General features: G+C 40.7%; 2 protein-coding genes and 2 pseudogenes across 4 annotated transcripts in view; 3 read left to right on the top strand and 1 right to left on the bottom strand.

Annotated features, from left to right (window-relative positions):
- Positions 1 to 101,440, bottom strand: part of Ift88 (intraflagellar transport 88) — a 125,860-nt gene extending 24,420 nt beyond the window's left edge. The window contains exons 1-23 of one of the 3 annotated variants that reach the window (XM_070003169.1): positions 101,332 to 101,440; positions 95,036 to 95,131; positions 91,305 to 91,367; positions 76,653 to 76,709; positions 75,221 to 75,274; positions 74,579 to 74,642; positions 73,486 to 73,555; positions 69,805 to 69,895; positions 68,116 to 68,220; positions 67,051 to 67,153; positions 65,887 to 66,001; positions 62,674 to 62,905; positions 55,279 to 55,349; positions 38,268 to 38,354; positions 36,361 to 36,460; positions 33,134 to 33,220; positions 32,056 to 32,242; positions 28,292 to 28,400; positions 24,928 to 25,078; positions 24,421 to 24,536; positions 14,865 to 14,917; positions 12,585 to 12,650; positions 9,508 to 9,614 (exon numbers count right to left, since the gene is read on the bottom strand). In XM_070003169.1, the coding sequence (XP_069859270.1) occupies positions 9,508 to 9,614; positions 12,585 to 12,650; positions 14,865 to 14,917; positions 24,421 to 24,536; positions 24,928 to 25,078; positions 28,292 to 28,400; positions 32,056 to 32,242; positions 33,134 to 33,220; positions 36,361 to 36,460; positions 38,268 to 38,354; positions 55,279 to 55,349; positions 62,674 to 62,905; positions 65,887 to 66,001; positions 67,051 to 67,153; positions 68,116 to 68,220; positions 69,805 to 69,895; positions 73,486 to 73,555; positions 74,579 to 74,642; positions 75,221 to 75,274; positions 76,653 to 76,709; positions 91,305 to 91,367; positions 95,036 to 95,125 (2,178 nt within the window). In that variant the 5' untranslated portion in view covers positions 95,126 to 95,131; positions 101,332 to 101,440. The remainder of the gene's footprint in view (positions 1 to 9,507; positions 9,615 to 12,584; positions 12,651 to 14,864; positions 14,918 to 24,420; positions 24,537 to 24,927; positions 25,079 to 28,291; positions 28,401 to 32,055; positions 32,243 to 33,133; positions 33,221 to 36,360; positions 36,461 to 38,267; positions 38,355 to 55,278; positions 55,350 to 62,673; positions 62,906 to 65,886; positions 66,002 to 67,050; positions 67,154 to 68,115; positions 68,221 to 69,804; positions 69,896 to 73,485; positions 73,556 to 74,578; positions 74,643 to 75,220; positions 75,275 to 76,652; positions 76,710 to 91,304; positions 91,368 to 95,035; positions 95,132 to 101,331) is intronic. The other 2 variants (XM_070003168.1, XM_070003166.1) reach the window with 2 other exon arrangements.
- Positions 17,000 to 17,311, top strand: LOC138813579 (cytochrome c, somatic pseudogene; annotated as a pseudogene).
- On the top strand, positions 41,059 to 47,374 carry LOC138813596 (double-strand-break repair protein rad21 homolog pseudogene; annotated as a pseudogene).
- Positions 101,441 to 122,496: 21,056 nt separating the features above from the next.
- On the top strand, positions 122,497 to 272,671 carry Cryl1 (crystallin lambda 1). The gene is made up of 8 exons (XM_070003165.1): positions 122,497 to 122,613; positions 136,613 to 136,720; positions 158,342 to 158,468; positions 228,609 to 228,770; positions 237,919 to 238,113; positions 261,962 to 262,067; positions 271,303 to 271,409; positions 272,077 to 272,671. Exons 1-8 carry the CDS (start codon positions 122,573 to 122,575, stop codon positions 272,188 to 272,190), a joined length of 960 nt encoding a protein of 319 aa, XP_069859266.1. The 5' UTR covers positions 122,497 to 122,572; the 3' UTR covers positions 272,191 to 272,671.
- Positions 272,672 to 288,358: the final 15,687 nt, after the last annotated feature.

Below are 288,358 nucleotides of genomic sequence, written 5' to 3'. Positions count from 1 at the left end.
TGCTGCTTGCCTCAGCAGAAAGTCCCAAGTCTCACAGCCCACCTCTCCAGGCATCTCCAGCAACTATATCGGGCATCTAAGCTGCCAGTGTATATCCTCAGAGCTCAAACATCTCTGCAGGGCCTTGCTGGACACTCTACCTCATCTCTACTTCTTTGTTTTGTTTTGCTTTGGCAGTAATGAGGTTTGAACTTAAGGTCTTGTGCTTGGTTGGGTGGCACCACTTAAGCCATGCCTGTTCCTATGCTAGTTATTTTGGAGTCTCACCAAATTTGCTGCCAGGACTGACCTTGAACACCAATCCTCGAGATCTCTACCTCTTGAGTAGCTAGTATTACAGGCTGGAGCCACTGGTGCTTGCCACCTCAACCACTGCCTGTGAAAACTCATACTCAGATTCTATAGAGAGATGTGCAGACTACTTGACCTGTGATTGTTCCATGTTCTCAGGTACCCTGAGAAACTTCCATCTCCATCAACAAGCACTCTCTCAAGTGGTATCTTATAATCCCTCTTTGAGGTAAGAGTGCAAAACAATGCCTTTCTTCACCAAGACTAGTCTTCAATCTCAGAGTAGGTGCTGTCTGAAAATTCTCTCAACTGGGATAATGATTTGTGGATGCTAGAAAGGGCAGTCTGTCATCACGGTCATCTGTTCCACCTTATAATGAAAATTTCAGCTTCCACACCACCTCTGGAGAGCCTGGAATGGACTTGGAATTCCTTACTGCTTTCCTGTGGTATTTCTCTGTGGTATTGCATGGATTCTGGTTCTTTCTTTTTCTATTCAGAATCTAGTTTGTTCTGTTATCAGAATCTTCCTCACAGTAAAGATGGTAGACACTTTTAGTCTACTATTTTGCCCCCAGCCCAGGATACTGTTATTCTATAAGAACTAGGTTTCTCCAAGTTCAAATCCAGAGAATCAACGAGCCTGGCCTTAATTTTGCATCCTCAGACCTCTGCCCACACTTGTTACTCTCCATATCAAGCTTCAAGAGTCCTACCACACCCATTAGAAATGTAGCTTTCCTAGGAACTGCTTCTTAAGCAGAACCCCTTACCTCTCACTCTCCTTACTGAAGCCTGCCTTTCATGCCACACAGCCTCAGAGACAGAAACAAGTGTGTCCTAATGCTCTTACCTTCTCACCATACCCGAGGTACCTTGAATGTTGAAGCCAACTCTCACAGTCATTGGAACCTCTATGATTCACAGGAAACTTTGAGAGATACTTTCAAGTGAATGAACTAAGGAACCAATGGAAGTCAATGTGTCAAAGCCCTTGAAAGGCTGTGATAGGTAATTTTCCTTCAGAAAATGTAATCAATACATAAATCACCATGTTTGGTACTAAGGATATGTATTCTATTCCACTTTTTGTGTAATCTAATCAATACAACCATGTATAAAATGTTTTGTACTTTGTATACATATGTGAAATTCAAAATATTTGAATTTTTCAGTCCAATTTTAAAGCTATGACTTTATAGGACTCTTAAAACTGAATCCCATCTCTGTTAGAAAATACAATCAAATGGTTTCTGTTTGATTAAATACTTACTTTGAATTTGGGGGTTATAACTAGAAATATAGCATAAGTACTAATAACATTCAGTATTAATTCTGAATGACATATGATAGCTTGTCAATCTAGCCAAAGGAAAGATTTCATGAAACTTTTTCCTGGCTTCTTTCTGAGAGAAGGAATGGCAAATACTAGAAGTAAAAATTCCTCTATTTCAATATTTAAAAACTTATAAATTTTAGTTTTAAAATGTTAATTATTAATGCACTGCAATTTATGGATGAACAGTGAAAATTTTCTAAATTTTGTATATTGTTTATCCATTTTCATTTTTCCCATAGTTTCCTTATGTCTTCTAGCCCTCTTTGGTATTTTTGCTACTTTTCTTTTTTCATCTTCTCTTTGCATCTTCCTCTTTTCTGTGTATACAATATATCTTTGACAGACTTTATTGCAGTTAATAGTTTACATTTCAGTGAAGTAACAGAGCAAAATACCTAAAAACATCACTGTTCAAAAACTCATAGATTCCAGGGGCTCCTGTTGTTAAGGATGGCAGGTGAGCCTTCCCATGTCCAACAACTTCATTTTCTGACCCTAATGAATGCAGAATGTGTATTTTCTTCCTACTCAGGAAAATTTGAACTGTCCAAGTACAGGGGCAGACCAGTCTTCCTTTCCATAAAAGTTCCAGGGAAAAGACTAGTTTTTCTGAAAAATCAATCTATTAAAAAATGTCTAGCTCTTGACAATTTACAACAGGAGTTATGGGCTTAGGGAGAAGCAGTATCCTGACCCAAATAAACCCAAACTGCCTTACCATTCTTTCTTAAGTCTATACCATCTACACACAGTATTTTCCCTTTTAAGCATTTTTAAAACTATATCTCAATTTACTTTATGTTTACTTTCATTCTTAACTCAGATTCTAAATCCTGAGCTGATATTTGATCATATGCAAAGTAACCCTGAACAGTACAAAGTCTGAATGTTGTTCAAATTTCAGTGAATATAAAAATCACTTAAAACTTGTTTAAAACACACAGGTGCTGTACACACAAATTCCTGGTCCCCATGGACAAAGATTTAAGTTCCAGAGTAGAGCATGGACTGGGACCCATGCTTTTGCATTACTATGTCCTCTGAGGTTCACTGGCCACAAACAATACTTTTGAGTGGCACAATTCCAAGACATTTATCCCTAACCTAGCTGTGACAGGCTGATGGGAAAGAACATTTTATGTAATTCCTGGTATGAATTACTAACTATTCTAGATGTAAATTAAGGACTGGCTGGGTGTCAGTGACTCATGCCTGTGATCCTCTTGAGGCTGAAATCTGAGGATAATGGTTCAAAGCCAGCCTGGGTAGGAAAGTCTGTGAGACTCTTATCTCCAATTAATCACAGAAAAAGTCTGAAGTGGTGCTGTGGCTCAAGTGGTAGAGTGTCAGCCTTGGGCAAAAAAGGAGCCCAAGCCCAACAACAGCAGCAGCAGCAGCGGAGGGGTAGGGTGTGGAGGAAGAGGAGGAGGAGGAGGAGGAAGAAGAGGAGGAGGGGGAAGAGGGGGAAGAGGAGGAGGAGGAGGAGGAGGAGAAGGAGGTGGAGAAGAAGGAGGAGGAAAGAAAAAAATTAAGGACTTAAGTAAAATCCCGACACGCCATCCATTTTGTCTCCTATTCATAAAGTGATAAGGCAACAAGGGTAGGAGCCAGATGTTGAACATTTTTATTTTAGATCAAATATGCCTCTAAATAGCTGTGTGACCTGGAGCAAATTATGGAACCTCCATGTGTCTCCATTATCTCATGTATAAAAAATAGAAATGCATAAGTGGCACTGTGGCTCAAGTGGTAGAGCACTAGCCTTGAGCACAAAGAGGCTCAGAGACAGTACCCAGGCTCTGAGTTCAAGCCCCCGGACCCACAAAAACAAAAAAACCAAACATCTTGTTCTTTTGTTAGGTGCTAGTGGCTCACACCTATAATCCTAGCCAGGAGGCTAGGAGTCTGAGATCTGAGGATTGTGGTTTCAAACCACAATGTGGTTTCTTGCCAGCTTTGGCAAGAAAGTCTATGAGACATTGGTCTCCAATAAACAGAAAAAAAAAAATGGAAGTGGCACTGTGGCTCAAGTGGTTGAGTGCTAGCCTTGAACACAAAGAGGCTCAGGGACAGTGCCCAGGCCTTGAGTTCAAGCCCCAGGATGGGCAAAAAAAGAAGAAGAACGAAGAACGAAGAAAAGGAAGAGGAAGAGGAAGAGGAAGAGGAGGAAGAGAAGGAGGAGGAGGAGGAGGAGGAGCAGGAGCAGGAGCAGGAGCAGGAGCAGGAGCAGGAGGAAGAAAGAATGATTCCATATTCAGCATCACACGATTAGTGAGATGATCAACTCAGTTAATCTATGGAGAGTACTTAGACCAGTGTTTGCACTTATCCTGCATCAACTTAAATAAGCAGATGTTGCTGTTGTTTCTGTTGTCTACAGTGCTGAGGATAAAACCAAGAGCCTCCTGCATGCTAGGCAGGTACTGCAATACTGAGCTATATATACTTCAGTGTTCATTGTAATCAACCATTTTAGCAATAAAGTGAAAAGGCATAGAGAAGAGTGCTAATATTACTCAAGAACAAGTGAACAAGTATATTCATTTTCTGTTTCTTTCTTTGCTTTTTTCTTGCATTCATTTGTTCATTCATTCTTTCATTCATTCAACTGTTCTTTTTGTATACTGTCAGTGGGGCTTAAACTCAGGACCTCAAGTTCTTGCTTGGCTTTCTTGCTCAAGGTTGATGCTCTACCATTTGAACCATTATCTCCACTTCCATTTTTTGCTGGTTAATTGGAAGTAAGAGTCTCATGGATTTTTCTACCCCAGTTGGCTTCAAATAGATCTTCAGATATCAGCATCCTGGGTAGCTAGGAATATAGATATAAGCCACCAGTATCCAGGTATCTTTCCTTTCTTGGTGACAAATTTTTTCCATTAGCAGAAGGACAGAGGAAAGAAAGCATGAAAATGGAGTCAATTCTTTGTTCTTTAGCAGTTCCAGCTAAAGAATAGATGTGGCTATGGTATCTCTAACCAATTACATAGCCATTTCATCTTAAAGGCCACTATATGGAATGGTTTACCTACAATTAGAGACAAAGAACTTTAGCAGGAAACACATGAAAATCAGACTGAAAACAGAAAGTTAAAAAATACTGATGGATGTTGGTGGGTCATACTTATAATCCTAGCTAGTCAGGAAACAATAGACTGGGAGATAAAGCTGGTCAAAAAGCTTACAAGACACTAATTCATAAAACAATTGAACATGGTGTTTTACGCCTGTCAATACTATGTAGGAATCATAAATAGGGGGATAATAATCCAGGTTGGCATAGACAATAAGTGAGACCTTATTTCAAAAATAACCAGATCAAAAAAGGCTAAAGCCATTGCTTAATTGGTAGAGTACTCCCTAGTACTCTAGGCCCTGAGTTCAAATCCCAGAATTACCCCCAAAAAGTTCCTAATATTTGAAAGAAAATTATGTGACTAACAAGATGAAAATATGTGACTACATCAAGATACAACTATAGAAGAAAATATTAATGGGTATTAAGAATGTTTGTGAAGAAATTTTAATTCTATAGAGAAATTGCTAAGTTTTTACATCTAGATTGATTCTACGCAAGAAATGCAGAGAAAAGATAATAAGCTTTAAGTTCAAATTTAGAGACCATAGTTCAGAAGTTTATTGTATTGTTTCATTATGAATTGTGTTTTATGCTCAACACAAGTCATGAACCACTATGACCTGTCCCATAGGCTCACAGTCTACAAACCCCAAATTGAAATGGGACAGACAACAATCAGCTGAAAAGTTGGTTCTCAGAGAGATGTGAATTCTTATTCCTTTGACCACTCTTATTCTTCCTAGGATCTTCCTTTTCCATTGACGTTCCTCTACTCTAGTGTTTACCAGAAAAACTTATGTGGGAAAACATCAAGAAAACATTTCTTCCATATATGATGTAATGAGAAATATGGAGAACAATTTGAAAAACATGGAGAAAAAAAGTACTGAGCTTGGAGTCTGGAGAAAGCCAAGAGATCTCAATGTAACTGGAGAGATCACCTAAATGTTTACTTTACTACTTTATGGATGTGGCTGGTGACTAAATTTAAAGAAAGAGGGGCTGGGAAGGTGGCTCAGTGGTAGAGTGATTGCTTTGCATGCATGAGTTCCTGGGTTCAATTCCCAAAAACCACATAAGCAGAAAAAGCTGGAAGTGATGCTCTGGCTCAAGTGGTAGAGCATCAGCCTTGAGCTGAAGAGCTGAGGGACAGCGCCAAGGCCCAGAGTTCAGGCATGACTGGCAAAAAATAAAATAAAATAAAATAAATAAAAAAATAAGGAAAGACTGAGATTTTATTAGAAAGACCAAATCTTGAGCTCCTCAAATATTAAGGAAAACAAGAGAAGATACCTAAGGGATGCTGGGTTTTATCCAGATTACAATGAGGCCAAGGATAAAATATTACACACAGAGAAGTGTTAAGAAGTTGGGAAAGGCTGAGCACGAGTGGCTCATGCTTACTTATAATCCTAACTGCTCAGGAGGTGAGATCTGAGGACAGTGGTTCGAAGACAGCCCAGGCAGGAAAGTACCTGTAAGATTCTCCAATTAACCACTCAAAAACCACAAGTGGCACTGCGGCTTAAGTGTTAGAGAACTAGCCTTGAACACTAAGAGGCTCAGGGACAGCGCCTAGGCCCTGAGTTCAAGTCCCCCAACCACCACCACCCCCAACAAAAAGAATTTGGGGAAGGTAAGTAGAACAACATTGGACAGTTTAAGTAAGTCAGTGGTAACTTAAGTTGAATTTACCAAACTAGTCTTAATAAGCCCATAGGGAATTATTTTTCATGAGTACAACAAAAAATGATATAGCTAAAGTTTTGAGGGAGAGAAGGTTCCTGACATAGCGTTGTTCCTATAAATTTAGTTATTATTGCTTTTGTGTGTGTGTGTGAGGCTGTGAATGGAACACAGGCCTTGCATATGCCAGGAAAGTATCTACCACTGAGCTCTATCCTCAGCCCTTTTCTGTGAGTTTCAAATATTCTTCTGACATGCACCTGACACTATCACCTCTACTCTTCCAATAAAAATGAGGCTTGCTAAGCTAACTTAATTTCTTTTTAATATATTTTCAGAAAACAACAACACTTTTCACCATAAAATTTTCCAAAGTACAAATTAATGTCAAAGGTTTCAGGTAAATGAGGAACAAAAGCTGACTAATAAATATATAAACATTTTGATGGAAGAGGAATTCACAGGTGGAGTAGTAACTAGAAAAGATATGTTGTAGTTTCAGTGACATTAGTCTGTTCATAATATAGCCAGATTCATTAGTCTAGCCTGACACTGTGGCTCACACCTGTAATCATATCTACTAAGGAAGCTGAGATCTGAGGATCACAGTTTGAAGCCAGCATGGACAGGAAAGTTTATGAAACTTTTATCTCCAATTAACCACCAAAAGCTGGAAGTAGAGTTGTAGCTCACAGTGGTTGAGCAGTAGTCTTGAGCACAAAAATTCAGGTACAGTGCTCAGTCCCTGAGTTCAAGTCCCAGGACCAGCAACCACACACACACACACACACACACACACACACACACACACACACACACACACACACACACACACACACACACACACACACACACACACACACACACACACACACACACACACACACACACACACACACACACACACACACGATTCCTCAGTCCTCTATTAGCCCCCCCCACACACACACGATTCCTCAGTCCTCTATTAGCCCCCCCCCCCACGATTCCTCAGTCCTCTATTAGCCCAAAAAAGTCAGTTGGATGAAGAAGAGATGAACAAATACAGGCTGGGAAGGTGACTCACTGGTAACTCTACCTCTTGCCTTGCATGCATGAGGCCCTGGGTTTGATTCCTCAGCACCACATAAGCAGAAAAAGCCAGAAGTGGTACTATAGCTCAAGTGGTAGGGTGCTAGCCTTGAGCTGAAGGGCTGAGGGACAGCACCCAGGCCCAGAGTTCAGGTCCCACAAGAGACAAAAATAAAAAAAGGAGAAGAAAAGAAAGAGAAAAAGGGAAGGTATCGGCAGCAAATGGAAAGGTGAATAACAGAAATTTAAAGATTAAACTGAGAGAATATAGCTAGAGCTAGTAGCTCAGGTCTGTAATACTAGGCACTCAAAAGGGTGAAATCTGAGGATTTTGGTTCAAATCTAGCCTAGGCACAAATCTGAGAGATACTCATCTCCAATTAACCAACAAAAACCTGGAAGTGGGAGCGTGGCTCAAGTGACAGGGGACCAGCCTTGAGTGAAAATGCCAAGGGACAAGTGCTCAGGCCCTTAGTTCAAGCCCCAGTACTGGCACAAAACAATAAATAAATAGTACATAAATTAATTACAAAAAATGATCAAATATCAATAAGGATTCAAATACAACTTAGATACAACTATAAAGATGACAATGGTAAACTATAAAATAATGTAAAAAGTAACTTTCTATTTAGAGAGGATATCTTCAAAGTTACCTCTCGTATTCATGTCCCAGCAATTCCCTGGCATCAATGTTTCCTAAAGCTTACACTCAAGATTAAAATCCCTTATGAACTGGCTACAAAGTAATTCCAGGGGACTGAGAGATCATGTACAGCTGGAAAGGGGTCAACACTAGAAGTCTACTCATCAGTGATGTTAAGGCACACACTTTAGGATCAATACTTGTAATTTACATAAGTAACTTAAACTCCTGATGCTCAAACTTGTGAACTAAAGAGAATCAGATTTTCACATGTATTCATGTTTCTATATTAAGAAACTTCATATGATAATGGAATGAGTCCAAATATATATATACTTCTTTTTTATTCTTACTAATGAAACATATTCAATCATGATTATGATGACAATTATAATCACTTGTAATTCCATTTGTACCAGTTAGTTATATGGTGTATCATATTAAGTTGGCCATTATAATTCTCTACTCTAGCTCAGCATTTTATTTTATTTTATTTTTTGTTATTAAAGAAGCAACTTTATTGAGAAGGTTCCTACACTGACCTAGCTTAGCATTTTAATACCAACTTGATATTTTAAAAGACTTTTAGGGTAAAACAGCTTGCTCATAATCCTTTTACAACTAGATACTTGTAAGAGAATGATCAGTGCCAGGTGCTGGTAGCTCACACTTGTAATCCTAACTACTCAAGGGCTGAGATATGAGGATTGTGATTTGAAGGCTGCCCAGGCAGAAGAATCCCCATGTGACTCTTATTATTAACCACTCAAAAACTGGAAGTGACATTGTGGCTCAAAGTGGTAGAATGCTAGCCTTGAGCTAAAGAGCTCAAGGACAGCAACCCAGGTCCTGAGTTCAAGCTCCATAACTGACAAACAACAACAACAACAAAAAACACAAGAGAATGATCAGATCCATCTTAAAGACAAAAGAACCAACCATAATCTGAAAGCAAATGGAATTCAGATTTTCTCTGTATTTAAGATAATTTTTAAGAAGTCATTTGTCTCTATTTTCATAAGAAAGCAAATTAGTTCAGTCCTTCTCTTTGCATTTTTCCCTACCCCACTTTTCTCTCTCACAGGTAGAGATTGAACTCATGGTCTTGTACATGCTGGGCAAGTACTCTTTCATATTATGAAAAAATTGTATTTGTCTGTTCATGGCTATATACCAAATATTGTACAGAAACTACTGAATTTCCTCCCACTAGAAAGCTGCTCCCGTCAGAATTTTCTCCTAATACTAGAATTTTAGTTATCCTTCTTATTATGCCTAAACAGAATAAAATGTACTCTCCTTTCTAATACAAGTTCCTAACATCACGTATCTGAGCTACAGTAGGCTGACATTTTGAAAATTAACAGGCAATAGTTTTCGGCCCATACGAAATACCTGTTCCTTTATTTCTTTCATTTTTTCCAACTTCTTAAGTTTTGTGGCATATTCTTGAACCTCTTTTAATCCAATATCTGTGCAGAGACGAACCAAGAAACGCAGACCTAAATTATGAAAAATATATTTAGGAAAGAATGCTTCCAGTGGTGAAAGTCCAACAAATCACTGACCTTGGCATTTAGAATAGAGATAGGGATGATACTCACAAAAACTGTTTATCTTTCTTCTAAAAATTATTCACAATCCTGGGAGGTTTAATAGACTCTCTCCACAAAATACTTCAGGATATGCCATATTTATTCATTTTGCTGAACATGATTTTTCCCAATATCTGTGTGCCTCTCTAGTTCCCTGGGATAAATTACTCAACAGTGGAGTCCCTGGATCCCAACTTTATGATTATTTTGAAGTTCCTGATATATTTTCTAACTCTGTCATCCACAGATTCTGGATTAGCATCCACTCCCAGGGAAGTTTAGGAAAAAATATTGTTCTTTATTTTCCATTAGAATCAATACTTATCATAATGAAGCCCCTCTGTATAAGTAAGTTATGATTATTTAAAAAAAAAAAGCTTTAACCAGGCGCCAATGGCTCACACCTGTAATCCTAGCTACTTAGGAAGCTGAGATCTGAGAATCATGGTTCAAAGCCAGCCCAGGCAGGAAAGTCCGTGAGACTCTTATCTCTGATAAACCACCAGAAAATCAGAAGTGACACTATGGCCCAAGTGGTAGAGTGCTTGCCTTGAGCTGAAGAACTCAGGGACAGCACCAGGCCCAGAGTTCAAGCTGCACAACCGACCAAAAAAAAAAAAAAAAAAAAAAGCTTTAAAAAATAGAAAGCTGCTTACCCACTAGGGAAGCTTGGTGTTTTTACAATATTTTAATATTTTTATCAAAGCTTAAATGGTATTTCTGTGTTCCTACTGTAGCTAGGACTACACACATGTGATAATGCCCAACTTAAATAATATTTCTTGATACCCTCATAAATGAGATGAAATACAGCATACTTCCCTCACTACAACTACCACTTAACTTATGCATCCTAATTATATTACCTAGATGTTAAGTTAAATTCTATTCTCACTGAGCAGCCATAAAAGCTCTGAAGTTTTTGTTAGCTTCCTAGAGAGATTCCATATTTTCATGTTAACTTTGTGTTCCTTCAAGAAAGGAGACAAGTATATTTTGTTGGTTCTACCTTATCTAGAAATATCTTTCTATTCTATTTATGTGCAGGTGTAAAAATTACTTCATCTAGCTAGGCGCCAGTGGCTCACACCTGTAATCTTAGCCACTCAGAAGGCTGAGATCTGAGGATCTCAGTTCAAAGCCAGTCCAGGCAGGAAAGTCCATGAGACTCTTATCTCCAATAAATCATTCAGAAAACTGGAAGTGGCACTGTGGCTCAAGTGGTAGAGCACTAGCCTTGAGCTGAAGAGCTGAGGGACAGTGCCCAGGCCCAGAGTTCAAGCCCCATGACCAACAACAACAAAAAAAGTTGTTTCACCTTCACTGGTATTTAGTGCTTGCTGTTTAGTGTTGCTGATAAATGACTTGTCTTTCTAGTATTTTGTCCCATTGTAGAATATTTTTTTTATCTTTTATTCTTTTCTTTGCCATTGTTCTGTTGACTCGTTGGCAGTATTTATTATTCTTAGGTTGACTCTTGTGCTGTTTATCAAACTCTAATTTTTCCAACTATGAATTTGATCTCCTGTTCTTTACTATCCTTAAATAAAATTTTAATTGTTACACATTTTTAGCTCTCCTAAATCCTTTTTATATATTAGTATCAGTCCTTTTCCTTTCCTACTCTAGTGATGCTCTGTAACACCTTACATCATGTTACTCCTTTTCTTCAAAGTCCTCTAGCAGCTTACCATCTCCCTAAAAATAGGCCAGGAAGCACTGATCTAAGATACATACAACCAGCACTCCTCAATGAGTTAGCCCCTACCATTAAGCAGTCCACAGTATGATATGAATTTTGCTATTGTATATTTTCTTTTAACCTGTATTTGTTGTTTCTTTTTTTTTTGGGGGGGGGCCCATTTGTGGGGCCTGAACTCTGGGCCTGGGCACTGTCCCTCAGCATTTCAGCTCAAGGCTAGCACTCTACCACTTGAGCCACAGCACCACTTCCGGCTTTTTTCTTTTTGCTTATGTGGTGCTGAGGAATCGAACCCAGGGCCTCAGGCATGCAAGGCAAGCACTCTACCACTGAACCACCTTTCCAGCCCCTGTATTTGTTGTTTCTTTAAGCTATACAAACCTGCTGTATAACAAGAAAGGAAATTAATTTCTCTACAAAGTTAGCTTGACATCTGATCAGTTAAAATCAAGATAACAGATTTTGTTTTGTGTTGGATGGTGGAATTGGAGTTTGAACTTAAGCCCTGAAATTTGCCAGGCAGGTGCTCTACCACTTGAACTATACCACCAGTCTTTTATCTCTGTAGTTAGTTTTCGGATAGGTTCTCACTTTTTGTCCACCAGGCTAGTCTTGGACTAGTTAGCCAGGGATCATAAGCATGAGCCAATACTGCTGACTTATTTGTTGAGATGGATCTTGCTAACTTTTTCCCTGGGCTTGTCTCAAACTGCAGTTCTCCTGATCTCTGTCTCCTGAGTGGCTAGAATTGTGTGAGCCACTACCTTTGGCCCAATGTCTTGAAATTAAAGTAACATTTAAAAAGTCATCTGTTATCAGCATGGGATGTTTTCATAATCCTTTTTTTAAACCTCATAAAGCTATATACTAAGTTGCACAGTTAAAATATTTTCCTATAAAACACTAGTAACTTTGAAAAAATTAGTAAGATAAACATTTTCAAAAATTTCATAAACTCTTAAGTCTAGACTGGCTTACTAGTGAAGACAATCAGCATTATATTTAACATTATTAACAAAATTCTGTAAAATGCACTTATATAACCAAATTGTCTAGTACTACAAAACATTTTAACATATGTATCACAGATAGCGGCTGAATTTATATATAGGAGGATGATAGCAGCATAATTATATATTAAAACACACAATGGGATATCCTATGCTTTCACTTACATTCAACATTTTCTGGAAATTTTCTGTGAATATCTTTGTAAGTATCTAATGCTTTCTGGTAGTTACCTAATAAAGACAAAAGAAAGACAAACTAGCAACTTATACAAACTAATAGAATTTAGCAAAATATTAATTTTAATTAAAAATATTGGCATACTTTAATGATTTAGCAGAATGTTTTCATGCCTGCTAAAAGCAAATATATTATCCTTCTTCAGGGGGTTGGGATGTACAAAGGAAATAAAGTTGAGAAAGTGTTAAAGCAGAACTAAGTGGTCAATAGTTGAAACTTAGCTTTACTGGACCTTTTTTTTTTTTTTTTTTTTTGGTCACTCGTGGGGCTTAGACTCTGGGCCTGGGCACTGCCCTTGAACACTTCAGTTTAAGGCAAGCACTCTACCACTTGAGCCAGAGTGCCTACTTCCAGTTTTCTGGTGGTTAAATGGAGATGAGTCTCATAAACTTTTTTACCGGGGCTGGCTATGAATCATGATCCTCAGATTTCAGCCTTCTGAGTAGCTAGGATTACAGGCATGAGTCACTGGCACCCAGCAAGGTACTGACTTTTTGTGACAACTTAATGCTTTCAGCTTGTTGGACTTAAGCACTGGCCTGACAGTCTACTACTTGAGCCACACCTCTAGGTCTGCTTTTTGCAGGTTATTTTGGAGACAGAGTTACACAGAGTCTTCTGCTCAGGTCGGCTTCTAACCATTACATTCTGGATCTCAGCCTCCCAAGAGCTGGATTACAGGCATGATAGCCATCATTGCTTGGCTACTTTTAATTCTTAAAAATCAATATTTTAGTAGCTAAAATTGATTCATTCAGGGCTAGCAGTGTAGCTTAGTGGTAGAGTTGGTGTTTGATCCCTCAAAACGCCATTCATTCACTTTCCTAAAAAGTACTATTTCAGATGAACAGGTAATTTTAAAAATAATTTGTCAAGCCAGGCATTGGTGGCTTATGCCTGTAATCCTAGCTACTCAGGAGGTTGAGATCTGAGGATCATGGTTCAAAGCCAGCCCAGGCAGGAAAGTCCATGAGACTCTTTTCTCCAGTTAACCACTAGAAAACTAGAAGTGGCATTGTGGCTCAAGTGGTAGAGTGCTATTCTTGAGCTGAAGAGCAGAGGGACAGCGCCCAGGCCCAGAGTTCAAGCCTCACAACCAACAAAAAAATAAACAAAAAATAATAATTTGTCATAAATCAATAATAATTTCAATGCCATCCATTTAGTAGGAAATGGTAAAATATTTCTTTAAACACTAAAAGGTATCCTGAAAGCAATTTTTTGTTTTGTTCTGTAGTGTTATGGATCAAACCCAGGACCTTAAGCATGCTAAGGGAAGTACTCCACCACTAAATTACATCCCCAACCAGTCATTTGCTTTCTAATTTGCTTATTATAGCTGCAAAGAATAGAAAAAAGAGGGTTTGGATCAAAGATCTTTGCTAAAACATCAGTAGACAAATTACAAATCTCTATGTACAAAAGGAATGCTATTCTAATGCTTTAAACAACACTGTAATATTCATGTGGAAAGAGGAACCTAGCACACAGTAAATGTTCAATTAAATGCTAGCTGCGGCTTCTAAACCTGCACTTTACCATCTCAACCACGTTGCCTTCAAACTAATCAGAATGTGAGTGTTCATGTACATACTTTACATTAATTCTTCAATTAATGGAACCCATGCAGTTGAAAACACACATAAATAAAATGTAGACAGTACAACCAAGTTAATGTATCTAATAGGAGTTAGTGATTACATGATTTGAGGATCCCACTGGTATGTACAAAGTACCACTCTATCTAGTGATCCGTGATTTAATAATTCACAGGCCTAGTGTCCCAGGCTCAACTCCCATGTTCCTTCCTCCCAGACTTATTTCAACATGTCCCACTTCCTTGATCACATATGTACATGACTGTTCTTGCTGTATCTGTCCTTTGTTCCCTTTTTCAGTCAAGTAATCCTTTTTAGGAGAGGAATACAAGATTAACATCTAAGTTGTATGGGCTAACTCAGGGAAGAAGGGTGTATTACTCAATGGCATAGCACTTTCTCATGGGTTCAATCTCTACTATCCTTCACCCAAAAAAAGAAAAGAAAATCTGTATGTTTTATTGTATGTAATAATTATTATGTTTTTCAAATAATCCTTCATTTTGTGTAGTGTTTTAGCAAATACCCAACTGTAATATACTTATATACAAAATAACCTAAAAGAAGAAAAAAAGACATGTAAGAAATTAATAAAATCAAAACATTTACCACTTCTTCTGAAACAACTAGCAATCATCAGCTGCCATTTCACTTGTGTGGGCCTATGGAAAAAGTAAGTTAATTTAAATTAGACATATAACAAAAAAAACTGAGATATTCAGTTTTAAAAAGCTTTATATCTATATTACCTTTGAATTAATTTGTGACCTTTTATCAGATCATATTTTGTTATTTTAAATAGCAGGCACATAATTTCCTTCATTATGATCCTTCAACCTCTAAGTCCTCCAAGGTTCATCTAATTATGTCTTTTATTTAAGTATTAGGTACTGAGGTTTGAACTCAGGGCTGGCATGCTATCTCCAGCCATGTTTTTTGCTAGTAATTTTAGAGAGGGAGTTCAGCAAACTTTTCTTCCCTAAGGTGGTTTCAAACCATGATCCTCAGTATCTCAGCTTCAAAGTATAAGTGAGCCACTGATGCTCAGTTTATTTAGATATACTTATGAAAAACACTTGAAATGTTTGGTTTAAAAAAATACTACAAGAGATGTGAGTAAGGTGGTGCTGAAACTACAGGGAATTGCTCTGGCTCTCTCTAACGAAATAGAGTTGGGGGTCCCAACACGCAGTTCCCCCAAGGGGTCAACAACAACAAATAAACAAAGAGAATCACATGGACTGAAAAAATACTCATAATTTGCACACACGAAGACAGAAAATTATTAAGAACTCTTCCCCATCCTTCCCAGCCAGCTCAGCTAAGCCACAAAAAGTGGCCCACAGTTGCCTGAGACTTCAGGATCACCAGTGCACTGCAGAACCCAGATGCAGAAAACTCTCACAGCACCAGACCTGGACAGCTGCTGACAGGGACAGAGATCAGAGGCAAGGTCTGCAACACCCAGACCAGAAGAGTTCCCACTACCCCACTGCTCAGCCCACAAGCAATGACACAGAGCGCGATGGCAAGCTGCAGCACACATATACAAAGATGTGCCACAACACCATGTATCTGCTCACAACCAGTTCCAGGATCAGTGAATACCCTGCTGCCCCCCCCTGCCCCGCCCCACCTCACCCATGGGAGATCAACGCTGGCAGTGACCAACAGAGCTTGAACCAGACCCCTCTTTCCCATCCAAGAAGTAACACCACATATGAAGAGGACAAACAGGCCAGAGCCCTTTCTCATTCCCACTGCCCCGCCACACACACAAACCTGCTGGCTTCCAGTGGGAAGCCACAGGGACTCATACTTGTCAGGCACTAGGACCCTGCATTTCCCACAGCACTGTTTATCTGGAGAGTGAGTGGGCCAGCTGGAGAACCCAGTCTGCTCACCAGCAGGGACTGCCCCTTTATCCCAGAGTAAGTCCAACTCCCAGCCTTCCATAACAGACAGGTCCAAAAACATAGCAGCTGGTGGAGGGCTCTACTATCAGGAACCACAAAACATGTGTGTGCTGGCCACTGGGGGAGATTCCCCACTGGGAACCACCAAGGGACTACAGGCATCATCCCTGGGCGGAAGCACAAGCTGCATAGACACCGGTCACTGCCAGGAAGCAAAGGACCCTCAAGTGTTTGTGTATCAGCCAATGGGAACCATTGGCATACCAGCCACGGACACAGCTATCCTGTTGGTAGTATACTCCTTGCACCCATGGCACCAGCCCCTGTTGGGAGCCACTGGGCCCTGACTGGAACTGTGAATCGTATGGATGTTCTAGCAGCTGGCAGAGCATTCCCCCACTGGGAGCCGCCAAGTGAGGTGGACGCACACCGATACTATGAGGGAACCATGAGTTGCCCAGGCGGCAGCCCCTGCTGGGAAACGTAGGCCCCTGAAGCACATGGCAGTGACTAACTGCACACCCCTACTAACAGCCATGGCGCTGGCCTCGGTCTGGAACCACAAACTGTGTCAGTGAGCCCGCAGCAGACTGAGCACACGCACATACACACAAGAAGCAGCAGACCAAGCACCAGCCATTTGTGCAGAGAGAACCAAACTGGGGCCAAGGCACAAAAAAATCCTGTGCACTCATTGGAAGCCCAACCCTTCTAAAGTCAATACCAATGCCAGAGGCCCAATTCTAACCTTCCTAGTCCTCGCTACAGACTGAACTGAGGTCCTTTCAGCTAGCCCGGGATGGGTAGCAAGTAAAGTGTGAATTGAAAATGGGTGATGTTGAGAAAAGCAAAAAGATTTCTGTTCAGAGGTGTGGCCAGTGCCACACCGTTGAAAAGGGAGCCAAGCACAAGACTGGGCCTAATCTCCATGGTCTGGGTCAGAAGACAGGTCAAGCAGCTGGATTCAATTACACAGATGCCAACAAGAACAAAGTCATCATCTGCGGAGCGGATACACTGATGGAGTATTTGGAGACTCCCAAAAAGTACATCCCTGGAACAAAAATGATCTTTGCTGGCATTAAAAAGAAGGGAAAACGGGCAGATTTGATAGCTTATCTCAAAAAAGCTACAAATTAGTAATAGTCACAGCCTTATTTATAGCAAAACAAATGATTTTTAATGTGTACCATAATTCAAATGATCTCTAATATCAAATTTTAGATCATGAATGGCTAACAGAATACTTTTGGACAGTCCTGATTTAAGTAAAACTGGCTTGTGGCTAAGTGAATATATCTTTAAAAAAAAAAAAAAAAACCACTGTCACCTTTTTTGCCCTTTCTGTCATATGATTGGACTTACTAATGTTCAATTTTTTTTTTTTTTCATCAGTCATGGGGCTTGAACTCTGGGGCCTGGGCGCTGTCCCTCAGCTCTTCAGCTCAAGGCAAGCACTCTACCACTTGAGCCACAGTGCCACTTCCAATTTTCTGGTGGTTAATTGGGGATAAGAGTCTCACAGAGTTTCTTGCCTGGGGCTGGCTTTGAACCGAGATTCTCAGATCTCAGCCTCCTGAGTAGCTAGGATTAAAGGCGTGAGCCATTAGCACCCGGCCTACTCATATTCAATTTTTGAGCAAGATAGGGAATAATACAATCTCCAAATCTGTTGAAAATTGGTTTTATACTCAGATTTATATAACTAATTATGGGAACATCTTTAAATACTGAGGAAATCTCTTCACTGTCTCAGAATCAAGAAAAATTAATCTGTTTAAGGCAATGGATAAAGTGAGGAACAATGTCTATAGTTTTGGTCTTGACTATGACAATTTAATTAGAATTCCCTGTCTCTGAAATCTGCCTTTTACTTATTGAAAGGCATTTTAGTGTGGCTTATATATAAATGTCAAATAAAGAATGCTTTTAGGGGCTGGGAAGGTGGCTCAGTGATAGAGCGCTTGCCTTGCATGCCTGAGGCCCTGGGTTCGATTCCTCAGCACCACATAAGCAAAAAGAAAAAAGCCGGAAGTGGTGCTGTGGCTCAACTGGTAGAGCACTAGCCTTGAGCTGAAGAGCTGAGGGACAGCGCCCAGGCCCAGAGTTCAGGCCCCATGACCGGACCCCCCAAAAAAGAATGTTTTTAATAAGTTTTTTATTGTGAGACTACTGTACAAAGGAGGGGTCACAGTTACATGAGCAAGGTAATGAGTACATTTCTTATCCAGAATTGTTGCCTCCTCCTTTGTTTTTCCCCTACCATCCCTTCCCTCCCATCTCCACAACTACACTCCCCCTCACCCATGGTTTCCCTTATTTGCAGTAATGAGTATATGTCTGAGACAAGCAGAAAAGGTCAGATAAGATGATGTTAAGCGAAATGAACCCCAAGATAAGGACACAAGTGTTTTTTTTTTCTTGCTTGCTATTGCTTCTAACATATTTATAAGGTACTACGTGAATTTTTTGTTGCTTTGATGTCCCTCCCCCATGGTATAACCCCTGTTTTCATTTGATGATGTTGGCATAAGTTGGGGAGGGGAAGGGAAGAATATTTAACTCTTGTCCAAAAAAGAAAAGAGACACAGACAAAAGTAGACAAGTTATACACCTTATTAAAAGATGAAATTAATACTACAAGAACTTATATAGAAAGCATAAATAGTTCAATTTCTACAATGTCAGCCACAGTGGAAGTCATAGGTAACAGAAAAAGTGAGATGGAAAATACAATACCAGGAGTTAGTTAAAACAGAGGAGATGGAACAGAAAGTCATAGGTATGAAAAAAAACATTTAGAAATTACCAAAGGGTAATCCAAGAATTGTCAGAAAAAGCCAAAAAATCAAATCTAGGTATAATTGGGACCAATAAGGGGGAAGAATTTCATAATACAGGCATTAAACACCTATTCAATAAGATAATCACTGAAAACTTCCCCAATCTTAAGAGACAAAAATCTCCCCAACAAAACAAAAGCATATAGAACACCTAGCAGACAGGATCCTACATGAAACACTTCTAGACACATCACAGTAAAAACATTAGACTGGAATAACAAGGATCTAATTATAAATGCTGCAAAATCAAAGAAGGAATTAGACTACAATTGAAAGAAAATCAAAATCACTGTGGACCTCTCTACACAAACCCTCAATGCAAGGAAAATATGGAAAATTACCATTTAAAACCTATAGAACAACAACTGCTAACCCAAAATCATATACCAAGCGAAGGTATCATTTACATTTGACGATGAAACTAAACCATTTCGTGACAATCAAAAATTAAATAAATTCATGAACACTAACCAGCAATACAAAGTACTAAAAGGAGGAATTCAATCTGAAGAAAACAATCAAAATCAAGGAAACATATCAGACAAAAATCACTAGAAGATCAATTTAGTAAGCACAAGAATAGAAAAGATGAAAAACACAGGGAAACAAGAAAATGGCAGGAAACATGACAAATCTCTCTACAACAACCCTAAACATTGACAAACTCAATTCCCCAATCCAAAGAAAGAACTTCAGATTGGATCAAAAAACAAGATCCATCTATTTCTTGTCTCTAAGAGACCTATCTCACAGCCAAAGATGAAAACAAACACCCAATGTAGGAATGGAAAAAGATCTTCCATGCAAATGCACCCTGCAAGAAGGCAGGACAATTTTCATTTTGTGTTTGAATAAGATCTCAACAACAACATAAAAAAGAGTAAAGAAAAAATGCATAGTTTATCTCATCTCCTCTTATCAGGAGATCAAATTCTGTTTAAAATAAATAACCATAACCAGGAATTCTAAAGTCTACTATTAAAAATGCCAACAAAGTTGAGAACTGAAGAAATGACAGCCTCTCAATGTGCCCCTCTCATATCTTAAACATCTTCTACTTACTCAAAAACCTCAAAAAAACTAAAGTTTTGGTCTATTGTGAGTTAATTTTTATTCATGATATAAAGAAAAGGTTCAGCTTTTTTTAAAAAAGACTGTCCCTATTCTACTGAATGGTTTTGATGCCTTTGTTGAAATTAACTTACATATATGGCTCATACATTTGAGTTCTAGATCTTACATCTGTCTGGCCTCTAAAGTACCACTGTTTTCATCACAGTAGCATGGAAGCTAATTCTGGAACCACAAAGTGTGAATCCTGCAACTGTGTTCCTTTTTCAAATTATTTTCAATATTTAGGGTCCCTTGAGATTCTATGATTATTAAAATAGATATTCTATTTCTGCAAAAAGTACTATTGAGTGAGTGCTGGGGGGGTTGGTTCAAGTTGTGAGGTACTTACTTAGCATGCAAAAAGCCCTGTGTTTATCTCTTGAATTGAAGAAGAAAAATATATGTTTGGGTTTTGATAGAGATTATATTGAACCTAAAATCACTTTGAGTAGTACTATTACCTTACCAATATCAAGTCTTCCAATCTATGTACATGGACTTTTGATTTATGTCTTTTAAAATTTCAAGAATTTTCAGTGTATATGTCTTTAATGGTTAAATCCTAATTTTTTATTCTTTTTGATGCTATTATAAATAAAATCCCTTTCTCATCTTCTCTGTTCCTCTTCTGGATTATTTATTGTAAGTAACTTACAATAAACTTATGTGATAATTTTATGTAATTCAATAGTACTAAATACATTCATCAGATTCACTCTCTCATATATTCCTTGAGTATAGCTACATATTTATAGTCAGAAATAACTTCATTTTAATCTTTCCAATATAAAATATCATTTTTACTTTTCAATTATATATTGAGTTTATTGGATAGTAACTCATTGTTAACTCCAGATAAGACATTACCTGGAAATGTCTTACTTTCACTTTCCCAGAGGACAGTTTTGCTAGACAAAAAAATGTACTAATGACTGGGTACTGGTGGCTCATGCCTGTAATCCTAGCTACTCAGGAGACTGAGAGCTGAGTATTATGGTTCAAAGCCAGCCCAGGCAGAAAACTCTGTGAGACTCTTATCTCCAATAAACCACTAGAAAACCAGAAGTGGCGCTGTGGCTTAAGCAGTAGAGCACTCGCCTTGAGCTGAAAAGCTGAGGGACAGCACCCAAGCCCAGAGTTCAAGCCCCACAACTAACAAAACAAAAAAGTACTAATTTTATCATTTTCTCTCTTTTTTTTTTTTTTTCAGTTTTGGTACTTTATAAACAGGCATCTAACTGTCTTCTGACCTTCAAGGTTTCTGTTGTGAAATCTGCAGACAATTATATTGAACATTCCTTTTTTATGTGATTAGTCACTTTCATCTTGTTGTTTTCAAGATCTTGTCAATAGTTTGACAATAATGTGCTCACTATGGGTATTTGAGGTTTTTTTCCTACTTAAGAATTTGCATGGGCTGGGAAGGTGGCTCAGTGGTAGAGCACTTGCCTTCCATGCTTGAGGCCCTGGGTTCGATTCCTCAGCACCACATAAGCAAAAAGAAAAAAGCCAGAAGTGGCTCTGTGGCTCAGGTGGTAGAGCGCTAGCCTTGAGCTGAAGAGCTGAGGGACAGCGCCCAGGCCCAGAGTTCAGGCCCACTACTGGACCCCCCCCCAAAAAAAAAAAAAAAAAGAATTTGCAAAACTACCTGGACATGGATCTGCAAGTCTAAGTCCTCAAATATGAAAAGTGATGGCCATTATTCATTCAAATAGTCCTTTTTCTCTCTGCCCCATCTGAAACTCCCAACATACACTGGTCTGCCTGCTGGTATTTCATGACATTAAAAAATATTTTCTAAAATATAAAAGATACTACAAGATGAGCAGTTCCTATAGTAAAGAAACAACACGTTAAGAAATTCAAGTTAACTTTATGCAGAATACTCTATAACATGCAAAGAACTATATGACACAAGAATTAATATTCCCACCCCTAAAGAACTTACATTTTTATTTATTATGTAACTATTGTTGAGGTAAATTTAATATATGTAACATATAAGTACAATTATTATGTGTGACTAAAAATAACAGTATATTTTTAAAGGATTGTCATGTAAGAGAAAAAATTAAGGAGTATATTACATAAAATAAACGTTCAGCCAGGCAACAGTGGCTCTAGTTTGTAATCCCACACAGGAGGCTCAGATCTAAGGATCATGGTTCAAAGCCAACCCAGTCAGGAAAGCCCATGAGATTCTTATCTCCAATTAACTGACAAAAAATATAGCCAGAAGTGGAGCTGTGGTTCAAGTGTCAGAGTACTGGCCTTGAGCAAAACAGCTCAGGAACAGTGCACAGGCCTTGAGTTCAAGCCCCAGGACTGGCAAGAAAATAAAATAAAATAAATACTCAGAAAGAAGATGGCTGATGTGATTAATATATGCTGAATGTCTGTCACTAGGGAAAAAGGTAAAAACAGATGCAAATGCAAGTAAGTTTATAGAAAAGTAGGGGGTTGTGGGGGATAGAGCAAGAGAAAATGAGGAAGGGAATAACACTGTTCAAAAAAAAATATATTAATTACCTTACTTATGCAACTGTAACCCTACTGTACATCACCTTTACAATAAAAACAACTAGGCAGATTTTCTAGAATGTAGGAGAGTTTTCCAGAAAAGGCTTCTATTTTCAGGGAAACTGAAACATAACACGGCAAAAGGAATTCTGGGGGTGGATGGACAACAGAGCAAGAGAGATAATGAAACAGAATTTGAGTTATCAAGAAGGAAACAAATATGCTCAACTAAGCAGTCTAGTAAAGACAGACTCAGAATGAAATCCAAAATGAGACAAGACTGCTAGAGGGCAGTCAAGAGACTGGTGGTTTCACAGGCATGCTAGAAAATGAGAGTATGGAAAGCAGAGTTATAGCCAGATATTGTAACATTTTACTGGCACAAATGAAATATGGGTAAGTATCAGGTAATATCCAGGAATCTGAATTAGGAGTGAGATAAAGATCAATGGTGGGGCAATGGGGTAGAAAAAGAGCATCACTACTTCTGAGGCTAAAACACTAGTAGGATGGACAGAAAAAACTAAACCTAGATAAAGGAATGATTAATATATCTATATATGACATCCACTGGACTAAGCTAAGGAGAAATATTTTCATGTAACCTAAGCTAAGGTTAGGATATTATTAAGTATAGTGTGTGTATCTTTAAACTTAAAGATAACATAAACTAAAACTATCTACTTAACCTTGGTAATAGTCCTCAAAACATTCATCTGAGACAAATGCATAAAAATTGATAAAGCTGGGTACCAGTGGCTCATGCCTATAATCCTAGCTACTCAGGAGGCTGAAATCTGAGGATCACAGTTCAAAGCCAGCCCAGGCAGGAAGTCCATGAGACTCTTATCTCCAATAAGCCACCAGAAAACCAGATGTGGCACTGTGGCTCAAGTGGTAGAGCACAAGCCTTGAAGAACTGGGGGACAGAGCGCAAGCTGAGTTCAAGCTCCACGGCCGACAAAAAGAAAAAATTAATTGAGTAATACAAATTCTTCACAGACCACTTAAACCACTGACGTCTTCCTTTATGGTTGAAATAATTCTAAGTCACAATTTCATCTTAAAATTCAATGTGGTCAATTATAAAGCAGAACAGGGTTATTTCTGAGTAATTTTGCCTGAATGTAAATATTCTGATATAAACTTAAAGACACTTAAAAGTTTCATTGTTAATATTAATGTATATCAATTGTAAACTGAAACCAACATGACCTTTTTTTCTATTAGGATTCTTTCAGAAACGAAACTGCCCATAGTCAGGTTCTGATTTATAAGGAAACTATACTGGTTCACAGATATATGTCTAAGAAAAATACATGATGTACACTATAGGAGGTATTTTTTAATTCCATGCAAATGGGAATATATTATATATATTATATGTTATTATATATTATTATCAAAATAAATATACCAAGCAAAATGGGATAAAATATAAGAAAATAAAAATCACAAATGTTCATTAATCATTTTTGAATTTTCATCAGACACTGGGTTTTTTTTGTCTATCAGTACAGGGACTTGAACTCAGGGCTTTGAACTCTCACTCAGCTTTCTTGCTCACAGCTGACAGTCTACCATTTGCACTACACTTTCAGCCAAGTATTTTGTTGGTTAATTAGAGGAGTCTATAGGACTTCTCTGCCTGTTCTGGCAGTCAGAAACCTAATGGTTAGGAAGAAAGATATGAGACACTGGTAGGTAGTTCAGATATTAATTTTCTGGAGATCAAAAACATTAGCTAAACATAAAATTATAATAGCAACTTACTGTATAAGAGAAGCTCTTTCAAAGTACTGAATGGCTTTTTCACAAAACTGAGTGTCAATATAATATGCCCCAAGCCACTCAATGACTTCAATGTTAGAAGGGAAATACCTGTACGACTGGAAAAATATAGAATATGACAAAGTCAATATGGCAGCATATAATAAGCATCTTCAATACTTTCCCTATTGAATAATTTTATTTATCTACTATAAAATTTCTTAATAGAAATGAATCTTAGAAATCTTAGTCTTTGAATTTTCAATTATTTAAAGATTTTTACTTATATATGACCCAAGTTGTATTTAATATTTAGATCCTACAAGGATGTAAATCATGCTTTAAAAGAAAAACACTTTAATTTCATTTAAATAAAAAAATTTATTTTAAGAATGTGATATGTTACTTTTGATCACTATTTATTTAAAATGGGTGTTTTTTTGAGTTTTTAAAATTCATAAAATGCTAAAAAGAGAAAATAAGAATAATAAGGAAAGCTGACACACTTACCTCATAGTAATATTGGAACGCTTGTGACTTGTCTCCCTCACTATCATACAATTCTCCCAGCTTGGCTAGAACTTTAGAATCTGTTGGAACAACGCTGATCAGCTGCATCAACCATTCAATAGCTTGACTCGGATCTTTCATTAATTCATGTCTTGAGCAGCGTCAGTTAAGGATAATACAAATTTCAACATTCACTAACCAATAAGCAAATCTAAAACTGTTACAGCAAAACATTTCTTACTCTACGTTGATGAGTTATTTGCAATCATTCTCTTTAGATGAGTTATTTGCAATCATTCTCTTTAGATTTCTAAGTAACCATTTTGCCTGCTCTCTATATATTCCTTTTCCTTTGTTATTCTCCACTAGAATTAAATCTCAAGTTTCTTGTAGAATTATTCTAACATTTATCCAAAATTTCTTCTTCAAAGCCGGGCACCGGTGGCTCATGCCTGTAATCCTAGCTACTCAGGAGGCTGAGATCTGAGGATCACGGTTCAAAGCCAGCCGGGGCAGGAAACTCCGTGAGACTTTTTATCTCCAATAAACCACTAGAAAATGGGAAGTGGCGCTGTGGCTCAAGAGGTAGAACGCTCACCTTGAGCTGAAGAGTGCAGGGACAGCACCCAAGCCCAGAGTTCAAGCCCCACAACCAATAAAAAAAAAATTTCTTCTTCAAAAATTCCTAAATGTTTGTTTAATTTGTTTCCCTTGATATGCTCAGCCCACTAAGGGAATTGTTTTTGTGTTTTTACTATGAGTTTTTCCTGATTAGATCAGAAAATAACACTATAGGTAGTTCTTTTTTGAAGCTAGCAAGTTTTCTGTATATATTCAAATAATTTGTTCATATCAATTTGTTATAAATTTATTACTTATTTTGTTTGCTTCAGTTTCAATGAAATGAAAATATTCTAGTATTTTTAAACATACTGTATATGTAATAAATATATTATAAAATGATCTAAAATATAAAATATATCTTAAAAATTCCCAGTATTTTAAAACATGAGTCTCTTGTATTTTTCTTTCTTTTCCTTGTTTGTTTGTATCTGTGTGCATCTTGAAATAAGGTATATCAGTTACTCAGGCTGACCTCAAACTCTAGATCCTCCTGTCTATTCCCTCTGAATAGCTGAGATTTCAGAAATGTGCTACCACACCAGCTTGGTCTCTAGTTTTTAGCAATGACAAATGTGTTACCACAAGACAAAACTAAAGATATGTATACAAACAACCTCAAACATCAGTAATAGCTTTATCATAAAGCAGTGTCAGATTATGATACTTGCAGGTTTATAGAAGTCAAATAGATGAAACAGTATAAAAAGACTAAAAGAAATACCTATTATACTATCTGCTACAAACAAAATATTTTTTTAACTTTTTAATCTGCAGTGTTGAGAAGTGAACCAAAGGCTTTGTACATTCTAAGAAAGCTACATTAATTTACATCTATCTACCAAACCCCTTTGAAAAACTAAAAGTTATAAATCACAATTAAAAAAAAAATCTATTCTATCAAAAGTATAAAGCACCAGTGGCCAAGGCCGGTAATCTTTTTTTTTTTGGGGGGGGGGGGTCCAGTCGTGGGGCCTGAACTCTGGGCCTAGGAACTGTCCCTCAGCTCTTCAGCTCAAGGCTAACGCTCTACCACTTGAGTCACAGCGCCACTTCCAGCTTTTTTCTTTTTGCTTATGTGGTGCTGAGGAATCGAACCCAGGGCTTCATGCATGCAAGGCAAGCGCTCTACCACTGAGCTACCTTCCCAGCCCCAAGGTCTGTAATCTTAACTACTCGTGAGGCTGAGATCTAAGGATAATAGTTCAAAGCCAGCCCAGGAAGGAAAGTTTGTGAACCTCTTATCTCCAATTAACTACTAGGAAAACAGAAGAGCTGTGGTTCAAGTGGTAGAGTGATAGCCTTGAACAAAACAGATCAGGTATAGCACCCAGTCCAAGTTTAAGCCCTATGGCTGGCCAGTGTGTGTGCACCCATACAGACCCCTAGCAAAAGTATAGCAGGTAATACTTAAAACTATAATGGTGCCGGGCGCTGGTGGCTCACGCCTGTAATCCTAGCTACTCAGGAGGCTGAGATCTGAGGATCGCAGTTCAAAGCCAGCCCGGGCAGGAGAGACCGTGAGACTCCTATCTCCAATAAACCACCAGAAAACCGGAAGTGGCGCTGTAGCTCAAGTGGTAGAGCGCTCGCCTTGAGCTGAAGAGCTGAGGGACAGCGCTCAGGCCCAGAGTTCAAGCCCCACGACCGACAAAAAAAAAAAAAAAAAAAAAAAAAACTATAATGGTGTACCTCGCAATATACTTTTTTTAAACACATTTACATAAAATTTATATCAAAATAGTAGCAATTTTGAAGCCCATGATTTTCCCAATGTGGCCAGATATTATTAAAATGAAAGAAATTGAAATGCTTTTCCAATAGTGTAAAAAGCTTTAAAAAAATAGCAAATTTCTTCTTTTCAAATTGTAAAGGGAAAATAAACAATTACAGAAATCTAAGAGTTACAAAAGAAACTGACATGAAATATTTTATAGATTCACATGTCCTAGGTCTAAAACATAATACTGGCTCATATAATACACATGCAAAAAATGGCTATGGGATGAATGGAGCAACTGATTTCCCATAAAGCAGTGCATAATTTGGGAGGGTAAATGTCTTTGGAGATTTGTATTTACCATATCTACACATTAGCAAAAACAAATATATTATGTAAACTCAATACTACTCATCAGTAATGAACAATATTTTAATATTTTCATCAGTTTAATCAGCTCTACCAATACCCTACAAGAATCAAAATTAATATGTTCTCAATTACATAACCTATTTTCTTTATCTTTTTTTTGTTGTTGTTGCTGGTCATGGGGCTTGAACTCTGAGCCTAGGTGCTGTCCCTCAGCTCTTCAGCTCAAGGCTAGCGCTCTACCACTTGAGCCACAGTGCCACTTCCGGTTTTCTGGTGGTTTACTGGAGATAAAAGTTCCACGGACTTTCCTGCCCTGACTGGCTTTGAACCATGATCCTCAGATCTCAGCTTCCTGAGTAGCTAGGATTATAGGTGTGAGCCACTGGCACCCAGTTTATATAACTTAATTTCAATTAATAGTATGTGTATACTCAAAATGTTGTAGTCAATTACTGCTATTTTTTAAAAAAATTCTAAGTAAGTTCTAATTCATCTCACAATGCAAATGATCTTTGAAAAACAGAATTATTTGAATAATATTTTCATCATATGTTAATCTGCTAAATAGATTTTTCCCATCACTTATATAATGTCTAAGTTCATTTAGTTAATCTCTATTATAATCTATTATTAAATTTTGAAATTGGATACACATTTGCTATTTGGTAAAGAACTTGGGCATCATTTCTCAAGATTGCTTGAAGTTTCAGGAAACAATCCAAAGCCTCATCTAGCCGGTTTAGCTTCTTATAGGTAAGGCCTTAAGAAAAAAAAAAAAGAAAAGAAAACTTATAAGCACTATTACTGATACAAGTTTAAGCAACAGTAAAAACGTTCAAATGTATGTAAATATTAATCCAGGAGAGAAAATAAAGATGAACTGACTATTTTTCTTTTTCTTTTTTTTTTTTTTTTTTTTTTAAATTGTATTTTATTTTATTTGAGAACATACTGTACAAAGGGGCTACAATTACATGGGCAGGATAATGGATACATTTCTTACCAAGCATTGCAGCCTCCTCCTTTGTTTACCCTTCACTTCCCTTCCCCGCCTCCCCCCTCCCCCCACCCAATTTTACCCCCCTCCCCCCACCCAATTATACCCCCCTCCCCCCCCCCACACCGGCATTGTAATGCTGGTTTTGACATGACATTTTGTACTTCTCATTGTTGCAACAGGTCCACCTGAATCCTTAAACGACTTGTTTGTCCCCATCTACTCCACATGTTATACTGACATCAAATATAGTGAAAACGGGGGTTACACTGTGGGGGAGGGACATACAAAGCAACAAAGAAATAATCTTATTAATGCATTAGAAATACATGCATGAAAGAAACGAAAACATTAAAATACATATTTAAGGGTTCATTTTCCTAGCATCACATTATCTGACCTTTTCCGCTTGACTCATACCTATACTAGATATTGCAAATAAGGGAAACCATGGGACCTATGCTTCTTTGGGCCTGGCTTACTTCACTTAATATAATTTTTTCCAAGTTTTTCCATTTCCTAACAAATGGGGCAATGTCATTCTTTCTGATGGAGGCATAGAATTCCATTGTGTATATATACCACATTTTCTTGATCCATTCATCTACTGAGGGGCATCTGGGTTGGTTCCATATCTTAGCTATGGTAAATAATGCTGCAATAAACATAGTTGTGCTGGTAGCTTTAGTGTGGTCTTGTTTGTAAACATTTGGGTAAATGCCCAAAAGTGGGATTGCTGGATCATAGGGGAGATCTATGTGAAGTCTTTTGAGGAACCTCCATACTGCTTTCCAAAGTGGTTGAACAAGTTTACATTCCCACCAACAATGAAGTAGGGTTCCTTTCTGTCCACATCCCCTCCAGCATCTGTTGTTATTGGAGTTCTTGATTTTTGCTGTTCTAACTGGAGTGAGGTGATATCTCAATGTTGTTTTGATTTGCATTTCTTTTATGGCTAGGGATGTTGAACATTTCTTCATGTGTCTATTGGCCATCCTTCTTTCTTCTTCAGAGAAGCTTCTCTTTAAGTCTTTCGCCCACTTATTTATTGGGCAGTTGTTTCTTTGAGGATTTGTTGTTGGGTGGTTTAATTTTTTGAGTTCCGAACTGACTATTTTTCAAAGAACCATGAGGGAATGAAGATTCTCTATTAGACACCAAATATGCAACAAAGTTTCAGTGGCTTTAAAAGTGGGGGCAGGAATAAAAGATTAATAAAAGTATAGTAAGTACTTCAGAAATTGACTTAGCTATAGAATTTAGTTGGTGGGCATTTAAAATTGCTGGGGAAACTTGGAGATGGTGATACATGACTATAATCAGAAATAGAATTGCAGTTGCAATCTGGCCTAGCCAAAAAAGTACCAGAACCTATCTGAAAACAAAGTAGAACATGAGTTTTAGTGCTAAGCTAGTAATAAAGAATGCTTGCCTAGTTAAATCCCCAGTACTGCAAAGAAAAATAATTAAATAAAATCAGTGGAGATGGAAAGATGAGGCATAAATAGTGCCAGGACAACTGATTAAATATAAAGAATAAAAATAGAGATTCTTATTTCATAAAAAATAAATTGAGAACTTACTTAAAGGAGTATGAAAATGTAAGTTGCCCAAGCACCTGCAGCTGCCTGTCATCCAACTACTTGGGAGGGTGAGGAGGGGAAAAAGGAGGTTCAAGGACACAGAGGCAGAAAAGTTTCAGAGACTCCATCTCCACAAAAAGGAGGCTAAATACAGTGACACATGTCTGTGGTCTCAGTAACAATAGCCAGCCTAAATGGAAAGCCTTAAATATGTGGATAGCAGCTCAAGAAAAGAGGTTAAGACACTATCCTAAAAAATGACTGTCACAAAATAGGGCTAGGGGCTAGAAATATGGCTTAGTGGTAGAGCGCTTGCCTAGCATGCACGAAGCCCTGGATTTGATTCCTCAGTACCACATACACAGAAAAAGCCAGAAGTAGTGCTGTGTCATAAGTGGTAGAGTGCTAGTCTTCAGCTAAAGCTCAGGGACAATGCCCAGGCCCTGAGTTCATGCCCAGGAAAGACAAAAAAAAAAAAAAAAAAAAAGGAAGGGGAACATTAGAAAAGGGGAGGGGGCTAGAAAAGATATCATTACCAGAACTAAAAATCCACAGAATGGGGAAAATATATGACAGCTATTCAATAGGTAAAGAATTAATATCCAGAACGTGCAAAGAGCTAAAAAACTGAACATCAAAAGAATAACTATTCAATTAATGATTAGATAAGCAAATTGGACAGTTCTCAGAAGAAACACAAATGAGGGAAGGGTAGATTAAGAGGGATGGGAGAACATGTTGAAAGGGAAGACACTGATCAAAATATACTGCATTCATAAACCTCTTTGTTGAATGGCAACTCCTTTGTACAAGTACTTAAAGATAATAAAAATATTCAAAATAAAACATGAAAAGATAATAAAAGAACAAAGATGCAAAAAAAAAAAAAAAAAGAAGAAGAAAACTTGAAAAAGATATTGCACAGACACTTGTTTGTTGGCAACACTGTAAACTCATACCCAGGGAGCAAAGACATAATTTCAGAAAACCTCTGAAAAGTAGAGAAGGGAATGAGAGAGGCTGAGACCAGGCAGGATGGATCAAGGTTGAAGCCAGCTCAGGCAGAAAACTTAAAAAGACTCTATCTTCAATTAATCACCCAAATGCCAGGTTGGAGGTGTGGCTCAAGTGGTAGAGTACCAGCCAAGAGCAGGAAAGCTGAATAAGAGCAAGGCCATGAGTTCAAGCCCTGGCACCAGCATAAAACAAAAACAACAGTGCATCTGAGATACATACAATAAAATATGAGAATGTGATAAATTGGGAAGTTAGTATTTGAAATTATTTATAGTTAAAAAGGAAGAAAATGCGTTTTTACCATTTATTAGCTTGGCAAAAGTTAAAAAGAATATCAGTAAGCAGGAATTTGGAGAATCAGTCTTATAGACTGGTAGAAATAAAATTTAAAGTACTGGAATATGACTCAATTATACCAGTGGCTTAGCATGGAGGAGGTCCTGGGTTCAAGTCCAAGTATTGAAAAATAGAAAATGTAGGAGGCTGCAATGCTTGGTAAGAAATGTATGCATTATCCTGCCCATGTAATTGTAGCCCCTCTGTACAGTATGTTCTCAAATAAAATAAAATAAAATTAAAAAAAATAGAAAATGTAAATAAAACTAGAAACTGGAAAAGCCTTTTTGGACAGCAATATTGACTCAAATTTTATATATGCATAACTTTTGGATCATTAATTGCATTTTGAATTATCTAGAATCTGAGAGGTGGTAGATTTCAATGTTTTTAAGAAAGAAGTAATCTCTTCTTGAGTTTGTACAAACAAAACAAAACAAAACAAAATAATGCAGAAAGCATGTTTACCTTATTTCACTTACCAAGGTTGTAAAGTGCTTCAGTACAAGAAGAATCATTTCTTAGAGCCTCTTTATAGAATTCAGCAGCCTTCTCATGATCACCATTTGCAGAAACTGTATTCCCTTTATTAGTCAGAGCTGATGGGTTATATCTGTCAGAGTTCACAGCTAAATCTGCATAGCTGCTGGCTTGGGAAAATTCATTTTGCTAGATAAAGTATAACAATGATAACTAATTGACTTTTATCAAATACTTCAGCATATATTCCCAAGATTGCAGCTATAATAAATAGACATTGTGAGATTATCATGATACACAGAAGCAAATGGTTCAAATACCTTGATTTGGATAGGATATCTCTACATTTTGACTGTCAAGCTCAACCAGCTAAGTTCTTGTGACTGACTTCTCCAGTCTCATAGTTTGAATAACACTATTTTTTTAAGTGGAAGGGTTCATGCTCTATTCCCAAATTCCTTGTCCTCATTTGCTGTGTGCTCTCCTTCCCCCTGCAGCATCAAAGTAGCTGGGAAGGCCTGGCTGTCCTTGCTGACATCACATGCTGCTGTGTCACCCACTGAGCCTCTTTGCTACACATACATTCTCTCTCTCTCTCTCTCTCTCTCTCTCTCTCTCTCTCTCTCTCTCTCTCTCTCTCTCTCTCTCTCTCTCTCTCTCTCTCTGTACTGCATAAGTTGGCCTCTGCACTTCCAACAATCCACTGTTTTCTCTCTTTCATGGGCCACACTTGATCAGTGCCTTGCAATCCATTTACTTGAGCTGCAGGAACCTTCCTGTTCCTATGTGGTGTGATCACTGGGCCAGACCTAGGGCATTTCTTACAATCCCTTTTCTTGAACAGCTCTTGTCTAGATTTGTACCGGTAGGTACTTGAATGGTATGGCTTTTTATTTCAATCATGGCTGCAAGCTTAACCCTTGGCCCAGAACACGTCCTCACCAGAACCTCTCTTTAACTCCTTACACTTCTATTCTTTACCAGCCTTCTTTATGGGCCTTGCCTCAGGCAGAAATTTAGCAATATAAAAATAGCTGTAAAACATAGATGCAAAAAACAGTTGTAAAAAACAAAACTTACCAGAAAATACAGGCCTGAGAGGTTAGTTGCAGCTGCACTTTTCACTCTACTGTCTTTTTTTTCCAACATTTTTAAGGTATCTACAGACTAGAAATGTAATATTTGCAGTTATTACCACTTTAATATGGCATCACTCAGCTCACTGTTGGAGAAATGATGAGTGTAGAGGCTTAGACCAGGGATGACAAGAGGGGTGGGTTAATATAGTCAAGAAAAATTAAGCCAGGTATGGTGGTACTTGCCTGTAATCCTAACTATAAGAGAGGCTAAATGGAGACAGGAGGGTTGCAAGTTCAAAGCCAGCCTGGGCTAAGTTAACAATACTCTGTTTTCAAAATATAAAGCAGGGCTGGAAATTGGCTAAGTGATAGAGTGCTTGCCTCGCATGCATGATGCCCTGGGTTCAATTCCTCAGCACCACATAAGCAGAAAAAAAGCCGGAAGTAGCACTGTGGCTCAAGTGGTAGGGCATTAGCCTTGAGCTGGAGAGCTGAGGGACAGCACCTAGGCCCAGAGTTCAGGCCCCATGACTGACAAAAACAAAAAACAAAAAAACATAAAGCAAAGCTGGGTGCCAGTGGCACACACCTATAAGCCTAGCTACACTAGAGGCTGAGATCTAAGGAGTGTGATTAGAAGCCAGCCCACTCGGAAAGTCTGTGAAACTCAATGGGTAAAGCACTAGCTTTGAGCAAAAGAAGTCCAGGGACAGCACTCAAGTCCTAAATTCAAGCCCAGACTGGCACTCACGTGCACACACACACACATGCACACTCACACACACACACACACATACTAAATTTAAAAGTTTAAAAAAAAAACAACTACAGGGCTGGGGAAATAATGCAAGTGGTACACAGTGTTTGTCTGGCATGTGTGATGCCCTGGGTTCAATCCTCAAGACTAGAAAAAAAAAATCAAAACAGTATATAGATTGGCTAAAGGTCAGCAGTGAATACTGAGCCTGTCAATCATGTGAATCGGTTCAATGTTCATCCTCCATAATGGGAGGTAAGACCTGGAAAGGTCCTACCAAAAGGACATAATCAAATCTGTTCTTTATACAATAATCTAGGAATTCTGCTTCTGGCTATTACACACTAGACTAGAAAAAACCATTCTGACATAGAGAACAATTCTAAACATTATGTAAATCTTCTTACCAAATAATTATGAGATAGGTCAACCTAATTCTATTTAGCCTAATGTTCTTTTCCAACTCAGATTATATTAATGCACCTACCTCATCATACCTATAAGAGCACAAAAGAAGAAAATTAAATCAGTTATGTTGAACATATATTAGAAAGAACATTTAAAATATCAATAACTTAGCTAAGTGGTGGTGGCTTAAACCTTTTACCATATTTATACAGTAAACTGAAATCTGAGGATCAGGTTCAAAGCCAGCCCATGTGGAAAAGTCTGTGAGACTCTTATCTCTAATTAACCAGCAAAAAGCTGAAAGCCTTGAGTGAAAAAGCTCAGGAACAGGCTCCGAGTTCAGGCCTCCATATAGATGGACACACACACACACACACACACACACACACACACACACACACACACACAAACACTCTCTCTCTCTCTCTCTCTCTCTCTCTCTCTCTCTCTCTCTCTCTCTCTCTCTCTCAGTAAATAACACTGCAAGCTGACCATGCAAAAGTCTTTTGGATGAGAATAGCAAGGGGAGCAACAGCAAATGAAAATCTAGGATAAATATAGCCAGTAACAAAAGAATAAGAGTTAAAAAGAGTTAATTCTTTGATTTGATAGGCATACTATTAAAACATTAGCTATGGCAATGCATTGTACCTTTCTAAAGAGGCTATAAGATGTCAAGCAACTAGTCTTCTTCCTATACTTCACACTATTATTTTGGTCTCATGATCACTTCTGCAAGATAACATGAAGACCAATGTCTCATTTTACTAACTTCTACTGTGAAAGCAGTACAAAGAATCAGAAAGTTGTAGGTGACATTTTTAGTGACAATGGATAGGATGATCAAAAAAGCAAAAAGATATACAGATTCTTTAAAAAATTTTCAGTGTGTTGTGCTCAAAGTGCTCCACGTATTACAGCAAATTAGTAACACTATGAAAATATGTCATTCTACTCTTGGTCCCTATTTCTGTCTGTCTCTCTCTTTTTTTTTTCTCCAGTACTGAGGAGTGAACTCAGAATACCGTACTTGCCAGGCAAGTATTCTACCACTTGAGCTATGCCCACAGTCCTTCTATTTTCTAGTTTTGCTTTTCAGATACTATCTCATGGTGTTGTCAAGGGAGAACTTTGACTATATCCTTTGGTCTGTCTTCTGAGTAGCTGGAATTAGAGACGTAAAAAACCTTGTCAACCCTATTCTTTGAGAAAAGGCATCATTAGCTCCCCCACCCCCCCACCCCTGCTCCCCCTAGATGGTTTTGAATTGTAATCCTTTTATCTCTCCCTCCAAAGTAGCTGGGATTACTGGTTCAGGCTCTCTCACCCAGCTTCCCTCTGTTCACGTATTCTCTAAATAGAATATGTTCTCTTACTCTGTGCAAGTGGCTAGTTCTTTATATGATCTCTCAGACAAAAAGAAGATCCTTAAGTAGGAAGAAAATAGAAAGTGTAGGCATGGACAGGATGCTGGCTCTGAGTCAGATGAGTGTTCAACCTGCAAGCACTAACCATTGGTTTCATGAAGTAAAAACCTTAGTTTCCACTGTTCACTCTCTTTTAAAACTGTCTCTTTTTCTTAAGGCACTTTATGACTTCTAGTCTTGTGTTAGCCTTGTCCATTGGAGAGGCTGCTGAAGGGAAAACACACACTCCACCTCCACCCAAAGCAGCAAGGCAGCAGTGATACCAATGAGATTCGAGATTCTGATCCCATATCTAGCTATGGAAGGAATCTTTCATTCTCAGAGCAGCACCAATAAGTAAATCAAACACTGAAAACAGCCAACAGGAGAAAGGCAGGAAGAAGGCAAGAAGAGGAAGCACATCAGGCTGGCCGTCCTTGCACGACTGTGGAAATATCAACACTTTAGTGTGTCATCTGAAAACTGCCAGAAGGAACTTAAACCCTGGACTAGAATATAGTTTTGATAACATTTTTCTTAGTAGGAATAGAGTTTGAACTCAGGGCCTCAAACTGTCTATAAAGGAGTTTCTCTGGTTTATGTCTTGAACCAAAATTATCATATAAAATGCTGTTGAAAATTGATTTTCAAACTTACTTGGTTAAAATCCCTTTGCCTTAAGTATGTAATTGCTTTGTTTATTTCCAGATCATTGGCTAGCTCTACATATTGAGAAGCTTTCACTACTTCCACACACCTATAAAAAAGGAAAAGAAAAAAAATTATCAGATTTTATTTTAACACATTTATCCTGCTGATTCCCTAAAAGTGACTTTTGAAAGGTCCTCACCTCCCCCACTCGCCGCCTCCCACACACACCTCCAGTGCTGGAAAACAAACTTAGGGTTTTCACATACTAGTCAAGAATTCTATCAATGAGCTAGGTCTTAATCCTCAGTCCTATATTTTTTTCTCTTAATGCTCTTACAGTAAGAAACATTCTACATAATTTGTCTTACTTTGAAAAAACTTTAATATATCTGTTCTCAGAAAGTACAGGATATTACTGTAAGCATTATGCCCACCTTTGGTCCTGAGCACTACCCAGACCTCAGCTCCTCCCTGCCCTGGAGTTCCCACCATACAGCTAACCCCTTCCTTTCTCCTCCCAGACCCACCTGAGCTCCCATCTACCTCACTTCCTATCCCCAAACCCTGCTGCGACCTAGATAGTGGAGGATGCCATGTGCTCCCTGGGGAGCAGGGGGAGGAAGAGAGGCTCCTCTAATAAACCTTGTAATAATCTTTCTCCTCTTTCTTCTGTGCCTGCCTCCACATGGTTCCATAGGATGAATGTGATAGATCCTTACATTTACTGCTTAATATAAAACAGCATGGTGTTAATTTCATTATGAGTATTACTGAATTTCATACTCAATTCTCAGAGGATTGTTTCTATTTTATAGGTGGAAAAAATGGCCTAGGTAAAGTCACTTTTGTTCTGATCATTTTTTGAAAAATCACAGGGCTCCACCTGGTCTTGCTGTACCCAAGACATTTCCAAAAACTATACTCTCTGCAGGCCTAGATCAGCCTGCCTCTTTCTTTGGTTTTATGGAATGCTGAGACTAGGACTTATACACTAGGACCAGGTTGTTTCAAAACATATAGCCAATTAGTTTTAGGCAACTATGCCAAAACCATTCAATAGAGAAAGTATTGTTTTTAACGAAGAGTGCTGGGTAAATGGGCAAACACACATACACACACACATATACACACATGCACATACATACACACACATACATATACATACACTATACCACCTGTCCAGACCTTATGTTTACTTTTAACAAGTAACCAGGCAATTTCAATGAACATATAGGTTTTTTTTGTTTTGGGGTGTTTTTTTTTTGGGTCCGGTCGTGTGGCCTGAACTCTGGGCCTGGGCTCTGTCCCTCAGCTCTTCAGCTCAAGGCTATCGCTCTACCACTTGAGCCACAGCGCCACTTCCAGCTTTTTTCTTTTTGCTTATGTGGTGCTAAGGAATCAAACCTAGGGCCTCAGGCATGCAAGGCAAGCGCTCTACCACTGAGCCACCTTCCCAGCCCCTGAACATATAGCTTAAAAATCACTAAAATTAACTATCTGGCCTTAGGCAGTCAGCATATTTTTTCTAACTCAACTTTCTCAGTTATACTGTACTCTTAAAACTTTAACTCAACCAGGAAGGTTTAGTGATACTGATAAAATAATAAAAAAAAGTGAGAAACACTAAGCAAGAAGAAAACATGGGTTGGGACACACACAAAGGAAGCAGTCATAACAAATGTCAACCTGCCTGTCCCAGCACATATGTTACAAAATGACAAAAACAGTAATAACAATTATCTTCCAGAACATTTACAATAGTTTCTATTAACCATACCATATAATACTGTCTGCCTAACAAATACAAACCAATACTAACCATTTGCTTTCCTAATGACAATAGTAATTTTAAATCAGTCAAAACATAAATTACAAAAACTCTATTAACAAATATATTTCCATTTATTTCTTACCAGTCATAACCTACAGCAAAAGATGTTTCAATTACAGGTGCAATGAGTTTTGCAGCTGTCATGATATATTTTTCTGCCATGGCTTTCCTATTAATAAACAAACAAAAGTTGCATTCAGAAATTGATATAAAAGAGTTTTAAGATTCATTTCTTAAAATGTGTAAGCACTGTCAGTCAAAGCTAACACACCACAGAAAATATACTTAACTCATGCTAAAAACCAAAACTAGAAACATAACTAGCAACATGACTGCCTCCTGAGTCACTAGTCCTCTGTGGCACAAAAGATAGAGCTCTAGCCTTGTGCACAAAAGCTCAGAAAGAGTGCCCAGGCCCAGAGTTCAAGCCCCAGGACTGACAAAAAAAAAGCCAAGAAAACGAAGTAGTATGTAATGTATATCTACATACATATATTCATACATTGTATACACACAAATACACACATTTATATATAATGCATTATATATAACACAATAACATTTTATATATAGTGTAGATATATATATATATATATGCCACACATATGCCACATACTGTGGATATATATGATAAAATATGCCGCACATACACATATAGACCCTGTCTAATTACCTATCTATATAGACAGAGATGACTATAACTGTGGGACTGTTTGAGTAGATGCAGAGTAATGAGTGACAGTAAGAAAATGATGGGGGTAAATATTATTAAAATACATGATGCCCATACAGGACAGCATAAGAAAATTCGCTGAAAACTGTTGAATCATGGGTTGACGGTGATGTGGGAAAATAAGAGTAATCTAACTAAAGCATAACATATGCATGTGTCAAGTACTACAGAAAAAAATGAATGACAGGATCTGATGGGTGTGGGTACTAGTGAGAGGAGGAGAGTGAATAAGGGTGAATATGGTCCAAATTACTTTATATGCATGTATGAAAATAGAACAATAAAGCCTGTTGAAATTGTTTCAAGAAAGGCTTAAGGGGTAAGAAAGAAAAAGAAAGGGAGTGAATCTGATCAGAAAATATTGTATACATGTATGGGAATATCACAGTGAAACCCCCTTGCATAAAAATGTAAAAAAAATTAAATAAAAGAAGTATGCAGTCAAGTAGTAAGACCGAATTACCATACTCATAGCAGTTTTTGAAGTGGACTAAAGTGTACAAAACATTTTTAACTTGTTCTGCAGACTTAATATGCTGTACTGATAAGAAATAGTTCAAGTCATTAGATACCAGTTTTGTAACTTTCTTGCTATTAAACATTTTTGAGACAACTGTATATTCACATGCATTTGTACCATTCACGCAGTTTTGCCAACCTACAATCCGTTATTATAGTCAGGATGTTTCCATTTCTTACACTACCTTCCCATCACCCCTATACTAATCCTTCTAAACTTCCTGACACCACCAGTCTAATCTCCACTTCTATAATATAATCATTTTAAGAATATTATGTAAATGGGGGTTAAATAATCTATAGTAGCTGGGAATATTTGAATTCATAAGACAATTCCATTCAGATCCACCCTAACAGTTATATGCATCAATAGTTCATCCTTTTCTGTGTGTGTGTGTGTGTGTGTGTGTGTGTGTGTGTGTGTGTGTGTGTGTGTGTGTGTGTGTGTGTGTGTGTGTGTGTGTGTGTGTGTGTGTGTGTGTGTGTGTGTGTGTGTGTGTGTGTGTGTGTGTGTGTGTTTGTTTTGGCCAATCCTGGGGCTTGAACTTAGGGCGCGGCACTGTCCCTGAGCTTTCTTTTGTTCAAGGCTAGCACTCTACCACTTAAGCCACAGCACCAACTTCAAGCTTTTTCTGTTTATGAACCCAGGGCTTCATGCATGCTAGACAAGCACTAAGCCACATTCCCAGCCAGTTCATCCTTTTTTGTTACTGAGTAATATTCCACATTAAATGATGCAGGGGGAAAAAAAGCATGAGCAAAATTCAACACATATCCAGAATTTTTAAAAAATCCAGAAATGGAGAGAAATTTTTTTGACTTAAAATGGGATAGTTCCATCTAACCTGCTAATATGGTGGAATAAACTGGTAATTTTTTGAGTAATGAACCAACTTGCATCATCTGAATAAACCCTACACAGTCATGGTGTCTAATCTTAAAAGTGTGTTCCTGATTTAAGAAAACATGATGAGACTGGTTGGTACAATTAATATAAAGAATAAATAACAGGTAAGTAAACAAGTTATGTTGTGGGGGTATGTACCAACATGAGAGAGGAAGGTGAACAAGGTCAACATATTTTATACGTATATGAAAACAGAACATTGAAATATGATCAACCTATACAAAGAATCAGGGAATGAGCCATACAGTGATGGCTCATTTTATATTTTCACTATCAGCACATTTTCTCCACATTCTCAACAAAGTTTATCTTTTGTAATATAGTTCTCTCTACTGGTGGGTGTAAAATGGTATGTCACTGTAGTTCAGAGTTGTATTTCCCTAACTACTGACGTGAGCATCTCTTCAAGTGCTAATTGTGCTTTTATATGGATGTCTATTTAGATCCTTTACACATTCTAATTGAGTTACTGTCCCTTTTGGAGCAGGAGGAGAGGGCTGGAGGATGGTGGTACTGGGGTTTGAACTCAGCACCTCACACTTAATTAGCTAGCTAGACTACAAAGGCTTAGCCTCCTGCCCTGCTTTTTACTGGTAATTGTAGAGATAGAGGCTAGCAGACTTTACACTTGGGGTTGAGGAACCTAAGCAACTCCATTTCACTTAAGATGCCCATCTCAGTTCTGCAACTTAACCCTTGACCCACTTCAGCCCAATGCCTGGAATTACGAAATCTGAAATTCCAGAAGACCTAGGGTCTAGTGACCATTATCTAAACCAGACACCCTGCAGTTTAGCAAGTATCCTCATGAGACTCCCCTGTGGTGCAAGCCAACCAGTTTAAAGTACATCAGCCCCCTTGATCTAACCAACAACTTGTTTCTGGTCCTTTCCAGAAACAAGTATGCAAAGCCCCTGCCTTCCCTAAAAAAGTGTATAAAAAGTGCTGCAACCCTGGCTCAAGGTCTCTCAGCGTTATGGGGGGGGGGGGGCAAGCTCGAGCTTGCAAGAAAGATTCCTTTGCTTTTACATTGGTGACCGTCTCTGGTGGTCTTTTGGGTAAGGATTTCCGAATTTGGCTTTACAGGGTAGCCTTGAACTGCCAACTTCTGAATCTGAGCCTGAATAACTAGGACTATAAGCTAGTGGCTTGTTTACTGCCTCTTTGTTATCTGCAAAGTCTAGAAATAATCCCCTTCTTTAGTCATTTATATATTTGCAAATATTTTTCCCACTCACTGGGTTATAATTTCACTCTTGATAGAAACCTTAAAAGAACAGAACTTTCTAACTTTGATGATATATACACTTTTTACCTCCTGTTTTCTTTCATCCCTTGTGTTTTTGGTATTCTTTCAAAGAAACCACTGTCTAACCCAAGGACTGTAATATTTATTTCTCTAAGATTTAAGATTTACTGTTTTAGTTCCTACATTTAGGTCTATTGCCCATTCTGAAATAACTTTTCTGTGAGAGAAGCTCCACTTTATTCTTTTACACTATTTGTTGAAAAAGATTAGCCTTTCCCCCACTAAACTGTCTCAGAACTTTCACTGACAATGGTTTATTTCTGAACTCAATTCTCTTCCACTGATTTGCATGTCCCATCTTTTTGCTAAAGCCATACTGTTTTAGTTGGTATAGCTTTATATGAATTCTCCAATTTTACTTGTCTTTTAAAATATTATTTGGGGGGCTGGGAAGGTAGCTCAGTGGTAGAACGCTTGCCTTGCATGCATGAGGCCCTGGGTTCAATTCCTCAACACTACATAAGCAGAAAAAGCCAGAAGTAGCACTGTGGCTCAAGTGGTAGAGCTTTAGCCTTAAGCTGAAGAGCTGAGGGACAGAGCCCAGGCCCAGAGTTCAGGCCCCAGGACTGACAAAAATAAAATAAAATAAAATAAATAAAAATAGGGGCTGGGAAGGTGGCTCAGTGGTAGAGCACTCACTTGCCTTGCATGCCTGAGGCCCTGGGTTTGATTCCTCAGCACCACATAAGCAAAAAGAAAAAAGCCGGAAGTGGCGCTGTGGCTCAAGTGGTAGAGCGCTAGCCTTGAGCTGAAGAGCTGAGGGACAGCGCCCAGGCCCAGAGTTCAGGCCCTACAACCGGACCCAAAATAAATAAATAAATAAATAAATAAATAAATAAATAAATAAATAAATAAAATTTTTTGGGCTCCTTCTATTTCCACATGAATTTGAGGATCAGCGTGCCCCTATTGAAAAACAGTGCTGTGATGGCAGAGTATTTGATCTTAAAGACATTTACGTATATTCATAAACATTCAATGTCATTTAGTTTCTTATATTGATTTAAATGATGCTTTATAATGTAAGTTTTGCATTTTTACTAAATTTATTCTTAATAATTCTTATGCTATATTAAATGTCACTATTAATTTTTTGGATCAACAGTGTTAAAAGGAATTTCTATACTATGTTATTGATTTTTATATGTTGACACTTTCCCTCTGCAACTTTGTTAAATCTTGTTGAATCAATAGCTTTAGTGGGCTCCTTAAGATTTCCTCTATACAAGATCATGCCACTTGCAAACTTATACCTTCCTGTACAACATGGAACTTTCTTCCAAATCAGCAATGCCAGAGCCTCTGGTACATGTTCATCAGTAGATATTGTTATCTTGGTGTTGATCTCACAGGGAAAGTATTTAGACAGTATACTGTTAGTGATGAAAATTTCACTGATATTTTACTGGACTGAAGGGCTTCCTATTTACTTGTAACGTTGGAATTTTTGCCTTTTCATCACATAAGCATTTGTCCCGTTTTTTTCTATTTTCTGTTGAGATGACCTCTAGTTTTTGTCCTTCACTCACCTAATATTCTGAATTATTATGTTTGTTTTCAAATCTAAAACCATTATCACATTCCTGGAAAAAAATCTCACTTGATATTTTAATATTCTGGTTTCCTAATATTTCCTTGAAGATTTTTGCCTAAGACACTCTGTAATTCTTTATCTTTTGGGCAATGTGGTAGTCTGGCCATAAAACTCACCCACTAAACTCTTTGTTTAAATTATTGTATTTTTTATTTTTTTATTGTATTTTTTCTAAAACTTCCATTTTATTTTTATGCCATATATACATATATATATGCTGAGATTACTTCTTTTGTGCAGTTTTTCTACTTTTTCATATTCAAACATGATTATGATTGCTTATGATGATGATGATGATGATGATGATGATGATGATGACTGCTTTAAAAATATACCAGACTTTTAAAAAAATGTACTCAGTAATTATAATATCTTTGTTGGAATGTATAGATTATCCTTTTATTCATTCGGTTTGAGATCTTCCTTTTTTACTTTAAATGAAAAATTATAGATGACTAAAACGTCCAACTATTAGCCTCAGATGTATAAATCTAAACTCAGAAACACAAGAAATATAAAAAACAAGTCAACATTACACCTCCAAATAGTCAATAACACCACAGTAACAGACTCTAAGCATAATAATAAGGAAAACAACTCAAAAGCATATAAAAATGATCAACAAATGAAAGAAAAAGCTAAATAGGGACTGGGAAGTTGGCTCAGTGGTAGAGTGCTTGCCTTGCATGCATGAGGCCCTGGGTTCGATTCCTCAGCACCACATAAGCAGAAAAAAGCCAGAAGTAGTGCTGTGGCTCAAGTGGTAGGGTCCTAGCCTTGAGCTGAAGAGCTGAGGGACAGCGCCCAGGCCCAGAGTTCAGCCCCCACAACTGGCAAAAAAAAAAAAAAGCTAAATAAAGTAATAGAGGATACAAATAACCAGCTGACATAACTCTAAGGGAATACAAATAAGCTGCTGAATAAAGTAAGGAAAACAATGCAGGATATAAAAAGAAGTCAATAAAGACAGAAACCCTACAAGAGAAAAGCCAAATGCACCAAATATAAAAAACTTAAGTGGAAATGTCTATCCAGTAGAGTTGATCAGACTACAGTAGATGTGATAGAATGAGATGAAGAATTTTTTTAAAAAAACTTAAGAAGGAAGTGGCACTGTGGCTCAAGTGGTAGAGCACTTGCCTTGAGCTGAAGAGCTGAGGGACAGCGCCCAGGCCCAGAGTTCAAGCCCCACGGCCGACCAAAAAAAAAAAAAAAACCTTAAGAAATACAAATGGAACATGCAAGACAAGACCTCTAGTATACTATTAAAAAGAACTACCTATGAATCATGAAATTTTGAAAAAGAGGGAAGTTGGCTCAGTGGTAGATTGCTTGCCTCATATGCATGAGGCCCTGGGTTCGATTCCTCAGCACCACATATGCAGAAAAAAACTGGAATTGGCACTGTGGCTCAAGTGGCAGGGTGCTAGCCTTGAGCTGAACAGCTGAGGGGCAGTGCCCAGGCCCAGAGTTCTGGCCCCACGATGGACAAAAAAAAAAAAAAAGAGAGAGAGAGAGGTGCAAAACAAAGGGTTAGAAAATACTTTCAATAAAATAATAGGATAAATTTTCACAAGATTTGAGAATAAAAACAAGCCATTCAGATACAGGTGGCTTTTAGTATACCAAATAGACCAGACCGGAAAAGAACCATTTCGGGTCGGGGGAGGATGGGAAGGAATGGGAAGGGGAAACAAAGGAGAAGGCTACAATGCTTGACAAGAAATGTACTCATTATCTTGCCCAGGTAACTGTAACCCCTCTGTACAGTATTTTCACAATAAAAAAAAAATCAAAAAAAAAGAGAAAAGAACCACTTCAATATAAATCACAATTAAAACATGCAACTGTGCAAAACAAGGAATGAATATCAAAAGCTACCAAAGAGAAATATCAAGTCACTTATGATAGAAACCCATCAGAATAACAGCAGATATATCAATAGGAATTTTTTTAAAGGATAAAGTGAAATGATATATTTTAAAAATTTAAACAACCAGGAACCTAGATTACTCTACTAAGCAAAGCTATCAATCATAAGTGAAAGGCAAATAAAAATTTTCCATAATAAACCAATACTAAAACAAGACCACTTGAACTGGCTCCACAGAAAATAGATAAAGGAATAGTACTCACAGAAAAGCAAGATAAACATAACCACTGTAGACTAGTGACTCACACCTGTAATACTAAATACTCATAAGGCTGAGATGTGAGGATTGTGGTTCAAAACCAGCCCAAGTTCAACCAACCCACAGCTGGGAACCGCACCTTCACAGGTTGGGGGCAGGAACAGTTTCCAGGCCTTCAGAGATTTCCTTTTGTTTCACAGAAAACCAGAACCATTTCTACTCACATTTTGTTCTCAGTAAGAGGGCCTCTGATCAAAATTTGACTGGCAGCCTACTGGATAAGAAGCCAACTAAAGTCCATATGTTCAAGTATAGTTTAGAGAGCAGTGTGGAAAGTATCATCTTACCAAAGGTCAAGATGGCACTGCAAATATCAGCATATCTCTTACTGCAAGTAGTTTAACTATCACAGAAAAGCCAAATATCTTCTTGCAGACTGTAAGATAAAGATGGCTTTTCGGCCAGGTGTTGTTGACCTGACTGAGGAAAATCAAGAAGCAGCTTACAGTACCATTACTTTATTAAAGAATTTCATGACTTTGATCAGCCACTGCCAGACTTAGATGGCATCAATGTAGCCAAGCAGTTCAGCCTAAACCAAAGTAGAGTAGAAGAGATAACCATGAGAAAGCTGGGAACATCAATATCCAACAACAAAATGATTTTGGTGACTTTGGAATAGATGATCATGAAATAAGAAGACAGTGCTTTTGAGGAGTTCTAGTACTTCTAACCTCCTCTTAGAGCCTGAACAGAGTACCAGTAATCTGAATCTAGAATATGACAACCAATATAAGGAGCATAAAGAAATGATGCTGGAATATTGAATGACAAACTGATTAGCAGTAACAATGGTGGCATCTTTGACATGTGGCATCTCAGAGGCAGGAGTAATGCTACCAGAGTAGCCTGCTCATGGTTATGTGGGCCTAATAATCCTCATTCAGTAGATCCTGTAGAACCAAAGCCAACTACAATTGATCAAACAACACTTGTTGCAAATGAGGAAGAAGCATTTGCTTAGTAGCCCATTGATAACACTTTGAAAGAAATAAAAGCCAAGAGAAAAAGGAAGCTAATTGTTGACAGCATCCAAGAGTTAGATAGCAAGATCACTGGAGCCAAGCTTAGTGGTTATTCTGATATTGTTACAACCTTGGATCTGGTACTACCCACCAAGAAATTGATGATGTGGAAAGAGACAGGAGGAATGGAAAAACTTTTCTCTACCTGCTCAGCCTTCATGGAATGGCAGACTACTGAAACTTTTTACACGCTTTCTTATACCACTTGTTCCAGAAGACATGAAAAAAGAAGGAAAGGTGGAGAGGCAGATAATTTAGATGAGTTCCTCAAAGAATTTAAAAATCCAGAGGTTCCTGAGAAGACTATCAGCATCAACAGTGTGATGTTATCAATGAGCCCATATTGGAGGAGCCAAGCCACCTCCAAGAGTCAATTGTGGAGGCAGGCAGAAAAACTTGGATGAGTAAATCAGCCATGCCCCCAACCCACACTGCAGGAAGCTAGCAAAAGGCTAAACAAATTGACCCAGAGCCAGTGATGCTGCCTCAGCAAGTAAAATAGATGGAAATACCACCTGTAGAACTTCCCCCAGAAGAACCTCCTAATATCTCTCAACTAATTCCAGAGTTAGAACTTCTGCCAGAAAAAGAGAAGGTGAAAGAGAAAGAAAAAAAAAGAAAATGAAGAGGAGGAAGGTGAAGATGCTTCAAGGGGTGATCAGGATCAAGATGAAAGGAGATGGAACAAAAAGAGATGCTCCATGGCCTTTGGTAAGCCCTTGCCAAAACTTGAGCTGAATCTATCAGTTTGTTTGAATTATGTCAAGACACAAGCCAAAAGCAGACCACAGCAAACTTCTACAACTTTTTGATTCTTAAAAAGCACCAAGCTTTGGAGCAATACAGTGATATCATTATAACACCTGGACCAAGGTTCTATATTATTTGGAAGCTAGTGTTCATACACTAGTGAATACAAATTGTGTGTAGGGCACAAAAAATTCTTTAAGAGAATTGTTAGATTCTGTCTGTATAAAACTCTGCATTTTCTTTTTTTCATTTTTTCCAGTATTTTAAATTTTTCCATTTGATCACTAAAGGAAACTGCTTACAGGGACTAAGAGTCACAAAGTTATTTTAACTACTTTCAGAATAGATGTGTGCAATGCTGGTGCACTAAATAATACTAAAGAACAGTCAAAAGTCATTACTTTTTATCTTAATTCTCAATTACTATGTTGAAAAGGAAAATCTGCCTAAAAAAATACCTGGAAGTTGAATTTGAAACTATGGTATCTGTCCTTCGGACAGGAAGACAGGAAGAAACAATCTCTTCCCATCAGTAAAAGCAATAATCTGATGAATGCAGGTCTTGGGCATAGTACCTAAAACAATAAAAAGATTGTTATCTTGAGATTTTTTTCAATGTGTAGTTCCCTAAGAAGCCTAAGTATGTAAATTTGTGTTGTGCCTTACTGACCTCCTCTGGCTATCAAAAAATAGGTCTCACCTCTATTGTCAATTGTTCTATTTAACTTTTTCTGGTAAATTTTTCTGTCCTAAACTCTGTCGTTTTAGTACTGCTCCAAAATATGCAGAAATAGACTTGGTAATGTGGAAGGACTGTTAAAGTATTTCTGACTTTCCAGAGGCTATAACCAGATTTAAAGATGTTTTGAGTACTCAGATCATCAAAATAGAAAATCTTCTACTTCCCAAAAGGGGATACTACTTAAAAATTAAATAGATTTTGACTTAACCTTGAAGCAAACAATGTTGTAAAAACTAATGGCTTACAACAGACAAGGGCCTCACATCTAAAATATACTTAGAACTCAAAACATTAAACCCCTGAAAACAAATGTTCAAAGAAATCACCCCATTAATAAATGGGCTAAAGACCTAAAGAGAGACTTCTCTGAAGGGGAAATAAGAATAGCCAACAGACACATGAAGAAATGCTCAACTTCTGTAGCCATAAAAGAAATGCAAATCAAAACAACATTGAGATTCCACCTCATCCCAGTCAGAAAGGCTATAATCAAGAAATCTAGTAACAACATTTGCTGGAGGGGAGGTGGCCAAAAGGGAAACCTACTACACTGTTGGTGGGAGTATAAATGTAAACTTGTTCAACCACTCTGGAAAGCATTATGGAGGTTCCTCAAAAGACTCCACATAGAGCTCCCCTATGACCCAGCAATCCCGTTTCTGGGCATCTACCCAAATGATCACAAACAAAGCCATACTAAAGCTACCAGGACAACTATGTTTATTGCAGCATTATTCGCCATAACTAATAAGATATGGAACCAATCCAGGTGCCCCTCACACACAATGGAATTCTATACCTCCATCAGAAAGAATGGCACCACCCCATTTGTTAGGAAATGGAAAGACTTGGAAAAAATTACATTAAGTGAAGTAAGCCAGACCCACAGAAACATAGGTCCCATTGTTTCCCTATTTGCAATAACTACTATACATCTAGGATAATCTTAGTAGACAAGCAGAAAAGGTCAAAAGCTATGTACAGATGACCATATAAGATGATGCTAAGCGAAATGAACCCCAAGATATGGACACAAGAGTTTTTTTCTTTGTTGCTGTTGTTTTTATGTACTATGTGATTTTGTTTTTGTTTTTGTATGTTCTTCCCCCTATGGTATAACCCCTGTTGTCACTGTATTTGATTCATGTGCCCTGCATCTTGTATATACTTTTTCTAATTTGGGAAGGGGAAGGTAAATAACAAAATGCTGAAATAAGGGTACAGGTTGACCCATTGTAACAATGAGATGTACAAGACACTATGTTGAAAAACTTTACAACTTTGGCAGGGCTGGGGGGAAGGATGGGGGAGGGAGGAGTTGGGGAGGTGGGGAGGGAAGGGATAGTAAGGGAAAAACAAAGGAGGGGGTAACAGTACTCATTACCTTACTCTGTACAGTATCTTTACAATAAAAAATATTTTTAAAAAACTAATGGTTTCTCTGTGGATAATAAGCTTCAGGAAACAGTTTAGTTCCCATTTGCTTGGAATTGATAAGCTTCAGAAAGAACCTAGTTTTAGGAAACAGCTTGGTTTTGATAGATGAACATAATGCACTTAGATTTGAACATATTATTTCCTGCTTGCTTGCTTGCTTGCTGTAGATTAGGAACAAAGGGAATTTCCAAACCCTAGGTGAGGGGTATATTAACCTGACTTGGTTGGAAGGCAGGCTTATCACAACTTGGGTACTCAACACCCGAGTATGGTTACTGGCTGGTTAATAAAGACTTTCCATTGGGTATATATTTTGTCTGAGTGGTGGCTCATGGGAATTCCCATTATCAGTACCACAAATTACATGAGTCGTATAGTTAGCAAAACGTGACTTAAATTCTTAGGGCAAAATTATGCTGAAAGTTCTAGCTTAAGTATTGGAACTTTTGTGAGAAGAAAAATCACTTTTAAAATTCAGACTTGATGGATTGACCCTCACACTATTACCCCAGGCATGCATGGATATGCTTGACACAGGCAAGACAATCTGACCTGAGTATGGCTATAAACATTTCATTGTGGGCCTATCCTGTAAGGCTGAGAGACTGAGCCATGAAAGGGATTAAGAGGATAGAAGACAGAACTGGACCCTGTGAAGGACACACTTATCTGGGCAAGACAGAGGTAGAATTATTTGAACATTAAAAAGCTTGAGACCTTGGATAAGGAAATACCCTACTCTCTGCCTGCATCTGCAGTCACATACCCCCACTCATACTAAATTCAAGTAACTCCTGTCTCCTCGCTCAGACTCTGTAAAACCCCTGGCTCAAAATCCCCACTTTAACTCAGCCTGTAAGCCCACAGAAAGGCTGCATTCCTCACTGTTGCTCAATTAGCAGTGCTAGCCTGTTGAGAACAGAGTCCAGCTTTTTCTTTTTCCTTTCTTTTCCATTTTCCCAACAAGACTGCCATGTATACCCAGTAACCTAAAATTGTGCAAAATATTTTGAATATGTGACCTCATAATCACTGTTCTAATAATTCAGTTTAAGAAAGGTAATTATTTGGGGCTGGGAAGGTGTCTCAGTAGTAGAGTGCTTGCCTTGCATGCATGAGGCCCTGGGTTCAGCACCACATAAGCAGAAAAAGCCAGAAGTAGTGCTGTGGCTCAAATGGTAGAGTGCTAGCCTTGAGCTGAAGAGCTGAGGGACAGCGCCCAGGCCCAGAGTTCAGGCCCCACAACCGGCAAAAAAAAAAAAAAAAAAAGAAAAAGAAAAAAAAGAAAGGTAATTATTTAAGATTGCTATTGAAATTTTATTTTCGATATGATGTGCCTATAAACAATGGGTTTCCCCCTTGTAAAAAGACACTGTAGATAATTGAATGTTTGATTATAGAAAGTTCATTAGTTTCTTGTTAAACATTTTGCTGGTCTGATTTTTGTTGCTTATTGGGTTTAATATTTTACTTGAAAATAGCTATGCTACATTATGAACAACAACAACAACAACAACAAAAAAAAAAAACCAGCCCAAGTAGGAAAGTCCAATTAACTAGCAAAAGACCAAAAGTAGGGCTATGACTTAATTGATAAAGCACTAGCCTTCAGCAAAAGAGCCCAGGTCCCAAATTTAAGCCCCAGGACATGAACCAAAAATAAAAATAAACATGACCATGAAAATAGGGGAGAAAAATAAATCTCATTAGATGAGTAATACTAAATGAAGTCAGAAAAAATGAAGCACAGCAAAATCAAAAACCATGGCAGATACTAAGATACTTTTTTATTATACATGAGTATTGTTCCTGAGCTTTATTTGTGCAAAGTTAGCACTCTAGCACTTGAGCAACAACTCCACTTCCAGCTTTTTTGTTGATTAACAGAAGATAAGTCTCATGGTTGGGCACTGGTGGCTCACACCTGTAATCCTAGCTATTCAGGAAACTGAGATCTAAGGATCGTGATTCAAAGCAGCCTGGCCACCAAAGTCCATGAGACTCTTATCTCCAATAAACCACAGAAAACTGGAAGTGTCGCTGTGGCTCAAGCGCTAGCCTTGAGATGAAGAGCTGAGGGACAGCATCCAGGCCCAGAATTCAAGCCCCAGGACCAAAAAAAAACAAAAACAAATAGTTTCATGGACCTTCCTGTCCCAACAAGCTTTTCAATAATCCTCAGATCTCAGACTCCTGAGTAGCTACAATTACAGGCTTGTGCTACTGGCACCGAGCTACCATGTATATTTTAATAGTAACACTAAATATTAATGGTCTCAATTTTTTGTTTGTTGGTTGGGGGCTTGAACTCTGGGCCTAGGCACTGTCCCTCAGCTCTTCAGCTTAAGGCGAGAGCTCTACCACATAAGCCACAGTGCCACTTCTGGTTTTCTGGTGGTTAACTGGAGATAAAAGTCTCGCAGACTTTCCTGCCCGGGCTGGCTTTGAACCATGATCCTCAGATCTCAGCCTACTAAGTAACTTAGATTACAGGCATGAGCCACTGACACCTGGCAATGGTCTGAATTTTCCAATCAAAACACAGAATAAATTAAAAAGCAAGACCTAAACATCTGTTGCCCACAAAAATGTGTCTTACTGACAACAAACACCAGGTGTGTGACAGGGTATAAAAAGAGCTTCTATGAAAATAGACTCTAAAAAAAGGCAAGACTATCCATACTCATACCTGATAAAGTAGACTTCAAAACCAAAATTAGAGACAGAAAAAAGGTCATTTCATATTAACTAAGGGAACAATCCAGTAAGAGGGAACTATAGTTGTTAATTAATATATATGGGCCAAATGCCAATGAACCCAATTTCATTAAAATAACACTTGTGGATTTAAAAGCATAGATCAGATAGAACCTCAAGACAATGACAGTGGGAAACTTCAATACCTTACTTTCAATAATAGATAGAACGTCCAGATCTAAAAAAGAAATCAACAACAACAAAAAAAACCCTCAGAATTAAACATCATCATTAAATAAAATGGACTTAACATATATCTACAAAGTACTTCATCCAGCAGCTATATAATGACACATTGTACAGCTCAAACAGCTATGGAACTCTCCAAAAATAAAGCTTTCCCTTTTTTAAATTTTTTGTTCAGTTATGGACTTGGACTCAGGGATTGGGTGTTGTCCTTGAGCTTTTCTGCTAAAGACTAGCACTTTACCACCTTGATCTATAGCTCCTCTTGCGGCTTTCTGGTAGTTAATTGGAGATAAGTCTCACTGACTTCAAACCATGACACTAGGATCTCAGCAAGGGTAGGACTAGCTGGGATTATAAGCATAAGCCACCAGCATCCAACTCTCAAAATAGACCCTATTTTAGGAACAAATTAAATCTTAGCAAACATACGAACATTGAAATGATTCTCTGTATTCTATCTGACCAACACTAGAACTCAACTTCAAAAAGAAAAAACCCACAGAATTTATTCAAAACCAAGAAGATAGAATAACAATTTAAGGAATGACCAATGGGTCATTGAAGAAATAGGAGAGATATGAAAATATTTGTAAAATCTAATGAAAATGAAAATGAAAAACAGAACTTTTGGGATACAGCAAAGGCAGTGTTAAGAAGAAAGTTTATACCTATGAGTACTTACATAAAAAACTCAGAGATTTCAAATAAGTAGCATAATAATGCATTCTAAGCTCCTACAAAAACAAGATAAACCCAAAATTAGCAGATGGAAAGATGGGAAGAAATTATTGAGGAAAAGTTTCAAAAAGAATCTATAGAAAAAAATGGACAAGGGTTGGGAAGGTGGCTCAGTGATAGAGCGCTTGCCTTGCATGCATGAGGCCCTGAGTTCAATTCCTCAGTACCACATAAGCAAAAAGAAAAAAGCCGGAAGTGGCACTGTGGCTCAAGTGGTAGAGTACTAGCCCTGAGCTGAAGAGCTGAGGGACAGCACCCAGGCCCAGAGTTCAGGCCCCACAACCAGACCCTCCCCCCACAAAAAAAAGACAAAACACAAAGATGACCTCTTGAAAAGATAAATAAGATTCATAAACCTTAACCAATTTATCTGAGAGAAAAGAACCAAATTAATAAAATTTGAGATACAGATGGAGGTATCACAACAAACACTAATGAAATCAAGAGTATCATGAGGAACTACTTTGAAAATTTATATTAAAATAAGCTAGAAAAATCTAAAAGAAAGTAGATTTCTAGATCCATATAACCTACTAAAATTAAACCATTTAAATAGATCACAAGCAAAAGATTGAAACAGTTAATAATCCTCCAATAAAGAAAAGCCCAGGACCCAAAAGATTCACTGCCAAATTCTACCTTTAAAGACAAAAACTACAGCAATACTTCTCAAACCTTTTATGAAAGAGAAAGGGAAGAATCACCACCAAACTTATTTTATGAAACCAATATTACACTCATTCTAAAATCAAACAAAGACGAAATATTTTCTTATCGTAGAATTATCAACCAAATTCTATAATAATAAACATAGGTATAAATTTCCAATAAAATCCAGAGCCAAAGAAACATGGGCTGCATGGTTTCCCTTATTTATATTAATTAGAATTTTTTTATAAATCTAAAAGTAAACAAACTGATTACTGATTAATACACACATACATATGCATACATACTAGGACATGATACATTATACAGGACTCTAGTCATTCATATATTAAGGCCAAACAAGGATATTTATAGAAGTGGTGGACAAAGGTTTGATGGCTATGTCCAGATGATCATATAAACTAATATTCTATGAAATGAACTCCAAGAAAAGGAAACAAGAGACATTTTCAGTTACTATTGTTTCTGTTTTTCTTTTCTTTCCTTTTGTCTTGTTTGTTAGTCTTTATTTGGGAGAGTATAGAAGGGCACATAATAGGTGGAACAGGATAAACAAATGCAGCAATGGTGCTCACTGGATACCATGTGGAAAATGAACTGGATGTGTTGTGGGTAGGATGGGAGGGGAAAACCGAGAGAGAGAAACAGAAGGGGAAACATGGTAAAAAAAACAAGTTGTACTCATTACTCATTATCTGATTCATGTAACTGCAACTCTTCTGTATATTAACACTATATTAACAATAGTGAAAAAATTCAGCAATAAATTAAAAAGATCAAGTTGGTTTCATTCCAGGGATCCAAGGATAGATCAATGTATGTAAATCAATTATTGGACACTCACTAATGTCCATAGAGTGGGATAATTTGGAGATCCTATCCATTTTGAATCAGAAGTAGAAACAAGCCAGGCATCAGTGGCTCATGCCTGTAATCCTACCTACTGAGGCTGAGATCTGAGGATCACTGTTCAAAGCCAGCCCCGGCAGGAAAGTCCATAAGACTCTTATCTCCAATTCACCACCAGAAAATGGGAAGTGGAACTGTGGCTCAAGTGGTAGAGCACAAGCCTTGAGCTGAAGAGCTTAAGGACAGCACCTAGACCCAGAGTTTAAGACCCATGACCAACGGGAAAAAAAATAGAAACAGATTTTAAAGAACACAAAAAATATAATTTTTTTCTCTTATACTTGATCTTTAATTAGGGTTCAAAACAAATAATGTGTAAGAAAACAATAAAATAAAAAGAGTTCTAGTGTTGTATCAAATGTCTGCAAAAGAATTAGAGAAAAATAGTAAGAATAAGAATAATTAAAAGTATGAGGACAGGTTATTTTGAAGGGGAAAGGGAATCCAGAAAAATACAGAAATGGTGAAATTACAGTATTATTCAAAGAATTTACTGAATATAACAAGCTCTGTAAGAAACCATGAGAACACATTCAATCATTTCACAAAAACTTATACTTAATAATATAAGTTTTTGTGAAATGATTGAATGTGTTCTCATTATTAAGTATCCAAAATGTTACCTCTCACGTTCCATTTGCCTGAGATGATCATTTTTTATAGCTTCAATCAGTAAGTTAGTATGGGGATCATCCTGGGAAAATAAAATTGGGTAACAGTCAAGTAAACACCAAAAACTATGACATTCTAATCTCAAAAAAACAAATAATGAGCTTACAAAATGTAAATTTATCTTTGTGAATTTGTTGATTTGTTTGTTATGTAGTGCTGGGAATGAAACTAAGACCTTTTGCAAACTATGGAAGCACTCTCCCACTGAGTTATACTACAGTCTTGGTAAATCTTTATCCTAATGTAAAGCAGACCTTCATTTTCTCTCGTCTCATTCCTTATCACAATGAATTAGCACATATTCTGAGGAGTAAATAAAAGGGTCAGGCAAGAAAAAGGATTATTAAATGCATAGAACCTGTGGTTGTTAGTGTAATAACTTATGAGTGAGAAAATCCACTGAAGAATTTTTTTCATTTTTTTATTGTGAAAATAATGTACAGAGGGGTTACAATTAGCAAGGTAATGAGTACATTTCTTTTTTTTATTTTTATTTTTTGTGAACATACTGTACAGAGGGGTTACGATTACATGGGCAAGATAATGAGTACATTTCTTATCCTCCTTTGTTTACCCTTCTCATCCCTTCCCAGCCTCCCTCTTCCCCCACTGAGGAATTGTTAAAAGTGACAAAGGAGTTTTATTCGTTGGTCTGCAACCCTGTCCTAGAACTAGGAGCAACTGCAACCTCCAAGGCGGTAAGCTTTTTTCCTTTTTCCTCCTTCCTACAAGCCTCGCCTCTCCGCTTCTCCACAGGTCTCTCCACCACTCCGCAGGCCTCTCTACCTCTCCACAGGCCTCTCTGATCTTCATGGGCTGCTCCACTCTCTGCTGGCCTCTCTGACTTTCTGCAGGTCTCTCTAATCTTTTCAGGCCTCTCCACCTCTCTGTGGGCCTTTTCAATCTCCACAGGCCTCTTGGCTCTTCACTGGCCTATGTGCTGGCCTCTTCACAGGCCTAAAGGCTTTTCACTGGCCTCTGGGCTAGACTCACTACTCTCCGCAGGCCTCTCCAATCTCCAAAGGTTTCTTCGATCTCCTCAGGCCTACTGGATCTTCACAGACGTTTCCACAGGCCTCTCAGCCCTGGGCAGGCCTTTCCAGAGGCTTCTTGGCTCTGAGTAGGTCTCTTGGCTCTGCACAGGCCTCTCTGCAGGTCAGGGCATTCGTGGGACTCTCCACCCAGGTCTCCCCTCAGGCTTGAGGAGAGCCTGGGCACTGCTCTGCTCTGGGAAGCACTTCTCTTGCCTCCCTCTCTCCCTATCTCTTCCCCCAGAATTCCCTCTTCTCTATATCCAGTGGCCCACCCCCCCAAGCTGCCCTTTGATGCCCCACCCCTCAGAAGCTTATGGCAAGTGTGACATGGAGGGGGGAGGACTTCCTGACCTTCAGGTTCTCACATTCCCCACTGGCTTCATGCACAGTCAAATCAATGATTTTTAATACTTCTTTTGGACCAAATCCTAAACTCCCTTTGGGGGAGGAGGCAGGTCCAGCAGATAATAACAGGCCATCCTTGAACATTTTCTAAATAGAATCTGCAGATTGGAAGAGATAGGCTGGATCTTGGCTGGGTTATGTTAGTATCTCCCAGTGGCTTTGATGGATTGTCACACCTCCTGCTGAATTTTCTGCAAAATTTTACATAGATGAAGGATACATTCCATAGGCTTGGCAGGCTAAGACCCTATTGGTTTTCAAGACAGTTTTAAGCAGAAGCCCAGGGCAATTTACCAGAGTGATGAATAACCAGATATAGACAGACACATTAGTCTTGAGCCTGTAACCATTTTTCCCAAATGCAGTCTTCACAAGCACACAAGTTACCACTGTTTTCTATGCCTCTTCTCTTAATCTCATCCTGCCTCAGAACATCCATCTTCTGTAACCTCTTCAAGCTGACTCAGGAGCACTAACCCCATTAAGCCAGGAAGCTATAACCCTACCCTATTTTACCAAGAGGTTTCTAGAATTAGATGTCATTAAAAACAATGTGTTACTCCAAACTGGAAATTATATACAACATTTCACTACACAGATTCTGAATACCTTCAGTTGGAGGAAGGCTGAGTGGGGGACACTTAAAATTAAACTGACCTGATTCTTTCATCCATTTTTAGACAAGAGCACTTTACGACTTTTTACATTGCCAGAACCAGCCAAATGTCTGAACCAGGCCCACATCCCTCTCTTTAGCCAGACTGCTAGAGGACCAAACCAGGCCTGCAACTGCATGTATCCAACTGTCAACTTCCACACGACACAGGGAGACAGACATAGCTGTGCTATGACTGGGCCCAGGAGGAGGCTGGAACTTTTATTCCCCCAGAGATGTCCAAATATGCAACAAAAACACGATCCATACTTAAAACTGGTGCCAGCTCCAAAAACAAGACAAGACAAAAACCAAAGGCTGAGTTGTGGCCTAGTAAGACCCCCCAGCTCATCCCTACTAGGACTGCGAGTCTGCTGAGCGGGCCTGCCACCCCCACTCAGCAAGCTGAACTCTACTGTATTGTATAAGAACACTATCAGATTAACAAGTAGACTGTCCAGAAACAGCCCTCCACCCCAACCATGGCCAGACCAGATGCCAGGTGGAATCAACCAAAGTCAGACTTGCCAGTGTAAGTGGTCTCTCTCAACCGCCCTACAGAACAGAACCTCACATTACCCTTGGAGGTAATGGATAGGTTACCAAGTGTGTCCACTCTGTTATACCCACCGTTCCATATGGATTGATCCCCAGAATACAGAAACCATGCAGAAAGAAGTCAAAGCAGAGACTTACTTCAAGAAAATTTCTAAGGGACTCTAAAAAAATTTTATGGCATGTTCAAAGTCCACAAGCCAGCTGTCAGAGTAACAGAAAAATGACAGGTCCAGAAACATCTCGGGGGGCACTTTCCCTCTTGGGATTTCCATCCCCTGGCAGTCAGCCCACCGAAGCCATCTACCAGTGGCTCCGAGGAAACAAAATATCAACAGACAAAGACAGATAAGACAGACAAGTGGCCACAGACACTTAACCCATGTGTCACACATGACTTTTTGAAGAAGCCCCAGATGGCTTCTTTAAAGGAGCTCCAGATGACTTTTCAAAGCAGTCCCAGATAACTTCTCAAAGAAGTCCCAGTTGGCTGCTCAAGGAAGCCCTAGGAGGCATGGGCAACATCTTCTCCCAGCCTCAGACTATGGAAGTAACACAGCATCCAGGGTTGCGCTGAGTTCCCCAGATGCCAGCCTACCTAGGCCCAGATGGAGTCTCAAGGAAGCCCCAGTTGACTTCTAAAAGAAGTCTCAGATGACCTCTCTGAGGAGATCCTACATGACATCTTGAGGAAGTCCCAGATGACTTCCTGAGTGTAAGTTCTGCCCCAGACCTTGCAGGCCCTATGCAGACACCTCCCTACCTCTTGGTTATATTTCCCCCCAGTATTTGCATTACCTAGGTAACCTGGTACTCCTGAAAGCAGTCACTTCCCCCTCCAAGGTCACATCCCAGGCTGCCCTGGGTCATGCCTCCCATTGGACCAGGGGAGGACAAGGCCCTAAGGTCACATCTGGGTCCAGTGTGGCCACACCTTGCCCCCCTGGCCACACCTCTTCCCATCCCTGGCCTAGATAAGTCATGGCCCAGGGGCGAGTCGCGTCTTTCAGCCATGCCTCTCCACCATGCACAGCAGGTACAGCAGTTCAGTAAATAAACTTCCTGCCTGAATATCGGAATTCTCTTCATTGGCTACCTAATGAAATCTACCTATTTAATACACTTTACACGGAGGAGGTCCTATATGGCTTCTCAAAGAAGCCCCAGGAGGTGTGGGCAACATCTTGTCCTAGCCTCAGACTCAGGAAGTAATGGTAGATCCAGCCTTCCATTGAGTTTCCCCACATGCAGGCCTACCCAGACTCACCCCAGGAGGGTTTCCAAATGACTCTTGTCCATGTTGGTCCCTAGGATTCAGACACTCAAGGGAAGCTCTCACCTACGAGTGGGCTTCCCAGGGGCCAAAGATAAAACCGTCCATATACGTATTATCTCGCTAGGGCCTCCATATGTAATAACCTGAGAGCAAGAAAACCCACTGAGACATGATTAAAGGTGACAAAGGAAAAATTTTATTTTATTGGAAAGATGTTGAAGAAGGGTACAGTTACATGAGTAAGGTAATGAGTACATTTCTTGTTGAACATTGTTACCTCCTCCTTTTTCTCCCTTCCATCCCCTACCTCCCTCTCCCCTGCCTCATGAAGTTGTAAAGTTTGCTTCCAACCGTCTTGTGAGTATCACTGTTGCAATGGGTCATCCTGTGTCCTTATTTCAGCATTTTGTTATTCCCTTCCCCTCTTCAAAGTAGATAAGTTTATATACAAAATGCAGGGTACCAAAATACAGTGACAATAGGGGATATACTATAGGGGAAAGAAATACAAAAGAAACAAAAAAACCCCACATAGTACATTTAAAAAATGACAAAGAACCTTGTGTCTGTATCTTGGGGTTCATTTCACTTAGCATCATCTTATAAGGCCATATGTACATAGCTTTTGAGTTTTCTGCTCATCTGATAAGATTGTCATTATACATATAGTAGTTATTGCAAATAAGGGAAATCATGGGACCTATGTTTCTTTGGTCTGGCTTACTTCACTTAGTATGATTTTTTCCAAGTCTTTCCATTTCCTAACAAATGGGGCAGGGTCATTCTTTCTGATAGAAGCATACAATTCCAATATTATTATACCACATTTTCTTGATCCATACATCTTCTGAGGGGCACCTGGATTAGTTCCATATCTTAGCTATGGTGAATAATGCTGTGATAAACATAGTTGTGCTGGTAACTTTAGTATGCCCTTGTTTGTGATTATTTGGTTAGATGCCCAGAAGTGGGATTGTTGGTCATAGGGAATCTATATATGTAATCTTCTGAGGAATCTCCATTCTGCTTTCTAGAATGGCTGAACAAGTTTACACTCCTACCAAAAGTGCAGTAAGGTTCCTTGATTATAGTTCTTCATTATAGCCCTTCTTACTGGATGAGGTGGAATCTCAATGTTGTTTTGATTTGCTTTTCTTTTATGAAGAGAGGTGGAGCATTTCTTCATGCGTCTATTGGCCATTCTTATCTCCTCTTCAGAGAAGTTGCTCTTTAAATCTTTAGCCAACTTATTAATGGGATGGTTGTTTCTTTGAACATTTGTTTTGGGGGTATTTAATGTTTTATGTTCTAAGAATATTTTAGATATGAGATCCTTGTCTATTGTATGGCTAGTGAAGATCTTCTCCCAATACATGAGCTTTCTATTGATCTTGGTAGCTATGTCCTTTGCAGTGTAAAAGCTCTGTGGTTTAATGCAATCCTATTTGTCCAGCCTTTCCTTGTTTGTTCTGTTTCTAGGTCTCTATTAAGAAAATTTCAGCCTGTGCCAAGGAGCCCTAGAGTTTCTCCTATTCCCTCCTGTAACGTTTTCAAGGTATCTGCTTTGATTTCAAGGTCTTTGATCCATTTGGAGTTGATTCTGGTGCAGGGTGATATATAAGGATCTAACTTTAGTTTCCCACAGGGGTTTAACCAATTTTGCCAGCACCATTTACTCAAGAGGCTGTCTTCCATTCTTTTTTTTTTTTTGCTCCCTTATCAAAGATTAGATGGCTAGGTCTGTGGGTTAATTTCTGGGTCTTCAGTTCTATTCCAGTCCTCAGGGCTGTTCTTGTGCCAGCACCAAGTTGTTTTGATTACTATGGTTTTGTAGTCCAGTTTGAAGTTTGGTATTCCTATTCCTTCAGCACTGTTCTTTCTACTAAGGATTATTTTTGCTATTCGGGGTTTTTTTTATTATTCCATATGAATTTTTGGATTGCTTCTTCTATTTCATTGAAGAATGAAGTTGGGATATTAATGGGTATTGCATTGAATCTGTAGATAGCCTTTGGCAATACTGCTATTTTCACAATGTTAATCCTCCCAATCCAGGAGCACGGGAGGTATTTCCACTTCCTTAGTTCTGCTTTAATTTCCTTTTTTCAGGTAGACAAAGAAGTTTTATTAGTTGGCCTGAAACCCTGTCCTAGATTACCTCAGAACTAGGAGCAACTGCAACCTACAAGAGAGCAAGCTTTTTTCCTTTTTCCTCCTTCCTACAAGTCTTGTCTCTCTACTCTCCAATGGCCTGTCTGCCTCAGCACCTCTCCGCAGGCCTCTCTGCTCTCTGCAAGCCCCTCTATCTTCCTGCAGGCCTCTCCAACTCTCAACAGGCCTCACCGATCTATGCAGGCCTCTCCACTCTTCCACAGGCCTCTCCACCACTCTGTGGGCCTCTCTGACGCTCTGTAGGCCTCTCCACTCTTTCACAGGCCTCTCTACCTCTCTGTGGGCCTCTCCAATCTCCACAGGCCTCTTGGCACTTCACTGGCCTCTGTGCAGACTTCTCTACCACCACTCCTCCTCTCCACAGACCTTTGGCTCTTCAATGACCTCTGCACAGGCCTCTCCACCACCTTGCCTCCTCTCCACAGGCCTCTTGGCTCTTCACTGGCCTCTGCATAGGCCTCTCCACCTCTCCTCAGCCTCTCCAATCTCCGCAGGCCACTTTGATCTCCACAGACCTCTCCGCTCTTCATAGCCCTTTCCACAGGCCTCTCTGCTCTGCACAGGCTTCTTGGTGCTGCACAAGCCTTTCCACAGGCCTCTCAGCTGTGCACGAGCCTCTCCTCCAACACGGGTCTCCCCTCCAGCCGGCCTTGGCTCTCCTCAAGCCTGAGGAGAGCCCAGGTACTGCTTTGCTCCAGGAAGCGCCTCTCTTGTTACATGTCTTTGCCCTGTCTCCCTCCCTATCTCATCCCCACAGAATCCCCCTCCTCTATATCTGGTAGCTCGCCCCCCAAGCCACCCTTTGATGCCCCACCTACATGGCAGTGACCTAAGCATGGGGCAGGACTTCCTACCCCTCAGGTTCTCACAGTTAGTACAAATTCCAAATTCAAGTATAAATAGTCCATGACCATCATCAACTTAGTATAGTCTAGATCCCTGCTCCATGTTCAAGATTTCTCTTGGGAAAAAAAAAAAAGAACCTTAAAATTAAACAGAAACATAAAAAGATATCTCAATGAAAGACATGTAAATCTTATTGTTTTTTGGCTATGACTAAAATTAAAAATTGTGCCATCCATCTTAAACTATCTCATCCTATTTCAACAGTCTCTTCCTCAAAAGTAATTAACAAAATATTATTAATAGGTTTATTAGAAACTCAAATGGTTTGTTCCAACTTTCTTATTTCTAAAAAGGAGAAAACACAGATCAGTAAGAGATGGCTACATTGCTCTTTCATACTCACACTTGGTGAAATGTATTTCTCATCTTCATCGATTTCTAATGGTACAGCAATCAATTTCTGGAATGCCTTCTTCATTTTTTCTCGATCTCCGATGGCAAAATAACTGAGGATTAAGTTGTAGCCTGCCTTCAGATTTGGCGCCATGCTCATTATGTGTTCGAATGAATTAATGGCATCTGAATACTGACCCGTTTTAATAAATGTAACGCCAATGTTCTGCATTATTTTTATCCTAAATAAAATTAAGCATACATGAGACTTAAAAGACTGAATTCTCCAGTGTAGTATTCAATATCTACCAGAGTATATTTTAAATTTCTCATTTTTAAAAATGTTATTGTCTTTATCCCCATATGAATATATAATACATATCTTCACCGATATAAAAAAATTCATTTGTTTTGAGTATGACACACAGTAATTACCATTATATATTTACACAGTTGTAGAAGTATATAACCACATAATTAAGCCATTTCTATTTCCCAAAAAAGAAAATCTTGGGGCTGGGAAGGTGGCTCAGTGGTAGAGCACTTGCCTTGCATGCATGAGGCCCTGGGTTTGATTCCTCAGCACCACATAAGCAAAAAGAAAAAAGCCAAAAGTGGTGCTATGGCTCGAGTGGTAGAGTGCTAGCCTTGAGCTGAAGAGCTGAGGGACAGCACCCAGGCCCAGAGTTCAAGCCCCATGACCAGACCCCCCCCCCCAAAAAAAAAAGTCCATTAAGTCATTTCTCATTTTACCAGCCCTAGGCAATCACCAATTTACTTTGTCTCTGTTAATTTTAGACACTGTATATAAATGGAATCATACAACATGTGATACTGTGTCACACTTCATTTAATTGGCCTAATCATCCATTCTGTAGAAAGTATCAGAACTTATTGCTGCCAAACTCATTCTGTAATATGCAGAGAGTAGTGGTTAATCTTCCTTGTCTACTTTCAGCTTCTTGACCTGAGCAGATGCCAGTTTTCTGGCTCTCCAGCATGCAGTCATTGTTAAACTATCCAGCCTCCAATCATATGAACCAGTAGCTATTCTGCTTTTGCTTCTCTAAAGAATCCTAATTAATACAGACTTATACTAAATCTTACTTTAACAATTATCTACTTAGTGGACATTTCAGTTATTTCCACTTTTTACTATTATAAGTAATGCTGTTATAACAATTCATTTACAAGCCTTTGTGACATGTTACGTTTTCATTGCTCTTGTGTACCTATCTAGGAATGGAATTCCTGTATGTCTAAACTTTTAAGGAACTGCCTGTCATCCAAAGTAACTGTGCTGTTTTACATATCCAATACACAAGGTTTCCAATTTCTCAACATCTTCATGAGTAATACTAGTAGTGTGTGTCTTCTTGAGTTGAGAACAATTCCAGTGGATGGGACCCCAACCTGTTTCCAGCTGCTTCTCTTACATGCCCCCATTTCAACTACCTTTTCAAAATTAACTGACTAGGCATGAATGCTTATTTCCCTGACTCATCTCATATGTACTTTATCTAGAGTTTGAGCTTTCTCTCACTGAAATAACCTATTTCAAATGTACCTTCCTCATAAAATCTTACTCTTAATCATTATTCCCTCAGATGAATTACTGTAGCACTATCTCAATGACTAATTAAGTATTTAACACATACTATCAATATACTGCATTTCTCCAAATTAGCTCATATTTGGGTCTTACTTAGGTCAAAAGTATGTTAAGGATATCGTGTTCCATAAGCTAAATGATACTTGCTGACATTATTAAGATACTATCTAAAAACTCATAAAAGGTGACAAATACATTAATTGTCATAGTTCAATTGTACCCTGTGCTTACAGGAAAATGTAACCAGTAAATACACTGTTTCTCTTCTTGAATACTGGAGAAAACATCCTGACTTCCTCCTCTTCTTCTAAGGTTCAGAAGTAATCCCTTCATTAGAAAGATTGACAAGGGAACTTAGATCCTAGCCTTATATTCTAGCCTGATTGATTATAAATGACTGCTGCTATGATTTTTTTCTTAGCATAAATTGTATAATATACTACTAAGCCTGCATAGTAAATTCTACATTGATCAAGGAGTTTAAATTAGTTTCACTTGATCACATACTATGCCTTTGTTTTTCCTTCCTTTTTTTTTTTTTTTTTTCTTGGTACTAGTACTTAAGTATCAGGGCTTAAACTCAGGGACTCATACACTTGGCTCAGCTTTTTGCCAGTTAATTGGAGGTAAGAGTCTCTCAGACTTGTCTACCCAGACTGTCTCTCAAATTTTTCTATAAAACCTTGACCCTCAGATCTCAGCCTCCTGAGTAACTAAGATTACAGGCATGAGTACCAGACACACAGCTTAACTTTAAAATTAACATTATACAAATGCAAATTCTATGCCTCCATCAGAAAGAATGACATTGCCCCATTTGTTAGCAAATGGAAAGACTTGGAAAAATTATATTAAGTGAAGTAAGCCATGCCCAAAGAAACATAGGTCCCATGGTTTCCCTAATTTGCAATAACTGTAACTATAACTATACATCTAGGACAAGCAGGTCAAAAGCTATGTATATATGAACATATAAGATGATGCTAAGTGAAATGAACCCCAAGATAGGGACACAAGTGGTTTTATCTTTCTTGATGTTGTTTTTAATGTATTTATAATGTACTATGGGATTTTTCTTTTGTTTCTTTTGTATGTTCTTCCCCCATGGTATAATCCCTGATTTTTACTGTATTTGATTCTGGTGCCCTGCATCTTGTACATACATTTTTCTAATTTGGGGAGAGGAAGGGAAATAACAAAATGCTGAAATAAGGATACAGGTTGACCCACCGTAACAATGAGATGTACAAGACACTATGTTGAAAACAAACTTTACAACTTGGGAGCAGGAGGGAGCAGTCAGGGAGGTGGGGAGGGAAGGGATGGTAGGGGAAAACAAAGGAGGCAACAATGCTCGACAGGAAATGTATTCATTACTTGTGTAGCTGTAACCCCTCTGTACAGTATCTTTACAATAAAAAATATATACAAAAATACAAAAAACAAAAACAAATGCATCCAACTAGTCATAAGGGAAGAGAGAATAATATTACATATGTAACATACACAGACAATTCAAACTGTTCAACCCTGACAACAGATCATAAGAGTTACCATGCTTCTGAAAAACAAATTTGAATTTTACAGTTATCATAGTGTATGTAGACTTACCTCATTTCTTTATGGACACTTGGGATTTGATCTAAAGCCATTCGGTAGAATTTGATAGCTTTGGAGTAATTTCTTTGCTTTAAATAAATATTTCCCATATTCACCTTCAATATTCCTAATTTGAAAAATAATAGATGTGTAACATTTTCATTTTTGTACTTTTTTGATATTTTAGATGACCTAAAATTCACATGGACTGAAGTTTTCTCAAGTTATAAAACTTCATACATGGTCTAAAATTCAAACTCTGTAACAATGTGTTCAGCACTAATCTGTGAGAAAATGGAAAATGGAACTGAAAGATAGGTTGAGTCCTGAAAATATGGCTGGAAACAACTAATTTACACTGTAACAAAATATTCTGCTAAAAAAAAAAAATCCACAATTCAGTGACATTTTGCAATTAGACTCAATTATACTGCTTACATTTTAATAGGATACTAAGGAAAATGATGTTCTGATAATTTTAATATTGTAGTAAAATAACAATATAAATGCCATCTACAAACTCAAGTCTCAAGGATATATTCACATAAATTTTATGTGAATGAATGTTCCATAAGGTTGCCATGGCTCATTCTGCTTATATCAGAATATATTTTTTGTTTACTAGCAAAGAGCACACTTCATCCCAACTATTCTTCATTTGTATTTGTGTGGATTTGCATTTAAATAATTGCTGTTTTTGTGGTAGTTGGTTGGCACTCAGACTTTCACACTTGTTAGGCATGTACTATACTGCCTGTGCCAGGCTCACAGATTTTTATAATGCTGGTTATGTTTAAGGATAGAGTCTTTTTGCTTGGATCAAATTAGAACATAATCCTTGTATTTATACTCTATTATTTACACTTTTTTACCATATCAAGGATGTAAGACACCACACCCAGATTTTTCTGTCAACATGGGAGCATGTGACGTTTTTATCTGGTTAGCCTCAAACTAAAATCTTCCCAAACTGTCTCCAAGTTTCTAGGATAAAAGATGTGAGCCACTGGACCCCAGCTTACAAATAGTATATTTAAGCAGGAAACTTATCATAAATGTAGATTTTTTAAGAGCATCTATTATTTCATTTCAAGAAGACATATAAAGTAAGGAGATATAAAGTAACACACAGAACAGTGACATGCTTTTTTGGAAAAATGGGTCATATATACTTACCTGCATTGCTGAACATCTTATTTTTCACTATAACTTGATATGTGTTTAATGCTTCAGTATACATTTCATTAGCTGAATACTGACTGGCCAAGTTGAAAAGAACCTAAGGAAGAAAAGACATATAATGACCATTAGAGGTCCCTTTCACTTATAATTGTTCCAGAGATTAAAATTCTATTGCAAAATCAGTTGTTTGTATTAAGACTCTGAGCTAAATGTGAAAGTAAGGTATGTAAAAGTAAGTATTAAGAGACCCCTTTTTATTTGCTTAGCCTTTGAGGACTTGGCTCACTGAAGATACTACAATATAAATATAAAGAAAGTATATCTTCAACTCTGAAGAAATTCTGCTAAAACTTAAAAGCAGTATTTTTTCTCACTGCCTTTATACATTATCTTATTTCCTTTTGACTTGACAGTCAACATCAGAACCTTCAGAGCATGATCGTAAGCAACCTTCAGGAAATAGTGAGAGGATAGGGATTCATAAGTACTAAAGATATTTTAAAAACTAATTTAAAAATCTTTACATTAAAAAAAGATTCATAAACTAAACATTGTTATTCATCTTATTTTGTGTACCTATGAAACAATCAGATTTTTAAAAGAAAACAAAAAGACAACAAACAAAAAGAGTTCAGGGAAAAATTAAGGACAGGGATAGGATGATCAATAGGTACCAAGTTAGAGTAAGACAGTTTTAAGAAGTCCTGTTATGATACTCTGCACAGCAGGATAATTGTAGATAATGATATATCATTCAGTATTTTAAAAATCTAAAAGAAAGGAGTGTGAATTTTTTAACTATACAGAAACAATTGTTTGAGAGACAAATATCCTGAACCTGACTTAAATATTATACTATTGATCAAAATATACATATATATAGATGAATACTTGTACACATATGTTACACGAAGCCCATAAATCTGTGTATTCTTTATATTTGTTATAACTCAGAGAAAAAATAAACCTTAAAATTTTTTGAGGATAAAAATATGACTTTTGACATCAAGCTTATTAGTCAAAACATAAATTAAACTTAGCACATATTTCAATACTTACTGAGTAAGTTAAATCCAGATTGATATTCTCTGGAGTTGTAACTTGTTCTCGTTGTCTCACTAAGACTCTTTCCATTCTTCCTGCATCTTTCGCTTTTTCTAAGGCCTGAAATCAGATTTATACTTTGTAAAATAATTCTGCACATCCAATGATTTCTATGCATTTGGGAACTACCTACGTGAAAACTGGCTGACCTCATTTCCCACCTTGGACTACCCGGATGTCCTCTGTACTCTCTGTACATAAACTTCCTTTAGCAAGAGACAAATCTTGGTTTATAATGGAGCTCACTCACCATCAGAATTTACTGTGGGGTTTTTCAGGGAAAGTGTCAGAAACTAACTTTAGGCTATGTCTGCTCCAAGATTCTCTTTGCACATACATCTTTCCATCTCCTGGTGCCTAATACCTTCTCTTTCCTCCTAAGTGCTGAATCTTGGAATATTTTAATTCAGTCTTAGGAAATAGAAATTTACATAGATTTTATTCAGCTTTTGGGATACTCAAAATACAAAGTAAAGGACAACTATTGCTCAATGCTGCAAGAGATGCTGAGGTGGGCTCCCAGCCTTCTCAGAAGTCCAAGAGTCTTTCATTGATTTATGCAGACAAATGTAACCATAGACATTGCCTTTTTAAAACTAGAGTTTAAAATTTCAACAGTTCAGCCAGTTACTGATGATTCATGCCTGGAACTCTATTTATTAAGAAAGCTGATAAATCCCAGCTCAAAGACTGCCAAGGCAGAAATACCAATTAACCAACAAAAATCCAGAAGTAGAGGTGTGGCTTAAGTGGTAGAGCACCAGCCTTGAGTTAAAAAAGTCAAATGAGAACAGGACACCCTGCATACAAGCACAAGCACAAGCACAAGCACACACACACATGCACACACACACACACAGACACACACACACACACACACACACAAAACAACAGAGTTCTATGATCAATAAAAAGTGGGGGTTTGTTTGTTTGTTTTTTAACTAATCATTTCTTTCTTACACTTTATGTGTGGCAAATAGTATGGCTTGAACTCAGGGACTGGACAATGTCCCACAACTTCACAACTCAAAGCTACCTCTTGAGACACAGCTCCAGTTTAGGATTTGGGTGGTTAATTGGAGATAAGAATGTCTCAGACTTTCCTGCCCAGGCTGGCTTCAAATCATGATCCTAAGATCTCAGCTAGCTGAGTAGAAAGGACTACAAAAGGGAGCCACAGGCACCCAGACACTAATAGTTTTTATACTCTAAAAAGATAGGTTCAGCTGGGCGCCGGTGGCTCACGCCTATAATCCTAGCTACTCAGGAGGCTGAGATCTGAGGATTGCGGTTCAAAGCCAGCCCAGGCAGGAGAGACCGTGAGACTTCTATCTCCAATAAACCACTAGAAAACCGGAAGTGGTGCTGTAGCTCAAGTGGTAGAGCGCTCGCCTTGAGCTGAAGAGCTGAGGGACAAGCGCCCAGGCCCAGAGTTCAAGCCCCACAACTGCCAAAAAACAAAACAAAACAAAAACAGATAGGTTCACATATTACAAAATCAGTCCATTGTGTTGGTATCTGAGCTGTGAAGTTAAGATTGTAGTTAATGACTCTCAATTTCATCTTTGCAAAACAAAAATATCTGTATGTGTGTATCCTTAAAAGCAGAAACACACATCTATATTGGCTAGTTTATGAACTTACCAATTTTAAGTCTCCACAACTATTCGCAATACAGCTTTCTTCTACCAACTCATTTACTTTTTTCTCTAATTGTCTAATCTTTTCTTCTGGACTGTTAAAGAAAAAAAGCAGGTATAGTTTGCATCATTTTGCCACAAATAATCTATAGTAATATTTACTTTCAATATGCTCCTAAATTTAAAAAATAGGTCACAAATGAGATAGATGTTTTTAGAACTGTCCTATGATCCAGCTATAACACTCGCGAATTTATCCAAAAGACATGAATGACATACATCCATGTTCATTGTTGCAATATTCACCAAAGCCAAGTTATGGAAACAACCCACATAACCTTCAGTGAATTAATATATCTAGAGTAACATTAATTAATCCAGAGAGAGGAAGGGTGAAGAAATGTAGTCAAAATATTCAAAGTACTTATATAAAAATGGAACCAGGTAACTTGAGGAGATGAGTAGGTTTGAGAGAATGATGCAAAGGTTGGAACTGATTAACATGCACTATATTCATAAAATGACATATTGAACTGAAGCACCTTTGTACTACCTATAATGAAAAAATAATTTTAAAAACATGTTTCAGCCAGGTGCCAGTGGCTCAGGCCTATAAACCTAGTTACTTAAGAGGTAGAGATCTGAAGATTGTGGTTTGAAGGTAGCCTGAACAGGAAAGTCAGTGAGACCTAATTAGTCACCCAATAAAAGCCAGAAGTTGGGCTGTGCCTCAAGTGGTAGAGCATTAGCCTTGAGCCAAAAGGCTCAGAGACAGCACCTAGGCCCTGAGTTCAAACACAAGCCTGGCACCAAAAAAAAAGTTTCCATGGCATGGAAGAGCAAATTTATTACTGTACTTAATAACATTAGAGAATTAGTCATAATAATACTAAAAAGAGCTAACACTTATGTAGCACAAGCATAATAAATCACACTGAGACAAGTGCTTTTCACTCATAAATTCATTTAGTCCTCATAATATAAGTACTATCATTTCTACTGAAAAGGAAACTGCAAGTTTACAGAGTTAGGTATTTTGCCCCAAATCACAAAAGTAGTAAGTTATAGATCCAGGATTTAGACCCAACAAAGTATTCAAGGACCCTGGATAGCACCCCAAAAAGAAGGTTTTTCTTCTCTCCTCATTCTCTTGGCATCATAATGATGGAGAAAAGCCAAGAGAATCAAAGCGCCAAATCAGGAATGCTATTATTGAGCAGTTCAAATAAATATCCACTAGGACTGTCTTCCTCCAGATCTCCTGCAATGTATCATAATAAATCTAAATTGTGTGTTTTTCAGTGAGATCAAAGAAGGATATTTTTAGGAGAGGATCACAAGGACTTAGTAGCTATGTGCATATGATCATATAAAATAATGCTTATTGAAATGAACTCTTAAGAAAAACAGAAGCAAGAGGTTTTCTAGTGTATCGTTTGTCGTTCTCCTTTCCCCCCCCCCGCTTGTTTTTTTTTTTGTTTTTGTTGATGCTTTTGATTTCTATACTCTTTGTCTTATATGTAAAATTATCTGATTTGGGGAGGGGTCAGCAGTGATACTCACTAAACACTATGTTGGAAATGAACTACATACACAGCTTGAGGAGTGTTGGGAGGGAAAAAAATTGGGAGAAAAGGGAGGAGGTGACACTATTCAAAAAGAAATATATTCATTACCTGACTTATGTAACTATATAACTGTAACCCTCTACACATCACCTTTACAATAAAAAAGCAAAAAGTGTGTTTTTAAATTTATCTTCTGAGCTGAGGGACAGCACCCAAGCCCAGGGTTCAGGCCCCACAACCGGACCCCCAAAAAAAAATTATCTTCTGTTGTTAGCTGTTGAAAAGATCTTAAATGACATATTTAAATAAGAGAATGGGGGAAAAGGAGACGGGGAAGGGGGGATAGGCAGGGAAGGGGCAGATGGGAAGGGATGGTAAGGGGAAACAAAGGAGGAGGCAACCATGCTTGATAAGAAATGTACTCATTACCTTGTTCATGTAATTGCAACCCCTCTGTATGGTATTTTCACAATAAAAAATAAAAATAAATAAAATAAATAAAAATATATACTTTTATTAATAAATATGCTATCATGAACAAACAAATTTTCTGCAGAGGTTCCTCATTAGCCAAAAAGGCAATGTAAGTCATTTATACAATAGCCACAAGTACTGAGCTTAAGAATTACAATTTAGCCAGCCACTCACTGGTGGTTCATGCCTATAATCCTAGCTACTCTGGAGGCTGAGATACAAGGATAACAGTTCAAAGACAGCCCAGGCAGATAAATCTGAGAGGCTTTTATCTTCAATTAACCATCAGAAAGTTAAAAGTGAAGCTGTGACTCAAGTGGTAGAATAACACTTGAGCGAAAAGGCTGAAGGAAAAAAACTGACAAAAGAATAGCATCTAGCCCCTGAGTTCAAGCTCCAGTACCAGCACAAAAACTGTATTACAATTTAAAATACACCCAGAAGCAAACCAATGTAGTGCTTAATAGCATCTGCTCTGAAATTAGATCAGTGGGATTTGATCTCAGTCTTGCCTTATTAGCCTTAGTCAATCAAGGTTACTGAATTCCCACTCTCACAACAAACTGGTGACAATAATAGCTCCTCCTCTATTTTTAAAGCCCTTGAAACTGCCTGCACACAGCAACTGCTCGGTAAATATTAGCTGCTATTACCATTTGTAAAGTACAAATGGATACCATAAGTTTGGTGCTGCAGGCTAGACAACAGCCCAAAATTAAGCTAATTCTGTGGAAAATTAAATTGTTCAGTCTGAAGATGCAGTTCAGTAATGAAGTGTCTGATCAGCAAGTGCAAGGCCTTGGGTTTGACCCAGCACCTAAAACATACAAAAATGAAATTAGTCAATAATAATGACAAACTAGCTTGTATTCTCTTAGTTTTAGTCTTTGAAATGTCCTTTACAATAATCATCTTGTAATCATCACATTTATAAACCCATTTGGCCTCAGATTTAATTACTACTGGCACCTATAAAAACCAGACCACCACTGGCCGCCAGTGGCTCACACTTGTCTAGGTACTCAGAAGGCTGACATCAAAGTTCAGAGCCAGCCAGACAGGAAAGTCCATGAGACTCTTCTGTCCACTAACCACCAAAAAAGCCAGAAGTAAAGCTGTGGCTTAAGTGGTAGAGCATCAGCGTTAAGCAGAAACAATGTCCAGGCCCTGAGTTCAAACCCCAGTACTCACCCCACCACATACACACAGAACAACAACAAAATCACACTTTATCACATAAAATTACACAGAACACATACAATTGATAGGTTTGAGTCTTTTGCTAATTCTAAGAACTAGAGATGGCCTTTTAAAAAATCATTATTATTAAGGAGTTGTAAAGGGGTTATGATTCTATAAATCAAGTAATGAGTATAATTCTTCTCAGACAATGTCACCCCTTCCTTTGCTTTCCTCCATTTCCCCCTCTCATCTCCACAAGTTGCATGGTTCATTTTTTACACAGTGTATTGAATATTATGCCCACATTTGTTCACTCTTCCTCCCTCCAGTCCTGTGTTCCCTTTGCCCTGCTAAAAAGGTAACAACAACAAAAAAAAATGTTTCTAACACACATTTTAAGTTATGTATTTGAGGGAAAAACATGTAGCCACAACACGCCAACAGCACAAGCACCTGCATACCTATCTTCATTCTTGGCTTCCAAGGGAGGAGCTGGTCCCCGTGACTGACCCAGGGGATCAAATGCAGAGCCTGGGACAAAAATCCAAGACTTCAGTTACTTTGCAACCCAAAAAAACTGAAGAAAATATGAAATCTTACACAAGTTACTTCATTTACCTACTTATTAAATGGCTTAATATCTAATAAAAGAATACAACATGTGTCTACATAAATATTTCATGTTAGGAAATTGGGTAAGATTTGTTTTTGCTAGTCCTAGGGCTTGAATTCAGGGCCTAGGCACTGACCCTGAGCTCCTTTTGTTCAAGGCTAGCACTCTACCACTTGAGCACAGCACCACTTCCAGCTTTTTTTGTTTATGTGGTACTGAGGAATCAAACTCAGGGCTTCATGCATGCTAAGCAAGCACTCTGCCATTAAGCCATATTCCCAGCCCAGAAACTGGTAAAATGATTAATACATAGGAAACTATATAAAGACTTACGGATTAACATGTAAAAATAAAAATACTCTATTGGCATTTGCATCTGTATACCTAATATGAGCTCTGGGCTATCAATTGGTTATAACCTGGTACTAGCTTTTTAACTTTCATCAGTAATATAATATTAATTTTGTCATTTTTTATTACTTAGGTGATTAAATAAGATTTTTCACCTTTCAATTTTTAAATCAGGCTTTAGCTTACATAAAATAAAATGAACATATTATAAGTGCATAGTTCAATACATTTTGACAAATTATACATTGAAACAACTACAACCCCAACTGAACTATACAAAAATTTTCTCACTCATTTCATCTCCTTTATTTTGGGGTAAAAGTACAACATGGGATGAAACCCAAGGCTTTGCACTTAGACATGAGAGACTAGTGTCCCACTCTTGAGCTATATCACAAGCATCTTCCCTCTTTTATTAATGGTACCTAAAATAATACAGTATCCTATCATCAGTGACATATTAGATTTTCTTTAAAATGTATATTTGTATACCATTTTAATATATTTACATACCAGTAAAAAGTATGTGTGCATGAGAGAAAGAGAGAGAGAGAGACCCCTTAAAAATTAGTAGAGACAGCAAAACAAACCTCTCAGTGCTGCTTTGGTAAAACCAGCTGCTCTCACTGCTGTCATAGGTCGAGTAACTCCATCCTTCAAGGAAGAGGAATCATTGAACAACTGCTCTTAAATAAGATCTACCTCTATTTTATTCACAATTCTACGCATAACACACAGCTTTAAACAGCCCCAGGTTTTAATAGTGATTTTTAATTACTATATGCTTATTACTTACTTCCGTGTCATTGTAGATCAATGCTATCTCTATTTCTGTTTCCCTCTAAAGTTTTAATTCCTTAATCCAAATAGGCTTTTCTCAATTTGAAAAAGAAAATTAGATACTTCCATGCCCATGAAAGAAGCACAAAAATGCTGTGACGTGGCATAAGAGAAGCAGGTTCTAGGTGTTTTGAGCAATCCAACTCCCAATGGTATGTACACGCCCCAACAGGGCTTCACTAGAAACCCAGGTCATAAATCTACTTCCTACTGAAGTAGAAGTACAATCCAAACTTAGTTCACAGTCTCAAGTTTGAGGGTCACTATGGAAACAACATCCTCTTTAGAATTTTAAATATATAACAAAGGGAAAAAATTTTGGTAACAAATCCTTGATAACATTTTCAGATTTCAAGAAAGGCATAAAACTAACCACCACAGAATAGACATACCTGAATAGCCCCTGTCATTGGTCTTCCCAAGGATGATGCCAGGGATGTCTTGGACTTATAATAAAGAGAAAAGTAAGTTTTAAAGATTCTTACAGCATCTACCTTTAATTTCAAAACCAAGTTTAAGAAGTTTTCTTCATAAGTCTTTTCTTCCATCTATCAGCCAGTAAGCTTAAAGTAATTTTCTTATTTGCCACCTCAGGTCATAACCAGGTGTAAGCAAGCTGCTATTCAACATCTCTGTAAATAAAGTTTTACTGGAACACTGCAAAGCCCTATCCATCTACACACTATTTATGGCTGTTTTTCATTACAAATATAGAGTTGGATGGGTAACTGTAATACAGACCACATTATCTGCAAAGCCTAAATTATCTGGCCCTTCACAGGAGAATTTATTGTGAACAGTATCAAGAATTAAAGGCTGATGAGTAAAAGTATGTTTCCTATGACACACTGTTAGTTATGTGACATAGAAGGCTACTTTCCCACACTATGAAGGAACACTATGAAGGAAAGTATCCTGGGTCTTTTTTCTCCAGCCACTTCTCTGACCCCTGAATTCCTGATTCTTAATCCTTATAAGGACTAAGAGATACTTTCTACCTCATTCTTTTCTTTTGCAACCATTCCTCTTTTAATGTAAGCTAAAATATCCAAATTGTATGTAATTTGGGCAAAACTAAAAGGTTTATCTTTTTCCCAGAGGTCTCTTAAGACTCAAATGCATACAACTGAAATACTTGTCTTAACATTTTCTTTTCATTTATTGTGAAATTATTATAGTTATAAACATCATACACTAACAGAACATCTTATTTCACATAAAACAGATGAATAAACACAAAAGAGACTTGGTTATTTTATGAAGAAAATGAACAGAAGTCTATTCACAAACATAAATGGAAGAAGGTAACATAATAACTGACTAAAAAGCTCAAATCATGGCTGGGAATGTGGCTTAGTGGTAGAGTGCTTGCCCAAGCATGCATGAAGCCCTGGGTTTGATTCCTCAGTACCACAGACACAGAAAAAGCCAAAAGAGGTGCTGTGGCTCAAGTGGGAGAGTGCTAGCCTTCAGCAAAAGAAACTCAGGGACAGTGCCCATGCCCTGAATTTAAGCCCCAGGTCTGGCAAACACACACACACACACACACACACACACACACACACACACACACACACACACACACACACACACACACACACACACACACACACACACACACACACACACACACACACACACACACACACACACAGCTCAAATCAGTTAATCATATTATGTATTTTTTTAATGTCTGTCACTCTCTGAAATGGAAAATCAATCTGAATCTTGAACTGAAAGCCAGCTGAGATTGTTTAGAACTGCCTCAAGTGAAATTATATATAAGAAAAAGCATCTTAATATTTTCAGCTTACAAAAACCTACCCCATATCCAGTAGCTATAGGTCTAGTAACTGCCGTGCTTGGTATTTTAGCAGTTACCTTCGGGAGGAAAAAGAACATAGTTAACAGAATTCACATTAAGCTATATTAATAGAAACTGGGAAAGAAATGGAAAAATATAGATATCAATAAAATAGTTACATAAAAATTAGTATGATTTCTTCTAAATTATCTTCACTGTTAAGAAGCTCAGTTATATGAAATATTGAGAAGATTCTATTTGAATTTCATTTTCAAGGAGAAAACGGATTTTGGAATGGTCTGAGGTACTGACAAGAAAGATCTGCCTTTACGCCCACATCGATCACTCTAAACACCTGCTGCATTCTCAGTACCACCAGGCACTGGCCTGAAGAACAGATACACGAAGTAGAGGCAGAGAACTGGTTTTGAATCTCAGTTCTCTCTCAACTGTGCTTATTTTTAATATCTTTCAACCTAAATTTGCTCCTCTTTCAAATAAAGATACAAAGTATACCAATCACACAGTTGTAGCTAGATCATATGGGACCATGCAAGAATAAGTGTTCTAAACACATTAGCTGCTTGGCCTATTTGTTTGAAATGTTTGATGAAATGCCACTCATAGAGGGATGCTATTTATGATTCAAAAGGCAGGAAACAAAGTAATTTCTTAAAACTCAGTTTGATGCCAAGTACTAGTGGATTACACCTCTAATCCTAGCTTTTTATAAGGCTAAAATCTAGAAGTCTTTAGTTCATGGCTAGTCCAAGAAGAAAAGGTTTGCTATACTCTTGTCTCTAAAATGGCAAGCAAAAAGCAGGACTGGGACATGGTTTCAAATGGTATAGCACCAGCCTAGCAAACATAGGTCTTGAGTTAAACCTACTGATTTTCTTCCCCCTCCCCACCCTAAAGAAAAGATGCATTTAAATGCACTAGAAAAGAGCCAATACAGTACAAAACCACCAGATCTCAAAATAAGGACAAGGGAAGGCTAGGGAGGCAAGTCTGAATTTGGGCTGCTTTTATCCTACAGGCATCTATTTCTTTTACAAGCATGGCTGAGAATTTGAACATAGCTTCTGACAGACTTAGCCTGCAGAAAAACTCTGGAGATAAGGGCCTGCCAAGGAAGAAACCCTAAGACTCCTTTATGCTTGGCTTGCCATCTCAAAAGACTACAGCTACAGGGCTGGGAAGGTGACTTAGTGGTAGAGTGCTTGCCTAGCATGTATGAAGCCTTGAGTCCAATTCCTCAGTACCACATAAACAGAAAAGGCAGGAAGTGATGCTATGGCTCAAGTGGCAGAGTGTAAGCCTTGAGCAAAAGAAGCTCAGGGACAGTGCCCAGGCCCTGAGTTCAGGTCCCAATACAAGCCAAAAAAAAAAAAAAAAAAGACTGACAATTTCAGTGGAGAATTGGAGAGGAGGAGGAGGAAGAGAAGAAAGAGAAGGAAGGAAGGTGGAGAAAGGTGGAGGATGGAGGAAGAAGGAGGAAAGAAGAGAAGAAATAATAATAAGCCAAACATGGTGCTATATGTCTGTAATCCCAGCATTTGGGAACGTGGTCAAGAGGGTCATGAGTTCAAGACCAGTTTGAGCTACAAAGGAAGATTCCATTGCCAATAAAGAACAAACATAAATAAAACAGACAGAAACAAATATATAAATAATGATTCTATTTTTGTTTTATTAATTTTTAAATATTTTATTATATTTAAGTAGCTGTACAAAGGAGGTATCATTTAACAAAGCAGCTTAAAAATACAATAAATCTTGATCAATGTCACCCCCTTCAACATTCCCACCCCCTAGAGTGCTAAAAGTCTGATACTTCCCAGCAAATAGCAAACCTATGTTTATACTAGACTTTTATTAAGTTAAAAAAATGTGTTGAAGCCAGGTACCAGCGGCTCATACCTGTAATCCTAGCTACTCAGGAGGCTGAGATCTGAGGATCTCAGTTCAAAGCCAGCCCAGGCAGGAAAGTCCGTGAGACTCTTATCTCCAATAAACCACTAGAAAACCGGAAGTGGCTCTGTGCCTCAAGCGGTAGAGGGCTCGCCTTGAGCTGAAGAGTGCAGGGTCAGCGCCCGAGCTCAGAGTTCAAGCCCATGACCCACCAAAAAAAAAAAATGTGTTGAAATTTTATAGAATACCAAAAGAACAGTTATGGAATAAAAATTTCTAAGATAACAAAAAATGAAAATGGAATAACAAAACATAAAAGGCAAATAAAAATAAAAGGCAAAAAAGGAGAGAAGATGAAACTGAAAAGAGGCATGGGGGAAAAAAAAGGACAAAACAGTAAACTTTAAGCCAATATTTTCAATGACAATATTGCCCAAAGCTATCTATAAATTCAATGCAATACACATCAAAACCAACATTCTTCAATGATATAGAAGAAGCAATCCAAACATTCATATAGGATAATATAAGACCCCGAATAGCAAAAACAATCCTTAGCAGGAAGAACAGTGCTGGAGGAATATCAATGCCAAATTTCAAACTCTATTACAAAGCTGTAGTAATTAAAACAACAACAAAGAAACGAAAAGAGCTTGGTACTGGTGCAGGAATAGGCCTGAGGACCAATGGAATAGAAGACTCAGAAATGAGCCTACAGACCAATAGCTACCTAAGCTTGATAAGGGAGCCAAAAACACAGGATGGAAGAAAGACAGGTGCAGAAATCTGAAGTTAGATCCTTATATATCATCCTGCACCAGAAATCAATTCCAAATGGATCCAAGTTCTCAATATGACTAGATACAAAAAAAAAAAAAAAAAAAAAAAAAGACTAGATACCCTGAAAATATCACAGGGAAGGACAGGCAAAACATGAAGGCTTTGTGGTCAAAACTTCCTAAGATCTGAATCACAACAAATCAAAGAAAGTCTGGATAAATGGGAATGCATCAAACTGAACAGTTTCTGCATGCAAAGTACATAGCTAGCAAGACAAATAGAAAGATCCACAGAATGAGAGAAGATCTTTACTAGCTATGCATCAGACAAAGGCCTGATGGCTAAAATATACTTGGTGCACAAAAAATTAACCCCCCAAAAGAATAAATCCTCAAAGAAACAACAAATCCATTAATAAGTGGGCTAAAGACTTAAACAAGAGACTTCTCTGAAGAATAAGAATGGCCAATAGACACAATGAGAAATGTTCAATATCTCTGGCCCTAAAAGAAACACAAATCAAAACAACATTGAGGAGGGGCCGAGATGGTGACAGAACAGTAGGGAAACACTGCAGCTCTCTCCAACCAAATAGAAATAGAGAGTTCGGGTTTCAGTGCTCCGTATCTCCAAAGACCAACAACAACAACAAAGGCTATTACTCCGAGACAGGAAATGGAAAAAAGGGAAAAGGGAAAAGCCTCAGAACCTACACAAAGACCGTAAAGCGGGAAGTCCCTTCCCCACCCCTTGTGGCTGACAGGGCTCCCCGCCGGAGCTCCGTGCACTCAAGCGCCTGGCTCAGGACCCACCAGGGACCACAGAACCACAAGCATCCCAAGGCTCCCAAGAGCTGGTGCCGACCCAGAGAATAGAAACAGAAAACTGGGAATGCACAACCTGCACGAGGACCTACCCCAACCCCCAACCCCACCCCCGCGGCACCTCCCCAACCGGTGTAAGCAGCCCAGCTCAGCCTGGAGCAGCAGCCGGCCATGCAGACTCCCAACCCAGCGCCTCATTCCCCTACCCAGCTCGGGGAGACAGTGACTGCAGTGGTGGCAGCGAACGACCCCAGACTTGCAGGGTGGTGTGGCGCCTCTATATACAGGACTGTTTAAACAACACAGCCCAGCCTGGGACAACAGCGGCAACCAAGATGGTGGCAGCAGTAGCAAAGGATCCCAGACTCAAAGTGCTACCCAGCACTAGCCAGCGGAATCATCGAGCCCGGAGCAGGTGGGCGGCAGCAGTGAAGAACCCCAGACCCACAGCACCAAATGGGACAGCACAAACAGTGGTAAAGGCTGGGAAACACAGACCCAGCCTGCACCACTACCTAGCACAGTCCACAATCATCTCAACAAACGTGGAACACGGTGTTGACCAACAACCCACAGCACACAACAACAGCCATGTGCCACAGATGACTAGACAGCTCCCAACCAGTACTAGGAAAAGCCCCACAGGGACACACACTCCCCACTTAACCCCCCTGCCATGGGAGGCCAGCACTGGTAATAACCCACCAGAAATTAACCTTGCCCCCACCGACACCTGGGCTACAAGTACTAAGGAGGCTGAGAGCTGTACAAGTGCCCCAGCAACCATTGGGTACACCCAGCCCACCAGTCTTGACTAACAGCACCCCTGGGAGGGAACACAAGCAGTCAAGATGTGGGGTCCTTGACTAAAGGCAGGAACTGCCTAGGTTATCCAGTAGACAGTTGAAGAAACCCTACCTGGGTCCTAGGCAGGAATCCTAGCTATCTTAACTGCCTGCCCCTGACTGGTCAGGATCTGAGGGCACACCCCAGCAGAGGGCGGAGTGGGTCTAGCCCTACCGTGGGCCAGACCAACAGCTGGAAAGCAGCCCTTCCCACAACAGAACCTTGGACCAAGTAAAGTACTCTCAACCTACCCAGGGCCAAGAGCAAGCTACATCAATTGATCCAGAACTAAACAAAAGTAGCCACCTAGTGACCAAAACAATCAGAGCCTGGAATTGGGTCTCCAATAATCCCTGAATCCACATACGAAAATCACAGTGAAAAATTACAAAATTCATCAACAGCCAAGATAGTAAACCAGACTCAAAGACCAGCAACCACACAGGGAAGAACGCCAGGGGAAGTGAAAAAGAAATGGAAGTCAAACTCTACATCCAAGAGATGATAGAGGCAATGCTCAAGAATTAAAATGAGAAACAAATCAGAAATTGAAAGAACAAAGGCGTGAGCTATCAAAAGAGATCCAGGCTCTCCAACAATAAATACACGCAAAAATAGATACAGAACACACCATGGAGCCAGGTGCCGGTGGCTCACGCCTATAATCCTAACTACTCAGGAGGCTGAGATCTGAGGATCACGGTTCAAAGCCAGCCTGGGCAGGAAAGTCTGTGAGACTCTTATCTCCAATAAACCACTAGAAAACAGGAAGTGGGGTTATGGCTCAAGGGGTAGAGCGCTCGCCTTGAGCTGAAGAGCACAGGAACAGAGTTCAAGCCCCACGACCAACAAAAAAAACAAAAAACAAAAAAAAAAAACACCATGGTAAAAGATGAGATTAATACTCTAAGGAATGATGTAGAAATTACAAATGGCTCAATTTCCTCTATGAAAAATTCAATTTCCTATATGCAAACCACAATGGAAGCCACAGTTAATAGTGAATGAAATGGAAAATAGAGTATCAGATATTGAAGACAAAATGCAGGCACTGGGAAAAAAAGTAAGAGATATGGAAAAAAAAACTCAAAATATGCCAAAGGGAGGCCCAAGAACAAGCAGAACGTGCCAAGAAATTTAACTGGGGTGGGCAAAGGGGAAGAATACCAGAATAAAGGAATGCAACACTTATTCAATAAGATCATCACTGAAAACTTCCCCAGTCTTAAAAAAGAAAATCTTACCTACATAATAGAGGCCTACAGAACACCTAACAAGCAAGATCCCAGGAGGAACACTGCTAGGCACATAATAGTAAAAAATGCTAGATTTTAGCAATAAAGAAGCAATCTTGCACACAAAAGAAGGAGCTATACTACAATGGGGAAAAAAAATTAGAATCACTGCAGATCTCTCCACACAGACACTGAATGCAACAAAGCCTGGGAAAGAACCATCCGAGCCCAGAAAACCAGTAACTGCCAGCCCAGACTGGTATATCCAGCGAAGCTAGCATTCACATTCAATGACAAACTAAAATTTTAATCGTAAAGAAAAACTACATGAATTCATAAACAATAAGCCAGCATTAAAAAGAATACTAAGAAAGGGATTATAATCCGAAGAAAGCAATCGAGAACAGGGATCCATACCAGATAGATATCGTTAGGAGACCAACTTAGTAAACACAGGAGGGAAGGAAAGAAGAAAAACTTAGGAAAGTAAGAAAATGACAGGAAACACAATATACCTCTCTGTAATAACCATAAATATTAACCAACTCAATTCACCAATCAAAACAAAAAGAACTACAGATTGGATCAGAAAACAACATCTATCAACTTGCTGTCTGCAAGAGACCCACATAACATCCGAAGATAAAAGCAAACTCCAAGTGAAAGGATGGAGGAAGATCTACCATGCAAATGCCCCAGCAAGAAGGCAGGAGTTGCCATTCTGATACCAGATAAAATAAACTTTACATTAAAATCATTATGAAAAGACAAAGAAGGTAACTACATAATACAGGGGACAATCCATGAAGAGTTTATCACCATTGTCAATCTATACGCAACATCAGTGCACCCAAATATGTTAGGCAAATACTCTCTGATTTACAGGAAAAGCTGGATCCGAATAAAATAATACTAGGAGACTTTAATACTCTCTCCAAAGGACAGGACTACCAACCAAAGAATTGGCAAAGAAGTCTCTGAAATTAAATGATGTCATCTCTCAAGCAGAAAACTGACATATACTGAGTTTTCCACCCAACAACAACCCAATACACATTTTTCTCAGCAGCCCATGGAACTTTTTCTAAAATAGATCATATATTAGTTCATACAACACATTTAAGCAAATACGAGAGGATTGACATAATCCCCTGTATTCTATCTGACCATAGTGGAATCAAACTAGTTCTCAGTTGAACAAGGCATACAGTAGAAAAAAACTCAAACACATGGAAATTAAACAGCACATTGCCGAGCAACACAAGTGTCACAGAAGAAATTAAAAAGTGCCTACAAAAAAAAAAAAAAGTTCCTACAATTCAATGAAAATGACGACACATCACAAAGAAATCTATGGGACACAGCAAAAGCAGTCCTGAGGGGCAAATTTATTGTTCTCAGTGTGCACATCAAGAAAACAGAGACAGACCAAGTAAAAAATCTCATGATGCAACTAAAACTGCTAGAGAAACAAGAAAAAGTTGAACCTAAAGTTGCTAGATGGGGCAAGATGACCAAAACAAGAGCTAAAATTAACAAGATAGAGATTAAGAAAACTATCAATAAAATTAATTTTTAAAAAGCTGGTTTTTCTAGGGCTGGTAAGGTGGCTCAGTGGTAGAGCGCTTGCTTGCATGCATGAGGCCCTGGGTTCGATTCCCCAGCACCACATAAGCAAAAAAAAAAAAAAAAAAAAAAGCCAGAAGTAGTGCTGTGGCTCAAATGGTAGAGTGCTAGCCTTGAGCTGAAGAGCTGAGGGACAGCACCCAGGCCCAGAGTTCAGGCCCCACGACCAGACCCAAAAAAAAAAAAAAAAGCTGGTTTTTGAAAAATCAATAAAATTGATGGATCACTAGCAAGATTAACTAAAAAAAGAAGAGAGACCCCAAATCAATACGACTAGAAATGCCACACATCCAAGACATCCAAACAATGATAAAGAAATATTTCTAGACTTTATACTCACTAAGGAAGGAAAACCTAGTGAAAATGGATGAATACCTAGAGAAATACAAATTGCCCAAACTGAACCAAAGAGAAATAAAACAATTAAATATGCCAATAACCTACAATGAGATAGAGGAAGCAATCAGAAGCCAACAAGGAAAAGCCCAGGACCAGATCCATTCACAACAGAATTCTATAAGACCTTTAAAGAGGAACTAATACCCATACTCCTCAAGCTCTTCAGAGAAAGAGAAGCAGAGGAGTAATCCCAAACTCATTCTATGGAGCCAGTATCACACTCATCCCCAAACCAGGCAAAGACCCAATAAAAAAAGAGAATTACAGACCAATCTCTTTGATGAACACAGAAGCAAAGCAAAGCTCCTCACTAAAATTCTAGCCAACAGAATCCAGAAACGTATCAAAAAAATCATACATTATGACCAAGTAGGCTTCATCCCAGAGATGCAGGGATGGTTTAACATACGTAAATAAATACATGTAATCCATCACATCAACCAATCCAAGGTCAAGAACCACATGAATATCTCTCCATTGATGGAGAAGAGGCTTTTGATAAAGTACAACACTCATTCATGTTAAAAGCTCTGGAAAAAATAGGAATAGAAGGAACATTCCTTAAAACAATAAAAGCCTTATATGACAGACCAACAGCCAATGTTATACTTAATGGGGAAAAACTACAACCATTCCCCTAAAAACAGGAACAAGGCAAAATGTCCATTCTCTCCACTTCTCTTAAATATAGTTCTGGAATCCTTAGCCAGAGCAATAAGGCAAGAAAAAGACATTAAAGGGATCCGCGTAGGGGAGGAAGAAGTTAAACTATCTCTTTTTGCAGATGACATGATTTTATATCAAAATGATCCCAAAGGCTCCATCTCCAAACTCTTACAGCTTATAAACTACTTCGGCACAGTAGCAGGATACAAAATTAACCCACAAAAATCAGTCACCTTTCTGTATACCAACAATGTACAAGCAGAAAGGGAAATCAAGGAAACAACTCCATTCCCAATAATCTCAAAAAATAAAGTATCTAGGAATTAACCTAACCAAAGAGGTAAAGGGTCTATTTCATGAAAACTATAAAAGCCTAAAAAAAGGAATCATAGAGGATACCAAGAAATGGAAAGATCTCCTATGTTCCTGGATAGGCAGAATTAATATAGAGAAAATGGCCATACTACCAAAATTGATACGCACATTCAAGACAATTCCCATTAAAATCCCAATGACATACTTTACTGAAATAGAGGAAACAGTCCAAAACTTCATATGGAACAACAAAAGACCTAGAATAGCTAAAGCAATTCTAGGCAAAAGAAACAATGCAGGAGGGATCACAATACTGATTTCAAGCTCTACCAAAGAGCCATAATAACAAAGACAGCTTGATACTGGCACAAAAAGAGTCTGGAAGACCAATGGAACAGACTAGAGGACCCAGAAATAAAACCACATACGTACAGTCAGTTTATATTTGACAAAGGAACAAAGACTTAGATTGGAAGAATCATAACCTCTTCAACTACTGGTGCTGGGAAAACTGGGTGGCCACATGCAGAAAACTAAAAGTGGACCCTAGCCTGTCACCATGCACTAACATCAACTCAAAATGGATTAAAGACCTTAACATCAAATCTGATACTCTGAAACTACTGCAGGACAGAGACACACTTGAACTTATAGGCACAGGCAAGAACTTCCTGAACAGAGTCCTAGGGTCACAACAAATTGGAGAGAGACTCGATAAATGGGACTACCTTAAAATAAGAAGTTTCTGCATAGATAAAGGAATACCAACCAAACTAGAAAGAAAGCCAACTAATTGGGAAAAAAATATTTACCAGCAATATATCAGACAAAGGTCTAATATCCATTATACACAGGGAACTCAAGAAGCTAATCCTTCAGAAATCTAACAAACCAATCATGAAATTAGCAAGGGAACTAAAGAGAGACTTCTCAGAAGAGATAAAAATGGCAAAGAAAATGAGGAAATGTTCATCATTCCTGGCTGTACCTTACCCCAGTCAGAATGGCCCACATCCTAAATTCAACCAAATATAACCTCCCCTATGATCCAGACATACCACTCCTAGGCATCTACTCTGAACAACAGGAACTAGTATACAAAGACACATGCACCTCCATGGTCATTGCACCATTGTTTACAATAGCCAAGATGTGGAAACAACCCAGATGCCCCACTACTGATGAGTGGATCCAAAAATTGTGGTATATACAACGGAATATTATGCAGACATTAGAAAGGACAAAATAATGGCATTTGCAGGGAAATGGATGGAACTAGAGTGGATTATTTTGAGCAAAGTAAGCCAAGAACAAAGAGAAAAACGGCACATGGTCTCCCTGATATGTGGATACTAAAGCCAAAATGCAAGAATATACGACAGTAAACAGGACTCAAGAAACAAAGGACAACCACCCACTTGGTCCTATCATTGCTAAATGACTCCATGTTCTTGACCATATATTGGGTAGATATATGCACGCAATGGAAAGAAGCCAGAAGGAGGAATAGAATAAGTGGGAAACGGAGCAACATACAAAAAAGGGGCCCATCAGCTGCACTGGACATAGAAGAAAAAAACTAAGCAACCCAAAGACAGCGAAGGGAAGGGAGGAATGAGAGGGAAAGAAAGAGGGAACAGCCTACACTAAGCAAAAGGAAAGAAATGTAATCATCACCTGATATGGAAGAAATAATTTGTATTGTCAAAGCTCAAAGAATTCACAAACTTTATAGACCATGATAAGGACAATTTGCCTTGTGAAGGTTAAAATGTGTTTGTGACTTTAAGTATCACTATTCCACAAAACTGTGAAATATGTAAAATTTATATAATCACCTAATCTCAATTTTTTAAAAAAAGTGAGAGAAGGGATGGGTTAGGAGGGATGGATGACAGTGTTGTCAAACACCTCGTAATCATATATTGTTTTGTAGAATGGGAACTTCTTTGTACAACTACTTAAAGATATAATAATTAAAAAATGTTTTTTAAAAAAAACACAACATTGAAATTCTACCTTATCCCAGTTAGAATGGCTATTATCAAGGAAACTAATAATAACAGATGCTGGCAGGGATGTGGCCAAAAGAGAATGCTGATAGGAATACAAAAACTTGTTCAACAACTCTAGAAAGCAGTATGGAGGTTAAACATATAACTTCCCTATGACCTAGCAATCCCACTCCTGGGCTTTTACCAAATGACCACAAACTAGCCCGCATGAAAGTCACCAGCACAACCATGTTCACTGAAGCATTGTTTGCCACAGCTAAGATATGGAATGAAACCAGATGCCCCTCAGTAAATGAATGGATCAAGAAAATATAGTATAAATACACAATGGAATTCCATGCTTCCATCAGAAAAAATTATATTGCCACATTCATAAGAAAATGGAGGGGCTGGGAAGGTAGCTCAGTGGTAGAGCACTTGCCTTGCATGCCTGAGGCCCTGGGTTCGATTCCACAGCACCACATAAGCAAAAAGAAAAAAGCTGGAAGTGGCGCTGTGGCTCAAGTGGTAGAGCGCTAGCCTTGAGCTGAAGAGCACAGGGACAGCACCCAGGCCCAGACCCCACGACCGGACACACACAAAAAAAAAAGAAAATGGAAACACTTGGAAAATACATTAAGCAAAGCAAGCCAGACCCAAAGAAACACAGGCTACATGGTTTTGGTCATTTGTAATAACTAGAATGTGCCTATAAATCTACAAGTAAATCCAATGGATAGTAAAAGACAAATAATTACACTTGGACATGATTGATTAAACAGCATTCTAAACATTCACACAGTGAGAACAAAGAAGGATATTCGTAGGAGAGGATCATGATGACTCAATATCTATGTGCATATGACCACATAAAATGCTTATCAAAGTGACCTCCAAGAAATGGAAACGGGGTTTTTTTTTATTGTATGGTTTGCAGGGTTTGTTTCTTTTTTTTCCTTTGGTTTATTCCTTTTTTTTTTTTTTTTTTTTTTTTTTGTCAGTAGTGGGGCTTGAACTCTGAGCCTGGGTGCTGTCCCTGAACTCTTCAGCTCAAGGCAAGCACTCTACCACCTGAATGTTCAACAGGAAATGTACTCACTACCTTACTCATGTAACTGTAACCCCTCTGTACAGTATCTTTATAATTAAAAAAATTTTTAAAAGAGGAAAAATAAATGAAAAAGAAAATCCCAAATATCCCAACACCCCCCCCAAAAAAAGAGGATAATCTTAGGAGAAAAGCACTGGATTGTAATACCCAATCACCTCCTCATATGTATATAAAATAATATACATACTGAAATGAACTCCAAAGATAAGGAAACAAAGGGCCTTTTCTTAATTTGTCTTATCATTTTTTAGATGACTCTGTATTCTCTACCGCCTATATAATGTATACATATGCACATCTGAGGGAAGGTAGGGGGTAGGCACAGAATCAATGGAAAATCGGTGAAAAAGTGCAGCAGTGGAGCCTACTGGTTGCATTGGACATTGATGAATGTAAACCAAGCAACTCATGGATGGAAATGAGAGGGAGGGAATGGGATAGAATGACGGAACAGATGATACCAAAGGATGGAAATGTACAGATGATGCCAAAGGAAGGAAATGTACTTATTGCCTGACATATGTAAAAGTAAGTAGCTCTCCCCTCCTCCCAAATCACCTCTAAAACAACAACAAAATAATGAAAACTAAAAAAAAAAATCCATTGTATCATAAATTGCTTTGTTAAATGACAAAAAATTCATTATATAACCCAAAATTAAGGTAAATAAGAGGACTGGGTTAGGAAGGAAGGAAGAATGTTGAAAGGGGTGACACTGATCAAGATGTAGTTTCATAAATTGCTTTGGTGAATGTACAACTACTTAAAGATAATACAAATAGTTTAAAAAGAACGTATAAGTCGGGCACCAGTGGCTCACACCTGTAATCCTAGCTACTCAGGAGGCTGAGATCTGAGGATCTCGGTTCAAAGCCAGCCAGGGCAGGAAAGTCCATGAGACTCTTATCTCCAATAAACCATTCAGAAAATCAGAAGTTGCTCAGTGGCTCAAGTGGTAGAGCGTGCTAGCCTTGAGCTGAAGAGTTGAGGGACAGCGTTCAGGCCCAGAGTTCAAGCCCTATGACCGACCTCCCCCACCCAAAAATGCACAAAAATGTGGTACATACACATGATAGAATTCTACTCATCCATTAGAAAGAGTAAGATTATGTCATCTGCAGGTAAATGGATGGACCTAGAACAAATCATGTCAAGTGAGGTAAGCCAAACTCAGACAGACAAACAGAGTGTGTTCTCTCTCATATGTGGAAGTTATATCTAAAATACAGGTCTCCAGTCATTCACACACAGTGAGACTAAAGGATATTCAAGAGAGAAACTCTAAGATGTAACTCCACTAAACACTTTTATGGAAACCAATTCCAGGAAATGGAAACATGGGGGCGGGGGGTTGGTGGTGGTAGTGATGGCATAGGTGTCATTTGTTTTGCTTATAGGGTTTTTTAATTGTTGTGTTGTTGCTTTTTGTCTTTTGAGGTACAAAAGGGAGTACAGAATGAAGGGAAGAAGTGTGAACAAATGCAATCATGGTACTCAGTAGACACTATGTAAAAAATGAACTATGCAACTTGTGGGCAGGAACAGGAGGGGGAAACAGGGAGAAAGCAAAGGAAGGGGTGATATTGTCCAAAAAAGAATGTACTCATTACCAGACTTATGAAATGATAACCCTCTGTATAATAATAACAATAAAATATTTTTTAAATAGAAGTTGAGTGCAGATGCTTACAACTAAAACACCAGCTACTGAAGAGAAGCGTTGTAGCTGAGAGCAGATGAACAAAAGATTAAGACTTAACAGTTTACTTACAAAATTTGCCTGCTTTGCTTATTCTATTACAAGTAATAGAAACGAATATATCAAGGTATAACTCAAGTGACAGAACACCAGCCTGGAGCAAAAAAAGCAAACAATAATACAAGGCCCTGAGTTCAAGCTCCAGTACTGGCTCCCCATATACAAAAACTAATTTAGCATGTTAATGAAAATAATTTTTAAAAATTCATTTTTGACACATTGAAACATTGCTAAAAAGCTATGATCTAAAGATAGAGCTCACTGGTACAGTACTTGCCTAATATGCATGAGGCCTTGGATTCAATACCAAGCACACAAAAAGAGAGAAAAAAAAGAGGAGGGAAGAGGGGAGGAAGGATATGGCAAGCTCAACCTGTAATCCTAATTACTTGGTAGATAGAGATTAGGGAGTCATGATTCAAGCACAGTGGTTGGGATGGTAGTGCAGGCCATTTCAGTGATATAGGGAAGCACAAATAAGAAGACTGCAGTCTAGACTGGCCCAGACATAAAGTGAGATTCTATCTTGAAATCAACCAATACACAAAGAGCTTGGTAGTGTGACTCAAGTGGTAGATGTCTGCCCAGCAAGTATAAGGCCCTGAGTTCAATTCCCAGTAAACAAACTAAAGATGACATACATAATTGAAAAGTTATTCTGTGTTCCTCATTTGGAAGACTTAAGATATTTCCTTCATACTACCTGAAATGATCTACAGATTCAACACAATCTCTCTTCAATAAAACTCCCAACATCTTTTTGTTGAAGTAGAAAATTAAGACCTAAACTACAAAACTCCAAGAAGAAACCATAGAAAGAAAGCTTCATGGCATTAGTTTTGGTGGTGACCTACATGATGCCAAAATCATAAGCAAACAAAAGAAAACTGACAAATGAAATTGTATCAAATCAAAAGACCTTTTGTGTGCTAAAGAATACAAAGAAAACAACAATAACACTTTATGAGTCCACTTAAGGGAGGCAAAGAAGGCATCCAGGTTCATGGGAAGAGAAAGCTGAATGGTGATTGCTGAGCTTAGAGAAATGGAGGAAAACAAAGGATAGTTAATGAGCATGGAGTTTTAGATTAATCAAAATGACAAAGGATCTATACTTTCTTTACTCAACTGAACACTCAAAAATTACTACGATGGCAAATTTTTATGATGTGATTTTCATCATAACTTTAAAATATTACTTACAGGAGGTCTTCTGCCATGACTAGTTCTCACTGCTTGCTGAAAACCTGTATCATTTTCCAATTCCTAAAATGCAAAGGCAAATTGAACATTCAAAATTAAGCATAATTGGATTTTAAAAAATTGTTTAAATTCTTCTATTTGGTACTTAAGATCCTCTGTAATTCAGCTAAAGCCAAACAGGTACAGCTCAAGGACTTCAAATCTCCCTCCAAATTATCAAGGCTCCTTCCTCCTCCAGGAAGAAGAGGATATATTTTATTGGTCAATTTCAAGGCTACTATACTGAACTGCATTGAAGGATATGGCCTTTCCTCTCTTTCTCTCTTCCTACTAACCAGAGCAGTAAAAGACTTCAAATCTCTTTCACTCATCTCTCTCTTCCTCTGTTCCCTTTCTATCTTTTTCCCTTCTTTTTCCTGTACCCTGGGATCAGGCTACCATCCCTACCTCAGAAAGCTGTAGTTTAAAAAAATAAATACAGGGCTGGGGATATATGGTTTAAGTGGTAGAGCACATGCTTGGACATTTCAAGGCCCTGAATGCAAACCTTAGTACTTAAAAAAAAGACAAATAAATAAATAAATATAAACAATACATATTAAACAAAATCACTATTAACTTTTTAAAAAATCTGCAAGTAGGAGGGATTTACAATGCACTTGAAAACATTTATTACACACAAGCATTCTTTTTTATCTACAGCCTTTCATATCAACTAAAAACATTAAATAAGTTTACAATTCTTAGACATGAAACCCAAGAACTTTTGTATTAAATATAAAGTCAACTGCAACTTGTAAATAATTAATTATACTACTACTTTTGGGCAGATCTTTGTGTAAAAGTATGTCTTCTGAGATTCATAAACCTAGTAAAATTTGACTAATCACTAAGTGTTAATTAAACAACAAACTAAAGAATACCAACAGTTACAAACAGAAAACATTACTTTTGTAACTTTTTCTTTGTGCCTTAATTAACAAGTTGTATATTTTATGAACCTCTTAAGCAACAGAGTCAAGCGATTAAGTAATGTATTTAACTTGCTATTATTATAGTTAATTAGAGCCAAAGAAAACCAGGCATAAACCAAACATTTTTGTTTTGCTGTATAATTTGTTTGGGGGTCTAATATCCTAAGTATTCACTTGAAATGATATCATGAAAGCACAACTTAACAACCTAAAGAGGTAGGAAATTCCTCTGTTTTAAGAAGATTCAAGCTGGGACTGGGAATGTGGCGTAGTGATAGAGTGCTTGCCTAGCATGCCTGAAGCCCTGGGTTCTATTCCTCAGTACATACACAGAAAAGGCCGGAAGTGGTGCTGTGGCTCAAAGTGGTAGAGCACTAGCTCTGAGCAAAAGAAGCTCAGGGACAGTGCCCAGGCCCTAAGTTTAAGGCCCAGGACTAGCCAAAAAAAAAAAAAAAGAAGATTCAACCCTGTCATCCATTCATTCTAACCTGAGACACTGTTCTAAAAATGTTTCATCAAAACACAGAAAATATTCATTATTCAATAAACAAATTGTTTATTGCCATATTATTTATAATACTAGAGAACTGGAAAGAAAATACATGTAATCAACCTGAATTATATTTTCAGTGTTTGTAATCACAAAATTCCTATTTATCTAAATATTTAGAAAGACATGATTTGCTTATGATGTAGTTGAACGTAAAAGAGTAAAGAGAAAAGCAGTAAATAGAACTGTAGCTCAAGCCTTGAGCACAAAAGTTCAGGTACAGTTCCCAGGGCTTGAACACACACACACACACACACACACACACACACACACACACACACACACACACACACACACACACACACACACACACACACACACACACACACACACACACACACACACACACACACACACACACACACACACACACACACACACACACACACACACACACACACACACACAGAAAAGTAAATGCTACTTCAATCTCAACCATGGTAAATGAAAGCTATATTTTTATGTATAAAGGAAAGAAAAAATAACAGTTATATAACAGTAGCAGTTAAAACTGTTGTTAAATAAAAGCAGCAGTTATCTTGGAAAGATGGTATCATTAGTAACTTAGTTTTCAACAATGAGAAAGAATTACCTTAGTAACCGGGGAGAAAGCAATATTTTAATGGTCTTATTAATTTACACCAACTTTGGAAAATGTTCTCATATAATTCAAGTATTATAAAGGAGAGTATATAGTATTAACACTTGCAGCCCATGACTATAATCTTAACTAAGATCTGTGGATCTCAGGCTAAGCCAGGCAGAAAGTCTGTGAGATTCTTATTTCTAATTAACCACCAAAAAGCCAGAAATGGAGATGTGGCTCAAATGGTAAAGTACCAGCCTTGAGCAAAAAAGCAAAGCAAGGGAGGGAGGACCTGAGTTCAAGCCCCAGTACCAGCACAAAATAGATGATAGATTTTAGACAGACAGATAAGACAGTGTATAATCATATGTGCAGATATGCACTTATATACAGGAAAAAACATCAAAGATAAAAGAATTAGCTCATTATCAGGTTATATATTAGTAGTTAATTTTTGGGGGTGATAGTTTCTATGACTTTAGCTTTTCTTCAAATTTATCTCTGTTAATTTTTCTATAAAATCCTTGCATAGCAATTAAAAAAATAATTACATGCCATTTCAAATTACAAAAAATAATTTCAGATAACTTCAGCTAATCCATCTAACTTAGACATTCAAATAACTATGTTAAAGAATAAAAGTGCAGGGCACCGGTGTTTCACGCCTATAATCCCAGCTATTCAGGAGGCTGATATCTGAGGATCATGGTTCAAAGCCAGCAGGCAAAAAAGTCCGTGAGACTCTTATCTCCAATAAACCACTAGAAAACTGGAAGTGGTGTTGTGGCTCAAGTAGTAGAGTGCTCGCCTTGAGCTGAAGAGCTGAGGGACAGCACCCAGGCCCAGAGTTCAAGCCCTACAACCGACAAAAAAATAAAATAAAATAAAATAAAAGTACATAATTCTTTTTTTTTTTTTTTTTGGTCCGTCATGGGGGCTGAACTCTGAGCCTGGGCACTGTCCCTCAGCTCTTCAGCTCAAGGCTAGTGCCCTACCACTTGAGGCACAGTGCCACTTCCAGCTTTTTTTCTGCTTATGTGGTACTGAGGAACTGAACCCAGGGCCTCATGCATTCAAGGTAAGCACTCTACCAATGAGCCAACTTCCCAGCACCAAAAGTATATAATTCTTAATTCATATATAAATAACCATTTATCTTCCCTGCTGCTGTTTTTGTTACTATTGCTGGGAATTAGTCTTGTCACTAATAGCACTTTCTAAGTTTTTTTAATCAGCTTATTCAATTATTCTAAAGGACAGAAAAACAGACAATACTTAAATCAAGTCTTTTTTTGGGGGGGAGGCGGGGGGAGCAGTACTGGGGTTTGCACCAAAGGCCCTGATGCTATCCCTTACCTTTTTCCACTCAAGGCTGGCACTCTACCACTTGAGCCACAGCTCCACTTCTGGCTTTTTGCTAGTTAATTAGAGACAAGAAACACAGACTTTTTCTGCCCAACCTGGCTTTAAACTGTTATCTTCAGATCTCAGCCTCCTGAGTAATTAGAATTACAAGTGTGAGCCTCTGGTGCCTGGCTCAGATCCTGTCTTTGTGAACCAGTTGGGCCTCCGAGCTAAAAATCAACATTAAAAACAAAAAAAATAGATTCATTTTTTTTACCTCAGTATCATAGGTTGGGTTGTAGTCATTATAACCAGAATACAGATCATCTTCATCTGTTTCTGGTGCCAGGTGCACATTTTGCATCATTTGTACCTATGAAAAAACAACAATGTGACATGTTATTGGTATAAAAAAGACATTTTTTTTTTGGGGGGGGGTCCGGTCGTGGGGCCTGAACTCTGGGCCTGGGCACTGTCCCTCAACTCTTCAGCTAAAGGCTAGCGCTCTACCACTTGAGCCACAGCGCCACTTCCAGCTTTTTTCTTTTTGCTTATGTGGTGCTCAGGAATCGAACCCAGGGCATCATGCACGCAAGCCAAGCGCTCTACCACTGAGCCACCTTCTCAGCCAAAAAAAAAAAAAAGGCATTCTTTTTCTTCTTCTTTTTTTTTTTAATGTTGGGAATTGAAGACAAGGGCCTCATATACACTAAGCAAACCCACTAAGCTATGCTCAGTCTCAACAATTAATACTTATTTCAAATAACATATAACTTACAATCTTTCTGATAAACCAAATCAAAACAACACAGAGATTCCATCTTGCTCCAGTAAAACTGGCCATCTTAATTATTGCTCAAACATATGAACAACAAATGTAAGCAGGAATGGTAAGGAAGAAAACACCATTACACTGGTAGAAACTGACTTCCAATGTGGTTGCAATTATTTATATTCTCACCAAAAAGTGTAATGGTGATTTTTTTTACTTATCTATTTAGAAAGAATATTATATCATTTGCACAAAAATAGATGGAAATATAAAAAAAATGTGTTAAGTAAGTCAGACTCAGAGTATATGCTTTATCTCTTATGGAAGTAAGATATAAAATACAAACATACATGATAATGTATGCAGGATTATATGCATATATACCCAAACAATTTGACTAAAGGATAGCTAGAGGAAGAGTCCCAGTGGTGTTAACTCCAATTTGTTAACTAACAAACTGTTTAGCAAAATTACACCAGGAAGCTGAAACACGTTCTGTCAGGGAGAAAATGAAAAGGGAAGATGCATCAATGCAAGTAGGAAGGGTGAGCAAATAGCTATTGTATTCAATGCACATTATGTAAAATTTGAACTATTTAGCTTCTGAGTAGAGATGAGGAAGAATAATGATAAGGGTGACACTGATCAAGATACTCTGTACTCATAACCTGACTTGGAATTCAAACCTTTGAACAACTATTTAATTAATTTTTTAAAAAAGAAAGAAGTGTGAACAAATACAAAACTATAATTAATATGCATTCCAAAGTATTTAAGGGACATTTAATGTTTGTAATTTACTCTGAAATACAATAAGAGAAAACAGATGATAAAGGGGAGTAAATGCATGAATATATGATTAAGTACAGAAAGTATTAGTGGTAAAATATATGCAAGTATAAGGTTCACTGTAAAAGTGCTATAAACTTGCTACACATAAAATACTAAGAAAAAAGTGCAATGTAGAATAAAATAGAAGTCAAAGCAAAGTAAAATAGAAGCCTAAGAGAAATGTGATTACCACATTCTTGTACTGTAAACAATTCCTTGAGAATACAATTCCTTGAGAATCTGGAGTTCCACAAGTGTCTCTCAAACCTAGTCAATATTTTTGGAAATTATGAGGGTAGAAGAGTAATTTGCTAAGAAATATAATACTTCACTGCGTGCCGAGGGCTCATGCCTGTAATCCCATGCCTGTAATCCCAACTACTTAGGAGGCTGAGATCTGAGGATCATAGTTCAAAGCCAGCCCAGACAGGAAAGTCCATGAGACTCTCATCTCCAACAAACCACTCAGAAAACCAGAAGTGGCACTGTGGCTCAAGTGGTAGAGCACTCATCTTGGGCTGAAGAGCTGAGGGACAGCACCCAGGCCCAGAGTTAAAGCCCCACGACTGACAAAAAAAAAAAAAAAGCAAGACATGGGACTGGAAAGGTAGCTCAGTGGTAGAGTGCTTGCCTTGCATGCATGAGGCCCTGGGCTCGATTCCTCAGCACCACATATGCAGAAAAAAAGCTGGAAGTGGTGCTGTGGTTCAAATGGTAGAGCATTAGTCTTGAGCTCAAGAGCTGAGGGACAGTGCTCAGGCCCAGAGTTCAGACCCCATGACTAACCAAAAAAAAAAAAGCAAGATGTAAAAGTATGGCTCAATTGGTAGAGCTTTGAGCAAAAAAACTCAGGGATAGCCAGGCGCTGGTGGCTCACGCCTTTAATCCTAGCTATTCAGGAAGCTAAGATGTGAGGATTGCAGTTCAAAGCCAGCCAGGGCAGGAAAGTCTGAGACTCTTATCTCCAATAAACCACCAGAAAACTGGAAGTGGCACTGTCGCTCAAGTGGTAGAGCAGTAGCCTTGAGCTGAAGAGCTGAAGGGCAACACCCAGGCCCAGAGTTCAAGCCCCATGACAGACAAAAAAAAAAAAAAAAAAAAAGCTCAGAGATACTGCTCAGGTTCCAAGTTCAAGTTCAAGGCCCAGAACCAGAAAGGAGGGCAGGGAGGGAAGAAGGGGAAACAGAAGCAAAAAAAGCAAAAGAAAAGAAATATGGCATGGGTCTACTTTCTACAGCTTGTATCATTCTAAGTGTGCTCAAGAATTTACTAAATTCCTAAGAAAATTCCATTTTATCTATTTTTCAGCATAGTTCCAAATATATGTGGCTTCTTGGAACCTTAAAACTACTTGCATAGACACTTTGAAATAGAAGGATTATTAATTTTTGAGATATGCTCTATTATTCCCCTTTTCATTCTACCATTGAGTGGTATGTTCACAAGGGGTGCAACCATCACCACTAATTCCAGAGCATTTTCTTCATCCTGACACCCTGGAGCAGTCACTCTTCATTCAAACTTTCCTCAGAAACCACTGGAATTCTTTCAACCTCTATAGATTTGCCAGTTCTACATATTTCGTGTACATGAATCCATTCAGTATGTGGTCTCTCCAATCTGGTCTCTTTAACTTAGTACATTTTCACAGATCATCTATAATGTACTGTGTAGTACTACATTATTATTCATGGCTGGAGTATATGTATTTGCATTTCTCTTATCTATTCTTTTCTCTTCCTTTCTTTTCTTTTGTACTTGTCTAAGGGATTAATTCAGGGCTTAAGCTCTGTCCCTGAACAATTCTGTTTTTTAATTGCTCAAGGCTAGTGCTTCACCATTTGAGCCACAGCTCCACTTCTGGCATTTTTGGTAGTTAACAGGAGGATAAGAGTTTCATGGTAGCAAAAAAAAAAAAAAAGAGTTTCATGGACTTACCTGCCCAGGCTGGCTTCAAACTGCGATCCTCAAACCTCAGCCTCCTGGGTAGCTAGGATTACATTTCTTAATGGCTCTTATGAACTACATTGCTTTCATGATTATAACCAAATTTTTGCATGAGTGAATTGCATGAGTGAGATAGAATTTTCAATTCTATCCCATATATACCTAGGACTGTAACCACCGGGTCAAATGTAACTGTGTTAATTTGTGCAGGAGCTTCCAGACAATGTACACAATGTACAAAGTGGCTGCAACATTTCACACACCACCAGTAGTGCATGAAGCTTTCAACTCATGTCCTAACCAACATTAGTTACTGTCCCTCTTTGAGTTTACTGTCCCTCTTTGAGTACAGCCCTCACTGTGGTTGCATTTATACTTCCCTGCCAAATAGTGATAGTGAGCATGTTCTCATGTGTTTCTAAGATACTGCTTTTCAAGAATTTCTCTTTAGCCGGGCGCTGGTGGCTCACACCTGTAATCCTAGCTACTCAGGAGGCTGAGATCTGAGGATTGAGGTTCAAAGCTTCAAAGCCAGCCCGGGCAGGAGAGACCGTGAGACTCCTATCTCCAATAAACCACCAGAAAACCGGAAGTAGCGCTGTAGCTCAAGTGGTAGAGTGCTCGCCTTGAGCTGAAGAGCTGAGGGACAGCACCCAGGCCCAGAGTTCAAGTCCCACGACTGACCAAAAAAAAAAAAAAAAGAATTTCTCTTTAGATTTTTGCTCATTTCTTAAAATCATGCTATTTGTCTCACATGGGTTATAAGAATACATATTGTTCTGGATACATAAAAACCTTCCTAATAGTTTCTCCCATTTTGTGTAGTATCTTCACTTTTTTGACAGTATTCTTCAAAGCACTAAAGCCTTTACTTGTTGCATAATATAACTACTTTTTCTTTGGTTGCTTGTGTCTTTAGTATTATACCTAATTGCCTAAACCAACATGAAGATTATTCACACATAGTTTTTTTTTTCTAAATGTTTTAGCTCTTACAAAAGTTATTGATCAATCTATTTTGAGTTAATTTGTAATTAGTCCTCAAAGATAAAACTTCACTAAAATGAGAGTATATGCCAATCAGATAGATGTGATTACTTCAAGCCAGGTGCAGTGGTATACATGTGTAATCCTATAATTCAGGAGCTAAGGCAAGAAGATCAAGGGTTTGACACCAGTCTGGGCTGCAGAGAGAGACCTGTCTCAAAAAAAGGAAAAAAGAAAAGAAATTCAACCAACCAAACCATGGATGGATGAATAGATATAAGCATGGTCATTCTAAAAATCTTTTCATAAGGTATTTAGTTGTTAACATATATAAAACACTCTAGAGGTAGTAGGCATTTGTCTGGCATACATAAGGCTGTGGGTTCACTTCTCAACGACACACACAATTACATAAAGACATAAAAATACAGATACAGATCTACAGATACAGATATAGATTGCTTTTACACATCGGTTTACCTTCAATCATTTTAGTTACTTGTAGTTAACAGGAATTCAAGACTATTAACTGGAAAAGTCCAGAAACAAACAATTTCTAGGTGTTTGGTTTTGTTTTTTGTGGGTCATGGAGCTTGAACTCAGGGCCTAGGTGCTGTCCCTGAGCTCTTTGGCTCAGTTAGTGCCCAACCACTTTGAGCCACAGACCCACTTCCAGTTTTTGAGTGGTTTATTGGAGATAAGAATCTGGGGGGGGGGGGGGCTGGGAAGGTGGCTCAGTGGTAGAACTTGCCTTGCATGCATGAGACCCTGGGTTCGATTCCTAAGCACCACATAAGCAAAAAGAAAAAAGCCGCAAGTGGTGCTGTGGCTCAAGTGGTAGAGCGCTAGCCTTGAGCTGAAGAGCTGAGGGACAGCACCCAGGCCCAGAGTTCGGCACCATGACCAGACCCCTCCTCCCCCCCCCAAAAAAAGAATCTCTTGGGGACTTGTCTGCCAGGGCTGGCTTTGAAAGTATGATCCTCAGATCTCAGTCTCCTGAACAGCTAGGATTATAGGGGTGAGCCACCAGTGGCCAGCTTCTAGGTGTTTAAGAATGAGACTTTATTCTGTTCTAAGTCAAGTTTGTACCACTAAGATGAATGCGTATTAACAAACACAGTAACAGACATCTGATTGTTAAGAGGCATTATCTTGCACACAGTTTTCCTGTGCATCTCAGTGCACAGCATTTACAAACAGAACCTGCTGCTCAGCAGGAGAGATCTGAAGAGGTTAAACCAGAGTAAAGCTAATTATCAGACTGAAAGCATTAGGTGAGAGAGGTGAGAGAAGAGGAAGATAGAGAAGGGGGAGGGAGGAGTGAGAAAAGGAGAGGTTAGGGGTGGAGACAGTTCTACAGGTAAACAAAACTGCAGGAAAAAAGGCAACTCTGCCAGATGTTTCAGTTATGTTCTCATATTAGGCACAGTTCTAGCCAGGCGCTAGTGGCTCACTCCAGTAATCCTAGCTACTAAGGAGGTTGACATCTAAGGATCACAGTTCAAAGTCCTGATGGCAGGAAAGTTTGTGAGCCTCTTATCTCCAATTAAACGCCTAAAAACCGAAGTAGAACTGTGGCTCAGAGTGGCAGAGCACCAGCCTTGAGTGAAAACGCTTGTGGGCAGGGTCCATTCCCTCAGTTCCAGCCCCAGGATCACACATACACACACACACACACACACACACAGCAGCTCATATACATCACAAGCTTTTCATACAGTTGCCAATAAAACCATTTCTATGTGAAAAGCTTTTTTTTTGTTTTTTACACTTTTTAATGGATGATCTACTTCCAACATGCCTGATGTAGTTTAAAAAAAAAAATAAAAAGCCGGCGCAGTGGCTCAAGCATGTCTCCAGGGCAGAAAGGAAAGGAGGACAGGAAATGCAGGGCGCAGCCCCTCCGCACCCCTCTCCAAGGCGCAGGGCCCAGGGGGACCCAGGGAGGGGCTCTGCGCGCGGGACTGGGGACCAGGGCCGGCGGGAAGGCATGACCGCCAAGGGCCCCGAGGAACTCAACTTGGCCCCGGTCGTACCTCGTGGGGAGCAGGGTGGCCGCCAGCAGAGCCCCGGGAAGACGCAAAGATACCGAGAGAGCCGGTCCTTCGGCCTGAGAGCAGCGTCCTGCCGTTGCCAGGTGCGGAATCCAAGGAAGCCGCTCCCACAAGCCTCCGCGCGGGGTGGGCGTGCCCGGAAGTGACGGGAGCCACGAAGGGCGGGGGTGGGAAAGGGCGCCGGGCCGACACGCGCGGGCCTAGCGTGAGACCCGCCAGGAGCACGCTGTTGAGGAGCTGAGGCTAGGGAGAGTTAGCCAGGTCCAGGTAATCTCCCGGAAGTCGTCTGAGACCGAGGTGGTTGCTGTGAAGTAGCTCCTGGAGCCGCAGCGCTCATCTCCCGAACTTTGAACATCGGTGGCTTTTGTGTAGTCACGGAAAATAACTTTAGCGGTCACTAGAGAATTATTCACAGATGATATTGTCGGTGTGGATGGTGACTCCACGACCTCATTTGCGTTACTTGTTCCCGCCGGACACTCAGTACTCCGGACACTCAGTACTCCTTCGTTGTAACACCTTTGTTGGGTTTTTGCCTGGTTCCTCTTCCAATAAGTACCTTCAAAGGCAGGGACAGAAACATTGTACCCCAAGCATCTAGAACCTGGTCATAATGATGCTTAATAAATTCAAAACTAATAGATGGAATCCATAAGTATTTAGTGGATGAATTAATCCTAAAAGTACCAAGTGAATTAAATTCATAACTATCATTAATACAATCATACTATTCAATGGACATGTATAAAAATGTAACCAGGTAACTTGAGGGGATGGGTGTTGGGAAAGATGAGGGATGTTAGAGTATGTCAGACTTTGCTAGGAAACCATGCAGACATTTAGGTACAAAGAACAAAAGAGATTTCTTACCAGTAAAGGGATAGGGAAGACCCCTTCTCACAAGAGCGAAGTAAGAAGTGCCTCTATTGTCGAAGTGACCTATATATAACCTACAAGGTTTAGAAAGGGTTAGGATGAGCTAGGAGGCGGAGACCCTGGTGTGGACTTGAGAAGGAGGGCTCCATCATGGCAGACTAGGATTTATGGCTGCTGCCCAAATAGTAGATAAGGGGCTCTACAGGTGCCCAGACCTGAAGGTCACTGTAAGGGGCTCTTGCTGCCTTATATGGTAGTAGCCACCCCCAGAGGAATGCCATCTCAAGGTAAAGGAGTTTAGAGGCTGTTTATTTACTGTCTTTACTAAATGGGCTACTACTGTTGTCTAGGAAAGAGGCATGCTAAGCTATGGAAAGGGGAAGGAGCAAGTGCTAAGACATGGGAAGGAAGCTCATTGGGCTAACGGGGAAAAGATAGGAGAGGTGACATTAATCAAGATGAACTACACTCATTAACTGGTTGTAATCACTTTGTACAAATACTTAAAGATAACAAAAGAGGAGGTATCTGCTCCCCTTAAGCTTCCTCTCATTTGAGATTCTTCTTAAATGGAAATGTACTCAAATGTGTATATATGTGTGTGACGTTATCATCCTCATATATCTCCCATGAATAAGGACTAACTATTGTATTCTTTAAAATCCCCTACTCCAAATATAGTCATATCCTGAGGTATGAAGGACCAAGCTTTAACGTGGTCGGGGAAGGACATAACCTAGTCTATAACACCTGTTTTAGTTTATTCCTATATATCCACATAATATGTTGACCTGTTACTTTCAAGACACATACAGTTTTAGAATTACTACTTATCCATTAAAGTTTACCCAAGTAGACCACAGGGTCTATATCATGATGCTACATCAAGATCTGGGCTGGGTTGCTAGCTCATTGAGAGGTGGTAGAAGCCTTAGTAGGCCTCTGGGAGGTTTTAGGTCATTGAAAGTGTCCTTGAAGTAGCCGGAGGACCTCACCCCCTTTCATATCCTCTGATCCCTTTCATACCGCAACTATGGGGTGAACAGCATGTTCTGCCACAGACTCCTTGCCCCTTACACAGACAAGCCCATGGACTGAAACCCAAAGCTAAATGAAAATAAAACTCCCCTTCACTTTTATTTATTATTTTGTGCATGTGTATGTGATAGGTGCAGGGGAAAGTACTGGGGCTTGAATGTAGGGCCTTACACTCTTACTTAGCTTTTTCACTCAAGGCTGGTACTCTACCACTTGAGCCACAGCTCAACTTCTAGCTTTTGGGTGGTTAATTAGGGATAAAAGTTTCACAGACTTTCCTGCCCAGACTGTCTTTGAACCAGGATCCTCAAATCTCAACCTCCTGACTAACTAGGATTATAGGCTTGAGCCACCAGTGCCCAGCTAAACCTCTCCTCTTTATAAGTTGATTCTATCAGATATTTGGTTCAGTAGTGGAAACTGGATTCCCAACATCTGTCACAGCAAAAACTGTGTTTACCTAAAAAGGAGCTTATCAAGCCTTAGCAACCTATTCTGTTTACCAAATATCATTAAATGTAGTAGTTGCCTGTTAAAGATTTTAAATTGTCATAATAACTTCTTTTTTGGGGGGGGCGGGGGGAGCAGTGTCTGTCCTAAGGCTTACATTCAGGACTCCAGGATATTATCCCTGAGATTTTTTGCTCAAAGCTAACACTCTATTACTTGAGATACAACTCCTTGGAGATAAGAGTCTCAGGGACTTCCATGACTAGGCTGGTTTTGAACTACAATTCTCAGATCTAAGCCTCTTGAGTAGTTATGATTATAGATGTGAACACTGGTGCCTACCTTATACTTTCTAACCTGAAAATTAAAAGTAAATCAGCCTGAAAATACAGAATGAAATTTTATTTTTCTATTTCAAATAACTGAGGTCAGTGGTTCTTTTTTCTTTTGGGAGGGGGGTTAATGATGACCAGAAAACTTACAATCTTTTTAAAAAAACTAGTACTGTAATCATCTCTCAGTGTGACAATATAATCACTTGACAGGAATTGCCTGCTGCCTATATAATGGGAGGAAATTGAGTCTAGGAGAAGGGTTTACTATATAGGGAGGGGAAGGCCACACACTGATCCTTTTATGCCCCATACCATGTAAAGTTGTTGCAGGCTGGTTCTCATGGTGCTTGAAGACCTATTTGGTGCCAGGCATCAGTGACTCACACCTAGCTACTCAGGAGGCTGAGATCTGAGGATTGCGGTTCAAAGCCAGCCCAGACAGGAAAATCCGTGAGACTCTTATCTCCAATAAACCACCAGAAAACTGGAAGTGGCGCTGTGGCTCAAATTGGTAGAGTGCTAGCTTTGAGGTGAAGAGCTGAGGGACAGCGCCCAGGCCCAGAATTCAAGCCCCATGACTGACAAAAAAAAAAAAAAAAAAAAAAGACCTATCTGAAAGAACAATCTGTACAGCATATGTGTTATATAACATTCCACCTCTGGGACTTTCTTTTTTCTGCTTTCACAAATGCCTGTTTATAAAAAGTCTCATTCGCCAAGCACAGGTGGCTCATGCTGTAATCCTAGCTACTCAGGAGGCTGAGATCTGAGGATTACAGTTCATGAGCCATCCTGGGCAAGAAAGTCCACAAGACTCTTATCTCCAATAAACCACCAGAAAACCAGAAGTGGTGCTATGGCTCAAATGGTAGAGTATTCACCTTGAGCTGAAGAGCTCAGGGACAGCGCCCAGGTCAAGCCCTACGACTGACAAAAAAAAAAAATCTTATCCCCCCCCACCAAAAAAAATCTTATTCCCTCACATAACATGTCTATTTTTCCCTGCTTGCCTCAGTCGGTAATTAAATTGCTTTTATAATCACAGATGTGAATTTTGCTTTTCAACTTCAAAGTGGGATCAGCAAAAGCTGGAATGCGGTGAAAGAAACTGATAGGTTTTTCCAACACACAGTAAGCTTCCGAGTTCAGCATCTCAAATCACCAAGAAGCAAGAACACTCAAATCATTCAGATGCAAATGGTATTGTTCAAAGATATTTGATTACCAGAAGGTATGTATTGGACTGAGGGCACAGCTGTATGGTAGAGAGCTTGCGTAGAATACACAGGTGCTGGGCTCATCCCCAACACTTCTAAACAAACAAAGGCAAAAAAAAAAAATACCCAGAGGAATTAAGTGCCTATGTATTTCAGCACTAGCAATCTTTTTAGTTATAGTCGAGGCCTAATATAACACATTCATTCATTCATCTATCCAACTTGTCCATCCATCAGACCTAATAATCAATCCATTCATCCATCCATTTGTCCCATTTAACCAGTCATCCATCCATCCATTCATTTGTTGGAGAATTTTCACAAATGGATGAAAGAACAAAGGCTACCTTGGCTGATGGGAGAAAGTAAGTACAAGCTTTGTTACTTAACATGGTAGCCACTGGCCACAGACGGTTGTGTAGAGATATATTTAAATTCATTCAAATGAAACAGGCACTGGTGGCTTACACTTGTAATCCTAGATATTCAGAGTTTGAGATCTGAGCATCATAGTTCAAAGTCAGTCCTAGCAGAAATGCTTGTGAGACTCTTATCTCCAGTTAACCACTAAAAAGCCAGAAGTAGAATTATGGCTCAAGTGACAGAGCACTAGCCTTGAGCAAAGAAGCTTAGGGACAACACCCAGACCCTGAGTTCAAGCCATAGGACTAGCAGGGGAAAAAATAGTTCAAATGAAATCACATTAAAATTTCTCTTCTGCACTCACACTAGCCATATTCCAAGAGCCCAACAGCCACATTAGGGTGCTAGAAAATGTAATAGAGAACATGTCTGCCATCACAAAAGTTTGGATGAGAGAGTGCTACACAGATGGAGAGAATATAAAAATAATTCAGTTGCATCATTGCAATCAATTTTGAAAAAAAGTCTTTGTAAGTATCAAATGATTGTCTGAAAAACCATTACTGTGTTTGTTGTATTTTTTAAAGATGCATGAGGTAGTTTCTTCTAAGTATGTCAGATCGACATGTTGTAGATTGTTGTACAGAGAATGTTGAAAACAAATGAATGCTATACTTACATATCAAACTTCTGCTGAATAGTGGAAGCCTGTTAGTCTCATCATGTGTTCTAGTGAAATGACTACTCTGAGATAAGGGAAAGTGGGAATGTTAGGGGAAATAGTAGATTTTTTTAGTTTTGTGTTGCTAACAGAGTATCTGAGACTGGACAATTTATTTGAAAAAAGGAAGTTTATTTGGCTCATGATTCTGGAGGTTGCATCCAGTGAGGGTTTGGTACATATCCTTTTTCTTTTCTTTCTTTTTCTTTCTTTCTTTTTTTTTTTTTGTCAGTCCTAGGGCTTAAATTCAGGGCCTGGGCTCTGTCCCTGAGCCTCTCTGTGCTGAAGGTTAGCACTCTACCACTTGAGCCACAGCACCACTTCTGGCTTCTACTGTTTATGTGGTGCTGAGGAATCAAATACAGGGCCTCATGCTTGCTAGGTAAGCACTCTACCACAAAGCCACATTCCCAGCCCCAGATCCTACACAGGAGGTGGAAGAGCCAACTCATTCTTTTATCAGAAATCCACTCCTGAGATAATTCATCCATACTTTTGGTGCTGGCATTTGCTCATTCTGTGAAGGAATGACTGTATTTCTGACCTAATCTCCTCTTAAAGATCCAACTTTATAGACATAGTTGCAATCAAGATTGTCTCCAAAGCTTAACTTTGGAGGGCTCATTTAAACCATGTTTATTTTGCCTTTTTAATTTATTTCATTTACTTAAAAAAATTGTTCTCACTGGGTATCAGTGGCTCATGCCTGTAACCCTAGCTATGCAGGAAGCTGAGCTATGAGAATCACAGTCTGAAGCCAGCTTAAGCAGACAAATCCTTGAAACTCCAATTAACTGGGAAAAGATGACTCAAGTGATAGAGTGCCACTGGTTCTCAACTTCCACAATCTCTTTGCTCATTCTCCTACCATTCTTAGCATCTTTATCCAAAACAAAGATAAAGTACATGAGATCTTTCTTCCAAATGAATTCAGAAATCATTTGGCAAGAGGTAAGTCATTGTAAATGGTTATAAAAATAAATAAATCCTAATTTTCTGTCAACAGAAACATGATTATGTTCAAGCCTATCAATTTCCCTCGATAATATTATAATCCTCACAGTCTTTGTCAAATATGGTCCAGTTGTGAACTATGTGAGCACATATCTGAGAAGGTATCATTCACATTGTAGGTTGCTAGATCAGTGCTTATCACAATAAAAGTAATTTTCCAGAAGTGGGCACCTGTGGCTCACAACTGTAAACCTAACTATTCAAGAGGCTGGGATATGTGGATTGTGGCTCAAAGCCAGCTCAAGCAGGAAAGTCTGTGAGATTCTTATCTTCAATTAACTGCTAAACAAATTCTAGAAGTGGAGGTATGTGGCTCAAGTGGTAGAGAGCACCAGCTTTGAATGAGAAAGTCAAGGGAGAGCATGAGGCCCTGAGTTCATGCCCCAGTACTGGCACACACACACACACACACACACACACACACACACACACACACACACACACACACACACACACACACACACACACACACACACACACACACACACACACACACACACACACACACACACACACACACACACACACACTTAGATAAATAAATAACTTCCCAGAAGATGGCAGCAAAGTATCTGTTTTTAAAAAACTAAAACAATTTTCTGCATACGGGGAATACAGTGTCTTGGAAGAAGTGCTTCTTACTGGCACACACAGATCTTCATGTGGGCTATCATGAGCTCTACAGTCTGTATAAAATCAAACCCTGGTCATTAATGGAAGTGAGCTAATGCAGCTTAACAAAAAGAAAAGGAAAATGAATTATACATATACTGATATTGATATATATATTGAAATCCTGGTTTCCAAAACAATGTCTTGTTAATGTAATAATAATATCAACAATATAGTAGTATGGTTCAGTTTATTCCAGCTGTTACCATAGATTGGCTAGCTTCAGGAGGGCACTGATCTCAGGAGGATGAGATCTGAGGACCAAGGTTCAAAGCCATCCCAGGCAGAAAGTCTGTGAGACTCTTATATCCAATAAACCACTAGAAAAACGGAAGTGGCTCTGTGCCTCAAGCCGTACTCGCCTTGAGCTGAAGAGCACAGGGACAACACCCAAACCCAGAGTTCAAGCCCCACAACTGACAAAAAATAAAATTAAATTAAATAAATTAAAACTTAAAAATGAATTTGATGTCTCACACACAGTTCTGGATGCTGGAAGTCTAGAATCAAGGCAGGCAGATGGCTGGTGAGAGCTACTTCTCTTTTCTTTTTTGGTCTTCTGCTAGACTGGAGCTTGAACTCAACTCAGGGCCTCTTGCTCTTGCTTAACTTCTCTGCTACAAGCTCATGCTCTATCACTTAGGCTATACCTCCACATCCATTTTGTTTTTGTGTTTTTTTTTAAACTGGTTAATTTGAGATAAGAGATTTCTTTGCTTGGGTTGGCTTCAAATTCACAGGCATGAACCGCAGGCATACAGCTTGAGGACTGTTTCTGAAACAGTTGTCTTCTTTTTATTTATTTGGTTATCTTTTGTGCTGGTTATAAGAGCTTGAACTTAGGACCTAGGCACTGTTAGCTATTTTGTTCAAGGTTGACATATTATCATTTGAGCAACAGCTCCATTAGTGGCTTTTTTGATGGTTAGATGAAAATAAGTCTCACAGACTTTTCCAAACTACCTTCAAACCAAGACCCTCAGATTTTAGCCTCCCAAATAGCCGGGGTTGCAGGCGTGAGCCAAAGGGATCCCAGCTAATAACTGCCTTCAGCTATCTTTTTATTATGGTCTCCTCATGTGAGAGAAAAGAAGGATGAATGATCTTACTTCGGCCTTTATTTATTTATTTACTTACATTTGTTATAACCAGGGAGATTTCATTGTTACACTTATAAACAGGATTTAATATGTTTTAATCCATTCTCTCCCTCCCTGACCCCATAATCTATACTCCTTTTTCCTTTTTACTCTTCCTTTCTTCCATTCCTTTCCATTAAGATTTGAATGTGTTTCCTGTACTTGGGCCTTTGGTTTTTTTTGTTTTTGTTTTTGTTTTTTGCAGGGCCTGGGATTTGAACTCAGGGCCTGGGCACTGTACCTGAACATTTTTGCTCAAGGCTAGCACTTTACTACTTGAACCACAGCTCTACTTCTGGATTTTGCTTATTAATTGGAGGTAAATTTTAATTTATCCAATTAATCAACAATTAATCTCAACTCAAACTGGGATCTTCAGAGTTCAACCTCTTCAGTAGCTAGGATTATAGGGATGAGCCCCTAATGCCCAGCTACTTTATATTATTTTATTTATTTATTTATTTTGGTCGGCCGTGGGGCTTGAACTCTGGGTCTGGGAGCTGTCCCTCAGCTCTTCAGCTCAAGGCGAGCGCTCTACCACTTGAGCTACAGCACCACTTCTGGTTTTCTGGTGGTTTATTGGAGATAGGAGTCTCATGGTCTCTCCTGCCCGGGCTGGCTTTGAACCATGATGCTCAGATCTCAGCCTCCTGAGTAGCTAGGATAACAGGCGTGAGCCACCAGCGCCGGGCTCCTTTTTTATTTTTGTCAGTCCTGGGGCTTGAACTCGGGGCCTGGGTGATGTCCCTGATTTCTTTTTGCTCAAAGTTAGTACTCTACCACTTTGAGCCATAGCACCACTTCCAGTTTTCTGGTGGTTAATTGGAACGAAGAGTCTCATGGGCTTTCCTGCCTGGGCTGGCTTCGAACCTCAATCCTTAGATCTCAGCCTCCTGAGTAGCTAGGATTACAGGTATGGGCCAACAACACCTGGCTACTTGGACCTTTTTAAGAGGATAATAGTCTCATTCTTGAGGACTCTGTAACTTCAGGCGCTTTTCTCCTTTTTTGTTTCCCCTTACTCCTTCTTGTCTTCCTCTTCTTCCTCTTCCTTCTTGTCTTTGAAATGCTAGTGATTGAGCCAGTCACACTTTCAAGCAAGCACTCTATCACTGAGCCACATTTTCAGTCCCAGAAACTCTACTTTGTAATGTTGAAGGATAGGATTTCAAGACATGAATTTGAGGGAACATAAAGGCCTGTGGAGTCAGGTGCTGCTGGCTGCTCATAACTATAATCTTAGCTACTCAGGATGCTGAGATCAGAGGTCTGTGTTTTGAAGCCAGACTGGGCAGGAAAGTCCACAAGACTATTAACTACAAATAACTAGCAAAAATAATAATAATAATAAGAAGAAGAATGGACCTATGGCTTAAATGGTAGCACAACAGCCTCGATCAAAAAGCTAGCGGACAGCATCCAGGCTCTGAAGTCAAGCTCTGGCATGGGGTGGGGGCAGGGGGGCAGGAAAAGCCATTGCATGTAGTATATATATAAGGTTTAGTTGGCCCTTGCTATGTGTGGATGGTTGCTTCCAGGACCCCTGCTGATAAGGAAATTTGTACTCAAGTTACTTAAATAGCCCTGCTGCTGTGTACATTGTCACAGATATTGACATCATCTCTAGGTGACTTATGCCATCTAGTACAATGTCAATGCTACAATGTAATTGTTGAAGGAACAATAACCAGAGTTCATACATGTTCTTTACAGATGCAGTGTCTTATTGTTGTTTTTGTTACATTGGGAATAGAATCCAAGAGCCCATGCATGATAGGCAAATGCTACAGATGGAACTAATTATTTTCCTCTTTTTACTAGGGGCTTGTTCATGTAATTCTAGCTATGCAGAAGACTGAGATCTGAGGATTAAGGTTTGAGGCCAGCTGGGGCAAGAAAATCTGTGAGACTCTGAAAAACCTAAGCAATTCCATTTTACTTAAGACCCCATCCCAGTTCTGTGACTTAACTCGTGACCCACTTTAGCTCCAATGCTAAGAATTTATGACAGAAAGCCATGCACAATTCTTGGAGCCATAGATGGCATTTGCTTAAGACAGGTGTTAGCCCCCAACTGGTGTTGCCCCCCAGCGACCTAGGACTAAGAGTTTCCGGTTCCGATAATTTTCTGACCAACTGGTTCTTCAGAGCCCAGGGCGAGACATGCCATGCATTCTGTTGGTCCAGGTGTGACTCTTAATCATTTGTGGTCAGGCTATGGACCAAGGACATTTTTCTGTAAAGGTCAACCAATCATATTTGCCCAACTTAGCTTGCTTTAAATGTTAACCAATCATGTAATTTCTTATGTAAAAGTTCCTTAAAGTTGTTTGTTCAATACTATAAAAACTGTTCTGATTTTATGCTCAGGGCCTCTTAGTGTCACCATTTGCTGAGTGCACGGAGGACCAAGCTCGAGCTTGCAATAAACGACTCTTTGCTGTTTACATTGATCGTGGTCTCTGGTGGTCTATGAGGGGGCATCCGAAAACGGGTTACTTCAGATGGGGGCTCCTCCGGGATGTCCCCCCAGAAGCCCACCCAGACGCCTGATCAGTGAGTTGTGTAGCCGGCCGGTAAGGAGGGGTGCAGCTGCTTCATGTTGTGTGTTTTGTGTCTGACTTGCAAGTAGGGTTTTGTGACTGGCAAGAAACCTTGGCAGACGTGCTATAAGGTAGTCAGCAGGCTGGTGGGAGACATTCCCCGGACCCTTGGGGGAAGCCCTCCCTAGTGGGGACGCCATACCTCTGCAGTCTTTCGGCAGACTTCACCTTTGGACAGGGACGTCTGCGATTTGGGTACTGCCTCCTGGGTGGGGACACCAGGCCTCCACCATCTTTCGGACGGGGACATCCACCCTCCGCCACTGCGGGTTAAGGGTGGATCCACCTCCCGAGTGGGGACTCCGGGCCTCTGCCCGTCCTCTGCCGCTGCGGGTTAAAGGTGGATTCCAGTGCAAATCTCAACACGCATGCTGTCTGTCTTGTCTGTGTTTGTCGTTCTAATTCAACACCTCTTTTTCCTTGTTCATTTTACTTTCATTTTCAGATCAGAGAGCATTTTAAAATGTTAGTTTTTTAAATACCAGATTTTCTAATTTGCAAGTTAAAGAATTCTTAAAAAGCCATCTAAAACAATGTGGAAGTTCTTTAACATTTTTGGTAATGTCCAAACCTCATAACCTTTTACATTTTAAATTTAAACTTACCCAATTGTTACAGCATGCTGACAACTCTTACCTGAAACTTCTTAAGAGCCAGGGTTACATCTGACAAACTTGTAAAAATCCTCTGTGCTTTGCTCTGGGCTTGCTGGAAACTGTTAAAAAACCTGTAAGAGCAACCTGGAATAGCAATTATTTGGTAATCCTAATTTTTCCTTTGTGCACTTTGAGTTAAATGTTAAGAACAATTTTAAACTTTATATCCAAAAATCCATAAGGCCTAGCCCAGGCCCAGATGCTCTCTTTCCCAGGTCTTTGTCTGGTACCAGCAGGTCTACTGAATAAACCTACCCCTTACCTGAATACCACATGTGTGGTGTGATTCTTACTCAGCTACCTCTTTTTAAAAACCTAACACTATCATTGAACAAAAAAAGCTAAGAGACAGCACATACATCCAGAGTTCAAGCCCCAGCACTGATACAAAAAAAAAAATTTTTTTTTTGGTTTTATCCCAATCCCAAATGTGGTCAGAAAGATTGGGGGCCCTCCTACATTTTTTCTACAGTCAGGGAACTATTTCCTAGACATGTGTTTTGGTTATGCACTGGGAGGTGTGTTTTACAAAGCTTTCTTTTCTTTTCTTTTCTTTTCTTTTTTTTGGTCCTGGTCTTGAACTCTGAGCCTGAACACTGTCCCTGAACTCTTCAGCTCAAGGCTAGTGAGTGCTTTATCACTTGAGCCACAGACCCACTTCTGGTTTTCTGCTGGTTAATTGGAGATAAAAATCTTCTGATGTTTCTACCAGGGCTAGCTTTGAACTATGATCCTCAGATCTCAGCCTCCTGAGTAGTTAGGATTATAGGCGTGAGCCACAGGCACCAGGCACAAAATTTTCTAATTATATGCAGCAACTAATTTCTACAATTGACTTCTCTACTTTCTTAAATCTTATTTTACTTTTCTAATTTTTCCTTTTCTAGATTGAACCCAGGATCTTGAGCTTGGTAGACAAGCACTTTAACCACTTGAGTTATGGCCCCAGTTTCCCCCCCCCTTTTTTTCCACGTGTGTGTGCACGCATGCACATGCACAACAGATACCTTGTACTCTCACTTAGCTTTATCACTCAAGGCTGGCACTTAACTACTTGAGCCATACCTCCACTTCCAGCTTTTTGCTGGTTAAGAGATAAGAATCTCCCAGATATACTTTATCTGGCTGGCTTCAAACTGGTGTCCTCAGAGCTTAGCCTTCTGAGCTGCTAGGATTACAAGGGTGAGTCATTGGTTCTTGACTTCAATTTTGTTTTTGAGATAGTTTCACACTAATGATGCCAGGACTGGCTTTGTATTTTCCATCCTTTTTCCTCTGCATCTGAATAGCTGAGATTACAGATTACTACCACATCTGGATTAAACAAAATTTTTGTTGCTATGAAACACATATATTTACAGAGCTTAAAATGCTTTTTACAACATGTCCTGCATATAACATTTATCTAGTTTTTTTCTAATCATTTTAATAATGATACAATGCACTAAAATGGTGTGAGATTCTGATATTTTAGACCTTTTTTTGTCTCTAAAATTCCTAGGGTTACCATTTCTAAAAGAAGCTGGTGGCTCATACCTGGATCCTAGCTCCACAAAGACTGAGATCTGAAGATCATGATTCAAAGCCAGGACAAGCAGAAACGTCCTGATACTCTTATCTCCAAGTAACTAGCAAAAAGCCAGAAGTGGAGAGGTGGCTCATGTGGTAGAGTATGCATTAGCCTTAAGCAGAAAAAGCTGTTAGAACACTTGTTCTTGAGTTCAAGCCTTAGTACCAACACAATTAATTAAGTGATTTCATTATTCTAGTTTGAGTGAGTAATCTCACTGTGTTGTCCAGTCTTATCTCAGACTCCTGAGTTCAAGTGATCCTCCCATCTCTCCCCCAATGTAGCTGGGACTATGAGTGTATATCACTGCACCTGGGTTGTTCTTATTTTGAATTTTATTTCATCATAATTTATTTGGAATATAACTTTGTTCATTTTTGGCATCTTATCTGCTTTTCTATATTCTGCTTGGTTTGCTCTGAATTCTATATGTTGTGCTGAATGTATTTGATCAGTTTAACTCTCAGAGATGCAGTGCGAATCAGTGTCCTGATCTTCCCAGCACCACACTTAAGCTGGAGGACAAAATTTAATAGAACATCAGGTTCCTTCCTGTGCACTTGAAAATAAGCAGAAAAAAGCTTTCAGAAATACCACTTAGAGAAAACCTATTATGTGCTTAGTAAGGAAAAATAAAGTGTGGACCTTAACCTTAAGAAGTTTACTATCAACTCAAAGTGAACAAAATAGTCTTACACAGTAAAAAACAAAAACTTGAGTGAATAAATGACTAAATGATTTTAAGGACTCACCCTGCAGTGTTGACAACCACTTGACATGAGAAGCTCAGAAGAAAGATGTTTCTTCCTTCAGAGGGGTATGGAGTGGGCTATTAAAAAAGAGGAAATTTCAAGTAAATTGTGAAGTAAATTGTGAAGACAACATAGAATGAATAGCAGTAGAACAGTAGAAATATTTGAAAACCCGAACTCTCACCTTTTCTTTTCCCTGTTATTTTTTGGGGGAGGGCAAGGATGATACTGGAACTTGAATTTGGGGACTTAGTGCTGTTACTTAGCTTTTTCATTCAATTCTGGCAATGTACCATTTGAGCCACACTTCCACATCTGGCTTTTTGCTGCTTAATTGGCTACAAGAATCTCACAGATTTCTGCCTGGGCTGGCTTCAGACTGAGATCCTAAAATTTCAACCTCTTGATTAATTAATATGATGGGTGTGAGCTGCCAGTGCCTAGCTCTCTCATCTTTCAAAGAAGTTTTGCCAATCATTGATTCCATTAAGTATCTCCTTTATCTCCATGATTCTTGATCACCTTACCACATTTTATTTCCTGTATGACACTTAGCATGGCCTTCATTGTTCACTTTCCTTATATATTATGCTATTATTTGTCTCTTTCATGAAATTAGAGGTCTTACTCTATATTTTAATTGCCAGTTGTCACATATGGTTGATAGCTACCATGTTGGAGATTATATTAGTCGTATTTCTGTCACCATGACAAAATACCTATATAATCAATTTAAGGAGAGGAAAGGATTAGTTCATAGTTTCAGAGTTTTTAGTTTATATTGCTTGGCTCTGTTACTTTGCCCTGTAGTAACCACACACCATGGTAGGAGCACATGGTAAAGGAGGGCTGTTCACTACAGTCAGGAAGCAAGTGCGGTGGTGGTAAGGTTCCAATATCTCCTTCAAGGACACACCAATATTCATTATCCAATAACTTAACTTCTGTCCTTTAGGCCACACCTCCTAAATATTCCACCACCTCCCAAAGATGTTACAGGCTGGGTACCAAGCCTCAGTATATATACATTTGAGAGTACTTAAAATCCAAACTAGCTGGGCATTGGTGGCCCAAGTCTATAATTCTAGCTACTCAGGAGCCTAAGATCGGAGGATCATGATTCAACGCCAGCCCAGGCAGAAAACTTTCTGAGACTCTTATCTCCAATTAACCAGCAAAAACTGGAAGTAGAAGTGTGGCTCAAGTGAGAGAGTGCCAGTCTTGAGTGAAACAGCTCCCAGGCCCTGAGTTCAAGCCCCAGTACTAGAGTACTCATACACAAAGAATTAATTAAAACTTGAAAAAAAATCGAACCTATGGGACAGAGGAGGTAGTTCAGTGGCACAAGACTTGCTTAGCATGCATGAGGCCATAGGTTTAATTTTCCAGAATGGCAAAATTAAAACATAAATATGAAAAAAATTGAAAAACCTAAGCAACTCCATTTTACTTAAGACCCTATCTCAGTTCTGCGACTTAACTCATGACCCACTTTAGCCCCAATGTCAGGAATTTATGACAGAAAGCCATGCACAATTTTTTTTTTTTTGTCAGTCCTGGGGCTTGAACTCTGGGCCTGGGCGCTGTCCCTCAGCTCTTTAGCTCAAGGCTAGCGCTCTACCACTTGAGCCACAGCGCCACTTCCGGTTTTCTAGTGATTTATTAGAGATAGGAGTCTCACGGTCTCTCCTGCCCAGGCTGGCTTTGAACCGCGATCCTCAGATCTCAGCCTCCTGAGTAGCTAGGATTACAGGCGTGAGCCACCAGCGCCCAGCTCCATGCACAATTCTTGAAGCCATAGATGGTGTTTGTTTAAGGCAGGTGTTAGCCCCCGAGTGACTTTGCCCCTGAGTGACCATGAGCTAAGAGTTTCAGTTAAAACCATATAAATGTTCAGACCAACCAGTTCTTCAGAGCCCAGGGCGAAACATGCTATGCATACTGTTAGTCCAGGTGTGACTCATAACCGTTTGTGGTCAAGCTATGGACCAAGAACATTTTTCTGTAAAGGTCAACCAATCATATTTGCCCAGCTTAGCTTGCTTTAAATGTTAACCAATCATGTAATTTCTTATGTAAAAGTTCCTTAAAATTGTTTGTTCAATACTATAAAAACTGTGCTGATTTTTATGCTCAGGGCCTCTTAGCATCACGGTTGCCGAGTGCGCGGAGGACCAAGCTCGAGCTTGCAATAAACGATTCTGCTATTTGCATTGATCGTGGTCTCTGGTGGTCTGTGAGGGGGCATCTGAAAATGGGGTACTTCAAAAGCAATCCAAGCTATATTAGACAGTGAATAATACTGGACTTTTCTACCTCTACAGAAAGTTCTCTTTTTGTACACAGCCCTGATTTAGAACAGTGAATATGTTTTAAATAAGTGAATACTGTTGAATTTGTCTTTTGTTGTTGTTGTTGTTCTAGCACTGGGACTTGAACTCAGGGCCTCACTCTCTCACTTGGCTTTTTGCTCAAGATTGGTGCTGTACCACTTGAGCCATACCTACACTTTGGGCTTCTTGCTGGTTGATTGGAGCTAAGAGTATCATGGACTTTTCTGACCAGGCTGGTTTTGAACCTCAGTCCTTAGATCTCAGCTCAAGTAGTAGAGCACCAGCCTTGAGAAGAATGGGAGGGTGGGGGTGAGAGATAAGCAAGGGCTGAGTTCAAGCCCCAGTACTGGCACAAGAAAGAAAGAAAAATCTGCAAGTTGAAAGAAACATAGCCAAAATCAAAGTGTTTAATGGTCCTCAGAAGCCCTGAGGATTCAGAGCAGTGCTTGATTATGGTGAGCAAAAGCTCACCATATCCTCTTCTCAAGTGCTCTGCCTTATGCTTTGTCAGGTTGGCACCAAACCTTGGACCCAAACTTAAGGGCAAAAGTCCCAGCTCCAAGTATTACAACACTTTAGGCTCAGTCACACATCCCAATATGCCAATTGAGAGGTATGAAGGACAGAGAAAGGAGATTTACTTAACATGGTTGCATTGGGAAGAACAAACAAAGAATTCATTAGTGAATTCCAAGTCCTTCTTAAGGATACTGACATGAGCTTCCAGATCATACAGGGAAGGTGTCAGAAGCATATATAACTAGCCTTGATCACAATATTGATTGTGTAGGGGGGAAGGGTCTCCTACTGTTAAGGGGACCCAAAACTAACTCCATTTTTAATATACCAGGAGTTTCCCCTGTCCCTGAGAATCAAAATACTGGTTTCTCACAAGCTCCCAGGGCCAGGAAATATACTGTTTGTTGAGACCCCAAGAAATGTGGAAAGCCCTGCCAATTGTTGTGATAAGGTTGTGAGATCTGCAGCCCTGTTTGGTTATCAATAGCCCAGATAGGATCTGCAGCCCAGTTTGGTTAACTATAGTAAAACAGCCCAGCCACCTTTGCCCTTCCAGGAAGGAGCAGCTTTATCCCTGCCTCCACCTGAGTAAGAATATTTCCCTGCTTTGTGTGGAGACCCCCAAATTCACATGCCAATTCAAACCAGAATGATAGGTTAGTTCAAACAGATACTATGAGATGGACTGTAACTCCATTGGCCACTGATATAAATATGCAATCTTTATGTGACATAAATATGCAATCTTTATGTGTATGTGGTACAATACTGTTGGCCACCTGTGTGTGACCAGGCTTGACCACATGGATTTTGCCTTTAAAAACCCTACTAGCTTGTGGGCCGTTCGGGGTCGCAGTTTCAGCTGTCTGTCCCTGGCCAGTCAGCTATCCACTTCCTCAATAAAGGCATCTTTTTACGTGAGGCTGTCTCTTGAATGGTGGACTCTTTCCTCCATAACAATTAGTCTTTGTCTCTGGATCAATCAGGTAGGGTCTAGTCACAATAACAAAGTCCCTGCTGCCTGGCAGGGATTCTACTCCTTTTTTTTTTCCCCTCCTGAAATAGGGGCTGGAAGTCAGGGCCTGGGATGTCCCTTAGCTTTAATCCTCAAAGCTGGCCCTCTACCACTTGAGTCACAGTTTCACTTCTGCCTTTTGGTTAAATGGAGCCTAATGAGTACTAAAACGTTCCTACCCTAGCTGGCTCAAACTGAGAATTCCTCCTGAGTAGCTAGGATTACATGTGTAAGCCATCCAGCCAGGCTAATTTAGACAATTTGATGGGTGATAGATGCTGAGCTTTAGGTAGGTTGCTTTTCACCTCTCTGAGATTAAATAAATGAGTTTTCAGATATTTATGAGTAATTTGTGAAGTTGCAGTAGGAAGACCCCTATTCAGGCCTGCAAGCCTGCCTAGTCATCCAGAGTGACAGAGCCCACCACAACAAAGTTGTTTAACAAAAAGCAACTTTATTGAGAGAGTTCCTATACTGACAGGCCAGGACAACAGCACAGGATTGGGAGCTGACACTGTGACCCTGAGCCGCCCACATACTTTGGTTTTTAAAGGCAAAATTCATGAGGTTGAAACTGGTCACACGCAGGTGATCAATGGGATCGTAAGACACACAAAGGATTGTACAGTCTTACCAGACCACACACAGGTGGCCAATGAGGTTACAGTTTGTCTGTAATGGCTGTTTAAACCAGCCTATCACTTTGGCTTAAATGGCAGCAGGCAAGGCAGGGTTTACCGCAAGCACGTGACATCACTAGTTTGAGCCAGATTACAACTTATCTGTTTTATTGATCAGTCTTTAATGGAACAATCAAGGGTGTGTTAGGTTGTTAAGGGAAGGGGGACCAGATGCATTTTTTTCATTCCGGGGATCTGGGTTTGTTGGAGCCAAGATGTGGTCCTGTGATTAAGGTTGTTTTTCTACTTTGAACCTTGTTTAAAGGTTCTTAGTCAGCACCCTTAAAGATCAGTCAAAAATGGGGTCTTTGCCTAAAACAAAGGCAAAGCCTGGAATGGAGCTGTACCAGCTCAAGTCTCTTCTCTGGATCTACTTCAAAATTGTTCTTTAAAACTTAATCCCTGTGTTCTTAACTCCAAGAAAACAAATGAAAACTCCAAGATCTAGACACAAGAAGTTTTTCTCTGTTGTTGTTCTTGAAGTACCCAGAGTCCGGAGACCCCCCAAAAGACCACCAGAGACCACGATCAATGCAAACAGCAAAGAGTCGTTTGTTGCTAGCTCGAGCGTGGTCCTCCGCGCACTCCGCAAACGGTGACACTAAGAGGCCCCGAGCGTAAAATCAGCACAGTTTTTATAGTATTGGAAAACAACTTTAAGGAATTTCTACATTAGAAATTACATGATTGGTTAACTTTTAAAGCAAGCTAAGCTGGGCAAATATGATTGGTTGACCTTTACAGAAAAATGTCCTTGGTCCATAGCTTGACCACAAATGGTTATGAGTCACACCTGGACCAACAGAATGCATGGCATGTCTCGCCCTGGGCTCTGAAGAACCAGTTGGTCAGAAAATTATCGGAACCGGAAACTCTTAGTCCTAGGTTGCTGGGGGGCAACACCAGTTGGGGGCTAACACCTGTCTTAAGCAAATGCCATTTATGGCTCCAAGAATTGTGCATGGCTTTCTGTCATAAATTCCTGCATTGTGGCTAAAGGGGGCCACGAGTTAAGTCGCAGAACTGAGATGGGGTCTTAAGTAAAATGGAATTGCTTAGGTTCTTCATTCTCAATATTCTACATGATTTTTTTGTTTATTTGTTTTTTCCCCTATGGTTTAGCCTCTGTTGTCACTGTATTCAATTTTGCTACTCTGGCGGTTGTATATATGTCTATCTGAACTAGGGAAGGGAAGGGGAGCAACAAAATGGTGAGACAAAGTGTAAAGCAGCAAATGATCTCCTCCCCCCACCCCTCTCACTTAAGCTCCTCCCTCGATGGCAGAGCTTCTCAGGCAGGTGAGGCACCGCCCAACTCCAGCCTCAGGGGAAACACTTCCAGCCTCGGAGATATAAAAGGGTCCTCCTGGGAGCCAGACAGCACCATTTTCTTCCTGAGAACTTGGCCTTGTCAGCTTTGCTGGCAATAAACCTCTCTCCTATACATCACTTTGTCCATGTGATCTTCTAGGTTATTTCCTTTTTACAAAGGACAAAGTGAGAACTTATGCAACAGCAATACTCACAAGACAATATGTTGGAAATGATCTGTACAATTAGGGGAGTGGGGGAGGAAAAGAGGGAGAAAAATGAAGGAAGGGGCAACAAGTTAGGCAAGAAATGTAATCATTACCTTACTTATATTTAACTATAACCCCTCTGCACATCACCTTGACAATAAAATTAAAATTGAATAATAAAGACAGGAAAGAAAAGTTTAAAAAAACCAAATTCATCATCTGAAAACCTGTTTCAGGCTTGGGCTCTACTCAATCTTCTCGACTGGGCACTTCCTTTTCCTCTTGTGCTACATGGGCACGAACTTTTGTCTGCAGTGCTCTTGTCTCTCCTGTTTTGTTTGTTGTTGTTTGTTTTTCTGTTAGCCCAATGAATTCCCTTCCCATAGCTTAGCATGCTCCTTCCCCTCTCCACAGCTTAGCATGCTCCCTCCTAGGCAACACTAGGCCCTTGTAGTAAAGGCAGTAAATAATCTGCCTCCCACTCCCCCTTAGCCTTAAGATGGCATTCCTCTGGGGCAGCTACCACCATATAAGGCAACAAGAGCCCCTTAGAGTGACTTTCAGGTCTGGGCAGCTGCAGGGCCCCTACCACTTGGGCAGCAGCCATAAAGCCTAGCCCATCATGATGAAGCCCCTGCCCTCATGTCCACACCAGGATCTCTGCCTCCTAGCCTCTTCTAGCCCCTCCTAGCAGTCCTAGGCTATATAGGTCACCTCAGACAATAGCAACACTTCTTCTCACTCAACTCTTGTGAGAAGGGGTCTTGCTGGTCCCTTTACTGGCAATAAACCTTTTCTTTGTTCTTTGAACCTAATTGTCTGGGTGGTTTTCTGACAAAGTCTAATATACTCTAACATTCTTGTTTGTTTTGTTCCCTCCCTCCCTCCCTCCCTCCCTCCCTTCCTTCTTTCCTTCTTTCTTTCTTTCTTGTTTTGTTTTTCAGAACGTTTCTCTAAGTAACCAGGCTGGCCTGGAACTGGCAATCCTCCTGCCTCTTCCACTTGAGGGGAAGGAAGGCTGCGATTACAGGCAGGCCCTACTTACTAATGCCTTTGTCACTTCCTTTATCTTACACAGGGACCAAGTCCACCTCTGGAAAGAGCATGTGCAGCTCAGTCTCTGCAGCACATTAGAAGAATACAAATGCCTTTCCCTGCTTCTTAGGTGAATACATCTGGACTTTCTCCTTCCTGCTTTTCCAAAGTACGCAGGCCTTAGTTCTCATCTGTGAAGCAAGGCAGCAGGTGTTTTTCTAGAAAGGAAACCCAGCAACAAACGCACTTAATGTCCTAAATTGTGGCGTATTGAAGACGTGCTAGCTACTATCTTCAAACGAGAAATGGGGAGCGTTCTGTAGGTCGTTTTAGTGGCAGAGCTTTGGGCCAGCCTGGCCGTGTCTCTTCCAGTGGACCTTCACTTAAAGCTCACAGAAACTTAAAAATAAGCAAAATTGACTGGAGTTAGAAGCGCCAGGCCTTCCGTCCTAACAAGCCCTCAGCCGCAGTCCCGCCCCGCCGGCGGCTCCGCCCGCGAGAGGGATCTGCTAGCGGGGTGCCAGGGCCCCAGCGTCCTGCCCATCCAGATCCCACCCACCAGCGCGTCGCAGCCAATGGGCGCGAGCCGCGGCAGGTCCCACCCTAGGCGCCAGGACTCAGCCTCACGCCTGGCGCCGCCAGCGACAGCTCTGTGTACTCCAGGCTAGCGCTTGGCGCTCCAGGTGCATTTCTCCGCTCAGCCGGGCTCCTGGCCATGGCGTCCTCAGAGGCCGGCGGGGTGGTGATCGTTGGCAGGTAAAGTTCGCCCCAGAGCCGCATTGCTGTCACTGGAGCCCGGGGAGGCTCCAGAGACGCTGGGCCCCGTGTGGAGGGCCCGGGCCACTCGGCCCTCGGGGTGGGCAGCAGGGCAGTTCCCACGGGCGGTTCTGCAGCCTCCCACCCTGCAGGGCTCCGTGGCCCTTTGCAACTCTCCACCGAGCGGGCTGGGCGTTTCCGTGGCGACTTGGCAGGCTGCTTTACCCGCCAGGTTCCTAAAACTGACTCTGGGCTGCTATGGCAATGAGACTTGTTATGGTTAATCCATACAGAAGTGCTTAAAGAATTCCGGTAACAATCCTGCTACAACTGTGTTCTCATTCCCTTTTTATGAAGCAGAAAACTTTGAAAGGAATCGACTTGCCCAAGGTCGTACTAAGTGATGCATGTAAAGTTCGCCCTGGGTAGGCGAACCTTACAATGAAGACCCCACAAGCCCAGCAGGGAGGGTTCTGAAACTCACTTGGGACAGGGCTGCCAGCAAGATACTGGCCTTGGTCAGGAGGTCCTTGGCAGTGGGGACCAGGGTTTAGGAAATGCAAGGGGCATTCCTAATTTGTGGGCAAATATCATTTCCAGACAAGGGAGACCTTGTCAATTCAATCTTCTAAGTTTCGTCCAAACTCATTTCTGCTCCTATGTCGTCGTTTTTTGTTTTGTTTTGCTTTTCCCTAGTTACTCAGGAGACCCAAGATCTGGGGATCGAAATTTGAAGCCAGGCAAGTAGACCACCACCTGAGACTTTTATCTCCAATTAACTAACAAAAAGTAGGAACTGGAGGCATGGCTAAAGTAGTAGAGATCCAGCTGTGAGCTGAAAAGCCTTGCCAGAGTTGGAGACTTTGAGTTCAAACCTGTAGCAGCGCACCCACCTCCACCCGCAAAACAGAGGTCTATATGTATGAATTACCAATGGTTAGCTATCTAGCCCTAACTAGCTATCTAGTTAAACCTTGCTATTGATAGTTAAAAACACCATTAAGTGGTGGCTTGAAGTTCCTTTATGCTCTTGAGGTTTTGGCTTGCTTGAACCCCTCATCATTTTATCAAGGGGTGCCAAGTCTAAGGTCAGGAGTTTCCCTTTGAGGAAGGCCTCAAGATGCTTGTCAGTTTTTTTCCCCTTTCACAGAACAGTGGAACTGATGAGATGGGAAACTCATGCTCACCCTGAGGTGGTGGTGGTATGTGTGCATGACAGTATTAAGGCTTTATGTCAGGGCCAGGGCACTGTCCATTAGCCTGCTTTCTGGGTTTCATACTTGATTTCAATACATCAAAATATTCTTATTTCAGGAAGGTATTGAGGCCTTGTTTTTTCTGTTTTCTTTAATCAGTTTCAAAATTCCCTCTTCAATTCCAGATTAAAGTATTTGCTGGAAACACAATCTTAATTATTTTCCATTGATCCTTTTCTTCCGGCTCTTCTCAGGACCTTTTACCCTATGGGCCCCTAAAATGCCCTTTCAGAATGGAGGGAGAAGGATGGACTTTGAGCAGTTAAGAATGGAGACTGACATGAGTCTGGAGTTGAGGAACAAAAACTGAAGCCTGTGATTAATTTGAACAAAGTATTGAAATAAGTAGGGAAGGCAAATTTGACTGGACTTTTGTTTTGCTAATCTTACTTGTACCTAATACTTGTTCCCAATCCTTGAAATGTGAGTTTTGTGTTCATTTACATCCTACCCGGTGTTAGGAGGCATGGATTTTAGGTCATCTTGTGCTTGTTCCTGGTGTCTGACATGCCCTTTCTCCTGTACCTGTTTCAGAAAGAACACTGTGGCCACACTTAACCCAGGGACCATTTCCCCCAAGAAATTTATGTTCCTGGGACCTTCCCTCTGTGTGTGTGTGTGTAATTGATGTGTAATGTGAATGGACTTGGGAAAACTTTAAAATATATATAAAGAGACCCTGTGTACTAGATTACCACTTCTTTTTTTTTGTCTGTTGTGGGGCTTGAACTCTGGGTCCATAAACTCTTCAGATCAAGGCAAGTGCTCAACCACTTGAGCCACACCACCACTTCCAGTTTTCTGGTGGTTAATTGGAGATAAGAGTTTCGTGGATTTTCCTGCCCTGGCTGGCTTTGAACTGTGATCCTCATATCTCAGCCTCCTGAGTAGCTAGGATTACAGGTGTGAGCCACCAGCACCCAGCTGATACCCCTTATTTTTAAGATTCTAAAATTTTATTTGGGGATGATTATGTAAATTTTTAAAAAGAAGAACCTCTCCAAGGTAGGTGTTTTCTTTAGAGTGTTTTTTAAAAAGTATTGTCCTGTGAATTTTCCTATTTTTACACACTCAAGCAGAGATTCAGATCCTCCAGTTGCCCATTAGGGAGCTCCAACACTAATGTGTCCTTCCTAGAAAACATTTAATAGCTCATAATTGCAAAATTTCCTTAGCTGACTAGTGCAGGAGCAGTTTTAGCCTTTTCCTGATGAATAAGTAGATGTAAAGTGGAAAGATACTTTAAAAAGTATCGAGTGGATTTGTCATTAACTGGCATCAATGACAAAATTAGAATAGAACTAATATTATTAAGTTTTCTCCCAGACAGCCTTGCTGCTATACAGGAGAATAAATATTTACTAGATTAGCCTTTTGTAGTAATTAACATTTAACATTTATTCATTTCAAAGATTTGAGGAAGATCAGAAATGGTAAAGATGTTAAATTACTTATAGCTGGTCACCAGATACCTGGTGGTTCAGAAAACCTTAATAAGAAGCCACAGACTCTAAGCACAGGAAGCTAATTGTATTTGGGTCCAGTGAGTATTAGTGTTGGAGACAAGAAAGCTAAGGGAAACAAAGGCAAGGAACCTTTGACTTCTGAGAGGGGAGGTATCCTGTGATCTCTGTGCAGGTTTGTCCTCTAATATAAGCCCACTTCTTTTGGGAAGCTCACTTTTCCGTGTGTGTGTGTACACACACAAGTGCGCACTCGTGCATGTGCACTAGGATTGGGGTTTGAACTCAAGTCCAGGATGCTGTCCTTCAGCTTTTTCACTGATGGCTGCCTGGAGCCACACCTTTATTTCTGGCCTTGAGCTATACCTCCACTGCTAGCTTTTTGGTAGTTAATTGGCAATAAGAGTCTCATAGATTTTCCTTCTTAGTCTGGCTTCAAACTTCAATTCTCAGATCTCAGCCTTTTGAGTCACTAGGATTATAGGCATGATTATGGATACCTGGCCTCTCCTTTCTCCTTTGTTTGGCATACTAATGCCACCTCTAACCACAAAACATTAAACTGCAATACATGTTATTAACTTACTATAGTTACTGTATTTTAGGTCCAGTTTTCAGGAGGGGAAATCTGATTGGCTCAGCAGCAATTCTCATCAAGTCAGGCCACAGATTCTATAGGATGCTAGTAAGCCAGTGGCTACTTCAGGTCATATATCCAGTTCATGTCCAATCATAAGTGATTAATTATATATTTGTATGGGATATCTGCCAGTTCCCAGGAGGCAACTTCCTTTTTCTTTTCTTTCCTTTCCCTCCCTCCTTCCCTCTCCTTCCCTCTCCTTCCCTCTCCTTCCCTCTCCTTCCCTCTCCTTCCCTCTCCTTCCCTCTCCTTCCCTCTCCTCCCTCCCTCCCTCCCTTCCTTCCTTCCTTCCTTCCTTCCTTCCTTCCTTCCTTCCTTCCTTCCTTCCATCCTTTTTGCACTAAAGATTAAATCCAGAGCCTCCTCCAATAAGCTAGCATGCCATGTATCTCCAAGCTTTACTGAGTTCCAAGATTCAGCTTTCATCTGTTAATAGAAAACAGGTAATACAGGCCATGAAACCTACTAAAATAAAAATAGATTGACTTTGCTTTTAATGCATATTATTAATTCCACCCCAAGTTTTGTTACAGAAATTTTTAAATACACAGAAACCTTGAAAATGTAGAACAAAGATTATATCTATATTCAAGAATTGTTAAAAATAATTTGTTAGCATCCTGAATACAAAAACCCTATATGAAAATTTCTCCAAAATCTGATGGGTCTGGGAAGGTGGCTCAGTGGTAGAGTGCTTGCCTTGCATACATGAGGCCCTGGGTTCAATTCCTCAGTATTATTACATAAGCAGTAAAAGCTGGAAGTGGCGCTGTGGCTCAAGTGATCGAGCACTAGCCTTGAGCTGAGAGCTGAGGGGCAGCGCCCAGGCCCAGAGTTCAGGTACCACAACTGACAACAAAACAAAACAAAACAAAACAAAAATTTCTCTAAAATCTGAAACTTTGTGAGGGTTGACATCGGTCATGTCACAAGTGGAAAAATTCCACACCTGACCTCATGATAAGTAAAAATCAAAACAGGTACACTAGCCAGACATGGTGGTGTACACCTATAACCCCAATATTTGGGAGACTGAGTCAGAGGCTATGGAATAAGATCACTATATTTGACCTAAGAAATTAATCTTAGGTTATGAACGGTAGTGTACAACAACAGATGGTTGCTTCCCCTCCCCCCCCCCCTTTTTGAGACAAATCTCGTTATGTAGCCTAGGTTAGTCTTCCTTACTTCCATTTCATGAGTTCTGAGATTGTTGTAAGGTGAATTATCCCAGAAGCCACATTTTGGAAGATGGAGTTTTGGAGTCTTTACTACACAGCAGGCTGCCAGTTGTTACAAAGGCCTGCAGCCCCCAAATACATGTAACATGGTTAGGAAACAGGCCAGAGAGGAAAGAACAAAAACAGTACCAACAAACCAATTCAGCTCTGATGGAGAGCTGAATTGGGACACCATGATGACTGGAGATGAGCCAAGAGACAGGACACAGGATGGGATCATGGAGACACATGTGGCATGGTGTCCCCACACCTATGCCATTTATGCCTAAATAGGGTCTGGGCAGGGTGGCAGGGTCACAGGACACTCCCAGTCCCAGGCACTTGGACTGACAGGTTCAGCAACCTATCAGCCAAGTACCCACCCCTGTCCCAGGGATCCAGGAATGACTATCACCCTCCCACTACCATGAAGACCAAATGCCAGACCTTAATGGACATACTTAGGTACTAGCAGAACTTCTTCATCTAAGGAATATAGGCTTTAATCTTCCGTATAGGGTATGCTTAGAGGTACTCAGAGACGTGATTCAAGCCATTTAGGGAGTTAAAGCTTTCTTAAGGCTATGACATCTGCATTTCTCTGAAGCAGAGCCCTCCTAGCTCACCCCATTGAGCCAGGCATCTGTACTTCAAAGGATGGTTTGTCTTACCTCTAGGCCTTGGAGCAGGGTGGACAGCCCCTCATCTCCTGCCTAGGCACCAGGATGTCTGCAAGAAATTATTTAGGCTCAGCCACCTTATTTCAAGATTACATACATGTACCACCATGCCCACCACTAGTGACAATTTTTTTTTTGAGGGGCAGTACTAGGAATTTGAAATTGGGGCCTCACATTCTTGGAAAGTACTGTACCACTTGACCTATGCTTCCAGCCCCTTTGGGCTTATTTTTCAGGTATAGTCTTTATGTTCTTTTGGCCTGGCCCACCTCTGGACAGCAGTCCTGTTAGGGCCTCATACATAGCGGGGATCCCAGATATATGCCATTAGATCTTGTTTTTTGTTGTGATAGCTTCTTGGTAACTTTTTGCCTGACTGGTCTTGAACTGTGATCCTCCCGAGTTTTGTCCAAGTGTGAGCTACTAGGCCCAGCCAACTGTGACAATAACACAGACTTAGAATGCCTTCTAGATACTTCATATCAATCCCCCTCCCTAGTGTATGAGTACCTGTCCCCCGATAAGTGCATCAGGATAAGGGTCAGGCTCTTCTGTTTTTGATTTGCTTTTTACTTTTTGTTAGATGGAGGCAATACATTTTCAAGCTCGTTTTAATTACTTGTCCATATGCTCTGTTTAGGCTTCCATTCCCCTTCTAATTGGTATGTTTATTATTTTTTCTTCTGGACTTGCAAAATTTTTCTATTTTACTTATTGAATTCTCTTTAAGTAGTAAAGGGGTTTAAAAGTAAAGGGGTTTCAATTCAACATGTCAGTTTATGGAGTTTTTAGAAAAGTAGTTGAATCAAGATTTTATAATTCCACTTATCAGGTTATAAGTACAGTGTATCTGATCAGTGTCACTCCTTTTCTAATTTCCCCCATCTCTCCCAACCCCTCAGTTTTTCTAGTTCCATTTTCACATATACACATTGAATATTGACTGCATTCTCCCTTCATTCCTCCCTTGACCTTACCCCCATCTCCAACACACCTCAAGTTCCAGCTTCCTGGTATTTATTTTGTTAGACTATAAGTTCATTGTTCAAAGGCGTTATACCATTGGAATTCTCCCCTGATATGCCATACTTTACTTTTTTTTTTTTTTTTTGTCTAGGAGCTTGAACTCAGGATTTCATGCTCTTACTTGGCTTTTTCACTTAATGGTGGCATTCTATCACTTCAACCATGCCTCCACTTCCAGTTTCTTTTGCTGGTTAATTGGAGATAAGAGTCCCATGGACTTTTCTGCTTGGACTGGCTTTGAACCGAAATCCTCAGGTCTCAGCATTCTGAGTAGGTAGGATTACAGGTATGATCTACCAGTGCCCAGCTTTTCTATATTTACTAGTGTAAGTATTATTTCCTTTTGGAAACTTTGTCTTATGTTGACATTTTAAACCATAAACAGAGTGACTAAGATGAGTTAATTTATTGGGAACTAGTGTGTGTGTGTGTGTGTGTGTGTGTGTGTGTGTGTGTCGTGTGTGTGTGTGTGTGTGTGTGTGTGTGTGTGTGTGTGTGTGTGTGTGTGTGTGTGTAATAAAGGCTTGACCTCAGGGCCTCTAAGCTGTTGCTGGGCTGAGCACTCAGGGCTAGTTTACTACCACTAAAGCCATGTTTCTGCTTCCAGCTTTTGTAGGCTGTTAGAGTAAATTAGACTCATCTAGAAAACCAAGAGTAAATTAGACTCAGCCAGAAACTACTTGGACATCCAGGTAGAAAGAAGAAAGGAAAGGTTTATTGTCAGTAATGGTTCCTTCAAGAAAGACCCCATCTCTTCAGGTGAGAGGATGTGAGAAGTGGGGGCTATTGTCTCAGGTGACCTTTTATAACCTCTGGGATTTGGGGGATCTCACTGCCTTAAATGGTCATAGCTATCCCAACAGGATGCTTTCTCAGGAAAGGGTGGTAAGGGCTGTTCATTTGCTGCCTTTACTACATGGGCCTAGTGTAGTGTTGCCTAGGGAAAGGGCACGTTAAGCCTTGAGGCAGGAGGCTTCAGGGCTAATATTGGCTAATTGGAGATAAGAATTACAGTTTTATCTGTTAGGGTTGGCTTTGAACCTCAATTCTTAGATCTAAGGATCTAAGTTCTGAGTTCCAGTCCTGATACTTAACACTAAATAATTGTTCAACCCTACCTATTAGAAAAATAATGTGAGCCACAAATACAAGACATGTAATAATTGGATCTTCTGTTAGCTTTAAAAGAGTAAAAATAAATGAAGACTGAGCATGGTGGTACATGTCTTAATCTCAGCACTTAGACTCAAATTAGGGGGATTGGGAGCTCTAGGCTAGCCTGAGCTACATAATGAGATCATAATTTTTTAAATAAAATGTCTGTGTGTGTGTGTGCGTATGTGTGTGGTAAGGAGGGGTACCTCAGTACAGAGTACTTGTCTGGCTTGCATGAAGCCCTTGGTTTGATTCCCAGTACTGCCCCAAACGAAAACCACCACTACCAAAAATCTCTGTCCAACACTCCTGCATTCAAAATGTAGATAAAGCTGGAGATTTGCTTTATGAGACTAATTCCTTCTGTGGTTACAGTTCAAAGGAAAAGCCCTACCCTTCTACCTTTGTACCACAGGCCAACTTCTTTCCTGAATCTGAATCTGCCCCTCTTCCTTACTTTTCTCTTTCACAGGGTAGAAGACCTAGGATGTGAGAAGCACCAGTACTTACTTGGGTATGCTGCCTTGCTTGCTGTAGGCTCAGACCTGATCAATATGTGGGTAGAGGCCTTTACTGGTTTAAATGAACAGTATTTTGAATGAGCCAAGTACTTTTTTAAACCAAAGAGTAGAAAGGAGGAAAAGTTTCTTTAAAAAAATGTTTATGGCCAGACGCCAGTGGCTCATGCCTGTAATCCTAGCTATAAGGAAGGCTGAGATCTAAGGATAGTGCTTCAAAGCCAGCCTAGGCAGAAAAGTCCATGAGACTCTTACCTCCAATTAACCACCAGAAAACCAGAAGTGGCCCTGTGACTCAAGTGGTAGAGCACTCACCTTGAGTTGAAGAGCTTAGGGACAGAGCCCATGCCCAGAGTTCACAACCCACTACCGACAAAAAAAATAAAGTTTATGGATTATACAAGTAGGAAAGTCCAGAGATATAAACAAATACTGATGAGTTATTATAGAAAGAATATACTAAATATACTACTGTAACCTTACAATAAAAATAATTCCAGGAGTTATTGCTGGTGTTTTAAGAAAGGGCAGGCACAGGAGAAAGATTAGCACAAGGTTTATTAGAGGAGCCATATTTCCCCGGAGAGAGCACATGGCAGCCTCCGCTATAGATAGCAGCGGGGGTGGGTAGGGGGATGGGGGGTGGGGGGGTAGGTAGGAAGTGAGGTAGACTTGAGTTCAGGTGGGTCTGGGCTGAGAGAGGGAGGGGCCAGCTGTAGGGCAGGAACTCTAGGGCAGGGAGGGGCTCAGGGTGGAGCTGAGGACCATAGGTAGGCATAATGCTTATACAAACAGACTATACTTGCCCACCTGTCCCAAGGAATCCATTAAATGAGTAGTGGTGAAGGACAGAAAAAGGAGATTTAATTTTTTTTATTGAGATTAGGTGATTACATATTTCACATATTTTACAGTATTATGGAATAGTGATACTAGTTAAAGTCTCAAACACTTTTTAACCTTCACAAGGCAAATTGGTATTATCATGGTCTATAAAGTTTGTGAATTCTATAAGCTTTGACAATACAACTATTTCTTCCACATCAGGTGATATTTACATTTCTTTCCTTTTGCTAAGAGAACAAGATTTGTTCTGAGGAACTCCCAAGTCCATCCTCCTGGGTATTGACCTGAGCTTTAGGTTTAAACTGAAAGATTTGCAGCTGAGCAAGAGTTGGACCTAATTCAACAGTATTTCCCCAAGTGTGTTCTGGTTGATCATTATCCTCCCATAGGTCATTGAGTTCAAGATGGGAAAGTAAGTCCTTGCTGCCTGGGGGTAGATTTGAATCTTGTTTAAAAGCTATTATTATGCCTGTTGTTTCTGGGGGGGGGGGGAGGGAGAGACTGGTAGAATTAGAGAGGGAAAGGCTGGGGAGAGGGGAAAGGGAAGGGGGGGTAAAGGGAGTGAAGCAGGGAGGGGAAGAGGAAATATTAGAGACAAAAATAGAATCCAAGTGGACAAAATGGAATGAGTTAGGCAATGAGTTAATTACTTCCTTCAGATCCCTTTTCTTCAGCAACTGCTTCTTGCTCATAGTGTATGTAGTTGGAGTCTTGTAATGAAAAAAAAAGCTAAGGAGGCCAGAGAACAGTTTCCTGTTGAAGCCGGATAGACTAGGAAAAATGAGGTAGTCAGCTAACAGCAAATACAGGAGATGTACTTCCCTTAAGATTAAGGGAAACAAAAGTCATTTGGGGGGAAATGAAGCAGGATAACTCAAGGAAGCTAAGGCCTGGTGAAGGCAACTCAGAAATATGGTATTTAGAAACTTAAATTGTATCTCTGCTTCAAAGAGAGGCACCTGAATGCATTCTTTCCTGAGGGATGTATTTTTCACCCAAAAATTCACAGCTGCCTGCAGGATGCCCCAAAATGGAAATAGCAGGGGATCTACTTGTTTCTAGGATAAGGTTCTATTTTTTAGCAGGATGCATTCTTACCTCAGAGAAACTCAGAGAAAGAATAACACTAGGTGTAGTTAAAGCAAAGACAAAGCATCTAGCTTTGCATAACTTACCAGACCCCCCTGTCTTTACCCTATAAATACCCAACAGCCCAAGGAGCTGTGTATCTCTCTGGGTGTGTCCTTCTGTGTATTTGTATCTGTGTTTTTGTGTCCCTATGAGAGCACCCATACTCTGCTAGAGAGTGCCCCTGCCCTTCTGTTTGTCTGCTTTTTTTTTCTGTTTCCTTGCTTGTTTACTTAATAAAGCTCTGCCAAGTTTTCCTCCCATTGTGACTTGTCCAGAAATTCTTATTCTGCGTTTGAAGTCAAGGACCCTAAGTGAAGAATTCCTATATTTAAAGGGGAGCCTCACTAAAGTGAAGTAAGCCAGGCCCAAAGAAGCATAGGTCCCATGGTTTCCCTTATTTGCAATATCTAGTATAGGTATGAGTCAAGCGGAAAAGGTCAGATAATGTGATGTTAGGAAAATGAACCCTTAAATATGTATTTTAATGTTTTCGTTTCTTTCATGCATGTGTTTCTAACGCATTTATAAGATTATTTCTTTGTTGCTTTGTATGTCCCTCCCCCACAGTGTAACCCCCGCTTTCACTATATTTGATGTCAGTATAACATGTGGAGGAGATGGGGACAAACAAGTCGTTTAAGGATTCGGGTGGACCTGTTGCAACAATGAGAAGAACAAAATGTCATGTCAAAACCAGCTTTACAATGTCGGTGTGGGGGGGGGGGGAGGGGGGTATAATTGGGTGGGGGGAGGGGGGTAAAATTGGGTGGGGGGAGGGGGAGGCGGGGAAGGGAAGTGAAGGGTAAACAAAGGAGGAGGCTGCAATGCTTGGTAAGAAATGTATGCATTATCCTGCCCATGTAATTGTAGCCCCCCTGTACAGTATGTTCTCAAATAAAATAAAATACAATTAAAAAAAAAAAAAAAGGGGAGCCTCACTAAACCTCCTTTGTCCGGTGACACGGTGATTTTTTTTTTAAGGGATGAGATGGATTTTGGTATGACAGGGCCTTATAGACAGATACTTCTTGAGTGATTTATATACCAATGAGCAGAGTTAAGTCCAATAGAACTTTCTGAGACAGTAGGAATTTTTTTTGTTGGTCCTGGGGCCTGAACTCTGTGCCTGGGCACTATTCCTCAGCTCTTCAGCTCAAGGCTAGCGTTTTAGCACTTTGAGCTACAGTGCCACTTCTGCCTTTTTTCTTTTTGCTTATGGGGTGCTGAGGAATCGAACCCAGGGTCTCATGTATGCAAGGCAAACACTCTACCACAGCCCAGTAGGAATGTTTTTTACCAAGTTGTCCAAATGTATCCTTAGAAGATTGGTTTCAGGACCTTCCAGGATATAAAAATCTGATGCTCAAGACCCTTATATAAAAATTTGTTAGTGTGGTAGCTCTTGCCTGTAATCCTTGCTACTCTAGAGGTTGAGATCAGCAGGATCAAGGTTGGAAGTCAGCCTGGGCAAAAGGTTCCTGAGATCCCATGTCAACAAATAAATAGGTAGGTCATCCTACCTATATGGAAAGCAGAAATAGGATTGTGATTCAGGCGGGCCAGGGCAAAAAATCAAACTCTATTGAAGAAACAATGGCAGCAAAAAGGTCTAAGGTATGGCTCAAGTGGTAGAGTGCCTGACTGGGAAGTGCTAAGCCCTGAGTTCAAATCCTAGTTCAAATCCTAGAAAAATGTAGTGTTTACATAGCACCTATACATATCCTGTTGTATACTTTAAATCATCTGTCAATAATGAATAATTCTAGTGTAGTGTAAATAGTTATTTACAAAATAACAATGACTAGCACAGTCTGTGCATGTCTTCCCCATGTATCTTTGATGTGTGGATATAGGGGAATGACCATACACCATTGCTATCCAGTATTAGAGCCACTGAAGATTGAATGCTTGAACTGTATCCAATACTCTCAATAACAGCATTTTAATGTTTATTTGATAGTAATTTATATGGCTGGAATATATTGTATCCATCAGTGCACTCCTACAGAATTTAATTAAAATCCATAAGTATGTGTGCTATATTAGTAGACTTTTGCCAGAAAACCACACAGACATCCAGGTACAGAGAACGAAGAAAGATTTATTGCCAGCAAAGGGGACTGGTAAGACCCCTTCTCACAAGCAAGGAGTGAGAAGAAGCTGCAGCTATTGTCTGGGGTGACCTATATAACCTACTGAGCCTAAGAGGGGCTAGGGGACAAGGGGGCGGAGACCCTGATGTGGGACATGGGGACCAGGGGCTTTATCATGGCAGACTAGGATTCATGGCTGCTGCCCAAGTAGTAGATAAGGGACTCTGCAGCTGCTAAGACCTGAAGGCCACTCTAAGGGGCTCTTGCTGCCTTATATGTTGGTAGCTGCCCCAGAAGAGTGCCATCTCAAGGTAAAAGGGGGGTTGGAGGCTGATTATTTACTGCCTTTACTAAATGGGCATAGTGTTGCCTAGAAAGGGATCATGCCAAGCTGTAGAAGGGGGAAGGAGCATGCTAAGCCATGGGAAGGAAGCTCATTGGGCTAACAATGTGAAACATACATTTTGTATTTATTATGGAAGAGTGAAACATTACAGAATAGGGAGCAAAAATACAGTAAGCCTGCCCACTTTATTCACAAAATTACCAAGTAGGGTAAGGGGTAACATTGATGAAGATACGTTGTATTCATAAACTGCTTTGTTAAATGGCAACTTCTTTGTACAGCTACTTAAAGATAATAAAAATGAATAAATAAAATGACAGCTACTATTAAAAAAAATCAAATCCAGGTGGCTCAAGCCTATAATCTTCGGAATTTAGGAGCAGAGATGCTGCTCTTTTGCCTCTACACTGTAGTGTTCTGTTTCAGATTGTGAGTACATCATGTGATTACCCGGTACACCACTGTGCTTTCATGGAATATTAGTGCTGATACTAGAGTTGGGCTTAGGAGTTCCTCAGTAGGAAGAGGCAACGTTTTAAGTAAATAGACTTATTAAAAATACGTACTTTTCAGCTGAGCGTCAGTGGCTCATGCTTGTAATCCTAGCTACTCAGGAGGCTGAGATACAAGGATCCAGATTCAAAGCCAGCTCAGGCAGGAAAGTCCATGAGACTCTTATTTCCAATTAAGCACCAGAAAACTGGAAATGGTGATGTAGCTCAAGTGGTAGAATGCTTGCATTGAGCTGAAGAGCTCAGGGACAACGCCCAGACCTAGAGTTCAAGACCCATGACTGACAAAAAACAAACAAAAAAAGTGCTTCCTTCCACCCCTCTTTTCTTGTGCTGAACCTGGGGCTTGAACTCAAGGCCTGGGTGCTATCCCTTAGCATTTTGTTCAAGGCTGGAACTCTACTACTTGAGCCACATCTTCACTTCTGCCTTTAGAGACAAGACTCATGGACTTTCCAACTGTTTTTGATCTATGATCATCAACGCTCAGCCTTTTGAGTAGCTAGAATTATAGGCATGAGTCACCAGTGCCTGGCAATATGCTGTGTGTGTGTGTGTGTGTGTGTGTGTGTGTGAGAGAGAGAGAGAGAGAGAGAGAGAGAGAGAGAGAGAGAGAGAGAGAGAGAGAGAGAGAGAGAGAGAGAGAATGTTTGGGATGGAATCCAGGACTTTATGCATCCTAGATAAGTGCTGTACCACTGACTGCATCCCAACCCAAGAGCGGGATGCCTTATAATTGTGTGTGTGTGTGTGTGTGTGTGTGTGTGTGTGTGTGTGAAAGAGAGAGAGAGAGAGGGAGAACATATATGTATGTATATGTGTGTAAGTACTGGGTCTTAAGCACAGGGCCCTACATTCTTGCTTGGCTTTTTCACTCAAGACTGGCATACTGCCACTTGAGCCACAGGTCTACTTCCAACTGTTTGGTGTTTAATTGGAGAGATAAGAGTCTCATGGACTTTCTGCCCAACTGGCTTTAAACCGTGATCCTGAGATCTTAGTCTCTTGAACAGCTCAGAGGTGTAACCCACTGCTGCCCTGCTTTAGATAAGAAGAAAAAGCAGATTGATTATTGAATTAACTTGAATCTTGTCTTCATTTTCTCTCCCTTAGCGGACTCATTGGGCGAAACTGGGCTATGTTGTTTGCCAGTGGAGGCTTCAAGGTGAAACTCTATGATATTGAACAACAGCAGATAACGAATGCCTTGGAAAACATCAGGTAGGCTGGCTGATGCCCTCTTTTGTTTTTATTTTATTTTATTTTATTGTATCTGATCCTCAAGAACTATAAAGATTGGCCATTTTTACTAGACAGCTTGTGCAGTACCTCTGGGATGATAAAGGCCATGAATTTGGACTGTAGGGAATGGCCCCTTTGGATTGAGAAAATACAGCGGGGAGTAGACTATCTGAATGGGAATGTTAGGCTTCAATTCCCAACAAGATGCTAGACTTCACATAAGGGGTCATGGAAGGCTGGAGCCTGCATCAGCAGGTGGAACTAGAACTGCATAAGTTGGGCATTGCTTTTTATTTTTGTGCCTATACTGGGTCTTGAATTCAAGGGCCTTGTGTTCTTGCTTGGCTTTTTTACTTAAGGCTACAACTTGAACTATACCTCCACTTCCAGCTTCTTTTGCTGTTTAATTGGAGATGAGTCTCACGGATTTTATTCTTCTGAGTTCAAACCTGAAACTTCAATTCTCAGTCAGCCATCAGTACTGGCTTCATCTGGTTTTAACTACATGTTCAGTTTAACTACTTTGTCCAGGCTTTCATCCCTTTCTATTTGATATATTTACTTTTTTTCTTCTGGATTTCCAGGAATTGTTCTATGTATTCTACTTATTTTCTATTCATTAACTTTTTTTGTGTGTGCTACTACTGGGGTTTGAACTCAGGGCCTTAGGCTTTTGCTTGTCTTTTTGCACAAGGCTGATGTTCTATCACTTGAGCCACACCTTCACTATTAGCTTTATTGCTGGTTAACTGGAGATAATAGTCCCATGGATTTTTCTGTCCAGTCTGGCCTCAGCCGGGATCCTCAGGTCTTAACCTACTAAGTTGCTAGAATTACAGGATTGCAGATGTGAGCCACCATCTCCCTGGCTAGAGGAATTGCTTTTTAGGAACAGACCTCCAAGTCTTTGTCTTCACCTATTGATCTAATGTTGGCAGGACCCAAGTTAGAGTAGTAGTACTTACATGAGATAGAACTGGAGTACTTTTACAGGTGTCAGTCCCTGTGGCAATTGTACTAACGATCTAAGATAAGAGGAATTGTTCCTAGTGTCATGGATTCACAGCTGTAAGCCTAGCTACTCAGGAAGCTGAGATCTGAGGACTGAGGTTGGAAGGCAGCTGGGGAAAGAAAGTCTGTGAGACTCTTATCTCCAATTAACCAGCAAAAAAAAAAAACGGATGGAAGTGGAATGGTGGTTCAAGTGGTAAAGTGCCAGATTTGAGCGAAAAAGCTAATGAAACAGCTTTCAGGTCCTGAGTTCATGCCTCAGTACCAGTACATGCATGTGCACACATATGCATACATGTATATACATATGCACATATACACACATATGCATGCATATGCACGGGCGTGTGTGCACACACACATGTTGACTGAGAATTAGGGATGATATTCATAGTGATAGAAAAATGAATGGAGGGCTGGGAAGGTGGTTCAGTGGTAGAGCACTTGCCTTGCATGCCAGAGGCCCTGGGTTCGATTCCTCAGCACCACATAAGCAAAAAGAAAAAAGTCGGAAGTGGCGCTGTGGCTCAAGTGGTAGAGCGCTAGCCTTGAGCTGAAGAGCTGAGGGACAGCACCCAGGCCCAGAGTTCAGTCCCCACAACTGGACCCCCCCCCCCCAAAAAAAAAAGAAAGAAAAAAATGAATGGAACCCGAAGACAAAGGCCAAGGGTAAAGGACTGGAAGGAAGGGAAACCACACTTCCAACACAACAGTTCCTTGTGCGTGGACATTCTACGTAGATCATCACTGAGAAAACTCTGACCATCTTATATGTGGCTTGGCTTTACTATGTATTGTCTTTCTTTGAAGGATATCCATGAATATATGATTTGTTTTAAAATTAGCATCTATTAGTTGTGCAAAGGGAGTTTCACAAAATAAAAATAAATTTTTTAAAATAAATTTTTGTAAAAGGGAGTTTCATTGTGACATTTCCATATATGTAAGTAATATAGCCCTAACACCTCATCTTTCCTTCACTCTTTCTTAACCTACTTCCCTTCTTAAAACAGTTCCAACAGGTTTTATTGTCCTGTTTTCATATACACAAATAAACGAATTTGATCATATTTAGCCTTATTCACTCTTTTCATTAGCCCTCCTCCCTTCTGCTGGTGTCCTTCCTTCTCTCTGAATTTTTCTTGTCTGTCATTTATTTTTTTTAGAGGGTATTACATTTTACCAAGGATTTTTACTATAATATTTCTGACATGCATACCTTACATTTTTCTTATAATAACCGTCTCTATTGCTTTCTCTTCCCCTGTCTCCTTAATTCCTTTTTAATCAACAGTTTCATTGAGGTTCCTTATGTCATCTTCATTCAGTTATATTATATTTGGAAATAATCTATGTTCCATCTTCCTTTTCTTATCTATATACATAGTCCCATAGTTAGAATTATGTTCTTTGTGTGTATATACCTATATACATATATATATATGCATACATACCTATGTATGTACATACCATGAATATGTAAGTTTTTTAGGTCTTTCACATATGATATTGTACATGATATCTGGCCTTTTGAGCTTAGCTTACCTCATTCAACATGTTCTTCAGTTCCATGCGCCTTCTTGCAGATGACATGATTTCATTTTTCTTTACAGCTATGTAATATTTCATTATATATGTATATATATATATATATATAAAATTTTATTTATCCATTCATCTGTTGTTGGGTATCTGGGATGATTTCACTGTTTGTGAACAATGCAGCAATAAACATGAGTATTCAGATCTATCTTTCTTTTTTTTTTTTTTTTTTTTGTCAGTCGTGGGGCTTGAACTCTGGGCCTGGGCGCTGTCCCTCAGCTCTTCAGCTCAAGGCGAGTGCTCTACCACTTGAGCTACAGCGCCACTTCCGGTTTTCTGGTGGTTTATTGGAGATAGGAGTCTCACGGTCTTTCCTGCCCGGGCTGGCTTTGAACCGCAATCCTCAGATCTCAGCCTCCTGAGTAGCTAGGATTACAGGCGTGAGCCACCAGCGCCCGGCTGATCTATCTTTCTTATATATTAATTCACACTCTTTCAGGTGTATGCCCAGTAGTGGCATGTCAGGTTATAAGGTAGATATATTGTTAGTTTTTTTTTTTTTTTTGTGGAATTTCCATACTGATTTCTATAGTGATTGTACTAGTTTGTATTCCTACTAGTAGTGTATGAGGGTTCCTTTATCCTCCACATCCTCACCAGTATTTGTTGTTTCTTTTCTTGATGGTTATCATGAATATATAAATTGAATTTGCCTTTTTTATTTTTATTTTTGGTTGGTTATGGGGCTTGAACTCTGGGCCTGGGCGCTGTCCCTGTGCTCTTTAGCTCAAGGCAAGTGCTCTACCACTTGAGCCACAGCACTGCTTCCAGTTTTCTGGAAGAGTCTCACACACTTTTTCTGCCTGGACTGGCTTTGAACCGTAATCCTCAGATCTCAGCCTCCTCAGTAGCTAGGATTATAGGCGTGAGCCACCAGTGCCCGGCTAATTTGCCTTTTTTTTTTTTTGTAACAAAAATATGCTTACTTTATCTAAGATTACTTTTAGAAAAGTACTTATATATATATTGAAATTAAGGTATAGACATTAAGAAATGATTTACTGTAGTTAGACTTTATTGTTTTATAAATTTAGAGCTTGAGCCTAGAAAAGTGCCAAGTGGCACTTGGCTCAAGTGTTAGAGTGCTAGCCTTGAGCTGAAGAGCTCAGGGACAGAGCCCAGGCCCAGAGTTCAAGCCCTACGAACAACAACAACAAAAAAGTCACACAAGGGGGTCTTAATTCAACAAGTCAGATTATGAGTACAATTCATCTTTATCAGCGATACCCCTTTCACCATTCTCTCCCATGTCTCTCAATCCCATCCCTACCCTCAAGTTATACAGCTCAACTTTTATATAGAATACATTGAATGTAATGACTGCATTTGCTCACTCTTCCTCTCCCCATTCATCTACCTCTCCTCTCTGCCCCTCCCCCTCCTAGTAAACATGCTTCCACTTCCTGGTATTGTTAAACAGTTTGTGCACACACTGTTTAGAGGAGTTAATACCATTGTATTCCTCCCAACTATCCAGTCCTTAGTCAATTTGAGTGTATATTCATATATAATCTTGCATATGCTTTCATGTATGTTTATATTTTAGATCTAACTTCCACATATGAGAGAAAATATGTGCTATTTGCCTTTCTGAGACTGACTTCACTTAACATGATTTTTTGGGGTCCACCCATTTCCCTGAAAATGACATATTATTCTTTCTGATAGAGGAGTAAAATTCTACTATATGTATGTATGTTCGTATAAACATACATACACACACACAGACGCACACACATTTTTCTTTCTTTCCTTCTTTCTTTCCTCCTTTCTTTCTTTCTTTCTTTCTTTCTTTCTTTCTTCCTTCCTTCCTTCCTTCTTTCTTTCTTTCTTTCTTTCTTTCTTTCTTTCTTTCTTTTTTCTTTCTTTCTTTCTTTCTTTCTTTCTTTCTTTCTTTCTTTCTTTCTTTCTTTCTTTTTCTTTCTTTCTTTCTTCCTTTCCTTCTACCTTTCTTTTTCCTGCTTTTTGTCAGTTGTAGGGCTTGAACTCTGGGTATGGGCGCTATCCCTGAGCTCTTCGGCTCAAGGTGAGCGTTCTGCCACTTGAGCCACAGCGCCACTTCTGGTTTTCTGGTGGTTAATTGGAGGTAAGAGTCTCATGGGCTTTCCTGCCATGGCTGGCTTTGAACCATGATCCTCATATCTCAGACTCCTGAGTAGGTAGGATTACAGGTTTGAGCCATTGGTACTTGGCATACACACATTTTCTTGATCCACTCATCTGTTGTAGGGCATCTGGGCTGTTTCCATACTTGACTATGGTGAATAGTGCAGCAATGAACATGGGTATGCAAATGCCTTTACTGTTTCTAGACATAATATTCTGGGTAGATGCCCAAGGATGGTATCACTTAGTAATCTTTTACATTTTGTCTTATAGATTTAAATTTAAAATTTAAATTTCTGTTAAATTGGTCTGGAAGGTGGCTCAGTGGTAGAGTGCTTGCCTCACATGCATGAGGCCCTGGGTTCAATTCCTTAGCACCACATAAACAGAAAAGGCTGGAAGTGGTGCTGTGTGGTACAGTGCTACCCTGAACAGAAGAGTTGAGGGACAGCACCCAGGCCCAGAGTTCATACCTACAAAAAATAAATTCTGTTAAATTCTGGAGATACAACCCAGGGTTTTATACCTGTTGGGCAAATATTCTACCCCTAAGCTTCCTCGTCAGCCCAAATCTAATACTCCCAGTATATAAACCCTGAGGCAGATATCATTACCATGATTTTGAATGAAAACCTTTGAGCGGTTAAAAATGTATTATTCATCTCCAGCGTTGGATTCATTAGATACTACTGTTAAGGTCATATTTTTTCATATACAAAAGAATATACCATTTATGTAACATTAGGAAGGATAATAATGCGGTGAATATCCGTGACTCTACCATTCAGTTAAAGATGTTAAATATTAAAAAACTTTGGGTGTACCTTTTGGATCTCATCCCTTTGCTCTGCTCTCATCAAAGGTAGCAAATATCCTACATTTGTATTTATCATTTTCCTTGCTTAAAAAAAATACTGCTAGCCAGCACCAGTGACTCAACACTGTAACCCTAGCTGCTTATAGGCTAAAAAGGTTGAGATCTGAGGATCATAGTTTGAAGCCTGAAGCCAGCTGGGGCAGCAAAATTCTTGAGACTCTTTATCTCTAATGAGCAAAGAGCCTGAAATGAAGCTGTAGGCATTTCCAGCTCTGCTCTGAGTGCAGAGGGTACTTTGGGAAGGCATAGGTATGAACCTCTAAACGATAAGCACTCCAAAACTGTGGAAAGGATCCAAAGGGCTTTGAGTAGAGCACCAATGTCCTTCACTGTGGCCTTCTACACTGTTGGGGGGCTTTAAATTTTAAAAGTTTTCTTACTTATTTGTAATTTGTTTAAAAAATATAACTGAGCCAGGTGTCAGTGACTCATCCCTGTAATCCTAGCTACTCAGGAGGCTGAGATCTGAGAATCATGATTCAAAACCAGCCTGGGTAGACAAATTTGAGAGATTTTTATCTTCAATTAACCAGCCAAAAGCCGGAATTGGAGCTGTGGTAGAGCACTAGCCTTGAATGAAAAGCTGTACCTAGGCCCTAAAATTCAAGCCTCAGTAGTCTTTTTCTCTTTCCCCCCTCCCTCCCCTTTCTCTCTTACACACACATCTATAGATACATATATATATATATATTTATATATCTATGTATGTGTAGATAGATATCAAAATAGATATCTAGATAACAGATTGATATTTATCTATTTTAGTGCCTTCTATGTGTGGGCACATTTAAGCTCTGGTGAGTAAACAGAAAGCATGGTAGATAAGATTTCCCACAGACTTACATCTTAAAAATACACAATGTCCCTCACTTTGAACATTCCCCCCCCCAGGGCTACATTTATTCTAATAGATGAAATACAATAATAACTCATAGTGGTATTGTTGTAAAGTCCATAGTGGACATTAGTGTTTCACTCCTAGTATTATATGATGTGGTTTAGATAATATATACTGACATATCCATCTTTCTGATGCCGTGCAGAATAGTTTCACTGTCTTAACAATCCTTTGTTCTCTGTCTATTTATTATTCCTGTTCCCCTAACTCCTGACAGCCACTAATCTTTTTTATGGATCGGCTTTTTCCAGAATGTTAACTAATTAGAGTAATAATGTTAAATAATTGAAGTTTGTAGTTATTTCAGATTGAATTCTTTCACTTGGTAATAAGCATTTTCCCCTGTCTGTTCACATTTGTGTATGTGTGTATGTGTCTAAGTGTGTGCACATGCATATGTGCCAGTCCTTGGGCTTGGACTCAGGGCTTAAGCACTATCCATGAGCTTTTTTTTTTTTTTTTTGGTCAGTTGTGGGGCTTGAACTCTGGGCCTGGGCGTTATCCTTCAGCTCTTCAGCTCAAGGCTAGCGCTCTACCACTTGAGCCACAGTGCCACTTCCTGTTTTCTGGTGGTTAATTGGAGATAAGAGTCTCATGAACTTTCCTGCTTGGGCTGGCTTTGAACCTCGATCCTCAGATCTCGGTCCTGAGTAGCTAGGATTACCTGTACGTGGCTTAGTTTCTGACATTTTAGCATTGGATTATATTCCATTTCCTAGGGGTACCACACTTTATCTACTTACCTAGCAAAAGACATCTTGGTTGTTTCTAAATTTTGGAATTATGACTAAAGTTGCCATAAATATTCATTGCAGATTCTTGTGTGGAAATATTTTCTACTCCTTTGAGTAAATTCTAAGGATTACAGTCATCAGATTGAATGTGATTAATATGTCTTACTTTGTAATGAACCACTGAACTGTCTTCAGAATGGCTGTACCACTTCACAGACCCACCAGCAATAAGTGAGTTTCTGTTGCTTCTCCCTTCCAGCATTTACTGTTGTCAGTGTTCTGAAGTTCAGTTATATAGGTGTATAATGGTATCTCATGGTTGTATTTGATACTGGCATGATCTAGAGAATCTTTTCATGTGCTGTTTTGCCTTCTGTATATCTTCTGGGAGTCCTTCCTTCCTTCTTTCTTTCCTTCCTTCCTTCCTTCCTAACCTCCCTTCCCTCCCTCCCTCCCTGCCTCCTTCCCTCTCTCCCTCCCTTTTTCCTTCCTTCCTTCCTTCCTTCCTTCCTTCCTTCCTTCCTTCCTTCCTTCCTTCCTTCCTTCCTTCTTTCTCTCTCTTTCTCTCTCTCTGCTGAGCATACGTTCTACCATTCAGCTATACTTCAGCTCCAAGTTCTTTTTCAAAAAAAATCAAACACATATTCTTGGTTAAATGTGGAACCTTAATTTTTTTTCCTTAGTTGCTATGACTTCCTGATGCATAAAAATAGTTTTGTGTAGGATCCAGTGATTTTTGTAAATTATTCAGTGATTCTGTCTAACCATAATATGGAAAGAAGTCTTCATAGAGTCTCGAGGTAAAATTTAATTTAGGAACAATTAAAACAGCTGAAGCTTCCCTTTTCAACAGGTTCAGACTTGGTACTGTTTTTGGTGATCATATTTGTGGTTGATGGCTTTGGATCTAAGTGACAGATCTGGCCTAGTATTGGAAGGGGGCAGGCCAAGGAGAAGAATTGAGCCTCTGGTCTAGTCAGGTTTTTTTTGTTTTTGTTTTTTTTTGTTTTTTGTTTTGGTCCGTCGTAGGCCTGAACTCTGGGCCTGCCTGGGCGTTATCCCTCAGCTCTCCAGCTCAAGGTTAGCACTCTATCACTTGAGCCACAGCACTACTTTTGGCTTTTTCTGCTTATGTGGTGCTGAGGAATCAAACCTAGGGCCTCATGCATGCAAGGCAAGCACTCTACTATTAAGCCACCTTCCCTGCCCTCTAGTCAGGTTTTGAGCATCCCCATGTAAGCTCTAGAGTTGGCCAACATTTTGTTTAAGTCTATAATGAATATTTTATGATTTAGGGTTTTATGGTGTTTGTCTCAACTTGTGGTTGTAAAATAAAGTCCATAATCCATAAACAAATGGGCGTAACTGTGTTTTAATAATACTTTCATGGATCAATTGTGAACTTTGGCAATCATGTATTTTCCTATTATCATCCTACTACTTTGCTGTGTTTTTTTATTTGGCCAGTACTGGAGTTTGTACTCAGTCCCTGAGCTTTTTTTGTTCAAGGCTCATGTTCTACCACTTGAACCACAGCTCCACTTCAAGCTTTTTGGTGATAAATTTGGGATAAGAATTTTAGGGACTTTCCTGCTTGGGCTGGCTTCAAGCTTTGAATCTCAGATCTCAGCTTCCTGAGGATTACAGACATGAACAACTGTTGCTCAACTTTACTAAATTAAGAAGACAGGGGCTGGGAAGGTGGCTCAGTGGTAGAGTGCTTGTCTTGCAAGCCTGAGGCCCAGGGTTTGATTCCTCAGCACCATATAAGCAAAAAGAAAAAAGCCGGAAGTGGTGCTGTGGCTCAAGTGGTAGAGCGCTAGCCTTGAGCTGAAGAGAGCTGAGGGACAGCGCCCAGGCCCAGAGTTCAGGCCCCATAACCGGACCCCCCCCCAAAAAAAATAAATTAAGAAGACTTCCTTCCTTCCTTTTTAAAATTCGTTTATTTATTTTATGCTGGTACAGGGCTTTGAACTAAGGCTGGACATTGTCCTTTAGCTTTTGCAGAAGGCTGGTGTTCTATCGCTTGAGCCAGAGATTGACTTCTGGCTTTTTGGTGGTCAGTTGGTGAAAAGAGACACCCATACTTTTCTGACAGGCTGAGTTTGAATAGTGATCCTCAGATCTCAGCCTACTGAGTAGCTAGGATTAGTGGCATGAGCCACTGGAACAGTTGGGCCTCTTTTCTGACTCTGTTTGGTAGGCTGTGGTTGTAGGTTGTGACTACCATCAGGACATTACCTGTGAGTTGTGTTCTTAGTGTCCCTCATCTTCCACACGCTGTGTGGAACATTTCCCTGTGTTAGCCATTAGGAATGCACAAGTAAGAGCCAAATGAGTTTCCTATGTCTAGGTCTAAGCTTTAGTTTGTAAGTCAGGAATCTCCAAAGGCAAATCATTCTGTACCTATCTCATAAACATTTTACCTACTGTCTGTCTTGTCCTTTCAGTTTGGCTCACTTCCTATAGGGTGATTTTTAGTTAAAATTTCTCTAGAAATCCTTAGAAATTCTTTTTTGTTGTTGTTGGTTGTGGGCCTGAACTCTGGGCCTGGATGCTGTTCCTCAGCTCTTCAGCTCAAGGGGAGCACTTTACCACTTGAGCCACAGCACCGCTTCTGACTTTTTCTGCTTATGTGGTGCTGAGGAAGCGAACCCAGTGCCCATGCATGCAAGGTAAACATTCTACCACAGAACCACCTTCCCAGCCCAACAAATCCTTAGAAATTCTTATGTATGTTTTAAATTATAAAGTACTGTACATATGCAAATATATACATATCTATCTGTCCATCTATACATATGCACATATGCATATATATGCATATACACATATACATCTGTCCTTCTATCATCTTTATTCTATTTATGCATACATATTCACATGCACACACAATTTATCCATATATCCATCCTTCCATTATCTGTCTATCCCTATCTATATATCTGTCTATACATATCTGCATAAACACATCTAATCTAGCATCTATCCATCCTTCCCTCCTTTCATCTATCCACTTACCCATACATATTCATATATATACATCTCTCTCTCCCTCTCTCTATTTGTCTATATCTATCTATCTACATACCTACCTACCTATCTGTCTAAATACTGTACTGGGGATCAAACCAGGACATTATTACTGTGATATATACCAGCTCTTGTGCTATGCGTGCGTGTACGTGCATGCATGTGTGTGCACAAGTGTCAGTACTGGGGCTTGAACCCTGAACCTCTTGCTCGGCTTTTCTGCTCAAGGCTGGTACTCTACCATTTGAGCCATGCCTCTACTTCTAGCCTTTTGCTGCTTACTTGGAGATTAGAGTCTCATAGACTTCCTGGCTGGCTTCAAATCTCATTCCTCAGATCTCAATTTCCTGAATAGGTAAGATTGCAGATGAGAGCTACTGGTACCCTTATGAGCTACCAGCAGCCCTTGGATTTTGGAGACAGGATCTTGCTATGTAGCCTAGCCTGGCCTTAAACTCACATCCTCTTTTTTTCTTTTTCTTTTATTGTAAGGGTGATGTATAGAGGAGTTAGTTACATAAGTAAGATAATGAGTACATTTTTTGTGGAACATTGTTATCCCCTTCCCTTTTTCTCCCACATCCCTCGCCTCCTCTCCCCCCCCTCAAGTTGTAATCATTTTTTTTTTTGGGTCCGGTTGTGGGGCATGAACTCTGGGCCTGGGCGCTGTCCCTCAGCTCTTCAGGCTAGAGTGCTCTACCACTTGAGCCACAGCTCCACTTGCGGGTTTTTTCTTTTTGCTTATGTGGTGCTGAGGAATCGAACCCAGGGCCTCAGGCATGCAAGGCAAGCACTCTACCACTGAGCCACCTTCCCAGCCCCAAGTTGTAATAATTTCTAACATAATGTTTTGTGATTGCATTGGTTCAACCTTTGTCCTTGTGTCTTACCATTTTGTTATACCCCTTCCCTTTCTCAAATCAGATAAAAATATATACAAGATACAAGGTACTAAAATAAAAAACATTGACAACACTAGATAAACCAAAGAGAGAAAAATTAAGGAATAAATTTACATAGTACATTAAACAAAAGCAAAACAAAAACAAAAAGACCCTCAAAAATCCTCTTGTTTAATATCTTGGCCTTCATTTTGATTAGCATCATTTTATCTAGTCATATGTACATAACTATTGAGCTATTGTGATTCTCTGATAGGACTATTCTATACCAATGAGGGAAACCATGGAGCCTATGTTTCTTTGGGTCTGGCTTACTTCACTTAACATGATTTTTTCCAAGTCTTTCCATTTCTTTATGAATGGGGCCGTTTCATCCTTTCTGATGGAAGCATAGACTTCTGTTGTATATGTCTATTCTGTGTATATATACCACATTTTCTTGATCTGTTCATCTACTGAGGGGCATCTGGGTTGGTTCTATATCTTAGCTATGGTAAATAATGCTGCAATGAACATAGTTGTGCTGGTAGCTTTAGTGTGGCCTTGTCTGTGGTCATTTGGGAAATGCTCAGGAGTGGAATTGCTAGATCATAGAGGAGTTCTATGTTTAGTCTTTTGAGAACCTTTATACTGCTTTCCAGAGTGGTTGAACCAGTTTACATTCTCACCAACATAAATATAATCCTCTTGCCTCAGCCTCCTGAGTTCTGGGATTTCAGGTATGCATCACACTGTAACAACTACTCCTCTTAAATAGTAGAAGTAGTAAATATTAACTTAAAATTTGTAAAAGTGAATGTAAACTGGGTGAAGTTGATTTTTGTTCAATATTAAGACATGAAAGCTGGGCGCTGGTGGCTCACGCCCGTAATTCTAGCTACTCAGCAGGCTGAGATCTGAGGATCGGGGTTCAAAGCCAGCCTGGGCAGGAAAGTCCATGAGACTCTTATCTCTAATTAGCCACTAGAAAACTGGTGCTGTGGCTCAAGTGGTAGAGTACTAGCCTTGAGCTGAAGAGCTCAGGGACAGTGCCTAGGCCCAGAGGTCAAGCCCCACTACTGACCAAAAAAAAAATTAAGGAATTGTCACCCAACATATGCTGCCAGGGGACTCAGTGACTTTGGAAAATGAATAAATTGTGGAGTGTTGGTAAGCTCATGCTTGTAATCTTAGCTACTCAGGAAGCTTAGATCTGAGAATTGAGGTTTGAAGCCAGACTGGGCAGGAAAGTCTCTGAGACTTATCTCCAATTAACCAGAAAAAAGCCAGAAGAACTGTGACTCAAGTGCTAGAGCACCAGCTTTGAACTCGAGTCAAAAAGCCAAGTGAGAGAGCAAGACCCTCAACCATACCAAAAAAATGGTTAAGTTGTCATCCAAGACCAATCTTTTCATAAGGGTGGTGTAATGAGAAACTTAAAACACAGCCTACTTACATCTCATTGTGCAAGAGCTGATCCTCACAACTTCCTTTTTGTGCATTGTGTGCCAGGGTTAACATGGATTAGGTTTCATGTAAAAGATTTTCAGAGAGTAAAAGAAGCATTATAAACAGAAAAAACAGAAACCAAGTAAAGAAAGTTGTGATATGACCCATGGATGTGGTTGTTTGATTTCTTACAATTAGCAGCCAGTCTCATTTCCATATAGCACATGAGCCACCCTCCCACCCCACCCCCTGGCACAGGCTGTGTACATAAGCTGCCTTGTACAACTTAGGTTCCAGTCTGAAATCATTGTCTTTGGGTCTCCTACTCCCTTGTTTCAGTCTCTCCTGCCATTTCTCCATTCTGTGCAGATGGTCACTCTAGTGTTCAGATTCCTCTGAAAATAACTCAGCTTTTTATCTAGGCCAGGAGTTAATAAACCACCAGAAGTGATCTCTGAGGCAAATCACTTACTCCTAAGTAATTCAGCTTAGTGCTGGACTTAGGCATTGCTTTGTTTTTGACCTGCTACCTTTCTTTTTGCCCTCCCTAAATTCTACTTGGAACTCTCTGTGTAGATTTTTCTGTATTGATCTGTTCTCTGTCTCTTGTCTCTTTCTCTCCCTCCCTCCCCTCTCTCTTCTATCTCTCTTTGTGCTAGTCCTGGGGCTTGAACTCAGAGCTAAGCACTGTCTGTCCCTTAGCTTTTCACTCAGAGTTAAGGGAGCCACAGCTCTACTTCAGCTTTTTGGTAGGTGAGAGATAAGAATCTCATGGACTTTCTTCAGGCTGGGTTTGAACCACAACCCTCAGATCTCAGCCTCTTGTGTAGTTATTATGAGCCACTGTACCTGATTCTGTATTCCTCTTCTGAAATTTACTTTTAGTTGTCCTACATACCCACATGCCAGGATAACTGGAATTGTAAATTGTGGACTATAAAATGTTCATGAATTTCTCTCTTCTCTATCTACTGACCTCTTTTAATAGGATTTTTTGTTGGTTTTTGTTTTTTTGAGACAAGGTGTGGCTAGGTAGCCCAGGCTGACTGGGAATTCATGATTCTCCCACTATAGCCCCCCAAATACTGGGATTACAGCCGGGCACCTCCATTCCCAGTGCAATGCAACTTTTCTACTCTTATCTCCTGACCCCGGACTTGGCCATAGCCTTGAACTGCCAATAGAGTATTAGCCATCATGACTCAGCAGAAAGCCAGGAAGCTGCCATGCACTAAGACACCCTCCCTTGTTGTTGGGAACTTTTCCTGGCCCTCCTCAATCAGTTCAATATCACCAGGCAGTCACAGCAAGACCAGGTGCCCTCCAGCAGCACCCCCTCCAGCAATATCTTTAGCACCTCCTTGTACCCCAGCATTCCCATCACTAGCTGCAATACAGCTGAGTGAAGTCAGCCTGGACTAGTAACTCCCAACCAACCCAGCTGGCCACAGCTGTGAGCAAGCCTGGTGAAACCCGGCCTAAATGACCAAGCCCAGGAACATGATGGGAGACACTGGTTAACAGGCCTTGGCTGGGTTCCTGGTTTTAGGACCTGGAAGTATTATTGGTTTTCTTTCTACAAGCATCCAGCTGCTTCTGTAGGAAGTAATTTCAAGCTGTCAGCCCATTCCCTGCTTTCTAGGAACATTCAAAAAATAAAATTGGACTGAAACAGAGACACATACCTTTTTCTTTTCCTTCTTTTTGTGCTGTTTCCGGGGCTTGAACTAAGAGACTGGGTCCTGTCCCTTAGTTTTTTCACTCAAGGTTGGTGCTCTGTCATTTGAGCCACCTTTCCATTTCTGGCTTTTTTGTCATTAATTGGAGATAAGAGTCTCTGGACTGGGAGCCACAATCCTCAGATCTCAGCCTCCCAAGCAGATTATAGGCGTGACCCACCTCACACCAGGCTCCACACTCCCCCTCCTTATTTTTAGCTTAAAAAAATTAGTTATGCCAGAGAGGGTTCATTGGTAAGTCTCCAAACATGTTTACAATATATCCTAGTCAGTCTCACCCCCTGCTCCTCTTTTACCCTTCTCCTTTCCCCCAAACAATAGCATCAGGTTTCATTGTACTATTTTCATAAGTGCAAACACTCTTAGTTCATGCTGTACTCATTTGACTATAGATTGTTTAGAACTGCACAGCGATATTGACTAATATGACTTTTCTGTTCTAAAACAGTTATGGCCAACACAATATGACAAACAGAATCACACCATTATGTATCATCCTCAGGATGGATAAGTCAGGAGTGAGTAATAATATACCGTGAGATTCAGAATTGTTCCAGCCAAACTGATCACAGATGGAAAACACAAAATTTGAATATGGGCTTTATAGGTAAAACTCTGAGGATGGAGAAAACATGGCAGGTAGAAGAAAAGGATAATTGTATTTTTATACATTGCTCACAGTTAGAAAATGTAATAAAAATATCTTACTATAAATTATCAACAAATAGAAATAATCTAGGTAGAAGAAAAATGTAGGAGAAAGATGCAAACATAAGTAAAATATAAAGCAGACCTCCAATGGCTCACATCTCTAATATAGCTACTCGGGAGGCTGAGATCTGAGGATCAGGGTTTGAAGACAGCCCAGGCAGATTCTTATCTCCAAATAAAAGGCATGAAAGTATAAAAGTGTGACTTAAGTGGTAGAACACCAGTCTTGAGTGAAAAAGCTAAGGGAGAATGTGAAGCCCTGAGTTTAAGCACTAATATTGGTGCATAGGTGCATGTACATACACACACAAAGGTAGAAGACATATAGAAGAAATATTTCCAAAGAAAGACAGTATGGAAAACTGAATACAAAGAGTTAGACACCCTACTCTAGTGCAGAAGCTATCACAAGTAGATTAACTGGAAGTAGGGGTTGGTAGGTCACGTTGATGAAATTTGCTAGTCTGAAATCTCAGAAGTAATCTGATGTCATGTGGTGAAAAGGTCAACAGCAATGGGCTGTGGATTTGGCTGGTCATTCAACCTGATTTATCTATGTGTTCACAGGTACTGCTGTCACTTGGCTGACATTAGAACAGTTCAAACGATTGCTTCATTTCCCTTATTTTCTTCCTGAAGAGCTTTGCTTTATCTGATTTATTAAAGTCCTATTTGCTAACAGTACACCGGAAAACTTGGGGAGAAGTCCGTTTTGACTTTATCTAGATTATAGCTTTTTGTTTTGTTTTGTTTCCTGTGTTAATCCTAGGGTTTGAACTCAGGGCCTGAGTACTGTCCCTTAGTTTTTTTTTCACCCGAAGCTGGTATTCTACCAGCAACTCTTGAGCCACAGCAACTCTTTTGGCTTTTTGATGGTTAATTGGAGATAAGAATCTCAGAGCTCAGCCTCCTGAGCAGTTAGGATTACAGGTGTGAGCCACCAGAGCCCAGCTAGGCTTTTAAATAGAATGTTTGGTGTTTGGCCCTTTCCTCCTCCTATTTATATATATCTAAAGATGACCTGAGTGTGTTGATACCTGTCACCCCAGGTTCTTGTGGCAGAAGAACCATAACTTTGAAGCCAACCTGTGCTATGTAGCCAGGCCCTGATTCAAAAACAGTCTCTCTCAGGTGATTGTCTGTGTTCATGGCAGTAGATGGACTTCAGTGTTGGACAGACATGCCTATTCTTTGGAATCACCTGACCTCATTTCATAATTTTTCGGAGCAGCAACTACACCTGTCCCCGTGTACATGGAGGGTTACACAGGGCACTTATTGGCCCAATAGGGGAAATATCAATTAGGAACAACCCCAGCATTGGATACACAGCTGTCACATGCAGAAGAAATGCTTGGCCTTTTCCTTGTCTTACTGGTCTTTGCCGTTTGTCCCTGGTGTTGTGGGATCTCTGTATCTGGTGACCAAAGTGGACTCACTTCCTTTAATTTAGTCTTACCTCATGCTCAATGCTGTCTCAGATTCCTGAGGACTTAGGGGGTAGGTGTGTGTGTGTGTGTGTGTGTGTGTGTGTGTGTGTGTGTGTGTGTGTGTGTGTGTGTGTGTGTGTGTGTGTGTGTGTGTGTGTGTGTGTGTGTGTGTGTGTGTGTGTGTGTGTAAAACATCCCCTGGGAGTTCCCAAAAGGCTGAATTTTAAGAAAATGATGTCATGCCCTTTATTTTTCAGAATTGGTATTACACATAGAGTTCTACTATAGGTAAGTAAAGTACAAAAAGGAATTTGAGCCTGGTGCTGGTGACTTACACCTGTAATCCTAGCTACTAAGAAGGCTGTGATCTGAGGACATAGTTCCAAGCCATCTGGGTCAGAAAAATCCATGAGACGCCATCTCCAGTTAGCCAGCAAAAAGCTGGAAATAGGGTTCCAGCGTTAAGTGAAAAAGCTAAGCAAGATCCTGAGGCCCCAATACTGGCACAGAAAAAATAATAATAAAAGAAAGAGAAGAAAAGAAAATTGGGATGCAGAGCAAGTAGGGGTCAGTATATCTCAATAATCACAATCCTGAGCCTAGTATCGTGCCTGGCTCCAGCCTTAGGTTCCAGACAACTTATTGTGTGTGCTTTCCTCTGGGATACTGTGCTCATCGACTGTGACTAAATACCTGAGATAATTAACTTAGAAAAGGGTTGCCACACTCAAAATTTAGGATGAAATCCATGGGCTTCTGGGGGGGTGCTGAGAGGTGGGAAGTGTGTGGTGGAGTGAAAGCACAAGAAGAGGTAGGAAGCAAGAGAATTAGAAGGAGCTGCCCCACCCCCATTTTCCCCACAAAGCCCTGCCTCTTAAGCTTTCTGCCTTCTTTCAATAGCACCAATCTGGGGTCTGGCCCACAACACATGGCTTTTGGGGGATATATAACATCCAAAATATCTGCCAAGAACATATAATAGTGCTTTCCTCATGGAGGTTGAGAATTAAGTGAGACAATGTACTTTGGACTTTGAATTCTTGATATGAAGGTCCGTCCAGTAACTAACCAACCAGATGTTCAGGGAGTCTAGCAAGGAAGGTCTATAATGGCAACTAGGGCAGGAAGACCTTGAAGAGCTAGAAGGTAGAACAGCAGTAGAGACATGAGATGAGAGAGTAGGCTGGAGTGGGCCAAAGAGAACTTGGCTTATCCTCTGCTATGGTTTGAATGATGGTGTCCCCTCCAAAATTCACATGGAAACTTAATTCCCTATACAACTGCATTAGTAGATAGGCCCTAACGGGATTAGCACCCTTCTGTACTGATTCAAGGCTGAAGGGAGTGTGCTCTTTCAGAAGAGGGGCGTAGGAGGAGCTCTAGTAACCAAGGGAAAAAGTTCCCAGGGCTGGGCATGGTAGTGCATGCTGCTAATCCCAGCAGTCAGGTAGCTGAAGTAGGAGGATCCTAAATCCTAGGGCTTTAATGAAGATTTTGGAATCCAAGGCCTATACTATTATTTAATCACTTGGAATGTGCTAGCCAAAATGATTTTTCTCACTAATTCTACAAAGTATATTATCCCTAAAGTATATTATCCCTACCATTCATTTTGAATGGTAGCTAACATGAAGTTTGTGTGTGTGTGTGTGTGTGTGCGTGCGTGCGTGCGTGTGCATGTGTGCGCTTGTGCTTGTGCTTGTGTGTATACTGCTCTTGGGCTTGGACCCAGGACCTCACTATCTAATGCTCAAGGCTGATGCTCTGCTCACTTAAGCCACACCTTCACACCCACCTTTTTGCTGGCTAATTGGAAATAAGAATCTCTCAGATTTGTCTGTTCAGGCTGGCTTCAATCACAATCCTTAGTTCTTTGCTTACTGAGTAGCTAGGATTACAAGCATCGGGCATTACTGCTTGGCTCTACCATTATTTTAAGTATATAAAAATCCAGTAGGATTTAGTACATTTACATAATACCACAAATTTTGAAAGTGTTCCATCTAAAACTGAAACTCTGAACAAATTAAACACTTTTTTTTTTTTCCGGTCCACAGTATTTGTTTATTTATAAGAGAAACTACTCATCAGCCCACATATTTATGTTTCATAGTTCAGCAACACAGGTCAATCCAAAGAAATTCTTTACATTCCAAATTCACTTTGCACTCTGAAAGATACCGGCCTTCCTCATCTCCTCAAAACCTTTCATGGAATCATAATTTCTGTAGAAATCTGCATATACCTTCTTTCTTGGTTCAGCCACACCAAACTTACAGAGAGCTGAGACCCCCAAAGAGACAATGAATGCTCCAACAATATGAATCCACAGACGCTTGGCCAGACCTCGCAACTGAGGTTTTGCCAATGTACCAGAAGCCATGGTAGCAACTGTCCGGTGCTGTGGAAACCCGAACTCAGGCCTTAAATGCCGCCCGGCCCCACCTCCACCAACATGTATCATTTCTTTACCCTCCGCTCCTATTCTGTTCTATGAATCTGGGTACCTTACACATGTGAATCAAACAATATTTGTTCTTTGGTGACACTATTCTCTTATTTACTTAGTGTATATCCATGCTGTGGCATATGGCAGGGTTTTATTCTTAAAGGCAAAATAATGTGTCATTGTATTCACACTTTGTTTATCCAGTCACTGGTCTATGAACATTTGGGTTGCTTCCATTTTTGTTCTACTTTTGAATGACCCTAAAATGTATGCATGCAAATAACTTTTTTTTTTTTTTTAAATCAGTCGTGTGGCTTGAACTCTGGGCCTGGACACTGTCTCTGAGTTCTTCAGCTCAAGGCTAGTGCTCTACCATTTGAGCCACAGCACCACTTCCAGTTTTCTAGTGGTTTAGGAGATAAGAGTCTCACAGACTTTCCTGCCCTGGGTGGCTTTGAATGGCAATCCTCAGATCTCAGCCTCCTGAGTAGCTAGAATTCTAGGTGTGGGCCACTGGTGCCCAGCATGCAAATAACTCTTTAAGGTCCTGTTTTTATATCTTTTGGATATATATCCTATTACATGGTAGGGTTCCATTTTTTTTTATTATTTTGAGCAAGAGCAACCACCATTCTGGTTTCGATGGCAGCTGTGTCATATTTCATGTCAACTATCTAGGTACCAGGGCTCAATTTCTCACCTATTTAAATAGACATTCTTTTTTTTTTTTTTGGTCGGTTGTGGCGTTTGAACTCTGGGCCTGGGCGCTGTCCCTCAATTCTTCAGCTAAAGGCTAGCACTCTACCACTTGAGCTACAGCGCCACTTCCAGTTTTCTGAGTGGTTTATTGGAGCTAAGAGTCTCACAGACTTTCTTGCCTGGCCTGGCTTTGAACCATGATCCTCAGATCTCAGCCTCCTGAGTAGCTGGGATTACAGGTGTAAATCACCGGTGCCTGGCTGAGACATTCATTTTGAATACATTAAAATATATAAAAATTTAAAAAACTACTCATCTTGATTTGCAGATAAAATTATTTTACCCCTCTAGTTTAGAATAAAAATTTAACTTCTAAAGTTGGGCTGCAAGTTGTCTGATTCTGCACCATAGTGTTAGGCTGACCTCTGGTGGTAATACACATGCATTGCAGCCAAGTGCACATTCTGTTTTAGCTTTTATGTGTGGGTTTCACCACTGTTAGAATAGCTATTTTACTTTTCTCTACTTTTTAATGTTTTTTTTTAATTGGTGGGGATTGGCTTTGCACTTGCTAGCTACCTATTTCTTAAGTCATGAAAAGAAAATAGTTCTAAAAAAACAATGGGCACTATGTTAAATTTCTTATTCTGTAATGCCAGTATTGGCCCTTAAACTCGGAGCCTCGTACTCATTGGGGTTTTTTGGCTCACAACTGACACTCTACCACTTGAGCCACAACTTGGTCAGTTTTTTGCTGGTTAATTAGAGATAGTCTCATGGACTTTTCTGTAGTCTAAGCTCACCAGTTTGGGCGGGGGGGGGGGGGCAGGGGGAGGAGTTAGTAGTAGTAGGAGTTAGTAGCTCTGATGAAGGAGGAAATCCTCTCCCTAGGCACTGGTGACAATCTCAGCAGACATGTTTGTTTATGCTGGTAATGGGTCTTAAACCCTGGGCCTGGGCACTATCCTTTATCTTTTTAGATCAAAACTGGTGCTCTATCACTTGACCAAAACTCCACTTCAAGCTTCTGCCAATTAATTGGAGTTGAGACTTTCATGGGCTTTCCTGCCTGTGTTGGCTTTGAGCAGCTCCCAGCTTCCTGAGTAGCTGGGATTAGAGGCACCAGCCACTGGCCTGGCTCCCCAGGTTTCTTGTAGTAGTTTTATGGCTTATTATGGTCTTGGATCCATTTTGATTTCACTTTGGCACAGGGTGAGTTTCAACCTTTTGCATGTGGAGATGCAGTTTCTTCACGTCATTTCCTGAAGGGCTGTCCTTTCTCCACAGTCTGGTTTTGGTGCTTTGTCAGGAATCACTTGACTGTCTCTGGGTGGGTTTATTTCCAAGATTTCTGGTCTGTTCCATTGATCTGTCAGGTATTTTTGTTTGTTTTGGTGTGTGTGTGTGTGTGTGTGTGTGTGTGTGTGTGTGTGTGTGTGTGTGTGTGTGTGTGTGTGTGTGTGTGTGTGTGTGTGTGTGTGTGTGTGTGTGTGTGTGTGTGTGTGTGTGTGTGTGTGTGTGTGTGTGTGTGTGTGTGTGTGTGTGTGTGTGTGTGTTCCAGGACCATGTGGTTGAATTACAATGATGTAATTTTTGAAATCAGGTATTCTTATACCTCTAATTTTGTTGGTTTTATCAAGATTGCTTTGGCTATTTAAGTGCATCCATATAAATGTTAGGAGTGTGTGTGTGTGTGTGTGTGTGTGTGCACATGCAGGTACTGGGGCTTCAATTCAGGGATTTGCTCTCACTGAGCTTTTTGTTCTACCATGTTTTCAGGTTCAGCTTTTTGTTGGTTGATTGGGGATAATAGTCTCGGATTTTTCAGCCTGGGATGGCTTTGAAAGGTGACCCTCAGATCTCAGCCTCCCGAGTAGCTGTGGTTACAGGTGTGAGCCACTTGTGCCAGGCTTTGAACTTTGTTTTAAAATTTGTTTGTTTTTTTGATTGCTCCTAGTGGCCATTTTCTGTTTCTTTCCAGAAAGGAGATGAAGTTGCTGGAGAAGTCCGATGCCCTGAAAGGTTCTCTGAGTGCAGAGCAGCAGCTGTCCCTAATCAGCGGCTGCACTACCTTGGCACAGGCAGTAGAGGGCGCTGTACACATTCAGGTGAGTTTAAGGACACCTGCACCCTATTAAGATTGAGACACTAGGAGGAGCCCAGTGTCCTCCCACCCATGGTAAGAACTGGGCAAAGTTAGAGGCAGTGGGTGGTGGGACATTTGGCACTTTCAAGGCCAGACTTTTATTTGAAGAAACAGAGTCATCAAACTATTCCTCATGGGAACTTACTCAAAGGGTACTGCATGCATTTCTGGAATAATCACAATGAAACTCTTTGTATTATTAATGTGTGCTAATAAAAAATAGTAAAACAGCAACAACAACAAAAAAATCCCCTATGCAGATGTTCTTTAAACACCTGTGACAATGTTAGAGGTATTATAATTTTGAGAAAAACCGATTTTCTGGATTCCTAATACTATTTTACTTTGCTTTATCAACTCCTTAAATGAGCAATTATATCCTTGCTTAAAGTAATGGCTTAAAGAAATTGGCTAAAATGCAGGGTGCCCGTGGCTCTCACCAGTAATCCTAGCTACTTGGAAACTGAGATCTGAGGATCACATTTTGAAGATGGCTTGGAAAGTCCATGAGATCTTTATTTCCCACCCCACCCCCTACCCAAAAGCCAGAACTGGAGGTATGGCTCAAATGGTAGAGCCCCAGCCTTGAGCCAAAAAGCTAAATGAGAGAGCATGAGGTCCTGAGTTCAAACCCTAGTACCAGCACAGAAACAAACAGAAACACTATCTGCCTAAAGGAAAACCGTAAGTTTACTTCTACCATTTCTTTCATGCAGCTGGGGGTTATTTGCTTAGCTAAAGAGCCTAGAGTTATAGGTGTTCTGAGTCTGCAACTGTAGCTGATGGCAGTTATTAACTTCCTCTTACGCTACAGTGACTGTAGGACAGGAAAATTCTGTTCTGTATTTGAGGGGAGAATTTGGGAGAACCCAGAATGCTCTGTGTGTGGTGTGTGTGTTTTCTAGTCCATACCTGTTCTGAGGTTCAGGTCAGACATAGGAGATGGAGTTTCTGGGTCTTTATAGATCTAAAAATCCTCAAGTTCGTTAACAAATATGTTATCAAAACAAGGAAAGCGCTGTTTTTCAACCCCTTTTCTCTTTCTGTGATGCCATAGTCCCTCACTTTCTGGGATTTCAGTCTTCCTTGGGCAATAGCAGTCCCAAGACATTACCACTACTACTAAGACTATTTTGTGCCAGTTTTCAGGCTTGAACTCAAAACCTGGGCTTTATTCCTGAACCTTTTTTTTTTTTTTTTTTTTTACTCACAGCTAGTATTTTACTACTTGAACCACAGTTCCACTTCCAGCTTCTTAGGTAGGTAATTGGATATAATCTCAGGGACTTTTCTGCCTGGGCCAGCTTCAAACTGCAATCCTCAGATTTCAGCCTCTTGAATAGGTAGGATTACAGGTGTAATCCTACCCAAAATATTATTTATCTTCATTTATTCAAGAGAAACAGGGCCCATGTTCACAAAACTGTTATTATAGGATGGTGATGATGGTGGTGGTGTCAGTACTGTCCCTCTCTCTTAGCTTTTCCCATTCAAAGTTGGCACTCTCCCACGTGAGCCACAGGTCCACTTCAGGCTTTTTGGTGGCTAATTGGAGATAAGGAAACCATGATCCTCAGATCTCAGCATCTTGAATAGCTAGGATTACAGCCAACATCTGCCTGGCATTCTCTCTGTCTCTTGTTAAGCCGAGAGCTGTAACATGAGATCGGAGAGAAGGTTGTACTGCTAGTGAGCTTTTGGCTGCCCTGTTCCCACAGGATCTGAAGCTGTGGTCTCGGTACCCCTTTGGCTTACTGTGGACAACACAGGAGGTTTCTGGCTCTGGTTTTAGCAGAACAGCTTTTTTATGTGGGTTTGGTTTTTTTAAAGAAGACCAGGGGAGACAGAAAAATTCATATCTGATCTTGACAGTGGCAAAGACATGAGCACTTCCTGGTTTGGAGACCTCATGGTTTGGAACCCACGCTCAGGTCAGTTGGACTGACGGTCTGTGGTTTGGGCACGTTTCTTAGCTTCTACGCTGTGCTTCCTCATCTGTCAACTGAGGATGAGGCCCACAGCCCTAGGATGTTGTGGGGATCTCTGTTTGGGATCACATCTAAGGGGCCTCTCCTGAATGGCAAGGCTTCTCTTCACCAGCTAAGAAGTTTTAAAAAGAAACTCGTTAGTTGGTGCTGGTGGCTCATGCCTATAACCTTTGCTACTCAGAAGGCTGAGATTGGCAGCTGAAGTTCAAGGTCAGCCAGGGCAGAAAAATCTGTGACACTTTTACTTCCAGTGAACCATTGAAAAGCCGGATGTGGAGCTATGGCTCAATTGGTAGAGTACTGGCCTTGAGCAGAAAAGCCAAGCAATAGTGTCAGTTCAAGACCCAGTGCCAGCAAAAACAACAACAACAACTAAAGTCCTTTTAGAGTGACTATGATAGAGTTGTTTCTCAGTATCCCCAAGGGATTGTTTCCAGTAACTCATGTATGTACCAAAATCCAAGGATGCTCAAGATCCTTAAACAAAATGGCTTGGTATTTTCAGAAAATGTGTGCACATGTACCCATATACTTTAAATTGTATAATCCCTTAAAGCAGTGTAATGCTGGAGAAATAGTTGCTAAACCACATCCTTTATTAATTACATTGAATAACATCAAAAGAAAAGTCTGTACATGTTCAGTACAGACATAGTTTTTTTGTGTGTGAATATTTTCAGTGTGTGGTATGATTAGTTGGTTGAATCTCTGCTTGGGGGAATCTACCAATGTGGAGGTCTGGCAACATACACTATTGATGTGGCAGAAATGTCAGATTAGGATTACATATATGTAAAGGATGACATTGATCAAGATACAGTATATTCAGAAGCTACTTTATTAAATGGCAGTTCCTTTGTACAACTAGTTAAAGATAATTAAAAAATATCTGATTTCTATATATTGAATAGGATCTGCAATGTGGATGTGTAATGTGTTACTACTGTAATATTTCCAGTCTCTCATTTGGCAGAGCTCCTTATGCTGGCTTTTCTCTCTCCAGTGTATTCTTTATTGAGGCATTGCTGAAGCTTTCCCTTTATCATGTCACTTTTTGCTTTCTCAGATGTGTTTAGTACACAGTGCTTTCCGAATCCATGGTTTATATTGCTGTTAGAAGTTTTATCCCTTGAGCCAGCTGCTTGTGAGTTATACCTATAATGCTAGCTACTACAGATGCAGAGATCTGGAGGACTGTGATTTGAAACCAGCCCAGGCAAAAAAAGTCAGTGAGACTTCCATCTCCAATCAACTGGCAAAGAGTTGGATTGGAAGTGTGGTTCCAGTGGTAGAGCACCAGATTTGAGCAAGCAAGTTGAGAGAGCATGAAGCCCTGGGTTCAAACTCCAGTACCAACAAAAGGTAGAAAGAAATGTTATCCCTAGACTTATTACTAGCTCTCAAGCATTTAGGTTTTTTTCTCCTCTGTAACAGAATATCTCTGTGTTATGTTATTTATATGGTTATATTTATAAAACTTACAAGATTGCCAGAGCTAGTGGATGGGAAGTGATGCCAGAAATAATGAATATGTTATGTTAAAAAATTCATTTTGAGGCAACTTTTTGGTATGTTACCCAAGCTAGTTAAATTTCTATGCTTAAGCAATCTCAGTCTCCTGAGTGCTGGAATTACAGGTGTGTACCACTGTGCCTGCTTCTGTTAAATTTATTTGCATGGTCATCTTACCTTCAGAAAGACAGTCCAGCAGATGATTTCTATAAATATCTAAAGCTAGCATAATTGAATTAATTCAGGCTAACGTATCATTATCACAGTGTAATGTCAACAATGGGGAACCTCCACAATATGAGCACATTTATAATGACTTGAATAAAAGGTGAGGCTTTCTTTGTGGAGTTAATTTTAGGAGTATTATGCTGCCTTTATGAGACAAAGAAATTGCCTGGCAATACCATAGGTTGTAAGTCTATTGGGTGATGAAAAGCACTGGAACTAAGTAACTAAGGGCTATCTGTATTTCAAGTGTGAACTGAATGGGTTTAAGTGTTGGAAAGTGTCTGTTCAGAAGAATGCTGGGCCAAGCATTGGGAAGGCAAACAGAAAAGGATGTGGCAAATATGACTAGTTGTAATTCCTGGGAGGAACTGTGTGTTTCAGACTTTGTACCTCCAAGCTGGGCATCTGTGGCTCATGCCTATAATCCTAGCTACTCAGGAGGCTGAGATCTGAGGATCACAGTTCAAAGCCAGCCCAGGTAGAAATATCCATGCTATTATTTACCATAGCTAAGATATGGAACCAACCCAGATGCCCCTCAGTAGATGAATGGATCAAGAAAATGTGGTATATATACACAATGGAATTTTATGCCTCCATCAGAAAGAATGACATTGCCCCATTTGTTAGGAAATGGAAAAACTTGGAAAAAATTATATTAAGTGAAGTAAGCCAGGCCCAAAGAAACATAGGTCCCATGGTTTCCCTTATTTGTAATATCTAGTATATGTATGAGTCAAGCGGAAAAGGTCAGATGATGTGATGTCAGGAAAATGAACCCTTAGATGTGTATTTTAATGTTTTTTTCTTTCATGCATGTGTTTCTAACGCATTTATAAGATTATCTCTTTGTTGCTTTGTATGTTCCTCCCCCACAGTATAACCCCTGCTTTCACTATATTTGATGTCAGTATAACTTGTGGAGGAGATGGGGAAAAACCAGTTGTTTAAGGATACAGGTGGACCTGTTGCAACAATGAGTAGTACAAGTTGTCATGTCCAAAACGAGCTTTACAACATCGGTGCGGGGGGGGGGGGGGGAAGGGGGGGGAAGGAGAAGGATTGGGATGGGGAGGAGGGGGGAGGCTGGGAAGGGATGTGAAGGGTAAACAAAGGAGGAGGCTGCAATGCTTGGTAAGAAATGTACACATTATCCTGCCCATGTAATTGTAACTCCTCTGTACAGTATGTTCACAAATAAAATAAAATAAAATTAAAAAAAAAAAAGAAATACCCATGCTATTCTTATCTCCAATAAAGCAGCAATAAGCTGGGAGTGGAGGTATGGCTCAAGTGGTAGAGCACCAGTCTTGGGAGGAAAAAGCTAAAGGACAGTTCCCAGTCCATGAGTTCAAATCCCACCACTGGCACGTGCGTGCATGTGTGTGTGTGTGTGTGTGTGTGTGTGTGTGCGCGCGCGCACAAATTGTTGTGCTTCTAGTAAAACAGGAACAGAAGGAGAGCAGTTCTAACACAGAGACCATTGTGAACGTGCAAAGAAGCTTGGTCTTGGACAAATAAATGTTGAGAAGGAAACAGTGGGCAGGGTTAGGGACCATCTCAAAACAGGGAACATTTGTAATCTTACCTACTTAGGAGGGTGAGATCTGAGGATCGTGGTTTGAGGGCCAGCCCAGGCAGGAAAGTACATGAGACTCTTATCTATAATTAACCAACAAAAAGCTAAAAATAGAGCTGTGGTTTTACTTTTAACCTTGAGGAGAAAAAGCTAAGTGACTGTGCCCAGGTCTTGAGTTTAAAGCCCTAGTATCACTACACACAAACATTAGATTAGTGTTTGTAATACTAGCAATGCTAGAACTAAATCTTGGGAAAGTAAACATTTGTGTATGTTTATTATAAAGAAAATTTACGAAAATCTTGCGTAAAATAATATTTTAATTTTGTATTTCTCGTTTTCATTTTCTCTCTTTTTTGTAATGTATACTTGATATAATCTGTAAGTGAAAATTGGTATCATAGGTTTTAGTTAATCCTAAAACATTTATTGCTGCAAGATTTGCCCAAGGCTACATCAGATAAAGATATAATTTTTTAACTTAAAAATTGTGATGCTTACCATTTTGATTTCAATTGGAAAGTCTTCTATCAAAGAATGCTGAACTTTCTAATGCCCATGGCCGTTCACTCTCCAGACCCTGTGACATTTCCTAGACTTGGTGTCCATACTCTTCCACTCTGGGGATGTAACCAAGGATCCAGCACATGCTCAGCAAGTCCTCTATCCCAGAGCTATAACTGCATGCCCCGCCCCCCCTTCCCCAGCCTTTTAGGAAATGTAGCTGTCTTCCTTAATAGTCCTCACAACTCCTCTGTTGATTTATGCAGATCAATGGCTCATGCCTGTAATCTTAGATATATAGGAGGCTGAGATATGAAGATTAGGTTTAAAGCCAGCTCAAGTGGGAAAGCCTGTGAGACTCTGACTAGCAAAAAACTTGAAGTGGAGGTGTGTTTCAGGTGGAAGAGTTCCAGCCTTGAGTGGAGAAAGGAGAGCAGGAGACCATGAGTTCAAGTCCCAGTAAAACACACACACACACACACACCCTCATTGTAGAAAAATGCACCACACACACACACACACCCTCATCGTAGAAAAATGCAACACACACACACACACACACACACACACACACACACACACACACACACACACACACACACACACACACACACACACACACACACACACACACACACACACACACACACACACACACACACACACACACACACACACACACACACACACCCTCATCGTAGAAAAATGCACCTAAGCTGGAGAGTTACTTCAGGGAACTGTTCATAAGCAGAGCTTAAACAAACAAGCACATGCCCAGCGATTCAATAGTAACTAGCTAAACACAATCGCACTATGGGATTTTGAGTCCCATGAGTCCTGTCAGTCAAAGCCCAGGCAATGAGAGTATAATTCTTCCCAGTAGATTGTCTTCTCTCCACACCCCAGAGGGCAGGAACATGGGTCATAAGGTTTGCTAACACTCTGCTGAAATGTGAGAGTATGTAAGAAAGAAACCTGAATTTCTAGAACTTAATGTAATTTTGAGATCAAATCTTGCTTGGCAAGAAAAGCTACTGGGCTGGAAAAATAAGTTTATTCTGAAAAGCTTATATGAAAGCATTGACTCTTACAGGGCATTAAGGCTAATTAGCTGTAATATGCCAGCATTATCTAATCTCTGGAACCCAAGATTTGAGATTATAGTAGCTGGTAAGAGCCATGGGAACCAGCTCAGTGGACTGTGATGTTAAAATGCAGTTTGTTTCCACAATGTTAGGGCCATGTCTGATATCTAGAAGTAAAAATTATTATTATTATTTATTTGTGCTGGTGCTAAGGCTTGGGGATTGTCCCTTAGTTTTTTCACTCAAGTCTGATGCTCTTACCACTTGAACTACACCTCCACTCCTGGCTTTTTGGTGGTTAATTAGAGATAAGAGTCTCATGGACTTTTCTTCCCAGGCTGGCTTTGAACCGTGATCCTCAGATTTCAGCCTCTTGAATAGCTAGGAGTATAGATGTTTGCCACTGGTGCCCAGATTTAGAAGTAAAATTTTATTGTCCATGTAGATGATCAGAATTTTTTTTATCAAAACCTTACCTTGATGATTTGGAAAATGCATTTTGATAAGGGGTTTCAGACACTGTCACTTATTACAGGAAGCTATCTATGTTCATAAACAGCACCAAAAAATGTGTATGTTTTCTTAAAGAAGCCCGCTAGGGTTTAGGGGCTCACACCTGGAATCCTAGGTACTCAGGAGCCTGTGATGTGAGGATTACAATTTAAAGCTATCCCAGGAAAGTCTGTGAGACTCTTCTTTGCAATTAAACAACAAAACACTGGAAGTGGAGCTGTGACTCAAGTGGTAAGAGCACCAGCCTTGAGTGAAAAAGCTAAGGGACAGCACCCAAACCCTGAGTTGAAGTCCCAGTACCAGTATGCAGAGAGAGAGAGAGAGAGAGAGAGAGAGAGAGAGAGAGAGAGAGAGAGAGAGAGAGAGAGAGAGAGAGATCTTAGCACTAAAGCTAAGAGCACTAATCTTTTCTTTAAATAGCACTGGGGTAGGGGTAGCCATGGTTCAGTTTGCATAGGTCTCAGGGGATGGCCAGGGGTAAGTATAAGTATGTATGCTGAGACTGAAATGCCATTTTTCCTTTGTGTCTTTCCTTTGTTTTGTTTTTGAGTCAGGGTCTCAAACTCAGATCTTCCTGTTTCATCCTGTCCAGTTTTGGATTACAGGTATTTGCCACCATGCCCACACTCTGTTGTGTGTTTTTTCTCTCTCCAAAAATTTTTTTTTATTTTAATTTTAATTTTTATTGTGAAAATACTGTACAGAGGGGTTACAATTACATGGGCAAGATAATGAGTACATTTCTTATCAAGCATTGTTGCCTCCTCCTTTGTTTCCCCTTCCCATCCCTTCCCATTTCCCCCTCACGTCCCACCCACCCAATCCTTCTGCCCCCCCAAGTTGTAAAGTTCGCAAAAAAACTTTATATGATAAAGTTTCCTCCCTTTCCTTCCTTCCTCCCTCCCTCCCTCCCTCCCTTCCCTCCCTCCCTCCCTCCCTCCCTCTCTCCCTCTCTCTCTTTCCTTTCTTTTTCTTTCTTTCTCTCTTCCCTTTCTCTTTCTTTCTTTCTTTCTTTCTTTCTTTCTTTCTTTCTTTCTTTCTTTCTTTCTTTCTTTCTTTCTTTCTTTCTTTCTTTCTCTTCCTTCCTTCCTTCCTTCCTTCCTTCCTTCCTTCCTTGCCATTTCTGGGGCTTGAATGCAAGGCCTCAAGCTCTCACTGGACATTTTTGTCCAAGGCGGTCACTCTGTTTTCCCTTCATATTTTTTTTTAAGAGAGGGTAAAGGAGTTGATAGCTGGTGACCTGAAGCAGGCCAGTGCCAGAAAGAAGTTCTGATCCTGAGGAAGGGGAAACCCTGAATCAATAGCAGGAAGCTCACAAGGCATTATTTTTAATAGCAATACAGAAGGATTAGTAACAAGATGTCATGATTTCCGCACAATCAGAAATGAATTGCCCACATGGTCAGTAGTTGATGTCAACCCCCCCCCCCCCCGCCCCTCTGCCAATCTTTTTTTTTTTTTTTTTTTCTGCTAGTCGTGGGACTTGAACTCAGGGCCCGGACACTGTCCCTGAGCTTCTTTTACACAAGGCTGTCGCTCTACCACTTGAGCCAGAGTGCCACTTCTGGCTTTTTCTATTTATGTGGTTCTGAGGAATTGAACCCAGGGCTTCATGCCTGCTAGGCAAGCACTCTGCCACTAAGCCACCTTCCTAGGCCTGCACCCCCCCCCAATCTTTTTTTTTTTTTTTTTTTTTTTTTTGGTAAGTTGTGGGGCTTGAACTCTGGGTGCTGTCCCTCAGCTCTTCAGCTCAAGTCTAATGCTCTATCACTTGAGCCACAGCACCACTTACGGTTTTCTGGTGATTTATTGGAGATAAGAGTTTCTTGCCCAGGCTGGCTTTGAACCGTGATCTTCAGATCTCAGCCTCCTGAGTAGCTAGGATTACTTACAAGTGTAAGCCACCGATGCCTTCCCTCCCCAATCTTTTGTATATGATTAATGCCTACTTTGTATGTCACGTCAGCTTTTTGCTGGTCAATTGGAAATAAGACTCTCACAGACTTTTCTGCCTTGGCTGGCTTAGAACATGATCCTCAGATCTCAGCTTCCTGAGTTGCTAAGATTACAGGCATGAGCCATCAGCACTGGCTTGAGCATCTTTTGACTTTGGTGTTTGTGTGGTGGATCCTAGAACCAGCGTCCCAAAGATATGTTCAATCCTCAGAGCATTTCCAGTTTCTTGTCAAGTACTGCCTGTCTCTGGAGAGTTCTCTCCAGTTCCCAGAACCTGGATCTCCACTGATCTGTTTTGTCCATTTTTCAGAACATTAGGTAAAATGAAATTTTGTGTTATGCAGTCTTTTGAGTTTGGCTTTGCTCACACAGTGAAATGAATTTGACATTAACACACATGTCGTTATGTCTGTCAGTATCTAGTTTTCTTTTGTTGCTGAGGAATATTGCATTGTGTGGTTGTATCATAGTGCCTGTCTAGAGCTATTATGAATAAAGCAAGAATAAACATATGGGTATAGTTTTTTTAAATGAACATTTGGCTTTATTTCTCTTAGATAAATACCAAGGAATGGAATTGCTAGGTTATACAGTAAATATTGGTTTATATTTATAAGAAAGGAAAAATTATTTTCCAGAATACATGAAGAGTGCTTCTTGCTCTACTTCCCTGTCAATCTTTGGTATTACTAGCATGGCCCTATTCATTTGTGAATTTTTTTAAAAGAAAGATGACCATTTCTTTGTTCTTTCTGTCAGTCCTGGGATCTGAACTGAGGACCTTTTCCTTGGTAGGTTAGCACTCTACAAATAAGTATGTTTGCTTTCAACCCTATATTCTGCTGGTTATATTTAGAATAGGGTCTTGCTTTACTTCTGATATGAGCATGTGACTGAGCCTACCATCTGCTTAGTGGTGAGGCTTGAAATCTGGGCCTGGGCGCTGTCCCTGAGCTCTTTAGCTCAAGGCTAGCACTTTGCCACTTGAGCCACAGCACCACTTCTGGTTTTCTGGTGGTTAATTGGAGATAAGAGTCTCATGGACTTACCTGCCAGGCTGGCTTTGAACCACAGTCCTCAGATCTCAGCTTCCTGAGAAGCTAGGATTACAGGTTTTTACTGGGATCATAGGCATGTGTCATAGCATCTAGCTTCCCTATGTGGAGATGAACTTTTCTGCCTGGGCTCATCTGGAGCCTAGAGTCTCTTGTTTTTAGCCTCCCATGTCATTTGGGATGCCAGGCATATACCACCATTTCCCAACTCTTGGTTCAGAAAGGATCTCATGAATTTTTGTGCTTTGTCTTGGCTTCCAATATGATCTTTCCATTCTCAGCCTCCTAAGTAGCTATGGTTGTAGGTGTGAAACACTGCAACCAAACATTAGTTATTTATTATTGAGCTTTGAAAGCTCTTTATATATTTTAGATAAAATTCTTGTATAAGATAGCTGCTTTGCAAACATTTTCTCTCAGTGTTTCCATGGTTCTTTTTTTGACAGTGACTTTGAAAAGCAATTTGAATTTCTTTATTTTATGAATTATGCTTTTTTTGTCTTTTCTTTGGAATCCAACATGATACCACACAGAATGTTTTCTTCTAGAGGTTTTATAGCTTCATATTTTATATAAGTAAAAGGTGACTCAAGTGTTCCTGTATAATTGTTTGAAAAGGCTATCATTTCTCCATTGAAATGTCTTAAATCTTTCTCAAAAATAAATTGGTTACAATGTGAAGGTTTGTTCCTAGACTGAGTTATGTGTCTATAATACTTACAAAGGAAGTCTTGAAAGGAGATAATATGAATTCTCCATATTTATTATTGTTATTAATTAGAATTATATGCATTCTAATTCCTGTGCTTTACCTTTTAGAATTGGTTTCTTGAAAGAACCCTGCTTTGGGAGGGTAAGAGTGGACATAGAAATGGAGAGAGAAAGGGTGAACAAATGCAGCAGTGGTACTCACTAGACACTGTGTTGAAAATGAACTATACAACTTGTGGATAGGAATGAGAGGGGAAAACTGGGAGAGAGCAAGGGAAGGAGTAACATTGCCTAAAAAGAAATGTACTCATTACTGTACATTGTCTTTATAATAACAATTAAAAAAGAATCGTGCTGAGATTCTGACTTACTGATTCTATACCTTAGTTTGGGAGAGAATTGGAACTTTGACAAAATTCAGTTTTCTCGCAGTATATGTGTTGTATCTCTCACTTTATTTAGACTTTAAAAATATTTCCTATGTTGGCTATAGTGGTTCATGTCTGTAATCACAGCTGCTTTGCAAGTGGAGATTAGGAGGATCACAGTTTGAGGCCAACCCTGACAAACAGCAAGACCACATCTCATTAACTGTTTTTGAGATTTACACATGTTCATATGTATATGAGCCATACATGAAATACATAATTTATCTATTTTAAAAAATGTAAAATATGACCAACAGTTTAAATAGGTAGGATTTATCTCCCTTCCCCCAAGAACACAAAAATAAGTCTAGAACTCTATGATAGCATCAGGGTTGTTCTATTCTGATGCAAGACAACATCTCACTACAAAAATTAGAAAGAGGCCAGGTACTGTTGGTTCATGCCTATAATCGCAGTGCCAAGCCAGCCCAGGCAGGAAAGTCGATGAGACTCCTCTTAGCCACCAAAAAGCCAGAAGTGGAGCTATATCTCAAGTGGTAGAGCACTAGCCTAGCATGAAAAGGCTAAGGGACAGCACTCAGGCCCAGAGTTCAAGCTCCCAGACTTATGCCCCCATCCACAAAATTTTAGTAAGACCCAATCTCCATTAATAAGCGAGGTGTAGCTGTGCACACCTGTCATTCTAGCAAGTCAGGTAGGAGGAAAGTCAGGTTCTGAGGTTGCCCTGGGGAAAAAATATAAAGGGCTGAAGTCGTGGTTTAGTGATAAAGCACCTGCCTGGCAAGCATTAGTTAGGAAAGCTGAGTTCAAGTATAGTACCACTAAAACAAGAGAAAGAAAGAAAGAAAGAGTAAAACAATCTCTTAGGTGTTTTTAGTTTTTAGTCTGTTTGTTTTATTGTTTTGTTTTTGTACCAGTACTGGGTCTTGAACTCAGGGCACTCTTGCTTACTGTTTTTGCTGCTGTTTTACCACTTGAGCCACAATTTTACTTTCAGCTTTTTTGCTGAATAACTAGAGCTAAGAGCCTCTTGGACTTTCCTGCTTTGAACTGTGATTCTCATATCTCATATCTCAGCCTACGGAATGGCTAGGATTACAGTTGTGAGCCACTGGCACCCAGCTCCAGCATATATAGTATTTAATCATACAGATCTTGGAGTGATCTGATAGGTATATATACCAATTTAATGATTTTGGTGCCATTGTACATAGTAGTATCAAAAAGTTTCAGATTCATTGTTCATTATTGGTATATGTAGATATAATTTTTATGTGTTAACCTTAAAAACTCATAACCTTAAAACTTATGATCTTGCTAAACTCATTCCATGGTTCTAGTAGGGTTTTTTTTTTTTTTTTTTGATGGTTTGGGATTTCCTGTGTAAATGGTTATACATCTATGAATAGGTTTATTTCTTACCTTACAGTTGATGACTTATTAATATTTAGCTTGTTACACTATCTAGGTTGTCTAGGATGATGTAGGAGGAATAATATCAGACATTCATTCCATTCCCCATTCCTTGCTGCTGATTATGAGAGAAACATTGGGTATTTTACTGCAAATTATGGTGCCAGAGTTCCTTTTTGGGCACCTTTTATCAGGTTGAGGAAGTTCCCTTTAATTCCAGCTTATTAAGAGTTAATATTTAAGAATGTTAAGTCAACTTTTACATGCTCAAAGTAAACCTCACTGATCATGATGTGATACCTTTTTAAAAAAAAATATTTTCTGGATTTAGTTTGCTAATACCTATTAATGGCACAGAAATGTCTTCAGAGCTAGTTCTTTTTTTGGGTCCGGTCGTGGGGCCTGAACTCTGGGCCTGGGCATTGTCCCTCAGCTCTTCAGCTCAAGGCTAGCGCTCTACCACTTGAGCCACAGCGCCACTTCCGGCTTTTTTCTTTTTGCTTATGTGGTGCTGAGGAATCAAACCCAGGGTCTCAGGCATACAAGGTAAGCGCTCTACCACTGAGCCACCTTCCCAGCCCCTTCAGAGCTATTTCTGAGGGCTATTGCCTGAACTTTTATTTCCTGTCAATACTTCAGCTGGGTTTTGTATTAGTTTGATATCAGCCTCATAAAATGAATTAGGAAATGTTCTTTCCTCTTCTGTCTTCTAGAAGATTGAATTTGGGGCTGGGAAAGTGGCTCAGTTGTAGAGTGCTTGCCTTGCATGCATGAGGCCCTGGGATCGATTCCTCAACACCACATAAGCAGAAAAAGCTGGACTGTGGCTCAGGTGGTAGAGTGTTAGCATTGAGCTGAAAACCTGATGAACAGCGCTCAGGCCCAGAGATCAGGCCCCACAGCTGACCAAAAAAAAAGAAGATAGAATTTACTGTATTTCTTTAGGACTTCACCAGTGAAACCATTATCTCTTCAAATTATTTTTTTCTGCCTTCAGTTTTGTTGTTTGAAAGACTTTAAATAATGAATTAACAGTGTTTTTTAAAATGTCATTTGATATCTAGAATTTGTATTGGTGTTTCTTTTTTACTTCTGATACAGATAATTTGTGTTTTCTTCCTGTTTTTTCTTAGGTGTTTTATGAGTTTTATGAATATTTTAAAATAATTCATTTTGGTTTCATCAGTTTTTCTCTAGTCACATACTGATTGGATATATAACTGATTTCTGCTGTTAGCTTTACTTCCTTCTTTCTACTTGCATTTTTTTTTTTTTTTTTTGTCAGTCGTAGGGCTTGAACTCTGAGCTTGGGTGCTGTCCCTCAGCTCCTCAGCTCAAGGTGAGCGCTCTACCGCTTGAGCCACAGCGCCACTTCCGCTTTTCTAGTGATTTATTAGAGATAAGAGTCTCACGGACTTTTCCTGCCCGGGCTGGCTTTGAACTGAGATCCTCAGATCTCAGCCTCCTGAGTAGATAGGATTATAGGCATGAGCCACAGGTACCCGCTTCACTTGCTTTTGATTTCGTTTTTTCCCCCCTTTTTATAGTTCTTTATTATATAACCTTAGAAGATTGGTTTGAGGCCTGTAATATTCTAATATAAATATTTAATATACTACTTTTCTACTCTTAAGTACATATTATATGTACATGTACTGTTATATCCATGATCTTTGGTATATTGTTTTCATTTTCACTGAATTAAGGGTATTTCCAAATTTTCCTGTGGTATCCTCTTTCAGTATTTAAAATCATGTTTAACTTACAATGTTGGGAAGATTCCCAGATGTTTCCTATTATTGATTTTTGATTTAATTTCATGTGGCCTCAGAAATACTTTATATTATTTCATTTCTGTAAAATTTATTGAAGTTATATTTTATAACCTAAAATGGGATCTATTTTGGTGAATATTACATGAACTGCAAAAAGAATTTGTGCTCTGTTACTGGACAGGCATTTGATAGTGTGGTTCAGGATAATGATTATTATTTTTAATGCTGGTTCTGGGGCTTGAACTGAGGGCCTTGCTCTCTTCCTTAGCTTTTCTGCTCAAGATTGGCATTCTACCACTTTAGCCACAACTTCACTTCTGGCTTTTTTCTGGCTAGTTGGAGTCTCATGTACTTTCCTGGCTAGGCTGGCTTTGAGCTGGCATCTTCAGATCTTAGCCTCCTGAGTAGTGAGGATATAGACATAAGCTACCAGTACCTGGCAAGATTTTTCTATTCTAATGGGTTCCCTGCCTATTTATTCTATCTAGGGTTGAGAGATTAACTCTGAGATTTTATAGCAGTAAGTGTGAATCCAAACCAAACATACAGTTAGGTATCCCATCTGAGTGTCTCTTTAAACAGAGTGATTAGCCCATTAAATATAATGTAATTGCAGACTAAAATGTACTCTCTTGCTTATTGTGTTCCATTTATCCCATATAAAACAATCTTCTCCAACCTTTCTTTTTTGGCTGGCTTTTAGATTAAATATATTTTATAATTTCATTTTATTTCTTTGATTGGCTTACTATTTATACCTCTCAAGTTGTTTTGGTGATGACTATAGAATATATAAAAGTAAATTTCCCTCAAATGAGCTCTTGTATCTAATTAAATAATGGAAATGATTTGTGAACATTTCAATTTAATTTTGATTATAACATAAATAATGTAACAAGAAAACTATAGGCAAAGCCAAAAATCTTTGAAACAGAAAGAGGGAATTTTTTCATTAACCCTCACCATCTTTCTCTTCCTCCTCTTCCTCTTTTGTGTGTGTGTGTGTGTGTGTGTGTGTGTGTGTGTGTGTGTGTGTGTGTGTGTGTGTGTGTGTGCGCGCGCGCGCACGCGCGTGCATAGTACTGGGGCTTGCACTGGGGGGGAAAGGGGGGTAGGGCATTGTTTCTTAGCTTTTTCACTCAAGGCTGGCTCTCTATATTTGAGCTACACCTCTGCTTCTGGCTTTTTGGTTGTTAAGTAGAGAAAAAGCATCCCAGACTTTCCTGCTCAGGCTAGATTCAAACCATGATCTTCAGATGTTAGCATGCTGAGTAGCTAGGATTACAGGCTTTTAAAAAATTTTATAGACTGGGGGCTGGGAAGGTGGCTCAGTGGTAGAGCGCTTGCCTTGCATACATGAGGCCCTGGGTTCGATTCCTCAGCTCTATATAAGCAAAAAGAAAAAAAACCAGAAGTGGCGCTGTGGCTCAAGTGGTAGAGCATTAGCCTTGAGCTGAAGAGCTGAGGGATAGCGCCCAGGCCCAGAGTTCAGGCCCCCCCACCAAAAAAAATTATGGACTGGCACATAATGTTTGTATTTAAAATCAGAAAAGCATTTATTTGAACATTTTATTGTTGTCTTAAGATGAAAGAGCTGGGTATGGTGGCATATTTTTGTTAAGTCCAGTACTTGGGAGGCTTTGGCAAGAGGATTTTAAGTTTGAAGCCAGCAAACTTGGAGCTACATAGCAAGCTCTATTCCTATAGCAAAGTCTTATATGAAATAAACAAACAAAAACAAATAAACAAATAATAAACAAGACTTTCAAAAAGTGATTCAAACCTTTTGGGGGGAAGAAAAAGGATATATGTAAAGTGAAATCCTTTACTAGTCCCTAGAGATGATTTTTACATTTGCAGTTCATTTATCCTAGAACTCTTGTAATAAAATGGCATAGACTTTGGAGAGTAGGGATCTAATGATTATATGCTCTAAAACTTAAATTTTGTGCTTACTAGTATTATTATGATCATTGTTTCTTTTATTCATATACCTCTCACTTATTAGCTGAAAAATAATGTTTACTACCTGGTGCTAGTGACTTATACCTGTAATCCTAGCTACTAAAGGAGGGAGAGATATGAGGAACACGGTGCAAAGCCATCCTGGGCAGAAAACTCTAACCAGTATAAAGCTGAATGGGAAGGTATATCTTACATGGTAGAGTGGAAAAAACTAAGGGAGAGACAAAGGCCCTGAGTTCAAACCTCAATATTAGCACAAAAATTAAATAAGGCATGTGCTAGTGGTTCATGCCTATAATCTTAACTATGCAGAAAGCTAAGAGAGAGTACTTTGGTCCTGAGTTCAAAAAAATCTGTGTTTACAGTTGAATGTTTAGGAAGTAATTTAAAATATTGAGATATCAAGCCAGACTACATGCATAGTATTTATTAGCTTCTACAAGTTAGTGTGCTGAAATAACTTAACAGGTGTTTATCAGCCTTAGATGGGGCCAGTGCCCTAGACTGTGTATAAATCAAATGAAACATTGTTTAGCCAATCACAAGGGACAGCAAATTAGCTATACAAGCAGGGACTTTCCACTGGGATAATCCATAATAGACAACTTCTCTAACTTTAAATCTGTCAAATAGTTGCTTTCCTCTGCTCTAACATTCCTCCTACAAAACCCTTCCCTTCAATTCTTCTGGCAGAATTCCAGATCTATTTTAGTCTGGTAATGTCTGATTCACAAATCCCTATTGATCAAATCAGCTGTTTAAAATGTTAATGTGCCTCAGTTTATCTTTTAAAGTACTAATAAAGCTTACTCTCCTGCATTGGTCAGCAAATTTTTACTAAAAAGGGCTGGATAATAAATATATTAGGCTCTGAGGGCTGGATAGTCTCTTGTGGCATATTTTTATTTGTATTTTACAGTGTTTCAAAAATATAAGTCATTGCTAATCTGTGGGCCATTCACAAATAGGGCGTAGACAGGAAGGGATTTGATGTACATACACAATGTATGTACTTGCCTGTGTCCTAGAAAATAGGATTTTCCAGATCAGGAAAATACTCTACCATGATCTGTTCTCATTGGCCTTTAATTAAGTTATATAAGTCTGAAGGCTGAGGCCTATCTATGTTGTCATTTGGAGTAATTATGTTAAGGAAAAAATGGTGAGTGACTTGAAGTTTCCTACAGCAATGCAGGAAGATATAGATCTTAGTGACTGATAGCAGTGGTCTGTGTCTTGTACTTGTAAGGTGAATGATGATGGAAAAGTAAGGAGTGTGACATCACCAAGGGCTGGATCAGGGGCCACCATTGCTCTTTCTTTAGCCTGGGCAAGCCAGTTCCTGGGAGAAATGGAGTTCTAAGGTGCTTTGAAACACAAATCATCCCTTTGGAAAGTACAAGAAATTGTCAGGCACCAGTGGCTCACCCCTGTAATCCTACTTAACTCAGGAGGCTGACTTCTAAGAATTGCAGTTCGAAGCCAGCTTAGGCAGAAAAGTTCATGAGACTCTTACCGTTAATCTTCAAAAAGCCTTAAGTGGAGATGTAGCTCAAGAGGTAAAGAACCAGCCTTGATTTTAAAAGCTAAGCAAGAACTTGAGGCCCCAAGTTCAAACTAAAGTTCCAGCACAAAAAGTAACAAACAAAAAGTACTAGGAATGTTACAAAACGGAAAAGGGAAAACATGTCCAAATGATTACTCCAACACTCATTTATTTCATTTTTATTTATTCATTCCAGTCACCTTTCACAAGTAGTTTTTTAGACTTGCTATTGTGGTGTCTTTATTTATACAATTGCATGTACTCCTTATATTAATTCACACATAACTCTTTTCTGTTCATCTGTCATTCTTCCAGATTCTCTAAAAAGGACTACTGACTGGATTTATCACCTATATGAACTAGCATGTAGATACCATATTCTCATGACCACTTCCCAGTACTGTGCTTTAACAAATCAAATTTGCTCCAGCATCCCTGTATAATGATTATTTTGGGTGGTTGTTTCAAGGGCAGGGTCATTTAAAATGGAATTTCTAAATAAAAATACTTCTAGCTCATCTTAATACCTATTGTTGGGTGATATTGTATATTTTCTTTCCCTTTCCCATCTGTTAGTATGTTTTGGTTTTAAGCTGAGCAGTGTTGGTTATACATACTGCTTTCTAAAAAGATTCTCAAATCAATAAATGAAAACATTGATGTAATAACTAATATGTCACTATCCCAACACTTTTTTTTTGTTTTGTTTTTTTGGAGTGGGGCTTGAACTCAGGGCAGGGCACTGTCCCTGAGCTTTTTCATTCAAGGCTAGTGTTTTACCACTTTGAGCTACAGCTCCACTTCCAGTTTTCTGGTGGTTAGCTGGAGATGAGAGTCTCACAGACTTTCCTTCCTAGGGCTGGCTTTGAACCATAATCCTCAGATCTCAGCCTCCTGGGTAGCTAGGATTATAGCGTGGGCCACCAATGTGTAGCTTCAACACTGTTATTTTTAATTTGGTTTCTCAAATAGCTTATAAAACTAAATGAGTCACCATAGATTTCTTCTAAGTTTAAAATGTAGAATCCTAAATTTGTTTTAAGAGGACTACCACAGAACTCTTTGAAATGATAGGATAGTGGTTTTTCTGATATCACTTTGTGTGTGTGTGTGTGCACACACGTGTGTGTGCACGTGCGTGCCAATACTGGGACCTGAACTCAAGGTCCTTAACTTTTTTCAAGGCTGGTACTTTACTCTTTGAACCACACCACAGTACTTTCACTTCCAGAATTTTGGTGGGTAACTGAAGGTAAGGTAACTGGATTTTACTGTCCAGATTGGCTTCAAACCACAATATTCAGATCTCAGCCTCTGGAATAGTTAGGATTGATTAAAGGAATGAACTACTAGCAGCTAGCTGACACAACTTTTGACTTTGAGTTGATTGTATAATCCTAGATGAAAACTTAATTATCCCTCATGTTCTACAAGTTGTAGGTTTGCCCTGAGATAAAAATAAATGAATTTCTAATATAACACTGGTTTTTTACAGTATGGTAAGTAGTATAGATAGATTTAAGCTAGAGAAATGCAGTTTTGATCTTAGAAGTTTAGAAAAACAGTAAGCCCCTTTGAAGCACAGTACATACTCACACATTCTTTTGCCATGGTGATGAGATCCCCAGGCCTTGTGCATTCTAAGCAAGTGCTCTACTGCTGAGTTATACCCCAGCCAGGCATTTTTGTTTGTTTGTTTGTGGATTATAGGTGTGAGCCATTGGTGCCCAGCTCAGGCATATGTATTTTAGTGCTTGGAAAAGCATTACTTTTTGGAAAAGCAAGTACTTTTACAACCATGTTTGCTTCTAGTTACTTTTTTTTTTTTTCCAGAGTATTCACTTTGAACTGTTGGTGTGTGGTCATTTCTTATTAGGACTGGTAGATTCTGTATGCTTTATTGAACATGCCAGAGACTCTGCTTTCAAAGAGTTGTATTATAAGGCACCGGAGGGAGTGTGACCAGGAATTTAATATTGATAAGACACTCCTAGGGCAGACCTCAGTGCTGGCTCAAGTCCCCAGGACCCTGGCAATCAAAGGGCTGCGTTAGGAATGTCTCTCCCACTGCCATTTGTTTGATTTGCCGGGCTCTCAGGATTTCCTACTGCTCTCCTAGTGGTTTGGGCACTGTAGATTTGCATCTGCTGACTCTGCATGGCGTAGATTGTTTATTTTCATTTGCAGCTTGGAATTCAAAGACTTGCAGGCCAGTGTGTGTCTTTGAACCACACTAGGAGGCAGGAATCAGAAGTCTTCTTTCAGGCCCTGGCCAAATGCTGACACCTTAATCTTGGAGTCATAGCCTCCAGAACTGGAAGAAATTTATTTATTCCAATAAGTTCTATTTATTGTGTTACATTAAAAAAAAGAAGTCTGGGGGCTGGGAAGGTGGCTCAGTGGTAGAGCGCTTGCCTTGCATGCATGAGGCCCTGGGTTCGATTCCTCAGCACCACATAAGCAAAAAGAAAAAAGCCGGAAGTGGCGCTGTGGCTCAAGTGGTAGAGTGCTAGCCTTAAGCTGAAGAGCTGAGGGACAGCGCCCAGGCCCAGAGTTCAGGCCTCACGACCGGACCCCCACCCCCCACCCCCAAAAAAAGTCTGGGTTGCATGCTGGTGGCTCATGACTGTAACCCCAGCTACTCAAGAGTCTGAGATCTGAGGATGGCTATTCAAAGCCAGTTAGGCAGGGAAGTCTGTGAAACTCTTATCTCCAATTCTTATCTCCTTGAGTTCAAGCCCCAGTACCAGCACCTCCTACCTCCCCACCTCCCACCCTCCCACTCACCACCCCCACCCCCGTCAAAAAAAAAAGTCTTTCTTCAAGGGCATGACTTGCCTTTTAGGAGTGAGACCTTTTTTGTCATTCAGAAGCCCACAAATAATAAAATACCTAGGAGAAGGACCTCTATGATAAAACTTTAAAAACCTGAAAAAGGAAATTAAAGCAGAACTAAGAAAGTGGAAAAACCTCCCATGCTCCTGGATTGGGACGATTACATCATGAAAATGACAATACTGCCAAAGACTATTTACAAATTCAATGCAATATCCATCAATATCCCAACATCATTCTTTAATGAAATACAAGAAGGTGGATCCATTGCAACAATGAGATGTACAAGTTGCTATGTGGAAAAACGAACTTTACAACTTTGGTAGTAGGTGGAGGAGGCTTGGGGGGTTGGGGAGGATGGCAAGGGATGGGAAGGGGAAACAAAGGAGGAGGCTACAATGCTTGATAAGAAATGTACTCATTATCTTGCCCATGTAATTGTAACCCCTCTGCACGGTATTTTCACAAGAAAAAAAAATGAAATAGAAGAAGCAATCCAAAAATTCATATGGAACAATAAAACCCCCAAATAGCAAAAACAATCCTTAGCAGAAAGAACAGTGCTAGAGAAATATAAATATCAAACTTCAAATTCTGTTGCAATGCTATAGTAATCAAAACAGCTTGGTGCTGGCACAATGGAACAGAACCGAAGACCCAGAAATGAACCTGAAAACCTAGGGCCACCTAATCTTTGATAAGGGGACCAAAAAAATTGGGTGGAAGAAAGACAGCTCTTCAGTAAATGGTGCTGGCAAAATTGGTTAAACACTGTAGAAAACTAAAGTTAGAGCCTTATATATTACCCTGCACCAGGATCAATTCCAAATGGATCAAAGACTTCAAGGTAAAATCAGGTACCCTGAAAACATTACAGGAAGAAATAGGAGAAACTCTAGGGCTCCTTGTCCAAGTCTGAAATTTTCTTTTTTTTGGGTCCGGTCATGGGGCCTGAACTCTGAGCCTGGGCCCTGTCCCTCAGCTCTTCAGCTCAAGGCTAGTGCTCTACCACTTGAGCCACAGCGCCACTTCCGGCTTTTTTCTTTTTTTGCTTATGTGGTGCTGAGGAATCGAACCCAGGGCCTCATGCATGCAAGGCAAGCGCTCTACCACTGAGCCACCTTCCCAGCCCCTGAAATTTTCTTAATAAAGACCCAGAAACACAAATCAAAGAAAGGTTGGACAAATGGGACTGGATTAAATGGTATAGCTTCTCCACAGCAAAGGACATAGCTAGCAAGATCAGTAGAAAGCCCACAGATTGGGAGAAGATCTTCACTAGTCATATAACAAACAGACCAGGGCTTCATATCTAAAATGTACCAAAGAACTAAAAAAATTAAATCCCCCCAAAGCAAACCTTCAAAGAAACAGCCACCCCATTAATAAGTGGGCCAACAACTTAAAGACTTCTCCGAAAAGGAAATAAGAATGGCCAATATACAAATGAAGAAATGCTCAACATCTCTGGCCTTAAATGCAAATCAAAACAACATTGAGATTCCACCTCACCCAGTTAGGGCTGTAATCAAGAAATCTAATAAAAACAGATGCTGGAGGGGATGTGGCCAAAAGGGAACTACTACACTGTTGGTGGGAGTGTAAACTTGTTCAACCAATCTGGAAAGCAGTATGGAGGTTCCTCAAAAGACTACACATAGAGCTCACCTATGACCCAGCAATCCCATTTCTGGGCATTTACCCAAATGACCACAAACAAGGCCATTAAACTACCAGCACCACTACATTTATTGTGCAGAGTTATTTACCATAGCCCAGATATGGAACCAACCTAGATGTCCCTCAGTAGATGAACTGATCAAGAAAATGTGATACACACACATATACACAATCACACAATGGAATTCTATGCTTCCGTCAGAAATAATTTGTAAGGAAATGGAAGGACTTGGGAAAAAATCACATTAAATGAAGTAAGCCAGACCCATGGTTTCCCTTATTTGCAATAATTAGTATACATCTAGGATAATCTTAGCAGATGAGCAGAATAGCTCAATAGCTATGTACATGTGACCATATAAGGTGATGCTAAGTGCAATGAACTCTAAGACATGGACACAGAGGTCTTTCTTAGTTGTTGTTGTTCACAATGTACTATGTGATTTCTTTTTTCTTTTGTGTTTCCCCCACCTATGGTTTATCCCCTGTTGTCACTGTATTCGATTTTGGTACCCTGGGTTTTTTTTGTTTTTTTTTTTTGTATTGTATATATGTTTTTCTGAACTAGGGAAGGGAAGGGGAACAACAAAATGGTGAGACAAAGGACAAGGGGAAGCTATGCAACAGCAATACTCACAAGACAGTATGTTGGAAATGATCTGTACAACTTGGTGGTGGGGGGAATGGGATGGGAGGGAAAGAGGGAAAAATGAGGGAAGGGGTAACAAGTTAGACAAGAAATGTAATCACTATCTTATTTATGTAACTGTAACCCCTCTGTATATCACCTTGACAATTTTTTATTGTGATTAAGCGTTTACATAACTTCCCAAATTTTATAGTAATGTGGGATAGTGATGCTCAGTTAAAGTCACAAACACATTCTAACTTTCCTGGAGCAAATTGTCTATCACAGTCTATAACAGTTATGAGTTCTATGAGCTTTGCGATACAGTTATTTCTTCCACATTAGGTGGTATGTACATTTCTTTTGTTTTGCATAGCATCAGCTGTTCCCTTTTTCCCATTTGTTCCCTCCCTCCCATCATTGCCATTAAGTTGCTTAGTTCATTTTGGTCAATGTCCAGTACAGCTGATGGGTCCTGCTGTTGTATGTTTTTCCCTGATTCCCTCTAATTCTGTGTCGTCTTCCTGGTTCCCCTCAGGTGTACACATATATACCATACATGTGATCAGCAGCATGGGGTTATTTAGTAGTGGTTCGACCAGATTGGTAGAAGTTCTTTGTTTCTTAAGTCCTGTTAATTTTGTTTTATCACCTAACATTTTGGATTTAACATCCACTCATCAGGGAGACCATGTACCATTTGTCTCTTTGCTCTTGGCTTACCTCGCTCAACATGATTTCTTCTAGCTCCATCCATTTTCCTGCAAATGCCATTATTTTGTCATTTCTAATGGCTGCATAATATTCCATTGTGTATAGATACCACAATTTTTGGATCCATTCATCTGTGGTGGGACATCTGGGTTGTTTCCATATCCTGGCTATTGTGAACAGTGCTGCAATAAATATGGAGGTGCATGTGTCCTTGTATACTGGTTCCTGTTGTTCAGGATAGATGCCTAGAAGAGGTATGACTTGGTCATAAGGGAGGTCAGTCTTTAGCTTTCTGAGGACCCTCCAGACTGCTTTCCAAAGTGGTTGTATAAGTGTACATTCCCACCAGCAGTGTAATAGGGTTCCTCTTTCTCTGCATTCCCTCCAGCATTTGTCGTTGGCTGACTTGTGGATGTGGGACATTCTGACTGGGGTAAAGTGGTATCTCAGGGTTGTCTTTATTTGCATTTCCTTCACCACCAGGGATGATGAACATTTCCTCATGTGTTTCTTTGCCATTTTTATCTTTTCATCTGAGAAGTCTTTCTTTAGTTCCCTTGCCCATTTAGTAATTGGTTTGTTAGGTTTGGGAGGGATTAGTTTCTTGAGTTCCCTGTATATACTGGATATTAACCCCTTGTCTGATATATTGCTGGTAAATATTTTTTCCCAATTAGTTGGTTGTCTTTCTAGCTTGGTTGCGATAGCTTTATCTGTGCAGAAGCTTTTTATTTTAAGGTCGTCCCATTTGTCAAGTCTCTCTCCAATTTGTTGTGACCCTGGGACTCTGTAAAGGAAGTTCCTTCCTGTGCCTATTAGTTCAAGTGTCTCTCCTACTCTGTCCTGCTGTAGTTTCAGAGATTCAGGTTTAATGTTAAGGTCTTTAATCTATTTTGAGTTGATGTTGGTGCATGGTGATAGGCTGGAGTCCACTTTTAGTCTTCTGCATGTGGCCACCCAGTTTTCCCAGTACCAGTGGTTGAAGAGGCTGTGTTTCTTTCATTGTATGTCTTTGGCTCCTTTTTGACAATTTTTTTTTAATGTGGCTTCTCTGTCTAGCCTCCATCCATAAGCCTTTGCTAGCTGAATAAGAAAATCACTGAGTTAAGGATCTCAGGGTTGAACCTGAGCTGTCTTTTTTTCTCTTGATTAATGGGAAGCCTCTGCAGAGGAAAGCTCTCCAGAAAATCCCCTAGGCTAGAGAGTTGATTGAATGGCTTCTGGGAGAGGGCAGGTTGTGAACACAGTAGAATTAGAGCTCCTGATATGAGCTACCTGGGTTCTCCATTGCTATGAGAGAGACAAGAAGTGTTTATTTTTTCCTAAAAATTTCCTCTTGTTCTTTCCTCAGGCCAATGCTTAAAATATTATGAATGGGAATTTCATGCAATTATTATATGTATTGTCAAGTATGGACTAAACTGGTTCTTGGTAAGCCTTTTGATTGCAGTCCAGAACATTCTGTTTTATGCCCTCTTTATTTTTTAAAAATAATTTTATTATTATGTAGTTGTACAAAGAAGCTACAAGTCCATAAACCAGGTTATGAGTACAATGTATCTTGATTAATGTCACCCCTTTCATCATTCTGTCCCACTTTTCTACTCTTATCCCTCAAGTTTGATAGAGTTCAATTGTTTTGTCCTTGATTAATTAATTTATTGTTCATGGAATCTGTGCTGTCCTCATGACTCAGGTGTAAGAGAGAGTTCATAGTCCTCTCCTTCCAGCCTAGATGGAGACAGGCCACCTGCTGCTCCACTTCAGTTGTACTAAGCCACTTGTGAACACTTTATTTTTATTTTTACTTTTTTGTGCCCATACTGGGGTTCGAACTCCCTGAGTTTTTTCACTCAAGGCTAGTGCTATACTATTTGACCCATGGCTCAACTTCCATCTTTTTAAAAAATTGGTTAATTGATCAGAATCTCATTGACTTTCTTGCCTCATTTGGCCATGATCCTCAGACCTCAGCCTCCTGAGTAGCTAGGATTACAGGCACTCAGCTTCTAGTAAACACTCAGTCACTGTTATAACTGAAAGTGAGATGAATTATGAAAAATACATTGTCATGGATATGAAACTCTGCCTGTCTTTAGCCTAGAAGTAGACCAATTTTCAGCAGTAAAAGTCCATATTCAGTAGCTCTTCTTCATAGAGTTCAGGTTTTTTTTATTTTTGTGCCAGGTATTTTTACTTATTAATTTAATTTTATTATTTTTTTGTGCTAGTATTGGGGCTTAAACTCAAGGCCTCACATGCTTGTCTTCGTTCAAGGCTGGCACTCTACCATTGAGCCACTTTTCCACTTCTGGCATTTTGCTACATAATTGGAGATGAGAGTCTTATGGATTTTCTACCAAAGCTAGTTTCAAACTGCAATCCTCAGCTCTTAGACTTCCAAGTAGCTAACACTACAGGCATAAGCCACTAGCACATGTATTGTGCCAGGTGTTGTTATTCAGTGTCTGCTCTCTCCCTAACCCACAAGTAGGGAATCTTCATCTCTAGAGATAGAAATGGAAATCAGTACCTTTCGTTATGAAAGCTTTCTGAGTAATTCCCCTCCTTCCCCAAATAAAATTATACTATTACTTGTAGTCAGTTGACTTGATATTATGTTTTAGGTACTTTCCTGAGAAGATATTAGGGCAGTAGTCATTGTTTTATTGTGTAAACAATGATAAAATAAGCAATGAAAATGAGTAAAGTCCTGCTGTCTTCACAAATTCCCCCATTTAAGGTTTTCCTGCTTCTGGATTTTATGTAAAGTTCCATGCTTGCCCAGCCCAACCTTACCGTGGAGCTTGTTATTTTATACCAGGTAAAGCGTCTGGTATGCAATGTGGAAGGTCAGTCCCACAGGCTCTTGGTCAGTGTTTCTAGGGCTGCTTTCCCCAAGATAACAAGACCTTTGATTTTCCAGCCTAAGCCAACCCAGAGGCCTCAGGCTGGTACCAGGAGATGAATCTGAGCATGTACAGATTTAAAAATAATGATTGGGCCAGGTGCCTGTGGCTCACGCCTGTAATCCTAGCTACTCCGGGGGCTGAGATCTGAGGATTGTGGTTCAAAGCCAGCCCGGGCAGGAAAGTCTGTGAGACTCTTATCTCCAATAAACCACCAGAAAACTGGAAGTGGCACAGTGGCTTAAGTGGTAGAGCTGAAGAGCTGAGGGACAGCGCCCAGGCCCAGAGTTCAAGCCCCATGGCCAACCAAAAAAAAAAAAAATGATTGGGAGCCTGAATTCCCATGACTCACACTTAGAATCTTAGCTACTCAGGAGGCTGAGATCTGAAGCCTGGCTCTAGCTGGCCTCCTTCTGGCTTATGGAGTAGCATAAGATCACCAATTTTACAGGTATAAGGCTCAGTGAAAGGAGACCTTTCAGACAGAGAAGAGTTTATTAGGAGAAACCAAACCACTTCCCTGCACTAGATGGAGGTGTACAGAGATGGAACTTATGATAGGGAGAGAGGTTATATGGGGAGAGGAGATGTGGCCACAGTGGATGCAGAAGTGACCTCAGAGCCTGGAAACCTCTCACTGTCTTTTTTTTTTTTGGTCGGTTGTGGGGCTTGAACTCTGGGCTTGGGCATTGTCCCTGCACTCTTCAGCTCAAGGTGAGCGCTCTACCACTTGAGCTACAGCACTATTTCCAGCCTCTCACTGTCTTGAGGGAGGAGTGATGGGGTAGATGAGGAAATGACCTCAGAGCTTGGGTCCTTTGTTGACTCAGTTAGGTGACTGACAGGTGACTGACAGGTGGTTTTAGGCAAGTGATTTCTGGTAAGGCTATGTGCTGTCTTTCATGAGGAGCTGGGAAGGGGCTTTTCTCCCAGGCAGACTTAACAGTTTGGTCATTCATTCACTCATTTACTCCTTCTTTCATTTGTACCAGTACTGGGGCTTCAATTCAGGGCCTGCATATTGAATCTTAGCTTTTTACCTCAAGGCTAGCTCTCTACTACTTGAACCCCACCTCCACTTCCCACTTTGGTGGTTGATTGGAGATAAGAGCTCCTGGACTTTCCTTCCTGGGCTGGCTTTGGTCCTCAGATCTCAGCCTCCTGAGAAGCTATGATTATAGATGTGAGCCACTAGTGCCTGACTCTTACAGGAAATTTGGAGAACAGAAAATTTCTCATTTGTAAAGTAGAAGTCAGAGACACTAGGGGCTGGGAAGGTGGCTCAGTGGTAGAGTGCTTGCCTTGCATGCCTGAGGCCCTGGGTTTGATTCCTCAGCACCACATAAGCAAAAAGAAAAAAGCTGGAGGTGGCGCTGTGGCTCAAGTGGTAGAGCGCTAGCCTTGAGCTGAAGAGCTGAGGGACAGTGCACAGGCCCAGAGTTCAGGCCCCACGACCGGACCCAAAAATAAAAATAAAAAAATAAATCTTCCATCTGAAAATCCCAAGTTCAACATGCTCTGGAAAGAAATGCGAGATTTTTGTAGTTTGTTGGGTCTTTTCTTTTTTTTTTTTGGCCGGTCATGGGGCCTGAACTCTGGGCCTGGGCACTGTCCCTCAGCTCTTTAGCTCAAGGCTAGAGCTCTACCACTTGAACCACAGCGCCACTTCTAGCTTTTTTTCTGCTTGTGTGGTGCTATGGTATCGAACCCAGGGCCTCATGAATGAGAGGCAAACACTCTACCACTGAGCCACCTTCCCAGCCCCAAGTTTGTTGGATTTTTTAGAACTTCCAGTTTATAGAAACATTCAAAAGCTTGGAAAACAGAATCCAGAACTAAATCCAAAATATTTTTGGTCATAAGCATTTAGGTCAACCTACATAGTTATTGTTACGTTTTTGATTTCTTTTTTGTGCATCTATGTATTTTTGTATTTGTGTGCCATTGTGGAGTGAACAAGTTATTGAATATAAGTATTCTATGTTGCTTTGTGTGTGTGTGTGTGTGTGTGTGTGTGTGTGTGTGTGTGTGTGTGTGTGTGTGTGTGTGTGTGTGTGTGCATGTATCAGTACTGGAGCTTGGGCTTGAACTCAGGACTAGGGTCCTTTCCTTTAGCTTTCTTTGCTCAAACCTGGCATTCTACCATTTGAGCCACACCTCTACTCTCCATTTTTTTTCTGGTTACTTGGAGATAAGAGTCTCAAAGACTTTCCTAATCTATTTGGCTTCACACTGGGATCCTGGGATCTTAGCCACTTGAGTAGCTACGATTATTGGCAGAGCTGCTTGTGCCCAGCTCTTTATAATTTATATGGCTACTTTGTATTGGCCATGTAATCTTCTTTCATGGTACTGCTTCATGATTATGACACCCATTAGATATTCAAAACAACTTTCTGTGTATTGAAGGTAATGTTATTTGTTCTGTATAATTTTGTTTTATAGCTAGATAGACCTATCTGTATATATACATACATATATAATCCTAAACAAAATCACATTTACATAAATCATAATCTCTCTAAAGAGAATATGAATTTAAAAATGAAAGAGGCTAATTTTATTTGTTTTTCAAGAGTGTGTTAATGGTTTTATACTTTTTTGTCCTAAGCCTCTGAGAGAAATGAACTTTGGTATTTAAATGTAGTTATTCAAAAGGTCTTCCCTTTCCTTTCTGTTCTTACCTGTGGTTAATGAACATAATGAATTGATTTTTGTGTCAGTCTCTGGAAAAATGAAAAGCCCCCAGGAGGCTGGCTGAGGTCGCTTGCCTGTGCTCAGCCCTTTGGCAGTTGGGACACACTTCATGGAGATTTCTGTCCAGGATGCAGGAAACCTGGGCCCTGCCTGCCCTCTAGTGCAGGGGGCTCTGGGCACTGTAGAGGTAGACTTCTGCACAGACCAAAGCTCCAGCTTGTACTTGAGAATGAATGACCTTCCTTCCTTCCTTCCTTCTTCCTTCCTTCCATCCTTTCTTCTTCCCTCCTTCCTTCTTGTTTCTTTACTTTCCCCCTTCCTTTCTTTTCTTCCTACCTCTTTGCCTTTCTCCTTCTGTCTTTCTTTCTCCATATCTTTCTTTTTGCAACTACTTCAATATGTGTGTGTGTGTGCATGCGCGCACGCATGCACACACACACACACACACACACACACGTGCATGTACATTTATGCCAGTATTAGGGCTTGAACTCCGGACCTCACATTCTTGCTTAGCCTTTTTGCCCTAGTTTAGAGCTTTACTGCTTGAGCCACACCTCTACTTCCACCTTTGTGCTGGTTAATTGGAGATACAAATCTCAAATTTATCTGCCTGGGTTTGCTTCTCACTAGGAACCTCAAATCTTGAGATCTGAGGATTATAGACATGAGCCACTGGTTCCGGCAATGAGCTGCTGGATGTATTTCTTTTTCTGGGATATTTGAGAGAGGAAGAAACTTTGTTACACACAGAAGGTAGGTTTAGCTTTGTACTAGAACTCCAGGCTGTCTTGAGGCCATCCCAAGAACCATTATGTGTAGAAGATAAGAACGTGACCCTGAACTTCTGTGCTGTATTTGTCCTTTTACGTATGCTGAATGTGGATTCTCCTTCCTCAAACTTATATGGCAACTTAATCACCATTATTATTAAGCGATGGGACCTTGAAGAGGTTATTAGGGCTTAGTCTAATAATCAAGCTAATCCATTCATATAATTGATTAATGAGTCCATGGCTTGTCTTGAGAGTGCTTTTGCTACAGAAGCCAGCGTGGTCCAGTCACCTGCGTGCTCCTTGCCTTGCCATATGATGCCTGTGCTGCCTGCCCTCTGGCAGCAAGGCCATCACCCACCTTGGACCACAAGTGTGAGCCACGATGAATCTTTATAACCCCACCCAGTCTATGGCTTTTTTTGTTTTGGGTTTTTCCTTCCTTCCTTCCTTCCTTCCTTCCTTCCTTCCTTCCTTCCTTCCTTCCTTCCTTCCTTCCTTCCTTCCTTTCTTTCTCTCTCTCTTTCTTTCTTTCTCTCTTTCTTTCTTTCTTTCTTTGTTTCTTTCCTTCTTTCCTTCTTTCTTGTACTGTCACCGGACAGAGGTGAGGTTTAGTGAAGCTTCCCTTTAAATATAGGAACTCTCCACTTAGGGTCCGTTACTTTGATTGCAGAGTAAGAATTTCTGGACAAGTCACAATGGTAAGAAAACTTGGCAGAGCTTTATTGAGTAGGTGAACAAGCAGGCAAGCAAACATGAAAAAGAAGACAAACAGAAGGATAGGGGCACACCCTAGCAGTGTGTGGTTGCTCTCACAGGGAGATAGAGACACAGAGAGACAAACACACAGACACACAGAAACACACACAGACACACAGAAACACACACAGACACACACACACACACACAGAGAGACACACAGACACACAGACAGACACAGACACACACACACACACACACACACACACACACACACACACACACACACACACACACACACACACACACACACACACACACACACACACACACACACACACACACACACACCAAGCGATAGACACACATATGCAAAGAGACACCTAGAGAGACACACAGCCCCTTGGGCTGTTAGGTATTTATAGGGTAAAGGCAGGGGGGTCTGGCTTTAAGTTATGCAAAGCTAAGTGCTTTGTCTTTGCTTTAACTACAGCTGGTGTTATTCTCTGAGTTTCCAGGTAAGAATACATCCTGTCATAAAACAGATCCTTATCCTAGAAACAAGTAGATGCCCTGCTATGTGCAGTTTGGGGCATCCTGTCAGGCAGCTGTGAATTTTTGGGTGAGAAATGAATCCCTCAGGAAAGATGCATTCGCTTGCCTCTCTTTAAAGCAAAGATAGCATTTCTAAGTTTCTAGATACCTATTTCTGAGTTGCCTACACCAGGCCTCAGTTTCTTTAAGTTGTCCTACTTCATTCCCCCCAAATGACTTTTTTCCCCGTAATCTTGAGGGAAGTACATGAAGGAATATCTCCTGTATTTGCTGTTAGCTGACCATATCTCATTTTTCCTAGTCTATCCAGGTTTAGTACTAGGACTTGAACTCAGGGCCTGGGTGCTACCCCTTAAGCTTTTTCTCTCAAAGTGGTACTCCACCACTTGAACTAATACCTTCACTCTGGCTTTTTGCTGGTTATTGGAGGTAAGAATTTCATACATTTTTTGCCTTGTCTGGCTTTGAATCATGATCCTCAGATCTCAACCTCTTGTAGCTAGGATTATAGGCATGAGTCACCAGCACCTGGCTTGTGATATTGTATGATTAGCAACAGGAGACCGAAGGCCCATTTCAGCTTGCTTTTGTGTTCCCTGTGACAGGAAGTTACACATTAGCATTTGGGACATATCCTAACAGGTCTATGTCCATCCACCCACACCCTCTTCTATGGTGCCAAGCATCCTCGGGTTCTTTCTTCTCCTGAGAATGAGGATAAGGTAGATACAGAAGGAATAGATAGCTAAGAAAAGATCCAGGGACTGTGCAAATTGAACTCCAAGTCTTCCTGATCTCTGGCCTTTCTGTGAAGTGAGCCAGTCCATTTTTTTTTTTCATTGTTTAGGCAGGTTGATTTAGGTGTTTGATTACTTGTAGCTGAAAACATGTTGACTGGTAAATGTGATAAATTAAATGCTGACCCAGACTTGAACTTCTAAAAAGCTTCCTAGTAGCTTTTAAAACCTCATTCTAGGCTGGGAGGTGCAAAGCTTTGCTTGTTTTGTCTACACAGTCATATAAGGAAGATTAGTAAGGTTATATTTGTAAATCACTCTTAGGCTTGGATTTGAATGATGAACAAAAGGAATTAAAAAAAAAAAAGCTCTTAAATTTGAGCTTGCTTTTCCACCTTGCCTTCTCATATACAGTTTACCTCTGGTAGGAAATGACACATATGTTTTAAGAATTCCACAACTAGCTCACATCTGTAGTCCTAGCTCTTTGAAAGGCAGAGATCAAGGATCGCAAATCAAAGTCAGCCCAGGCAGAAAACTTTGTGAGACTCTTATCTTCTATTATCCAGCAAAAATTCAGAAGTAGAGCTGTAGCCCAAGTCATAGAGGGCCAAGCTTGAGTGAAAAGCCAAATGATAGTGTGAAAACCTGAGTAGAATGCTATCCTTGAGCAAAAGAAGCTCAGTGACAGCACCCAGGCCCAGAGTTTAAGACTAGGACCAGCACAAAAATTAAGTAACTAAATTAAATTAAATTGAAAGCTTCCAAAGGTAGACTATTGTTATCTTTGCTAGACAACTGAGACTTGTTGAAAAACTTAATCTTGGATAGAGTAGAGAGGAGATGCTCTCTTGGGAGTAAAAAATCAGATCATTATTATTATCTTTAAAAGTTGTACTGAATTGTTGCCATTTAACAAAGCAGTTTACGAATACAATACATCTTCATCTGTGTCACAATTTTATTTTTCACAATTTTATTTTTAATGGTACTTTTTTGAAAAAAATGATAGGGTACCTTACCCTCTCATTCCATTTGCTCACAGCGAGTGCTCTACCACCAGCCATGAGTCTGTTCTGGCATTTTGCTGGTTAACTGGAAATAGAATCTCATAGAAGTTTCTATCTGTACTGGTTTTGAACATCAATACTCAGATTTCAGCTTCCCAAGTATCTAGGAATACAGGTGTGAACCACCAGTTTCCCACATCTCTCTCCTTTTTTTTTTTTTAACTTCACATTAAAATTTCTAGAAGCCTAGGTTCTTGTGCTCTGATCTAGCACACTAGGAAATTGGAAAAGAGGATACTAAAAGATGGTGACATTGGTGTCTAGAAAGAAGCCAAACATGAGCCACTGGCTTTTTTTTTTTTAAATTCCAACATAGTTAAGCTTGCCATCTTTTAAAAAAAATTCTTGTACTTTTGCATGCTGGTTTAAGAAGGCCTCAACCCCTCCTGGATGACATATCTGAAAGTCAGCAAGGCCATGCCTGCAGGAAGGTATGGCAGTTAGGGCAGCCAGTATTCTGGAAAAATCCTTATGGGCCAATGACAGGTCCTTTGGAGAAGACCTTCAAAGTAATGCTGTAAAACAGGGAATGTTCTCAACATGCAAGGCCATAATGTGATTGATGCCTGCCTCTGTTTTTTTCTGACTTGCTCAAAGACTATTTTCCTCTCCAGTGTCCTACAGTGATGTTCTACATCTTCTTGTTTCTGGCTCTTTCCTCTTAGTTCCTAGGAACTTTCATCCAAGCCTGACCCTGGAAGCTTTTGACTCCCTTGGTGTTTTGGTTCATTGTTGAATCACTCTGTTTGTTTCACCTCTGTGATGTTCAGGGGTCCAAATAGGCCCAGTGACTTGCTAGGGATCACCCAACAGGTCAGCAGGGAGTAGAGGATTTTTTTTCTTTGTCTAAGCTATTCTTTGCTGTGAAACTTTGTTTATTTGTCCTTTGGGCCACTCAGCTTAGTGAATAGCAGGATTATTTTATCTTTTAAATTGTGGATATTATCTAGCCTAAAATGTTTGTAAAAGACTGCTTCAGAAATTATTCTACTCTTTTTCTTTTTTTTAGGTGCTAATATTGGGGTTCAAACTCAGATCATGGGTATTGTCCTTAGCTTTTTCATTCAAGGCTGGTACTGTATCACTGGAGTTACAACTCTACTTTTTGCTGGTAATTTAGAGATGAGTCTTATACTGCCTGGTCTGGCTTTGAACTATTAGCCCCAGATCTCAGCCTCCTGCCTAGCTACAATTATAGGTATGAGGCGCTGGTGCCCAGCTATTTTTTTTTTTTTTTTTACATAAACTGTTTAGTTGTTGGTATGGGTTAAACATCTCTGATCCAAAAATCTTAAAACCAGAATGTTTCAAAAAAAACCTCAAGCTTTTTAAACCCTGATATATCATAAGAAGGCAGTACTGTACCATAAAGCTTCATTTTATGCACAAAATTGTAAAAAAGTATTAAATAAAATTACCTTTGCTGTGCATGTTAGTTGGCTTTCTGTTACTGTGATAGAATATGAGATAACTTAGAAGGTGGAAAGATTTATCTTACCCCTCTGCTCTGTCCTGATAGAAATCCTTGCTGTTAGGGAGAATGTCCAGGGGCTAGGGATGTGGCTTAGTGGCAAAGTGCTTGCCCAGCATGGATGAAGCCCTGGGTTCAATTCCTCAGTACCACATAAACAGAAAAAGCCAGAAGTGGTGCTGTGGCTCAAGTGATAGAGTGCTAACCTTGAGCAAAAGAAGCTCAGAGTGCCCAAGCCCTGAGTTCAAGCCTCAGTACTGGCAAAAAAAAAAAAAAAGTTCTTCTTCCAGTTACTGATGCCTTTAGTGGGTATTTGTATATAGTATCAGTGGAAGACCATAGGTGGCAGCAGGTGACACCTTCTAGTATTGCTGCTCTTGTACCTGGGAAGCCAGGTGGTCATAAGGCTTTTGACAGTAACTGTGGAAGAAGGGCTTCTAGACCTTGGAGGTTGGCCCTCAGTCTGAAGTGGTACAGCTCTTTTATGCCTCTGCTTGGATCTGAGGCCATTCCTCCTGTACTGTCTGATTCTGATCTATCAGTTCTGCTTTCACTCTCACCTCTGTGACTTCAGCTATTTTGTTCCACTTTGGACTTCATGACTTCATCTCCACTTGGCAGCCAAGGCAAGCCCAGCTTCTGATGTTGTGGGCAGCTGCCGATATGCTTGCTACCATGGGAGGGAGGCTCCAGTCAGTGGCCAAATGTTTCCACCAGATGTGGGAAGCCCCTGTTCCATTTCTTCCCTTGCTGGGATAGCTCTGGTGTCCCACCACTATTTTTGCATCTTTGGCCCTGGCCTTGATGCCAGTCCTGCTGATGACTCTTGCCTACTGTAGGAATTACTTGCCAACATTGCTTCCTGCCCTGCTGCTGCCACTGCCTCCATGGACACTTCTTTTCTTCCTGTGTGCAATTAGCCAATGCTTATGATGAAAGCCAAAAGTAGGGAAGGCAGACTACTCAAGAGTCTTTATTGGTGGACTTCTGTTGTAACACCAGGGGAAGTACCAAAGGGTGTCTCCTGGCTGCTCACAAAGCAAGCTAAATGACCTGTTTATATAGTCACAGAGAGGGTGGGGCAACTGTGTCTGCATCAATTATGACAGTCCATCGTGCAAATGAAGACTGTGTTAGCATCAGTAATAGCCCAGTCCTGTCATCAGTCATGGCAGTTCCTTATTCAGTTGAGCTGGGTTTGTACCAATCACAGCTCTGCTGTGTCTCCAGGGAAAGGAAGTGCTCCCCCTCTGGCCTAAGTGAAGGTGGCTTCGATGGTGGCAAAAGTCTGGCACAAGCTGCTTGTTGAACCAATGTTTTCTAGAACCAGAGTTGGGTTCAAAGTTGCCAATGTGGCATAAAGACAGTTTTGTCTGCCTGTCTGCCAAGCTGGCAGTTCTTTGCTCAAGACATCTGGGTACACAGCTGGGTCTAACAGCTGTCAGTTAAGGAATCAACCCTCTCCAGCCTACAACTTCTTAGCATATTTAAAAGAAAAAGAAACTTTAAAACAGGTGCTTACAACAGAAGTCATTAATAACGGTGTTTTAACAATATTTCTGTTGCCAAGATGGGTTCCTGCCCTCTATTTCAGTTACAGAGGTTGGCCCTGTTGCTCTGGGTATGTGGTAGCATAGTGCATCATGGTGGGATCACATAGAAAAGATAGCTGCTCACCTCATGGTGGACAGAGGACAAAAAGAAACAGGGTGATCTGGGCACTGGTTGGTCAGGCCTATAATCTTAGCAAGTCAAGAGGCTGAGATCTGAAGATCATGGTTCAAAACCAGCAAGGGCAGACAAATCCATGGGATTCTTATCTCCAATTAACCACATAAAAGATGGAAGTGGAGCTGTGGCTCAAGTGGTAGAGCACCAGCCTTGAATGACCCAGACCCTGAGTTTAAACCCCAGTACTGACACACTCACACGTGAACAAAAGAGAGAGAAATACAGGAAAGGGCTAAGGTCCCAATAGCCATTAAAGGGCACACTACCAGTGACCTAACTTCCACAAGACTCCATTACTAAATATAAATGAATTTCATGTTTAGACTTAGGTCACATCTCCAAGATGTCTCATTATATATAGACAAAGATTCCAAAATCTGATAAAAAAAAATCTAAATCCAAAATACTTTTCTTCCTAAGCATTTTAAGATACTTGCTAGTCAATCTGGACAATTGAAATCTTTTTAATTGACTAAAGGATATCCATAGAGATATTTCCTAGACAGAAAGCATCATTGTAGTTATTTTGCAAGTGAAGAGTATTTCAGGCCTCTGGGAGAATAGCTGAGACTTATTTGTTTTTTCATTGCTGAAAGTAGTCTGGGGGCTTTTCCAATCTGAAATGGATTCTAGAACAAAAGTAACCAATTCACATCAGATTGAAGTGTTTTTGTAAGTATCACTCAAAACCAGACCACATAGGGAAAATCAGAAGAATGTAGCTGTCTAAAAAAAAAAAAATCAGGGCTGGGAATGTGGCTTAGTGGTAGAGCGCTGGCCTAGCATGCATGAAGCCCTGGGTTCCATTCCTCAGTACCACAAAACAAAAAAAGCCAGAAGTGGTGCTGTGGTTCAAGTGGTAGAGTGCTAGCCTTGAGCAAAGGAAGCTCAGGGACAGTGCCCAGGCTCTGAGTTCAAGCCCCAGAACTGGCAAAAAAAAAAAAAAAAAGAGTTCAAGAAATGTTAATATATAAAGAAATGCTGTAAATCAAGAAAGATACAAGGAGCCTAGTGGTGAGATGGCCATACCTCAGAATGGATGAGTAATATACACAAAAGCCAAAACCCATATAAAGATATGTCTTTTTGCCCTATTAAACTGGGAAACCCAGAGATTGGAAAAGCATGCTTGGTGACTGTCTTCATACATGCCTAGTGTCAGTGTACCAGGGATGATTTACTTGCAGTTTCTGGAAGTGGAGCTGTGGTTCTTGTGGTAGAGCACTAGCCTTGAGCAAAAATACTAAAGGTACTAGTCTGATTTAGGGTCCACTCTAAGCCATAGGCCCACATATTACTCCATCTTAACTTTATATCCACACAGGACCTGCATCTAAATAGGGTTATATTTACAGGTACCGAGGTAAGGACTTCATCATAGTATATGTGTGTGTGTATGCACACACATGGGCACACATGCAAACCTCCCACTGTTACTTGGTTCTTTCCAGTTAGCACTCTACCACATGAGTCACATCTCTGCTTCTGGCTTTTAGCTGGCTAATTGGAGATAAGAGGCTCAGAGTTTCCTGTGCAGGCTGGCTTCGAACTGCAATCCTCAGATCTCAGCTGCCTGAGTAGCTGGAATTACAGGAATGAATCACCAGTGAATCACTGGCTTATGTTGATCTGTTGACAGTTTTACCTGTGCCTTTCCACATTTAAGGGCAATTTAATCACCTTTGACTATATTTTTTTATTTTGATGGCTGTGAAAAAGTGTATTTGTATACACATTAGAAAACTATATCCTATGCCCATTGCCTTAGGAAGGAATAAACCCAGAAACCTCTTCCCAAGTAGTTGACTGGAATGAAGGGACCACCATGCTGGAGGATCCCCTGCAGAGAAAGCCTGGGATTGAGACAGGGCCACAGGCCTAGACAAAGCCAAGTGTGTATGCTGTTCTTGAAAAAACCTGTCCAAGAGTAAACCAGCTCCTTTGTTACTATTTTAAGCGTAGGCTGTTCAGTGGCTTGTGCCAGTATGTAATGGCTTCCCAGGTGATGAAGGCTGACAATCACACAGGCAGGTAATTAGCAATATTTTCTTCCTAAGAGGCCTGGCAGGGCTCCAAGATGGCCCTTGGGGCAATACTCAAACCTGTTGTAGTTTATTTGGTTGCTCCCTGTACAGACAATAGATTTGATCATTGCTTTCACTGTGTGAGTACTAAAAGTATATTCTCATCTCCACCTACATGAAGATAGCTATCTTCTCAGTCTCCAAAGCTTTCTACAGGGTCACCACTGGCCAGCTTAGCCCATTCCGATGTCTGGAGTCCTCCTCAAATGTAGACCACTCCACTACCCCCATCCATCGTTGGACATTCTGAACTAGCTCTGAGTCTACTTCTCCTTTTTTTCTATCTTAGGTCATTATCTTATCCATCCTTCCTTCCTTCCTTCCTTCCTTCCTTCCTTCCTTCCTTCCTTCCTTCCTTCCTTCCTTCCTTCCTTCCTTCCTTCCTATCTTTTTTCTTCCTTCTTTCTTTCCTTCCTTCCTTCCCTTCCTCTCCCTTTTCTTCTTTCTTCCTTTCACTATTTCTATTTGTGTCAGAACTGGGGCTTGAACTCAGCACCTGGGCTCTGTCCTGTAACTTTTTCCATTTGAGGCAAGTGTTCTACCACTTTAGCCACAGCTCCATTTCTAGCTTTTTGCTGGTCACTTGGAGATAGGAGCCTTACAGACTTTTCTGTCTGGTCTGCCTGTAAGCTGTTTCCGTGAGATCTCAGCCTCCTGAGTAGCAAGGATTACAATTGTGAGCCACAGTGCCCTGTCAGCATCCTTTGGCAGAAATAGGATTTGCAAAAAAAAATTTTTTTTTACTGATTTTCTGAGATTTGTCTCTCCAATTCATCCCCTACTTATTTGAATGACCACTTGTTTTTCCAATAAGTCATTTTCTAGTCCTAAGTCGCCTACATCCCTCTCCCCTCTCCCCAACTCACTGCTGTCAGTGTATTACATGCTCCCTTCTCAAGTCCTCAGAAAGCAAGGTTTGTGTCACTTCCCTGTGTTCTCAGCTTGCTAAGCAGAAGGGACACAGACAATGATGCAGAGTGTGGAGCAACAGGAATCTCACACTGAGCAGTATAAGGGGTTGGGAGTAGCCCTACTGAATGATGTGTAGCTGAATTTCTAGCAAGTGGAACATTTGGTTTCGTTAAAGCAGGGTTGTCCTGGACAAGGTCAATAACTATTCCAGCCAGGTCTGTCCAGGCTCTAAAATGAATATGGAACTCACTGTGGATACATTATGTATTTTGTAGTTCTTTTGTCAGATGAATGCATATTTAGGATTGTCATATTTTCTTGTATAAATGACTCTTTTATCATTGCATTTGCTCATGATGATCTCTGAAAGTTCTGGTTTTTTTTAGACCTGCTTGTCTAGCTACTCCAGGTTTCTTCAGTTAGTGTTTACAAAGGATATGTTTTTTTTTTCTGAAAGCCTTTTTTATTTTTTTTATTTATTTTTATTTATTTTTTTAATTTGTGAACATACTGTACAGAGGGGTTACAATTACATGGGCAGGATAATGCGTACATTTCTTACCAAGCATTGCAGCCTCCTCCTTTTGTTTACCCTTCACGTCCCTTCCCAGCCTCCCCCCTCCCCCCAATCCCAATCCTTCTCCTTCCCCCCCATTCCCCCCCCCCCCCCGCACCGACGTTGTAAAGCTCGTTTTGGACATGACAACTTGTACTACTCATTGTTGCAACAGGTCCACCTGTATCCTTAAACAACTGGTTTTTCCCCATCTCCTCCTCAAGTTATACTGACATCAAATATAGTGAAAGCAGGGGTTATACTGTGGGGGAGGGACATACAAAGCAACAAAGAGATAATCTTATAAATGCGTTAGAAACACATGCATGAAAGAAAAAAAACATTAAAATACATATCTAAGGGTTCATTTTCCTGACATCGCATTATCTGACCTTTTCCGCTTGACTCATGCATATACTAGATATTGCAAATAAGGGAAACCATGGGACCTATGTTTCTTTGGGCCTGGCTTACTTCACTTAATATAATTTTTTCCAAGTTTTTCCATTTCCTAACAAATGGGGCAATGTCATTCTTTCTGATGGAGGCATAGAATTCCATTGTGTATATATACCACATTTTCTTGATCCATTCATCTACTGAGGGGCATCTGGGTTGGTTCCATATCTTAGCTATGGTAAATAATGCTGCAATAAACATTGTTGTGCTGGTAGCTTTAGTGTGGTCTTGTTTGTAAACATTTGGGTAAATGCCCAAAAGTGGGATTGCTGGGTCATAGGGGAGTTCTATGTGAAGTCTTTTGAGGAACCTCCATACTGCTTTCCAAAGTGGTTGAACAAGTTTACATTCCCACCAACAATGAAGTAAGGTTCCTTTCTGTCCACATCCCCTCCAGCATCTGTTGTTGTTAGAGTTCTTGATTTTTGCCGTTCTAACTGGGGTGAGGTGATATCTCAATGTTGTTTTGATTTGCATTTCTTTTATGGCTAGGGATGTTGAACATTTCTTCACGTGTCTATTGGCCATCCTTCTTTCTTCTTCAGAGAAGTTTCTCTTTAAGTCTTTCGCCCACTTATTTATTGGGCAGTTGTTTCTTTGAGGATTTGTTGTTGGGGGATTTAATTTTTTGAGTTCCAAGTATATTTTAGATATGAGACCCTTGTCCGTTATAGGGCTAGTAAAGATCTTCTCCCAATCCGTGGGCTTTCTATTGATCTTGCTAGCTATGTCATTTGCCCTGCAGAAGCTCTGCAACTTTATGCAATCCTATTTGTCCAACCTTTCTTTGATTTGTTGTGTTTCCGGGTCTCTATTCAAAAAATTTCGGCCTGAGCCAAGGAGACCTAGGGTTTCTCCTATTCCATCCTGTAATGTTTTCAGAGTGTCTGCTTTGACTTCAAGGTCTTTGATCCATTTGGAGTTGATTCTGGTGCAGGGTGCTATATAAGGATCTAGCTTTAGTTTTCTACATGTAGTTAACCAATTTTGCCAGCACCATTTACTGAAGAGGCTGTCTTTCTTCCATTCTATTGTTTTAGCTCCCTTATCGAAGATTAGATGGCTATAGGTCTGTAGGTTCATTTCTGGGTTTTCAATTCTATTCCATTGGTCCTGAGGTCTATTCTTATGCCAATACCAAGCTGTTTTGATTACTATGGCTTTATAGTAGAGTTTGAAATTTGGTATTGATATTCCTCCAGCAGTGTTCTTTCCATTGAGGAGTGTTTTTGCTATTCGGGGTCTTTTATTGTTCCATATGAATTTTTGGATTGCCTCTTCTATTTCCTTGAAGAATGAGGTTGGAATTTTGATAGGTATTGCGTTGAATTTGTATATAGCCTTGGGAAGTATTGCCATTTTCACGATGTTAATCTTTCCAATCTAGGAGCAAGGGAGGCTTTGCCATTTTTTTAGTTCTGTGTTGATTTCCTTTTTCAAGATTTTAAAGTTTTCATCATAGAGGTCCTTCACTTCTTTAGTTAAGTTAATTCCTAGGTATTTTATTTTTTGTGGGGCTATTACAAATGGAGTTGCTTTCCTAATTTCAGCCACACTTTTCTCATTGTTGGCATACAGAAAAGCCATTGATTTTTGGGGGTTAATTTTATAACCTGCTACTTTGCCAAAGTTTTGAATCAGCTTGAGTAATTTGGGAGTGGAGTCTATGGGATTCTTTAAGTACAAGATCATGTCATCTGCAAAGAGGGAAAGTTTTATTTCTTCTTTCCCTATTTGGATCCCCTTTATGTCTGCATCTTGTCTTATTGCTGTAGCTAGGCATTCTAATACTAGATTGAAGAGAAGTGGAAAGAGTGGGCATCCTTGTCTTGTTCCTGAGTTAAGAGGAAATGGCTTTAGTTTTTCACCATTGAGTATAATGCTTGCTGTAGGTTTGTCATATACAGCCTTTATTGTATTGAGGAATGTTCCATGGATTCCTAATTTTTCCAAAACCTTCATCATGAAGGGGTGTTGGATCTTGTCGAATGCTTTTTCTGCATCTATTGAGATAACCATGTGGTTCTTATGTGATGAATAATATTAATTGATTTGCGCATATTGAACCAGCTTTGCATCCCTGAAATGAATCCTGTTTGATCGTGGTGTATGATTTTTTGGATGAATTGTTGAAGTCGATTGGCCAAAATTTTGTTGAGAAGTTTTGCATCAATGTTCATCAAAGAAATGGGTCTATAGTTCTCTTTCTTTGATGAGTCCCTGCCTGGTTTTGGGATGAGGGTTATGATGGCTTCATAGAATGTGTTGGGTAGTGAGCTTTCTCTTTCAATTTCATTGAAGAGTTGGAGGAGTATTGGTGTGAGCTCTGCTTTGAAGGCCTTGTAAAATTCCACTGTAAAACCATCTGGTCCTGGACTTTTCTTAGCTGGGAGGTCTCTTATTGCTGTTTCTATTTCAGTGCTTGATATGGGCCTGTTAAGATAGTTTAACTCATCTTGGTTTAGTTTTGGCATGTCAATATTTGCTAGGAAGAGGTCCATTTCTGCCAAGTTCTCAAACTTATTAGCATAAAGTTTTGAGAAGTATTCCCTTATAATGTTCTGAATCTTGGTTGTTTCTGTGGTGATGTTTCCATTCTCATCTCTGAGTTTATTAATTTGGGTGTGTTCTCTTCTTTTTCTGATAAGATTTGCTAAGGGTCTGTCAATTTTGTTAAGTTTTTCGAAGAACCAACTCTTTATTTTGTTGATTCTCTCTATAGTTTTTTTGGATTCTAATTCATTTAATTCTGATTTAATTTTGATTATTTCTTTCCATCTACTGGATTGGGGTTTATCTTGCTGCTCTTTTTCAAGGAGGTTTAGATGTGTCATTAAATTGCTAGTTTCAGATCTCTCCAATTTGTTGATGTAGGAGCTCAGAGCTATAAACTTGCCTCTGAGTACTGCCTTTGCTGTGTCCCAGAGGAGCTGGTAATTTGTGTGTTCATTTTTGTTGAATAGCATGAACATTTGAATTTCCTTTCTAATCTCTTCCATGACCCACTCTTGGTTCAGCAGTGTGTTGTTCAGCCTCCATGTGATACCGGACTTTCTTTGGTGGCGAGTTCTAATTTTATTCCCTTGTGGTCAGAGAGAATGCAAGGTATAACTTCAATGTTTCTGAGTTTAGACAAGTTTGCTTTGTGGCCTAAAATGTGGTCTATTTTAGAAAACGTTCCATGTGCTGCTGAGAAAAACGTGTATTCTGATGCTGCTGGGTGAAATGTTCGGTAGATGTCTGTTAAGTCTAGTTGATCTATGCAGTTGTTTAGATCTGCAGTTTCTCTGTTGAGTTTTTGCCGAGTTGATCTATCTAGTGGGGAGAGTGGTGTGTTAAAATCCCCAACAATTAATGTCTTTGGATCTGTAAGGGATTTGAGGGAAAGTAGTGTTTCTTTGATAAATTTGGGTGCTCCATTGTTTGGCGAATAGATATTTAGAATTGTAATATCCTCCTGAAGGAGAGATCCTTTAATTAGTATGTAGCGACCTTCTTTATCTCTTCTCACGAATTTTAATTTGAAGTCTATTTTATCTGATATTAGGATTGCAACTCCCGCCTGTTTATGGGGGCCGTTTGCTTGGTAGATTTTGTTCCAGCCTTTAACTTTGAAAATGTGTTTGTTTTTATGGGCAAGATGTGACTCCTGCAGGCAGCAGATAGAAGGGTCTTGTTTTTTAATCCAACTAGACAGTCTATGTCGCTTAATTGGAGAGTTCAGTCCGTTAACGTTAAGAGATAGGACTGAGAGGTATTTGGGAGTTCCTGCCATGTTATCCACCTTCTTGGGGACTGCCAAAACTGGGTTCTTCCTATGGTTCTTGGATTCTCAGTTTGGGTGCAGTTTCTTGGCCTTTGTTGCGGTCTTGTTGATTTTCTATGTGTAGGACATCTTTAAGAATCTTTTGTAGGGCTGGTTTGGTGGAGATGTATTGTTTCAATTTTTCTTTGCTATGGAAGGTTTTTATTTGGCCTTCAGTTATGAAGGAGAGTTTAGCTGGGTACAGTATTCTTGGTTGATAGTTGTTTGTTTTTAGGGCATGGCATACATCATTCCAGGCTCTTCTTGCTTTGATTGTCTCTGCTGAGAAATCTGAGGTGATTCTAATTGGTTTCCCTTTATAGGTGATTAACCTTTTCTCCTTGACAGCTTTAAGGATCTTTTCCTTGGTCTGAGTTGATCCTGTGTGGATTATAATGTGACTGTGGGATGTCTTATTCTAGTCTGGTCTATTTGGGGTTCTAAAAGCTTCTTGTATCTGAATAGGCCTATCTTTTTGTATGTTTGGGAAGTTCTCTGCTAGGATCCTGTTAAACAAATTTCCTAGACCATTAACTTCTGTTTCTAGGTGCTCCTCTACACCCATTATCCTTAGATTAGGCCTTCTGATGGTGTCTTCCAGGTGTTGGATAGATCTATCATATTTCTTGGACTTGTCTTGGATGGTTGTATGTTCTTTCTCTATAATATCTAGGCTGTCTTCAATCCCTGAGATTCAATCTTCTGCATGGTCTAACCTGCTGTCAAGACTCTCTACTTTGTTTTTTATCTCTTTTCCTTCTAGTTGGTCAGCTTTGATGGCTTCAAGTTCTTTGTTGAAGCTCTGTTTTAGGTCTTGTATGAATTTCTTTACTTCCTTAATTTGGTGTTCAGTGTTTGTTCTCAAATCACTTAGTTGATTGGTTATGGTTTCTTTGGACTCCCATTCCTTCTTTTGGGTTCCATTCAGCATTCCCTTTGTGGTCTCCCTAACTTCCTTCAGCTCTTTGTTAATGGATTCCATGAATGCCTTTAGTGATCTTTGTGTATTCTCTACCTGGTCTCTCAATTTCTGTATTACTCTTTGATTAGCTTCTTCCCATTCATGGGATTCCTGTAGTTCTCTTTCCTCTCGTTCGTGGGGTTCCTGCAGTTCTCTTTGAGTGTTCTCAGCCTGCTCACGCCATTCCTCCCTTTCTCTTTGAGTATTCTCAAGTTGTTCACGCAAATCCTGTATCAGTTTTTGAGTAGCTTCCTCATGCTTATGATATTCCTGTATAAGCTTTTGGGATGCCTCCTCTCTCTCCCTTTCACGCTCATACAGAGTCCTTTGTAAGTTGTCAAACTTCTCATTTATCATGTTTGCCAGCAGTGTTTGTAGAGCTATTTGGGAACTCTCCTCTGGATTATTCATTATCTGTTCTGACCCCTGATTATCAAGATTGGGACTTGAGATATCCGGATTTGCCATTTTTCTAGTGTTTTTTCGGCTTACTTTGCCCATTTGAGATGAAAATAGCACCAGTTTTGTGCTAGAACACTATCTTAAGGCAACCATCAATCAAAGTTTGCATTTGTACAGTCAATAGTCTACAGATACAATCTAGTTCAACAGATACATCTATTCAACATCAAACAACTATATGTTAATGGGCTTCGAACCGCAGAAAACCAGAAATTTTTAGGGTTAGGGAGAAATGTGGGTAAAAAATAGGAATAGATTGGTGTGCGGAGGCACAGAGAGAGTTAACTATGTCCTAATCCCAATGCAGGAAATAGGTTGGGTAGGATGCATGTAGAGAGAGAACAAGAAGAATGGGAAAGGGAAATGAAAAGAGACCAGAAAAAAATAGAAACGTAAAAATTAATATTATTATGGAGATTAAAAGACCATCTATTTAGAGAGGAATGTGAGTATATTAATAGAAGGGTAGGGACATAGAGGAGAAGTGAAAAACTTAAAAAAATGCTTAAAATATTATATAGCTATAAAGAGGTAGTACTGCTATTAAGGAATTTAAGTCTCAGAGGTTTTGAATTGAGTAATAAATTTGTGGATTAAGTGTGTACACAATGGGGGATAGGGTCTACTAGTTAACTACGGGTTTATCTGAGGATGTGCAGGACAAGAGTTAAGTCACATACAGAAGATCAAAAGAGAAGAAAAGGTGAAAAGGATTAGAAAGGGAGAAAAAAGATCAGAAGTTCAGTAGAGCTAGACAAAAAAACAAAAAGATAGTTAAGAAAGAAAGAAAAAGAGAAAGAAGACAAGAAAAGAAAGGAAAACGCACATTCATGTATTCCTAAAATAAAAATTATAAGAGGAAAAAAAAGTTACTGGAAAACAATTATTTTTTCAAAAAAGGCAAAAATTAAAGATTAATAAAATTTTTAGAAAAGGAAAAAAAATTATATATATATAAGGTACCAAAAAAAAAAGAAAAAAAAAAAGAAAAGAAGAGGAAGAAAAAAAAATAGTTCTTTGATTTTTTTTTTTTTGATTTTTTTTGGGAGGGGTGGGAAGAATCCTGTATCTCCCTTTTGTCTGTAACCAGCCTCTTGTTGGAGTCTCTGGTCAGCTTGAGGTCCTGTGGCTTGATTGGTTTCTTAAGTCAGTTTGTTCAAACAGGCAGAAAAATGCTCTGCTTTACCCAAGATTTTGAGATCCCCCTCCCAGATTAGTTTACTGGGAGGGTGATCTGCTTTGAGAATCACAAAAGGGGGATGCAGTGGTGAGGCTAGGTTCTGGGTAGGGTTGAGGCCTTTCAACAATCAGTAGCTTTTTCCTGGGGCTAACACAGAGCCCAGCCTGGAGCCGTTCTCAGGGTTTCTGTTTTTCAATTGATTGTGGAGGCTGCTAGAGGGAGGGGCAGCCTCTAGCTCTGGTTACCCAGTGAGGCAAGCCACTCCAATGGCTGGTGCCTGAGCTGGGTGACTTTTCCCTGGATGGAGCCGAGTCTGGCAGGTCACTTCGCCGTTAAGTTCTTGTGACCTGCTAAATGACTCATTTTATTCCAAGGCCTGGGTTGGAGCTGGCAGCTCCTCCGAGCTTTGTCGGTATCCAAGATGGAGATCACCGGTGCTGGGGGGGGAGGGGTGGCCTTCCCTCCTCTGCTCCCTGAGAAGGAGTGAGGACATCGGGCTTCTACTCACGTGGAGTCTTGGATCCTGGGTTGTCTCTGGTCTGCGAACTGCAGGATGAAGATGTCCGCTCCTTGTCGGTTCTTGCTGGTGTTGAGTAGAATCCGCTCGCCCGCTGCGTCTGGCTCCTTCGTCCCGGACTGTCTGTGTGAGCGCTCAGTTATGGCCTGGGCTGCGGATTCCGCCGCAACCCTGCCGCCGCCGCCGCCGCCGCGGCTGCTGGCAGGTGCTCAGATGTGTCTTTTTGCCTTGGCTTCCCCTCTCTTGTCTAACTCTCTGTCCTGTGATGGCACACTTGGTGTGATTCTCTGGCTTAGGACTGTTTACTGGAACTCTAAAACTGCTTTCTATGCGAGAGCTTGTTCAGATTCCAGCTTCTCCTCCGCCATCTTCCTGGAACTCTACAAAGGATATGTTTTGTATTTGTTTTTCTTTTAAAAAAAAAATAAGGTAGAGATTTTAGAGGGTCTTTTTTTAAAATTTAAGATATACTATTTTGTATGGATGTGTGAATACACAGCTGAAGGCATTCTTTTTTCCTTCTCCTCCCTTCTTCCCTTCCTCCTCCTCCTCTTCTTCCTATTCTTCTTCCTCTTCCTCCTCCTCCTCCTCCTCTTCTTTCTCTTCCTCTTCTCCTTCTCCTCCTTCTTCTTCTCCCTTCTTCTTTCCTCCTCTTCCTCCTCCTCCTGCCCCCTCCTCTCCCTCTTCCTGCTCTTCCTCCTCCTGCTCTTCCTGCTCTTCCTCCTCCTCCTCCTCCTCCTCTTCTGCTGCTTCTTCCTTCTTCTGCTTCTTCTTGCTTCTGCTTCTGCTTGAACTCAGGGCCTGGGCACTGTCCCTGAACTTCTTTTGCTCAAGGCTCGCACTCTACCACTGGAGCCACATGCCACTACCGGCTTTTTCTGTGAATGTGGTACTGAGGAATCGAACCCAGGGCTTTGTGCATGCTGGGCAAGCACTCTGCCACTGAGCCACATTCCCAGCCAAAAGGGCTGTTATTTTTGTTTTTGTTTTTGTTTGTTTTTAACTGTATTTTTTTTGTCTTTTCTTTTTTGATACTGGGGATTGAAGCCAGGACATTGCACTTGCTAGGGCTTTGCCACTGAGCTACAACCCAGCCCTTTATTTGTTTTTCTATGTTATAATAAAACACCAGGGCACTTCATAAAGAAAAGACACTTATTTGGCTTGCAATTTTGGAGGATGAAAGTCCAAACAGTATTTTGCTGGCTCAGTGAGAACCCTTTTGGTTGAGTCATATCATGGTGGATGGCACCATAGAAGGAGTGCCCAAAAGGAGAAATCACATGGTGAGATAGGAGGCCAGAAAGAGACCAGGAAGGCTCAGTCTTGCTCTTTTGTAACAATTGTCTCTTGAGAATGGTCCCATGAAAATGACATCAGTTCTGATGGGGAGGGGAGTTCCTTAATGACTCAGTTCCTTTGCACGAGGCTATTCCTTTTATTGTGATCTATAACCTTCCACTCTGAGCCTATGGGCTATAAGCTCAACCTTACCACACTGAGCCCATGGATGACAAACCATATCCAAGCTATGGCAGTTTCTCCATTCTTTTACTTTGAACTGATCTACGTTTATATATTTAAAGTCTTTTTTTTTTCTAGATAGCTTCGAGCTAATCTTACTTCTTTATCCAATTTGAAAATCTCTAACTTAATTGATGTGTATTGTTATTATTCACATGTATTGTTACTATTGGTACAGATGGCTTACATACTACATTTTATTAGTAGTTTTCTGTTTCTCATCTGTTCTTTGTTTCTTTTTCCTGAAGTTGTGTTAATTGAACAATTCCATGGTTCTTTTTTATTTCTGATATACAACAAACTATGCTTCTTTTTAAAAATCCTAGTAATTGTATCTTTAATCAAAGGCTATTTCCTAATATTATTAGACTGCTGTGCATTCTTTCTGCTATACATTTATTTTTATGTGTGCATTCATAATGTACTGCATACTACTACTACTACTGCATACATACTAATGTAAACACATTAGTATGCTGAGAATAATTTCCATCCATTGTTGTTTTTCTCAGACACTTTTTTCTTTTCTTTTCTTTCCTTTTTGCCAGTCCTGAGGCTTGAAGTCAGGGTGTGGGCACTATCCCTGAACTTCTTTTGCTCAAGGCTAGCACTTTACCACTGGAGCCACATGTCACTGTTGGCTTTTTCTGTGTATGTGGTACAAAGAATCGAACCCAGGGCTTCATGCATGTTAGACAAGCACTCTTCCACTAAGCCACATTCCCAGCCCCAGACACTTTTTTTCTTCATTTTTGAAAAATACTTTTATTGGATGTAGCATTCAAGGTGAACAAGTTTTTTTTTTTTTCTTCTCTTTCTTTCTTCCTTTTTTTTTTTTTTTTTGGTTGGTTGTGGGTCTTGAACTCTGGGCTTGGGCGCTGTCCCTGCACTCTTCAGCTCAAGGCGAGCACTCTACTGCTTGAGCCACAGAGCCACTTCCAGTTTTCTAGTGGTTTATTGGAGATAAGAGTCTCACAGACTTTCCTGCCTGAGCTGGCTTTGAACCTCGATCCTCAGATCTCAGCCTCCTGAGTAGCTAGGATTACAGGCGTGAGCCACCGGCACCCGGCTTCAAGGTAAACAAATTTTCTTTTAGCACTTAAAAGGTAAGAGCCCACTCGGCTATCATTCATTATTTCTAACAAAATCCTATACTTTCTTGCCATTGTTCTTGAATTTATGGGATTTTTTTCACATAAATATTTTTGTCTTTTATTTTTCTTGAATAGTTTTATTATCTTTAAGTAACTGTACAAAGGAGTTGCTGCTACTCAACAGTTTGTGAATACAGTGCATCTTGATCAATGTCACCCTTTCAACTTTCTCACCTACCCCTTCTCTGATTTATCTTAATTTTAGGTTATGTATTTAATTTTTTTTTGCCTTTAACAAAGCAGTTTATGTGTATAATGCATCTTGATCTTTGCCATGATTTCAATACACTTAGGTGTGTAGAAGTTTGGGGGGAAAGATGAGGTATTTGTTCTGCTTTGTATCCTTTAACCATTTGTTGGACCTGTGACTAGATGAGTGAGTTTCATTAATTTATTATCTTAGCTATTGTTTGTTTATTTGTTTTTCCATTATAGAGATTTGAACTCAAGGCTTCACATTTGCTTACCTTTTTTGCTTTTGACTAATGTCCTACTACTTGAATAATGATCCAACCCTGCTTTTTGGAGGTTTTTTTTTGGAGATGAAATCTTGTAGACTTTTCTGTCTAGCTGGCTTTGAACTATGATCCTGTAGATCTCAGCCTCCTGAGTAGGCAGGATCACAGGTTTGAGCTACTGATGCCTGGCTTACTTAAACTCTCTATCTGTATCTGTCATATTCTGTTTCATTCCTGGGATCTCAAATACACATAACATTAGATCACATTAATGGAATTCTGTTTGTCTCAGTCTTTATGCTTTTTATTTCTCATTTTGAATGATGGGTAATTGACTAACCCTATCTTTAAGTTTCCATGTGTCACATGTGCCGATTAATATGTTGAAGAAATTAATTCTGTTACTTTTTTTCTGTTTTAGCGTTCTCTGCAGTAATTTTTAACTTTTTTTTTTCTTAGTTGTGGGGCTTCCACTCAGGGCCTGGGCACTGTCCCTTAGCCTTTGTGCTCAGTACTAGCTCTCTACCATGTTTAGCCACAGAGCTGCTTCCTGTTTTCTGGTGGTTAATTATAGGTAAGAGTCCCACACACTTTCCTGCCAAAGCTGGCTTCAAACCTTGATCAGATTCTCAGCCTCCTGTGTAGATCAGATTACAGGTGTGAACCACTGGCGCTTGGCAGTTTTTTACATTCTTTATTTTTCTGTTGAAATCACTCCTGTGGTTTTACATGCAGTCCACATTTTTCACTAGTGCCCTTAAAATATTAGTCATAGTTGTTAAAAATTACTGTAAAAGTTTTACCATATTTGAGTCATATCTGAGCCTGCATCTGGTGATCACTTTGTCTATTGGGTGTATTCTTTTTCTTTTTTTTGGGGGGGGGGGAGGGGGGTCTGGTTGTGGGGCCTGAACTCTGGGCCTGGGTGCTGTTCCTCAGCTCTTCAACTCAAGGCTAGCGCTCTACCACTTGAGCCACAGCGCCACTTCTGGCTGAGGAATCGAATCCAGGGCCTCATGCATGCAAGGCAAGTGCTCTACCACTGAGCCACCTTCCCAGCCCAAGGGTGTATTCTTTTTCTTACTTTCTTATATGCCTCACTTTTTTTTGAATGTCGTCCATCTTGAGGACAGTAGATGTTGAAGTAACATAGTTTTTAGTGTATGTCTTTTCCTAGGCTTTCACTGTGGGGATTTGATAGGGATTTGAGTTAATCTGATTAGGCACTGGACAGGGTTTAAAATTTATAGGTGCCATAGCTGTTCTTGGTGTGCTAAAGCTTTCCAAGTCTCCCAGTAATGCCATGTGCTAAAGGTGAGAACTGATTGGCCAGAGGATCTTTTTTTTTTTTGTCAGTCATGGGGCTTGAACTCTGGGTTTGGGCGCTGTTCCTGCGCTCAAGGCGAGCGCTCTACTGCTTGAGCCACAGTGCCACTTAGCTAGGAATACAGGTGTGAGCCACCAGCATTCGTCTATGGCCAGAGGATCTTATTGGCTATTTTCCCCCTCCATATTTGCTCTGCCTTCAGCTTCCCATCTTCTTTAAGTTCATTGCTCCTGTTACTTGTTCTCATTCTGCCCTTCTCCCAGAAGTGTTCTTCCATCATCTGCTACTTAATACTTAATCAGCCTGGGGTAGGTTCTGGCTAAGCCCTAGAAAAGCACTTAATTGGCATAATGCCCCATAGCTTTGAACTGCTGGCTCAAGCAATCTTCTGGCATCAGCCATCAGTAGCTAGAACTATGAGTGCACCACTTAGCCAGGTGCTGGTGGCTCACGCCTGTTACTCAGGAGGCCTAGCTCTGAGGATCACAGTTTAAAACCACCCTGGGCAGGAAAGTCCATGAGACTCTTGTTTCCAATTAACCACCAGAAAATCAGAAGTGCGCTGAGGCTCAAGTGGTAGAGTAATCACCTTGAGCTGAAGAGCTCAGGGACAGCACCAAGAGTTCAAGCCCCAAGACCCACACACACACAAAAAAGAGTGCATTGTTACACCTAGATATTAATTCACTTACTTTATATCCAAGAATTTTCAGTAAATGCCCTCCTTAATACTTTAGCAAATTGCTTTGAATGACATAAATAGCTGAGGGAAAAGACTACCACTGTTTGATACACTGTCTTTGTACTTTTTTTCTTTTTTAAAGAAAGGGGTTATTTTTATTTTATTTTATTTTTTTGCCCAGGGAATTGAGTCTCCCCAATTCAACAGAAAGAGACCAGCAGATCAACTGATGACTAATGGGATGATGAAAATTGCTGACTCTTAAGCTTTTAATTCTTAAAATAGGACCTGTCCCTTTGAACTTAAGACTAGTGATTTCTGACTTCAAAAGACTTTTGTGTTGGTGGTGGTTTTGTTTTTCTCATCAAGAAGGGATGGCATCTGAAAATATTAATTACATTCTTGTTGGTAAGTATGTGCTTTCCTTAACATCCTGCCCAGATGAATTATACAATGATTAGAATTTTTAGTTTGGAGATAGTGCTAGAGAAACCCAAATCTTCAGTAGAAGCCAGTTGCTAGTTAATTGGATATAAGAATCTCAGAGACTTTCCTTCCTGGGCTGCTTTGAACCTTGAAGTTCAGTTCCCAGCCTCCTGAGTAGATAGGATTACAGGCATGAACCATTGATGGTTGGCTCTAATTTGCCTTTAAATTCATCCTTTAAAATAGTTGTGTTCGGGCTGGGAAGATGGCTCAGTGGTAGAGCGCTTGCCTTGCATGCCTGAGGCCCTGGGTTCGATTCCTCAGCACCACATAAGCAAAAAGAAAAAAGCCGGAAGTGGCACTGTGGCTCAAGTGGTAGAGCGCTAGCCTTGAGCTGAAGAGCTGAGGGACAGCGCCCAGGCCCAGAGTTCAGGCCCCAAGACCAGACCCCCAAAAAAAAAAAAAAAGTTGTGTTTTTCAGTTGTTAAATTTTCACCTCATTCTTTGTATAGTTTTATAATATGCTGAAATTCTCTGAAATCATTTAGGTTCCCTAAACATACTATTTTTATTTTGTTAACATTCTTCTCTAAGTTAGGCACTGGTGGCTTACACCTGTAATCCTAGCTACTCAGTAGGCTGAAATCTGAGGATCACAGTTCAAAGCCAGCCTGGTTCAAAGCCAGGCCAGACAGGAAAAGTCCATGAGACTCTTTATCTCCAGTTAGCCACAAAATTCTGGAAGTGGAGCTGTGGCTCAAGTAGTAGAGTGCTAATTTTGAGCAAAAGAGCTCAGGGACAGTGCTCAGGCCCTGAGTTCAAGTCTCAAGACTGGCATAAATAAATTCTCTGGTTATACCCTATCTGAATGTCCTATGACTGTTTCTACAGTTCTCTTACTTGGTTTTCAGACAAGTGTTCCCTAATAGTTTGTTTTCTCTTGCGTGAGAAAAGAAAGTTCTAATTGCTAAAGTAGGAGGATTGGGAGCACATTTCCCTAATTAGTGGTGGGTGGAGATGAGGTCCCAGGGGAACTGCTCTGTTTCTTGTTACTGTGTCTTAGAATCCAGCCCCTGAGGATCCTCATTGGAAGCCTGGAGCTCAGTTCCCAGGCTCTGATGCCAAAAAATTCCCTCAGCACCAAGTGTGTTAAAAGCTTTGTTTATTTTTCAATCATTTTTTAATGCCTTTGAAATAATTACCTTAAAAAGAATTGCTGCTCTATCTTTGCTCTTCCTACATACCTGCATCTAGGCTCTGTAATAATTTTTTTTATTGTTTTGAGTGATTAAATTTTTTTTTTTCCTTTTTGTTCAAGCAGGCCTGGAATTGTGGTCCTCTGTTTTTAGCCTCCCATGTAGCTTGGGATGACAGATACAAAGTCACTACAACCAGCTATGGGTTTAAGAAGGGGTCTTATGGGCCTGGCGCCAGTGGCTCCTGCCTGTAATCCTAGCTACTCAGGAGGCTGAGATCTGAGAATCATGGTTCAAGGCCAGCCTGGGCAGGAAAGTCCACATGAGACTCTTATCTCCAATAAAACCACTAGAAAACCAGAAGTGGCGCTGTGGCTCAAGCGATAGAGTGCTCCCCTTGAGCTGAAGAGCTGAGGGATAGTGCCGAAGCCCAGAGTTCAAGCCCCACAACTGACAAAAAAAATGGGGGGGGGGTCTTATGAACTTTCCTGTCAGGTCTGGTCTCAAACTGTGATCTTTCCAAGTAGCTAGAAAAGCTTGTTGATCTTACTAGTTTTTTTTTGAAGAATTAATTTGGTATCAGTCCCCTGTGCTGGGCCTATGTTCTGTCTTACTGATTTCTGCTCTTCATTATCATCTTTGGATTTGTTATGTTGTTTTGCTTCTTATCCCTTTTCTCTTTCTTTAAACTTTGTGCCAATACGGGGGCGTGAACTCATAACCTGGGGGCTTTTCCTGAGCTTTTTCACCCAAGGTTGGTGCTTTACCACTTAAGCCATACCTCCACTTCTGGATCTTTTTTGCTGGTTAATTGGAGAGAAGAGTCTCACAGATCTCTAGATCACAGCCTCTGGGTTAGTTAGAATTGCAGGTGTGAGCCATTAGCACCTGGCTTGTTTCTGACTTCTTTATGATTGGCCCGTTAATATTTTAGGCTTTCTTTTTCCTTATGCTTTACCACTTGAGCCATGCCTCTACTCCTTTGCCTTTTGGGGTTTTCTTTTTGTTTGTTTTGGTGCTGATCCAGGGCCAGGGCACTGTTGTAAGCATTTTTTGCTCAAGGCTAGTGCTCTACCACTTGAGCCAGGCTTCTAGTCCTTTTGTTTTAGTTTGCTGTTTTTTGTTTTGCTTTGTACCTGTCCTGGATCTTGAACTCAGGGCATAGGAGCTATCTCTGAGCTTTTTTGCTCAAGGCTAGCACTCTCCCACTTGAGACAGCTCCAGTTCTGGCTTTTTTGATGGTTAATTGAAGGTAAGAGTCTAATATAGACTTTTCTGTCCAGGCTGGCTTTGAACTGGAATCTTCAGATCTTAGCCTCCTGAGTAACTAGGATTACAGACCTGAGCCATTGGCACCAGCGCTCTTAATTTTTAAAATATTTAGAATAAAATTGTCCATCCACTCTCATTTTCAATGCCATATGTATCCCATACATCTCTTTTTTCATATTTACTGTAGTGCTTCTGAATAAATCTGAGAGGCTATTTATTTATTTATTTTGCCAGTACTTGGGTTTGCACTTTCTAGGTTCTCTGCCACCTAGCCACACTTGTAGCTTTTGAGGAGTTATTTTTAGTTCAATTCTATTGGAATCCACAGGTCAATTTTCACTAAAACACAGACAAACCAGTAACTACACAAACATACATATATATACTTGTATATATATATATATGTATACATATATATACACACATACACACACATACATTTATATTAGCTACCTCCTTTGGCACTCTTTTATTGGCTTTGCTGCAGATGATAAAACATTAGAAGTTCAGTTGAGCAGTGTGTCTGCCACAAGGTGATTCATCTTCCTCTGGTCTCTCAAGATAGTCAATACTGAGTCCAGCTGTATGTATGGGAGGGGGGAGCAGGAGGGGAGGGGGTAGAGGGTCCTGAATTCAACTGTTGGGTGGGAGTTTTTTTTAATACACTGAACAAAGCTATTTATTCTGCATCAGTAGACAATGCTTGTCTGTCTTCTTGTCTAAGTCCTGTCTGACACTGTTTACAAGGAGGTAATGTCCAGTTCAATTCCATGGGTTAAGGACTCTGCCTATTAAGACTGCACCCTTTCCCATGAATTCATTCATTCATTTACTCATTCATTCCTTATTTACTGATTTATTTATTGTGTTGTTACTAGAGCTTGAACTCAGAGCCTTGTTCTGTCTCTTCACTTTTCACTTTTTCCACTCAAAGATGGTGCCCTACCACTTGAGCCACACCTTCACTTCTGGCTTTTTGGTGGTTAATGAGAAGTAAGAGTTACTCAGACAGACATTTCTGCTTTGCCAGCTTCAAACCAGGATTCTCAGATCTCAGCCTCCTGAGTAGTTAGGATTACAGGTGTGAGCCACCAGCACCTGGCTACCTCTTCCCCATTTGATCTTAAGTCACTGATTGTTTTACCTGTGCTTCTGGCTCATTTTCTACAATTCAGGTTTCCCACAAGCTTGGGTTTGATTAATGTGCTCCATCAGCTCATAGAGCTTAAGAAACACATCTGCATTTGGAGAGAAGGGACACAGAGAGAAGGGACACAGAGCTTCCTTGATCCCTCTGTGTGCCACCCTTCATGACACATAGAAACTTGTACCTGTTTAGGTATGCAGAAGCTGATCTGCTCCCTGTGCTTCAGTGGTTTGCATGTGTGTTTTTGTTTTGTTTTGAGACTTCATGCATAAGTGTGATTCGTCAATAGCCATGCTGAAATGATTGGACAAAAAGAGTGATCACTGAGTGCCGGTAGCACACACCTATCATCCTAGATACTCAGGAGGCTGAGATCTGAGGATCACTATTCAAAGCCAGCTCAGGAAGGGGAAGTCTGTCTAACTCTCTCCAATTATCCAGCAAAAAGCTGGAAGTAGAGATGTGGCTCAAGTAGTAGAGTACCGGCTTTGAGTGAGAAAGCTAAGGAGAAAGTGAGGCCCTGGGTTCAAGCCCCAGTATCATCCCAAAAAAGGGAAGGTCTGATCTAATGCTAGCAGACCAAGTGAAGGTGGGAAAACTCAGCCAGGCTTAACTGCTGGGCATTCTGCTTGGCCTCTCTTTACAGCATTCCTACCTCCCAGGAAGACTTACGAAATGAGTAGAGTGTTATAACCTGCTATTGGGACAAGGGAAGTTGACAATTTCTTTGTGGTTAGCTAAGAGCAGGGTAAGATCAGAGTTTCTATGACGTGACTTAGAGAAAATTATTCGGGATTCAAAGGCCTGTCCTTGGAAATCAGTCATTGGCCAGGAACAGTGGGTGAAAATTTCTAGGTACTGGTGGCTCCTTGTAAGTAATCCTATGTACCCACTGAAACGATAAAAGAAGAGCTGTTCAAGAAAAAGCAATCTGATTCTATTTAAAAAAAAAAAAGGGGGGGCCGCTGGGAAGATGGCTCAGTGGTAGAGCGCTTGCCTTGCATGCCTGAGGCTCTGGGTTCGATTCCTCAGCACCACATAAGAAAAAAGAAAAAAGCCGAAAGTGGCGCTGTGGCTCAAGTGGTAGAGTGCTAGCCTTGAGCTGAAGAGCTGAGGGACAGCACCCAGGCCCAGAGTTCAGGCCCCACGAACGGACCCCCCCCAAAAAAAAAAGAAAAAAAAAAGGCCTGGGAAGGTGGCTCAGTGGTAGAGTGCTTGCCTTGCATGCATGAGGCCCTGGGTTCACTTCCTTAGTACTACATAAGCAGAAAAAGCCAGAAGTGGTGCTATGGCTCAAGTGGTAGGGTGCTAACTTTGAGCTGAAGAACTGAGGGACAGCATCCAGGCCCAGAGTTCAGGTCCTATGACCGACCAAAAAAAAAAAAAAAACAACAAATTTAAGGAGGAATAGAGAAAGGGTGGGCCAATTCAGTTATAATATTCAGTGTGCACATATGAAAATGAAATCAGGTAACTTGAGGGATGGGTGAGGTTGGGAAAGATGGCGGAGAATGATGGCAGGGGTAATTACCAGTCAGGATGCATTTACTCATAAATGGACATCTTGAATTGAAACCTCTTCTGTACAACTACTTAAAGATAATTTAAAAATTATAAAAAATGAAAAAATACAACCCATCAAGTGTTCAGCATAACAGGTGGAATTATAAATCTGTTTTGAGAAAAGATTTCAGTGACACAAATAAGCAAGAAAGAATGAGTAAATAATAGAGAGAAATTAGAAAAAGAAACAAACATAATTTCTGGTTGTCAAAGCTAAATAAAACAAATGTGATGGTTAAAAAATATAGTAGTGGGGGCTGGGAAGATGCCTCAGTGGTAGAGTGCTTGCCTTGCATGCCTGAGGCATGCAAGTGGCGCTGTGGCTCAAGTGGTAGAGCGCTAGCCTTGAGCTGAAGAGCTGAGGGACAGTGCCCAGGCCCAGAGTTCAGGCCCCACGACCGGACCCCCCCCCAAAAAAATATGTAATAGTGGCCAGGCACTGGTAGCTCATGCCTGTAATCTTAGGTACTAAGGAGGTTGAGATCTGAGGATTCAACCCATATACATATATAGTACATATGTTCATATATGTATAAACATACGTATATACACACATGCATCTATACATATACACACATGCACATGCGTGCACACATGCACATATAAAATTGTGGCCAGGTGCCAATATGTCACAACTATAATTCCAGCTACTCGAATGCTGAGATCTAAGGATCCCAGTTCAAAGCCAGCCTAGGCAGGAAAGTGTATGAGACTCTTCTCTCCAATTAACCAGCAAAAATCTGGAAGTGGATCTGTGGATCAACTGTGGGAGAACACCAACTTTGAGCAAAAAAAGCTGAGACAGCACCCAAGCCCTGAATTTCAGCCCAGTATCAGCACAAAGATCTAAAATTTAGGAAGAATTGAACCTGAATGGCAACCCCTCCCCACCCCCCGCCCTGTGCGCCTCCCCCCACTCCCACCCCCCCCACCACCCTGCACCTCTCAGAAGGGCATTTAGCACAGGGAAATTGCTTGGAATATTCTATACCCATGGCCTGCTTGCAGTTGTCAGAACAGACATTTGTACTCAAAAACAAGTTGACAAGAACTGAATATACACTTAACATGTAAATGGAGATTTATGGTTTTACAGAGCTAAGAAAGTAAGAATAGTATCTGGGTTCATCCTTCTAAATAATGTCCTGCCTCCCTCCCTCCCTCCCTCCCTCCCTCCCTCCCTCCCTCCCTCCCTCCCTTCCTTCCTTCCTTCTTCCCTTTCTTCCTTCCTTCCTTCCTTCCTTCCTTCCTTCCTTCCTTCCTTCCTTCCCTCCCTCCCTCCCTCCCTCCCTCCCTCCCTCTCTCTCTTCCTCCCTCTCTTCCTCCCTTCCTCCTTTTCTTTCTTGCTTTTTGCTGGTTAATTGGAGATAAGAGTCTCATGTACTTTTCTGGCCCAAATGCCTTTAGCCTCAATCTTCAAATATCAGTGTATTGAGTAACTAGACTTAGAAGTGTGAGCCATCAGTACCTGCACCCCCCCCAAAAAAAACCCACACACATTTCATATAATAATAAATTGTGTAATCCTTGAAAAGCTGAACTTAAAGTTGTTTCTCACTAGCAGTAAATGGCTGGAGTGGCTACCGACAACTGTGAACTAACTACATCTTCACATTGATATATTTATTTTATTTTTTTCTTCTTTATTTTTTTATTTTTTACTTTTTACTTTTTTTTTTTGGTCCAGTCGTGGGGCCTGAACTCTGGGCCTGGGCGTTGTCCCTCAGCTCTTCAGCTCAAGGCTAGCGCTCTACCACTTGAACCACAGCGCCACTTCCAACTTTTTTCTTTTTGCTTATGTAGTGCTAAGGAATCGAACCCAGGGCCTCAAGCATGCAAAGCAAGTGCTCTACCACTGAGCCATCTTCCCAGCCCCTCTTTTTTTCTTCTTAAAAGTCACTTCCTTATGCCTTACTGAAAGAATCTTTTTCCAATTTTGTGTTTTACGCTAAACTCAGCACTTTAATTTTTGTTTTAAATGCCTAATAAAGCCCAGTGCTGGTGGTTCATGTCCGTATAATCCTAGCTTCTCAGGAGGCTAAGACTTGGAGGATCCCAGTTTGAAGGTGGTCCAAGCAGAAAAATTTGCTAGCTTCCTTCTCTAGTTAACCAGTAAAATGCCAGACTGGAGGCATGGCTTAAGTGGTAAAGCACCAGCTGTGAGCAAGAAAGCCAAGCATAGTTGCGGCTGGAACTCAAATCCAAAGTCCCACACAAAACTAACAAACGAACAAAAACAGACAGGCTATGTTTATGTTTACCTCACTTACATCAGAAATGTAGTAGAACTCTAAAGTAATTGCAGACTTAAATGAAATATTTGTATTTTTTATGTCAAGCATCTAAATTCTAAATAAATGACTTCATTGGGTGTAGGAAAAAACATCACTAGGATGAGGATGGGCAAAGACACACAGCAGGACATCTGGGAGCCTGTTCCACATTCTCCTCCCAGGGCTCTGTACAATCACCTGAGGTAGGCCTGAGCTAAAAAGCAAATAACAACAACCCTGGTAAATCAAACACCTAAGCTCCAGGAAGTCAACTCCTCAATACGTTCTATCCTAATTTTCCTTTTGGAAAAGATTCTAGGTTGGGCATAATTCATTCTTGATGACCATAGAAATCTGTCTAGGATTTGTCATAGGCTTGGCTTAAAAAAAAAAAGGTCTTAAGTTTTTATTTCATTTAATTTATTTAGTGCTGATACTGGTACCTTAAAATCAGGGCCAGGGCACTGTCCGTTGGCTTCTTTGCTCAAGGTTAATTCTCAGCCACTTGAACCATAGTTCTACTTTTGGCTTTTTGTTGGTTAACTGGAGATAAGTCTTAGATCGTAGCCTCCTAAATAGTTCAGGATTATAAGTGTGAGCCACTGGTGCCTGGCTTCCATTTGATGTGGGGGGAGGGCGGGATGGTGCACACGCATGAGCACATGCATGCCAATCCTTGGGCTTGAACTCAGGGCTTGGGTGCTGTCCCTGAGATTATATGTTCAAGGCTAGTGCTCGACTACTTGAATCACAAGTCTACTTCTGGCTTTTTGGTACTTGATTGGAGATAAGAATCTCATGGACATTTCTGGCCAGGCTGGTTTTGAACTGTGATCCTAAGATCTCAGCCTCCCAAGTACAGGATTACAAGCATGAGCACTGGCATTTGGCTTCAATTTGATTTTTAATAAAAATAAGTCATTAGTGTAAGAGTGGCATTTATTGCCTATAATGTTGAGACTAATGTTTTTCAATCCCATTTTTGAAACACATTATTGTATTTATTCCAAAACAAAGATACTTTTTTGAGACAGTATCTCACTCTTGGTCCAGTCTGGCCTAGAACTCTTAGCTTCATGACTCCTAATGTAATGCACACTACCATGCCAGCTCTTCTCCCCGCCCCCCCCCCACCTGTTACTCCCCCCCCCCCCTTTCTTTTCCCTCCTCTCCTGTGTCCTCCCTCCTCCTACCTCCAGGAGTCTATTAATTTTATAGATTTTGAGATTGTCCTTTTGGGAGAGAATCGGGCTCATTAGGCAGATGACAGCAGAGATTGTACTAATGCTAAGGGAAAGCCTGTAATGTACTTAGCTTTCATCTTCAACCACACACTGAATTTCCTTGCCAAGATTGCGGCAAGATTCTGGACACACTCTCTCTCTCTCTCTCTCTCTCTCTCTCTCTCTCTCTCTCTCTCTCTCTCTCTCTCTCTCTCTCGCCTTACACTCTTGCTTAGCTTTTTCTACTTTAAGCTGGCACTCGATTACTTGAGTCACACCTCCACTCCCTGTCTTTTGCCAGTTAATTGGAGATGAGTCTCAGATTTGTCTGCCTGGGCTGACTTTGAACCAGGATCATCAGATTGTAGAGCCTTGGGTAGCTAGGATTACAGGCATTACAGGCATGAGCCACACCTTATTTTCCCTCTAAATCTGCTAATGAGAACTTCTTTGCATGTGAAAATACGTGAAGTACAGAAGTCTCCTAAATTACTGCTCTTTTTGGAAGGCACATTGAAGATTCCATCCAGAGATTTTTATACTAGTCACAGAACACCTATTTTAAAATATCTAAGTTCATGATTGCATATGGAATAAGCCGGTATGGGTGGGGGGCGGGCGGTAAGAGGAAAGAGATAGGAGATGGTGGAGATGGTGGAGATGGTGTTGGCGGTGGAGGCTGGACATATGAAGTGCATTGTATGTGTATGAAAACAACTTAATGAAACTCACTAAAAACTGTTGAAGTAGATGTGAAAGAAGGTGTTTAAGAAAGTAATATATATGGAGTGTATTTGATCCAATTAACTTACATATATGTTGTAAACATCACAGTGAAAACTTCTTTGTATGCTTAATTTATTCTGGTTTTAAAAAACATAAAAAATAAAGTGTCCAGGTTAGGTTGATTGGAAGTAAAAAGATTTCAACACACTGTCACTTTTAGCCAGGTGCTAGTAGCTCCCACCCGTAATCCTAGCTACTCAGGATGCTGAGAATCTGAGGTCTGTGGATCTCAATTTGAACCTAGCCCAAGCAGACAAATCCAAGAGACTGTTATTTACAATTAGCCAGCAAAAAGCTGAAAGTGGATCTGTGGCTCACATGGTAGAATTTTCAGCCTTGAGCGAAAAAAGCAGCTAAGTGACAACAGGAGCCCTGAGTTCAAGCCACAGTTAACCTCCCCCCCCCCCACTCAGAAACAAACAAAAACCCTTGCCATGTATTGCATATATTTTGTCTAGCAAGCTGAACTTGTGCATTTGCTCTACATGGGAATTAGCCCAGAAGTTGATTCCTTACAGTTCTATAGCTTTTCCAAAGTTAGAGGCCTCAGGCCTCAGGACACCTTTTACTAGTTTGTTTTTTTTTAACCAGCTAAAGTTTGTGCACAATTTCCTTTAAAAATAGGTTATAATTAAAAGTGGCAGTTATAAGACCATCCTTGTTTCTGCTCTCTGGGAAGAAAAGCAAGAAGGGACATGTAGAACTTAGCCTCACCTGCTAGCTACTGCTACTGCCCAAGCCAGTAAGAGAAGGCTGCTTACTTCCCAGATTTTGTTTTGTTTGTCAAAAATTGGGCATGCCTATGGTGGTAACTGCATTACAATTGTGTGTGTATGTGCACTTGTTTATTTGTGTGTGGGGGGGGTGTGTGTGTGGGGGTAGGTACTGGGGCTCTGCTCTCCTTTGGCTTTTTCTGTCAAAGCTGGTGCTCTACCACTTGAGCCACATCTCCACTTCTGGCATTTTGCTGATTTAGTGGAGATAAGAGTCTCATAGACTTTTCTGTCCAGTCTGGCTTTGAACTGTGATTCTCAAATCGCAGCTTCCTGATTAGGTAGGATTGCAAAGTGTAAGCCACCAGCACTTGGCTCTCAGTACCAAACTATTTGCTCTGTGTGGCACCTCTTGACCCTTTAAACAAACAAAACCCAAACGTACACCAGTGCTTTGAGACGTTATCAAAGTCTAATTGGGCCAAGGCAAATGGGTTACCTGTAGGAGTGGTCATAGTGATAGCAAGCAGATGGCTTTTTCAAAAAAAAAAAAAATCGAAGACATATTGCAAGGAGAAGGCATCCAGGGAGATCTTCCAGCTGCAGCTTAGAACCAGGAATGCTGGTTGATAGCTCTTCCTACCTCTCACCCCTTTTGTCCCAGCAGCCCCTGGCTTTATGATAGACTCTGGGGCTCAAGTCCTAAGTAATGTGGCCCACTACCTTTTTGAAACCAAAGGACTGAGTGTATAACTAGAAAATGAGCCTAGGGTGTGACATGGACTGAGGCTTGCAAACCAAAGCCAGAACATAACACACAATTAGGTTACTCTTAAAAACAGCAATGAGAACAACCTAACTTCAAGCCAATGTGCCACTAAAAAGAAGAAAAAAACCCTTACATAATTGCAGCAGGTTTCGGTTTCCTCTGGTTCAAGTTTTCTTGCCTTTTTGATAATCAGAGGATCTGAAGAAAGGCATAGGATTTCAGGGGAGAATCTGCATGTCAGAAGTACAATGAGGCCATTTACTAGGTCTCTTTTATAAGCTCACCCAGGATCTGCATCATTCTGAGTCTCTGGCTAAAAGCTATAAGGCTCCATTTCAACTTAACCCAACTTGCAGATTTAACTGATCCAGGAATGACTTAACAGGCCCAGCCAGCTACTGTAGCTCTTTTTCCTCCCCTTTGATAAGGGAATTGGACACAATGGGCTTTACAGTTCTTAAATGACTGCTTCTTTTTTTTTTTCTTCTGTCTTTGAGATGTGATGCTTATATGACTTTTGTTCTTAATAAAATTTCATGTGGCCTGATTATATTTTTAAAGTATAAACAAACACAATCTGGACTCCGTCCCTATTTGTATAAAACGTTTGAATTAGTGTAGATAATATGGAAGTGAAATTTACATGCTCTCTTACTAGTTGCCTAGTTGCTTTCAACTTAGAGTAGTTAGCTGCTAGTGAGTTATTAGCCATTATCAAATCAAACCTAAGATTTTTTAAAATTAAGTTTATTATTGACTAGTTGTACAAAGGGGTTATAATTTGATGTCAGGTTATGAGTACAATACATCTTGACCAATGCCATCCTTCCATCATTCTCCCCTATTTTTCTCCCTCCCACACTACCCTCAAGTTATGTAGTTCAATTTATACATTTATGTGCAAGGAATATAATGACTGCATTTGCTCACCCTTTATCCCTCCTTTCATGTCTCCTTCCACCACCCTTCCTTACCAAATGCCAATTTCTGGTATTCATTTTGTTAAACAACTCATTAGTTGTTCATAGGAATTATATGTTTTCATTCCTCCCCTACGCATACCATCCATTAGTCTGTTTGTGTGTATATGCATAAAACCCTGTACATGCTATCAAGTATGCTTGCATTTTTGATCTAGCTTTCACATATGAGAGAAACATGTGTCTCACTGACATAATTGTTTTTTAGTTCCACTTGTTATTAATTGGGTTACTGATTTGAGGGGGGGGGCGGGATTTAGTTACTTGTATATTCTGGATAATGAAGCCTTTGTTTATATACAACTGGTAGAAACCTTGACAAGATTATCTTAATTTTTTAAAAGAAATGATTCTGATATCATTGCAAGTTATACAGCAACACTGAATTTCTGTTATTGCACGTTTCTGGTTGTTTTCGTGAAAGTTATAAGAGTTATAAGTTTAACATTTCAGGGAAATTGACTGGGTGATTAGAGACCATAAGGTGACCACAGTGCCAGTATTCCACTTCCTGTCAGGGCAGGAAGTTGCCCTGAGTAGCTGGGAGAGGTGGGAATCCTGACATGAGAGTGGAGGGCACATTTGGTAGCATACTTTGTATTGAGTACCACTATTTTTAGGGGTAGTGAGCATCCCAGTTTGAGTCCACTTCACACAACAGTGCTTCTGAGCATTAGGAATCACCAGGATATGTGTTAAAAATGTGTTCCTGGGAAATGAATGGAACTAGAACAAATAATGTTAAGTGAGGTAAGCCAAGCTCAGAGAGACATATGGGGCATGTTCTCTCTGATATGTGGAAATTAGATCTAAAATACACTGGGATATGATAAATTACCTAGGATTCTGGATACTCACACATTGAGACCAAAAGAGGATATACTCAAAAGGGAAACACAAAGGAACAATGCCTATGTGCCTCTTTGTATTTATATAAAAATAGTATGCATACTGAAATGAATTCTAAGATATGGAAACAAGAGACCCCCATCTCTACTTCTCTTTGTGTGGTCCTAGCTACCATGCTATCCCCAGAGGTTCCCAAAAGCAGGTAGGTGTAGGTCAGAAGATTGTGGTCTAACGCTAGCCTGAGGAAAAATGGAAGATCTATCCTAAAATAACAAAAGTGCACTGGTGGCCCATGCCTGTAATTCTAGCAGGAGGCTGAGATCTGAGGATTGAGGTTCCAAGCCAGTCCAGGTAGGAAAATACATGAAATTGCCAAAAGTGGAGCTGTGGCTGAAGTGGTAGAGTACTAGCCTTTAGTAAACAAAGCCTTCAGGACAGCAATCAGGCCCTGAGTTCAAGCCCCAGGGCCACCATGCGCAAATGCATGTACACACACTCTCTCTCTCTCTCTCTCTCTCTCTCTCTCTCTCTCTCTCTCTCTCTCTCTCTCTCTCTCTCTCTCTCTCTCTCTCTCTCTCTCTCTCTCTCTCTCTCTCTCTCTCTCTCTCTAAAGTGAAAAGGGCTAGGAGCATGGTTCAGGTGGTAGAACATTTGCCTACCAAGTGCAAGATCCAGGGTCCAATCCCTAGAATACCCCTCCATTCAGTAGATCTGGGCCTAAGAGTTTTCATTTTCAACATTCACCCAGTTGATTCTGGTTATTGGACCATAATGAGAAACAAAAGACACTAAAGTCCCACAGTGACTCCCTGTGGCATTTCCTGCAGCACTCCTGCCCTTGGTGATCCAGGCTCCTCCTTGAGAAGGTTTAGTCTGCTGTGACATCCCCAGAGGTGCCCAAGGCAGATGGGACAGGCCAGCTCCAGCTTTTCCACAGTCTGTGAGCAGTTCCAGCATTCCCTTCAGGTTTTGCTTTGATGCTGGGCAGGGTGGGGTTACCTTAACCTCTATTCCCAGGGAGTCCCCTTGGCTAACACCAGCTGATTAAAGATTATCATCTCATTTCTTCATGTGAAGAAATGCTCAACCTCCCTAGCCATAAAAGAAATGCAAATCAAAACAACATTGAGATACTACCTCACCCCAGTTAGACCAGCTATAATCAAGAACTCTAATAACAACAGATGCTTGAGGGGATGTGGCCAAAAGGGAACCCTACTGCATTGTTGGTGGGAGTGTAAACTTGTTCAACCACTTTGGGAAGTAGTATGAAGATTCCTCAAAAGACTCCACATAGAGCTTCCCTATGACCCAGCAATCCCACTTTTGGGCATTTACCCCAATGTTCACAAACAAGACCACACTAAAGCTACCAGCACGACTATGTTTATTGCAGCATTATTTACCATAGCTAAGATATGGAACCAACCCAGATGCCCCTCAGTAGATGAATGGATCAAGAAAATGTGGTATATATACACAATGGAATTCTATGCCTCCATCAGAAAGAATAACATTGCCCCATTTGTTAGGAAATGGAAAGACTTGGAAAAATTATATTAAGTGAAGTAAGACAGGCCCAAAGAAACATGGGTCCCATGGTTTCCCTTATTTGCAATCTCTAGTATATGTATGAGTCAGGCAGAAAAGGTCAGATAAGGTGATGATAGGGAAATGAACCCCAAGATATGTATTCAAGTGTTTTTTTTCTTTCATGCGATTGTTTCTAACACATTTATAAGATGATTTCTTTGTTGCTTTGTATGTCCTTCCCCCATGGTATAATCCCTGCTTTCACTGTATTTCATGTCAGTATAATTTGTGGAGGGGAAGGGGAAAAACAAATCATTTAACTAGAGATACAGGTGGACCCATTGCAACAATGAGATGTACAAGTCATTATGTCGAAAACGAACTTTACAACTTTGGTGGTGGTGGGGAGGAGGGTTGTGTGTGGGGGAGGATGGGAAGGGATGGGAAGGAGAACAAAGGAGGAGGCTACAATACTTGATAAGAAATGTACTCATTATCTTGCCCATGTAATTGTAACCCCTCTGTACAGTATTTTCACAATAAAAAGAGTATCATCTCTCTCCCACCCAGCTCTGTCATTGGAATTCTAGGGAAGCTATTATTTGTCTGCAGTAATTAATTTAAATTTACTTCCCCATCCCTTTCCTCACTCCCATTTAAGTAACTTTGATTATTTAGAAACAAAAGTCCTTTTCAAAAGGACTTGAAATTAGGAAGGAATTCTCCAGGAGCCTTTGGGGCCTGACAGATAATAACACTTAATTTCAGGAGATTTTCCTTGAAGATCAGTTGATCTGATGGTCAGAACAGATAGGGGAGTCATTTGGTGATGAAACTGTTGGAGTTAGTAGCACTTTGTGGGAGAGGCTATTGAGGATTCTGTTATGCCCACCCCTCAAGAATTTGCTCATTGTGAGAATTTTTTAGTTGGTAGATTTTGTGTGTGCCAGTAGTGGGGCTTGAACTCAAGGCCTGGGTACTGTCCCTTAGCTTTTTCAAAGAAGGCTGGTGTTCTAGCATTTGAACTATACCTTCACTTCTGGCTTTTTGCCAGTTAATTAGAGATAAGAGTCTCATAGACTTTGCTGCTCAGGATTGGCTTTGAACCTTGATCCTTAGGTCTCAGACTCATGAGTAGCTAGGAGTACAGTGTGAGCCACCAGCAGCAGCCAGCCAGGAGTCCTTTAAAAAAAAAAAGGATGAGAATTTTCAGACTAGAGAAAACTAGAGTACAGTCAGATGCCGGTGGTTCATGCTTGTAATCTAGCTACTCAGGAGACTGAGATCTGAGGATCATGGTTCAAAGCCAGCCTGGACAGGAAAGTCTGTGAGACTTTTATCTCCATTTAACCACCAGAAAACTGGAAGTGGGGCTGTAGTTCAAGTGATAACCTTGAGCTGAAGAGCTGAGGGTCAGTGCCCAGGCTCAGAGTTCAAGCTCCATGACCGACAAAATAAAACAAGACAAAACAAATAAAACCCCCCAAAAAGTAGAGTACAACAGATGTTCATGGATCCACCTCTAGAGTTCTCAGGAATTCTCAGGTGTTCTCTCAGCAGCCTTCCTATTCTTATATTTTCCTGGTGGTTTTTGAAGGGAAGCAAAAACTAATCTTTCCCCTCACTTACAGCAAGGTTCATGCTGAGGATCCTATGACAAAACGTAGCTTAATATGAAAAAAAGCATATACATTAAATAATGTTTTACATGACCTGAGCATTTTCAGAAGTGAAAGCCCAAAGAATAAGGAATCCTGTGGGCTTTTACAAAAGCTCAGGCTTGTTGAACAGTTGATGATTCATGCAGAGTATGCCTAGACCAGGGTGTCTGATCTTAGGGTCCAAAATTAGGGGGAATTGGCAAGGCTATTGATTCATATTCTTCCCTGTGCCCTGTTTTCTCAAAGATGAGCATGACCCCCTCCTCTTCCTGATGATACTGAACTAGATCGGGGCATAGTGACCCAACCAGATACTGGAGCAGCTGAAACTGGACAAAAGACTATAAAAGAGGGGCTCCCACCAGTCCACATCAGGCCACCAATTTCTGGGCCTCTGTCTTGCTCTGAGTCCTCCCCCCTTCCTCATCCTTGCCTGGGAAGCAGGTGAATAAGACCTCATGTAGCATAAGGTGGCTCTCCCAGTCTGGAGTCCAGGTTGGGGGGCTTCTGTGAATTACCAATAGCTATAAGAGGCTTTTCCTCAGTTTCTCCTGGTGTCTTACTCTTAATTTTCAAATAAACTTTCCCTCTGCTCCCACTTCTGCCTTATAATTTTTAATTTGGTGGAGAGGAAAAATTCAAGACCTCTAGATGATATCACCCACAGGAAGAGAACAGTCTCTTATGACCAGTTTATGGGATGGTGCAGGGAAAAGGCCAAGGAAACGTCAAGGCAATATTCTTGACTCAATGTTTTCAATGCCAAGGTGTTATATGTCAAGGTAGCATGTCCTAAAGCCCATCATTTCCAAGTTGGTTCACTTCAGAGCTGAAGCAGACCAATACCTTGCTTGGAGTCTGAATGTGGGTAATGATCACAAATAATCAACCATCTAATCATGTCCTTTTCAGGAATGTGTTCCAGAAAACCTGGAACTGAAGAAGAAGATTTTTGCCCAGCTAGATCGCATTGTGGATGATAGAGTTGTCTTGAGCAGTTCCAGTTCTTGCCTTATGCCTTCCAAGTTGTTTGTGGGTTTGGCACATGTGAAGCAATGCATTGTGGCTCATCCCGTGAGTATTTCGTTTTGTTTTGTCTCTGCGAAGAACCCAGGCCCTTGCAGTGTGTTTGTTTGTTTTGGTGCCAGTACTGGAGCTTGCACTCAGGGCCTAGTGCTGGGCTTTTTTGCTCCAAGCTGGCACTCTGTCACTAAAGTCACACCTCCACTTGTGGCTTTTTGCTGGTTAATTGGAGGTAAGAGATTCACAGAGTTTCCTGGCTGAGCTGACTTCAAATCCAGATTATTATAGGTGTGAGCCACCAGCACCTGACCTATGAGAGTGTTTTACGCCTGACTATTGATTGTATCTCATTCACTTTCTTGGAAGTAATAAATTGCAATGAATGTACTATTTCATAGTAGTCTAGTATTTTGAACTGCCTTACTGAGGTATAATTTATATACCACAGTACTGGCTAATTGAGATTGTACAATTCAATATTTTTTTTGTTACAGTTAGAGTTATACAGTAGCAGCATCTGAAAGGAGAATATGATCCACAAATTTCTTGAATTTTTATCTATGTAGCTAAAGGAACAGGATACAGGAGGATCAAAGTTGGAGGCTTTAGCCCTCAGGTTACCAAGGAGGCTGGCTTCTAAGCAAGCTATTCTACCACCAAGGTACAGTGCTGTATACCAGTAGCTTAAAACTGTAATTCTAGGTATTCAGAAGGCTGAGATCTGAGGATAGTGGTTCAAAGTTAGACTGAGCAGAAAAATGCCTGAGATTTTTGTCAGCAAAAAGCTAGATGTAGAAGTATGGCTCAAATGGTAGAACACCAGCCTTAAACAACAAAGTTAAGCAAGTGCCCAAAACCCAAGTTCATGTCTACCACTAGCACACTAAAAATGGATAATATGTTAAGTGACATTTTGTGGCTATGTCACTGATTCTATGTGTTCTACTGGAGGCAGTGCAGTATAGGGTCAGTGTATAAAATGCAGATTCATTGTCTTACTATACTCCTGAATTCTGATTCCCAAGATCTGACGTTAAACTCTTCCTCCCCTGTTCCTTTCACCAGTCTACTGGAATTATTGAGCATACTTTCTCTCCAGGAGTGCATTAAGAGGTATACTGGGCCAGGTGCCAGTGGCTCCCATCTATAATCGTAGCTGCTTATGAGGCTGAGATCTGAGGCCCTTAGTTCAAAGCCAGCCTAAGCAAAAAAGTTGTTATCTCTAAGTAACCAGCAAAAAGCCAGAAGTAGAGAGATGTTTGAAGTAGTAGAGTATCAGCATTGAGGGGGAAAAGCTAACGTAGAGTGCCCTGGCTCTGAGTTCAAGCCCACCCCTTTCCTCCCAAAAAAGTTATACTGGTTCCAAATTTGTGTATAAGCACTCCATGCATGTTTCTGAGGTTAGAGTAGGAAGGGAAAAGCAGGGGAATGGTAGAAATTCACGAGTTCCAACTGGGAGCTCAGCATGGCCTTAGAGAACCTGGACAACATGCTAGAACAGGAAAGGTAGTTCAGCCCAAGCTACAGGAAGTACCAAAGTGTGTAATGTAGTTTCACCCTTGTCAGTCTCAGATCATGAGAGGTTTAGTTTGGGAAGAAGCCATATAGAGGCCATGAATCATGAAGTAGCCAGTTGACTAGAAGAACACACATATTTGGGAAGCAGTGGGGAGAAAGTGGAAGGCTTTTATTTTCTTTGTTTTGTATATGTGTATGTGCACTGGTACTCGTGATTTAATTCAGGACCTGGACATTCACCTTTATCTTTTTTTGTTCAAGGTTGGTGCTCTAGAACTGGAGCCATGGCTCTACTTCTGGCTTTTGCTGGTTAATTGGAAATGAATCTTACATGCTTTTCTGCCTGGGCTGGCTTTGACCTATAATCCTCAGACTAAAGTGTCCTGAGTAGCTAGGATTACAGATGTGAGCCACCAGCACCCAGCTCATAAGAAAGCTTTTTTTAAGTTGAGCATTCCTTATCCAAAATGTTTGGGACTAGGAATATTTGAGATTTTGGAGTTCTTTTGGATTTTGAAATATTTGTGTATACTCTACCAATTGAGCATTCCCTAATCCAAAAAATCCAACATTGGAAATGCTGTCTTTTGAGCAAATGTCAGTGATCAAAATGTCAGTGCTTCACATTTCTAGACCATTTTAAATTTTGGCTTTTCAGTTGATAGGAAGTAACCAATAGTTAAGTTAGAAGAAATCATGAGAGTTACCCTGAAGCAGTTTAGTTACAGAGCACCAGTATGATGTGGAAATCCTGCTTTGGAAGGGTCCACTCCATAGTGAAGAGGGTCAGAACTCTGACCACATAGGACATGGGCCATTATTCAAAGCATGAGTGACAGGCCTAGATTCAGGGCAAGGAAATTCCTCTTCTGAGCAAGGGCAGTAGATAATGAAAAGGGACCAGGTTGCTCAGAGAGAAGATGGTGTGCTGTAGATGCCCACCAGATCTTATATGCCAAGGACAGAGCAGCCTGGAATACCACACACAAAGCTGCATGACCTCCATGTCTTGCTGCATTCTCAAATGTAATGGAAACACTGAAGAAGAGTTACCAGTTAGATAGAACACAGACCCATAGAACATAGAAGAGAACTAGCCATCACTCAAATGGAAGTTAGGTTAGAATCAAAGACAGGTTCTCATGCTAAGCACTGAGGGTTCATGCATGTCATCCTAGCTACTAAGGAGGCTAGGATCTAAGGATTGTAGTTTGAAGCCACCAGAGCAGAAAAGTCCAGAAGTCTCTTATCTCCAATTAACCAGCAAAAAGCTAGAAGTGGAGGTGTAGTACCAGTGGTAGAATGCCAGATTTTAGTAAAAAAGTCAAGGGAGAATATGAGGCCCTGAATTAAATTTCTTGTACTGACTAAGAGAGAGAGACAGACAGACAGACAGAGAGAGATTCTCATGGAAAGTGCCCAAATATAACTCAGTAAAGTATTCTTGGAATCACTTGCTTCAGTAGAAGATGTTTGCTTGTAAGAATGCTCCCAATTTTTTTTGTTTGTTTTCCAATGGCTTTTTTTTTAATTGTGAAAATACCGTACAGAGGGGTGACAATTACATGAGCAAGGTAATGAGTACATTTCTTATGCAGCATTGTTGCCTCCTCCTTTGTTAGAATGCTCACAATTCTAACCAGTGCTTTTGCTCTGAAGTTGGTTTAAATTTTGGGGAAAAATAGTGTCAAGCACTATTATAGGCTCATGCCTATAATCCTAGCTACTCAGGAGGATGAGATCTGAGGGTTGTGGGAAGCCAGCCTAGCCCCAGCAGGAAAGTCAGAGAGATTATCTCCAACTAACTCTCAAAAAGCCAGATGTGAAGGCATGACTCAAGTGGTAGAACACCAGCCTTTAGCAAAAAAAGCCAAGGGAAAGTGAGAGGCCTTAGTTTCAAGGCCCAGTGTCAGCATACACACACAAAATTGTTCATAAAGTACCTCCTAAGTCCTTCAACAAGACTCTTCCTGTATCTCTTGGCTTTTATACTAATTCGTGAGACTAAGCTGATTTGCCTTATTTTCTCTTGCACCCATCAATATCATTTGGCCACAGGTCAGGGACTAGAACAGTGACCTTTCTCTGCTTTATTACCCTCCTATCTAGGTATTATTTGCTGTTGCTTGTTTAATCACAGACAGCGCCATTAAAACAAGTTCGAGCCTTCTTTAAAAAAATTAATCACTTCTTACTCTTATAAGGTTTTTTTTATTATTTTTTATTTTATCTTTGTCAATTGTAGGAATTGAACTTAGGACCTGGGCACTGTGCCTGAGCCTCGTGGTGCTCAAGGCTAAAGCTCTACCATTAGAGCCACAGCACCACTTTGGTTTTTTGAGTACTTAATTGGAGTTATCTCTAATTAATAAGAGTAAGAGTCTTGTGGGGACTTTTCTGCCCGGGCTGGCTTTAAACCATGATCCTCAGATCTCAGTCTCCTGAGTAGCTAGGATTACAGGCATGAGCCACCAGCACCCAGCTTTCTTATAAGGTATTTTTAATGTTATAAGTTATGAACTAAAGCAAGACAGATGACCCAAGTTAAACATCTTTGGAATTTGTCCCTTGAACTGATCATCACTCTGGCCTTTAGGGTAAGTGGATGGGTGAAGGAATATATTAAAAAAGTTGTTTAGGCAGGCTTCCAAAGCCCTTGCTAATCTTTGAGGATCCATAATTTCCCCCAGTGCCTGGGGCCAGACAGAAGAAGCTACGTATCCAGCTCATGGGCTCAGTCATCTAAGTCCTTTGCAATTTCTACTTGGAAAGGAAATAGGATGAGCAGAAGGAGGCAGGTTCATGCCACTGGAAGGCCCTGGCACAATGGGTATTTAGCAATTGGTAAAGTTGCTGGCTTCATCTCTGCCCAGAACAGCTGCCAGCTAACAGGTTGTGACAACCTCAAGTTCTCTTGTGTTAGGACAGGATTTCTGGTTATCTCAACTCAAGGTGTTGATGGGTTAGTGTGAGCTGTCAGTGCCTGAGTTCAGATGTGTCTTTAACAAAGCTTCCTAGACTGAGCTGGCAGAAGTGGCTATGTATTTAGGGCCACACATAGGCCTAGGAAGAGGGGTGTTTGTGTATCCATTTTCTCTCTTCCAAACATTTTTTCCTCCCAGATGTATTTTGGGGTGACTTTCCTGTCTGCCCCCTTTCCCTGTGGGGAGGGACTTAAAGAGGACAGTGTGGCTGGTGGGGTGTGATGGTTAAGGATATTTAATCTCACATGTAATGGAAACACTGAAGAAGAGTTACCAGTTAGAGGGGCTAGGAAGGTGGCTCAGTAGTAGAGCACTTGCCTTGCATGCATGAGGCCCTGGGTTCGATTCCTCAGCACCACATAAGCAAAAAGAAAAAAGCCAGAAGTGGTGCTGTGGCTCAAGTGGTAGAGCGCTAGCCTTGAGCTGAAGAGCTGAGGGACAGCGCCCAGGCCAAGAGTTCAGGCCCCACGACTGGACAAAAAAAAAAAAAAAAAAAAATAGGAAAAAAAAAAGTTCTTCTGGAATGAGATCAGGGCCTACTTCCTTCCAGAAAGTGCCAGAAGGTACCCCAGTCACCTTGTCTGCATGCTTGTAACTCCTTCTTCCCTTCCCTTCCTTCCTTCCTTCCTTCCTTCCTTCCTCCCTCCCTCCCTCCCTCCCTCCCTCCTTCCTTCACCTTTCTTTTCTCTCTCTCCTGTAGTAGGGATGAGAATGAGGAAGATTTAGCACTGTGTAGACAGCATAGGGAAAGAGCAACCTGATGGAGACCTTGAGAAGGCAGAGACAGCCCAGTGGAGCCTATACCCCCTCCTCTGGGAAAGTGGAGAAAATGGCTCTGGGAAAGCAAAGGCCTGGACAGCTCCCTCCGGAGTATACCCTCACAGGTGACAGGCACAGTAAAGAAGGTGGTGAGCCAACCATATGCTAGAACAGCCAGGACTCACCAAAAGGATTTTAAAACAGGAGCTCCATGGGCCTCCATGGGCCTCTATGAGACTACCAGTTTCTCTCTCTCTCTCTCTGTCTGTCTCTCTCTCTCTCTCGTTCTCACTGAAAAGTACTGTTCTCCTCCTTTTGTGGCATAAGGCAGCCCTATTCATCAGGAGTCCAGGTTTGGGGCTAAGAGGTCTTTCCTCAGTTTCCCTTGTCATCTTCAAATAAACTTTGCTTCTCCCACTTTTATTTGGTGGAGAAAAAAAAAAGGGCCCAGAAAAAAAAAGGGCCCAGACCTTAGACAGTAATAGGACTCTCAGGGTCCTGAGCATGCTAGGTAAGAGCTCTACCACAGAAGTGTACTTCCAGCCTGTTTGGAACTGAGACTACATTAAATTGCCCATATTTGGGAGTATAGGTGTGCCCGTCATGCCAGCTCACCTCTGCCTGTTTAGACACCTCTCTCATCCAACACAGCACAATTTCCCCCTTGGGATGGCGTCATTTATATCAGTGGCTCATGGCATGCTATCTTCAGGGCATATTCGGTCTTTGTCCCTCTTTGCATCATACCTTGGCAATGCCTGGTCCAGACTTTGCACTGCTGTAGTGTAGAGGGTGCTTTTCTGCCCTCTCAGAGGGATGAGAGGCCTGATTACAGACAGCATTGAAACACAGTCTTCAGTCCTTTCCATCTTCATCTTTAGTCTGTTCTTCCTCCCAGAAAGGAAAAGTAGAGCCCTCCCCTCCTCTCCTGCCTTGCCCCATGTGGATGAATTGTCAATGGCCTGGCTGTCTGTCTCCTGGGAGGGCCGGCCACCTCCCCTGTGGGGCTGGCTGTTCCATCCCGAGAGAGGGAGAGGGAGAGAGAGGGAAAAGGAAACCTCTGTTGGCAGGACACTATCTACAGTCACATGCACTGGGCTCTAGTTCAGATCCTGAAAGCAAAGAATATTTCCCTTGTGCTTAGCCAGGACGAACTCCTGCAGAGCCTGGCAGTCGCAGCCCCTCCCATGCTTCCAGCAAAACTGACCCCCCAGGCGGAGCCCAGAGACCATCCCTAAGACCTATGTTTCTATTTCCTGTGTCTAGAGGATTTGTCTTGGAGCCTTGTTCACAGTCCCACATCAAATGGGACTGTTTGTCCTTGAACCTTTGTAGCATAGGCTCTTTACTTCCCCCTCCTCCCATGCATGGAACTCAAGGACACCATTGCGCCTGTCTAGTCCTCTGACCAGGACAGAGATTAGACTCTCTGATTAAAGGCATTATCATGGCCTTAGACTTCTCCTGAGCAGCTGCTAGCCTGTTTTCATGGACACAACTGTGGGTCAAAGGCCATTGCAAGAGACAGAAAGAGTCTAGTTACTAAAGGCTCTTTCTCAGTTACATGTCTCTTGTTATAGGTAGATATTGCTGTAGACTTTTGAGCTGGAAAGGGCTGTGGTTAGAGCCCTGGGGTTTTTATTTATTTATTTTTGATAACATTTTAAAAATTATAATATTTTAAGTTTAACTTTAAGTAGTTATACAAAAGTTTCAATTCAGTATCATCTCTCCCATTATTCTCTCCTTCATCTATCCCAATTTAGAACCCTGTTCTTGTTTCGTTTTTATTTTATTTTATTTTATTTTATTGTTGGTCATGGGGATTGAACTCAGTCTGGGCACTGACCCTGAGCTTTTCCAAGCTCAAGGCTAGCACTCTACCACTTGAGCCACAGCACCACTTCTGGTTTTCTGGTGGTTAATTGGAGATAAAAGTCTCATGGACTTTCCCACCAGGGCTGGCTTTGAATGACGATCCTCAGATCTCAGCCTCCTGAGTAGCTAGTATTACAGGCCTGAGCCACGGGTGCTCGACCTCTTTTTTAAATTTTTAATTGTGATAAGTACATATACCGTATTTATTCAGGTTTGGGGACAGGGGAAGTGTTGCTTAATGAGAGTAGAGTTTTGAATCAGAGGATGAAGGATTCTGGAGACAGATGGTGATGATGGTTACACAGTAACAGAATATACTTAATGCCACTGAACTGCACACTAAGAAATGCTTAAAGTGGCAGGCACTGTGGCTCACACACCAGCTACTTGGGAGGCTAAGATTCAGAGGATCTCAGTTTCAGGCCAGTCTGAAAAAATCCATGAAACTCTGGGGTAGGTTGTACACTCCTGTCATCCCAACAATGGGAGGAAGTATAACTAGGAAGAACAAAGTCCAGACAACCGTGAGACCCTATCACAAAAATAACAAGCAAAAAACAGAGGCAGGACTCAGCAAGACTCAGCAGTAGAGAACCTGCCTAGCAAATACAAAGCCCTGAGTTTATACTCTAGTACCATCAAAGGAGGACAAAAATTGATTAAACTGCCTGGACTGTGCTCTTCTTATTTATACTGTGCCTGGACTCTAGTGAGTCATTCACCAAAAAAATGCTTTATACCAGCCATCATGCACTACACTGTCAGTAATGGACTGCATGTCCAACAGTGGTCCCAGCAGATTTTTTAAAAATTTTATTTTTATTGAAAAGGTGAGGAGCTTGGGGGTGGGAGCTTTAGAGTTACATAAGTAAGGTAATGAGTACATTTATTTTTAATCATTGTTACCTTATTCCTCATTTTCTCCCACTTACCCCTCCCCAAAAGATTTTTTTTTTTTTTTTTTTTTTTTTTTTTGTCGGTCGTGGGGCTTGAACTCTGGGCCTGGGCGCTGTCCCTCAGCTCTTCAGCTCAAGGCGAGCGCTCTACCACTTGAGCTACAGCGCCACTTCCGGTTTTCTGGTGGTTTTATTGGAGATAGGAGCCTCACGGTCTTTCCTGCCCGGGCTGATCCTCAGATCTCAGCCTCCTGAGTAGCTAGGATTACAGGCGTGAGCCACCAGCGCCCGGCTCTCCCCAAAAGATTTTTATGACCTAGTAATGTGGTAGCTGTCTTAGGTCTTTTGTGTACTCTAGGTTGTACACATGACAAAATCACCAACAAAACATTTCCCTGTACCCACATCATTAACCAATGCACATTTTTTGTCTGGCCTATTTGTGCTACCTGTAGTAGACCCCAAGTCCAATACCCTCCTGGAATGCAGGTATACTTCTAGTTTTTAGAATCCTGATTTTTAAAAAGATAACAGGTTAAACAATTTTATAAGAATTCAATAGAAGACAAACCTAAGAAAACCAGAGCCAAAGGTTAAATCCTAGATTAGGCTAGCATTTCCACTGGGCCTTTCTCTCTAATGGAGGACTCCACTAGTTAAATTAACCCTCCAGGATATCCAATCATGGATGGATGCCCTCCTGCCTCACACCACACTACAATGTGATGCCTGCTAATAACTAGAACAAGGTGATGTTAAATTGGGGAAGTGGATATGGAAGAATTATGGATACCATTCCTGTTCTTAACACCAACATAGGACAATGGCAGAGCCTGAAGAGACTAAGGTGGGAAAAGTTGTTGTGGAGGTGCATATAAGCTGTAATAAAAGACAATGTTAGCAGAGGAAACCCTCTTCTGAGAAGGTCAGTGCTCTGAGGATTAGCAATAAATGAATAGGATGAAATATGTACCATGTGTATTGGTTATTATTATTATTTATTAGCAAAACAACTTGGCACTCAAGTGTCTTCTTATTGGATGATGAATCTGAGAGCCTTTCCAAAAATACCTCTGCCCCCATCCAACCATCTGGGATTAGGTGGGTAGAGTCAGCCACACTCAGAACGTGTCTTCAATCATTCTCTTCTCTCTGCCTACGAAGGTGAATCCACCATATTATGTTCCACTGGTAGAGCTGATCCCTCACCCTGAGACAGCTCCAGCGACAATGGACCGAACCCATGCCCTCATGAGGAAGATTGGACAGTCCCCAGTGCGGGTCCTGAAGGAGATTGACGGCTTCGTCCTAAACCGCCTGCAGTATGCAATTATCAGTGAGGCCTGGAGGCTGGTGGAGGTGAGTTCTCTGCTCCTTCTGCCCTTCTACCTTTCCTCCTTACCTGTCTTTCTCCATGGTTGAGTAGATCAGAAGGCACTTTCTGGTATGGTGTGATCTGGGCAAGTCAGAGGGTACTCAGTGTTCTTGCTATATTCTAGAGAATAGATAAGTTTTGGAAATAGGATGCAATGCAGAGTTCATGGTTTATCTGAGAGATTCTTTTCCTACAGCCAATCATTTGTTATCAGGACATGGTGACAGACCTGCCTCTTGCCTTTTTAGCACATTTCTACAAATTGCCTGTGTGCATTTTTCCAAACATAGATTTTAATTTTACATTCCAATGTTAAAGATTTTGTAGGAGGAAAAAAATACATTTTACAGAGAGTAAAACCTGTATTCACTGAAAGAACTCAATGTGTTTCAGGAACGGGGAGAAAATGATGAATTAAAAATATAACTTACATACAAATAGAAATATTATATATGAATATGTATATAATACATGTATATATGTATATGTATGTTATAGATACATATTATGTATATATACATATATAATACAAATATATAGGAATATATAGATGAATATATAACATATATTACATAGTTGGCTATGCCTATCCATAAGTTCTGTACTTGTGAATTCAACTAGCCACATATCAAAATTATTTTTAAAAAATCATGTTTTGAACATGTATAGACTTTCTTCTTGTCATTATATCCTAAATAATATTGTATAGCTATTTGTTTAGCATTTACATTATCCTTGGTATTCTGAGTCATCTAGGGTTGATGTAGAGTATATGAAAGGGTATATGTAGGTTCTGTACAAACAAAACTGCATTTGTGTATGTATGTGTGTGTGTGTGTGTGTGTGTGTGTGTGTGTGTGTGTGTGTGTGTGTGTGTGTGTGTCTGTTTGTCTGTCTGTCTGTCTGTCTATATGTGTGCTGATATTGGTGTTTGAACTCAGGGCCTTGAGCAAAACCCTTAACATTTTGCTCCAGGCTAGAACTCTACTACTTAGACCACAGCTCTACTTCCAGTTTTTTGCTACTTAATTGGAAATAAGAGTTTCAGGGAGCCAGGTACTGGTGGCTCATACCTGTAATCCTAGCTACTCAGGAGGCTAAGATGTGAGGATCAGGGTTAGAAGCCAAATTGGACAGGAAAGCCCTTGAATCTCCCCACCAAAAAGCCAGAAATGAAGCTGTGGCTCAAGTGGTAGAGTACTAGTCCTCAGCAAAAGAAGCTCAGGGACAGTGCCCAGGCCCTGAGTTCAAGCCCCATGGCTGACCAAAAAAAAAAAAAAAAGTTTCATGAGCTTTCCTGCCCGAGGTATCTTTAAACCAGAATCCTCATCTCTCAGGCTCTTGAGTAGCTAGGAGGCATGAGCCACTGGAATCTTGCTGAACACTGCTCCATTTTATACTAACAGACAGGAAGTCTGTGGGTACCACAGGATGACTGTTAATATTTAGCTTATGCTTTAGTTAAAGGATTTTTGCATATGGATTCATGCCTAGCTGCATATGAGTATGAAGGTCCATGGTGTCTGACAGGAGGGAGGTCAGGGCAACCCTGAGACATGGGTGTGGAAAGTCATAGGGTCTGTGGTTTTTGAGTCTGCTTGGGTCAGGCAATTTATGGGGGTCATATCCATGTTGTAGGAGTATGGGAAGAGGATCTGCCAAGTTCGTGGAAGAGGAGGACTGTGCTCACGTTGAGCTCACCTGGGGTGCTCCTTGTTGGGACTTGTGGGGCTGTACACCAAGCCTTATCCAAGACAGGAACCAGGAAGCCAACTATACCTCACCATCTATGTGTGTAGTATTTCTGCTGCCCAGCAGTTCCTCATCATCTGGGTAGACACACATACTATATGTGACCAGCCTACTTCCCTGTTAGATTTATCACCCGCCTCTACTGCCTTCGGCCTTGGGCACTTAACAGCTAAGTGTTATGACTCGCTGAGTAAATCTGCCACACTCTCCCACGCCTAGCAAGATACAGTGCTAGGAATCCATTGTTATATGTGTGATGGTAACTTCTTGGTGGTACTTGTGCAATGTTTCTGAGTTATCAGTCAGCATGAAAGTGCTTTCAGCATGAGAGTCCTATGCTTCAAACAACTCTGAGATCTTCTTAAAATATTTTCACTTACCTATCGGAGCAATAATTTGATAGACCACAAGAATTCAATACAGTAATAAAACATGATGCCATTTTTGAGGAAATGTGTTAGCCTTTTTACTTGTAAAGTATTTAGTGCCCTGAATTAAACCTTGCTTTCTCAAATTTGAATAATGTGAACTAACTTCAGAAAGAGACTGGTATATAAGAATTGGGTGAGAGATACAAAGAATTCTCTCTGCTTTGATCATGAAGTGGAACTGGCTGCAATTTGGAAGATTCAAGAAAGATTTGGGTGTCTACTTTTATTTTTGGTGGAGGCAGAGTAGAAGAACTGTTGAACTTACTTCACTGGAAATTCCTGTTGGCCTGTGTTGTCTGTCTCTGATTGTTCTGTTTCTGGGGGCTTTTGGCAGACTGAATGTCATCATGATGTTACCAGACTCAAGTCACAGGGAGGGACAGAAATTTCTTGGTGTCACTGGAGAAAGAATTTAAGGAAGGACACAGAGGGAGACTTAAACAGAAGCAAGTTTATTTTTTTTTTTGTTTTGTTTCCATAGTAGTAGGCTACTTTAGTGCTTTATTAGGATTTATTCATTGTGAGTTGGAAGAAATTATTCTTTTTTTGGGGGGGGGCGGTCCGGTCGTGGAGTCTGAACTCTGGGTCTGGGCGCTATCCCTCAGCTCTTCAGCTCAAGGCTAGTGCTCTACTACTTGAGCCATAGCACCACTTCCGGCTTTTTTTCCTGCTTATGTGGTGCTGAGGAATCAAACCCAGGGCCTCATGCATGCAAGGCAGACGCTTTACCACTGAGCCACCTTCTCAGCCCGAAATTAATTCTTTTTTAATATATTTTTTATTGTAAAGATACTGTACAGAGGGATTACAGTTACATGAGTAAGGTAATGAATACTTTTCCTATTGAGCAGTTACCTTCTACTTTGTTTTTTCCCTACCATCCCTTCTTCCCTCTTCCCAACTCCCCCACCCTCCCTCCCCTGCTCCCAGCCAAAGTTGTAAAATTCGTTTTCAACATAATATCTTGTACATCTTATTGCTACAATGGGTCAACCTGTAGCCTTATTTCAGCGTTTTGTTGTTTCCCTTCCCCTCCCCAAATTAGAAAAATGTCTGTACAAGATACAGGGCAGGGGAATCAAAAACTGAAAATAGGGGGTTATACCACAGGGGAAGAACATACAAAAGAAACAAAAAAAATCACATAGTACATTATAAGTACATTAAAAACAACAGCAACCAAGATAAAACCTCTTATGTCCCTATCTTGGGGTTCATTTTGTAGAGTGTGTATTTTGAAGACTACATGCATTCAATCACAGCCTATACGCTTTTCCAGGAATGAGGATCTCTATTTTTCTTTCTTTTTTAATAGCAATTTTTAAAAATTGTGATTAAGTGATTACATATCTCACAGTATTGTGAGATAGTGATTTTTAAAGTCACAAAGACATTCTAACCTTCATGGGCAAATTGTCTTTATCATGGTCTATAAAGTTTATGAATTTTTTTTTGGCGGGGGGGGAGGACCGGTCGTGGGGCCTGAACTCTGGGCCTGGGCACTGTCCCTCAGCTCTTCAGCTCAAGGCTAGCGCTCTACCACTTGAGCCACAGCACCACTTCCAGCTTTTTTCTTATGTGGTGCTGAGGAATCAAACCCAGGGCCTCGAGCATGCAAGGCAAGTGCTCTACCACTGAGCCACCCTCCCAGCCCAAAGTTTATGAATTCTATGAGCTTTGACAATACAGTTATTTCTTCCACATCGGGTGATATGTACATTTCTTTCCTTTTGCTTAGTGTCAGCTGTTCCCTCTTTCCCACTCATTCCCTCCCTCCCATCACAGCCATTGAGTCACTTATAGTTCATTTAGATCAATGTCCAGTGCAGCTGATGGATCCCGCTGATGTATGTTTTCCCGTTTCCCTCTGGTTCTGTGTCCTCCTCCTAGTTTCCCTCAGATGTGCACATATATACCATAGATGTGGTCAGCAGCATGGGGTCATTTAGTAATGATTCGACTAGATGAGTGGAGGTCCTTTGTTTCTCAAGTCTTGTTTACTTTTTCATATCTCCTTACGTTTTGGATTTAACATCCACTTATCGGGGAGACCAATGCCCTTTGTCTCTTTGCTCTTGGCTTATCTCACTCAACATGATTTCTTCTAGCTCTATCATTTCCCTGTAAATGCCATTATTTTGTCCTTTCTAATGGCTTCATAATATTCCATTGTATATAGGTACCACAATTTTTGGCTCCATTCATCTGTAGTGGGGCATTTGGGTTGTTTCCATATCCTGGCTATTGTGAACAGTGCTGCAATGAACATGGAGGTGCATGTGTCCTTGTATACTGGTTCCTGTTGTTCAGGATACATACTTAGGAGTGGTATGGCTGGGTCATAGGGGAGGTCTATATTTAGCTTTCTGAGGACCCTCCAGATTGCTTTCCAAAGCGGGTTGTATTAGTATACATTCCCACCAGCAGTTCAATAAGGTTCCTCTTTCTCCACATCCCCTCCAGCATTTGTCGCTGAGTAATGCGGGCCATTTTGACTGGGGTAAGATGTTATCTCAGGGTTGTTTATATTTGCATTTCCATATTTGCATTTCCTTTACAACTGGGGATGGTGTGTTTCTTTGTCATTTTTATCTCTTCTTCTGAGAAGTCTCTCTTTAGCTCCCTTGCCCATTTCATGATTAGTGTGTTAGATGTGTGGGGGATTAGTTTCTTGAGGTCTCTGTATATACTGGATATTAACCCCTTGTCTGATATATTGCTGGTAAATATTTTTTTCTCAGCTGGCTTTCTTTCTAGTTTGGTTGCTATATCTTTAGGTGTGCAGAAACTTTTTATTTTAAGGTAGTCCCATTTGTCCAGTCTCTCTCCAATTGTTGTGACCCTGGAACTCCGTTCAGGAAGTTCCTGCCTGTGCCTATAAGTTCAAATGTCTTCCTACTCTTTCCTGCAGTAGTTTTAGAGATTCAGATTTGATGTTAAGGTCTTTAGTCCATTTTGAGTTGATGTTAGTGCATGGTGACGGGCTGGGGTCCACTTATAGTTTTCTGCATGTAGCCGCCCACAGAAGCAGGTTTATTAATGCAAAGTAAAACTGCACCCTTTAGCCAGGCACTGGTGGCTCACACTTATAAACTCAGGAGGCTGAGATCTGAGAATATCAGTTCAAAGCCAGCCCAGGTAGGAAAGTTGGTGAGACTCTTATCTCCAACACACACACACACACACACACACACACACACACACTCTCTCTCTCTCTCTCTCTCTCTCTCTCTCTCTCTCTCTCTCTCTCTCTCTCTCTCTCTCTTTCTCTCTGACTATACCTCTAGATGGGAGAGGGGCAGACTTAAGGACACACACACACACTCTCTCTCTCTCTCTCTCTCTCTCTCTCTCTCTCTCTCTCTCTCTCTCTGACTGTACCTCTAGATGGGAGAGGGGCAGACTTAAGGAGTGATGGGATGGGGGATGGGGTAATGGCTCAAGCAATAGAGCACCTGGATACTGGGTTATATGTCATCAACTCCTCCCCTGCCAGATGATGTGGATCTTGGCCTTGCATGGTCAGACTGAAGCTGTCATTTTTTCTACAGGCTGTGGAGTCTGCAGGTCAGCAACCCCTTGCTGTAAGTCACAGATCATGCTGTCAATGTTGGCAGTCCAGGATGTGATTCTTGTCGTTCTCAGCAACTGCCATCAGTACATTAGTGGTGGTGACATGTATATGTGGGGTTTCAAGGTGACATACTTCCTGGGAAGGGAATTCTACATGGGTCTGTACTGCCTGATCAAGTTCTAAAATGTAGTGGGGGGGGGGGGTGCTGGGAAGGTGGCTCAGTGGTAGAGCGCTTGCCTTGCATGCATGAGGCCCTGGGTTTGATTCCTCAGCACCACATAAGCAAAAAGAAAAAAGCCGGAAGTGGCACTGTGGCTCAAGTGGTAGAGCTCTAGCCTTGAGCTGAAGAGCTGAGGGACAGCACCCAGGCCCAGAGTTCAGGCCCCACGACCGGACCCCCCATAAAATAAAATAAAATAAAATGTAGTGGGATATGGTGAGTGCCAACACAAGAAAAGGCAACTCAAAATGGGAAGGTTAAGGGGCATGGCCAGAAACAAAGTCTTGCCTTTCGTGAAAGTCTAGGAGAAATATGTTTAAAAGCAAAGGAAGTCAGATGCCAGTAGCTCATGCCTATAATCCTGACTTCTCAGGAGTCTGAGATCTGAGGATTCCTATTCAAAGCAAGCCCATTCAGGAAAGTCCACAAGACTCCTATCTCTAGCCAGCAAAAAGCAGAAGTGGAGCTATGGCTCAAGTAGAGCACCAGTCTTTCCCTATGCTACATATACAGTTCTCATTCCTTGGTTTGGGCTGGTGTCCAGCCAGATTTAAGGATACGAAAGATACCAGGTGACTTGGTTTGGGATATGGAATGAGCCTGTTAGCCTAGGAGCCCTCAGTCCAAGGACAAAGACTGTTTCTGGTTGGTTATCCATATGTGAGCATCTCTGAGCAGATAAAACCCAAGTGGATTTCCCAGGCTTGGACCCCACATCCATGTCTGCACTGGCGTAGGCCAGCCGAGGACCTGGCTAAAACAAAGGCTGCATTTCTACCTAGCATGGTGATGTCCCGATACTGATATAGAAGGCACAGAAGAAGCCATGTTACCACATGCTGGCTGCTAATATGGAAAGTGACCTTCATTTCAGCCTTGCCTGGAATAAATCTCATTTAGTCCTGTATTTTTTTAATTTAAAATTTTATTTTTAGGGCTAAACATGGTAGCTCAAACTTGTAATCCCAGCTGCTCTGGAAGGTAGCAATCAGGAATAAAGTCAGTCAAAGCAAAATGTTGAGACCCAATCTCAACAAAAACAAGCTTGAGCCAGTGTGTGTGTATGTTATCTGAACTATGGAGGAGGCCATATAGGTAGGAGGATTGTGGTTCAAGGCAGATCCTGGACTCAATAACTGGGAGTGTGGCTCAAGTGGTAGAGTATTTATCTGGTATACAAAAGGACATGAGTTCAAACTCCGTTACCACAAAAAATTGTTTTTCAACTGCTCAATAAATAAGTGGGCGAAAGACTTAAAGAGAAGCTTCTCTGAAGAAGAAAGAAGGATGGCCAATAGACACATGAAGAAATGTTCAACATCCCTAGCCATAAAAGAAATGCAAATCAAAACAACATTGAGATATCACCTCACTCCAGTTAGAACAGCAAAAATCAAGAACTCTAATAACAACAGATGCTGGAGGGGATGTGGACAGAAAGGAACCTTACTTCATTGTTGGTGGGAATGTAAACTTGTTCAACCACTTTGGAAAGCAGTATGGAGGTTCCTCAAAAGACTTCACATAGATCTCCCCTATGATCCAGCAATCCCACTTTTGGGCATTTACCCAAATGTTTACAAACAAGACCACACTAAAGCTACCAGCACAACTATGTTTATTGCAGCATTATTTACCATAGCTAAGATATGGAACCAACCCAGATGCCCCTCAGTAGATGAATGGATCAAGAAAATGTGGTATATATACACAATGGAATTCTATGCCTCCATCAGAAAGAATGACATTTCCCCATTTGTTAGGAAATGGAAAGGTTTGGAAAAAATTATATTAAGTGAAGTAAGCCAGGCCCAAAGAAGCATAGGTCCCATGGTTTCCCTTATTTGCAATATCTAGTATAGGTATGAGTCAAGCGGAAAAGGCCAGATAATGTGATGTTAGGAAAATGAACCCTTAAATATGTATTTTAATGTTTTCGTTTCTTTCATGCATGTATTTCTAATGCATTTATAAGATTATTCCTTTATTGCTTTGTATGTCCCTCCCCCACAGTGTAACCCCCGCTTTCACTATATTTGATATCAGTATATCATGTGGAGGAGATGGGGACAAACAAATCGTTTAAGGATTCAGGTGGACCTGTTGCAACAATGAGAAGTACAAAATGTCATGTCAAAACCAGCTTTACAATTTCGGTGTGGGGGGGGAGGGGGGTATAATTGGGTGGGGGGAGGGGGGTAAAATTGGGTGGGGGGAGGGGGGAGGCAGGGAAGGGAAGTGAAGGGTAAACAAAGGAGGAGGCTGCAATGCTTGGTAAGAAATGTATGCATTATTCTGCCCATGTAATTGTAGCCCCTCTGTACAGTATGTTCTCAAATAAAATAAAATACAATTTAAAAAAAAATAAAAAAAAAATTGTTTTTGTTAATCATTGACAAATAATAATTGTGTTTATTTTTAGAGTACACTGTAATGATTTGATATATGTATACATTTTGGGATGATGATATCTAACTATCATACTAACTTCACATACATATAATGGTTTTTGTTCTGAGAACATTTAAAAACTTTTCTTTAAGCAGTTTGAAATGTAAAATGCATTATTATTAGCTGTACATCATGCTGTGCATTAGATCTTGAAAACCTACTCCTCATATCTCATTGAAACTTGACTAATTCCCCTAGGGAGTGGGAATATAGACACATAAAACCACTCTTCTGCTCTCTGACTCTAAGTTCAACTTCTTTTATTTATTTTTTGTTTGTTCTTTTATGCCATTACTGGGTCTTGAACTCAGGGCCTGGGCACTGTCTCTGAGCTTCTCTGTGCTCAAGGCTAGCATTCTACCACTTGCCACAGCACCACTTCTGTTTTTTTCTGTGTATATGGTACTGAGGAATCGAACCCAGGACTTCATGCATGCTAGGCAAGCACTCTACCACTAAGCCACATTCCCAGCCCATCTTATTAATTAATTAATTAATTTGTTGGTCGTGGGGCCTGAACTCTGGGTCTGGGCGCTGTCCCTCGGCTCTTCAGCTCAAGGGTAGCATTCAACCATTTGAGCCACAGCGCCACTTCCAGCTCTTTCTGCTTATGTGGTGCTGAGGAATGGAACCCAGGGCCTCATGTATGCAAGACAAGCACTCTTCTATCTTTATTTTATCTTGTGCTTGTATTAGAGCTTGAACTCAGGGCCTGAGCTGTCCCTTAGCTTTTTCACTCAAGACCAGTCCTCTACTACTTGAGCCATAGCTCCACTTCTGATTTTTGTGCTTTAATTGGCTATAAGATTTTTACAGACTTCCCTGCCTCGCTTAGTTTCAAACCATGATCCTCAGATTTCAACCTCCTGAGTAGCTAGGATTACAGGCATGAATCACCATCACCGACCTGAGTTCAACTTCTTTTCTTTCTTTCTCTCTTTCTTTCTCTCTCTCTTTCTCTTTCTTTCTCTTTCTTTCTCTCTCTCTCTTTCTTTTTTTCTTTCTTTCTCTCTTTCTTTCTTTCTTTCTTTCTCTCTTTCTTCCCTGCCTGCTTTCCTTCCATCCTTCCTTCCTTCTTTCTTTCCTTCCTTCCTTCCTTCCTTCTTTCTTTCCTTCCTTCCTTCCTTCCTTCTTTTTTGTGCCTGTCCTGGGGCTGGAACTCAGGGTCTGAGCACTGTCCCTGAGATTTTTCTCAAAGTTAGTGCTTGAGCCACAACCCCACTTCTACCTCAGAGTCTCACGGACTTTCTTACCCAGGCTAGCTTCAAACAATGATCTTCAGATCCCAGCCTTCTGATTAGCTAGGATTACAGGCATCAGCCACCATCACCCAAGTTGACTTCAACTTCTCCAGTTGTTGTGTTGTGTCTTCCTATGCCTGGCTTATTTCCCTTAGCATGAGGGAATACTTGAATACTTGCTTCTGAAGGGAGTACCTTTCTGCTAAATTAGCTCTATGTGAGAAAGAGAAAGTGTCAGGAATAAGAAGCCCTTTCTTAATTTGTCATTACACATGTAGGCCATGCACACTATCTTGCTGTTACCTATTCATTGTCTGTCCCTATGCAGCCTTGTTATTCTGAAGCAGAAGAAACTCTCTGTATCTAAGAAAAACCAGGAACCTGGATCTGCAGTATTGAATCACAGATACCTTCTCTCATTTCCCCCACCTTTCAGTTTGGCTTCTCATTTGGACACAGCAGGTCAGTAGACACTCTAGTAACCACAACTTTCATGTCTGGCTACACTCCAGTAACTTCCTATAAAACTGACTTCCCATGTCTGGCCACCCTCTAGTAACATAGACTTCCCCTGCCAAGAACAGTATCACTGGATGACAAAACCTTGTTGGCTGGGAATCTAATTTCAGTTCATATTTCTGAAACATTAACATAATGAGGAAATCTGTGTTGTGTGAAAAATCCTTTAGTAGTTGAGTTTGTTGCCCATAAATTCTTTCCCCATGGGGGCAGGATAGTTGGAGGGCCTGGTAAACATAACAAAATCATCAGCAGGTTCTCAGCCTGTTGACATGCTTTGGTGATGAGGCTTATAAAGTGCTTACCTCAGATTTAACTCTGCTGAGTGAAACTGGAATTACATTCTTTGGGCAGTATGGGGGCGAGGAGAAGTAGGTTTGCTGAAATGAATTAACAATAGGCAGATTGACAGGAGATAACACATTGATTCATTAGCATGTCTGGGGAGTCATCGGGCAGTGAGTACCCAGTAACCCCAAGAGGTTCAGATGGTCAGAAGTCTGTAAGGGAGAGAAAGATGGGGGAACACAGGAATGTTTTGTGAGGCATTGAGTAATTTGTAGAGGGAAAGAATGACCTGAAAGATAGACAATAATTTCTACATGATTCTCTTTGGAAATTGAGTGGGCCCAGTAACAGATAATAGCTTATGCTGAAGTATCTCTGGAGACATGTTGGCATTCACAATCTTCATTCCTATGATAAATGTTTCATGACATATCAGGAGAGACCAAAGGCAATTGTTTTTCTCTTTGGTGAATCTAGTCGGGGGGGGGGGGGGAAGAGGAGTGTGTGTGTGTGTGTGTGTGTGCGTGTGCACACATGTGCATATACCTTGGTACTGAGGCTTGAACACAGGACATTACACTTTTACTTTTTTTGCTCAAAGTTAGCACTCTATCACTTGCACTTGCATTGGCTTTTTGCTGTTTAATTGAAGATAAGAGTCTCACAGACTTTTGTGCCCAGGCTAAATCTCAGCCTCCTAAGAATACAGAATTATAGATCTGAGCTACTTATGCCTGGTTTTGAGTCTTGTCTTTAAATAGGTAAAGGAAAGGTCAGATTACTGCCTTTTTTTGGCATCTGCCAATGACCAGGTCCCTTTAATTTATGAAAATCAGTGCATGAGGGCACAATATTGTGAGGAGAAATCTCTGAACTGTACAAATTCAGTTCCTGCCTTCTTGACCTGTCTCAGAGGATGTGGCATTTGGTGTCTCAACAGAACTTCTTAGGATTCCAGAACTTTGTCACTGGGCTTTTTTTCAGACATGAATGCCAACTGCTAGAAGGATTTTTTTTTAAATAAAGATCACATCCTAAGTAATGGAGTAAAATCAGCAGAAGAAGCATCCTGAGGCAAACATCTTCTGGAGCTTCTGTAGAATATTATTTACTCAAGAATGATTCAGGAGTTTGTGGTCAGCTGTTTAGGATTTCAGGACTAGCTCAGTACTTTCTATTAGGTTCAAAAAAGAAGAGGTGAGAAAATAGACAAGGAGATGAATGGGTCACCACCAACACAGTTTATTCAGGAGAGAGAGGACCTGCAGAGGGGAGCCTCCAGCCAGAGTTCAGACTTTAGTCCTTGCTTACGGTCTGAGGTATTTATAGTGGGTCTGAAGGAATGCTACAGTTGTTTGGAGGTTGGTACGAAAGTAACTAATGGTGAGATTTGGATAATATGCTCAAAGGGTCACAGTTGGAATTAGAGAGGATGTAAAGCAGGGTGTCTGTTCAAAGCCTTGTTTGCTTCAAAGTCTTGGTCTGTTGCCCACCAAATAGGTTATATTTAGTCAAGAAGAGAGGGTAAGGTGGATAAGAGAATCGGGCTTCTAGCTCCTTCTTGGTTTTTCACTCAAGGCTGGCATTTCATCACTTGAACTACAGGCTCTACAGCTTCTTGCTGGTTAATTGGGTCTCATGGGCTTTTCTGCCTCTGCTAGCTTTGAATCATGATCTTCACGTGTGAGCCTCTTTAGCAGCTAGAATTACAGGTGTGAGCTCAAATAAATTTATTCTTAACAGAAGAGGCACACTGATTGTTTTTGTTTGTTTGTTTGTGCTAGTATTGAGGCTTGAACTCAGAGCCTAGATGCTTTTTCACTCAAGGCTAGCTCTCTACCACTTGAGCCACAACTCCACTTTTGGCTTTTTGGTGATTATAGGAGATATTAGTCTCACCACTTTCCTGCCAGAGCTAGCATTGAAATGTGATCCCCTGATCCCAGCCTTCTGAGTAGCTAGGATTACAGGCATGAGACACTGGTGCCAGTTAAAAAACTGCTCGAGAACTTAATTCTACAGCTGATATAAAATGGAAACCCATTCCCATGCCTCCTCACTGTGGGCTTATATTTCTTCAGTGGAGATGGTAAGGGCCCTGTTTCTTATTGAGATATATTATGTGCAGAGGGTATAGGTCAGTGTCTGGCATCATGTGTATAGTGATTCTATTATCCAAATTCCTGATTCTTCTCTATGTGTAAGAGCTGTCACCAGTGATCTCTAAGCTGAAGGGTTCCCATCCTGTCTGTAGAAGTGATTTTCCAGAGGGTAGCCTGGGCCTCACCTGGAAGCTTTTTAGAACTACAGCCTTGGGGTCCTCCCAGACCTGCAGAATCAGAATCTTCATTGTGAGAAAGCCAGAAATTCTTATGGGCATCAAAGTTGTGGAAGCCTTGATTTATGTGGTTTCCCTAAAGCATATGATACAAATTCTTAATATATTCCTTTTCATCTGTTCTAATTCCCATATTATTTCATCTATTTAAAATCTTCTCTGGGAGTACAGTTTAGCATGCCACAAATCAACAGACATATTCTAATTTATGGAGATTATTATCATTATTATTATAGTTTGGTTCCAGTACTGGGGCTGGAACTCAGGGCCGAAGCACTCACCTTTAACTTTTTTTACTTAAGGCTGGCGCTATACCTCTTGAGCCACAACTCCACTTCCAGCTTTGTTTTTGGTGGTTAATTGGAAATAAGAATCTCATCTGGCTTGAAATAGCAATCTTCAAATCTTGTCCACCTCAGTCCTTAGGATTATAGGCATCAGCCACCAGCACTTGGCTGGTGGTGTATTTTAGTGGTATTGACAACATTTTTTTCTTCCTTAATGTGATGTTAAATATCAATTTAACTTCCAATTGATGGAGTCTTTAATCATTAAAATACTGTATTTTTACATATATATATATATATATTTCACTTTCATATTTCACTTCCTTGGTTATTTGTCTTTTTGCTTTTTTTCTGCCTGCATATATGTGTCTTGTTCCTGGCTCCTTCTTTATGTGGAACTCAGGCATATAATAAAGCTGTATGTAGCTTTATCCAGCTTCCCCTTAGATGAGGACTCATGCCATCATGGTATAACTGTGGTTTCTACTCCTGGACACACTGAATATCTCTGGCTATCTCCAAACAGAGTAAGAATTTATATCAAAAATAATAATAAAGCTTGACCTGGCACTGGTGGCTTACATCTGTAAGCTTAGCTACTCAGGGAGCTAAGGTCTGAGGAATGATGTTCAAAGCCAACCCAGCCTGAAAAGTCCCTGAGACTCCTATTTCCAGTTAGCCAGAAAACAGCTGGAAATAAAGGTCAAGTGGTAGAGTATGAACCTTAAAGTGAAAAACTAAGTGAGTTTGAGGCCCTGAATTCAAGTTCCAGAACTTGTACCCACACAAAAAAGCTAGGGTTGGGATCATGCGTTAAGAGTGTTTGCCTAGCTGGGCATCAGTGGCTCATGCCTGATTCTAGCTGCTCAGGAGGCTGAGATGTGAGAATCAAAATTCAAAGCCAACTTGGGCAGAATAGTTCATGAGACTCATCTCCAGTTAACTAGCAAAAAGCCAGACATGGAGGTGTGATAGAGCAAAAGCCTAGGGACAGTACCCTGACCCTCAGTTCAAGCCCCTGTACTGGCACTAAATAAATAAATAAAAGTGTTTGCATAACAAGCGTGAGGTCCTGAGTTCAACTCTCAGGGTCACCAAAAAACTCATTAAAACACAAACCTATATAACAAATGAGAGGTTACAACTATCTAGAGGATGAGATTCCCTCTTCTATATCATAAACCAGACCTTGCTGCACTTGACTTACTCAGAGGCCAACACCCTGTTTTTGAGGAAATGTTCATGCACTCAACACCAACCACTATCCAGCCCTCAGCTTTCCTAAGCAAGGATGTAAATTGTGATTTTCCTGTCATGAGCAGTGGGCCTGGGCTGACAGCCCAGCCCTACCCTGCAGGAGGAGCAGCTGGAAGCTAGTGAGATCACAGCATTTGGACCAACAGGTCGATCAATCAGTCTTAAATGGTTGGTTTCAGCTCCTCCAGTCCAAAGCAGAGTAGTTAACAGGCAGAGCTATGGGCCCTTGAAATAGAGGAAGGAAGGGGACAAAGGAGTCCCTGGAGAAGTTGGTGGGGGGGTGATGATCAGAGCTTCAGCTTACCCATTTGCCTTTTGTCAGCACAGGTGGAAAGCTGGGTGAGGTAACCGGGCATTCATCTCCACAGCTAATCACCCTGAAGCAGGCATTTGTGCTACCCTGCCTGAATCTGTGTGTGTGTGCGTGTGCGCACGCATGCATGTGTGTATGCGTGTGTGTGTGCGTGTGCGCGCGCATGCATGTGTGTATGCGTGTGTGTGCGTGTGCGCACGCGTGCATGTGTGTATGCGTGTGTGTGTGCGTGTGTGCGCATGCATGTGTGCTCAAATCTCTTTATAGAAACCTTTTAGAAAGACTTTTTTTTTTTTTTGCCACCAGTTGGTGGTTCATGCCTATAATCCTAGCTACTCGGAGGTTGAGATCTGAGAATTGCAATTGGGGGGAGCAACTCAGAGAGACTCTTATCTCCAATTAACTAGCAAAAAAGCTGAAACTAGAGGAATAACTCAACTGGTGGAGGGCCAAAGATAAGCCAAGGCCAAAACAAAATCTTGATTCTCAGAGGACCTCTCAATTAAAGTAATGCTAAGCTTCTAATTGGAATCTCTGAAATTCAAAAATATGCTGAAATCTGAAACTTTGTTATCCTCATATTGGAATTCAAGTCCTGGATTTCAGATTTTCACTTTAGGGAACCTCAGCTAGCAAAGTCTGCAAGTATTCCAAAATGTGAATAACTCTGAAGTCTGAGATACTTTTGAGCACCCAGTTTTTCAAATAAGGGATACTATGCTTGTAACACTGACTTTGCTCAAATATAATTTTTAAGCTTTTATTCATGCAAGGAGTGGATTCTCTTCATTGGTGTTTGGGTATTTTGTTGTTATTGTTGTTGTGTTTAGCTTTTGGTGCTGGTACTGGGGTTTGAACTCAGATGGCCTGGACACTGCCCATTAGCTTTCTCTACTCAAATCTGATGCTCTATCACTTGAGCCACACCTCCACTTAAAACTTTTTGCTGGTTACAGATAAGAATCTTATGGACTTTTCTGCTTGGATTGGCTTTGAACCTTGATCCTCAGATTTCAGCCTCCTGAGTAGTTAGGATGACAGACATGGGCCATCTATACCCAGTGATTTAGTTTAATTTTTAAGTTGCATTTCTCTCACTGAGGAGTTGCTTTAAGGGGTTTCATGTTTTCTACACTAATGGTTCCTACCTCATTGACTTCTTAGTACTTGAAAGCTTTTCCTCTGGGAATGACCCGGAGGAAGTTCCTTGGACTAATGCTAGGAGTGTCTGTTCCCTGCCAGAGTAGCATTTTTACCACTTGTTAGACATGGCCCAGATCCCTCCCTAGGGATCCTGAGACTCTCCTGTCATCTGCAGACACCTGAGTGTCCCCAGCAGAGGCCACATGTCGATTCCCTTCTTTGCCTGAGGCTGAGCTCCAGTTTTCTTCCCAAAGGCCCTTTCTTCCTGTATGGTGTTTTATAGACATGATTCAATGTCCTGTTGCTTCAGGTACATGTGGCGGTAGCAAGCTCTTAGAGTTAGTAAAAGGTGTCTGAGTCATTCTGTAGAAATGATTGTATCCCAGTTCTAAGAAAACTTGGACTGTAGCTATTGACAAGATACCAAGCCACTCACAAATTCAACCACATGCCGGTGATTAACAAGCCTTTTCTCATTAAGATCCATTTGCCTCACCTTCTCCTTAGAAGGTAGCATAGATAAGGGCAGGGGACTTTCTTTCTTGCCATTGCTTTGGAGCTGGTTTCATTGTTTCTTGGAAGAGAAATAATGTATAACAACGAAAATAGAAAACAAAGCTGGCCCTAGTAATCCTAGCTACTCAGAAGGCCGAGATATGAGGATCATAGTTTTGAAGCCAGCCTGGGCGGAAAAGTCCATGAGATTTTTTTTTTTGGGGGGGGGGTCCGGTTGTGGGGCCTGAACTCTGGGCCTGGGCGCTGTCCCTCAGCTCTTCAACTCAACGCTAGTGCTCTACCACTTGAGCCACAGCACCACTTCCGGCTTTTTTTTTCCCTGCTTATGTGGTGCTGAGGAATCGAACCCAGGGCTTCATGCATGCAAGGCAAGTGCTCTACCACTGAGTCACCTTCCCAGCCCAGTCCATGAGATTTTTATCCCCAGCAAAAAGCCAGAAGAAGAGGTGTAGCTCAAGTGGCAGAGCACCAACCATGACTGGGAAAAGCTAAGCAAGATCTAGCATGTACACACACACACACACACACACACACACACACACACACACACACACACACACACACACACACACACACACACACACACACACACACACACACACACACACACACACACACACACACACACACACACACACACACACACACACACACACACACACACACTGAATAGATTTTATGCAAATACCATACCATTTTGTTTAAAGGACTTGAGCATCCATGGATTTTGGTGGTAGTATTGGAAAGAATGTCCTACAACTACATCTCCCACAGACACTGAAGAATGACTATGTATCTCTTACACTCTCTTTTCTTTTTCTCTTTCTCTTTCTCTTTCTTCCTTACTCCTCTCTCTTCTCATCTCTCTTCTCTCTCTTCTTCTCTAACCTCGCACCTTTCTCCTCTTACTGCCCCCCCTCTTCTATTGATGATGTCTTTGTCAGGACCCCGACGGACCCTACATCTTTCATTTCACTTAGAGTATGTACCATAGCAATTGAATACTGCATACACCATCTTTAATTTTCTTCTTACCTTAGGGAATGAGTGTCTTGTGCTCCTGCATTTATTGCTAGCATACTGTTTTTTAGTAAAGCATGGACCTGGGTCCTGCATGTATGTCCATTACTTGTATGAAATCCCAGATTTTAACTAAAGAAAGTAAAGGCAAGCAGTTTTCCAATGAAAAGATTGTACTTGGGCTCTCCTCACCTGTGATTTCTCAGGACATGATACAAAAGCCAGGGTTTGAATTAAGAGTGATCACTGGGTGCTGGTGGCCTGTAATCCTAGCTACTCAGGAGGCTAAGATCTGAGAATTGTGGTTCAAAGCCAGCCAGGGCAGGAAAGTCCATGAGACTCTTATCTCCAATAAACCACCAGAAAACCAGAAGTGGTGCTGTGGCTCAAGCGGTAGAGCACTCACCTTGAGCTGAAGAGCACAGGGACAGCGCCCAAGCCCAGAGTTCAAGCCCCACGACTGACAAAAAACAAGAAAAAAGAAAAAAGAGTGATCTATATGAGTTTCAGAATCTTCTAACCACTTCGGGCTCCTCGTGGAGAATTTTATTAGAAAATAGAAGAAGTACTGATTGCTGCTCTGATCAGTATGATCACTGGCCTGGTGTTGGGCTCCATTCCCCGTACATGTTTGCCCCACTCTGTCCATTTCCAGGAGGTGTTGCTCAGTTCAGTATTTCAACATAAGCACTTAGTTCTACCCCGTAGTTATTCATTATAATTTTTATGATAATCTTAGATTGTAGAATCGAGCTTCAACACACCCTAGATGTAAAATCTACCTCAGAAATTCCAAGTGTGACAAACAGTGACACATCGTAAAGATTCAGAAAGTATTTCCAACCAGGCACCAGTGGCACACACCTGTAATCCTAGCTACTAAGGAGGCTGAGATCTGAGAATCATGGTGAAGCCAGCTCAGGCAGAAAACTTTAAGACTCTTCTTTCCAGTTAACCACTGAAAAGAGAGAAGTGGAGGTGTGACTGAAGTGGTTGAGAGCCAGCCTTGATTGAAAAAAACAAAAAAACAAGCAAAAGCACAAGACTCTGAGTTCAATCCCTAGTACCAGCATTAAAAAAAAAATCCCTATTCTAACTTGTTTTTCTGAAAAGTAGTGACTGATAAAAATAGCCCTCCTCTAGTTGGGGTGCTGGTGGCTCACTCCTATAATCCTAGCTGCTCAGTAGTCTGAGATCTGAGGATCGTGGTTCAAAGCCAGCCAACGCAGGAAAGTCCGTGAGCCTCTTATCTCCAATAAACCACCAGAAAATTGGAAATGGTGCTGTGGCTCAAGTGGTAGAGCACTAGCCAGCCTTGAACTGAAGAGCTGAGGGACAGTGCCCAGGCCCAGAGTTCAAGCCCCACAACCGACCTGTAGGTGAAACAGGAGGAAATTGAGAACATTTGGAATTGAAGGAATTGCAGAATGTACCCTGGCCCTATACCATGATACTCTCCCCTCTTTCAGGCTTTAGTAGAGATGAAGTTAGCTTAGATGATGTGAATCAAAATTCAGCTTTTCAGCCTAATGCCAGTGGTTCATACCAATAATCCCAGCTACTTAGGAGGCTGAGATCTGAAGATCACAGTTCACAGCCAGCCTGCGCAGGAAATCTATGAGACTCTTATCTCCAATTAATCACCAAAAAGCTGGAAGTGGATCTGTGGTTCAAGTGGTAATGCAGTAGGTTTGAGCAAAAAAAGCTAAGGAACAACATTCAAGCCATGAGTTTAAGCCCTAATACAAGCACAAAAACAAAAAACCCTGAGCTTCTCTTGGGGACAGAGGTGTGGGTAGTGCTCGCTTATCATATGAGGGCCTGGATTCCATTCCCAGCAAGACAAAACAAAACAAATCTGAACTACTCTGGGTAGCTCACCTTTAGTGTATTTTGAAATCTCTTTAACATCAGCTCTGAAAATACTAAATCCAATTGTGGAAGAAAAGAGACAAACTAAACAGCATTGTAACTGTGGGGTACTTTCCATATTTGCATCCTTCACAGTTTGAAGGCTAAAATGGAAAAAAAAAAATCAGGCTTTGTGGAATGTTAACACGGAACCCGGGGCTGAGGGAATATCCTTAAGGTCTGTGTGGTTGTCTTTCACAGCATTCTGCAGCCCCAGGGTGCAGGAACCTATAGCCCTGGCCAACAGGCAGCCTGGAGAGAGTGCCAAAGCTGCTTTCCTGTCCCAAACACTTGTCAGGTAGGGGGAGGCAGATGGAAATGGCAGTTCCATGTCAGATGGATTTCTAGATGATTCTGGGTTCTTCTATGGATGTTTTTCTTCCTTGAATACCTCTCTATCTTTACAGCTTTTTGTTTTATTTAATGCTGGGAGGCTTGAATTCAGGCTCTGGGAACTGTCTCTTAGCTTTTCACTCAAGGCTGGTGCTCTACCACTGGAGCCACAGCTTCATTTCTGGATTTTGGGTGGTTAATTGGAGATAAGCATGTAACTGTCTTTCTTGATTGGGTTGATTTGAAATCACAGTCCTCAGACCTCAGCTTTCTGAGTAGCTTGGATTACGGGGGTGAGCCACTGGCACCCAGTTTACACTTTTGTTATAAGTAATGGAAGGAAATGACACCTGTCAGCATTTGAGTAAACATGAGTTATTTGCACATCTTAACAGGCTAACTGAACAGAGTAGATGCTTTAGAATGACTAGGAAACCTAGTGAAATTCCCTTGTACCTTACCAGGTCCGTGAATTTTATGGGAATGATGGCATGCAGTGTCTTTTTGTTTGGGGTCTAGTAATGGGACTTGAACTTGGGGCCTTTTCCTTGGCTTTTTCACTCAAGCCAGCCATTATGCTACTTGATCTACAGCTCCACTTCTGGCTTTCTGGTGGTTAATGGGAGATAAGAATCTCATGGCATTTTCTGCCCAAGCTGGCTTCAAACTGGGATGTTCATATGGCAGCCCTCCTGAGTGGCTAAAATTACAGATGTGAGCCACCACTGAGAAATACCCAGTATTCGAAAGATATGGAGTGATGGGAACTGCTCCTCATGTATGGCTGGGGGCAGTAAACTTGATGCAGTGCTTCAGAGAGCAGGGTAGCATTGGCTCATAAAGTGGAAGGTGCAGGGTGGTTTGCTGTAATTCCTAGCAGTTCAAACTTGGACATAGGCCAGAGCTTTGTTTCAGAATATTCTTTGTCATCCTGTATACAAGAGATGCATTCCAGAACCAACCCAAATACCCCATGAGTAGTAGGATAGATAAGTCAACTCTGACTTTTACACAAACTACAGCTACACACAGCATAGTGGATTCTGACTGACTGACTGACTGACTGACTGATTGAGGTGCTGGTATGGACCTTGCATGTGATGCTAGGTAAGTATTCTGCCACTGCACCACACCCTCAGCCCTGTATATATCTTTTTGTGTATGTGTATACCAGTACTTGTGCTTGAACTCAGGGCTGTCCCTTAGCTTTTTTGCTCAAGGCTAGTATTCTACCTCTTGAGCCACAGCTCCACTTCTGGCTTTATGATGGTTAGCTGAAGTTAAGAGTCTCATAGTCCTGCCCAAGCAGGCTTCCAACCACAGTCCTCAGATCTCACCCTCCTGAGTAGCTAGGATTACAGAATGAGCCACCAGCACCTAGCTCTGTGTATATCTTAGTGCATAATACTGAGAAACAGAAGCAAATCACATAAGAAGGCATCTCATATAGGTCCCATTATCAGACTAGAAATGGACATAAAGCAAAATGTTATTGAATCTAAATATACATGATCAGTTTTTATAGCAAAGAGGTAGTTGCCATAGAAGTGAGGTATCTGTCTCCAGGAAGTTGGTCTGGTGACAAATAAGACAGGAACAGTGGCTCAAGTGGGTGCCCTGTTGCTTTTGCAGGTTTTTGTGTGTTTCTATCAAGCATGCATATGCATATACCCAGTTTGATGAAACATTGTTCGTAGGCAGAGTTGATCAATAGTGTTTGGGCCACACTTTTCCTTTTTAGGTGGCAGGCTTGACTCCATTGGCTCCATCCTCTTTAACCTGTCTTATCATGAAGCTCTCTAGATGACCTGGGGTGGTCCAGATACCCAGGCAGACCTGACACCTTTCTATGTCTCCCTCAGCAGTGGGCATGTAGTGACAGTGACCTCTTGGGGGGGGGTCTCTGGTTGCCTTTGAAGTACGAGTAGTATAGGGATGGGAGATGCTCCAGCCTTGAGCCAGCAATCCCTGGCTGCATGGAGGGCAGAAGATATCTTCCTGTGGCCCATGGTGACATACATCAGAGCCCTCTTTTAGGGTGATAAGAGCTTTCTTCTTAGGTAGATACCAGATGGCCCTTTCATGGAAAAGCCTTGCACTGAGAGGGAAGGAGATATGTCTAATGGTTGCTGGGAGCCAGCTCAGGATGTGTAGATATACTTCTGGAGTATCAGAACTGACCCCTTGTTGAAGGCTCGCAGGGTACAGCAAGGCTACCAGTGGAGAGGTGGCATTGTTTTTCATTTGTTTTCTGGTTCTGGGGCTTGAACTCAAGGTTGGGGCACTGTCCCTAAGCTTCTCTGTGCTTAAGGCTGGTGATCTACCACTTGAGCCACAGCATCCCTTCCAGCTTTCTCTGCTTATGTGGTACTGAGGAATCGAACCCAGGGCTTCATGCATGCTAGGCAAACACTCTACCACCAAGCCACATCAGACAGCAGATCTCACAATGCTTTCTGAAAGAAACCAGTCTTAAACCAGGCCTGTAATCCTAGCTATTCAAAAAGCTGAGATCTGAGGATTATGGTTTGAAGCTATCTGGGGCACATAAGTCTGGGAGACTCTTATCTTCAAAGCTGGAAGTGGACCTGTGACCCAAGTGGTATAGTACTAGCCTAGAGTAGAAAAAGCTAAGGGATTGCGCCCCAACCCAGAGTTCAAGCTTCAGTACTAGAACAAAAATACAAAACAAAACAAAGAAACCACTCTCAGAAAAAGAGCCAACGCCACAGATCACACAGGAATGCTGCCAATCTAAATCGACAAAGGTTTTGGGGGGATTACATTGATTTTGCTCACATCTTCCTTCCTGACAGCTGAATGTCCAAGACAGTAAGAACCTCAGGTGGGAATGACCTGGCAGTGAGTTTCCAAATCATGCTGAGGTTTAATTATGCACCCAAGCCCTGTGCCCAAAGCCACACAAGACAGCTGCTGGATCAGGAACAGGCCAAGAAACACAGATGGCCTCACGACGTCTAAGCTAAGCACATAACAACTCACCTCTTGCTTTGCAATTTTCATTTACAGAAGATTCTAGGGCCCCACCTTGACAAACATACCCTTGGTTCCAAGCTGCATTTCATCAAAGACCAGCTCTTCTTACAAATCATTAGCAGCAGGACAAAGCCAGACTTGTAGGCAGATGAAGCCTGGGAGCATCTTCCAGCTCTTTGGATGGCTCAGGCTGACTCCCCACCTCCTAAGCAAACATCTAAAAGATTCTTGTTGCCCTTTTCCTCTGATACTGCAACTTCTAAGTGCTCCCTTAGGTTGTAGGGATAGGAATGAGGAAGTGGACAAGGGGAACATGTTGATTCAAGTATGGAAAAGGTTAATGGTTATTTGGTCATAAAATAGTCTCCTTTTAGAATCCATGTACATAGGATTATTTTTGTCCAGGATTTGATGGCAATACTGTCATAGAGCACTGGAGGGTATTTGGGAATACTTTCCTAATGAAGTTAGGATGGCTGAGTATCAGTGGCCCACATCTATAAGCCTAGCTACTTAGGAGGCTGAGATTTGAGGAGCACAGTTCCAAGCCAGACTAGGGGCAAGAAAGTTTGTGGGATTCTTATCTCCAATTAACCAGACCAAGACAAAAAAAAAAAAAAAAAACAAGAGAAAGTATGGTCTAATAGTAGAGCACTAGCCTTGAGTGATAAAGGTAAGGGACGACACTCAGATTCTGAGTTCATGCCCCAGTACTGGCACACATAAAAAAGTTAGGATGGGGCTGGGAATGTAGCTTAGTGGTAGATGCTTGCCTAGCATGCATGAAACCACCCTGGGTTCAATTCCTCAGAACCACATAAACAAAAAAGGCCAGAAGTAGGGGCTGGGAAGGTGGCTTAGTGGTAGAGTGCTTGCCTTGCATGCATGAGGCCCTGGGTTCAATTCCTCAGCACCACATAGGCAGAAAAAGCTGGAAGTGGCACTGTGGCTCTAGTGGTAGAGCACTAGCCTTGAGCTGAAGAGCTCAGGGACAGTATCCAGGCCCAGAGTTCAGGCCCACGGGAGGGGTAAGGGGGGGGGGGAGGGAAGGCCAGAAGTAGTGCTGTGGCTCAAGTGGTAGAGTGCTATCCTTGAGCAAAAGAAGCTCAGGGACAGTGCCCAGGCCCTGAGTTCAAGCCCCAAGACTGGCAGAAAAAAAAGTTAGGATGGAAGTGATGATAATGAAATTACCTTTCTAGAAAATTCACTCATCAGTGTACTACCCCCTTCTCCCTGTACAGGAAGGAATAGTGTCTCCTAGTGACGTGGACCTGGTTATGTCAGATGGGCTGGGCATGCGGTATGCATTCATTGGACCCTTGGAAACGATGCACCTGAACGCCGAAGGTATGCCTAGGGCTGGGTTGTGTTGTTGAGTATTTCCATGGGTCTTAGGAACAGTCAAATTTTGCCTTTTTAAGCTGAGTAGAAATAGCACTATAGACTAAGCACTTGTGGCTCATACCTGTAATCCTAGCTACTCATGAAACTAAGACCTGTGGATCCCAGTTCAAAACCAGCCTGGATAGAAAAGCCAATGAAACTCTTACCTTATCTTCAATTAACCAGCCAAGAGCTGAAAGTGGAGGTATAGTTCAAGTGGTAGAGCATCAGCCTTGAGTGAAAATGCCAAGCAAGAATGAGAGGCCCTGGGGCTGGGAAGGTGGCTCAGTGGTAGAGTGCTTGCCTTGCATGCCTGAGGCCCTGGGTTCGATTCCTCAGCACCACATAAAGAAAAAAGCCGGAAGTGGCACTGTGGCTCAAGTGGTAGAGCATTGGCCTTGAGCTAAGAGCTGAGGGACAGCACCCAGGCCCATAGTTCAGGCCCCGCAACTGGGAACCCCCCCCCAAAAAAAATGAGAGGCCCTGAGTTCAAGCCCAGTACTAGCACAAAAAAGAAGGAAGGAAAGAAGAGAGGGAGGGAGGGAGGGGGTAAAAGGAAGGAAGGAAGGAAGGAAGAAAGGAAGAAAGGAAGGAAGGAAGGAAGGAAGGAAGGAAGGAAGGAAGGAAGGAAGGAAGGAAGGAAGGACTGTAGCCAGCACTGATATCACAGATAGGGGCTAGGACACAGAGCACTGAGTCCACATGGAATTCTTAAACTACAGGGCTCTGAGGAGTGAAGAATGTTCTAGAGAGACATGATATAATGGGGACTCTGCAACCTTCAGTTACTGGAAAAGAAAGTAATATTTTTCTGGAGAAGGCAAGGGAATTGTTTACAGAGCCAAGAAGGATAAAAAGATATGAGGGAAAACTTCACCACCACAACCCCTGCTACCACCACCCAGGGAACCTCTCTCTGCTGGTGGTATCTTCTATCTACACAATTGAAGCCTGTAGGTGTATTATTCGGAGTTGTAGGTTGCCATCTGGAAGGCCAGGGAGCTCTCAGGAGCTGCTTTCACAGGACTGTGCTGGTACGGCATATATGGCAAAGCAGGGTTGGGGAGACTAGACATGTACCCTAAATCTAACTTCAGAAGCCTTGTGGTAGGCGAGTTGAAATCTATGACATGGTACTTGCAAAAAAAAGAACTTAAGAACAGATTTAAAGTCCTAAAAGAAGATGTCATGTGTTTAAAAAAAAAATAGGATCTGTACAAATTAAAACAAAAATTTTGAAGGAGCTATGTATTAGAATCTGGAAGGACGCCACCTAGATATTATGGGTATTTCTTCACATCAAAATAAGTCTTTAAAAAATAAAAACAAACCAGCTGGGGGCTGAGGGCTTACTCCTGTAATCCTAGCTAATCAAGAAGCTGAAATCTGAGGATCAAGGTTCAAAGCCAGCCTGGGCAAGAAAGTCCATAAGACTCTTATCTCCAATTAATCACCAGAAAACCAGAAGTGATGTTGTGGCTCAAGTGGTAGAGTGCTTGCCTTGAGCTGAAGAACTGAGGGACAGCACCCAGGCCCAGAGTTTAAACCCCATGACCAACCAAAAACAGCACCCCCCCCCCTCAAAAAAAAAACAACTAAGATCTCACTCAAGCTGACCTGGAACTCTTATTTCTCTACTACCTCTACTATAACTATAACTATAACTATAACTATAACTATAACTATATATATATATACACACACTCTATACCTCTACTACCAAGCTATACCCCTAAACTATAAGTAACTTTTATTACCTTTTGGATTTTCTGTGTTGTCATAAATTTATTTTTTAAGAGGGTTGAAGCAGAAATAAGATTAGAAATGGCAGGCAGATGGTTTGGACACAGTGCCTGGCACTGTGAGTATTTGGCACCGCTTGGTGGTACTTGGAGTTGCTTCTTGGGAGGTAACACTGTGAGTGAGGGGAAGTAGTGGCCTCAAGAAGTTGGTTTGTCTTGAAGCCTGTATTTCCACAGTGCTTTGGTAATAACTCAGTCATTTTCTCCCACAGTAGTTAATGAAATACACTTTCAAAAATCAAGACCATTTCTCCAGATACTGCTGGGTACACACCAGGCTGAAAGTGAACTGGCCCTTGTATGCTGGGCAATCTTCCCTAAAGTCAAGCATTGCTGGAAGCAGCTGACAGAAGAAAGGAAATCACAGCCACTGCTATGGAACAAGAGTTTAAAGTACTATTATGCCAGGCACTGGTGTCTCACACCTAGCTGCTCTCACTCCTGGGCTGAGATCTGAAGATTATGGTTCAAAAATAGCCCAGAACAATAAAAAATATTTTTAAAAATAGCCCAGAAAGAAAAGCCCATGAATCTCTAATTTACTACCAAAAAGGTAGAAATAGAGCCATGGCCCAAATGGTATACACCAGTCTTGGACAAAAGTAGCTTAAGGGACAGTTCAACCCTCAGTACTGGTGTGTATGTGTATGCGCTCTCTCTCTCTCTCTCTCTCTCTCTCTCTCTCTCTCTCTCTCTCTCTCACACACACACACACACACACACACACACACACAAGGATAATATCATATGCTTTTTTCACCAGACCTTATAAATGCTAAACAAACTGAAACATTTGAAATGTGTAGACAGTGTCTGATAAAACACCACATGGTTTTTTTTCTAGAGAAAAATAAAGTAGTTGAAGTATCATGAGACAGAGATAGGGAGAGAACTGAGAAGAGCTTTGAATCTCAAACAAATAGAAATAGAAGCCAAGGACACCAGAAACTTGAGAATCAAATGTGGCAGACAGGAAGGAGGCCGGAGCAATTTTTCAAACAAAGCCGGAATGATAAGAAATCCTAATTGGCTTACTATGATAAGGGGGACGGATGCAGTGTTCCACTTCAGAGCATTCCACGCCTGAGGCAGACAGCTATAAGATCTGGCTGGGAACCAGTGGAAAGATTCTTTAACCTTCCCTGTGTCACCCAGAATATATCAAGATCAGTGAGGGGAGGATTTTTCTTTTTTTGAGATACTGTTTTCATAAAGCCAAGCATCTCAGCTGTGTGTCTTAAAAGCTACTATTTATCTAGAATCAGGGCAAATGTTTTACAATTTGGTTTTGAACTAATAAAGCAGGATCTGAAAAACAGGAAGGCAAGGTACTTATTCCAACTTTTTGGTTCCTGTTTTCTGTGTTATTGTTGTTATTGTTGTTGCTGAAGCATCCTCCTCCAAGGAGCACAAATTCTCACAATGGTGGTTCTGGCTTGGTGGAGAAGTGGTTCTTAGCTTGGTTCTCTTGCCCTGGCTTTCCCACTTACTGGCTGCCTGACCCTGGGGCAGTTTCTTAAGTTAGTGTACTTAGGTTTTGCCCACTTCAGTTAAGTAGGCATAACAACGGTAGCCTCCTCCTAGAGTGGTGTGAGCATGAAGCCACATGGAAGCACTTAGCTAGATCATCGTTGTGGGCCTGGTCTGTGCCACCTTGCCCCTGGTGGTTGATTTGAGGTCTTCTGGTATCTTTTGTGTTTGCTTTTGTGTGTGTGTGTGTGTGTGTGTGCGCGTGCATGCATGCATGCATGCCAGTACTGGGCTTGAACTCACAGCCTGGATGCTGTCCCTTAGTTTTTTTCAAGGGTGGGGCTCTATTACTTGAGCCACACCTCCACTTCCAGCTTTTTGGTGGTTATTGCAGATAAAAGTCTCACAGACTTTCCTGCTAGGGTTGGCCTTGAACTGCGATCCTCAGATCTCAGTCTCCTGTGTAGCTAGGATTACAGTCATGAGCTACTGGTGCCTTGCTTCTGGTGTTTTCTTCTCTCTGTGGAATGGTACTATCTGAAACTAGCAACCCCTCAGATTCCCCTCTAGGTGAATTTTGCCTTCTAAATTTCCTCTCTTATGTAGACATTTTTTTTAAAGACTTGCCTGGTGGGTTTGGTTCATCTATATGGGATTTCATCTGCCTCTGAAAAAAGTTGAACTGAACGAGTAGGACTTGAGGAGGGAAGGGGCTTCAGCATGGTTCTACCTTCCTGAGTCCTTACTTAGGTTTGAGAATTTGATCCTTGGAGGAGGCATTGGATATTGTCACTCTGTGCTTTCAGACCTTTTGGATCCACTTTAATAAGTCCTATGAAGTGCTGTCTCTTAAAGCAAGTGCAGTCAGCCAGGCGCTGGTGGCTCACGCCTGTAATCCTAGTTACTCAGGAGGCTGAGATCTGAGGATCAAGGTTCAAAGCCAGCCCAGGCAGGAAAGTCTATGAGATTCTTATCTACAATTAACCACCAGAAAACCAGAAGTGGCGCTGTGGCTCAAGTGGTAGAGCGCTAGTCTTGAACTGAAGAGCTAAGGGACGGTGCACAGACCCAGAGTTCAAGCCCCATGACCGACAAAAAAAAAAAAAAAAAAAGCAAGTGCAATCAGATGAGTGTGATCAGCTGAGTGAAAACCAGACTGTTCTAATGTGGGTAGCATTAAGGGGTGTCCAAGAAACTAAACACCCCTAGTGAGGCCAGCTTGGTACAGTGGGCCATGTCTGGTTGAGTCTGGTGCCTGCTGTAGGTTCGGCTTTATAGCTAAAGAGTCCTAAGGTTACAGCATAAGCAAACCTAATCTCATGAAAGTCCATTATTTTTCCTTTTTTGTCACATAGGCATTTTGTAAGAAAGTAAATCCACAGGGAAATGGGTGGACCTAGAATAAATTATGTGAAGGCTCAGTGAGACAAATGATACATTTCTTTCATATGTGGAAGCTAAAATATAACTATGCATGGTAACACACAGGGCTCAATGTATTTACACACAGACAAACTGACTGGTGTTCTTAGGGGAGGAATCCAATCCTCTTAATAATTAATATACTGTGTATCAAGGGTAGGCAGAGGAATGGTGGAAGGAAGAGTGAGCAAATGTCATTATATTCAATGTACGCTAAAATTTAAAAAAACTACATAATTTCAGAGGGGGGATACAAAGGGAAAATTGGAGGAGTATGAACAAAGGGATCACACTGACCAAAAAGCATTGTACTCATAATCTGACTTACAAAATTCATAACCCCTTCATACAACTATTGAATAATAAGTTCAGAGTCTCCTGAAAAGCTTAGCTTAGTGTGAATAAATAAGTAAACAGAAAAGGTAACATATTTTATTTCTGGAAGGAAATATTTAGGTTGTCTTTTAACTTCTAGAAATGGAACCGTATGAAGTGGTTCTAGCCATTGCTGGAACATTTATAGAAACATCCAGAAGTGTAAATTATCAAGTTAACACTTTCGTGAAATGAAGTTAAAGTTCTTTTTTTAAAAAATTGTCTTCTGGTTAGTTGAAGGTCTCAAAAAAATTGGTAGGTTTGAGAATTTTATCCTTCAAAACAATTGTTTGCTTTCATAGATGTTAGTGTACTGTGAGGGAAGGAAAATTATTTGAAACAAATAAAATAGAAACACAGTGAACTTAGTCTTATACACCATTATGATGGGACATTCAGAACTATATCTATAGCCAGGAGTCAGTGGCTTGTTTCTATAATTCCAGATTTTCAGGAGACTGATATCTGAGAATAATGGCTCCAATTAAACCAAGAAGCCATAGTGGAGCTGTGGCTCAAGTGATAGTATACTAGCCTTGAGCGAAAAAAACTAAGAGACAGCATCTGGGCCCTGAATTCAAACCCACTAACACAAAACAAACTAAACCCCAAAGAAGTTTGTCCTTTTTTTTTTTTTTTTTTTTTAAAGATTACTGTAACAGTAGTCATTTTAAGTTTCAGTCAGTGGTACCGTTTTCGTGGTCTGAGAACTAAGTTCATAGCTGTTGGGGGTCGGAGGAATCTGCAAATTCCGCAACTTTATTTTGTTCTTGTTATCTTTTTGGTACAAATGACCCACTGTTGAGGTATTGTGGTTTTGAAAGAGTTGGAAATATGTCTGATGGTGTAACTCAGTGATAGAACTCATGTTTAGCCTGAGTAAGGCTTTGAGTTTTATCCCTAGCACCCATCAAGAAAAAAAAGGCAAAGAAAAGAAATGGGCCTAAACTGAAACAGTCAGGACTTAGAGACAACTCAGCCTCCAGGATCTTAGGGCTAGTTTCTAACCTGTCTGGTCTCTTAAGTACAGGCTTGCTCTAGCAGCCCCAGGTCAGAAGAGATGGAGCTGAGCAACTGGGTAGGGCTGTTCCACTGCCTGGGACAGGCCATGGCTGGACTAGGCTTGTGTTTTCTTCCCTTGTAAGTATAAGTCTCAAGTAATCTCAGCTTCAGTACACAGGGCCCCACAGCAGTTTATACTATGATTATTCTTCTGTCTCTCCTAGCAGGAGTTGTCCCTGTCAGCCCTACAAGTCCCATTAAGTCATCTGGTACATAATAAGACATCCATCTGCCTGTACTGATGATTTTGTTAAAAATAGCCAAATGGCCCCTGCTGAAGAATAAACTTCTCCTTCATTTCCTCATCAAAATCCTGTAATCTGAGAACCAAGTAACCAGAAGTTGAGTGAGAAATTAACTTGAGTGAGAAATTAACTTGAGTCTGGCATCTTTGGTTCATAGAAAATGACTGACTAGCCAACCATGAATGGTTCATGACTGTAATCCTAGCTACTCAAGAGGCTGAGCTCTGAAGACAACAGTTCAAAGCCAGCATGGGCAGAAATTTCCATGAGACTCTTATCCCCCACTCGTAAGAGGTGGGGGTAGGGAGTTGTAGAGGACCAACTTTGAGCAAAAAAGGCAAGAGAGAACATAAGATCCTGAGTTCAAGCCCCTGTATTGGCACAAAAGAAAGAAGGGAAGGAAAGGGGAGAAGAGGGAAAGGAGGTACATGATTACTTGTGTTTCCTAGCTCAGAGTATATAGAATCCATGAAAAAGCCATTATTCTGAAGCTGATTTCCCACTCCTCCACTCTAAACAAAAGATGCTTTTATTTAAAATTTTTATTTTACTTTAAAGGTTATATACAGAGGGGTTACAGTTATATAAGTCAGGTAATGAGTACATTTCTTTTTTGGGGGGGGGCCGAAGGGGGGGTCCTGTCATGGGGCCTGAACTCTGGGCCTGGGCGCTGTCCCTCAGCACTTCAGCTCAAGGCTAGCGCTCTACCACTTGAGCCACAGCGCCACTTCTGGCTTTTTTCTTTTTGCTTATGTGGTGCTGAGGAATCAAACCCAGGGCCTCAGGCATGCAAGGCAAGTGCTCTACCACTGAACCACCTTCCCAGCCCCAGTACATTTCTTTTTGAACAGTGTTCCCCTATCCTTCATTTTCTCCCACTTTCCCTCCCCCATGACTCCTCTCCTCCCCCCAAGTTGTAAAGTTCATTTCCAACATAATGTCTAGTGAATATCACTGCTGCATTGGTTCCCCCTTTGTCCCACCTTTCTGTGATTCCCCTTCCCTTCCCTGAATCAGATAAACTTATATACAAGACAAAGGGTACCAAACAGCAGTGAAGAAGGAAAAAAGGGAGGAAAAGAAAAAAATAAAAATGATAATAAAAGATTAAAATTAAAATGAGAAAAGAAAAGGTCTTCAATTTATTTGGTGGCCTTGTGTCTCCCTAATGTCCGCTATCCAGTCTCTTAATGTATCCATTAAGTTCCTTGTGGTGGTCAGTTTTCCTTGTGGCTTAATTGGCTCTTCAAATCAGTTTGTTTGAGTGGGCAGGAAAATGTTCTGCCTTGAAAACTTGTAGTCTTTGTGTCCCTCCTCCCTGCATAACCTAGTGGGAGCAGGGATTTGCTTTGTGTGTCACAAAGAAAGGGGTTGGCTGGCTTCTGTAGATTGGAGTCTCTGAGAGTGAGCTTGAGTTTGGGTGGGATTGTGGCATGTCTGGAATCAGTGTCTTTTCCCAGAGGAGCTGGCTCCTGAGACATTCTTTGGCCCAGCCTGGAACCACTCTTGGCTTTTATGGCCTATCCAGTTTGTTTTTTTCACTGAGATTTTGCAGACTTTTGGGTTTTTTTTAATTCTTGTATCCAGCTAAGCAGCAGGTTGAGCCGCTCTATGACTGGAATGTCTTTGTTTGATGCAGAGGGGCAGGGCTGCCTTCTCACTGTGTCTGCCCTGGTAGTTGTGTCCCTCCCTGGGTGGAGCTTCCTCCTCCTGGATGGGGCTACCTTACCCTGGGCAGAGTTGTCTCTCACTGGTCAGATTCCTTTGCCCTGTTGAAAAATGGCGCCACAGTCACTGCTTCTCAGGCCTATGTTTCTGCTAGCTGCTTTGTCTGGTTCTATGCCAGTATCAAAGATGGTGTTCTTCTCAAGTCAAGGGGCTTTATTTGTAGAAGTTATTCTCTGGGTGGGAGTGAGGATGGCTTTTGTGGGGTACTCACAGTTTCCCTTGGTGTTTCGGACCGTCTGCAATATGCATCCATGATTTGTGTCCATCTGTGACCAGCAGGATGTGATTTTCTGCTCCTTATCATCCAGTTCATGCTGGAGGTGAGTGAAAAGCCACATGCACTCTGTCTTTGGTGCCTTTGCCCTGGCTTTCTCTGGTCGCCACTGTGGTCGCAGCCACTGTCACTGGTGTGTGCTCAAATCTGTCTTCTTAAGCAAGCTGTCTGCAATTTTTCTCTCTGGCAAATTACAGCTCACTTCGTGCAACTGTCTAGGCATGGACTATTTGGTAAAATTCTAAAGCTCTGGTTCTCAGTAGCAGCTGTGTAGGTTCCCTGTTGACCCTCCACCCACCATCTTCCACTTCCTTCTCAAAAGAAAAGTTTGTTCTTTCCTTTTCTCCTGCATTTCTCCCTACTTCATCCTGTTATACAAACATAAATCCTTGGTACAGCTTCAAAAAACATAACAAAACATTCAAATGTTCAATACAAGTAACCTTAGCAATCCATTGTTAGAGAAGGGCTTTGAGAAATGAAGATAGAGTGTGACATTCCCCAGTCAGTATGTGAGTGCCAGCAGTGGCTGTGAGTACCTGTAGCTGGCATGTACCATATACAAGGAAGTGTGTGCCAGGCCCAAGGGCCAATACCTCTCAAGGTTTTAAGGTCTCATAGAAATTGTGGAGAGTGACTAGGGAGGGACCAGCTTGTCCAGAAAACAGCTGGTGACTTATCTCCTGTCTTTTCTTTATTCCCTGGCGAAGAAGAATGTAGACGCTTCATCCTCAGGGCAAAACCTTCCAATGGGCCTCTTAATTTAGAGTTAGAGAATATTTTTGTTGATATGATAGATTCTTGTGTTCAAACCATTTCAGGTGTGGTGAGCTACTGTGACAGATACAGTGAAGGTATGAAACGTGTCCTGAAGACTTTTGGACCCATTCCAGAATTTTCCAGGGCCACGGTGGAGAAAGTTAACCAGGTGGGTAGATTGTGTGTGCATGTAGTCACATGCCAATCATCTTCTCTCCCATACTAGAATCTTAGACTTTAAAGTATGACTCAGGTAGTAAAGCTCCAGCCAGTGAGCAAAAGCATCAGATACAGAGTTCAATTACTGGTCTTGGACAAAAGAAAAGAAATAAAATTGACCTTTAATATTATTGACAGTTCCTCCTTTTTCGCTGACTTTGCTCATAGTTTTATTCTGGTCACCAGGAGATTTTTTATTTTATTTAATGCTGGTATTGGAGCTTGAACTCTGGTCATGAGTACTGTCTCTTAGTCTTTTCCTTCCAAGCTGGTGGTCTTCCAGTTGGGCCACAGCTCCACCTCCAGCTTGTTGGTGATTAATTGGAGATAAGAGTCTCACTGACCTCTCTGTCCAGGCTGACTACAATACCAATCCTTAGATCTCAGCCTCCTGACTAGCTAGGATTAAAAGCATGAGCTACCAGTGCTTAGCCTCGAGATTTTAAGAACAATGTAATCCATGAACAGTAGCTCTTTTCAACTTGTCTGAGATCTCCAAGATTTGGAAAGCCTGTGATATTGAGAGCTTTCTGTTTCATACAGTTTTAAGCAATGTGGGCATGGTTTGTATAAACACTGGGTCAATTATTTCTTCTCATATTTCTTCCTTCTCCTAGGACATGTGTCTGAAAGTTCCTGATGACCCAGAACACTTAGCAGCCAGGAGACAGTGGAGGGACGACTGTCTCATGAGGCTTGCCAAGTTGAAAAACCAGGTGCAGCCCCAGTGAGTTTCTTGAGATGTTACTGCCACTCCTTCATTAAAAGCCTTTATTGTTGTTATTATTATTATTGGAATTAACAGCACTTGCTCCAATCCTTTTAAACCAGTGAGAAACCCAGTAGTACCTAGTATGAAAATTCATAGCTTGCTTTGCTTTATCAAGGCCCAGGTAGTGATAGAGGCCCAGTGTCTTCCATTATATTAGGGCCTAACCCTGGACTGGGCTGTCACAGAACTCTCTGAGGCCTGAGATGTGGGTTTCCTGGACTAATAGTCTGAAGATTTTTTTTTAAGCTTCCCATTTCAGTGTGATTATATACGATTCCACTTCAGAGTCAATGACTGTGGTTACTTGGTATTTTAACTATTACTGAAATATTTTTATAATGATTTTCTAGTCCCTTTCTGAGCACTCTAAAGCCCTGTATTTAGGAGTCAATTACCTTTGTTTTGCTAATGTTCTGAATAAAAGTTTTTGACTGCTTAAAGTTTTTTATTGCTTTCTTTTTTTTTTTCTTTTGTTCCAGACTGGGGCTTGAACTCAGGGCCTGGGCTCTGTCTCTTAGCGTTTTTGCTCAAGGCTAGCACTCTGTCACTTAAGCCATGCCTCCACTTCTGGATTTTTTGGGTGGTTAATTGGAAATAAGAGTCTTACAGACTTTCTTGCCTGGGAAGGCTTCAAACCACAATCCTTGAACCTCAAGCTTCCTGAGCAGCTAGGATTACAGGTGTGAACCATGAGTATCCAGTTCATCTGTTCTTTCTTAGAATGCAGCATTCTTGCCTGATGGTCAATCAGCATAATTCAGAGAGTGACCAAAATGGATGAATAATAGCCAGTTATTCAGTTCTGGGACCTTGTCATTTAGTTTAAATAAATCAACCAATTAGCATCAGTGTTTTGTAAAGTTGGTCCAATGCTTTCCTAGTCACATATATTAGAGGAACACTGTTGGCTATCCAACTCTTGGAACTCCCATTCTGGAGCAGATCAAATGTCCACAAAGTCCTGTGGTGAATATATCTATTACCTTCTTCAGCATGAAGTCTTCCTAGCATTAGTTCCCAGAACATTCTAAGGAATTCCAAGGCATGAACCCCTCCACTTGTAAGGCCATTTTGTTTTTGGGTCCAGTCGTGGGCCTGAACTCTGGGCCTGGGCACTTTCCCCTCAGCTCTTCAGCTCAAGGCTAGCGCCCTACCACTTGAGCCACAGCGCCACTTCCGGCTTTTTTTTTTCCTGCATATGTGGTGCTGAGGAATCGAACCCAGGGCCTCATGCATGCAAGGCAAGCGCTCTACCACTGAAGCCACCTTCCCAGCCCCCTGTAAGGCCATTTTGATCCCTGCAAGATTCCCTAATGGCTCCCAACACAGAAATACAGAAGCCTTGTGGTTTCTAGCAGTTGGCATCCCAGCTCCACCTAGGAGGGAGCTGTCTTCCTCAGGCCATCGCTCCTGTGCTGTTAAGGGACCACATGGAAGTGGTCATTTCTGCTAACATGTGATATGAGCTCAATCAGGACCCTCATGTTGTATCTTCAATACAACATGTACTGAGACACTAAAATATACCAGGCAATAGGCATGTGGTGTCTGCCTTTTCATAGGTTCATATAATGTAACAAAAAAATGAACATATCCAGAAGCCAGTGGCTCACACTTATCATCCTAACTACTCAGGAGGCTGAGATTTAAGGATTGTGGTTTGAAGACAGCCATGAGGCTCTTAGTTCCAGTTAACCAGCAAAAAAACAAAAATGAAGCTGTGTCTCAAGTGGGAGAGTTCCAGCCTTGAACAAATAAAGCTATACAAAAGTGTGAAGCCAAGTTCAAGCCCTAGTATCAACATAAAACAGAACAAAAACTTGTGAAGTGAAACCTCTTTGTACAACTACTTTTTTTTTTTTTCTCAGTCATGGGGTCTGAACTCTGGGCCTGGGCCTGGGCACTGGTCCCTCAGCTCTTCAGCTCAAGGCTAGCTCCCTACCACTTGAGCCACAGTGCCACGTCCAGCTTTTTTCTACTTATGTGGTGCTGAGGAATCCAACCCAGGGCCTCATGCATGAGAAGCAAGCACTCTAAGACTGAGCCAACTTCCCAGCCCCAGCTACTTCATTTTAAAAACTCAACATCACCACCAAAAATAACTATAAAAAAAGGTTTGGTGGGACTGGGAAGGTGGCTCAGTGGTAGAGCGCTTGCCTTGCATGCATGAGGCCCTGGGTTTGATTCCTCAGCACCACATAAGCAAAAAGAAAAAAGCCAGAAGTGGCGCTGTGGCTCAAGTGGTAGAGCACTAGCCTTGAGCTGAAGAGCTGAGGGACAGCGCCCAGGCCCAGAGTTCAGGCCCAAGACCGGACCCAAAAAAAAAAAAGGTTTGTTGTTCCAAAGAGTCCACAAATATGAGGGAGCATGGCACCTTGGAAGGGCATGCTGGGAGAATTCTAGCAGGTGCCTTGTAAACTGACCATGGGTAACAGCCCCTCCCAGAAGAAGAGAGTAGTCAAAGGCCATGCTGTTCTGGAAAAGGGAGTCAGTTTACCCCACTGTTGCTGGGAAGGATCTCTTGAGGTTAGCCAGCCCAAGTGTGATTGGGAAGGGCCTTGGAATGCAAGTGGGGGAGTCATGACAATGACTTAGTCACCTGGCACCAAAGCAATCAGTGGACAGGGAGCCACTCAGTAAGGTCAGGATCTTAACAGATCCCCTCTGATAGTGGAAGGGGCAGGCTGGAGGGGAGACTGCTATGGTCCAGGTTAGGGCTGTGGAGGTCATGAAGTTGGAAAGCATTCTGGAAAACTATTTTTTATAGAAGGAGATGATAGTATATATCTTACACAACTGCCTTGTGCAAAGTAGGAAAATTTAAGAGAAGAAACAGGAAATCTGAATATTTCAGATATTAAAACTTTTTTTGTACTAGTACTGGGGCTTGAGCCCAAGACCTCATGCTCTCCCTTGGCTTTGTTGCTCGTTTGGTGCTCTACCATTTTTGTCCCAGCAGCACTTCAGCTTTTGGCTGGTTAATTGGAAATAAGAGTCCCACAAACTTTCCTGCCAGGGCTGGCTTCAAACCGAGATCCTCAGATTCTCAGTCTCCTGGGTAGCTAGGGATTACAGGCACCTGGCCCAAACATTAAAACTTCACTAGAAAGATAATGTGGCAAAATGTTAAGGACGTCTCCTCTTTTGTTTTGATTGAGGTGGAGGTACTTTTTAAACTCCATGACTCAGTCCTTCCCTTTTCCTGACAGGTTGCCTGATTGCTTCATGGAGTATCCTGCAATCCTTGCATTTCCCCACAACTTGTTCCTTCTTCCCTCCCCTGTTTCCCAGACTTGTCTGCTAACTCACTGCAGTGTTCTCAGAATCAGCCCAATTATACCTCACTGTCTCTAGACTGTAGTATGTAGCACTGGTTCAGGCCTACCTAGCTGAGGATGAGGCCCAAGTGGACCCTACACATGGTCTACCCAGTTCATGGCACCAATAAGCCATGAGGGGTTCTGGGAAAGACTGGCTATATGGGCTATTTGGGCTTATGGCTAGAGATGAGAGGCCCTGAGAAAGCCAGACCCACAGGAGTCCATGAAATAAGGCACCGTTTGGGAGCGTATTCATTTCTATGACTAAGTTTTATTTTCCTACTTTTGATGTCAGATCTTTTTATATGGATGTGAGGCATGTTCTACATTAGCTCCCAATACATGTAGATTCTGCCACCTGAGAATAGAAACTATTTAGGGAAAAAAAAATCCAGAAAATTCTACAGAGAAATTAGAACATTTCTACTAATCAACACAGGTAAGAACTACTTACAGAGCACTTACAATGCATTAGGAAGTATAACTCATTGAGACATGATGTAAAGTAGCCAGGAGGATTTTTGTACCACACCATTTTTATATAAGAAATGTGAACATCCACAGATTTGGGGACCTACAGGGATCCTGGAACCACACCTGGAAAGATTCTTAGGCTTGCAGCTATCACTACATCCACTGAGGAAGACTCAAAGAAATGGTGGGTATGAAAATGTGGGAAGATTCTCACCTAATTGGGGAGAGCAGCAGAGAACAAATGTTTGAATTTAGGCTCAGCTTTGAAAGCTCTGGAAACAGCTAGTTAGAATCAATCATGCTACTACAGGGATATGTGCCCCACCCACACAGAACCTACATGTTTTAGCAGTATTGCCATAGTGGAAGATGGGTTTAGCTTCTAGAAGCCTTCTCTCAGCTTGTCAACACTAGGGGCTTCTCTGCAGGGACCTGGTTGCTCTGATGACTTTGGTGGATGTATCATTTCATGGACCCTTTTTCCATTCTTCTGTCTAGGATTCCATCCAGAATACTGCTTTACATGTTGTCATGTCTGCCTAGCCTCCTTTGGTTTAAGCCAATTTTTCCATTTTGTATTGTCTTTTTATAACCCTACAATCCTAAGGGGCCTGGCAATGTGCTTTAAAGATTATATCCAGTCTGGATTTGTCTGATATGTTTGCCATGACTACACCAGGTCCAGGTTTAGGATTAGGAGAGGTGTCCTTCTCACATTGTACCAGGGGGCCACATATTGTCCAGGTGACATTTTGGGAAAGTTAGCTTTCATTGCATGGCTTCTCAGAACTTTAGAAAATAGGAAGTTTTCTGGAGCACCAGTGGCTCATGCCTGTAATCCTAACTACTCCGGAGGCTGAGATCTGAAGATTGCAGTTCAAAGCCAGCCTAGCAGGAAAGTTCCTGAGATTCTTTTGTCCAATAAACTATCAAAAAAGCCAGAAGTAGAACTGTGGTTCAATAGTATTAGCCTTGAGCTAGCTCAGGAATAGTGCCCAAGCCCTGAAGTCAAGCTCCAAGACCAACACCAAAAGAGAAAAGAAAAATAGGAAGTTAACCAGGAACTGATGGCTCACATCTATAATCATAGCTAGTCGGAGTCTGAGAGCTGAGGATCAAGGTTCAAAGCCAGACCAGGCAGGAAAGTCAGTGAGACTCCAATTAAGCAGCAAAAAGCTAGAAGTAGAGCTGTGGCTCAAATGGTAGAATGCTTGCCTTAAGCAAAAATGCTGAGGTACAGTGCCCAGGCCCTGAGTTCAAGCCCTAGTAACATTCATTCAAACACATACAAATAATAAAATAAGTTAATTAGAAAGATCAGCCCAATCAGATACTGTCCTGACAGGTTTCTGAGTCATTTTCTCAACACTGCAAATTCATAAATCTCCATCCACATGGGAAGTGTACACTTAGTCCTCATTTTGGTCTCTGAATCCATGCATGCCCTATATATAAAATTTCCCAAGCAATTTTCATGTCGTAATGTTCTGCTGAGGGGCAAGTGGGAGGAGGGTGTCCCCTGCCATTCGTGTACAGTTCTTCTATAGTTTGAAGATCAGAAAAAAAAATTATATCTATACTGGGGCTTAAACTCAAGGCCTAGGCACTTTCCCTTAGCTTTTTTGTTCAATATTGTTATTCTACCACTTGAGTCACAGCTCCACTTCTAACTTTTTTGCTGGGTAATTGGAGATAAAGTATATCTTAGATTTTTCTGCCCAGAATGGCTTCAAACCTTGATTCTCAGATCTCAGACCTCAGATTATAGGTGTGAGCCATCAGCTCCAAGTTTTCCTAAGTTTTATTAGAGAACAGGCCCTTGTAGCAGACCACCTAATTTACTCAGATGGTCATATTAGCAGTCAACACTTGTGTTTACAGTTCTCAGCTCCTGAGTGTTGTTCTTAATTGGTGCTCTTTTTTCCAAGCGGAAAGTCAGATGGCTGAGCCATCCAGGGCTAGTGCATGTATAGTAGACAAGTGACAAGGAGCTTTTCCTTATAGTAATCAGATTCAAACGACCAGCCTGCCAGTTTTATTAATTTCCACTGGATTCATCAAAAAATGTTTATTGAATATCTACTGTGGACCTGCTCCAAATAATTGATGATAGAGCAATAAACAAAGTAGGTCCACAGAAAAATAATAATTTAAAAACTTACTCAGACTTTGCATTGCACTTTCAGTGGGAGAAAAGAAAACAAAGGAATCAACCAACAAAGTATTTAGAATAGCTGGGCACTGGTGGCTCACACCTGTAATCCTAGCTACTCAGGAGGCTGAAATCTGAGGATCAGGGTTCAGAGCCATCCCAGGAAGAGATTCTTATCTCCAATTAACCACAGAAAATTGGAAGGGGTGCTGTGGCTCAAATGTTAAAGTGCTAGCCTTGAGCTGAAGAGCTGAGAGACAGCACCTAGGCCCAGAGTTGAAGCCCCATGACTGACAAAAAAAGAAAAAAAAGTATTTAGAATATGTCAAGAGGTGATTAGTTATTTGGATAAAAGGAAAGCAGGGCACAGAGGAAGGAGCTGTTTGGTAGAGCACAAAGCTCTACTGAGTTCCATCTATAGTCTTTCAAAACATAATAAAAAGTAAGCTGGGTGCCAGTGACTCATGCCTGTAATCATAGCTACTCAGGAGGCTGAGATGTGAGACTCTTGGTTCAAAGCCAGCCTGACCAGGAAAGCCTGTGAGACTCTTACCTCCAATTAGCCACCAAAAAGCCATAAGTGGAACTGTAGCTCAACTGGTAGAGAGGTAGCCTTGAGCAAAAAAACTCATTGCCCAAGTTCAAGCCCCAATACCAGCACACACACACACACAAAAAGTAAACTGGGCACAGATGACTCATAAAGCTACTTAGGAAGCTGAGATTTGATGACTGAGGTTCAAAACCAACCCAGGGAAGAAAAGTCTGTGAAACTTATCTCCAATTAACAAGCAAAAAGCTGGAAGTGGAGCTGAGGCTCCAGTGGTAGAGTGCCAGCCTTGAGCAAAGAAGCTGAAGGACAATGCCCAAATCAAATCCCAGTACTGGCATGAAATAAAAATTTAAAAAATATGTGGAGAGCACCAATGGAACTCTTGTGTGCACATGCATAATTTGAAAGAAGTATCAACTGAGGTGTGATGAGGAGCGAACATTTTGAGAACTATCCAAAGGAAGTGAGGGATAAAACCATAGTGAAATCCAGGGAAGAGTAGGAACAGGTGGACTGGGAACAGATATGCAAAGACCCCAAGGTAAGAGCCAGAAGAGTTCAGGCATCCATGTGTCTGAGTAGCAGGAGGGAGAATGGAAGATATGGGAGTGGTAAATGGTATTGAGGGTAGACCTGGAAGACTGAGGAAGACTGGCTCTTATTTTGTACAAGGAGTCCTTTGAGGGAAGAATCATCTCCTGCCTCAGGACTTTCCAGGTTCTTTCTGGCTTATGTCAAGAAGGTGCTGTCTGGAGGCCCAGATGGAGGCAAACAAGGCTCTCTCTCAACATTGTCCTTGTCAGAGATGGCTGCAGGGGTCTGATGGAGGGAGGTAGGATGGGAAGATACAGCAGATTCTGGATCCATCTTGGAGGTGACACTAACAGGCGAGGCTGACAGAGTAGATGGTGAGGGAACAGGAAGGTAGAACTCAGGGTTGATCACAAGGTCTTCGTGCAGGACAGCTGGAAGGATAGCAAACTGTTTACTAGGGAAGGGTGTGTAATGCAGTACTATAATTCATTAGAAACTTCTTGGTGGCTTGGAGTTTGAGTGAGGGGAGTGATGGGTGCTGCTAAGCAGGGAATATCCATGGGTCTACTCCTCTCAGTGCTAAGTGAGATAGAAGGGGTACTATGGCACAACAGGAAGGAATTCTGCACAGTGATGTTGGCGTTATCCTTGCTCCCTGGTATCCCTGTAAATTTGGTTTTCAGACAGGTGAATAGGCTGACAGCACCACAGTGCCCTTAGTCAATAAAGATACTTCAAGCAGTGACTGTATGCTTAGGTATTGTGTAGATTCTGAGCTATATGAGAATGTTGTTCTTGACCATGGCTTGCTCATGATCATGAAGAGGGATGCTTGAAAAGATAAACATCTAGCTACAAGGACTGCATGAACCATACACAGGAGTAGTAGGAGTCCCCCACAAAGTATGGGGGCAAGTGTATCAGCAGGGATTGCCTAAAGTCTGAGTTGTCAGGTATTATAAAGTTAGAGGAAATGAGCCTAGCAGAGTAGAGTCCTACTACCCTGAATAGTATAGGAGGCTGGATGCTAGTGGCTCACACCTTGTAATCATAGCTATTCAGGAGGCTTAAATCTGAGGATCATGGGTTGAAGCCAGCCCTGGCAGGAAAGTCCATGAGACTCATCTCCAGTTAACCACCAAAAAGCACTAGCCTTGAACAAAAGAAGATAAAGGATAGTGCAGACAAAACAAAAACAGAATAGCGTGGAATATATTGGCAGTGTTAAACGATACAACTGTCAAAAGAGAGGACATGTGAAGGGGCCTGGAGAGAGGAGCTGTACAGGCAGAACAGGCACATTATAAGCTCCGGTGGTCTGGATCTGCAGTCATCTCCTCAGCTACCTGCTCTGCAAGTATTGGCTGCTGTTTTTAGTTCTGTTCTGTTTTGTTTTTTATCTTGGGGCTTAACTCAGGGCCTGGGCACTGTCCCTGAGCTTCTTTTTCTCAAGGTTAGCACTCTACCACTTGATCCATAGCTTCACTTCTGGCTTTTTTTTTTTTTTTTTTTTTGGTAATTTATTGAAGATAAGAATCTCATGGACTTTCTGGCCCAGGATGGTTTTGAACCACGATCCTCAGATCTCAGCTTCCTGAGTAGTAAGGATTACAGGCGTGAGCCACCAGCACTGCCTGAATTTGGCAGATAACCTGTCACCAGGGGCTAGGCACTGGTTTGTCTCATCCTGGTGTTGCTTCGTTCCTTAACCTTTGCATTCATGAGAATAAGTCTCAACATGTCATAAGGTTCAAGGGAAAAATCAGTCCCCTTGCTACTCCACCACCATTTTCTAGCTCTGCTGGCTTCCTTCTAACCTGGCCAACTTCCACAGAGTTTAGCACCATGGGTTGAACTGGAAGAATTACAGTCATTTGGTTTTAGCATTTGTCCTCTTGTCTTTAGGTTTGTTGTTGTTATCATTGTTGTTGTTGTTGTTGTTTGTGTGTGCTAGTACTGGGGTTTGAACTCAGGACCTGGCCATTGTTCCTTAGCTTTTTCACTCCAGGCTGGTGCTCTACCACGTGAGCCACAGCTCTACTTCTGGCTTTTTTTCCTTGGTAGTTAATTGTAGCTACAATTGCATAGACTTTGCTTCCTGGGTTGTTCAAACCTAAGTCCTCAGATTTCAGCCTCCTGAGCTAGTATTACAGGCATGAGCCACTGGCACCCAACAGAGATTTCCACAGAGCATTCATTGTCACAGAGAATTTTTCCTCTGGTACTTTGCATTTTTGTAAAGAGACCAGATGACATGCGCAAACTGTAAAATACTAGAACTCAGATACTCAGGTGTGGTCAGAGACAGGCAAGCCTGAGTGTGAGTTCAGCTGAATAGATGTACCAGGTCCAGCTCCAGGCCAAGCTGATAGAGCACTGTGCATTTCACTAAACTGAGCCTATGATCCTGGAAGCCTACCATGTCTCTCCCCAATTCTTTCTTATTGATCTTAAACTTACAAGCATTGTGCCTACAGTGCCAGCAGCTGTGACATTCAAAGACCCCCCAGGAAACTGGGAATCTTTAAGGGAGGTGCTGAGAACCTGATTTATATCCTTATTTCCCACACCAGCTAGCACAAAGGTATTCAACAAATACTAAATATTCAAGATGCTACAAACTTATGGACTGACATGTTGAATTGAAACCCCTTTGTGCACTACTTAAACATAATAAAAAAAAAAAACCAAATTCTTACTAAGTAAACCAGTGGTCAGGTCTTTCAATGTGGCCACTTCTACCAAAAGGGAATGCTACTACCCTGTTGGTGGGACTGCAAACTTGTTCAGCCACTCTGGAAAGCAACATGAAGGTTCCACAAAAGACTAAACATAAAGCTCCCCTATGACCCAGCAATCCCACTCCTGGGCGTTCACCAAATGACCACAAACAAGGCCACGGGAATGCTACCAGCACAACAATATTCATTGCAGCATTATTTACCATAGCTAAGATATGGAACAAACACAGATGCCCCTCGCTCGGTAGATGAATGGATCAAGAAGATGTGGTATATACACAAAATGGAATTCTGTGCTTCCATCAGAAAAAAAAATGGCATCTCCCCATTCAGAAGGAAGCAGAAAGACTTGGAAAAAATTATATTAAGCTAGGCCCAAAGAAAAGTAGGTTGCATGGTTTCCCTAATTTGTAGTAAGTAGAATATGTCTATGATATTTTTAACAGGGGATCTTAATAGCCCAAATGTTAAGTGCATAGGACCATATGTAATGAAGTGTATATATCAACATGAGCCCCAAGAATTGGAAATAAAAAGGTCTTATTATATCTTGTTAAAAAATATATATGTGAGCTGGGCATCAGTGGCTCACGCCTGTATTCCTATCTACTCAGGAGGCTGAGATCTGGAGATCGTGGTTCAAAGCCAGCCCGGGCAGGAAAGTCCACGAGACTCTTATTTCCAATAAACCAATAGAAAACTGGAAGTGGTGCTGTGGCTCAAGCAGTAGATCACTTGCCTTGAGCTGAAGAGTTCAGGGACAGCACCCAAGCCCAGAATTCAAGCCCCCCGACTGACCAAAATAATAAAAATAAATAAATTTGTGGCCACTCCTAGCAGCAAGCCTTACTGAGCTCAAAAATAAATTTATTAAAAAGTCTTTTTTTTAATTGTTTAGCAGTACTAGGGTTTGAGCTCAGGTCTTTGCACTTGCTAGGTAGATGCTCTACCATTAAAGTCATGTCTTAAACTTTTTTCTGTTATTTTTCAGGTATAGTGTTTTTTGTTTTTTTTTTTTTACTAAGACTAAAATCTTTCGTGTGTGGGTTCCCATAGAGCTGGGACCACTGATGTATACTACCATGTCTGGCTCATTTGTTGAGATGGGAGTCTCACTAACTTTTAGCCAAGGCTGGCCTAGAACCTTGATTCTCTTGATCTCTACCTCTCAAGTAGCTGGCCTTACATGTGTGAGTCACCACCCAGCTTCTAAGCATAAAAAAGCTAAAATAAGACCAAGAGAAAATATTAGGCTACAATCTGAAAAAAAAGCCAGAAAGGACAGATTCTTAAGCCAAGAAACTTCCACATAACATTAGTGACATAAAAGTTAAGGACCACAAAGGGGCAACATCCGTAAGAAAAATAACTGCAGCATGTGAAAATTCAACCAACGTGTCTAACTAAATGTATATTTTATGATACTAATAACTAATAAGCTTCATTGGTCCCCTTTGGACCTGTTACAGACTAACTTATTCTAAAAAAATGGCAAATAAAAGAAATGGCTCAACATTTGACCTGCTTTTACTTGAATGGAATATGACGTAAGATAACCAAATAGCTAACATTATTCAGGAAGGATTTCATTGTTACATCTCCACACATATTTATACTATATTCTAACCAATCTCACCCCTCTCTCCCCTTACCCTCTTCCCCCTTTTTCAAACAATTTCAACAGTTTTATTGTTCTGTTTTCATAGGAAAATCTATGAAATAATCCATTTTGACAAAAATAATCAAAACAATCAAATAATTGATATAATAATCAAAATGAAATAATCCTTTTTGACAGTATTCAACTTCGTTCATCCTCCTTGTTAGTTCAGCCTGCTCGTCCCTAGTACTGACCCCCACACACAGAGTTTCTCTCTTGCCTTGCCTCCCATCCCTCTACACGGAGGGTATATCTTACTCTGCATGGAAATTAATAAGAATGATGAAGCCTGGACAAGTAGCACAGTGCCAGAGTATATGCTTAGTATCAGCAAGTTTCTAATTTTTGTGTTTATGCCAGTACTGGAGATTGAACTCAGGATCTAGGTGCTGTCCCTTAGCTTTTTTGCTCAAGGAAAGCATTATACCACTTAAGCCATGGCTTTTTGCTGAGTCTCACAGACTTTTCTACCCAGGCTGGCTTTGAATCATGATCCTCAGATCTCAGCCTCCTGAGTAACTAGGATTACAGGACCCTAGTTTTAATCACCCAACAGAGAAGCCAGAAGAAATAGCACAAATAGATCTAGGAAAAAATAGTGAGGGAACTGCTGGCATCACACTATGTCAAAATCACCCACTAGAGATTTGTGGTCATTCAGAGACAAATGTTAGGAACAACTCCAAATAGGCCAACTTAATGAAACCTTTGAGAGAGAAAAAGTTTCATAGAAAATATATTCTTTAATCAAAAAAGAATCACTAAAAGGAAACTAAAAAATAATAACAGGATGTTCTCTAACCGTTAATATATCTGACTCAGTCATCATATTCTTCTTGAATGAGAAACAGCAAGCTCAGGAGGCTCTTTGGAACATTACATCAATGTTCATGAAAGGATTAATTTTGTATACTCTTTTGAGGACATTTTATAAAGTTAGATAACATTCAGACATCATTTGATTTTAGAAAGAATAGTGTAAGAGCTAGGCACTATAGCTCATTCCCGTAGTCCAATTACTTTGGAGGTGGAGAACAGGAGGATTGTGGCTGGATTTGAGACCAGCACAGGCAAAAAGCTCAAGAGACCCCATCTCAACCAATAAAAGCTGGGAGCAGTAGTTTGTCATCACAGCACAAAGAAATATAAATAGGAGGCTCACAGTCCAGACTGCTGGGGCCTAACTCACAGACCCAACCCAAAAATAACTAAGCCAAGAAGAGCTAGAGGTGTGACTCAAGTGGCAGAGTGCCTGAGTGGCCAGTACAAGGCTCTGAATTCAAACTCCAGTACTCGTTAGTATGAGAAAACTCCATTTTCTGCCAATCGCAGAACGAAAATGGCAGCACACAGAGTTGATACTACCTGAACAAAGTAATACACCATGATCAAGTTGACTTCATGCCAGGTAGGCTCATGTTAGAAAATGTCACTATTAGTCCATTTTCTGCTCCTATGGTAAAATACCAGGGAACAGTCATTTATAAAGAGTGGAAGTTGGCTTGGCTCAAGGTTGTGGAGCCTATGAAGCCCACAACCATGGTACTGGCATCTGCTTGGAACCTAGTGAAGACCTCATGCTACATTATAACGTAGTAGAGCTAGTGAGACACAGCCTGTCTGCTCTGCCGGCTGGCATGGGTCTCTTTCCTTATAATGCCATTAATGCCATCCTGGGAGCCCCACCCTCTTGGGCTAATGTAATCCTAATCACTTCCCAAAGGACCATCAATATATGCATTTATATTGCTAAATGCCACCCAAAGCAATGCAATTGGATTCGGGCCCAAAGAAAATTAGAAAAGGCAGAGATAGAGATAAGATGAAAATCAGTGGGGACCAAGGGTCCCAAGGCTCTCTGGCATTTGGGCCCCTGAATCTCCACAAGCAGGCCTATTTATTTGAGTTCACTCGGGGAAGGTTACCATGGATACCTGCAAACCATTACAATCAGCGCTAAAACAGAGTTTGTGAGAGACACTGGTTTCCTTATTCTTTTGCGACTAGAGACTGCAGCCCAGGGAAAGTCCAGACACAATGTCCGCTTATCTAGCCCAAGGTGAAGCTATCAAGGTCTTTCATCCAGCCTACAAGGTCCCCAGGACAGCTGCCAGCCTAAGGAAAGGAAGCGGGAGCAGAAATCCAGTCTCCTAAACCTCTCCCTAGCTGTCTGTTTTAACCCTTCCATGGCCAGCTCTCAGCATTCAGAATGCTGTTGAGGCAGCATTCCAACCTCTCAAACCTTTTCCATGTTTCTCAGCTCAGCTTCAGAGTTTCCTGAACATTTAGATACCAGGTTTCAACTCATGAACTTTTCAAACTGTGGCACTTCCCTTAGCATATAGAAAGAGGGGCCTGAGAACAGTTGTTGCAAAAAGTGTGTTAGATAAAATTCTTATCAAACAAGTGTAGACAGGAACTTTCATTAAGAGATCAATAAACACCAAGAGGAAGTATCAATCACACAAGAGGCTGATCTGTTGGGAGTATTTGCTCTGAGATTTTAGTGACAAAGCAACCACACCCACCCAATGTTTTCTTGGAGATCTTAGCAGTGTAGACAATCCAGAGGAAGAAATGTGAGCTGTCAGATCTAGAAGAGAGCTGGGTGTAGGGACTCAAACCTGTAATCCTAGCTACTCTGGAGGCTGAGATGCGAGAATCCTGATTCAAAGCCTGATGGGGAAGGAAAGTCTATGAAATCCTCATCTTCAATAAAAAGTCAGAAGTGGAGCTGTGGTTCAGGTGGTAGAGCACCAGCCTTGAGTAAATAAAGCTAAGGAACAGTGCCCAGGTCCTAATTAGTCCTAGAATAGAAAGAAGAAAGCTTCAATATCCATTTACTAGTTATAGGTGACATTCTTCTTAATAAAGAAAACCTATGGAATATTGATTTAATTAGTTAATTTGTGGTATTGGGAGCTGAGACAAGGGGCTAGGGTTTATACGTGTTAGGCAAGTACCTTATTGTTGAGGTCTATCCCCAGCCCTGTCAATTCATTCTTAGAAGTAAAATAAAAGTTGTAGCACGGATGTTGGATATAAAATCAACATACAGAAAATCAACCTGTATTTATATAAAAACCAACAAATAGCCAGGCACCAGTGGCTCATGTCTATAACCCTAGCTGCTCAGGAATCTGAGATCTGAGGATCATGGTTCAAAGCCAGCCCTAGGAAGGAAAGTCTGTGAGACTCTTATCTCCAATCAACTGCTCAAGTGGTAGAGTGCTAACCTTGAGCAGAGGAAGCTTAGTGACAGTGCCCCGGCCCCAGAACCAGCAAAACAACAACAATTGTAATAACAAATAATAATAACAAAAAACAACAATCTGGGCACCAGTGGCTCACAATGTGTAATTCTAGTAATTCTAGCTACTCAAGAGACTGAAATCTGAAGATGATAGTTTGAAGCCAGCTTGGGCAAGAAAGTCTATGAGACCATTATCTCCAATTAACCACAAAAAAGCCAAAAGTGGAGGGCTAGCTCAAGTGGGAAAGCACTAGCCTTGTTCAAAAAACCTAATGGACAGTGCCCAGGTCCTGAGTATTTGCACAATGCTCAGAGTCTTGGGTATTGGCACACACACACAAAAGAAGAAGAAGAAGGAGAAGAAGAAGAAGAAGAAGAAGAAGAAGAAGAAGAAGAAGAAGAAGAAGAAGAAGAAGAGGAGGAGGAGGAGGAGGAGGAGGAGGAGGAGGAGGAGGAGGAGGAGGAGGAGGAGGAGGAGGAGGAGGAGGAGGAGGAGGAGGAGGAGGAGGAGGAGGAGGAGGAGGAGGAGGAGGAGGAGGAGGAAGAAGAGGAGGAGGAGAAGAAAAATGAGAAAGAGAAGGGAAGGGGGAGGAGAAGGGAAGGGAAGGAAAGAAAGGAAAGGAAAGAAGGGAAGGAAAGAAAAAAGGAGAGGAGAGGAAAGGGCCTGAGCAAAGTAAGAAAGCTCACCTTTGGTAGAAAGAAAAGGTTACATTTGCTGTGTGAAAACTGAAACAAGAATTCTTTTTTTTTTTTTTTTTTTTGCGGGAGGTGGGGGGGAGGGTCCGGTCGTGTGGCCTGAACTCTGGGCCTGGGCGCTGTCCCTCAGCTCTTCAGCTCAAGGCTAGTGCTCTACCACTTGAGCCACAGCGCCACTTCCGACTTTTTTCTTTTTGCTTATGTGGTGCTGAGGAATCAAACCCAGGGCCTCAGGCATGCAAGACAAGCGCTCTACCACTGAGCCACCTTCCCAGCCCGAAACAAGAATTCTTATATAAGACTAGGAATGGAGAAAAATTTCTGATGGATGTGATATAGGAAATACAAACCACTTTAACAAGCAATCATGCCAAGTTTTAGGACCATTGTTATTATTATGCCTAAGATAACAAGAAGCCTTTAATATATGCTTATTCAACTTACATATTCCCAAGAACTGAGTGAACTAGTCCATACTCAGGGCTTTGAGAAGATTCTCAACTCTTTCAAGCAGATGGAGTAACTTTTACTAATAATTGAAGATTCTTTTTGTTTTGTTTTTGTGCGTTTACTGGGGTTTGAACTCAGAACCTGGGCATTGTCCTTAGCCTTTTCACGCAAGGCTGGCACTCTACACTTGAGCCACACCTCTACTTCTAGTTTTTGGTGATTAATTGAAGAATCTGATGACCTTTCCCCCAGGAAAGTTCAGGTAGTTCTGAGTATCTATGATTACAGACATGA

The sequence above is a fragment of the Dipodomys merriami genome, unplaced genomic scaffold (genome assembly GCF_024711535.1).
Source record: "Dipodomys merriami isolate MVZ:Mamm:240054 unplaced genomic scaffold, mDipMer1.0.p SCAF_6, whole genome shotgun sequence".
In the NCBI taxonomy this organism is placed as follows: Eukaryota; Metazoa; Chordata; class Mammalia; order Rodentia; family Heteromyidae; genus Dipodomys; species Dipodomys merriami.
The sequence above is the reverse complement of the archived record's forward strand: the minus strand, read 5'-3'. Positions and strand labels throughout refer to the sequence as shown.

What these genes read in the sequence shown, in the direction of transcription:
- Cryl1 (XM_070003165.1), top strand. Translation starts at nt 122,573, where the DNA reads ATGGCGTCCTCAGAGGCCGGCGGGGTGGTGATCGTTGGCAG. An exon ending in GGGGTGGTGATCGTTGGCAG is followed by an intron (nt 122,614 to 136,612) that starts GTAAAGTTCGCC and finishes TCTCTCCCTTAG; the next exon opens with CGGACTCATTGGGCGAAACT. An exon ending in GATGCACCTGAACGCCGAAG is followed by an intron (nt 262,068 to 271,302) that starts GTATGCCTAGGG and finishes AAACCATTTCAG; the next exon opens with GTGTGGTGAGCTACTGTGAC.